At 47.0% G+C, this 254,123-nt stretch overlaps 4 protein-coding genes across 13 annotated transcripts; 2 read left to right on the forward strand and 2 right to left on the reverse strand.

Moving 5' to 3' along the window:
- The first annotated feature begins 12,638 nt into the window (after window positions 1-12,638).
- On the forward strand, window positions 12,639-30,103 carry LOC125622210 (uncharacterized). Its single transcript, XM_048819998.2, has 18 exons — window positions 12,639-12,775; window positions 14,510-14,568; window positions 15,006-15,098; window positions 15,291-15,418; window positions 15,682-15,825; window positions 16,029-16,103; window positions 16,543-16,713; window positions 17,312-17,408; window positions 17,613-17,833; window positions 18,486-18,639; window positions 20,170-20,378; window positions 20,734-20,851; window positions 21,207-21,409; window positions 27,413-27,530; window positions 27,990-28,159; window positions 28,723-28,820; window positions 28,930-29,036; window positions 29,987-30,103. The coding sequence occupies exons 1-17, from the start codon at window positions 12,753-12,755 to the stop codon at window positions 29,033-29,035; spliced, it is 2,187 nt and encodes a 728-aa protein (XP_048675955.2). The 5' UTR covers window positions 12,639-12,752; the 3' UTR covers window position 29,036; window positions 29,987-30,103.
- Window positions 30,104-31,578: 1,475 nt separating this feature from the next.
- Window positions 31,579-188,925, forward strand: MMP24 (matrix metallopeptidase 24). Of its 10 annotated transcripts, none has more exons than XM_048820015.2 (10): window positions 36,329-36,434; window positions 51,694-51,832; window positions 53,039-53,251; window positions 88,534-88,650; window positions 93,771-94,075; window positions 134,702-134,863; window positions 163,854-164,068; window positions 167,899-168,037; window positions 185,004-185,270; window positions 187,758-188,925. In XM_048820015.2, the coding sequence occupies exons 4-10, from the start codon at window positions 88,538-88,540 to the stop codon at window positions 188,093-188,095; spliced, it is 1,539 nt and encodes a 512-aa protein (XP_048675972.1). In that variant the 5' UTR covers window positions 36,329-36,434; window positions 51,694-51,832; window positions 53,039-53,251; window positions 88,534-88,537; the 3' UTR covers window positions 188,096-188,925. The 10 variants fall into 10 exon arrangements, with proteins under 10 accessions (XP_048675966.1, XP_048675968.1, XP_048675971.1 ...); XM_048820016.2 differs by having other exon boundaries at window positions 36,335-36,434; window positions 51,716-51,832; XM_048820009.2 differs by lacking the exons at window positions 51,694-51,832; window positions 53,039-53,251 and adding an exon at window positions 31,579-31,909 and having other exon boundaries at window positions 36,286-36,434.
- Window positions 188,926-197,647: 8,722 nt separating this feature from the next.
- Window positions 197,648-211,506, reverse strand: EIF6 (eukaryotic translation initiation factor 6). Its single transcript, XM_048820037.2, has 6 exons — window positions 211,334-211,506; window positions 208,283-208,368; window positions 206,087-206,262; window positions 202,162-202,338; window positions 200,315-200,496; window positions 197,648-198,003 (listed from the first exon to the last, which is right to left on the reverse strand). The coding sequence occupies exons 1-6, from the start codon at window positions 211,438-211,440 to the stop codon at window positions 197,994-197,996; spliced, it is 738 nt and encodes a 245-aa protein (XP_048675994.1). The 5' UTR covers window positions 211,441-211,506; the 3' UTR covers window positions 197,648-197,993.
- A 731-nt stretch (window positions 211,507-212,237) lies between these two features.
- Window positions 212,238-246,301, reverse strand: FAM83C (family with sequence similarity 83 member C). The gene is made up of 4 exons (XM_048820020.2): window positions 245,750-246,301; window positions 231,120-231,287; window positions 224,134-224,258; window positions 212,238-215,397 (listed from the first exon to the last, which is right to left on the reverse strand). Exons 1-4 carry the CDS (start codon window positions 246,299-246,301, stop codon window positions 214,428-214,430), a joined length of 1,815 nt encoding a protein of 604 aa, XP_048675977.1. The 3' UTR covers window positions 212,238-214,427.
- Between the last annotated feature and the right edge of the window lie 7,822 nt (window positions 246,302-254,123).

Genomic DNA, 254,123 nt, shown 5'->3' on the forward strand with positions numbered 1-254,123 from the left:
TTACTCCTAGCCAGAGACGTGCTGCAGACACATGGTGTTCGCAGACGTGCTCCCCGGTTTCAGTCTCCCCAGCTTACCTAGGTCTGGCACTGGATGGGCAAGGGATGCTGGCATAGTTCTGGGGCTAGCTGTGCGCTCTAGTCCCTTTCCTGTCTCTGAGTGCCCGCCTCCAGCGTTTGGCCTCTTGTCCTTACCTGGCTCAGGTGTGATCTCACAATTCTCCCCCTCGCAGGCCAGGACCTGGCTACTCTGCCCCATGTCCCAAACATTGCTCACCTGGCAGGCTGGACTGGTTTGGGCACCAGCATTTCCTCCCTTTGGAAGCCTGTGGCCAGTGCTGGAGTGATGCCTTAAATGAAAGGGCTCGTCTCTACAGTGGGGGAGGCCTGGTCCACGTGAGGACACTCGGTCGGTTTAACTACATGGCTTGGGTGTGAAAAATCCAACCCCCTGAGCAATGCAGTTAAACTGCCCCGACCTGCTGTAGACCGCGGTAGGCTGACAGGCGAATTCTCCCTGGCTACACCTCGAGGGGAGGGGAGCACCTACGCAGGTGGGAGAAGCCCTGGCGTCGGCATAGGCAGCATCTTCACGGAAGAGCTCCAGTAGCGCAGCTGCAGCATTTTAAGGGCAGGCCCCCTCGCTGCGCGGGGTGTGAATCGACAGCACTCCGGCGTGCTGCACGCTCGCTGTCCAGGAGGCCCCTGCTGCTGTGCAGACGTACGCACGAGCTCTCTGCTCTAGCTAGTGCACTACGAACAGTGTCTCTGCGGGAGCCGTGGCCGCACGGGCTAGCGGTGCCAGGCACGTGCCCTGGGGTCCAGGCGGGTTTGCTCTCGGAGCGACTGGCCCGTGCTGCCACCCACCGCTGCCCGTGATACTATGGCTACACTGCTGGTTTTAGCACACTAGCTCGATGAGAGCAAGGGCGAGTGTGTCTGTGCAAGCTGCCAGTCACACCCTACCTGCAAATGTAGACGTAGCCTCAGTGTTCCCCAGTGTGCTTTGATCCGCTTCTGTTTGAAACAGCAGTGTGCTATTCCCCGCTAGTGCACAGGAGCGTGCTGCACCCCCCCGTGCAAAGCAGCAGCGGCCACACAGACAGGCCTGGTCTGCCCTGAAACTTCTGATTGCCCTGAGTGATGTAGCTCTACCAGGCTCACCCCCGGTGTAAACGTGGCCAGGTTGATGGGAAATCAACTCACTGCTCAGTGAGACCCCCAGGCTCAGCCCAGCCTAAAGCCTCCGGGGCTGTGGCTTAGGCCAGTCGTATGGATTTCCTGGCACTTTCTTACCTTCCACCCCAGGAGAGGGTAACGGCAACAGCAGCCTCAGCACCCACCTTGGGTTCAGCTGCAAGGCCCCTTACAAGCCCCAGGGGCTAGGAGAGACTGCACGGGCCCTTCCTGTCCCACTCCTGCGCCTGCACTGACAGCAGCCACAAGTCCAGGCCGGAGGCAGCAGGGCCTGTGCGCCCCAGAGTGGGGCTCTGACCTGCTGCAGCCACTCAAAGAGGGCCACTTCCCAGAGCCCCTGGAGAGACTGTGGCTGAGTCAGGCCAAGTGCCCCTGGACTCCTGCTGCCACGTAGCCCCCGTCTCACCCCCACACCCTGCCGCCATGGCGGCTCCCAAGCCAGCATGTGGGGCCTAGCCCCACACATGGGCTAACTCGAGGGTGTTTAAAACTTCACGGCACACTAGCTTGGGCTTGGTGCAGCCGTCACACCCACCACGCACCTGCATGCACAGATGTACACGCACGCATGAGCACACACCACCATACCACACGTACACAGACGTGCACGCGCATGCTGAGGAAGGAGCCTGCATGGAAGCTCCCTGGAATAGGTCCAAAAATCTCAGCCCTGTGGTGGTGGAGTGTGCCGGCTGGGCTTGGCCCACCACTGCCCCAGCCACCTCCACCCTGCTGGGACTTCAGCCCTTCCCTCCTGGCTGCGGAGCTGAGGCCTGGCCTCAAAGCACTCATGTCATAGGCAGGTGTCTGGGCTAATGCTAGCCTCAGGCAGGGCCTTTGTGTTCACTGCCAAGAGCTCCCTCTTGCCTTATCCCCTGCCTTGCTGTCCTGGACACAGGGCTTTGCGGGAGGGGCCAGGCCCAGCCATGGGGAGCAAAGTGGTAAGTGCGTGGGTGCCTCCAGGAATTGCCAGCACATAGCCAGAGCGCCTCCCTATATGCTACTCTGCCGGCGGGAGGGCATTGGTCGTGGGGCCGCAGAGGCCTGCGTTCCTGGGGCAGATTTCGACGTGGCTGTTGTTTCTGGCGGTGTGGCTCAGGGTGCATAATGGCACAGTCCTTCTCCCCAGCATGCAGGGCAGTGGGCCAGCCCTGTGGGGAAGGCGGGTGTTAGAGGTCCCATGGCAGGTGTCTTGGAGGAAACTGGGGGCTTTGGCGATGGGATAGCTTTTGTAGGGGCCCTTGGGCTGGGTGGAGTGTTGTAGCGGCAGAGGTTGTGGGTGGGAGCAGTGGTGCTAGAAGGGCATTATGGGGGTTCCATGGGAGCTGGGTGGGCATGGGACAGTGGGGGACATCCAGGGGTGGGATAGCTTGTGGGCCACTTGTGGGCTGCTGTCCAGGAGCAGAGAGTCTGAGAGTGCCCTCTCCTCTTTCATCATAAGAATATAAGAACGGCCATACTGGGTCAGACCAAAAGTCCATCTAGCCCAGTATCCTGTCTTCTGACAGTGGCCAATGCCAGCTGCCCCAGAGGGAATGAACAGAACAGGTAATCATCAAGTGATTCATCCCATCGCTCATTCCCGGCTTCTGGCAAACAGAGGCGAGGGACACCCATCCCCTGCCCATCCTAGCTAATAGCCATTGATGGACCTATCTTCCATGAACTTATCTAGTTCTTTTTTGAACCCTGTTATAGTCTTGGCCTTCACAACATCCTCTGGCAAAGAGTTCCATAGGTTGACTGTGTGTTGTGTGAAGAAATACTTCTTTTTGTTTGTTTTAAACCATCTGCTTACTAATTTCATTTGGTGACCCCTAGTTCTTATGTTATGAGAAGGAGTAAATAACACTTCCTTATTTACTTTCCCTACATCAGTCATGACTTTATAGACCTCAATCACATCCCCACTTAGTTGTCTCTTTTCCAAGCTGAAAAGTCCCAGTCTTATTAATCTCTCTTCATACAGCAGCCATTCCATACTCCTAATCATTTTTGTTGCCCTTTTCTGAACCTTTTCCAATTCCAATATATCGTTTTTGCACGCAATATTCAAGATTTGGGCGTACTGTGGATTTATATAGAGGCAATATGATATTTTCTGTCTTATTATCTATCCCTTTCTTAGTGATACCCAGCATTCTATTTGCTTTTTCCTTCCACAACAGCAAAACATTGAGTGGATATTTTCAGAGAACTATCCACAATGACTCCAAGATCTCTTTCTTGAGTGGTAACAGCTAATTTAGACCCCATCATTTTATATGTACAGTTGGGATTATGTTTTTCAATGTGCATTACTTTCCATTTATCAACATTGAATTTCATCTGCCATTTTGTTGCCCAGTCACCCAGTTTTGAGAGATTCTTTTGTGGCTCTTCAGTCTGCCTGGGATTTAACTATTTTGAGTAGTTGTATCAGCTGCAAATTTTGCCATCTCACTGTTTACCCTTTTCCAGATCACTTATGAATATGTTGGAACAGTACTGGTCCGGGGACACACACCTGGGGGACACCACTATTTACCTCTCTCCATGCTGAGAACTGACCATTTATTCATACTCTTTGGTTCCTATCTTTTAACCAGTTACCGATCCACAAGAGGACCTTCCCTCTTAGCCCCCCTCAAAGAATTCTAGTATATTTGTGAGGCATGATTTCCCTTTACAAAAACCATGTTGACTCTTCTCCAACAAATTATGTTCATCTATGTGTCTAGCATCAGAGGGGTAGCCGTGTTAGTCTGGATCTGTACCAACACCTACAAGATCTTAGAATCATAGAATATCAGGGTTGGAAGGGACCTCAGGAGGTCATCTAGTCCAACCCCCTGCTCAAAGCAGGACCGATCCCCGACTAAATCATCCCAGCCAGGGCTTTGTCAAGCCTGACCTTAAAAACTTCTAAGGAAGGAGATTCCACCACCTCCCTAGGTAATGCATTCCAGTGTTTCACCACCCTCCTAGTGAAAAAGTTTTTCCTAATATCCAACCTAAATCTCCCCCACTGCAACTTGAGACCATTACTCCTCGTTCTGTCATCTGCTACCACTGAGAACAGTCTAGAGCCATCCTCTTTGGAACCCCCTTTCAGGTAGCTGAAAGCAGCTATCAAATCCCCCCTCATTCTTCTCTTCTGAAGACTAAACATCCCCAGTTCCCTCAGCCTGTCCTCATAAGTCATGTGTTCCAGTCCCCTAATCATTTTTGTTGCCCTCTGCTGGACTCTTTCCAATTTTTCCACATCCTTCTTGTAGTGTGGGGCCCAAAACTGGACACAGTACTCCAGATGAGGCCTCACCAATGTCGAATAGAGGGGAATGATCACGTCCCTCGATCTGCTGGCAATGCCCCCACTTATACATCCCAAAATGCCATTGGCCTTCTTGGCAACAAGGGCACACTGTTGATTCATATCCAACTTCTTGTCCACTGTAATCCCTAGGTCCTTTTCTGCAGAACTGCTGCTGAGCCATTCGGTCCCTAGTCTGTAGCGGTGCATTGGATTCTTCCGTCCTAAGTGCAGGACTCTGCACTTGTCCTTGTTGAACCTCATAAGATTTCTTTTGGCCCAATCCTCCAATTTGTCTAGTCCCTCTGTATCCTATCCCTACCCAGCATTCTCAGAACTACACATTCACCAAGCATTCTCCAAGCATTCACCTTCACCAAGCATTCTCAGAACTACGATACCCACACGAGGAAATAAGGAAACAGATCAACAGAGCCAGATGTGTACCCAGAAGCCTCCTGCCCAAGAAAGAAAACAACAGAACTCCACTGGCCATCACATACAGTCTTCAGCTAAAACCTCTCCAAAACATCATCAGTGATCTACAACCCATCCTGGACAACAATCCCTCACTTTCACAGGCCTTGGGAGGCAGGCCAGTCCTCACCCACAGACAACCTGAAGCATATTCTCTCCAGCAACTACACACTGTACCATAGTAACTCTAACTCAGGAACCAATCCATGCAACAAACCTCGATGCCAACTCTGCCCACATATCTACACCAGTGACACCATCACAGGACCTAACCAGATCAGCCAAACCGTCACCGGTGCATTCAACTGCACGTCCGCCAATGTAGTATACGCCATCATGTGCCAGCAATGCCCCTCTGCTATGTACATCGGCCAAACTGGACAGTCCCTACATAAAAGGATAAATGGACACAAATCAGATATTAGGAATGGCAATATACAGAAACCTGTAGGAGAACGCGTCAACCTTCCTGGACACACAATAGCAGATTTCAAGGTAGCCATCCTGCAGCAAGAAAACATCAGGACCAGACTTCAAAGAGAAACTCTGAGCTTCAGTTCATTTGCAAATTTGACACCATCAGCTCAGGATTAAACACAGACTGGGACTGGCTCACCAAGGACAAAAGCAGTTTCTCCTCCCTTGGTGTTCACACCTCCACTGCTAGAAGAGGGCCTCATCCTCCCTGATTGAACTAACCTCGTTATCCCTAGCCTGATTCTTGCTTGCATATTTATACCTGTCTCTGAAATTTCCACTACATACATCTGAGGAAGTGGGTATTCACCCACGAAAGCTTATGCTCCAATACGTCTGTTAGTCTATAAGGTGCCACAGGCCTCTTTGCCGCATCTATGCGTCTGACAGTTTTGTTCTTTACTATAGTTTCAACAGGTTTGCGTGGTACTGAAGTCAGGCTTTCCGGACTGTAATTGCCGGGGTCACCTCTGGAGCCCTTTTTAAAAATTGGCGACACATTAGCTGTTCGCCAGTCATCTGGTACAGAAGCTGATTTAAATGATAGGTTACAGACGACAGTTAGTAGTTCTGCAATTTCACATTTGAGTTCCTTCAGAACTCTTGGGTGACTCCCATCTGGTCTTACTGTTTAATTTATCAATTTGTTCCCAAACCTCCTCTAATGACACCTCAATCTGGAACAGTTCCTCAGATCTGTCACCTAAAAAGAATGGCTCAGGTTTGGGAATCTCCCTCACATCCTCAGCCTTGAAGGTTTAGGGCCATTGAAGCTAGTTAGGGTCACAGGGAGCTGACTGGCCACTATTTTTAGGGTTCATAGTCTTGGGCACCCAGGAGCCCTCGCAAGGGTCAGGGCCCCACTGGGCAGAGACACTGTAAGACCTGCTCTGCCCCTGAGAACTTACCATCTGCATGGACAGGGCAGGCAAAGGGGTGAGAAGGAAGCAAAGGCTCAGGGTTTGTTGTGATGATGGGGGGGATGGTGCAGGTTGAATGAGGAGCATCTGGGAGCAGTGCTGGGTGAGGGCAGAGGGTATGGGCATTTGCAGGGTGCAGAGGGAGCCTTAGCCAGCACAGCTATGAAATAGCCTGTCCATCATCTTCACCCGTGCGCCGCATGTGTTGGGCCCAACAGTGGTGGCCTGACAAATGAAACATACAGCTTGCAGTAGGAAGAGAGCCTGAGACCAAAGGCCTGGTATGAGGCAGGACCTGCTCACAGAATCTGGCAAGAACAGGGCTGATATTGCAGAAATACGCATTCCTAAGCACAGAGTATTCACGCAAACACATCCCAATAACAAGGATGGTACAAAAACGTTCCCCAAGGATAACAGAAACACACTGACCCCTCCTAAAAGATAAGGTCAGGATGACAGTACGTAATAGAGATGTTCTAATCGAACCAACATGTACAAGGTGATAACTAGCCATGCCAGGGGACAGTAACTATGTCAGAGGGGTATAAAGATGTACCTCAGGGGGCAGCAGCAGTTCAAATCTGGCAGCAGCCCTGTGGGCTGAAGTGTAAAAGAGACGCCAAGGCCAGAAGAAAAGGAGTACTTGTGGCACCTTAGAGACTAACCAATTTATTTGAGCATGAGCTTTCGTGAGCTACAGCTCACTTCATCGGATGCATACCGTGGAAACTGCAGTAGACATTATATACACACAGAGACCATGAAACAATACCAGAACAAGGCCAGAAGGAAGCACTGTGCGCATCTGGTCTGTCCTGGGTAACATGGGCCAGAGCCCCTCTCAGAATTAACCCTGGTGAACTAGAGCAGATCTCTTAGAAAAACATCCCAGGTATAAAACTTGCCAGTGATGGAGTCCTTGGCAAAGTGTTCCCATGGTTAATTACCTTCACTGTTAAAAATAGGGCCCCCTTTCCTGTCCGAATGTGTCCGGCTTCACATCCCAGCCACCTGCAGACCTTTGGCTGCTAGATTGCAGAGCCCATTATTATTATTAAAGGCTAAACCTCATTGACATCGTTAAAAAGATACTCAGGTTTGAAATCTCTCTAAGACCACATTACAGTCTCAGGAGCATTCAGAGCCACCAGGGGCAGCTGCATCAGCTACGCTTCAATGGGGAGGAAAATATAATTAAACATACTTCCTCCAACAAATTATACTGGAAGAAAAGAAACTCACCCTTGCGAGAAAAAGCAAATACCAGACCCTAAAAATACAGCCTTTTTAATGAAAAACCTATTATGATCAGAACAACTTCTTGTTCTCCATGATAGAATTCTTTATGCACAGAACCAAACAGGCTACACATAAGAGAAGAAAATATAAAACTCTAGCGACCAGTATCAAAGGAAGAAAGATCTGCTACTATCACACCATCAGCTTGGCTTTCCCCTAAACCAATTGCAAAAAGAAATGGTTCCTCACTGTCACTGCGGTTCTTTGAGATATGATGAAGACGTGTATTCCACTTCGGTGTGTGTACACCCCGTGCACCGGAGACAGAGATTTTTTCCTAATGGTACCCATAGAGGAGCCGTGCTCATGCCTCACGGCTGTGGCCCCTCCCTGGGCTGTGTGACGTGGCACCACCCCAACCCCACCTCAGTTCCTTCACACCAAAAGCCCATGAGAGGAGACACCAGTGCAGAGGGGGTGGAGGTTGGGTTGTGGAAAACACGTCTGCATCACATCTCGAAGAACCAGTTACAGTAAGTAACCGTTTCCTCCTCTTCGAGTAGATGCAGATGTGTGTTCCACTTGGATGACTCACAAGCAGTACCCCAATCTGGAGGCGGGGTTCAGAGTCCACTGAAATAAGGATCACATGACTGCCCTTCTGAGGCCTGCGTCCGCTCTGCAAGATGCGGTAATAGCATAATGGTCCGTATATGTACTTATGGACGACCACAAGGCCGCCCTGCAAATGTCCAGTAAGGAAACGTCACTAAGGAACGCTATCAATGTCACCTGCGCTCTTGTGTAGTGAGCCCATATCCTCTGAGGAGACATAGCCAGAGTTATCTCATACACAGCCCTGATACAGGATATTATCCATCTAGAGATGGTCTGTGCAGGGACCACTTGCCTCTTCATGCATCCACATATGACATGAACAGGTGAGGTGTGTTAGGGGGCTTATTCCTTCACCCACTTACTTCCCTGGTCCTTCTCGCATGAACAGAGAGCAACAATACCCTAAGTCCAAAGGTGCAAACAATTCGATGTTTATTGGGGTGAACTTCCAGCAAGCATGATTCCAGTTTCCTTCCTTAGTGTCCCCCTTCCCAGCTCTGACACCACAGAGCCTTACACATGTGTCCCTGTTCCCATTCCTGCCCTTAGCAAAACATGATTCCAACTTCCCCACCCCCATTCCCTGTTCCCATTGCCCCCCCAGCCATCCACTCACCCACCCTGATTGACTGTAGACTGTATAGTAAAACTTGAGTTCGGCTTAGCTATACCTTAACCAATCATTTTCCTGAAATTTAACTAACCAATCCTAACATATTGTAACATGATTATGTAACCAATTATATCCCACCACTTTAATTAGTTTACACCCAGCAAAATTAATTATACAGCAGACAGGAACAATCATGGAACCAGACAGAGATTATACAGACAAACAATAGCAAAGTGGGAACTATAATGACAAAACAATACAGAAGTGAGGATTTCACATCCGAGCTATTGATAAGTGAGTTCTTGCCAGACAGGATGCTATCAAACTAAGTTTCCTTTTACATCTTTTAGGCACTTCCCTTTCTCTGGAGGCGATAGGCATTATCAGGACAGGATTGTATTCCTGACAGCCCAATAGCACCTGATTTCAATGTGACTGGTTTGGAATGTGAGGATGTGACCTGTCACTTCCCAGCTTATGGCTGCCTCTGATGCTTAGCCAAAGGCCTTAGCCTAAGCACAGGGCCTCAGACTGTCACAGTAAGAGAAGGACCTTACACCGGCAGACAGTGATTTTGATTCTTTCTTTTATACCTCTAGAACTAGCTAAGTGATAAGAATACACCTAAATTCTTAGAGTATAGGCCTTTACAGACAGGCCTGAATATCTATATCCTAACAAGGCGAAACACAAAATAGTTTAGTCCTGTCTAGATAAAAGGTTTGACATCACCTGACATCCAGAGTATGGAGGTGCTGTTCTTCTGGGGAAGAGTGCGGCTAAGGGAAAACCATGGTAACTGCACCACCTAATTCAGATGAAACTGAGAGCCCACCTTGGATAAAAACTTTGGATGTGGTCACAACGTTGCCTTGTGCTTGGAGAACTGAGAATAAGGAGACTCTGCTGTCGGAGCCTGCAACTCCCACACCCGCCTTGCAGAACATGGTTACCAGGAATACGGTTTTCTGACACCAAAGGAGCAGTGAACAGGACACTAGGGGCTCAAATGGAGGGCCCAGCCACCAAAACCATGTTTAGGTCCCACAAGGGGACCGGTTCACATACCGGAGGGTATAAACAGAGAAGCCCTTTTAGATTCTCATCACCACAGCATTGGCAAAGACTGATTTTCATTGAATAGGGGAATGAAACACTATTGTGGCCAGATGCACCCTCAGTGAACTGATCGCAAAGCCTGATCCTGAAGGTGTAGCAGGTACTGCAAGATGAACATTCGCTCTCGAACGCTGTTTGTTTTTAATGCGTGTGAGGGCTGAGAATCCATTTTCACAAAGGGAAGTGGGAGCAAACGGAAGGCGGACTCGCAGAGCATGGTTACCCAGTCGGAATTCACCAGACGTGTGCAACCAGAATTCAACATGAGGCATGGGCTTGTGGGCACGATTCACATTGATGTTGTTTCTCTGCTCAGTAAATTCCTCCTCCTCTTTGGGAATCATTTCAAACAATTCCCCATCAGGAGATAAAAAGGGATTTGTGATCCACATCATTTCAGTACTGTTACCTTGTGCTGATGTACGTTCTGAACTGGTAAGAAGGGAATCCATGCGGTCTGCCATTAAAGCACCAGAAGTCAGGCGTTCAAACACTCCTGCAGGCGTGGAGACATGCTCCTGGTCCCTTTGTGCACTCGCTTCTGCCATAGACCCAGCTTCTCAATGAAGGCAGTCACTTTGTTTGACTGGCGCCCTTGCATGCTAATATTAAGTTGATTCAGGTGGTGAAAGATATCAGCAAGATAAGCAAACTGAGCAAGCCAGGTCTCTGAGAACTTACCTGATCTGTGCATTTGCTCTTCCAAAAACCCCATCAGAGACTCACGAAGCTCAAAAACGCGATTCAAACCCTTTCTCTTGGAAAGCCGTCTGACCTCAGTGTGCAGGAGAAGGCTGTGATGCAATTCACCCATTTCTGCACACATTGCCCCCAAAATATGTGCATTCGCTTGGTGTGTTTTGATAAAGTTAACTACTTTTATTGTCTTGTCAAGTACATCTTTCAGGTCATCCGGCCTCTTTCTCATGGCCAGGTTCATGTGAACCGTGCAGTGCCTTACTTTTGCCAGTGGGGCAACATCTGTAATTTTTTCTTTTTTGCAACCCTCTTCTGCCTCCCCGTCATTGCAGCAGCACCGTCTGTGCGCACACACTGCCCCCAGTCTAGGTTGTTGCTCATCATGAAATTCTCCAGACACTTAACAATCCCATCACTTGTTTGTTTTTGTCGGCAGTGATCTGCAAAAATTCAGTTCTCCTATTTTCCCATCACAGATATATCGCACAGAAACCAACAGCTGAACCTCACCTGACACATCCAAAGGGTCGTCTAGTTGTAAGCTGTATGTCCCCCTTGCTTGAATCCTGGTCTTTCACGTCAGCTGCAACCGCTGTAAAATCCTTTTAAGGGTGTCGTTTGATACTGGCACATTCTTCAGTTGATTAGCAGCTTCATCCCCTAGCATTTCACGGCACACTTCAATTGCAGCTGGCATCAGTAATTTCAGCAATTGTATGTCGCTTTCTGGTTTTAGCAATTCTAATTGTCACTGTGTAGGATGCTTTGAGAGCCTTCTCTTGCAAGATTCACACAGTTTGTACAGTCTTTTTTGCGTTATAAGCAATTCCGCTTCCTTTCAAAATACTCCGTTGGCTTGTCAACGCTTTCCACACGCACGACCTCAGATGTCTTTTAATTTTTTTGGCTTAAGTGCTTCCTCAGAAACTACTTCTCCACAAATTACACCCTGGGGTTTTGATTCTCCACCCACACACACACACACACATAAAGCCAAGTTCAATGTAGCTGTAGTCATATTCCCTCAGGTTCTGTTTTTTTTGAAGAGGGTTCCATTTCGCTTCTTTCTTCTCTTCTCTCTGCGTTGAGATGGTTTCTGCTTGGTGAACAGTTGAAGCAGACGGAGTCGGTTTACAAATAACAAACGTAGCCATTACAGAAATTAAACGGGGTAATTCTAGTTCACGCTTGCTGCTGAACAGATCACTAGCAAAGGTGTCACGAATGGGGGAGGGCACAATTTAAAGGTTCTGGGGGGCATGTGACCCCTCACGTGTTGCCTCTTGATCCAACAGAGGTTTTCAAACTGTGGGGCACGCCCCCTTCGGGGAGAAACATTCGGAAGGGGGAGAGTGGCAATGCCAGTTTGAACTTTTTGGGTAGAGCCCCCGCAGACCGGCTGAGCTGAGTGGGGTTGGAGGTGGTGCTGCCCCGCCACACTGGGCTGGCCCCCCAGAACATTCCTCTGTGCCCCCTAGGGGGACACCTTCTGCAGTTGGAAAGCCTCTGTGCTAAATGGAAGGCAGAAATCTGAGGGGGGGGGGGCATGTGACCCTGTGTGCCCCCCAGGTATCGCCTCTGGTTGCTGGGACATTCACAGACCCCCGCCCCCGATTATATTGGTGGACCCCTAAGTGTCTGCAGCATAGGTGCCGACTCCATGGGTGCTCTGGGGCTGGAGCACCCACCAGCTACCCACCAATCAGCTGTTTCGTTCCCCTCCACGCCTCCTGCCCGCCACCGCAGTGGTACAGCAGGGGAAGGGACTCCCAAGGCCAGGCCAGCAGGGCAGGGGCATAGCTGGCACTAGCCTCTAGGCGCTCTGCCTCCCAGACCCTCTGCTCTAAGCGATTAGCCCCCGAGCCAGGGACAGAATCCAGGAGTCCCGACTCCCCCACCCCAGGGCAGCTCAGCCCCCTGCCTTATCTCTTCTCCAAGGCCACAGAACTGCACTCTCGCCCCGTTCCCAGCCTGTCTCCACCCAGCCCAGCAAATCAGCTGCCAGGGCTGTATCGCCTGCCTCCCACAGCAGCACCTGCTGCACTGTGTGCAAGGTTGTGCCGTGGGGCACTGAGCTGCCCAGTGCCCCAGGACCTGGCATGCCCACCATGCTCCTCATGAGGTGAGTGGGGGCCTCCCCGGGGCCTGCCCCAGCAATGGCGTGGTGGGTGCAGGGCTGGGGCGGGAAATCCTGGCTGGCAGTAAAGCTGGGGGGACTGGAGATGGAGAGTTGGGTGTCTGTAAGTACGCTGGGCCCCCCCATCTCTGGCCAGCTGTGGTTGGGGGGGGGTCAGTATCTGTAAGTACACTGGCCCCCCCATCTCTGGGCTGTGGTTGGGGGAACAGTATCTGTAAGGATGCTGGGCCCCCCATCTCTGGGCTGTGGTTGGGGGAACAGTATCTGTAAGGACGCTGGGCCCCCCGTCTCTGGGCTGTGGTTGGGGGAACAGTATCTGTAAGGATGCTAGGCCCCCCGTCTCTGGGCTGTGGGGGGCAATATCTGTGAGTACGCTGGGCCCCCTATCTCTGGGCTGGGGGGGGCAGTATCTGTGAATACACTGGGCTCCCCGTCTCTGGGCTGTGGGGGGCAGTATTTGTGAGTATGCTGCCCCCCCTGTCTCTGTGGGGGCAGTATCTGTGAGTACCCTGGGCCCCCCGTCTCTGGGCTGTGGGGGGGGGGTTCTCTTCGCTCAAAGGCCAGATTGGGACAGCGCTGCTGTCAAGGCAGCTCCTAACTCAGTTCTACCAGCAACCCAGGGATTCCCAGTGCTGGCAGCCCTGCATGGGCACGGAAGGAGCAGAGCCAGGGGAGGTGCCACCCCCCACCCCGCACAGTTGGGTGAGGGGAGAATGTCTGGCTCATCACAGTGTCATAGTTCCTGCACTGCTGGTGGCGAGTCTCCTGCAGCCCAGGTCAGAGGGTCCATTGAGAGCAAGGGGGTGGGTGTCCAAGCCCTGTCTTAGCTGCTGTGGCAGGAACTAGTCTGTGTAGCGCCTGGCACTGTGGAGTGTGTGTGTGTGTGGGGGGGGGAGATAGGGCTGTGACTGGTCAGGGCCTGGGGAAAGTTGGTACATGGCAGGATGGGGAAGGGCTGGGATTGGTCAAGGCCCGGGGTGGGGCAGGGCTGGGATTGGTCACGGCGAGATTGGTGCATGGCAGGACTGGGTTCTGATCTCACCGGGGGTCTGACCTACCATCCCGCAGCCCCAGAGCCAGGGCAGGTGAGATGGAGAATGGCCAGGGCACAGAGCAAGCTCCCATAACTGCCTCTCCTGGGGCACGGCCATTTGTCCATCTGGACCGTGGGTATCCAGCCTGGCATCCCCCAGTCCCAAACCTGTGCCTAGTGCGTTGGGGCCCAAAGCACCCCTAAGTTACAAACACACAGGCCCCAGTCTGTGTTGGGTGCTGCCCCATCCCCATCCCCTGGCCAGGTGGAATAGTCCTTGCCAGAGAGTATTGATCCCTCTGGTACCGGCCGGAAGGGGGGGAATGAGGCACAGGCTAAGGGACTTGGTCATGGTCACATGGGGCACCTGTGTCAGCTAGGTTTGACCCTGTGCCCCAGGCTGGTGCATGACCTATCCCCTCCAGTCTCTAGTGGGAAGCCCTTGTCCTGTGTGAGCATCTTGGGGTGGAGGGCAAAATCCATCTGTGCCCAAACAGCCTCTGCGGGGAAGGGTCTGTGTGCATGGCGGGGTGCCTGCCATATGGGGGAGGCTGCCTTTTGCCCCAGGCCTCCTGCACTAACCCACTAGACCCCCTCCCTGATCATAACTGGGGCTAGAACCCAGGAGGGACCCAGAGGAGGGCAGCCCCTGTATTGTGTGTGACCTGCCCCGTTCCTCTTTGCAGGCTGGGACTGCTCTGGGTGGTGGTGCCCTGGCACGTGGGCTCCGTGTCCTTTCCCGATGGTGAGTCTTCTGGGGGGATGGTGCCTGCTGGGGTGCAGAGGGAGGGAATCCTGGGACTCGGGGGGCTTAAAATGACTAAGCCCTGTTTGGGGTGCAGGGACAGAGACTCTGATGACTACCCCAGGGCCCGGGGGGAGGGGAGAACTGGGGAGCCCCTGGGGCCAGCTGTGACTGGGGGCGGGATAGGAGATGGGGTGGGCAGAACAACACAGGTGGGGGTGGTGGCAGAGGTGGGAGGCTGGGGCTGGCAGGATGGGGCAGCCCCTGCTGTGAGCACAGCTGGCCCCTGACCTGGAGCAGTAGCCCAGAGAGGGGAGCCGGGATCCCCCACCTGCCACACTGAGGGGACTAGGCCTCTGGCGCTCTGGAGTCCCCTGGCCAGGCATGGTGCTGAGGGGGGTTGGGTGCTGCCCCAGTAACACTGCCAATCCCCCCAGGAGCTGCTCGCACTGAGTGCCGGGGCCGTTACTTCTGGATCTGGCTGGACAAGGCGTTCGTGGGGCAGAGCCGCTGGCGCTATGGGGTCTACAGTGAGTGGGGAGGGGTCACGGGAGGCTTCCTGGATCTTTGGAGCAGAGGCTGGGGCAAGGTGCAGGCCCATGGGTGGGGGTGGCCTGGGATGGTGCATTGGGGGAGGGGTCATGTGGCGGGGGGGTGCCTGGGCTCAAGGTGCTGGGGGTGGGGCAGGTACTGGTGGGGTCCCAGCTGCTCTCTCCCCCCAGCCGAGTCGGGGCAGTACATCGAGGTGACACAGCAGCTGGCTTCGCAGTGTGGATTCATGGCAGGCACTGACCTCCGTGGGAACCCCCAGATCCGCGTCTCCTTTCTGGCTTGTTCTGTCCTCAACACGGTGAGTGCCCCTGGTGCCCAGGCCTGCCCTCCAGGAGCTGGGGGGCCCATGTGTGACTCCCAGCCCCCACCCCTGTAACTCACTAGACCCTGCTCCCCTGCCAGCACTGGGGAGAGAACCCAGGAGTCCTGCCCGAGCTGGGCAGCTGATACTTGATGTCTGGGTACCAGCGCTGTGCCCCCTTCCCCCAATCTCCAGTGCTGGAGCAGCCCTGAGCCTAGGCAGGCTCTAACCTGTAGTCTCTTTTTCCTGGGGGACCCCAGTTTGACCAGGATTTCAGCCTGCAGCTGCGGGTGGAGGTGACAGGCGCTGTGGGGCCCAGCGTCCCCTATGACATGACCATCAACTGCCCCCTGGGAGCCCCCTGGAGCCCCCGGGAAATTGTCTGCGAGGAGAACTACATGGAGGTGAGGGGGGGCCATGGTGGGGGATGAGGTGGTGGGGAGGACTTGTCTCCTAGTAGGGGTTCCTAGGGGCAGGCCCCAGAGCCGCTGGGCAGGGCGATGCTGGGGGCGGGGTTCCCCGCAGGCCCCTGTATGAAGTGATGCTGCCAGAGGGTACCATTGCAAGGTTTCTTTTCCCAGTCTGAGCTGGCCCTGTCCTGTTGCAGGTGTCAGTCCGGCGGGCTGTGCCCGGCATCGCCAGGGAAGTGCTGAATGAGGACTGGATCGCTGCCTGGCCAGTGGTGAGTGGGCTTGGTGCAGCTGTGGCATCATGGTCCCTCTAGCAGCCCCGTACGGTGCCCCGAGTTTGGCATGGGTACCTAGGGAGCAGCGTTGTCTCTGGCACACCCTGCCCACAGAGCAGCAGCAAGCCAGGGCACTTGGCTGTCCTGCCGCCCTATGGCCATGGACTGTGCCAGGTATCGGCCCATCAGCTGCCCAGCAGGTGCAGATTCCCCAGGGTATGGCGGAATCTAAGTGCCCAGTGGGTCTAGCTGGATTGCCCCAGCCATGTAACCTGGTGCCATGGGTATGGTGAGCTGGGCTGGTCCCGACGGGCTGAAGCCCTTAAGCTGACTACAGAGCCATGATCTGTGGAGGAGGATAGCGTAACAGTGCCGGGACCCCTGCTCCCTCCCCAGCATATGGGGGGACTCACCCTTATGTCTCTCCCCTTCGCAGGCCCAGGGGGCGCTGAACCAGGTGTGGCAGGTTGTCTTCCACTTCCAGAATGGCTCCTTGCTCAGCATGCCCGCCACGCAGGCCCACAGCATGGGCTATGGGGTCAACACCACGGCCACCCGTGTCCTCTTCCGCACGCCCTACGGCACAGCTCAGAGCGAGATCACCTCAGTGAGGGGGCCTGGTGGGGAGGGCAGGGCACGGTGGCCACAGTGAGGTGTGGCTGGGGGGCGGGGTTGGGGGCACTGTGGGGCCCAGTGGGGTGCGTGGGAGCAAGGTGCACAGTGGGGTGGTTGGGGGGGCACTGTGGGCCCAGTGGGCTGTGTGGGAGCTAGGTGCAGAGTGGGGGGGATGGGAGGGACACCGTGGGCCCAGTGGGGCGGTGTGGGAGCTAGGTGCAGAGTGGGGGGGAGGCTGGGGGGCACTGTGGGCCCAGTGGGGTCCGTGGGAGCTAGGTGCACAGTGGGGAGGCTGGCTGCGGGGACAAGGCTGCTATCAGGAGTCTCTGGGAGCCTGGCTCTTGCTGGCACCAGGTGGCCTCTGGCTACATGGTACGCTCATGCCCAGCCCCTGGTGGGGAAGAAGGAGCAGTCAGGTGCTGATTCAGCAGTGGTCCATGCCAAGGTGCCCCTGGGTCACTGCCAGGGACCAGTCAAATCCGGTCATACCAGGGGTCAGACTCCTGGGCTGGCTGGGGAGGGAGAATGGGGGGGACCCTGATGGAGCCATAGGACCCCTCTCTGCCCCTCCACTGACCCACTCTCCACAGGTGGAGGGGCTGGAGGTGGAAGTGGCCAGGGCGACAGTGTTCTACAAACAGGCCTGGATGATCCTCATGGTGGACACAGCTGTGGCCTGCCCCGTCAGTGAGTCCTGGAGGGAGCCCAGGGCTGGGCCAGCAGGGGCTGCGGGGCGGGAGTGAGGGGCACCAGCAAAGCTGGGGGGAGGGAGCCCAGAGCTTGGCTAGCAGGGGGCTGTGGGTCGAGAGTGAGGGGCACCGGGAGAGCTGTGGGGGGAGAGGGGGTGGCTCAGGGGACCAGTAGGTGGGGCTCATGGCCCCCTGTCCCTAGATTCCCCCATGGTCAATGCCACGAGCCTGAGCTGGGTGACGCCGCGAATCCTGCCGTCCCTGGTGCTGTGGCCAGAGCAGTACCAAGACGAGGTCCAGATGGGCCTGGATGGTCGTGTGATCGACGTGGGCACTGTCGCACGCAACGGCTACACCTTCCTGGCAGACTCCAAGCTCATCCACATCGTGGTGCCCATCGGTGCTCCCGGGGGCCTGCTGCAGGTCAGTGCGCAGGTGCCCAGGCATGAGGCAGCAGAGCTGCTGGGCTTGGTCCTGCACTGAGACCCCTGTGACTGATGCTTCCCACTCCCCTGGTGCAAGGGTCCCTGTTCCAAAGAGCTCACAGCCTGCCTAGACAAAGAGGGAAAGTGAGGCCCCCTGGTCACTCAGCAGGGCAGAGGCAGAGACTGGGAGAGAACCCAGGAGTCCTGGCCCCCAGCCCCCCCAGCTTTGACCCACTAAACCCCACCCCCCTCCCTTAGCCGGGATAGACGCCAGGAGTCACAGCATGGCCTGGGGTGGGACGCTGGCCTGGATCTCCAATCCGAGACCTGTTCCCATTAACTGCTGCTGCCGCCCAGTCTGTGCCCAGGGTGAGAGATGCTGTCAGCCTCCCCCTCCCTGCATCAGCTTCTCCCAGCACCCCTGGCTCCCCAAAGCTCCTGAGAACTTGGAGCAACGGAGCTCTGGACCAGGTGCCCCCTCCCTGGTCCATTCCCTCACCCTGCGGGGCTGCAGGTCGGAGCGTGTGTGTGTGCAGGGGAGGGTCAATGGAAGAGCTGGTCCCGGTTGTCCCATGGCTGAGCTCTCTCCTCCCAGGAGGGAGTCAGGGGCCACCCCATGGGGGTGTCACTGCTCCCCCTCCTCCCCACAGAGCGCCCTGGTGGATAATCACTATGGCACCAGGTACAGCATCCACCTGCTGCTGGACCGGCACTGGCAAGGGGATGAAAGTGACCGGACCCGTCACCGCAGCTACCGTCCCATCCGCACCCCCTTCTCCCCACAGACGCCCCGAATCATCGACGGTAGGTGCAGCTCCTGGGATCCCTGTGGCCTGGCCGAGCCCTGCTGCACACGTCCCCAGCTCCATGAGAAAAGGGGTGTTCAGGCCACGCAAGGGAGATCTGAAGATCAGGTTCCCAGGGGAGCTCTGCCTCTCTGATGGCCTGGGTCTCTGTCCCCGTGCCCAGATCATTGTCCCCCCTCTGCAGCAGAAGAGCCCTCTAGCTCCTAACATGGGGGGACCCCTCACCCCACCTGGCGAGAGCTCCCAGGCCCCTGCGAGCTGCCAGCTTTAAAGGAAGTCCCCTTCCACAAGAGCCTTGACCATCCTTTGCCCCGCTGCCCATCCCAGCCCCTGCTCCAGCAGTCAGAGCTGCCACACGGGAACTGGGTCTAGGGGCTGGTTTGGTGTGGGATGGGCAGGGGAACGCTTGTCACTTCTCTGGGCAGAGGGAACCACCCCGCCCCCGCTTGGTTTTGAATTGTTTGGATTCAGCTCCTCTAACCACCCAAAGGTCAAAATCCCCCATTGGGGTTTGCTCCCTGCCCCCCACGCCCTGTGCTGCTGAGCACAGAGACCTCCGGCATCTGAGCTGGAGGGCCGGGGGGTGGGGGGGAGGAGGCGATGGAGATGGCTCCTTCTTAGTCTACAGGGGGGTGGGAGAGGGAGCCCTAGAGGTTGACTTTAGTCTAAAATGGGGGGTTAAATGTCCCTTGTGGGACCCTGTCACTCCCCACTCTGGGGAGAGCTTGGCTCCAGAGTCCCTGTCTTGGCCTCCTCTCCCCACCTGCCCCCACTGACCCTGCGTTAGACCCTGGCCACCAAGGGGGCTTTGTGAGAGGGGGGGAAAGCCCCATCTTTGTACAGGGAATTACAGCCTTTAGACTGGGTCTGGAGCATGGCCGCTTGACCATGTTGGGCCATAGGCTGAGTGAGCCCCTGGCTTTGCTACTCTGCGCCAGGCTTTCTGGCTGCAGCGCTGCTGTTCCATGCCCCGACTCTCTAGCGAGTCCAAACTGCCGTTCAGAGCCGGACAGATGCAGGGACACACGTAGCCTTTGACAGGCAGCATTTCTTGGGCCCCTGGAATGCGGCGTTGAGGGAGCCTGGCTTAGTCTGGGAAAGTGAAGCCCATGTGGCCAGCACTCCCTGCCCTGCTTTGCCCAGGCCCCTCGTTCTGTCCGTCTGATGCGCTGGGGGCAGCTGAGTTCTTTACGCTGTGGGTCCCTTAGCCTGGGCTAATGGGTCTCCATGACAACCTGGCCAGGCCTACCTGCTGCCCACGTGACTCCAGCACCTGGCCCAGACGGGCAGCAATGCAGAGTGAATGGGGAAACTGAGGCATGCAGAGTTTTCATAAAACTATTACAAAAATTCCCACATGCTTACCAGGCAATGTCAGGATGAGCCGCTGCTGGTCTCAGCCGGGCTCATCGCCCTGGGCATGGGGTTGCCAGCCTGGGGTCATGGCTGCTTGGGCTGGGGCACTGGCTGCCTGGGGGAGTGTTCCAGTGAACCCCACCGCCCGGTGCACCCCCGTCTCCTCCCCCAGACACCGTGGCAGCACAGCGTTACTTCAAGGTGCGCCTAGGGCACTTCCTGCCCGATGTGGAGCTGGTCTCTGTCTCGGTGGGCGGACGTCCCTTCAGCCACCCTGAGGCCGAGGACCATGGCTTTGACCCCCACGAGGCCCCCAACCCCAATGGCACCAAGGCCTTTGGGCTGAGGGTGCCCTTTGCTGACCCCTTGGTGCAACAGCAGGTAACGGTGGTGGGGCATGGGGTGGTGAGGAGGTGGCATGGGGGGCCAGGGCAGTGGGCTCCTGTGCACATGAAGGGAGGGATAAGCTGCTCTCCTCCACCCTGGTGCTCGGGGGCTGCCCTGCCCATGCAGCAGCTGGCTTCGGGGTGGAGGCTGGCATGGAGGGGGGCAGAAGAGGAGGGTCCCCGTCATCAGGATGCATAGCGCAGAGGTGCCCTGGGGAGGCCCACTTCACTCAGTGCCCCATGGTGTGGGGGCTGCACTAGCCTGCCTGCAGGAGAGCTGCGGGGCGGGGGGGGAGGAGCGGTTGTCTAGATCCTCAGCCCCACTCTGACCCAGTCTGTCCTCCTGGCAGTACCTGCATGGCCCCCTCAGGCGTTACACTCTGCACCTCAACTACACCCTGCGGCTGCTGCCCACGGGCGAAGCCTTCACCCAGGCAGGGCTCATCACCTGTGATGTCCCAGATGTGGGTGAGTTGGGGGAGGGCCTGGCTGGTCGGGGGGCTGGGGGTGATGTGGGGGACAGTGGGTAGCTGTGTGGGCATGGGCTGGGGTGCTGTGAGTGCAGTGAGGTTGCACGGACAAGCAGAGCCTGGTGTTGGTGTGAGTGGGGGGAAATATGGAGGTCGGGGGATGGGTGGGGTTGGCATGAGTGGCAGGTGTGTGTGGGGGTCCTGTGGCTCTTGGGGTCAGTGGTTCAGTGTCCCTATTCCTCCTGGCCATGGTCTGCAGCTTCCCACATCCCAGTGCAGGGCCTGGCTGAGCCCTTGGCTCTGGGCTGCTCAGAGTGACTGGACCCATATTTAACCCCTTCTGCTCCTGCTAGTGCTCCCCAGCTTCCAGGGCTCCTGTGAGGCTGGGGCACTGGCCCTGCTGATGACCCACGGGACACTGGACCGGTTCTGGATTCCCTATGTTGGGGAGCGGCCCCTGAGCCAGCTGGCTGCCCCCCACAGCTACAGAGTCTCCGATGATGGTCGCCGTTTCCACCTGGCTGTCCCCCTTCTGGCGGCTGGGCTGGCGTATGAGGTAGGTGGAGGAGCTGGGGGGTGGGGAGGGGCAAGAGCAGTGGGGAAGGAGGATGGAAAATGTTCTAGTGGGGGTTGCAGTTTTCCTGGGAGGGAGCAAGAAAAAAGGCTGCCGGCCACCTACTCTCAACCGGGGACAGCCACGTGTTCCCGTTGCTCTCCGAACACACGAGCTGCTCAGACTGCAATGGGCGAGCTTTCAGTCAGCAAACTCAGCTGCCCTGGGATGGAGCTGTTCCTCAGGAATTTGTCTGGGAAAAGTCAAAGCCAGTCATTTCCTCCTGACTTCTCCATCCTGGGTATGGAACAGCAGCATTTTCTAGAATTCAAAATGACCCATTTTTTCCTGGTGCAAAACTTTTTTGGAACTTTCATTTTGTGAGAAATTTTCAAACTGTTGAACTTTCCTGTGGCCTGGACACCCCAGCTCCAGCCGGTCTCCTCCGGACACAGTCTTTCAGCTGGGAACCCAGGGCAAAACCTGGGCAAAGACTTTCTCAGCCCCGACGCTTGCTGTCTTGGAGAAGCAGTAAGAAAACGGGTGAAGCCCCCTCATTTCTAACCCAGACCAATCACAAAGACCAAAACACTTGGGCTGATTCAGGAACATTTAAATTTTTTTAATGTTTGGGACAAGTTGTCCCAGATTTTCCCACAAACTGTCACTTCTGACAAACTATCCCCGGTCCCATTTGTAGCTGGGGAGAGGGAACTGGCTTCAATAGGCACAATAGCCACCTGCTACCCCTCGGTGGAACCACATGAGAAAAGGGTGACTGTTGCCGTTCATGCCACCCAGCGCAGCTTCTGTCTCTCGAGAGCCTTGCTGTAGCAACAAAGAGACTCCCTGGCTTATCTCTGGGATCTGGGTGTCCTGATGTGCCATCACAGAATCATAGAAATGTAGGACTAGAAGGGATGTCGATAGGTCACTAGACCAGTCTCCTGCACTGAGACAGAACCAAGTATTATTGAGACCATCCCTGACAGGTTTGTCTAACCTGCCCTTAAAAATTTCCAGTTTCCACAACCTCCCTGGGTAATTTATTCCAGTGCTTAACCACCCCGACAGGAAGTTTTTCCTAATGTCCAACCTAAACCTCCTTTGCTGCAATTTAAGCCCATTGCTTCTTGTCCAGTCCCCAGTGGTCAGGGAGAACAATTTATCACCCTCCTCCTTGTAACAACCTTTTATGTGCTTGAAGACACTTATGTCCCCATCAGTCTTCTCTTTCCCAGACTAAACACACCCAATTTTTTCAGTCTTCCCTCATAAGCCATGTTTTCGAGACCTTTAATCATTTTTGTTGCTCTTCTCTGGACTCTCTCCAATTTGCCCACATCTTTCCGAAGTGTGGCGCCCAGAACTGGACACAATACTCCAGTTGAGACTGTATCAACGCGGGGTAGAGCGGAAGAATTACTTGTCGTGTCTTGCTTATTACACTCCTGCTAATACATCCCAGAATGATGTTTGCTTTTTTTGTAACCGTATTACATTGTTGACCCATTTTAATTTGTGATCCAGTACAACCCCCAGATCCCTTTCTGCAGTACAGTACTCCTTCCTAGGCAGTCATTCACCATTTTGTATGTGTGCAACTGATTGTTCCTACCTAAATGGAGTAATCTGCATTTGTCCTTATTGAATTTCATCCTATTTACTTCAGACCATATCTCCAGTTTGTCCAGATGATTTTGAATTTTAATCCTATCCTCCAAAGCCCTTGCAACCCCTCCCAGCTTCGCATTGTCCGCAAACTTTATAAGTGTACTCTCTATGCCATTATCTAAATCATTGATGAAGATATTGAACAGAACCGGACCCAGAACTGATCCCTGCGGGACCTCACTCGTTATGCCCTTCCAGCATTACTGTGAACCACTGATAACTACTCTCTAGGAATGGTTTTCCAACCAATTATGCACCCACTTTACAGTAGATTCATCTAGGCTATACTTCCCTTGTTTTTTTATGAGAAGGTCATGTGAGACAGTATCCAAAGCCTTCCTACTGCTTCCCCCTGTCCACAAGGCTTGTAACCCTGTCAAAGAAGGACATTAGGTTGGTTCAACATGATTTGTTCTTGGCAATTCCGTGTTGATTGTTCCTATCTTCTAGGTGCTTACAAATAGAATGTTTGATGATTTGCTCTATTATCTTTCTGGGTGCGGAAAGCTGACTGGTCTGTAAAGCCTGGGTTGTCCCTGTTCCCCTTTTTATAGCTAGTGTGACAGGGTCAGGCCAGATGGCTATAGGAGAGTAATAGAAGGCAGATATATTAGCGGCAGGCTAAGTAGGTCCCTTTTCCTACTTAATGAAGGTTCCAGAATAATCAGGAACCTTCTGGAGACAATGAAGACAGGCTGATTAGAACACTTGCAGCCAATCAAGAAGCTGCTAGAATCAATTAAGAAAGGCTAATCAGGGCACCTGGGTTTTAAAAAGGAGCTCACTTCAGTTTGTGGTGTGCGTGCGAGGAGCTGGGAGCAAGAGGCACTAGGAGCTGAGAGTGAGAACGTGGACTGTTGGAGGACTGAGGTGCACAAGCATTATCAGACACCAGGAGGAAGGTCCTATGATGAGGATAAAGAAGGTGTTGGGAGGAGGCCATGGGGAAGTAGCCCAGGGAGTTGTAGCTGTCACACAGCTGTTCCAGGAGGGACTCTAGACAGCTGCATTCCACAGGGCCCTGGGCTGGAACCTGGAGTAGAGGGCCGGCCCAGGTTCCCCCCAAATCCTCCCAACTCCTGGTCAGACACAGGAGGAGTCAACCTGGACTGTGAATTCAGAAAAACGACCAAGCTGAGGGCTGCCGTGAAGCTCCAAGGCGAGCAAATCTGCCAATAAGCGCAAGACCCACCAAGGTAGAGCAGGAACTTTGTCACACTAGGTACTATATTTACTCTTTTCCAGCCCTCAACTATCTCTCCCGTCCTCCAAGATAATCGATAATTGCTCAGAGATCTCTTCAGCCAGTTCCTTAAGTATTCTAGGAGGTGTTTCATCAGGCCCTCCTGACTTGAAGACATTCTCACTTGTTCTTTTCCTCTTTTAGCGTCAGATCCTACCCCATTTACACTGATGTTCACTATGTTAGTTGTCTGGTCACGGCTAACGTTTTTGGTGAAAATTTTAGCCATTACTGCATTTTTCTGTCATTGTCTTTCCCTCCTCATTGAGTAACGAGCCTACCCTGTCCTTGGTCTTCCTCTTGCTTCCCATGTATTTGTAAAATGCTTTCTTGTTACCATTTATACCATGAGTTAGTTTAATCTCAGATTTTGCCTTGACCTTTCTAATTTTGTCCCTACATACCTGTAATGTTCTTTATATTCATCCTTTGTAATTTGACCTAGTATCCACTTCATGTGTGACTCTCTTTTGAGTTTCATGTCACTGAAGATCTCCTGATTAAGCCAGGGTGGCTTCTTACCATACTTCCTATCTTTCCCACGTTCTGGTATAGTTTGCTCTTTTGGCCTTAATAATGTCTCTTTAAAAACGTGTCAACTCTCCTAAACTCTTAGACTTAGACTTGCTTCCCATGGAATCTTACCTACCACTTCTCTGCGTTTGCTGAAGTCAGCCTTCTTGAAGTCCATTGTCTTTATTCTGCTGTTTTCTCTCCTACCATTCCTTAGAATCATAAACTCTGTCATTTCATGATGACTTTCACCCAAGCTGCCTTTCACCTTCAAATTCTCAGCCTTGTCAGAATCACATCTAGAATAGCCTCTCCCCTAGTTGCTTCCTCCACTTTCTTTAATAAAAAGTTGTATCCCTTGCATTCCAAAAACTTGGATAATCTGTGCCTTGCTGTGTTATTTTCCCAACAGATGTCTGGGTAGCTGAAGTCCCCCATCACCACCAAGTCCTGTGTTTTGGATGATTTTGTTAGTTATTTAAAAAAAGCCTCCGCCACCTCTTCTTCCTGGTTCGGTGGTCTGTTGTAGAACCCTGCCCTGACATCACCCTTGTTCTTCACCACTTTGATCCTTACCCAGATACTTACCTGGTCTGCCTCCCACTTCTATCTCAACCTCAGTGCAAACATATACATCTTGGATATACAAGGCAACACCTCCTCCCCATTTTCTCTGCCTGTCCTTCCTGAACAAGCTGTACCCTTCTATACCAGCATTCCAGTCATGGGAATTATCCAACCAAGTCTCTGATGCCAGTTATGTCGTAATTGTGAGTACTCACTAGTATTTCTAGTTCTTCCAGCTTATTCTCCATACTTCTTGCATTCGGATACAGACATCACAGGTGTTCATTAGATTTCCCCTCAATATCCCTTCTTGTCTGTCCTTTGCCCCTCTACGATTGTCCATGTTTCCCCCAGATTCCAACCCTTCACCCATAGCTCCATGTTCTGGACTTACCCATGGGCTTTTGTCTCCTGCCCTTGTCGAATCTAGTTTACAGCCCACCTACCAGGTTAGCCAGTCTGTATCTGAAGATACTCTTCCCCTTCCTAGATAGGTGGACCAGATCTGTGCTCAGCAGTCCTTCTGAGATTGGGATCTCATGCTTGAGGAAGCCGAAGCCTTCCTGGTGACACCATCCGCTCAGCCATGTATTGCCCTTCAGAATGTGTTTGTCTCTGCCCAGGCCCCTGCCCTTGCACAGAAAGATAGATGAGAACCGCACCTGCACCCCAAAGTCCTTCACTCTCCCTCCCAGAGACCTGTAATCACTCTGGATCTGCTCTGGGTCATACCTGGCAGTATTGTTAGTGCCCACATGGATGAGCAGCCAGGGTTAGTAGTCAGAGGGCCTTGGCAATCCCTCCATAACGTCTCAGGTACGGGCCCCTGGCAGGCAACACACCTCCCAGGATGCCAAGTCAGGCCAGCAGATGAATGCCTCTGTCCCACTTAAAAGGCAATCACTGAACATCACCACCCTTTGATTCCTCTTGGGAGTGGTGGCTGCAATCCTTGCAGCCTTGGCCTCCTTCACCGTTGCGGGGGATTCCTCATCCTTTATTGCCAGCACAGAATACTGGTTTGTCATCTCTATGGCTGCAGGATTGGGAGCCAGAGTGGAGAACTGCCTGCTGCCAGAAGTAACTAACAGCCAGATTTCTCCCTGTGAAGGAGCTGTTTCCTCCTGCCCTGGTGGTGCTACTGAAGTCCTCTCCAGCTGATTTCTTCGTCAGCCTTGGAGGTTTCCATATGCATGTTTTCAAGGAATTCCTTGTATGCACGGATGCTTCTCAACCTAGCCACCTCCTCCTGTAGCTCTCCAACCTGTATCTTGAGAGGCATCTCTCCCCAGCTTGGCTTTCTATGACAGGCCACAGTCTCTGCAAATCCACACCAAGGCCTGGATAGTGGCACCCACTGCTGGGTTCTCTGTCTGGACACAAGTACAGGTGGAGGAGACAGGAGCAGTGTTGGCAGCGATGACACGGCCTTTCCGAGCCATAGCTGTATTCTTTCTCCCTCTGAAACTCCCCTGTTCGCCAGCTCTCCTTGGTCACTTAGCACCTGCCTTTGAACCCTTCTGCCCCCCTGCATCGAGGGCTGCATGAAGTGACACCTGCCCCTGCCCCACTGTGCCGTGGAGGATGGGCAAAATCCAACATGCAAACTCATTTCCTCTGAGTGGGGAGTGACTTCAAGTCACACAAAGCAGCCAGTCTCTGCCTACAGCATGGCTCCTCCGAGAACAGGGGTGAAGGGGCTGGTGACCCATAGAATAGGTAGGGGGCCTGGCACCATGGGGACTGGGCTAACCTGCTCATCCAGCTCTCGCTGGAGTTCTGGCTGGCTGCCTGCCTCCTTGGTCCCAGCCTACCTCGTGTCTTCTCCAGCAAAGCCTGGTGGGTAGCTCCTGCCCTCCTGCTCTCAGGACGCATGGGGGCAGGAGCCAGCTCAAGCACTAGTGATGCCTGACCTCTCCCAACCCCTGGGCTCTGCTGGGACCTGGTGAGGAGGGCTCCTGGCTGGTGCTCAGTCCCCAGGTCACTCTCACACACTATCATACCCCCAGAGCATCTCCCTCCAAGGGCTGACGGCTCGGCTGGATTTCTCCTTGCGGGACAACAAGACTCGCTCAGTCCTGGCTTCCTTTGCTGTTGTCTGCACCTTCCCCACTGGGCAGTTGCTGGGTGAGTGCCTGGGTGGAGACCCCTGCCAGAAGCATGGGATGTCCCCTGTGGGGGTGCGTAGGGGTGCTTCTGGGCCGTAGATTCCACTGGGGTGAAGCGATCAGTGGCATGGGCATCCCTTCTCCTCTAGATCTGGCTCAGCCAGTGAGGCCTGGCTGAGATTCCTTAACCCACCTCCTCCGCAGCCATTGGCCACACATCCTGACCCCAGCCTTGCCCCCAGCCCCACCCCGTGGGGAATGGCTGCCCCATCTGGGATTGGAGATCCACACTGGTCACAGGGTACAGACCCCTCCTGCACCGACCACCCCATGCATGGGATTTGGGGGGCAGCAGAGGGGTCTGAGAGCCTCATGCTCACCCAGTAGCTCCTGCTGGGAGAATAAGGGGTGATGGTGGGGTCTCTAGAGGGGTCTAGGCCTGATCCTGACTCTTTCTTTCCCCCCTTCCTGGGCACAGTGTGCCTGCCCAATGGCACCTTGGTGGCTACGGTGCTGAGCCTGGACACCAAGCCTGCACTTGACCCGCGCAGGACCCACCTGAGGGACCCAGGCTGTGGGCCAGTGGCCTCCGATTCCTCGCGGGCCCTCTTCTCCTTCTCTCTGTCCTCCTGTGGGACCACACGGCGGGTGAGCCCCCCGTGGGACGTACTTTCCCCTTGGGGGTGGGGAGGGCTGGCAGCTGGTGGCTGAGACTGGGGAGGAGCATCTGGTGACAGGAGGGTGGGTCTGATGCTGTAGGGCCCTGCAACTCTTGCTAACCGTGGTCTCATGCTGAGCTTGCTGGGATGGTGGCAGGGCTTTGCCATGGGGTGGCAGCAGGGTGGTGGTGCAGGCTGGGTGTCTGTAAAGCAAGCCATCTGGAGTGCAGAGTGATGTGAGGTGCAGGGCCTCCCCTCCAGCCCCACCAAAGCCAGAGGCCAGCCAAGATGGCTGGATTCGCTCTCCTCAGTCCCTGTGTCTTAGCTGAGCCAAGCCCCATTGCCCAGAGAGATGTGTGTGCTCCTAATGCAAAGGGGGCGGGTAGACCTGGGAGCGCACCAGAAGCTGTGACTCCATGGGGCTGGCATTTCTAGTGGACTGGATTTTACTAGGATTTGGGTGCTGAGTTCCCAGGGGTGGGGGAAGCCCAAGGAATCCCAGCCTTCCTTGCTGCTGTGTCTGCCCTCTGACCCTCAGTCTCTCCTGCACAGTTTGAAGGAGGCTACCTGGTGTATGAGAATGAGGTGACCTTTATGCCTGAGGGGGTCCCAGCCACATCCCCCATCATCACCCGGGACTCATGGTACAGGTGAGGGCCAGCTCTGGGGCTGGGAGGGGTGTCCTGGCAGCCGATGGCAACTGGCTTGAGAGCTCCAAAGTTCCCACCCACCTGGCTAAGCCAGCATATCCCTCTGCAGGCTGACTCTGCGCTGCCGCTATCCCTTGACAGAGACGCTCTGGGTCTCGGCCCGGCGGCAGCTGGGGGAGGATGTGGCATCAGTGCCCCACCGACCTGTGGGTTGAGGTAAGTGACACCCCCCAGGCACTTGCTTGGATCCATCCACCCAATGGGCAGGCCTTCCTCAGTGCCCATACCCCTCTGTGGCCTGGGAAGGTGGCTCCCAGTCTAGGGAGCCGGGGACACCTGGGGCAGGGTATATCTGCCTCTGCTGCACTGCAGCTGGGAGCAAGCTAGCATGCTAGAAAATCGCCATGTGGCCGCTGCGGCTCCGGCAGAGACTAGCCCCGAGCTCAGAGCCAGTGGGTCAGGTGACGTGAGAGCGGAGCTCTTGTCCAAGCTGCAATGGCCACACGGCTGTTTTTAGCACACTAGCGTGAGTGGATCTAGCGCAAGTCTCCGCTCAGGCTGGGCGGCTCGCTCCCAGGTGCAGTGTAGACACTTCCAGAGCTTCCCCTGGAGCTCTGCCCTGTTCAGGCAGGACTCCTGGAGAGTTAGGCACACAGAGGGTCGCGCTGCTCCATGCCCTGGTGTTTGCCTTGTAAGCCTCAGGAGGAGAGCCTAGCAGGGGAGGCCAGACAAGGTGTGAGCAGGTTGACTGGCCAGTCTCCTAGCCCTGCCCTAGAGCGGGCCACTTCCTTCTCCCTGCACGGGAACTCTTCACGTGCTCCGCCCCGTCACCGCGAGCCACGCCTACCAGCTCCCTGACTGCAAGGAGTCAGGAGTGACACCTATTGGCTGGGCTCCCAGCATCCTCTGGGGCACAGGTCTGCCAGGCGGGGGTGCTAGTCTCCCACTCTGGGCTCCAAGGTGCAGTCACAAAGTTAGCTCCATGTCACAGCCTGACCTCCAGCAGGTGCTCAGTATCCCGCGGCAGGGTGCAGATGGCAGAGCCCTGAGAGTGGGTCCCATGGCCCCCACCAGCCTGGCAGTGCCCATCACTGTGCTGCTTCCTCCCATGCAGTCCCTGCAGCCCCAGGGCTGGCCCCACTTTTGATCTGTCTCTTTCCTTGCAGGTGTGTGGGAATGGCAGACTCCAGGCCTAACTCATGGCCCTTGGGCCTGGCAGCACTGGGCAACTGGCTCCCAGCTCGCCAAGCTGTTAACAAAATAAACTCTCCTTGGGCCTCAGACCTTTGGCTCTAGTACCTTTTTTAATGAAGGTGAGGGGGGTGGCAAGGACCACCAGATATCTCCCCAAGCTAACAGGGTCATCGGGCTATAGAGGCTAGCAGGGTCACTCACCTTGACTCAGTGCACCGCATGGCTTGGAACACTTGGGACTCCATCTGCGCAAGGGGTTAACAAGCCAAGCCAGCGCTGAGCCCACCCATATGGCTGAGCCAACATCCCTGAGCTGACCAGAGCAGCCTCTACCTTGGGCTACCCTGTACCGGGCCTGGGGGTTGTCCAGAGCTTCTCATCTAGCTCTCTCCCTTGCAGCCTGACTGCAGCCATGGGGGTGGGGGGATGCAGAGTACCCACCCAGCCCTAGCTTTGCCTTAGCGGTGGGCCAGGGTAACTTCCTCAGTAGCTGCTGACACGAGCACTTAATGCCAGCTGGGGAGCAGTCAGAAGGGACCGATGCCTGATGGTGCAGGGGGAATTAAAGCTGTCCATGTCCTGGGAAGTGCTTGGCACCGTACAAAGGCCAGGCCCCAGGGATGGCTGGGGCTGGGGAGAGGGGTGCTCCCAACCCCTAGCTAGTGCTTGGAGGGAGCAGGACTGGGGAGTGCTGTGTGCAGTTCGCCTGGGGGTTGTTTGGGGAAACTGTTTGCTTGTTCTCTGCATACTGGGGGCGTAGCTGGGCCATGGCCCCTGAGTAAGCACCATGCCTTGCTAAGGCTGCTTGGTGCTCAGCCTTGGAGCTCTGATCAGCCCGTCTGTCTGACATCTCCCTGAGGCGACGTCTCCACGGCGCACCGCGTGTAGTGTACATGGAGCCCCACTGCAGGGAAAAGCACACCACAGCCCCCCAAGGGGGAGCTTACACACAGTTGCCAACTTTGTACTCCCACAAAATGGAACACCCGTGCCCCGCCCCCTCGGCCAGGCCCCGCCCCCTCGGCCAGGCCCCGCCCCCTGGCGCCCTTCCCCCCTCTCTGTCGCTCCCTCTCCCCACCCTCGCTCGTTCTCAGGGGGTTGCGGGGGGGAAGGGCTCCAGGCTGAGGCAGCGAGTTGGGATACGGGAGGGAGGGGTCTGGGATGGGGCCAGGGATGAGGGGTTTAGGATAGGGGAGGGGGCTCCGGTCTGGGGAGTGGAGCTGATGGGTTTGGGGTATGCGAGGGGGCTCCGGGCTGAGGCAGGGGGCTGGGGTGGGGGAGGGGGTATGAGCGCTGGGCTGGGGCCAGAAATGAGGGGTTGGGTGGGGTGGTGGGGGCGGGGCAGGTGTTACGGGCGGTGGGGTGGGGAGGGGGCGAGGCGGAGAGCGTGTTACGGGCAGTGGGGAGGGGTGGTGGGGGCGGGGCGGGTGTTGGGGTGGTGGGGTCGGTAGTGAGGAGGGGGCGGGTGTTACGGGCAGTGGGGAGGGGACGGGGCGGGGCTAACTGGCAGTGGGAAGGGGGCGGGGCGAGGGTAACGGCTGTCGGGGGAATGGGCGGGGTGAGCGGCACGCTTTGTCTGTGTCCCCGCCCGGCGGCGGGCCCCGCGCGCACGCCACCCGTCCGTCATCCTCGCGCTGGTCGCGGAGGGGGCGAGGCGGCCCGGTCCCGCCCGGAGCCAGCGCGCAGGCGCAGAGCAGCGCGGCCGGCGGGCCCGGCAGGTGCGGTGGCCCCTCGGCGCGGCCCGAGCCGTGACGGCCCCTGCTGCCATGGAGGGGCGCTGGGGCCTCGCCAGGGCCTGCTGCTCCCTGCTGGCCGCGCTCTGCGCCCTGCGCTGGGCCGACGCCAGCAGCGGCCGGGTAGGTGCTGACCGAGCGGGCCTGAGGCCATCGAGCGGGGTGAGGGAGAGGGGTCAGGGGAGAGTGAGCCCGGGGGGAGCCGGGGCCCGCCGTCCCTCGGCGGGGAGGGGAGTTAGCTCTGGCGGGGCGTGGGGGCGCCGGCGCCGTCTGGGGCGCAGGCTGAGGGTGTTGCGATGATGCCGGTAGGCGCTAGGTGGTGGGGGCCGATCCCAGGGGGCCTGGCTGGGTGGTTCTGTTCCCGGGGGTCCGGGAACTGGGGTGGCCAATGGGCTCTCTCAGCATTTTTGAATCTGCCCTGGAAAAGTTGGTGTTTCCTTCATGGGAAGAAATTGAGAGAGAATTAATGGAAAAGGATGATTCCCTCCCCCCCCCCCCCCCCCCGTGTGATTTACTTTGTGCGGGTAGTTGCTTGAAGATATTTTAGGACAGGATGTGAGGAATTGGGGTTAATTTCTCAGCTGGTTAAGTACTTTAGGTTAGTACTGCTTTGATCGTAAAAAAATATTTCTATTTCTATGTTTTTGTAGGTATGCGAGTATAGGAGAATGTATTTTACAGCAGTGGTTCTCAACCAGGGAGGGGTACGTGTATTGCTGGGGGTACACAGATGTCTTCCAGGAGGTACATCAACTCCTCTAGATAGCTGCCTAGTTTTATAATAGGTATATGAAAAGCACTAGCAAACTCAATACAAAGTAGAATGTTGGACAGACAATGACTTGTTTATACTGCTCTATGCTATATACTGAAATGTAAGTACATTATTTATATTCCAGTTGACTTATTTTATGATTATATGGTAAAAAGGAGAAAGTAATCAATTTTTCAGTAACAGTGTGCTGTGACACTTTTATATTTTTGTCTGATTTTATAAGCAAGTAGTTTCTTAGTGAGGTGAAACTTGAGGGTATGCAAGACAAATCCAACTTGTGAAAGGGGTACAGTGGTCTGGAAAGCTTGAGAGCCACTGTTTCAGAGAATAGCTAGAGAGGCAAGGTAGGTGAAGTAATCTCTTTTGTTGCAGCAACATTGCATAGAACAGAGGATACGTTTTTTTCAAAATGTTTTGCTAGTGAGAGGCCCAGCACTCATAGTTGAAGTTCGTAGCTCCTGACACTTACTTTGCGCTCTTTTGAATGTCCGATTGCTTATTTAGGGGACTAAGTGGAAGAATAGCTTTTTTGCACATTTTCCCATTCTGGTGTGAGGAAGAACTTCTTCATAAAATATCCACAAGGCCACCTATTATCCTCCTTTAATTCTGTCCTTAAAGCTCATCTTTGCTTGGAAAACTACAGAAAAGTCAAGAAAAAACTGCTGTGCTCAAACAGCTGCTTATAATGTTGATCGTACTTGTCTTATTTTCTTGTATATGCCTCCTTTGTTTGTATCGACCTATGATCATTCATCTTATATTCCTTTTATGTAGCTCTCTGGGGTAGGGACTGTCTCTTCAGTTAGCTGTTTGTGCAGTGCCCAGTATAATAAATACAGGATCGCTAGTGTTGCCACAACATAAGTAGTAAATAATAATAATAAAACCACCCTAATTTCTCACTACTCCATTGATTTACAGGCATGTCCCTTTCTGTCAATTATTGGATGTTTCTCCTCTCTGTTTTCATTGAAGCCATTAGGTTTTTCCCTCAGTTACAGACTAGGAGCTTTTTCTTCCCTGCCACCGTTATGGTCTGTGACTGCATTCTCTCTGATTGTCTCCTACCTCATCTTTATCCACCAGTGTTTGCTGTAGTCGGTGGGCACTCTTTATGGTTTGGGGGAGACTTGGAAATGATGCATCACAGCAGCTCTCTTTGGCTTTTAATGGGACCATACAGGTTTGGTGTACTTGTAATAGCATTGCAGGTCAGTGTACAGAGACGGGTGCTGAAGTAGAAATCTGTGTCCTGTGTGCTTTTTGAAATCATGCTGTAAACCTGTATAGAACTGAACATAATATGATGGGAATTGGGCAAGAAACTTTCCTGTGTTTTGGGGCTTGGTCATTCTGTGATGTGGAAAAGATGGATATCCCCACACTGTACTGTTTGTTGGGTGGAGGGGGAATGCATATATGGGGCTGGAGCCTGCAGCAGCAGGGAGTAGAGCAGGGTCTCCTGCGTTGAGATGGAGACTGATGTTGGGGTAGGTTGTAGGGTTATAAAATGACACCCGTTGAGGGATGTGGAATGGTGCGTATGCCTCCGTATTTGTATGGGGAGAATGAGGCAGTATAGGATGGGAGAACTGCATGCTGCTACACTGTTGAAAGGGGTTGGAATGCGAGAGGTCTGCTGGGTATTGAGCACAGGATATGGGAAACAAGGGTTCCTGGTTGGCACAGGCTGGAGGAGACAAGGGATGCCACGACAGGGTGTGTGTGGTTGGTGTGGTTTTTTTTAAGGCTGGGAGAGCGCGAGACCATAGACCATGTCATAGATGGTACAGCAAGGTGTGATTCCCTGCATTGTGAAAAGTTGAAGGGAGTTCTTGAGACATGGTTTCCAGTAGTTCAAGGCTTCAGGGAAGCTTGGGGAGTGTTATATCAGGGTGGGTAGAGAGTTCAGGATGAAGTTGCTTGTCCGACTTGGGTTGCGGGAATATAATATGTAGGTTGGCACAATGTAAGCTGGTGGCATTTGGGAGCTGTATAGTCTGGGGAATATTTAGGGACTCCTTACTGGGGTGGTTCAGGAAGGACTGGATCTCTGCAGAGGAGATTGGGGCAAGGGTGTTCTTGCATCATCAGGGTAAGGTCACTGCGGGGTAGGGTAAGCTGGGGGCCTTTAAGTAATGGGGTTGGGTTGGTGAGCTTTATTTCAGAGAGAGACAGGATGAAGAGATGGGGGACCACAGGCGATGACTTATTGTTCCCCATGGGTGCTCCACCCAAAGTCCTGTCCCCACTCCACCCCTTCCTGTGAGGCCCACTGCTTGTTGCTCTGCTGTCCCCTGAGCACCTCCCACCAGTTGCTGAACAGCTGTTCGGCGGTACCGCTAAACAGTTGTGGCTGGTGGGTGTTGAGAACCTCCTATTTTTTTTTCCATGGGTGCTTGATTCCTGGAGTACCTATGGAGTTGGTACCTATGCTGGTGACTTTCAGAAATTCAGTCTGTGCGGTAAAGATAGTTGGGAAGTACCTTTCTTACAGGAGACAGGTGAGGTGTCTACTCGCTGATAGGTTGGACAAATTTGCCCTCTGCTTTTTATGGCCTCTAGGAAGCAGTGAATATCCATACTGTAGTGCACTGTAGCCATGCCCCAACACAGGGGCTAGGAGCAGTGCAGGGCGTAGAGCCCTTATCCCTTCTCTGCACCAACTGGAAAGTCCTCTGTACATAGAATATTCTCAGTACAGAGAATGTTTCTGTTGCATGACAGATCCTTAGTGTAAGTGAGAGTTGGGGGCCTTTAAAAGCTTAAAATCCTCCTTAGTTTTAGTTGGAATAGAAAATATTTTGTCATTAGGAGATATATCAACTTTATTCCAAAGACAGAACAGAAATATTTATTTAACACTTGTCTTTTCTGCGTCATTGTCCGCTTTGCCATCTGTACCATTGTCAGGACTCCTTTTGTTCCTGATGTGTTTAAAACAAAATTCTCCTTTATCCTATTGGCCATGGACACGTCATTTAAATCTTTAGCAGGTCTTGTCAATTTCCTACATTTCTTAACTTGTATTTTATATTCATATTTGCCTCCCCTTTTTTTCCATTTGTTATCTGTCTGCAGCTTTCATATTCTGTCTTAGCCCAAGATGGTTTTTAACTGAAGTAAAAAAAAAAAAAAAAAATCATGATGGAGAAACTGTGACTCTAAGAACATCTAAAGTGTTCTTAAACAACTCCCCATTTTTGTTCACACTTTTCTATTTAATTTTTTTCTCTGTCAATTTTGTTAATTACTTTTAGCTTTGAGAAACTGGTCCATGTAAAGTACAGTGTCACTTAAATGCTCTAGAAAATTTTACCTTAAATCTAGTCATTGAAGTGTCAAGTGGGATGTTACTCCTGCTTTAAGTGCAAATCACAAAGCATCTTTAGTTGCTACCAATGTCTCCATAGTAAGCAAGACATGCTAACAAGTCATTTGTGTGCTAACTGGCTAAATTTGCAACAAATATTATTCATAATGAATAATTCACCATCACTAATAGAAAGTTTGCATAGTGCCTACCCTCAAAATAGTTGATTTTAACCAGTGCAATTAACCCATTACTCTCGGACACAAATTCACTACGTCAGTCAAGACAAAAAAAAAATGAAGAGGAAAAGAGGCAATACATTTCTACAATTCAGTGGTCACATAAAAATGTTTCCAGTTTAAAATGTTTAAAGGAACAATTTTTTGTATATAAACTTCAAAACTGACTACATTATAATTAATGCTTTCTACTTCTCATGTTTTTCAGAGTTGGCTAAAAGCATACGGCTATTTGCTTCCCTCTGAAAGCCGAATGTCTGCCCTGCACTCAGGAAAAGCTATGCAGTCTGCAGTTGCCACTATGCAACAATTTTATGGGATCCCAGTAACAGGAGTGTTGGATCAGACAACTATTGAGTAAGATTTACAAAGGTTATTTTGTGTTTATATTCTAGACACATCTTAATATAACATTCTCTGTGCCAAAATCCTCTGTGATTAAATAGTTATACGTGACAGATGTTTGCTTGAAATGGGATTCCCAGGGGAATCTAGAATTTTTCTGTTGCAAACAGTTCTGTTTGTAAGTAGAGAAAATATCTATCCCCTGTACTAAAATCCTTTAAGTCCCAAGGAGGAATGGGAAGGTAGAAACCAACTGCAGGGTGTGTTTTGCAGGGTTGTGCTTTTTCTCTTCTTAGAGGCCTTTGTCCTGAATTAGTAGGTTTTTACTTTAGGGAAATGTATTGTTGGAGTTCTCTTGGAGCTCAGAGAAGTCAGTGTTAGCTGCTTTGAGACTCCAGTTTTGAGTCAGGTGGAGTGTTCTGATTCACTTATGGTCTGTACTGAGATTTGCCGCAGTTTGAGAGTTGAATCTATGCAGAAGCCTGCTCCAGCCTCATGGGCTTACACTCACTCCGAGTTCTAATTTAGCTCAAGTTAAAGGAGCTTATTCCAGTTTGCAGAGTTGGGAGACTGAGGGCCAGAATCAGGTGCTTTTCTGTCCTTGTAGGAGAGTTTACAAAGGGGTATTTCCTGTGAATCTGTTATGGGAAGTCATGTAATTTACTTAACTTTCTGTGGGATCTTAATGTAAAAAATATACTTTTCTAGACTTGTAACAGAATCCTGAGTGTCTTATGCTTTTTCTGCCTCCTCCTCCCCCCCCCCTTTCACTGCACTTAATCTATGCCATAGCTCACATGTAATGAACGCTGTCTGACAAAAATAAGCCTGTCCCTTTCCAGCAGGCTTTGGAAACCACTCTCTATCTCAGTGGGAGGCAGCCATCTTACAATTACCTCCTCTCTTATTATTGTTCACTGCCAAGCTCCAGTCTAGCTGAGAGTCCTTCCTCCATGACTGGTATATAGGCCTATGCAAACTACTTTAGAAGGGCTCACAGCATGAGTGGGAGAAAACAGAATCTCCTAAACAGGAGAAAACAAACCCTTGCAAACTAAGGTGTAGATGTGGAGGGTGGGTTTTGAGATAACAACCTGAGGATAGGTTTCAGAATAGCGGCCCTGTTAGTTTGTATTCGCAAAAAGAAAAGGAGTACTTGTGGCACCTTAGAGACTAACAAATTTATTTGAGCATAAGCTTTTGTGAGCTACAGCTCACTTTGTTGGATGCATTCAGTGGAAAATACAGTGAGGAGATTTTATATACACAGAGAACATGAAACAATGAGTGTTACCATACACACTGTAACCAGAGTGATCAGTTAAGGTGAGCTATTACCAGGAGGAGAGCGGGGAGGGGAGGGGAGGGACCTTTTGTAGTGATAATCAAGGTGGGCCATTTCCAGCAGTTGACAAGAACAGTAGGGGGGGAAATAAACAAGGGGAAATAGTTTATACTGCTCAAAATTGTGCATCAAAGTACTGTGTGTAGATCTGTACTGCTTTGTTGAGATGTTGTTCGGCAAACAAGAATCAGGACTATTTTTTTTTGGGGGGGGGTCCCCTGCTCCTCTCCTTGTAGGTCTGTCAACTCAACAGTGACTGACTGTGTTAATGCACAGAATTTTTACCAGTCTAGGGACTAAAATAGAGTTTCTATGCTATCAAAAGGCTTATAACAGTAAACAAGGAAAATTGTATAATTCATAACTTTGTGCAGATACAATTTTAAATTTTGAGCTGTCGAGTGTGTAACAATATATAGGAAGCCTTAAGAGACAGAACTTGTTCTCTTTACATAGGCGTTTCAGGAAGGGGTATAAGAGTAACACAGGAAGCAAGAATGGGATTGGGGTGCCACAGAGCTGAAGCATGACTATGATGTCTAGAGATCCCAGTAAAAGTTCAAGGCCCTGTTGTGCTGCATGGTGTACAGACAACTACGCAAATTACATCTTCTGTCACCTTCACGTCAGACTTCACCAGGAGGCATTCCCTGTCTCCATAGCAACTGGAGTCAGACCAGATCTTTGCTCTATGCGGGAGTTTAGGGCCGCCCTCCAGGAAGAACTCGCCAGAATTGTCTGCCTCTAGACTCTCTCAGACCGCAGACTCTAAGGGCTCCCTTTGGAGCAGAACTTTTCACAAGATTTGAAAAATATTTTAAACTAAATATCTCCCCGGACCTGCCTGCATTGCCGACTATAAGGATGTGAATTGCAGGGCCCACTAAAATCTTGTGTTGTAACTGCCCAATGTAGTCCCTGCTAGCATGAATTGAAAGTACTTAGTTTGTGTTAATGTAGTCAGTCCCCCTGAATCATGGAGGAAGGCAAGGATCACACACACCTTCCTCCCCAAAAGCAGCTAGGAGAAAGAAATCCCTGCTCCCAGCCAGCAAGTAGGCAAGGGCCATGCAGAGACATGTTATTAGCCAGGATGAGCAGGAATGGTGTCCCTAGCGTCTGTTTGCCAGAAGATGGGAATGGGCAACAGGGGATGGATCACTTGATGATTACCTCTTCTGTTAATTCCCTCCGAAGCACCTGGCATTGGGCACTGTTGGCAGACAGGATACTGGGCTAGATGAATCTTCGGTCTGATCCAATATGGCTATTATGTTTTTATGTTGTTCCCGTCAGTGCCAGGTCATCCTGCAGGTCTTCGGAAAGTAGTGTGTCATTTGTTTCCAATAGCAACAGCCCTGGGCCCCTCCTCATTCTGTGCAGTCAGTCTCCACGCAGCAGGGAGAAGATTCAGAGTGATTCACATTCCCTTCCGCAAGGAAGGCTTCGTTTTCCTTTTCTGGCTTCCAAGAGGCCCACAGAAGGTTATAAAATGGCTGCTCTTTTCTTTATATGCAGGGTACAAGTCTGTCCTTTCGGTCTCTCTGATAATGCTTCCATGGTGTTGTCAGTTCTCATGATTTTATTGAGAATCTTGCAACTTTTGGCGTATTTCTTAAAGTTCAAGCTGCTAGAATCAAGATATTGCCTGAGAATCTCAGCTTTAATTTAAAATAATTATCTAGTCTTTATAATTGTGGAGAAAAGCTTGGGAACATAAAGCAAGTGCCACCTTAAGGCTCAGAAACCAGAAAGCAAAGAAGAACCTCAAACTTCTTGTTAAGCCAACCTCATGATTTTTGGGGCATCACTCATTTTTAAACACTTGAGGTTAGCAAAACTGTTCCAGCCCTCATAAGGTCTCTCCCCATCCCACAATCCTCCACCTCAGTGATAGGTAAAGGAGAATTATTGTTGACAGAGATAGTACAAATCTTAGTTCTCTTGTAAAATCAAACTCTTCTATTGCCTTCAAAGCTCCCCTTGAAGTCTTAAAATCTACTGCAATACTCCTCTCTTGAAGAGCACCTTAAAGTTGAGGCTTTGAACAAGATACTTCAGATTATCAACTAAGGCTATGTCTACACTACAGACCTTACAGCGGCACAGCTGTATCGCTGCAGCTGTGCCGCTGTATGGTCTCCTGTGTAACCGCTAACCACCTTGTGCTGGCAGGAGTGAGCTCTCCTGCTGGCATAATTAAACCACCCCCAACGAGAGGCTGTAGCTATATTGGTGAGAGAACGTCTCCTGTTGACACAAGTGCTTTTGTTGGTGAAATTTTTGTTGGTCAAGAGTGTGTTTTTCACACCCATGACTGACAAAAGTGCTAGTGTAGACATAGCCTAAGTTGTTTTGTTTTTTTTTCCCAGAGTTAAGTGTAAATGGGGATCTAACTTTGCAGGCTAGATCTCTTTGGGAGAGAGGCATATTGGTTCGGTGACATTGCAGTTAGTCTCAAACTAACCAAGCTGTCATGGCCAAATATGATTTCATTAATTGTGGGGAAACTCCTTGCATTTGTGGAACACTTACCAGAAACACAAAAGGAGCAGTTTCAGGCCATTGCCAGAGAGGGTCAGTTAGTAGCCAGAATGGCACTATAGACTGCATTGGAGGCAGCCGATACAACGGCCTGCTCAGTCTCCACAGCTGTGGTCATGAGGTGGGCTTCTTGCTTACACCTTTCCGGGTTGCCCAAAGAGCTGCAGATGACGGTGGAAGATCTACTGTTTGAAGAGCCCAAGCTCTTTGTGGGGAAGACAAACTCTTCTCTCCACACCTTAAAGGCCACATTATGCTTCCTGGGAATCTACACTGCAGGACAAAAGAGAAGATACAGCTCTTAGCCACAGCACAGGTCACAACCTCCTCAATACCCACCGTCTCAGTGCTTTTATGAGCCACAGCGTAAGAGGCCCAGGGTTCAAAAGTGGAAGCAGTCAGTGTCTCAATCCGTGACGTCTCAGACCACCTCTTTTAAGAACTTTTGACAAATTGGTCGAGGGCCCAAACTACTATATCTTGCAACATCGGCTGCTATCTATACACCTCTCGTGCCCCTTCGGAAGTCATCTGGCCCTCTTTCACAGCAGTTGGGAGAATATCACCTCTGACAGATGGGTCTTGGAGATTATTTCAAAGGGTTATAGCATTCAGTTCACGTCCCTCCCCCATTCCCACCCTTCTTCCCCTTTTCTGTTCAGGGACCCTTCTCACGAGAACCTACTTCGCCAGGAAGTAGATAATCTATTATGTCTAGGGGCCATAGAACCAGTCCCGGACCAACTCAGAGGCAAAGTGTTTTACTTCTATTATTTCCTGATCCCCATGGCGAAGAGAGGTTGGATGCCCATTCTTGATCTAAGGGCATTAAACAAATACACGCAGAAGGTCAAGATGATCATGCTAGCAGCCATTATTCAAGCTCTAGAGCAAGGAGATTGGTTTTCAGCCTTTGACCTAGAAGTTGCCTACTTCCACATATTGATATGACTGTTGCACAGGAAATTCTTTCAAGCAGGACATTTATCAGTCCAGGGTACTCCCATTTGGCCTCTCATCTGCACCCAGCATATTCTTCAAGGTTCTCTCCATTGTAGCGGTGCACCTGTGAACATCGGGAATTATCTACCCATACTGAGACAATTGCCTCCTCAGGGCTCCCTCGTTCAAGGAGACTGTATGAGCCATCCAGACTGCCATGCGCACGGTTGCACAGCTGGGCCTATAGCTCAACTTACAGAAATCAACACTGATGTCAATACAGCAACTAGCATTTATCGGCGCTGACTTTGACATAGTACAAGCCAGATCTTTCCTCCCACTGCACAGACTCGCCACGTTTCCGAGTCTCAGAGAGACATTTCAGGCCAGTCCTCAAACGTTGGCCAGCAACTTCCTGCAGCTGCTAGGTTATATGGCAGCATGCATCTTCATCACCCCAAATGCCCAGATATTCATAAGGTGTCTTCAGATGTGGCTCAGTTCTGTCTGTTACCCAAACAGGGGCACACTAACCAAACTATCACTGCCTTCCATGGTATAGCACTCCCTGGACTGGTGAAGAGTCCCATTCAACATTCAAGAAGGCCTTCCATTTGTGCAACCGTTACCGATAATGATTCTAACGACATATGCCTCCCTAATAGGCTGGGGAGCTCACCTACACAACTGCCAGGTTCAAGGCAAGTGGTCTTCCACAGAAGCGACCCTCCATATCAGTCTTTTGGAGCTAAGGGCAGTCAGGAATGCCTGTCCACACTTTCTGCCATTCATCAAAAACACCCACACAAAGGTCATGATGGACAATAAGACCTGTATGTTTTACATAAATCTCTGGGGACAGGGCCAGATCTCCCTCCCTCTGCAGGAAGCACTCAAACTTTGGAATTGTGGTGTATCCGTCACAACATGCTCATCTCAGCCGTCTGTTTACCAGAGATACAGAACATGACAGCCCACAGTCTGTTGGAATTTTTCTCATGACCAGGAATGGGAACTGAACTTCAAGGTTCTTCGAGACGTATTCGCCCTTTGGGGAACCCCGACTACTCTTCGCTACTTACTGGAACAAGAAATGTCCTCGTTAGTGCTCCAAGGCTGACCTGCGGAAACAGTCGCTGGGAGACACCCTCATCCTCCCATGGGATTGGGACCTCTTGTATGCCTTTCCCCCCGTTTCCTCTTCTATCCAAGGTCCTGTTGAAAATTTGAAGAGGCAAGAGTTATTCTGATTTCCCCCTCTTGGCCATGACAAGTCTGGTTCTCTTACCTGACACAGATGGCAATATGTCCTCTGGTTCCTCTTCGGCCCATTCCTCAGCTGCTCTCTCAAACGACAGGCTGATCCTTCACCCCAGCCTGCAGGTCCTCCGCCCCCACGCTTGGGTCCTCTTTGGTTCCAAGACTTTCACCTCACAAGAGCATTCTACCTTTAAGACATGTTGCTCCACAGCTGAAAGTCTGCCGCTTGACATACTTACCCACAAAAATGGAAAATATTCCAAGTTTGGTGTCATTCTAAGCACGTAGACCTGGCCTCATTCTCCTTCCCACTCTCTGTTTTTACACTACATTTCAGACCTCAAGAGGTCAAAACTCTAAGCTCCCTTAAGGTAGATCTCTCAGCCATAATGACTTTCCACCATCAAGTAGACGGATACTTTGTGTTTGCTCACCAGCTGATGTGTAGATTCCTTAAGGAGATGAGAATCTCTTCCCACATGTGAGACTACCTGCTCCACCCTGGGATCTTAACCCAGTTCTCAGAGCCTTGACTAGGTCTTCCTGTGAGCCAGTGGCAATTTACTCTGTCATACACCTGTCCATGAAGACAGCATTGCTAATTGCCATCACCTCAGCTATGCGCATAGGAGAAATAGTGGCCCTAATGGCACACCTACCATACACAGTCTTTTCTAAAGACAAAGTAACTCTGAGGCCGTATCCCATGTTTTTCCCTAAAGTTGCCTCCACTTTCTATATGAAATCAACAGAGCCATCTTCCTGTTTTTTGTGTGTTTTTTCTGCTCTCTCCCCCTACAGGGACATGCATCTCGAAGAACCAATGTTACTGCACAAGGTCCGTAACTTCCTCTTCTGTTTGACAAGGCCTGTTTTCTATAAAACCATGTTGACTGCCATGAATTAAATGATAGGAATATAATTTAAAATTGAATCTCATATCAGCTTTTCCATTAGTTTTCCTGGTGTTGATGTCGGGCTAACTAGTCTGTAGTTACCTAAGTCATCCTATTTGTCCTTTTTGAACATTGGCACGATATTAGCACTTTTCTGGTCTTCTGGAATTCCCCTGGGTATTCCAAGATTTATTATAAATTAATACCAGTGGGCCAGTGATCTCCTTAGACAACATTTAGGACTCGTAGGTGCAAATTATTTGGGCCTGCTGATTTTAATTTTTTTTATAACTACTAGGTGTGGCCTAACATCCTTTGTTACTAGGGGCCTAGAAAGTATCATAGAATCATAGTATATCAGGGTTGGAAGGGACCTCAGGAGGTCATCTAGTCCAACCCCCTGCTCAAAGCAGGACCGATCCCCAATTAAATCATCCCAGCCAGGGCTTTGTCAAGCCTGACTTTGACAGAACAAGGAGTAATGGTCTCAAGTTGCAGTGGGCGAGGTTTAGGTTGAATATTAGGAAAAACTTTTTCACTAGGAGGGTGATGAAACACTGGAATGCGTTACCTAGGGAGGTGGTGGAATCTCCTTCCTTTGAGGTTTTTAAGGTCAGGCTTGATAAAACCCTGGCTGGGATGATTTAGTTGGGGATTGGTCCTACTTTGAGCAGGGGGTTGGACTAGATGACCTCCTGAGATCCCTTCCAATCCTGATGTTCTGTGAAAGCTGACAAAGGAACTCTATGGCTCTGAAAGTCTCTTTATGACAATGACCACATAGGTTTCTGCTTGGAGCAGGATTTTCTATTTCCTGGAGGACTGGGTTGCTTCAACCACAGACCAGTGCACCAGGGACATAGTGAGTCCCATGAGTTACGGGCTCCACCTTATCTGTTTTTCATCCACTGTCTCTTGTTGAATGACTGCATAAAGCACATTCTAATCTAGAACAAGATTTCTCACCTCCTGGTTATGGGAGTAATATGGAGCATTCCCTCAGATTTTTAGAGTTATACTTAATCTTTATTTCTCAAAAGTGTACAAAGGGAATCCATACCATTCTAGATCTCAAAAGGCTCAACAAGTGGATGAAGAACATGAAATTCCATATGGAGACCATAACTTCTATAGTGTCATCCCTGTCCCAGGGGGATTTTCTGACTTTAATGTATCTGGCAGATGCACACCTCCATGTTCCAGTCAGACTGTCATCACAGGTTCTTAAGATTTGTCTAGGCAGGAAGCAGCATAAATATTGGCTCTTCCATTTGCCTTGTTCAGTCCCATGGGTTTTCACAAAGATGGTGGTGGTAATCATAGCCAGACTCGGGTAACTGGATCCACCTGTGCACCTTCGTGGATGACACCTTAATCAGAGCTCTATCCCTTGCAACAGCACACAGAACTGGTCTCTGATTTTGGACTCTTACAGGTATATGGCTTTATTGTCAATATCAAGAAAAGCTCTTTGATTTCTTCCACCAAAATAATCCACTTGGGGATGGACAGAGACACCTCATTAGCAAGGATTTATCAATCTCTAGGAAGGTTCCAGAAGATTCAGAATCTCCTCTTTCTGTTTTGGAGCTGCAAGAGGACATCATAGCACTGAGCCTTCAGCTATTAAGCCTCCTAGTAACATGCAGACAGATCGCTCCATGGATGCAATTACACATCGGGTGCTTTCTAAGCTACATCCTAGAAGCATGGGACAGCTCCCCAGAATGCAGGAAAGATCAAGTAAAGATTCTGTCACAGGTGACTAACTCCTGAAATGGCAAATGTGTGGTCATATGCTTTCCAGATCCCTTGGTCCTCACAACCAATGCCAGCCCTGGAGGGCTGCGGAGCACACCTGGGGCAGAATCTGGAAGAAAGGACACATAGCATAAACCTCTCAGAAATAAAAGCTGTCAAGCTGGCGCTATGATGATTTCAGTCCAGCCTAGAGGAAAGCCACATCCTGATTCAGTCAGACAACACGACCATGATCGCATAAGTGAACAACCAAGAGGGGAACAAGAAGCCAAGAACTTCATCTTGAAGCAATAGAAATTATGCAGTGGGCAGAGCATTCTCCCCTTTCCCTCAAGGCAGTTCAAATAAAGGGAGACCTGAACCAGAAGATGGCCCAGCTCAGCAGGATCAAGGTGTGCTGAGTGTGCCTGAATCAAGAAGGCTTTGAGATAATTGTCTGTCTGATTGTTTGTCCTGCTCTCAACCGACCTATTTGCAAACAGCATGAGCGCATCCCCAGGTCCATGAGAACAGATGCCCTATTGCACCGATGGCTGCAGGGTCTCCTCTGTGCTTTTCCTCCCTACCCATTATTAGGGAAGGCGTTCCAGGTGATAAAACGAGAGCAGGTGACAGTTATACTGGTAACCCCACGTTGGCCATGGAGACCCTGGTTTTCAGATCTAACACAGCTGAGATTGTGGTCACCACTACAGCTCCCAAAGAGACAAGACTTCCTCTCCCAGGGTCCTCTCTTTCATCTGGACCTGATCAAGTTACACCTAGTAGCCTGGTTATTGAAAGGGAAGCACTAGTATTGTTGGGGTTTTCCTCCAGAGTCGTCAGGAGATTCTTTCTTCTAGAAAAGCATCAACTTAGAAAGCATACTTTTTCTTGACCAAATTGTGGGGATGGTGCCAGGACCACAAGACAAATCCAAGATAACCTGAATTCCTGTATATCTTGGATTTTCTCCAAGAAGGTTTTGGCGAAGGTCTCTAACCCAGCACCACGGCATGTCAGGTGTCTGCTCTTAGTAGTATGATGCTCTCTGGCAGAGAACGCCCAGGTAGACAGATTTCTTAGACAGAAAGGAAGGATGGTGTCATAGTTAGGGCAGTTGCATGCCACCCTGGAGAATTGGAGTCTGCCCCTGCCCCTACCACAAAGTTTGAGATATGCTGGGTAAGGCACTTCAGCCAAACTTCTGATAGGTGGCACTAATCACATGTTTCACTTCTTTTGCAAGTCCGACTTGAGACACCTGGCATCTTTTTTGCAGAAATGCTGAGCACTCACAACTGTAACTGAAGTCAAAGAACAGTGTGCTGAATATTGAAAGTGCTGTGAAATGCTAAGATCTCTAGAAAAATAATCAGGCCATGGGCATCTCAAATTGGGCACCTAGATTTAGCAGACACTTGACATGTCTGTGCCTCAGTTTCTCATCTGTAAAATGGGGATAATACTATCTGAGCTCACAGGATCATTTTGAAGATAAATTCCTTAATGTTTGTGAAACACTTAGATGCTACAGTGATTAGTGCTGTAGAAAAGACCTTGAGACTATTAAAAATTCTATTTCAGATCTGTAAAGCGTGGATAATGGTACTGAGCTTTGTAGAGTTGTTTGAAATCCACTGGTGAAAAGTGTTAGGTGGTATTATTCAAATCAGGGTTTGAATGGCATGTGGTAAACAAGGATTTGAATGATGAAGCTAAATATTGACTAGAATCATAGGGTTAGAAGGGACCACAAGGGTCATCTAGTCTAGCCCCTTGCCAAGACACAGGATTTATTGTCAGGTTTCAGAGTAGTAGCCGTGTTCATCTGTATCCGCAAAAAGAAAAGGAGTACTTGTGGCACCTTGAAGACTAACAAATTTATTTGAGCATAAGCTTTCGTGAGCTACAGCTCATACAGACTAACACGGCTGTCACTCTGAATCTTGTTACAGTGTGTATGGTAACACCCATTGTTTCATGTTCTCTGCGTATATAAATCTCCCCACTGTATTTTCCACTGAATGCATCCGATGAGGTGAGCTGTAGCTCACAAAAGCTTATGCTCAAATAAATTTGTTAGTCTCTAAGGTGCCACAGGTACTCCTTTTCTTTTTGAGGATTTATTATGTCTGTATCTAAGACAGATGGTTATCCAGCCTCTTTGAAAAACCTCCAGTGAAGGAGCTTCCTCACTTCCCTGGGCAGTTTGTTCCATTGTCCTACTGTTCTTACAGTTAAGATTTTCCTGAGATGCTTCCCATTCAGTGAGTGCTGTCCGTCCTGTGCACTGAATGAGAAAAGGGTTCTAGGGGGGAAAAAGAAGTAGGGGATCATGTATTTAGGCTATCAAATATATATATAAAGATGTCAATTTATGGTCTGTGCGTTCTTAATTCTGACACTTCATAATCTGAGGGATTGACTCTGCAGCATTAATGTTCTTTTAGTGTAGCTTGTGTATGTAATAGTTTGCAGATAAGGTACCATTAAATGGAACTCAACAATATGTAACCATAGTTCCTGGGTTTTTAAGGATCAATAAAACTTTGTGGTGTGCAGTACAAATGCCTACCTTTGTGTAGCTCTCCATCAGCTCTTAACACACAGCCTTCATAAGCCTTTCCTGGAAACAGCATCCAGTCCCCAGGGTACTGCCTGGAGCTAGAGCTCCCCCTATTCTGAACATGCTATTAGAGGTTTTATAAAGGTGGAAAAGCAGTTCAATAGAGGGTTTTTTTAATAAAGGTTGCCATGTCCCCTGTGTCCTCGCCCTCCCTCCCTGTTTAGGTAGACTTATTGACAATGACACTTTTGTAGTGCACTAACTCCTGAAATATGTCTGAAGTTGACCTTGGTCTGATCTAACAGCTGATGGGGGGCAGTCAATGCTATAAATTTAACAGTCCATCAAAGCACCAAAAAAGTCATGAGTCTGAAAATAGTGTGAACTGCTTATTTTAGGCAGGATTGTGTATCAGAAACCCCTTGAACAAATGACCCACAAAGTTGCATTTATTTGATCGCTCTTTCGTTTTTCAGGAAAGGGGCAAGGAGCATGAATCATGATTACATAATGTAACTGCTTGTACTAGTCTTTCATCTTCTGTTATTTAATTAGTGCTGTGTTCCTTGACAATACTTGTAAAGTAAAATTGGAGTCTGCATGTGAATCTTAGAGAGCTTGGAATATCAACTCTTCAGCTACAAATTGTGATCTCCGGGCATAATTTCCGAAAGGAATCCTTGCTGATTGCCGGTAGCGAGTCAGTAACAGACACAACACACATTCTCTGACTCCTACCCTTGTTAGCTCTCAAATTCACAGTACCTGTGTTGCTCAGATTCAGGGGCTATAGCCACCTTGTTACTCTGACTGCAGTCTGTCTGAAAAGTCCCTGACTTTGTAAGGGAGTTCCTATCTTGCTGTATGTGCACATTTCACTCTTTTATAGATTAATAGATTCCAAGGCCAGAAGGGACCATTGTGATCATCTAGTCTGACCTCCCCTATAACACAGGCCAGAAAACTTCCCCAAAATAATTCCTGTTCGAAATAGAGAGAGATCCAGTGTTGATTTAAAAATGACCAGTGATGGAGACTCCACCGCTTTGGTAAATTGTTCCAATGGTTAATTACCCTCATTGTTTAAAAAAAGTGTGCCATATTTTCAGTCTGAATTCTGAACACTTTGCTATCTATAGGGGTAGCTGTCCTTATCCCTTGTGGAATATAAGATAGAGCGCTTGTATAACATCACCTTAAACATAGATAAGAATAGAAGATAGCTTCTAACAGAACCAAATTGCACCAAAAAATTGCCCCAGACTGAAAATATGGCACACTTTTTTTACAATTGCCATACAAAAAGAAAAGGAGTTCTTGCGGCACCTGAGAGACTAACAAATTTATTTGAGCATAAGCTTTCTTGAGCTACAGCTCACTTCATTGGATGCATACAGTGGGGAAATTTTATATACACAGAGAACATGAAACTAGGGGTGTTACCATACACACTGTAACGAGTGATCAGGAAAGGTGAGCTATTACCAGCAGGAGAGCGGGGAGGGGGGACCTTTTGTAGTGATAATCAAGGTGGGCCATTTCCAGCAGTTGACAAGAACAGTAGGGGGGGAAATAGTTTTACTTTGTGTAATGACCCATCCACTCCCAGTCTTTATTCAAGCCTAAGTTAATTGTATCCAGTTTGCAAATTAATTCCAATTCAGCAGTCTCTGTTGGAGTCTGTTTTTGAAGTTTTTTTTGTTGAAGAATTGCCACTTTTAGGTCTGTAATGGAGTGACCAGAGAGATTGAAGTGTTCTCCGACTGGTTTTTGGTGTTATAATTCTTGACGTCTGATTTGTATCCATTTATTCTTTTACGTAGAGACTGTCCAGTTTGGCCAATGTACATGGCGGGGGGCATTGCTGGCACTTGATGGCATATGTCACATTGGTAGGTGTGCAGGTGAACGAGCCCCTGATAGTGTGGCTGATGTGATTAGGCCCTAGGATGGTGTCCCCTGAATAGATATGTAGACACAGTTGGCAACGGGCTTTGTTGCAAGGATAGGTTCCTGGGTTAGTGTTTTTGTTGTGTGATGTGTGGTTGCTGGTGAGTATTTGCTTCAGGTTGGGGGGCTGTCTATAAGTAAGGATTGGCCTGTCTCTCAAGATCTGTGAGAGTGATGGGTTGTCCTTTAGGATAGGTTGTAGATTCTTGATGATGCATTGGAGAGGTTTTAGTTGAGGGCTGAAGGTGAAGGTGACGGTGGTGTTGTTATTTTCTTTGTTGGGCCTGTCCTGTAGTAGATGACTTCTGGGTACTCTTCTGGCTCTGTCAGTCTGTTTCTTCACTTCAGCAAGTGGGTATTGTAGTTGTAAGAATGCTTGACAGAGACCTTGTAGGTGTTTGTCTCTGTCTGAGGGGTTGGAGCAAATGCGTTTGGATTTCTAGGACTCCTGCTGTTGACTCATTTAGTGGTTAACAGTCCATATGTAAAGTTAGTATAAAGACTCTGGAGTAACTGCTGAAATTATTTTATACTACAAGACTTATTTAGAAGTTAATTTGGATGTGTTGGTTTTACTGTTCCATTTTTAGTATTTGTATTTTGATTGAAGCTGCCTGCTTTAAGAAAGGGTGGGGCACCTTATTGTAGAGTGTGTTTGAGGCTTAGAGGAATTTACGGGAGACTGCTTGCGTGTGCAGAGGAGAGACCCAGCCTGTGAGTGCTCCAAATTGGCCAGAACTTGATTTTAAAGACAGACTTTCCCAGAAAGCAGCCTCACTTTCCAAGGTGTAATTAACATTACACAGCAAGGGAGATTTAGATTAGATATTAGGAAAACTTTCTAACTATAAGGGTAGTTAAGCTCTGGAATAGACTTCCAAGGGAGGTTGTGGAGTCCCCATCATTGGAAGTTTTTAAAAACAGGTTGGACAACACCTGTCAGGGATGGTCTAGTTTTACTTGTTCCTGCCACAGCACAGTGGGTTGGACTTGATGACTTCTCAAGGTCCCTTCCAGTCTTAAATTTCTGTGACTTCTTTTCTGCTGCAAGTTCCTTCCTCCTTGCCCTTTCTTCTGTCTCCTCCATTGTCTGTCATTGACTATTTTAACCCTCTCCTGCATTGCAAGGTCTGTCCAATCAACCCCAAGTCTGACTCATCCACTAGTTATTTGAATAAACATGATGGTTTCTCTGTTACCTTGTCCTTGCTCTCCCTATTTGTTTGCTGCAGGTTTGTGTTGTGTTTTAGTCTATGCTAAGAAGATGTAAACACTTTAGGGCAGGAACATGTATACCACTTAGAAGAATCGGAGCCTGTTGTAGGGTCACATCCTGGAGCTTTGCAGTGTAGATGCAGTGCCCCCCCCCACCCCCTTTCGGGAGCAGAGAGTCTGCTATAAATTTCTCTCAATCCCATGGGCCAATTTCCTTTGTCTTTTTAATCCCAAAAATCTCAATTGACTTCACTGAAAACAGAAGCAAGCCCCCTGAGTGTACTGCAGCAGCACGGTGAGTCAGCATTTAGCCTTCCATTGTCTTCTAACCACTGAGCTGCGGAGAGCCTTCTGTGTTTGCAATGGAGACTGAGCAGAACAAGCCTTTTGCAAAGTTTGCTGCTTGCTGTTCACAGGAGCAAAGCCAGATTTTGGTAAATCTCTGGTGTGAGGCCAGAAGAACAATGGACTTCAATAAGAGTACCAGGAACGATCTCACACACCAGCGAATAGTGAAGAAGCTGGCAAATTTATCAGACTAGTGCAGGGCGTGCATTAACCATCTTAAGAGTGAACACAGGAAAACCAGGGACCAGAACTGCACCTTGCGCAAGTTGCCGATGTTGTGCCCATTTTGAGGCATTTGACCAAGTGCTGGGCTCTGCACCGCGCATGCAGCCAATGGTGGTATATAAGACCTAATCAGCTGAGATGGCACCTTGCTGGCCCCAGAATCCGGCATGGGGAGTGATAGGAGCCAGCAGCAGGTGCGGAGTGAGGCCGGCAAAGTGACTCTGTTACTGAAACCAGTTTACAGGAGGCTCTTCTGCAGGACATTGTGGGGCCATACTTAGTGGAGCTGTTTGATGTCCCCCTTCCTTCCACCAAGGATCAGCCCACCGCAGAGCCTGCAGCAGATACAGATGGACAGAAGCCGGCCTGGAGTCTGGTAAGTTTCTGACTCCATTATAGTGTTTATTAATATAGGAAGGAGGGATTTCTGTTACATGAACCAATTGGCTAGCAATGTGTATCCTCTAACGGCGAATTCTCTGAGTGGCATGGCTCTCTCCACCTCCCATCCCCCTGCGCGCAAAACCACATGGAGTTCAAAATGGTGACTGGGAAATGCAAACAGTAAAAATGAGTTGAAAGTGAATTTTTACTGGAAAGGTACAGATTTTTGCTATGGCGTTCCTGTGTCTTTAAAATAACCTTACACTGCCATACCTGTAAGTAGGTTGCTCTGTAAACACTCAGTTGTGTAATGAGCTGCCTGGAAACAGTGAACGGTGGGAGGGGGCAGGGCAGAAATGTGTTCCATTCACAAATCTAGTCCATTTCAGGTAAAGGTAGTACATGCGGTCCATAGATGACAAAAGCATTTGTCCCAAATTCCAGTGAGGTATGAAAATGTATCTAGGAATGTGCCGGGATGGGGGAGGAAGTGTAAGGGGGATACCCACTGAGTTCTGTGTGTTTGCATACAATCTTAACTGGCTAAGCCAGGTGCAAGATAACACAGCATCCTGTTTCCCTCATGAATTCTGACCCACTCCCAGGTACTGATAGATGCACACTTTTCCTGAAGCAGGAACTCTAGGTAGTCACCTTTTGTGGAAGGACATAGTTTTCCAGGACCAACTTGGTAGTTGACCAGGCCAGTCCACTCAGAGCTATGCTGTTTAGTCACTATACGTTCAAATACTTTGGCTGCATACAATGCATGTTTCCCACTTGCAGCGTGAAATAACATCTCCCTTAACCATTCTTGTGGTGCCTGATTGGCAATGTTCTCCAAAATGTGGAAGGCCGGAAATTATTAAAAAAAAGAAAAAAAAGTTTTTTCTTAGCAAGGCCACTCTCAGCCTCCCTGCCCCTTGTCCTCCTCCTCCTCCCCCACCCAAGTAGTTCTTGTGTTTTTAGAAAGCAAAAAAATGCTTGAATTTTTAATTTGTCTCTGCACTTCTTTCACTGAGATTGACCAGGCTGTGTCCAGGGAGTGTCTGTGCTCTGAAGCATCCCTTTCACAATGTATTGAAGTTCAGTTTGGAAAAGCAACATTTTATGTCCTTGAAATTCCATAAGGATTTTTTCTGTGCTCCTGCACTGAGCTATTTGAGACAATAACCCTCTCTTTCTTATCCTGTTCCAGACTCTTCAACCTCTACTGGGTGTAGTACCTCCACAGCTTGTCCACAGTTCAGTAGAAGCCTGGCCTAATGTACCTTCCCAGACTGTTCCAAGATATGTTTCCGTGATGAACTTCTGGACAGGGCTGACAAACAGGTCCATTGTCAAAAACAGACTTATGGCTAGAGAAGAGGCATGCCGAGAGGAAAGGCTGAGGCTGGCTGCACAGATTGAGGCAAGGGTTTCAGCGTAGGAATAGGCACTAGGTTTGCAATTCCTGGAACAGGAACGGGGGCTAAGGAAGGAAGACAAGTCAGCAGAGAGAATTGTTTGAGCTGCTGATATTGGTGATGGCTGCAGGAGTACCGGCTCCTGCTGTATCACCCACACCACAACCTGAGTTCCCAGAAACAGCCTGGAAAACTCCATGGCTGGTTGGCCCATGCAATCGGGCTGCATGAGTGGCTGGGCCAGTCATCTTAGCCTCATGCAGTCCTCTGTCTTGACCACCTACTCTGTGGATGTCTCCACCCTCTCCCTTGGTATCAAGTGTGTGGCATATGGGGAAAGGAGAATGGGGGGCCAGGAGACATGCAACAGTGGGGGGATTCTGTATTGTACATGGTTTCACTGTTGTTCATATACTTTTTTTTTTTTTAAACGATTGTTTCTGGTGTTGGTGTGGTAATGGCAGCTGGCCTGCCTGGTAAGGGGTGAATGTTGTACTTTTATAATACATATGTATAAATAAAGCATCTTATGTAATCAAGAAAGGTTATTGCTATAACTGCATCACATCATAAAATGTATATTTAAAATAAAGGTAAACACATGACCTGGGACAATTAGGAATTAGTAAGCACTATTCCTCTGTACAGTTAGGTACATCAGAAGCCTCCTCCACCACTTTACCCAAGTCAACGTCCCAACATCAAATTGGTTGGCAAGTGACCTGTAACAGTCTGGGGTAGCCAGCTGCCAGATGGTTATAGCAACCTGCTTCTGGTCTGGCAAGAGTACTCTCATGCATGTCTTTACACTGGAGGGTAGGGGCAAGCTGCGCACAAAACTGCAGAAATGTTTTTTCCATGTGAAAGTTCTGGACCCGCTGCTGGTTGTCCTAAGTCTGCATGATGATGTGATCCCCACCAGTCTGTGCTTGTGGTCCTATGCCAAAAGTGCCAGTCTATGTAGGGGGCTCCAGTGGCTATACTGAGTGTCGTGAGCAGTGTCAGCTTGTTCAAGTCTGCCATGCCTGGGTACTCCTACTTCATAAGCTCTGTCAGGTGACTTTGGTGGGTCAGCAAATGCCATCGAAATGTCCACCAGCACCTCTGGAAGCTATGTCCATTTCCTGATACAAGAGTGAAAGCTCAAGCAAGAGACATTCTTCGAAAGGCACCTCCTCCATGTTGCTGGCTCTGGTAGCTGGGAGTGCACAGACCAAAATGACCACTCAGCAGGCTGCGTTGGCAGGCTGTTAAAACTTCCTCTTAACATGCATAGTGGGCAAGTTTTTCCACAGTGCACCATAGTTAAAGGGCCAGAGTGGCCATGTTTTGGGAGGACACTAGGGAGTCTGGGATATGGCTGGTTTGACTCAGGTCTGTGTGCTACAGTGTGGATGCCAGAGCCCCAGGTTCAAGCATGGTTTAGAAAATTCTGATGTAGGGTTGACAGTCAGTAGATGCTCAAGCCCTGGGTTCTGTAACCCAGGGTCAGCTAACTTGAGTCCCACTAATGCTGGGCTTATATAGCAATGTAGACATACCTGTAGTGACCTCATATGGAGAATAAAAGACTATTTTGTCTTTCAGCCAGATATTACTGAAATGTGATGGGCTGAGTCACATGATGAAAATCAATGGTTATATCTTATTTAGGGAGCATTGAGTGGGCAAAAAGGTGACACTCTGTGTGAAAGATGGCAATACCTATTTCCGAGTCGCAGTCAGCTCAGAAGAAAATGATCCTGAATGCTCATGGATCAGTGTCATAACAGATAAAGCACTAGATGGGGATATTAGTTGGTGTCTGCTACAGACCACCAAATCACATTAGGGATTAGGATAACCAGCTCCTTATGCATCTGTCTATAATGTGGCACCTTAGAGACTAACCAATTTATTTGAGCATAAGCTTTCGTGAGCTACAGCTCACTTCATCGGATGCATACTGTGGAAAGTACAGAAGATATTTTTATACACACAAACCATGAAAAAAATGGCATTTACCACTACAAAAGATTTTCTCTCCCCCCCACCCCACTCTCCTGCTGGTAATAAAGTGGGGTGGGGGGAGAGAAAACCTTTTGTAGTGGTAAATGCCATTTTTTCATGGTTTGTGTGTATAAAAAGATCTTCTGTACTTTCCACAGTATGCATCCGATGAAGTGAGCTGTAGCTCACGAAAGCTTATGCTCAAATAAATTGGTTAGTCTCTAAGGTGCCACAAGTACTCCTTTTCTTTTTGCCAATACAGACTAACATGGCTGTTACTCTGAAACCTGTCTATAATGTGTATGAAAAAAAATCTGTGATCATGTGGGTCTTTAAGGTGGGGGGACATGTGTTGAAGGTCTCATGCTGCCAGTACTAAAACATCCTTAGAGTTTTTAAATATTATAGATGAACATTTCCCAATTCAAAAAGTGTTTTATACAACATGGGGAAATTCAGTATTGGAGTTGGCCTTGTCAGACAGAGAGGAATTGATTACAGAACTGTAAATTGATGGTGATTTGGGTACAGGTGGTTAAGACTTGATCACATTTATAATGTGCAAACAGAATAAATCCCTAATCAGTAATGCATGTACTTGGTGCTTTAAGAGGGCCAGTTTCACAAAGCTCAAAAGAATTCTGGGCAAAATCAGCTGGGAGGAAGAATTTAATCAGAAAAATGTGAGTGGTAATTGAGAACTGTTTAAGAGACCTAAAAAGCCATAATCAAGGAAGAGGGCTATACTGGTTAAAAAAAAACACTAACTTGGTTTACAGGGGAAGTGAAGTCAGCAATGAAAAAATACAATGGAAGAAAGGGAAAGTTGTTGATAATGAATGTAAACCAGAAGCTTGGAATTGTAGAAAATAGATAAGGGAACCCAAGGGACACAGAGAAATCTGTGGCTAGCAGAGTTGAGGACAATAGTACATTTTTGAAGTCTGTTAGGAACAAAAGGAATCCTAATGATGGGGTTGGTCCATTATGGAAATAGTAGAATTATCAGAAATAATAATGTAGGAAAGATAGACTTATTCAAAGGGTATTGGTTTTGTATATGGGGAAAAAAACAAATGATGTGGTTATATAATATGATGGTGACACTCTTTCTGTTCTAGTAGTACCTTGAGAGGATGTTAAACAGCAGCTACTGAAGTCAGACATCTTAAAATCAGCAGGTCTGGATAACTTGTGTCAAAGAGTTTTAAAAGACCTGACTTAGGCACTCACTGGATTGTTAATGCTAGTCTTCAATAAGTCTTGGGACACTGGGGAAGTTCCAGAAGATTGGAAGAAAGCTAATGTTAGGCCAGTAATTAAAAAAGGGTAAATAGGATGACCCTGGTAATTGTAGACCTGCCAGTCTGGCATTGGTGCCAGGAAAGATAATGGAGAGGTTGATATGGGACTTGATTAATAATTAAAGGAGGATGATATTAATGCAGATCAACAAATGGAAAATAGATCCTGTTGAACTAGATTTTATTTTTTTGGTGAGATTACAAGTTTGGTTGATAAGAGTAAGTGTTGTCATATACTTAGACTTCTGTAAGGCATTTGATTTGGTACTGCATGACATTTTGATTAAAAAAACAGAATGATACAATATTAATACAGCACACATTAAATGGATTAAAATCTGTCCGGTCTCAAAATGTAATTGTAAACTGGAAGTCATCATTGAACAGGTGTCTTTTTAGGGGGGTCCCGCAGGGTTTGGTTCTTGACCCTACGCTATTTAACATTTTTATCGGTGACCTGGAAGAAAACAAAATAATCACTGACAGTTTGTAGATGACCAAAAAAAAAAAAAGTGCTGACATGGCAAATAATGAAGGGGACAATTCACTAATACAGAGTGATCTGAATCATTTGATAAGCTGAGTGCAAGCAAACAATATGCATTTGAATACAGCCTAATGTAAAGGTATACATCTAGAAACAAAGAACGTAGGACACACTTACAGGATGAGATCTATATCCTGAGAAGCAGTGACTCAAAGATTTGGGGGTTGGGGTGGCCAAAAAGGCTATTGTGATCCTGTGATGCATAAACAAGGGACTCTCAAGTAGGAGTAGAGAGGTTATTTTACCTCTGTATTTGGCACTGGTGTGACTGCTGCTAGAATACGGTGTCCTGTTATGGGATCTACAATTGAAGGATGTTGATAAATTGAAGAGAGTTTAAGGAAGAGCAGTGAGGATGAATAAAGGATTAGAAAGCATGCCTTATAGTGATAGACTCAAGGAGCTCAATTTATTTATCTTAAAAAGAGAGAAGGTTAAGGTGTGATGCAATCCCAATCTATGAGTAACTGCATGCGGAACAAATATTTAATAATGACAGTGGGCTCTTCAAGCTAGCAGGTGAAGGTATAACACACTCCAGTGGAAGTTGAAGCTAGATACATTCAGAAAGCAAATAAAGCATATTTTTTTTTAACAGTGAGGGTAATTAACCATTGGAACAATTTATCAAGGGTTGTGGTCAGTGTTCCCTCTAATTTTTTTTTATCCATGTTCAGAATGAGTTTTGTTATGTGCACTGTATCGAGGTAATGTGCAGCTGTGCGCCACCAGTAGAAGCCAAAAACTTAGGTATATATTTTTAAGAAGTTACCATAGGGATAATTACTCCAGCCAGGACAGGTTACACATTTTAGAACTCACTACTCTAATTAAATGTAAGCATAAGAAATAAACATTATAAAATTCATAGACCAGTCAAAAAACTAAAAACAACACACTTTGAAAGAAGTAACAACACTAATACAAATATATGTTGGGAGGTGAGTGTGAAAGACTGTGTGTGAGAGAGAGACAGACACACAGTGTGTGTGTGAGAGATATGTTAAGTAGATCAGCACTCAGTCTGTAGCCTGCTTGTTCAGACACAGCTGCAGCCACTAGCAAGCTCCCTCCATCCCACTCCTGAACCCTATCATGTCATAAGTTAGAGTCTCCTTAGGGACGTTGTCCCAGGGACAGGGCATGCCCTGGGTTTCAAACCATGTTGCACTTGCTGTAAGCTGATGCTGGTCAGCAACCCCCACCACAAGCTGCCTCAAGTGTTGGAGAAGCACACATAAAGGACAAGTGTAGAATTTGTAAAAACTTTAAACCAAGAACTCAAAAGGACAAGGATATCTGTCTAAACGCCCTGCTAATGGAGGTGGCTCTTAGACTGTCTTCAGAGCCTTCCTGCTCAGATTGTGTACCAACATAGATGTGCTCGGTGCCCAGTGCTCCACCGGCACTGAGCTTACCACTGCACCACTCACTCTCATTGGTTCTGAGGAAGTGCCATAAGAAACAATAGGAGCACTCCCCAGCTCCAAGCAAGGACAAGATGGGGATGGCAGGCAAAGGATCCATGCTGGGCAACCTGCCCATTCTGGAGTGGCAAAGGGCAGCTGCTGCCTCAAGAGCTTCTAGTCCAACCAGGGATCCCCCTCCAACTCTGGGGAGCAGTAGGGGGCCTATGCACCTAGTGGTACCTTCAACGCCAGAGCTGTTTCAGGTGGCTAGGGACTTTATGGCTCTGCTGGTACCGCCTACAGTCAGCAGAGACAGCAAAGGCTTCTCTTTCCAAAGGGAAGCCTGCTATGGGCCCACCACAGTGAGTGCTCAGGTGCCACCGATCCATGGAGGCATGGCACCAGTCTGTCACTTTGTGGTCCCATTCCCCGCTACGCTTCCATGGTCTCAGACCCTGCGGCCCAGATTGCCAGATCCATGCTTGCATTCCCCGGCTTTGCGGTGTGAGTTGCTGACTGTGAGGCTCTGGTCCCCTTGGCACTGACCACTGTCATCTAGACATCGGTTGTTCATGCCTCTGCACAGGTCACTGTCTCAAAGGTCGCTGATGCCCCGATCTCCAGCAAGTGAGAATCCATCCCCCAGCCCTGGTTGCACCACTCAGCGGGAGTGCCAGATGTTGCACTGGGGGGCCTCAGTGGGTGCCTGGCCACAAGGTCAGTGCCCAGTCCACTGGCCGTATTAGAACCCCTGGGCTCTCCCCATGATTCCGGGGCCATACTCTCAAAGCTCTTCTGTGGGCCCCTCCAAGAAGCAGTCCGTGGTACTGTCAGGCACCAGGATGGGACCCAGATTCGGACTCTGATGCTGGTACTGAGCGGCAGAAGTCGGTTACAAGGGAGGCTTCTCCAGAGGCAGAGTGTCCCAGCCCCATCCCCCAGTTGTGCCATTCTCCTCCTTGCCCCCTGATCAGACAGATGCGGGCCCCTCTCACCTGCTCCCTCCTGATGACTTTCAGCCCCACCAGGAACTTCTTAAAAGGGTGACCTCAAATTTGGGCTTGGAGGCTGAGGAGCTCGCAGAGCAGGCGGACAGCCTTTTTGACATCTGAGCAGCCGCAGCACCCGCCAGCATGGCAGTACTGGTACATGAAGGGGGTGTGTAAGGTGGTCAAAGCCCTGTGGCAGACCCTGTCCTCTTTGCCACCAACTTCAAAGAGGGTGGAAAAGAAGTATTATGTACTTGCCAAAGGTTGTGAATACTTACATTTCCACCACCCCCGAGCTCTCTCATAGTCTCTGCCATGAACGAGCGGGACAGGCAGGGACAGGTGAGCGCCATACCTAAAAACAAGGATGCTAAGAAACTGGACCTCTCTGGGAGGAAAATTTATTTGACTGCCAACCTCCAGCGTAGAATATCTAACCGGTAGGCACTGCTGGGTAAATATAATTACATCTGGGACTCGTTGGGGAAATTTAGGGACTGCCTGCCACAAGACCTCAGACAGGAGTTCAGGTCTATTCTGAACAGTAGTCAGGCCCTCTCTCCAGACAGCATTGGATGCAGGCGGACTCGGTGGCCAGGTCCATGGCTTCCGCTGTCTCGATGAGATTGAGCTTGTGGCTGCAGTCCTCTGGATGTCCCTGGAAGTACAGCAGTCAATCCAGGACCTATCATTTGAGGGTAATGCTCTAATTTCTGAGCAAATGGATGCCAGGCTGCATGGTCTAAAAGATTCCCATGCCATGCTCTGTTCCTTGGGGCGGTACACGCTGACAGCCTCCAGAAAGCCTTTCTGGCCTCCTATACCACCGAAGTTCTCAGGTCCCCTGAGGCAGATCTCCTACAGGAGAAGGGACAGAGACAAACATCATCCTCCCACACCATTCTCCTCGATCACCCAGTCGGGGCCTGTGTGACACTCAGGCACTCTGTGGCAGACATTTTGAGGGTGCACCTGAGGGCGATGCACTGGACTCACACCTGGATCCAGCCCCCCCCCCTTTATTTTTAAACTGATTGTCCCTGTGCCTTGCTGCATGGGCCCAAATCACCTCAGACCATTGGATGCTCAACCCCATAACATCTGGGTACACTCTGCAGTTTTCCTAATCCCAAAGGCCAAAGGGGGCCTTAGACCCATTCTAGACCTGCATCACCTCAACAAATATCTCAAGAAGTTGAAGTTCCACATGGTCTTCCTGGCCACCATCATTCCCTCTCTGGATCCAGGAGACTGGTATGCCACCCTCAATTTAAAGGATGCTTATTTCCAGATTTACATTTTCCATGGGCACAGAAGATTTCTCCGATTTGTAGAAGGCCAAGGCCAATGCCACTACCAGTTCATAGCTCTACCATTCGGCCTCTCAGCTGCTCCGAGGGTCTTCACAAAGTTCATGGCTGTATTGGCTGCTTACCTGAGACGTTGAGGGGTGTGGATTTAACCGTACCTCAATGACTGGCTGGTCAGAGGCAGGTCACAAGCCTAGGTGCAGCGCAGCCTCAACTTGGTGAGGTCCACCTGTCAGGATTTGGGCATGCTTATAAATGAGCAGAAGTAAACTCTGATCCCAGTTTACTGGATAGAGTTTATAGGAGCTGTGCGTGATTCTACTCAAGCCAGGGCCTTTGTGCCAGAGTCCTGGTTCCGAGCCATGTCGGACTGCATCATCCACGTGAGAGCCTTTCTGCTCACAACTGCCCGGGTGTGCCTCAAGCTGCTTGGCCATATGGCAGCATGTACTTACGTGGTCCCACATATGCGACCTGCATCTCAGACTCTTGTAGTCGTGGCTGGCTTCGATCTATGCCCCAGACAGACACGATTTGGACCTGGTGGTCACGGTTCCATCACACATCTTGTCATCCCTAATGTGGTGAATGGAGCTCCGATTGGTGTTGGAGTGAATTCCCTTTGCGGCCCCATGTCCTTCAGTGACATTGGTCTTCGACGCATTGGATCTGGTGTGGGGAGCCCACCTCGGTGACATCAGCAGGCAAGGTCTCTGGTTGCAGGAAGATCACGCCATGCATATAAACATCAGGGAGTTCAAGGCGATACATCTGGCCTGCCAAACTTTTCTTCTGTTTCTGGAAGGCAAGGTTATCCAAATCCTGATGGACAGTACCACGGCAATGTTGTATTAGGTTGGATATTAGGAAAACTTTTTCACTAGGAGGGCGGTGAAGCACTGGAATGGGTTACCTAGAGAGGTGGTGGAATCTCCTTCTTTTGAAGTTTTTAATATCAGGCTTGACAAAGCCCTGGCTGGGATGTTTTAGTTGGGGATTGGTCCTGCTTTGAGCAGGGGGTTGGATTGGATGACCTCCTGAGGTCCCTTCCAATCCTGATATTCTATGATTCTATGCTTCTATGAATGTTCTGTAATCAACAAGTAGGGCGGAGCCTGCTCGTCAGACCTGTGCCAAAAGGCTCTCCGATTGTGGGACTCTATGTCCAGCATGCCATTCATCTACTGGCCTCACATCTGTTGGGGACCAAAAATGTGTTAGCAGATCTCAGCTGGTCTCTCTCATCTCTCCACCCAGAGGTGCTCAGCTGCATCTTCTAGAGATGGGGGGCTCCCTGTCCGATGCCTTCTTGTTTCCATGGTCAGGAACACTGATGTACGCCTTCCCTCCGATACCACGGCTGCACAGAACCCTCTTGAAGATCAAGCGGGACAGGGTGAAGGTTATTCAGATAGCGCTGGCGTGGCCATGCCATGACTGATTATTCACACTGTTAGAGCTTTCGATAACAGCGCCGCTAGAGCGCCCGCTCCAACTGGATTTGCTGTCCTGAACCATGGCCGTCTGCTACACCTGAATCTAGCATCTCTGCACCTGACAGCATGGCTGCTACATGGCTGAATGCAGAGAAGTAAGCATGCTCAGATCAAGTCCAGCAGGTCCTGATGGGTAGCAGAAAGCCCTCCACCAGGGTGACCTACCTGGTCAAATGGAAACTTTTTTCCTGTTGAGCCTGGACCAGAATCTGTCTCCTGGCCAGACCTCACCACAATCCATCCTAGACTAACTGTTGCATCTCAAACACCAAGGTCTGGCACTCGTCAGTCAAGGTCCACTTGGCGGTCATCTCGGCCTTCCATCCTCTGGTTCAGGGCAGATATGTCTTTTCCCATGATATGACAATCAGATTTCTGAAAGGTTTTATTCTTAAATTTGTGATCCTATCCCACCTTGGGACTTGAATTTGGTACTTTTAAAGCTCACAGGCCCCCCTTTGAGCAGTTAGCTTCATATTCTCTGCTGCTCCTCTGTGGAAGGTCTCCTTCCTGGTTGCAATCACTTCGGCCAGCAGTCTCCGAGATTAGAGTGCCATATCAGAACCACCCTATATGGTATTCTACAAGGATAAGGTCCAGCTGCAGACCAGCCCAGCCTTCTTGCTGAAGGTGGTGTCACAGTTCCACAATAATCAGGATATATTCCTGCCGGTGTTTTTTTCAAAGCCTCCCAAATCCAGCGAGGAATGCATATTGCATACGCTGCATGTTAGAAGGGTGCTGGCCATCTACCTCGAGAGAACCAAGTCCTTCTGTAAGTCTGCGCAGCTCTTCGTTACCGTAGCAGACAGGATGAAAGGCCTGCCGGTTTCCTCCCAGAGAATCTCCTCTTGGATAACCACATGCATTAAGTTTTCTTGTGAGCAAGCCGGGGTGTCACCACCAGCTATCATGACCACCCATTCCACCAGAACACAAGCTTCAGCAGCAGCTTTCCTCACTCAGGTACCGATACAGGACATCTGCAGAGCCGTGACTTGGTCTTCAGTCTATACCTTTGAGTCCCAGTACGTCATTACCCAGCAGGCCTGGGATGATGCCAGCTTTGGTAGAGCAGTGTTGCAACCCACACGACCGTGAACTCTGAGCCCATCTCCAGAGTCACCTAGCATGGAATCAACATGAGCAAGCACTTGAAGAAAAAACGGTCACCTACCTTTCGTAAATGTTGTTCTTTGAGATGTGTTGCTCATGTCCATTCCATGACCCACTCTCCGGGTGTTGGAGTTGACGGTGAGAAGGAACTGAGAGGGTGCAGGGCCGGTGGCATCTCATATACCAGCACGAGTGCGGAACTCCAGAGGATGCCAGAGCCGGCTCTATGGATACCACTAAAGTAAAAAGAAAAGGAGTACTTGTGGTACCTTAGAGACTAACCAATTTATTTGAGCATAAGCTTTCGTGATGCATCCGACGAAGTGAGCTGTAGCTCACGAAAGCTTATGCTCAAATAAATTGGTTAGTCTCTAAGGTACCACAAGTCCTCCTTTTCTTTTTGCGAATACAGAGTAACACGGCTGCTACACTAAAGGAAAAAGTTTCCGGTAGCCGTGCATGTGGGTGCACACACACTTAGCGTGGAATGGACATGAGCAACACATCTCAAAGAACAATAGTTACGAAAGGTAGGTAACCATTTTTTTCCTAAATGATATGCTGTTGGAATTATTTTGGGGAAGTTGCATGTCCTAGATTATGCAGGAGGCCAGTCTAGATTATCATAATGGCCCCTTCTGTCCTTGGAATCCATGAACCTATGAATCCCATCTTTGTAGGGAATGTTCCACCTCAGCTGTCCCCAAAAGTCCCAGCTGCCCTAGGCATTAGGCACTCCTTCCACTTCAGCTGTCAGCAGCTGCAACCAGCAGGCAGAGAAGAGAGCCTGACTGTCCAAGTCTGCACAGAGAGAAAGAGTGCCAGATTCCACTATCCAGAGGGAGAGGCTTGACTGCCAGCCTCACCTGCTATGCCTGTCTTGCACTGGAAATCAGGGGTAGCCAGGTTCCTGCTTCATCCAGAGTATGATTTATCTGCTTGCCGTACAGTAGGAGGGCACAGCTGTAAGTTCTGTCTATACTGCAAATAGATAGCTAGGAAAGGGCTGAGGAGTGAATTGAGACCTATCCTGCATCCACAGACAGGTGAAAGCTCTCACTTGAAGGCATCTGTTAATACTACCAGGCACCCAAATGGGGTCAGACCTGCATCAGTTATTGGATTACTAATTGAGAATTTTCCTCTCTCCAGTCAGCCCTATGGAGCTCCCATGCCAGGGAATATGCATGCACCAAGCACCCAGACAACTAGGAAACAATTGCTTTCTCTGAAACTATAAATCAGCATTTGTCTGACTAGGGTAGAGTGACTGAAGGCGTCTACGGCAGACCCCACTGAAAATGCCAAGGTCAGGGCAGGCTGCAAAAAGGAGAGCAGATTCTCCCAAAATTGGTGGTTAACACTACAGTTAGATTCACCAACCAGTCACAAAACTGTGCTCCTGATCCCCCCCACTGGTTATCAAGAAGCTAGAAAAAGGAATTCACACAGCCCCCTTTATTGCATTCCAGTCTCTGGCTTCCAGTCAGTGAATAGATACAGTAAACTGAGAAGTTACTTAAAACTCTATTCACTATACAGAATGTTCTTCTGATCCTTAAAGGACCTGCCACATTACCAGATCAATTTTTTTTATTAAAGCTAATGTTAAAATTATCTAATACACAGGTTAAGGAAAGAGTGTTTATACATCTGGGTATAATGTTTAAATTATCCAAAAGTATAAAGTTTGGTTTAAAAGTCAAAATACACATAATACATAATCTGCAATATCCCAAATTAAGGTTAATAAATTTAATGATACAATTCAGATATTAGCATCCAAATATTTGGGTACATCACTCAAAAGGTTATATTACGAATAGCTTGTGGAAAGCAAATGTAGTAATGAGTGTAGATTGTCCCTGACTAATTGGGAATTTAGGATAGGTTGTCTCTCAGTAAATACAATCCATCAGAGAATTATTTAAATTACTTTCACGACTTTGCTTCTCAGTGGCACTCCAGCTCATCTCTCCTGATATCACTGGTGTCCAGTGATGTGTTCTAAATAGATGTCCCTTGATACCTGATGGTGTCCGATACCGTGAGTTGCTGCATCAGCCGAGCATAGCATTGACCTATTCCGCATTCCCGCAAAATACCACACTGCCAGCCAATCCTTTAGTATCTAAAACTAAAGGTTTTATTATAAAAGAAAAGAAAGTGCAGAGAGTTGTTAAATGGTCAAAGCAATTAGATATGTACATATGACTTTAGAGTCCATATATCAGGTTCTTAGCAGCAATGGTGAGCTTGCTAGCTTGTAAAGTCCCTCTTGAACACATCCAAACCTTGGATGGGTCCATCAGTCCTTTGTTCAAAGCTTCAGTTTGTAGAAAAGTTACTCCAAAGGTGAGAAGCAGGATTGAAGATGAAATGGAGGTGATGCAGCTGCCTTTAATATCCTTTGCCATGTGGCTTGTGCATCCTTTGTCCCAAAACACAAGCTCATAGCACATGGACATGGAAAAGTATTTGGAGTCCCCTGTCCACAGGCATGTCCCTACATGTCCTGCTGACTCACAGACATAGCCCCCGGCTTCTCTCAATTGGTTCATTATACAGCTGATTGCCCTTGATGGGCCGTCAAGCAGGCTGGATAGCGCTTATGCTAATCTGTCTGGGGATGCCACCCAGATATACAAGACAAATTTGAGATCCAGATCATAGAATATCAGGGTTGGAAGGGACCTCAGGAGGTCATCTAGTCCAACCCCCTGCTGAAAGCAGGGCCAATCCCCAATTTTTGCCCCAGATCCCTAAATGGCCCCCTCAAGGATTGAACTCTCAATCCTGGGTTTAGCAGGCCAATGCTCAAACCACTGAGCTATCTCCCTTCCTCCTCTTCCCCCTGTCTGTTATATAAATGATTTATTGTTCTTTAGTATACCTTTCACGTCTGCTTAAGCAGATTTATTTTATACACTGAAATAGCTTTTTTTTTTCTGGCTAAGGAATTGTGGCTTTTTGGGCCTCTTCACATTGTATGTAACTTCATTAATTCTCTCCACTACCTCATAGGGTCCATTCCAAATATTTTGCATAAGCACCATATCTCCAATTTCAAATGCTCTTTCCTCAGTATGCTTGTTATACCAAACCTTCTGAGCTTCCTGACTTCTCTTAAGATTCTGCCATCATGCCTTGCAAGCTTTCTTAAACTGACAGTCTATCACTGACTGTTTTGTCACCTCAATATTGCCCTCCCAAGAATCATGAATGATATCTAGGTGTCCCTTGATCTGCCTCCCATAAAGGAGCTCAAAGGGAACAAACCGTGTAGATTCTTGGGGTATACTTCTGTACGCACACAACAAATATGGCAATAAGATGTCCCAGTCATTCTGGTATCTGTCCACATACATTTTTAGCATAGCCGTCAACATTCCATTAAACCTTTCTACCAAACCATTGGTCTCTGGATGGTAAAGGGCAGTTTTTAGGTGCTTTACTCCACACAGCTCCCATAGCTGCTTAAAGACAATCAACATAAAATTGGCACCACTGTCTAACAACATTTCCGTGGGAAAACCTACTTTGCTAAAAATAGTAAACATACTTGTGGCCACTGTCTATGTCTCAACATTAGACAAAGCTACAGCCTCAGGGTATCTGGGGGAAAAATCCACTAACACCAGAATATATTTCTTCCCATTCCTGGAAGGTTCAGGGAATGGTCCCACAATATCCACAGACACTGACAAATGCCTCCCCAATAATGGGTAATGGCTGGACGGGTACCTTTTTAGGACCCTTAAAACTCTTGAGTTTCTGACACAAATCACAATGGGCAATACTTCTGCGATACTCCCTCACTGTTTCGAACATGGAAGGCCAATAGAAATTTTGCTTCAGCCTGTCACACGATTTTTCTATGCCCAGATGTCCTGCAAAGGGACCATCATGAGCCAACTTTAATAAATCACTTCTATATCCCTCAGGTATCTCAAGCTGTTTGCAGATCATACAATGAAGCCGTTTTTCCCTGTAGGAGGTTCTGTGTATAGCAAGTCATCTTGCATGAAAAATCTGCCCATTCCTTCCCCTGCTGGGGCTTGGTTCTGAGCATCAGTTCTGGCCCTCTCTTATGAAGCATCATCTTGTTGGACCCAAATAAACTTCTTAGGAGTTTCACCTAAATTCAGAGCCACATCAGACACAGCTGAAAGAGATCCTCTTTCTGTTCACAAATTTCTTGACTATTGTTAGTTAGGTTATCCATATCAGAGTCATATTTTCTTTGTGGCCTGGTTAGGACATTAACATTACTAGTCACAACTACAATGTAATTTCCGATCAAAACATCTGCAGGGAGAAGTTCCTTTACTTCCACTATCATGTTACCCCTAAAATCTTTCCAATCTAAGTGGATGTTTGTTGAGGGCACCTTTGCCCGTCCTCAGGAATGGAGGTTGTCCGTAACTCTGAAATGTTCGTAACTCTGAACAAAGCGCAGTTTGGGCTCCAGCAGCTGACTCTCCAGGACAGGCTCCAGCAGCATCTCTCTCCTCAGCACTGGCAGCTTCTTTGCAGGCAGCTTCTTTTCCAGGTTTGTCCCCATCCCAGGCAGGGTGGTGATGGTGAAAACTGTGCGTCCCCCTCCTGGCTAGGGTATGTGTGAAAACAGCGTGTCCCCCTCCCGCCTGGGGGGCAGCGGGGAAGGGTGAAAATGGTGCAGACCCCAGCGCTGCCCTGGCTGCCAAGGACTGGCAGCGCCAGCATCTTCACCTCCTAGCTGTAAGTGGCTGCCCCGCTGGTGGGGTGGGGACAGGCAGCCTAGATGTGCCTACCTTTAACATGTTATACATGCACAGTACAGAATTTGCTTTTTTGTGGGGGGAAGGATCTCTGCTGCTCGTGATTGGTTACTTCCGGTTCCACATGTAACCGGTCAGTCCGCAACGCTGGTGTTCGTATCTTTGAGGTCCAACGGTACTCAGAAAGTGCCACCTGGCCCTTGCTTCGATCTGGCAAATAATCCTCTTCCCGGACTAATTCCTTTTTAACTAAGGTAATGTCCAAGGTGGAATCTCTCCATCTAGTACACACAATCCTGTTGACCCTTGCACTCTTTATGAATTCCTCATTACCCCTCCATGTCTCAGCCCTAATATAATTAGTGAAGGTATAGTCATCCCTCCCATCATGGATTACTAAAGTGGTAGCATTAACACCTGCAGTGTTCATATTTGGACTCAAAGTGGCAGTCAGCGGTACGGCTATGGGTACCCGCATGGCCCCACAGTATGCCAACATTTTTATGGCTGACTTAGAACAACGCTTCCTCAGCTCTCGTCCCCTAATGCCCCTACTCTACTTGCGCAATATTGATGACATCTTCATCATCTGGACCCATGGAAAAGAAGCCCTTGAGGAATTCCACCATGATTTCAACAATTTCCATCCCACCATCAACCTCAGCCTGGTCCAGTCCACACAAGAGATTCACTTCCTGGACACTACAGTGCTAATAAACGATGGTCACATAACCACCACCCTATACCGGAAACCTACTGACCGCTATTCCTACCTACATGCCTCCAGCTTTCACCCTGACCACACCACACGATCCATTGTCTACAGCCAAGCTATGCGATACAACTGCATTTGCTCCAACCCCTCAGACAGAGACAAACACCTACAAGATCTCTATCAAGCATTCTTACAACTACAATAACCACCTCCTGAAGTGAAGAAACAGATTGACAGAGCCAGAAGAGTACCCCAAAGTCACTACTACAGGACAGGTCCAACAAAGAAAACAACAGAACGCCACTAGCCGTCACCTTCAGCCCCCAACTAAAACCTCTCCAACGCATCATCAAGGATCTACAACCTATCCTGAAGGACAACCCATCACTCTCACAGATCTTGGGAGACAGGCTAGTCCTTGCTTACAGACAGCCCCCCAACCTGAAGCGAATACTTACCAGCAACCACATACCACACAACAGAACCACTAACCCAGGAACCTATCCTTGCAACAAAGCCCGTTGCCAACTGTGTCCACATATCTATTCAGGGGACACCATCCTAGGGCCTAATCACATCAGCCACACTATCAGAGGCTCGTTCACCTGCACACCTACCAATGTGATATATGCCATCATGTGCCAGCAATGCCCCTCTGCCATGTACATTGGGGAAACTGGACAGTCTCTACGTAAAAGAATAAATGGACACAAATCAGATGTCAAGAATTATAACATTCAAAAACCAGTCGGAGAACACTTCAATCTCTCTGGTCACTCGATTAGAGACTTAAAAGTGGCAATTCTTCAACAAAAAAACTTCAAAAACAGACTCCAATGAGAGACTGCTGAATTGGAATTAATTTGCAAACTGGATACAATTAACTTAGGCTTGAATAAAGACTGGGAGTGGATGGGTCATTACACAAAGTAAAACTATTTCCCCTTGTTTATCCCCCCCTCCCTCCACCGTTCCTCACACATTCTTGTCAACTGCTGGAAATGGCCCACCTTGATTATCACTACAAAAGGCCCCTCCCCCCCACTCTCCTGCTGGTAATAGCTCGCCTTAAGTGATCACTCTGGTTACAGTGTGTATGGTAACACCCATGTTTCATATTCTCTATGTATATAAATCTCCCTGCTGTATTTTCCACTGAATGCATCCGATGTAGTGAGCTGTAGCTCACGAAAGCTTATGCTCAAATAAATTTGTTAGTCTCTAAGGTGCCACAAGTACTCCTTTTCTTTTAGCATTTATATGGTTACTCTCTATACTTAAAGTAACTGCATTCAAATTGACTGTGGGTTGGGGCATTGCTGGTTTTGGGGTGTTTTTGTCCCTATGGTTTGGACAATGGCTTTATATGGCCAACAGTTCCACACAGGTGGCATTTAACTGGTTTTCCTCTAGGGTGAGAGATTTTAGATTCTGGGTTTGTATAAGATTTCCCAGCAAAGTTGGGGCTAGTCTTATTCTTGACCCCATCCTCCCTCTTAAACTGTGATGAATAGGAATTGTTTTTTCCTTGAGGCTTATGCCTTTCACGGTTTCTATTCTCTACAAAAGCATCAGCAATTTCTGCAGCTTTCAAAATGGTATCGGGTTTTTATCACACGCTGCTCTGATATGATCAGGAGCTATTTCAGCTAGCTGTTCCATAGCAAATAAATCAATCATTTTATCAAAACTATCATAAGGCTTTGCCCCCTTAATCCCCTTTTTCATATATCCAAGCAGTATATGAGCAATCTCAACATAGGTAACATCAGATAGCTTAGCATTTCTAAATATCAGCCTATAAGACCCAGGAGTAACTTTTCAATACAGTTTCTTTAAACTTTACGTAATTCAAAGCACGATATAACTCCATTTAATTAAATACCTCTCTTGCTTTTCCAGTGAATCTGGTGAGGATACAGTGCTTACTTTATATTTATTTTTGATTACAAATATTTGCACTGTAAAAAACAAAAGAAATAGTATTTTTCAATTCACCTAATACAAGTAGAGTCGTGCAATCTCTTTATCATGAAAGTTGAACTTACAAATGTAGAATTATGTACAAAAAATAACTGCATTCAAAAATAAAACAATGTAAAACTTTAGAGCCTACAAGTCCACTCAGTTGTACTTCAGCGAATCGCTCAGACACACAAGTTTGGTTACAATTTGCAGGAGATAATGCTGCCTGCTTTTTTGTTTTTTTTACAGTGTCACCTGAAAGTGAGAACAGGCGTTTGCATGGCACTGTTGTAGCCGGCATCGCAAGATATTTACATGCCAGATGCGCTAAAGATTCTTATGTCCCTTCATGCTTCAACCACCATTCCAGGGGCCATGTGTCCATGCTGTTGACGGGTTCTGCTCGATAACGATCCAAAGCAGAGTGGACTGACGCATGTTCATGTTCATCATCTGAGTCAGATGCCACCAGTAGAAGATTGATTTTTTTTTTTTGGTGGTTTGGGTTCTGTCGTTTCCGCATCTGAGTGTTGCTCTTTTAAGACTTCTGAAAGTATGCTCCACACTTCGTCCCTCTCAAATTTTGGACAGCACTTCAGTTTCTTAAACCTTGGGTCGAGTGCTATAGCTATTTTACAAATCTCACATTGGTACCTTCTTTGTGTTTTGTCAAATCTGCTGTAAAAAGTGTTCTTAAAATGAACATGTGCTGTAACATGAAATATATGGCAGAATGTGGGTAAAACAGAATAGGAGACATACAATTCTCCCCCAAGGAGTTTCAGTCACAAATTTAATTAACGCATTATTTTTTTAACGAGCATCATCAGCATGGAAGCATGTCCTCTGGAATAGTAGCCAAAGCATGAAGGGGCATATGAATGTTTAGCATATCTGGCACGTAAATTCCGTGCCACACCGGTTACAAAAGTGCTATGCAAATGCCTGTTCTCACTTTCAGGTCACATTGTAAATAAGAATGCTTCTTGCTTATCTCCCATAAATGTAAACAAACTTGGCTGAACAAAAAGTAGGATTGAGTGGATATGTAGGCTTTAAGTTTTACATTGTTTTGTTTTTGAGTGCAGTTATGTAACAAAAAAAAATCTGCATTTGTAAGTTACACTTTCACGATAAAGAGATTGCACTACAGTACTTGTATGAGGTGAATTAAAAATACTGTTTCTTTTATCATTTTTACAGTGCAAATATTTATAATAAAAATATAAAGAGAGCACTGTACACTTTGTATTCTGTGTTGTAATTGAAATCAATATATTTGAAAATGTAGAAAACATCCAAAAATATTTAAATAAATTTCAGTTGATATTCTGTTGTTTAACAGTGTGATTAATCGCGATTAATTTTCTTAATTGCAGTTAATTTTTTTGAGTTAATTGCATGAGTTAACTGCGATTAATCGACAGCCCTACTTTTTTGCAATGTTTCCTCTTTTTTCGTATATATAGTTCATCCTAATACTATAACAGTCTTCCAAAAAAACTAGAAAACTGGTCAGAATTTTTTCATTGAAATCAAATTGTGAGGGGAAAATGGTTCAATTAATGCAAAATGTTTCACAGAAACACTTTAATATCTTGAAAATTTCTTCTCTTTTCAAGGGGAAAAAATAAAACTATTTTAATGGTTTTACTCAGTCTCCTCCAACAGTTCTTTTTCAGTGGGGGGATAAAAGTTTAAAAATTGAGAGTTTTTCCCCCACCAAAATGACAGGTATTGAATTGTATTGTTTAAAATGTATTATTTCATGGAAATTTTCTAACTATGGGTATTTTGTTCTATTTTGGAAGGAAAGGATTTGCCGTAAAACAGGTACACTTTTTGTAGCATTTGTTAAAGGTATAACTACTACTTCAGGGTTGCCTCTTCAAAATCCCATTTGTAAGATAGGTCTCCTGAACTTTCTGCAGACTTGCTATGTGCTACACAGCTTATGTATACAGTGTAGTTGTAGCTGTATCAGTCCCAGGATTTAGAGAGACAAGGTGGGTGAGGTAACATCTTCTATCGGACCAACTTCTGTTGGCGAGAGAGAGAGCTCTGGGTGGCTCAAAAGCTTGGGTCTCTCTCACCAAAAGAAGTTGAGCCAATAAAAGATACTAGCTCACCCACCTTGTCTACACATCTTATGTGATACTCGCACTTTTTGTAGGTCTGTCAGATATTCTCAGTAAAGTGATAAACAGTTTTTTGAGGAGCACTCAATATGCTGTAGCCAAGGTAAGGTGCACTGGGCTACTAACAGAGCCCATGACTTCTAATCTCAATTCTTCATGTTTCTGCACACGTCACAGTCCTTATTAGCTTAAGGCAGCAGTTCTCAACCTGGGGATTGGGAGGGTACTCCAGGGGTTCCGGAAGTCATGTCCAGGGTTGCCAGCCCTGCTGATCAACTCCTCCCCGTCCCTCTCAGTGCCTCCTGCACACTGCGGAACAGCTCTTCAACACTGTGAAGTAGGTGCTGGGAGGGGAAGGAGCGGGGATGGGGTGCACTTGGAGGAGGGAGTGGAAAGAGGTAGGGAAAAGGAGGGGCAAGGGTGGAGTGAGGGTAAGAAGAGGTGGGACCTTGGGGGAAGGGGTGGAGTGGGCGCGGGGCCTGGAGAAAATTAGAAGCTGGCTTCGGGGTTTGCAAAAATTTTAAAATCAAAATGGGGGTCCTCAGGTTGCTTAAGTTTGATAACCACTGGCCTAAGGCACATATCCCTACCTTACCAATTTTACCGGTAGACTAACTGAGGTCAACTGTGTAAACCTCACATCAGGTAGCGCTGGGAATAGAACTCAGGTTTCTAACATAACAGACCCAAGTCTCATTGACTCTGCTGCACTGCTTTTAAAAGGAAGTGGGCCATATTATCTATCTTAGAATCATAGAATATCAGGGTTGGAAGGGACCTCAGGAGGTCATCTAGTCCAACCCCCTGCTCAAAGCAGGACTAATCCCCAATTTTTGCCCCAGATCGATAAATGGCCCCCTCAAAGATTGAACTCAGAACCCTGGGTTTAGCAGGCCAATGCTCAAACCACTGAGCTATCCTTCCCCACGTTAAAACAATGTGGCTCTCTGTCAGTTTCTAGTGTTTAGACCACAGCTTGATGTTTATGATTCTCTTGCTGTCTCTATGCTGATGGGAATGGACTTTTAGCTCAAGAAGTACAGGCTTGTGCTTTGAGATTCCAGGTTCATTCCCTGTAGATGAACCAAGCTCAGTGGATTGAGCATTGGCCTGCTAAACCCAGGGTTGTGCGTTCAATTCTTGAGGGGGCCATTTAGGGATCTGGGGCAAAAATTGGGGACTGGTCCTGCTTTGAGCAGGGGGTTGGACTAGATGACCTCCTGAGGTCCCTTCCAACCCTGATATTCTATGACCTACAAGCAGGGTGTGTGTGTTACTTGACTATGCTGTGTCTAGCCATGTTATGCTTCTAAAATCAGAAATAGAAGTCAGGACACCAAAAAGCACCATGACTGTGATGAATGAAGGTTGTGTGAGCTCTGAAACAGGCCACAAGGAATACCCAGACATCAACCCCTAAAACCCACTGTCCAACCATGAGAAATATTGTGTGTGAAATACTGAATTCCCCGAGATGCCTTTTAGCTCTGCATCTTCATCTTTGAATCTGAAAGCACCAAATAAACAGAGGAGTTCTGCCTCCCCTCTTCTACAAACAAAATGGTGCCTGAGCCTGATGGAACCCAGCTGATGACTGTGGTACAACAGGTAGCTGCAGTCTGTGGATGAGGGGAAAGCGGTGGACGTGTTGTTCCTTGACTTTAGCAAAGCTTTTGACACGGTCTCCCACAGTATTCTTGCCAGCAAGTTAAAATAGTATGGGCTGGATGAATGCACTATAAAGGTGGCTAGAAAGTTGGCTAGATTGTCAGGCTCAACGGGTAGTGATAAATGGCTCCATGTCTAGTTGGCAGCTGGTATCAAGTGGAGTGCCCCAAGGGTCGGTCCTGGGGCTGGTTTTGTTCAATATCTTCATAAATGATCTGGAGGATGGTGTGGATTGCACCCTCAGCAAGTCTGCAGATGACACTAAACTGGGAGGAGAGGTAGATACGCTGGAGGGTAGGGATAGGATACAGAGGGCCCTAGACAAATTAGAGGATTGGGCCAAAAGAAATCTGATGAGATTCAACAAGGACAAGTGCAGAGTCCTGCACTTAGGATGGAAGAATCCAATGCACTGCTACAGACTAGGGACCGAATGGCTCAGCAGCAGTTCTGCAGAAAAGGACCTAGGGGTTACAATGGATGAGAAGCTGGATATGAGTCAACAGTGTGCCCTTGTTGTCAAGAAGGCCAATGGCATTTTGGGCTGTATAAGTAGGGGCATTGCCAGCAGATTGAGGGATGTGATCGTTCCCCTCTATTCGAAATTGGTGAGGCCTCATCTGGAGTACTGTGTCCAGTTTTGGGCCCCACACTACAAGAAGGATGTGGAAAAATTGGAAGGAGTCCAGCGGAGGGCAACAAAAATGATTAGTGGACTGGAACACATGAGTTATGAGGAGAGGCTGAGGGAACTGGGATTGTTTAGTCTACGGAAGAGAAGAATGAGGGGGGATTTGATAGCTGCTTTCAACTACCTGAAAGGGGGTTCCAAAGAGGATGGCTCTAGACTGTTCTCAGTGGTAGCAGGTGACAGAACAAGGAGTAATGGTCTCAAGTTGCAGTGGGGAAGGTTTAGGTTGGATATTAGGAAAACTTTTTCACTAAGAGGGTGGTGAAACACTGGAATGCGTTACCTAGGGAGGTGGTGGAATCTCCTTCCTTAGATATTTTTAAGGTCAGGCTTGACAAAGCCCTGTCTGGGATGATTTAGTTGGGGATTGGTCCTGCTTTTGAGCAGGGGGTTGGACTACATCACCTCCTGAGGTCCCTTCCAACCCTGATATTCTATGATTCTATGATACAGTTTCCACCCTCAGACCACCATGACTGAGATTCAGAGTGCACTGCAAGACGGATGCGTGAATTAGACACAGAACTTCTGAAGTGGAAGAGAACAAAGAGAACAAATCACAGGTTGTGAAGAACTGCAATGATATCAAGAGTATTAAGACTAAGCTAATTGATCTAGAAAGCCTCTCACAACAGTTTAAGATCAGGCTGAGGGTGTCCCTGAAGAAACAGAGAAACGCAAATCTACTGAATTTGTCCCTAAACTGCTAAGTTGTTGGATCTGCTGGTAGATTTTTGTTTTGATATAGAAGGGCACACTGGGCCCTTGCCCCTAAGCCATCTGCATGAGGTTGGGCTAGAGCATTGACTGTGATGTTCCTGAAGTTTACCACTCAGTAGCTTATATTGCAGAAATCCAGAGGAAAAATAGGAAGGGGGAGAACCAAGCAATTAAAATACTGTTCTTTCAAGATCATGCTCATGATGTGGTTGCAATGAGGGCAGCTTTTAACAAAGCAAAACAATTGGCAAGGAAGTTGGACTTGAGGTAAATATGCAGCAATGCTCCATATTAAGAATGGCAAGAAAAATATGGCAAGAATCTGGAAACTCCTCCCTCACAAGAGGAGACATCTGTGGAATGATCTGAGTACGTGGAATTTATGTATTGGTCTCTGAGATCTGATATGGCTCCTCTAAATGAGTTGATGGGCAAAAATAGACATTGATATGTTAATTTTATCCCCCCCCCCTTATATTGGGCTTGAAGGGTTAAACGGTTATCATCAATTAACTTCCTATTGCCTTAAAAAATGGGAAATTAGCATTGATGTAAAATTAGTCATTTGATTAGTAATTATTTTTTTATCATTACTTTATCAGATGGTGTTTTCTTATGGATTAATGTGTCAAGGTTCTAGGTGATAGGTGGTTACTTTAGTTGTAATGTTTGGGGCCTCAGAGAACCTCAAAGTTTCATCCAATTTGGCCATTCCTGCCCTCCCCACCCTCTGGTGTCAAGTGTATATTTTTGGACTGTTTTAAACAGATTTATCATTTTGATTGTATGGTACGAATGTGTATTTTTCTCTCAAAAATCCTTTTCCATTTTGTTTTATCACTTATTTAATTCCTCTTTCAGCTCCTCTCCCATTACTCTCCTGTCCTGGAAACTTCCAGGACGTGATACCCTACAGCTAGACTATATAACTTTTGTTACTTAGATACACAAGGATTGTATGCTGCTCAGGAAAACTTCCAATTTCTCATTTATTCACAAAGTGACTTTATATTTTATCTGTTATATTTTGACACTGTTGGCTCTGATAATTGAATGCGACTCCTGGAATATAAAGGGTTTTAATAACCTTATTGTAAGAAAAAATATATACTTGATGCTTAGAAAAGAGAATATTGGCCCTGCTATGCTCCAGGAAACACATTTCTTAGAATCATAGACAATTAGGGTTGGAAGAGATCTCAGAAGGTCATCTAATCCAGCTCTGTGCTCAAAGCAGGACCAACCCCAACTATGTCGTCCCAGGCAGGGCTTTGTCAAGTCGGACCTTAAAAACCTCTAAGGATGGAGATTCCACCACTTCCTTAGGTAACTCATTCCAGTGCTTCACTACCCTCCTAGTGAAATAGTTTTTCCTACTATCCAACCTAGACCTCCCCCATTGCAACTTGAGACTGTTGCTCCTTGTTCTGTCATCACTGAGAACAGCCTAGCTCCATCTTCTTTGGAACCCCCGTTCAGGTAGTTGAAGGCTGCTATCAAATCCCCCCTCACTCTTCTCTTCTGCAGACTAAATAAGCCCAATTCCCTCAGCTGCTCCTCGTAAGTCATGTGCCCCAGCCCCCTAATAATTTTTGTTGCCCTCTGCTGGGCTCTCTAATTTGTCCACATCCTTTCTGTAGTGGGAAGCCCAAAACTGGATGCAATACTCAAGGTGTGGCCTCACCAGTTCCGAATAGAGGGGAATAATCACTTCCCTTGATCTGCTGGCAATGCTCCTACTAATGCAGCCCAATATGCCGTTAGCCTTCTTGGCAACAAGGGCACGCGGTTGACTCAGCCAGCTTCTCATCTACAGTAATCCCCAGGTCCTTTTCTGCAGAACTGCCGCTTAGCCAGTTGGTCCCCAATCTGTAGCACTGCATGGGATTCTTCCGTCCTAAAGTGCAGGACTCTGCACTTGTCCTTCTTGAACCTCATCAGATTTCTTTTAGCCCAATCCTCCAATTCGTCTAGGTCACTCTGGACCCTATCCCTACCCTCCAGCGTATCTACCTCTCCCTCCAGCTTAGGGTCATCTGTGAACTTGCTGAGGGTGCAATCCATCCCATCATTCAGATCATTAATGAAGGTGTTGAACAAAACCGGCCCCAGGACCGACCCCTGAGGCACTCTGCTTGGTACCGGCTGCCAGCTAGACATGGAGCCATTGATCATTACCCGGTGAGCCCGACGATCTAGCTAGCTTTCTGTCCACCTTATAGTCCATTCATCTAATCCATACTTTTTTAACTTGCTGGCAAGAATACTGTGGGAGACCATATCAAAAGCTTTGCTAAAGTCAAGATATATCAAATCCACTGCTTTCTCCATATCCACAGAGCCAGTTATCTCATCATAGAAGGCAATCAGGTTGGTCAGGCATGGCTTGCCCTTGGTGAATCCATGTTGACTGTTTCTGATCACCTTCCTCTCCTCCAGGTGCTAAGACTAAGCTAATTTGACAGAACTTGAAGCTTGTAAACTGAATAGAGATTGGGTAGGCCTCCCAGTTTCTAGTTGCTTTAATTCTGAAGTCAGGGGATGTTGTTATACTAATTCATAAAAAGTTGAAAGCTAATATTTGGAACAATGTCAATGTTAGAGGCAAAAAGGCATCCTGTAAATATTAAGAACATAAGAATGGCCATACTGAGTCAAACCAGTGGTCCATCTAGCCCAGAATCCTGTCTTCTGACAGTGGCCAATGCCAGATGCTTCAGAGGGAATGAACAAAACAGGACATTTATCAAGTAGTCCATCCCCTGTCATCCAGTCCCACCCTCTGATAATCTGAGGTTTACGGACACCCAGAGCATGGGTTTGTATCGCTGACCATCTTGGCTAATAGCCATTAATAAACCTATCCTCTATTAACTAATCTAATTAGTTTTTGTACCCAGTTACACTTTTGGCTGTTACAACATCCCCATGCACATTGAGTTACACAGGTTGAGTGTTTGTTGTGTGAAGAAGTACTTCCTTTTGTGTGTTTTAAACCTGCTGCCTATTAATTTTATTGGCTGACGTGTGGTTCTTGAAAGTCAAATCCTACTGAGAAAAATAGGAAGGAGCATAAACTCTGGCAAGTCAAGTGTAAAAGTATAATTAAGCAGTCCAAAAAAGAATTTGAACAGCAAATAGCAAAAGACACAAAAATTAACAACAATTTTTTAAAGTACATCAGAATCAGGAAGCCTGCCAAAAAATCAGTGAGGCCGCTGGACAATGAAGGTGCTAAAGGAGCACTCAGTGAAGACAAGGCTGTTGAAGAGTAGCTGCATAAATTTTTTGCATCAGCCTTCACTGGGGAGAATGTGATGGAGATTCCCACACCTGAACCATTCCTTTTTGGTGACAAATCTAAGACACTTTCTCAGATTGAGGTGTTAATAGAGGAGCTTTTGGAACAAATGGTAAGTCACCAGGACCAAATGGTATTCTCCTAAGAGTTCTGAAGGAGCTCAGATATGCAATTGCAGAACTACTAACTGTGGTATGTAACCTATTAATTAAATCAACCTCTGTACCAGATGACTGGAGGATAGCTAGCTGTAGCAAGGCGATGACTCACCAATGTGGTGCCTCCTGCTGGTAGTCTTGGGAATTAGCTCTTTCCAGCCTTCAGAGCGCCCTCTGCAGGCCAGTGTCTCACCTGCCGCTGGCCCGGTGTCCCTCCCGGTCCCTGGTGCCCTTTACCCCGGGGTTCTGCCCCAGCAGTAACCCACAATCTCTGTCTCCCCACCCAGGGGGAACCCCCAATCCTCTATCCCCCCCTTGCCTCAGTGGCTACTGCCAGTCACCATCTAGCCCCCACTCACTGGGGCAGATTGCAGTCTGTAAACCACTCATCATTGGCAAGGGGGGTTGGACCAGCTACCTCTGCCTATTCCCAGGCTACCCCTCTGTAGCCCCAGTACCTTTCCTGACCTTTAGCAAGGCCTGCAGCCTGGGGGTTTTCCAGGCTGGAGCTCCCCAGCTCCTCTAGCTACCCTGCTGAGATCCCAGGCAGCCAGGTCCTCCTCTCTCTACAGCGAGAGAGAGACTCCTCCCAGCTCCTGGCTCACTGGCCTTTTTCAGGGCCAGCTGTGGCTGCCTTCCCAGTCAGCCTAGCCTTTTCTCACAGCTCCAGCCCTCTCCCAGAGGAGGCTTTAACCCTTTCAGGGCCAGAGCGGGGTGGCTACCCTGCTACACTAGCATAATGCCAAGTTTTTAAAAAAAGGCTCCACAAGTGATGCTGGCAGTTACAGGCTGGGAAGCCTAACTTCAGTACCAGGCAAATTGGTTGAAACTCTAGTAAAGAACAGAATTATCGGACGTGTAGATGAACACAATATGTTGGGGAAGAGTCAACACAGCTTTTGTAAGGGGCATTCATGCTTAATCAGTCCATTAGTATTCTTTGAAGGTGTGATCCAGTTGATATAGTGTACTTGGACTTTCAGAAAGCCCTTGGCAAGGTCCCACACCAAAGGCTCTTAAGCAAAGTAAGCTGTCATGGGATAAGAGAGAAGGTCCTCTCATGGATCAATAACTGGTTAAGAGACAGGAAACAAAGGGTAGGAGTAAATGGTCAGTTTTCACAATAGAAATAGGTAAATAGTGAGAACCTCCAAGGATCTGTACTGGGACATGTACTGTTCAACATATACGTAATGATTTGGAAAAAGGGGTGAACAGTGAGGTGGCAAAGGTGCAAATGATACAAAATTACTCAAGATAGTTAAGTCCAAAGCTGACTGCAAAGAGTTACTGTGGGAACTCACAAAACTAAATTAATTGGCAACAAAATGGCAGATGAAAGTCACTGTTGATAAGTGCTAAGTAACTCACATTGGAAAAAATAATCCCAACTACGCATATATAATTATGGATTCTAAATTAGCTGTTTCCACTCAAGAAGGAGATCTTAGAGTCATCATGGATAGTTCTCTGAAAACATCTGCTCAATGTGCAGCTCAGACAAAAAAGCTAACAGAATGTTAGGAAACATTAGGAAAGGGATAGATAAGAAGACAGCAAGGATCATAATGCTACTATAAAAATCTGTGGTACACCCAAACCTTGAATATTGTGTGCACTTCTGGTCACCCCATCTGAAAAAAGATATATTGGAATTGGAAAAGGTACAGAGAAGGGCAACAAAAATGATTGGGATATGGAACAGCTTCCATGTGAGGAGAGATTAAAAAGACTGGGACTATTCATTTTATAAAAGAGACAGCTAAGGGGCAATGTGATAGAGGTCTAAAATCATGACTTGTGTGGAGAAAGTGAATACGAAAGTGTTAGTTACCCCTTCACATGACACAAGAACCAGGGGTTCCCAATGAGTTTAATAGGCAGCTGGTTTAAAACAAAGATTAGAGTACTTCTTCACAGAACACACAGTCAACCTGTGGAACTTGTTGCAAGGGGATTGTCAAGGTTCCTTCCCCACTCTGAACTCTAGGATACTGATCTGGGGGCCTGCATGAAAGACCCCCTACGTTATTCTTACCAGCTTAGGTTAAAAACTTCCCCAAGGTACAAACTTTGCCTTGTCCTTGAACTGTATGCTGCCACCACCAAGCGTTTTAAACAAAGAACAGGGAAAGAGCCCACTTGGAGACGTCTTCCCGCAAAATATCCCCCCAAGCCCTACACCCCCTTTCCTGGGGAAGGCTTGATAAGAATCCTCACCAATTTTTACAGGTGAACACAGACCCAAACCCTTGGATTTTAAGAAGAATGAAAAATCAATCATGTTCTTAAAAGAAGAATTTTAATTAAAGAAAAGGTAAAAGAATCACCTCTGTAAAATCAGGATGGTAAATACCTTACAGGGTAATCAGATTCAAAACATAGAGAATCCCTCTATGCAAAACCTTAAGTTACAAAAAGACACAAAAACAGGAATATAAATTCCATCCAGCACAGCTTATTTTACCAGCCATTAAACAAAAGGAAACCTAACACATGTTCTAGCTAGATTACTTACTAACTTAACAGGAGTTGTAAGGCTGCATTCCTGATCTGTTCCCGGCAAAAGCATCACACAGACAGATGAACCCTTTGTTCCCTCCCACTCCAGATTTGAAAGTATCTTGTTCCCCCATTGATCATTTTGGGTCAGGTGCCAGTGAGATTATCTTAGCTTTTACAGGTGAGAGGGTTTTGCCTCTGGCCAGGAGGGATTTTATAGCACTGTATACAGAAAGGTGGTTACCCTTCCCTTTATTTTTATGACAGGGATGTTGTCAGTGTCAAACCTATAACTGACTTTTAAAAAGAGTTCGGTAAGTTCATGGAGGAGAGGCCCATCTTGGCTGTTAGCCAAGATGGTCAGGGGCACAGCCCCATGCTCTGGGTGACCCTAAACATCTGACTACCAGAAGCCTGGACTGGATAACAGAGATGTCTCACTGAATAATTTCCTTGTTGGCCTTTGTTCCCTCTGAAATATATGGTACTGGCCACTGCCAGAAGAGAGAGATAGACAGACCCTTGGTCTGACCCAGTGTGGCCATTCGTGTGTTCTTATGTGTCTGCTGTTAAAAGACATTCATCCCCCACTGGGTTGATGGTCTTAGAATTATTGACTTCTCTGCCCATATCATACAGGCTACAGGTTCCTCAGGTACTCGTGGAGCCAGGAAACCCCATAGCTCTTCTAAGAGCAAGGGAACTTTGCTACTGTCTGGGTATGTCAAAGAGAGCAAGGAGAGATATTCCTTGGGACCCATAGCATTGGACACAACCCTACCTCCGGTACCCCTTGACAGGTTCCTCAGTACCACGTAAATTGAAGTGTCCACCTCCATCAGTGCCCCTGGAGGAGTGATCCAAACCTTCAGTACCGTCTGCTTCAAGAGTGACCATCACATCAATACCCATACTCCTTCAGTACCTTAAGAATGTAGGTACTTGAGGACTTAATTGCAGGTACTTGATGGACTTAACTGGAGTCCCCACTGATCATGGGCTCCATCCTCACCATCTCTGCTGGATAACTGTAGGCAAATTTGTTCAACAAGATTAAAAAATGAATCCCTACACTGTTGAAAGACTCAAAGTCAAATCTACACTCCCTGGAAATTTACACCCCAACCCTAAGGAGAAAGCACCAGAGGCAGGTGTGTAAGCCAAGGCCACCCCCCTTTACAGACATTCTACCATCTTTATCCAGCTGAGCCCCCATGTAAATGACAGAGGATTCAGAGGCCTCGATTTTCAGGACCTTCTGCTTCCATGACAATATAATTTGTGATAAATAATGATATATGAATAATGTTGATAGTTGGTATAGTTGTTTCTTGACTTTAGCAAAGCTTTTGACACGGTCTCCCACAGTATTCTTGTCAGCAAGTTAAGGAAGTATGGGCTGGATGAATGCACTACAAGGTGGGTAGAAAGCTGGCTAGATTGTCGGGCTCAACGGGTAGTGATCAATGGCTCCATGTCTAGTTGGCAGCCGGTATCAAGTGGAGTGCCCCAAGGGTCGGTCCTGGGGCCGGTTCTGTTCAATATCTTCATAAATGATCTGGAGGATGGTGTGGATTGCACTCTCAGCAAATTTGCGGATGATACTAAACTGGGAGGAGTGGTAGATACACTGGAGGGGAGGGATAGGATACAGAAGGACCTAGACAAATTGGAGGATTGGGCCAAAAGAAATCTGATGAGGTTCAATAAGGATAAGTGCAGGGTCCTGCACTTAGGACGGAAGAACCCAATGCACAGCTACAGACTAGGGACCGAATGGCTAGGCAGCAGTTCTGCGGAAAAGGACCTAGGGGTGACAGTGGACGAGAAGCTGGATATGAGTCAGCAGTGTGCCCTTGTTGCCAAGAAGGCCAATGGCATTTTGGGATGTATAAGTAGGGGCATAGCGAGCAGATCGAGGGACGTGATCGTTCCCCTCTATTCGACATTGGTGAGGCCTCATCTGGAGTACTGTGTCCAGTTTTGGGCCCCACACTTCAAGAAGGATGTGGATAAATTGGAGAGAGTCCAGCGAAGGGCAACAAAAATGATTAGGGGTCTGGAACACATGAGTTATGAGGAGAGGCTGAGGGAGCTGGGATTGTTTAGCCTGCAGAAGAGAAGAATGAGGGGGGATTTGATAGCTGTTTTCAACTACCTGAAAGGGGGTTCCAAAGAGGATGGCTCTAGACTGTTCTCAATGGTATCAGATGACAGAACGAGGAGTAATGGTCTCAAGCTGCAGTGGGGGAGGTTTAGATTGGATATTAGGAAAAACTTTTTCACTATGAGGGTGGTGAAACACTGGAATGCGTTACCTAGGGAGGTGGTAGAATCTCCTTCCTTAGAGGTTTTTAAGGTCAGGCTTGACAAAGCCCTGGCTGGGATGATTTAACTGGGAATTGGTCCTGCTTTGAGCAGGGGGTTGGACTAGATGACCTTCTGGGGTCCCTTCCAACCCTTATATTCTATGATTCTATGATTCTATGCATTCATAGATGTAAATGCATATATAATAATATGCATATGTGTATATGTTTGTACCTTAAATATTTTATAGGATGCATTTGGTTTAACATACTTCAGAGTATTTAGGTATACAAGTATTTAATAGCTCTTACAAGCTATATTAGTACAAACAATTACATTTAAAACGTTGATAAGCACTTGATTATTTTTATAATGATTATTTATTACTATGGCAGTGTTGGTAGCTAGTTGTTTTTTTTTTTAAGTTGGTGTAATTTAGCTGTTTTGGTTTGATGTTACATGTAGCAACACATTTTTATTAGTGCAATTACTGTTATGGCTTGTATTTTTATTACTATTACACTAAGTGTTTGGACTATTGGGTGTGGAGTAACATTTTTTGGGATTGCTTACCAAGGTGTTTTCACCGTTTTTTGCACACTTTCTACTTCTTTTATTTGTTGTTGGATAAGATGAGCTATTTTTGTTTTTTGCCATTAAATTATGTATGTTTAATTGTAGTTGCTTTACTGGGGGAAACAATTTAATTAATAAATATTGTAGGTTGCCAGGAGGAATAATAATTTTAATGGCAGAGCTGACCAGTTGGCCAGAAGGCATGGGTTCTGATTTGGATTGTGCTAGTGACTTGCACACAAAATTCTGTATTGATTTCAGGACAAATGTTTTCATGTATAGAAAAATTTCAGAGCACATATCACATTTTGTATTTTTACTACCTTATTGACGAACTCATTTTGTACCAATCAGGCGCAGCCTCTTATTGTGTTGTTGCTATTAATTGTAGCATAGGATTTACACAGCTATCCATTACGTTTTGTACAACAAGCCTGATTAATTTTTAAGCCAGTTTTAGTTACTAGGCGCACAGTGGGATAGTGCTGTACATAAGTATCATTTACCTAAGTTTCCACACTGTTGGTATAGTACACTCTGACTGGATTTTGCATTCACCTTGGGATGGCCATTAATGATGTGAAGGCTTTTACTGTTGTTATGATCCAAACTTGAAACCTTATCAAATTTAGCAAATTGTAAAAACACTGGCGCAATATTATTTACTCCTTGCTCCTGTATTTGTTTTAAAATGGCTGTGTGGTCCCGTATTCATGGCCCATCTTGTAATTTTAATTGTAATAAGCTTTGCTTGATGATTTCAATTACTTTATTCCCATAGGCCACATAGGCAACTGTCAGTGAAACATAATTCTTTTCCATGCTGTTAATAATTGACAGGATAGTAGAATTTAGGTGGCTGAACCCTTGAGGAATTGAACATATGTTGTCAGTGGTAATTGCATGTTGATTCAGCAATAGGCAACAGCAATGCAGTTTATTCAGTTAATTCATTTCTTCTCTGAAAGTGTTTTTTATAAACTAAGCAATCTGTATAAGTAAACGTGCAATCTTTTCTTTTTAAAATATATCAACTTTGGGTCAACATAAGTAAGGCGGTATCAGCACTCACACTGCATTGTCTTAAGTACATCAAATGTGGCTCTATGCTGCTGGTGGAGGTGATGTTACTATGTCTACATAAGAGGGGGGCTTACAAGTGGTGGGAGACCAATTTAATTGTAGACACATGCACAACTAGGTTGATGTAACCTGCCTTGCACCAAAGCACTAACTATGTAGTATAGACCAGGCCTTAGTGTTTGTCCAGGTGTGGCCCCAGGTACAAGACGAGGCAGCTGGCTGGAAATGTAGGACAGAATACCTCACTACCTATATCTGGCTTGCATCAGCTATTTTCCTATGGACTGATCTCAGGGACAAGGTATACAGCTTTCCCCATGGGACTTCATTTATAAAGCATTAAAGGACGCTAATATAATTAATGACAATTCAAAAGCGTTTATGGAAATGGATCCTGTCAGACAAACTTGCTATCTTTTTTTGATGAGATTACAAGTGTGTTTGATAAAGGTAACAATGTTGACGTAAAATACTTAGACTTCTGTAAGTCTAAGTTTGACTTCGTACCACGCAATGTTTTGATTAAAAAACTAGAATGATATAAAATTAACATGGCACATATTAAACTGATTCAAATCTGGCTAACTGATGATCTCAAAATGTAACTGTAAATTGTAAATCATCGAACGGATGTGTTCCCAATGAGGTCCTTCAGGGATCTAATCTTGTCCCTTCATATTTAACATTTTGACAATGACCTGGAAGAAAGCATAAAATCATCACGGATAAACTTCGCAGTTGTCACAAAAACTGGGGGAGTGGTAAATAATGCAGTGAACAGATCATTAATAGAGAGCAATCTGGGTCACTTAGTAAATTGGGAGCAAGCAAACAGTATATATTTTAATACAGCTAAATATTAATGTATACATGTAGGAATAAAAAATGTAGGCCATATTTATAGGATGGGGGACTCTGAAAAAGATTTGGGTGTTGTGGTGGATAGTCAGCTGAACATGAGTTCCCAGTTCCATGCTGTGCCAAACGGACTAATGCAATCTTTGGATGCATAAATGGGAATCTCAAGGATGTGTAGAGAAGTTATTTTAACTCTTTATTTGGCACTGGTGCGACTGCTGCTGGAATACTGTGTCCAGTTCTGGGATCCACAATTCAAGAAGGATGTTGAAAAGTTGGAGAGGGTTCAGAGAAGAACCACAAGAATGATTGAAGAATTAGAAAACATGCTTTTATAGGATAGACTCAATCTATTTAGCTTAACAAAGAGAAGGTTAAGGAGTGACTTGATTACAGTCTATACATACCTACATGGGAAACAAATATTTAATAATCTGCTCTTCAATCTAACACAGGTATAACACTATTGCATACCTGGAAACTGTAGCTAGACAAATTCAGACTGGAAATAAGGCATACATTTTTAACAATGAGAATAGTTAACCAATTTACTAAGGGTCATGTGAATTCTCTGTCACTGACCATTTTTAAATCAAGATTGGACGTTCTTCTAAAAGCTCTGCTCTATGAATTATTTTGTGGACGTTCTATGGCCTGTGTTATTCGGGAGGTCAGACTAGATGATCACAATGGTCTCTTTTGGTCCTTGAATCTATGAATCTGTGATTCAGTCCGTGGACTTTGCAAGAATTGGTGGATACCCTCAGCTCTTCTAAACAACTATTTGAGGGTATGTCTATGCTTCTTCTGGGAGCAAGCCTTCCAGACTGTGTGGACAGACTCATGTATAGGGATCATGCTACTGTGCGAAAAATAGCTGTGTAGATGTTGCGGAAGCTTGAGACACCAAGCTCCAACTCAAGTCGCAGCCTCAAAGCAATGTCTACATTGATATTTTTAGCATGCTAGTGAAAGTCCCACTAAGGAAGTCTGTGGACCGAGGCTGAGAGGCTTGGCCACAGATGCAGTGCAGACATACCCTCAGGGATATAGGTATGCCTTTCTGTGACTGGGGAGGGGGAAAGAAAGAGAGAGAGAGAGTGTGTGTGTGTCTGTGTTGTGTGTGTGTGACTAAAATACTGAACTATCAGTCCTCAGCTTCTGTTGAACGAGGTCCAATGGGAATAACTTCCAGCGTAGGCTTTTTACCCTGAACATTCTTGACTACTCCCATTGGTGGACTTACATCAGTAACTTTCAGCCTCACCCTCTCACTCACATCCTATTTCCCTTCTTTTTTCCCCCTTCTGTCTCCTTCTGCTTCTAGGAATCTTTTCCTGTCTCTTTTCAAAATCCATTTGCCATCTGACTTCCCAGAACTAACTCTTATCTCTTTTCCATTTCCCGCAATACACTGATTTACTTAGTGTGGATAAGAGTTTTTAACGAGACTTTTTTGTCTTTTGGGGAAAGGTGCAAATGGCCTTGATTTATCTTAAAACATTCCATTTAGTACACTCCTTATATTTTGCAGGACAAGGTCATTCTCCTTTTTCTTGTAAACCTTGGTTCAGACTAAACCGAGAGCCAAACCAATTTTAACGAACAGTAAAAATCACATCTAACTTGTTTCCCAGATTTAACACCTTTTCACCTGTGGGTTATTTTGGACTTTTTTTTAGATGGATGAAGAAGCCTCGATGTGGGGTTCCTGATCATCCCCATATAAGCCATAGCCGAAGGAATAAGCGATATGCGTTAACTGGACAAAAATGGAGGCAGAAGCATATAACATACAGGTATATTCTAATTTTTCTAAGGTGAAGATTAGTTTGATGTAGATTTTATATTGAACTGTGAAAATACATATGGCCTGCTGAACTTTAGAAAAACATGGAAAGTATTTTTTTTCAAAAGTGCCTAAGTGACTTAGGAGTCTAAATCCCATTTTCAAAATTGTAGGCATTTAGGACCAGATTTTCAAAGGTATTTAGGTCCCATTAGTTAGGTGCCAAACCTGCTTAAATTCTTTTGGACATCTCAGTAAGTGCCTATCAGAATCTTTAGGTGCCTTTGTAAATCTGGCCCTTGTCTTAAATGACATAATCAAAAGTACTACCTAACAATTATTTGTTCCCTACCTGCTTTTTGATTATGTCATTTAAACCCTGAATGCGTTTTAGTGACAGTTTTCCAGAGGTCATATTGAATATTACAAATGGATGTCTTTTCTTTTTGTTCTGTAAAGCACTCAAAAATGTTTTGCCACTATAAAATAATAAACAAATTTCTTATTTTTATATATATCTAATATTCCAAGTATGTATCAAGTCCAGAGTCACAATGGACTCTGCCAGGAATTTTCTGCAAACATTTTATGACATTTGTATTAAAACTAAGTGAAGTATTGAAATAATTGGATTTAGCTGAAAGGAGTTTCAGTCTAACTTTTACTTTTTACAGGCTACACAAACTTAGTGAAAACATTTCTAAAATTATCTATATTGGGTAACTTCATGATAATGGAACTATAGAAAAATATCTAGTAATTGTTAATGGTGAATTATCATCCAAAGGAGATGCTTCTAATCAAGTCCTGCAGGCATCTGTTCTTGGCATGAAACTTGTTGCTGGTAAAGTTTGCAGATGGCAGAAAAATTGGTGGAATGGTAAATAATGATAAAGACAGATCAGACAGAGTATTTTAATACAGTCAGATGCAAGGTCCTCTATCTAGGAACAAAGAATATAAGTCACACTTACAGGATGCAGAGTGGTAGCTGTGTTAGTCTGTATCAGCAAAAAGAATGAGGAGTACTTGTGGCACTTTAGAGACTAACCAATTTATTTGAGCATAAGCTTTCATGGACTAAAGCCCACTTCATCAGATGCATGCAGTGGAAAATACAGTAGGAAGATATATATATATACACACAGAGAACATGAAAAAATGGGGGTTCCCATACCAACTCTTAAGGATGGGGAACTATATCCTGGAAAGCAGTGACTTGGAAAAGGACTTAGGAATCATGGTAGAAACCAATTGAACATGAGGTCCCAGTGAAATGCTGTAGCTAAGGCCTGGTCTACACTGGGGAGGATCGATCTAAGTTACGCAACTTCAGCTATGTGTATCTACTTCAGTGTCTTCACTGTGGTAGGTCGATTGCTAATGCTCCCCCGTCGACTCCGCCTGCTAATGGGATTCTTGGATGTGTAAGCAGGGGAGTGTCAAGTAGTAGTAGGGAGGGCATATTGCTATTGTATGCAGCATTAGTGAGAGCGTTCCTGGAATACAGTGTCCATTGGATCCAGGATTTGGAGTGAAGATTAAGAGCTAGTCATGTTGAGTTTGAGCTGATGGCTAGACATCCACGAGGAGATGTTGGAGAGACAGGCTGAGATTTTAATTTTTGGACCGAAGGAGGAATAAAGATGTAGATTTTTAATTCCTGAGCATAGACATGCTTGTTGAATTTGTATTTACTGATGAGATTACCCAGAGATAAGGTGTAGTAGGAGAAGAGAAGAGGACCAAGGAAAGAGCCATGAAGAGCCTTCACAGAAAGCTGGAGGGAGGATGAGGAGGATCCCCTGAATGATGCACTGAAGGAGTGATTAGAGAGGTAAGAGGAGAACAGCAGAGGGTGGAGTCATAGAAACCAAGGGAGGACAAGATTTCCAGAAGAAAAGCATGGGCAACTGTATGAAAGGCAGCTGACAGGTCAAGTAGAATGAGGATGTAGCACTGATTTTGAGTTTTGGCCAGGAAGAGGTCATTAGAGACTTTGGCAAGAGTGGTTCTTCTTCGAGTGCTTGCTCGTGTCCATTCCATGGTAGGTGTGTGTGCTTGCCACATGCACCAGTGCCGGAAATTTTTCCCTCAGTGGTATCCACAGGAGACTGGCTCTGGTGCCCTCTGGAGTGGTGCCCATATGGTGCGGTATAAGGGGCGCCGCTGGCTCCCACCACCCTCGGTTCCTTCCTACCACCAGTGATGGTGCTGGAACATCTCTTGCTTTGGCAAGCCTTCTCATTCTGAATCCGTTGAGACGAACTTTTCTCTGTAAATAGTTAAAAGTTGTTAGTAGTTTCCCTTAGTGTAGTTAGTTAGTTAGTTAGTTAGTCCTGGACAGGACTCAGCGTAGGGATGGGGCATGCCCTGATCCCGAGGCTTCAAACCCTGTGATTGCTGCAAAAAACTGATGCCCATCGGCAATCCTCATAGTAGCTGTCTGAGGTGCCTGGGCGAGACCCATATCAGTGACAAGTGTCAGATCTGCAAGGGGTTGAAACCTCGGACAAAGAAGGAGCGAGACATACATCTCCGGGTGCTCCTTATGGAATCTGCACTAGCACCAACACCGGAGCCATCCGGATCGGACTCTACTCCTAGTATCGCGGCATTGGTCTGGAGCACTCTGCCGGTGCCGTCTTTGGACCGACGCTGATTCCTGCTCCCCAGCACCAGCCAGGAAGCAAAGAATGGCCGGGAGGGGACAATCTCTGACATACTGTAAAGGGAAGGAGGGGGCCAGAGGGGAGCAATGACCCATGAAGGGCAGCTCCTCACCTCCGTACGGGAGTCGAGCTCCAGCTCAGGTCAAGTGGGTTAGCCCATCCTGAGACGTGCCTGCCACCCCGGAGAGTGACGCGGTCCTCCAGCACCTGGACATGCCATCAACGTCCGAGGCCCTGCAGGCGACACAGGATATCTTAGTGTGCCATGGGACCTTTCCAGCAGTCGCCATCTGTGTGGCACCGCTCTCCTCCTCAGTGAGTGTCCTGCCAGTGCTTGCCTGCGCAGAACTGCCAGGCCTCAGACATAGGGAGGCTGGGCTGAAGGAGCCTTCACTGGTCTTCGGACTTGGGGCACTGCTCGCAGGGCTTGAGACGCAGATCGCCGGTGACTTGGCGCAGGCCCATGGAGGTGTGCCCATCCCTGTAGCCCCGATACCAGGACTGACCTAGCCACTCCTCGAGTGTGTGGCACTGCTCCAGGGACACAAGCCAATGGTCCCAAGAGCCTTGTTATTGGTCGCTCCCCACCTTGATGGCCAACTCGCTCCTGCTCCTGCTCAATGGACTGGCATTGCTTAAGGCACAGGGATTCATCACACTCGGACAGATCCCTGTTGCAGCACCGGGATCAGCATCGTCACAACCAGGACGAACGATTGGTACCATCCTGGTCTCCCAGACACGATCCCTCTTCTTCGGACTCCAGTACCGAACAGGAGTCCACATCAGCAGGCATGGCCCTGCACTGGGGATACCCACTCTAAAGGCGGCACCGCCCACTGCATCATGCACTAGGGCCAGTGGCTGGCCCCCGGTACCCTTGGGGGTTCCCACAGCCCTCACAAGGGCTCACGTCGGCCTCGGGGGCCTCAGCTAAACCATCAGCCACGGTCTCCCACCCACCCCAGACTTTATAACCCTACCTTAGGGGAGTCAATTAGTATGCATTTATTTCATAGATAGGCTAACTCAAAAGCTGCACAGCTCAAGCTGAGTTGGGCCCAGAGTACGAGTCTCTAAAATTACCTTATCAGATTTGTTCTGCTGCCTTGCAGAATGAGAGTGAAAAATCATGTGGTAAGCTGTGATGTCTGGATCCATTGTTCTAACCACCGGAGCACAACCTGCTCCCCGAGTCAGGAATAGAACTCATTGGGAAACGGTATATTATGCCCCCTTTAGGGACTTGCTCATATAACGGATAACAGTGTGCTTCTGCTTCTCGTTATTCCTATAGCTTGAGTGGCTGAGGCCTTTTCTATAGCTCTGAAAGTCTTGGGTTCAGACTTTGCTGCTGTCCCATGGGGGAAGAAAACATAGTATATGATCGTGTCAGTAAAGACTGCAACTTAATCCGCATGCCAAGGGGCTGAAGAGGTTATACAAGTGTACATAATACTGGCATTTTCAGAGTAATCAAAGCTTTATTTGACAGCCTTGATAGTATGTTGAGAATTTTTTGTATATTATACATATATATGACCCCCATCTTAAATTAGCATTTATTTAAGGGGTAGATGCCTCGAGACATTGAGCTACAGAGCCTTGCATAGGTAGGTCACCATTTTGAATGCAGCCTGTCCCAGGGGAGTTGTTCACCACTGCACTTGGTGCTAGTTGGCAGACTCAGCAGAGAAGCCATGGAGACTTAACTGCCCCTGTGCCTCTGAGAAGCAGGCCTGGCGGTACAGTATCTAGAAAGCTTGCACTGTTGTTGCCCTGCACGCAAACTGAGGACTACATTTTCCAGGGTTCACAAGCTGGCACCTTTTGCCAGCACTAAATCCGGAGCATTTTTAAAAATGAAGTTTGGGATTATATACAAGTATTTGTAAATAAACAAATTAGTTCATGAAATATTTTTCATAAAATGTCACACATGGAATTGCACAAAATTTGGCAGCTGTGTCACACTGGTGAGTTTTTACTCACTCAAGGAGTCTCATGGGTTTCATTTGAACTACTATGAGTAAAGGAGATCAGTCAGGCTCAGTAATATAGTGATGGGTATGCTGTTTAGAAAGAATTTAAGGGCCAGTTTCTTATACACTTGCCTACATTTTTGCAGGATAATAGCAGACACATAAATTTACCTGCAATAATTTGCACTTTCAAATTATACATCTAAGTCCCTAATTTGTGAATGTAATCAGGCATTCAGGGCCTGACGCAACATCCACTGAAGTCAAGGAGGGATTCCCGTTAGCTTCAGTGGGCTTTGGATCCTGGCTAAAACTGACCTAAACTGCGGGTGCAGATAGTTGCAGGCACAGTTATTTGCCTGCAGAAATGGAGACCCTATTCAGTTTTGCCTATGTGCAAGAATTGCTAGCTGTTGTAATAGGAAGACTTGAATAGGATGTGTGCCTTTAATCAATCCTTCTCTTCTCATTTACAGTGTTCACAACCACACCCCCAAGGTTGGAGAGCTTGATACAAGGAGAGCCATTCGTCAGGCATTTGATGTTTGGCAGAGAGTGACGCCACTAACCTTTGAAGAGGTCCCTTATCATGAAGTTAAAAGTGACAGGAAGGAAGCAGATATTATGATATTTTTTGCTTCTGGTTTCCATGGAGACAGTTCTCCATTTGATGGAGAAGGTGGATTCCTAGCCCATGCTTACTTTCCTGGACCAGGAATAGGAGGAGATACTCACTTCGATTCAGATGAGCCATGGACTTTGGGAAATTCTAATCATGATGGTAAGATTGCAGGTCAAATGTATAAAACAAGAACAAGCTGAATGTAAACTCAACAATAGGCTTTTAGTGGGGGAAATGGCAGGTTAGTGGAGCCCTCTTTTTCCAGAGATTGACCCCAGTTAAAAAGAAATGCACTCCCTCTTAAATGCACAAGTCCCTGATGTGTGTGCACATATTAGAGGTTTATGCACCTTCTCACCTATATGCACATGAATGAATGTATTTAGGAGTGAGCAAAAATGTGTGTATACTTAGCTGTGCAGGTCTTTGAAGATTTGGGCCACTATCTCTGCAGAGATGATTGTCCCTTAGGGGAGGAAGGTGGTATGAGTGCTGAAGAAAGAGAGGCAAAGTTGGCATCCCTATCCCAAGCTGACTGAGATGCTGAGTGTGCTCAGCAAAGACAGTGATGCAGTTGCTCAGCAGGGAGTTCAGAGGTAAGAAAGCAGAAAAAGGTTTCAGTTGTAAGTTTCATAATTTTTTACTTAATTTCTAATTTCCCAAATATTATTTTGGCCTGAAATTTCCCATGTTGAGTTTCAGGCCAGAAGAAAGGGTTTGTTGGCTAGTTTAAAGATGCTTGTTGGGAATAAGGAAAACTGTCTTTTGAGTATTAAACAGTGAAGAGATTTTGTGTGCTTTTGGGTTTTATCTTCCCTTCCAATAACCCCAAACACTTGCTTTTTTTATTTTCAGACCTTTTCTTCAGTGGGAGCATGGGTCTTTCACAAGTTGAAAAAGAGTGTTAAGCTATTTTAACTGAACACTAAATGATACATAAGACTCCAATTACAGATCCATGTGCATGGAGAAGATCATGGATTCAGAACAATTCCTAGAAAAAAATGCATTGTCAAGATAAAGTTATGCTTGTAAATAAAGATTAGTTAATTTTAAACACTGTTAGACCATTGTAGCTTAAAGGAAACATGTTTAATACCAGGAATTTGGAGTTCTGTGAAGGGTCATCACCATAGTATCAAAGTGCCTGAGTTAAGGTGTAATGTCCCCTCAGTGCAGGCTCTGTTCACCTTTGAAGGGTAGTCTGTTCCTCCCTTATTGTGTCACTCAGTTGGTATTCCCCCTCACTGTAGGCTCTCTCTTTCAGTATGTTTTCTTCATAAGTGCTGTTGCCAGAGTTTGAAGCAGTTTCACTTTGGTAGGGGCTTTCTCCCCATGTGGCTGAATGTTATCCCTTTCATTGAAAGAACAGGAGTACTTGTGACACCTTAGAGACTAACAAATTTATTAGAGCATAAGCTTTCGTGGGCTACAGCCCACTTCATCAGATGCATAGAATGGAACATTCATTGTAGATGATGTCCTTCAGCTGGGGTATTACTACCCTTTGCTTCTAGATTTGTTTCCTAAAGCGTGTTCTTTGTAATTAGTGTTGTCTTCATCCTGATGGCAGGGTTGGCTGTTCATTTTGGAACTGAAATAGACTCACCAAAAAAACAACAACCCCACGAGCAGTAGGTCAGTAACAAAGCTCTCTTTCTATATTGTGCTTTTCTACATAAAAAAGGAAAGATTTTAGAATAGCTGCTGCCAATTTTATAATTTTTGAAACTCTTAAGACAGACAGATAAAGTGGGCTACTCAATAAAAAGCAGAGCTACATAGACTATTAATATCTAAGACATTCTACCCCTGATGGGAATGTTTTTTAACACAACTCTATAGAAAACTCAGGCAAACTATCTGAAACTTACCGTGAAGCATTGGTGTTTGCAAAACTGTTATTCACTGAATGACATCAGCAGTGCAGGGCACTGAAATTGGCATTGTAGGTCCTGCTTAAATGCTCACCAAAATATTTCTGGCATGTGAGACTATTCTCTGTATATGATATTAGCAAAAAGAACGAGGAGTACTTGTGGCACCTTAGAGACTAATAAATTTATTTGAGCATAAGCTTTTGTGGGCTAAAACCCACTTCGTCGGATGCATTCAGTGGAAAATACAGTAGGAAGATATAGATATACACAGAGAACATGAAAAAATGGGTGTTGCCACACACACTATAATGAGAGTGATCAATTAAGGTGAGCTATTATCAGCAGGAGAAAAAAACCTTATCCTGCTGATAATAGCTCACCTTAATTGATCACTCTCGTTATAGTGTATATGGCAACACCCATTTTTTCATGTTCTCTGTCTATTGTGACAGGGTCGGGCCAGATGGCTATAGGAGAGTAATAGAAGGCAGATATATTAGCCCCAGGCTAAGTAGGTCCCTTTTCCCTGGGTAAGGTAGCAGGGAAGGTTCCAGAACAATCAGGAACCTTCTGGAGACAATTAAGACAGACAGGCTGATTAGAACACCTGCAGCCAATCAAGAAGCTACTAGAATCAATTAAGAAAGGCTAATCAGGGCACCTGGGTTTTAAAAAGGAGCTCACTTCAGTTTGTGGTGTGCGTGTGAGGAGCTGGGAGCAAGAGGCACTAGGAGCTGAGAGTGAGAACGCGGACTGTTGGAGTACTGAGGTGTACAAGCATTATCAGACACCAGGAGGAAGGTCCTATGGTGAGGATAAAGAAGGTGTTGGGAGGAGGCCATGGGGAAGTAGCCCAGGGAGTTGTAGCTGTCGCACAGCTGTTCCAGGAGGCACTCTAGACAGCTGCATTCCACAGGGCCCTGGGCTGGAACCTGGAGTAGAGGGCAGACCCGGGTTCCCCCCAAATCCTCCCAACTCCTGGTCAGACACAGGAGGAGTCAACCTGGACTGTGGGTTCAGAAAAACGGCCAAACTGAGAGCTGCCGTGAAGCTCCAAGGCAAGCAAATCCGCCAATAAGCACAAGACCCAGCAAGGTAGAGCAGGAACTTTGTCACAGTATATATATATCTTCCTACTGTATTTTCCACTGCATGCATCTGATGAAGTGGGTTTTAGCCCATGAAAGCTTATGCTCAAATAAATTTGTTAGTCTCTAGGGTGCCACAAGTACTCCTCTTTATTTTTGCTGATACAAACTAACACGGCTACCACTCTGAAACCTGTGTATGATATTGATTCTTTCTTAACACTGACTACAGGAGGAACCCATTTAGTCCATGCAGTATTGTTAAGCTAGTGCCCATGAGCCTGGTTTAACAACTGTTTTTGGCTGGCGTACCTGTAGTTTTTTTGCTTTTCACCTGTCTCACCCTCAACAGTTTTAACAAGTTGACAGTAACATGCAATTGTTGTCCAACCAGAAGAAATGTGGGGGACTCTTCAGTAAGAGTAGGAGTAGTTGTGGCACCTTAGAGACTTACCAATTTATTTGAGCATAAGCTTTCGTGAGCTACAGCTCACTTCATCGGATGCATAAAGTGGAAAGTACAGTGAGGAGATTTTATATATACACAGTCCATGAAAAAATACACATTGTAAGGAGAGTGATCACTTAAGATGAGCTATTACCAGCAGGAGAGTGGGGTGGGGGAAGAGAAAACCTTTTGAAGTGATAATCAAGGTGGGCCATTTCCAGCACATTTCCAGGAGTTAACAAGAACGTCTGAGGAACAGTGGGGTTCTTGGGGGGCGGGGTGAGGAATAAACAAGGGGAAATAGTTTTACTTAATATAATGACTCAACCACTCCCAGTCTCTATTCAAGCCTAAGTTAATTGTATCCAATTTGCAAATTAATTCCAATTCAGCAGTCTCTCGTTGGAGTCTGTTTTCAAAGTCTTTTTGGTGAAGGATAATCACTTTGAGATCAGAAATTGAGTGACCAGAGAGATTGAAGTGTTCTCCGACTGGTTTATGAATGTTATAATTCTTGACATCTGATTTGTGTCCATTTATTCTTCTACATAGAGACTGTCCAGTTTCCCCAATGTACATGGCAGAGGGGCATTGCTGGCACATGATAGCATATGTCACATTGGTAGATGTGCAGGTGAACGAGCCTCTGATAGTGTGGCTGATGTGATTAGGCCCTAGGATGGTGTCCCCTGAATAGATATGTGGACACAGTTGGCAACGGGCTTTGTTGCAAGGATAGGTTCCTGGGTTAGTGTTTTTGTTGTGTGGTGTGTGGTTGCCGGTGAGTATTTGCTTCAGGTTGTGGGGCTGTCTGTAGGCAAGGACTGGCCTGTCTCCCAAGATTTGTGAGAGTGATGGGTCGTCCTTCAGGATAGGTTGTAGATCCTTGATAATGCGTTGGAGAGGTTTTAGTTGGGGCCTGAAGGTGATGGCTAGTGGCGTTCTGTTATTTTCTTTGTTGGGTCTGTCCTGTAGTAGGTGACTTCTGGGTACTCTTCTGGCTCTGTCAATCTGTTTCTTCACTTCAGCAGGTGGGTATTGTAGCTGTAAGAATGCTTGATAGAGATCTTGTAAGTGTTTGTACATCTCATCTTAAGTGATCACTCTCCTTACAATGTGTATTTTTTCATGGTCTGTGTGTATATAAAATCTCCTCACTGTACTTTCCACTTTATGCATCCGATGAAGTGAGCTGTAGCTCACGAAAGCTTATGCTCAAATAAATTGGTTAGTCTCAAAGGTGCCACAAGTACTCCTTTTCTTTTTGCGAATACAGACTAACACTGCTGCTACTCTGAAACCTTTCAGTAAGAGTGCAAACTGTGTTTCAAAATTCAGTAAAGAAAGAATTAGTCATTTCTGAATAGATGACATTCCATGTGAAGAACACAAGACTTCTTTGGTTTTTCTCACAGGACACAAAAACTGTGGTCTATTTGAATTAATTAGCTAGCTAAACATTTAATACAGTTTCTGGATAGTTCACATGCTAGGTGTAGGGGCTGTCAGACAGATTCCAGTTTCTGGCCACTATGGCTAAGCATTTATGTCCATTCAGAACATGAGTCCCTCAAAAGAGCCAGTAAAAATCCACATAGAAGTGCTTCCATGTTTTCTCAGACCATGACTGTGAATATTGGGGTGCCCTATATATTCTTTACCCTCTGACATGACAATCAAGCCTTCTTCTCAGTAGTATGAGCCAACCTAGGCCATCAAAAGTGACTGATTATTTTCCTTCATAGTCACCATTCCATATTGTGTAACATGAGGCTTTAGAGTTATAAAACCGGAGGGAAATATACATTGTTCATATTGTTATTTTATCATGTGTTTAACTTGGTGTCAGCCCTTCCCATTCACACTGAAAAGTGACAATATAATTAAGAATTGTATTTGGCAAGTTAAAAAGACTGAAGTGAAGAGGCACACAGTAGAAAATCCCTAACACCAGGGTGGGTTAGCATTTTCCAGTGTTAAGCTGTTTTATGGGCTGCTGTTTTTCCTTATTTTGATGGCAACATACTACAACCAGAGTGCATTGCGCTCAAACTAAAATATAGTTGTTTAATCATATTTAGCTTACATTTTTATTATTGATTGTTTCCGCATTATTAGTGTTAGTGTTGCAGTTATAGGACTACTGCCCTCTGTCCCCTTTCTGCTTACTCTTGAGTTAATCCAGTTCAAGCCTTGAGGTGGAATCTCACGATTTTCTTTGAGTAGTGTCCCTGTGGGTGCACCACTGTAGGTGTGCTTGCGTCCTTACGCTGCTGATCAGAGAACTTCGCTAGCAGTGTCCATGAGGCCCGGCTAGCTAGTGTGTGCTGGCTAACCCCGCTCAGTTACTTCTCAACCGCCCCTGGCTAGAGACAGAACTAGTCACGGTCCTTTAAGACCGTCGTTTTCGCTTTTTGCATTTCTATAGTTAGTCTCCTTGTACTTAGTTGTAGTTTCGGCTCCTTTTTTGTCAACTGGCACAGCTGTGAGACCACATGCCAGGCTTCACATGTGAAGTCTTGAGATGTGCTTCAGCTCAGTTTACAGACCAGAGACAGATTGGACAAACCCCTGTCACTATCCACCAGGGTCAAAAACTCCTTAGACTGGTGGAAGGACCCAGTCAATGTTTGCAAAGGGATCCCCTTCTCGCACCCTCCCGCCGTCATTGCTTCTCACCACTGACTCATCACTCATAGGGTGGGGCGCACATCTTAACAGTCTCATGACACAAGGCAGGTGGTCATCCATGGAGATATCCCTTTACATCAACCTCCTCAAGCTAAGGGTGGTCAGGAAAGCCTGCGACCATTTCCTCCTGCTGATCAAAGGCTCACACATGAGATCCTAAGAGATAACATAGCCTGTATGTACTACATCAATCGACAAGGGGGAGCCAGGTTGCCTTCCCCCTGTGCAGAGGTGATGAGATTGTGGAACTGGTGTATCTCCCATGATGTCACACTGTCTGCGGGTTAACTCCCAGGCACACAAAATTTGATAACGGACAGCCCCAGTCACAAATTCACACACAATCACGAGTGAAAGATAGACCCGGCAGTACTTCACGACCTATTCAGGCAATGGGGGACACCGACCACAGACCTGTTAGCCAGTCACCTGAACAAGAAATGTCAATGCTACTGCTCCAGAGCAGGGATAGGACAGCACTCCCTGGGCGGCACTCTCCTGGGACAGGGACCGTCTCTATGCCTTTCCTCCCTTTCTCCTACTTTGATGGTCCTATTGAAAATAAAAAGAGAAGGAGCACACATCATACTGATTGCTGCCATTTGGCCGAGACAGACCTAGTACCCTTCCCTGTCACAGCTTGTGACATGCCCACCAATCTCTCTCCAATCCAATCCTCTTCTTGCAGAACATTAATGATCTGGATGATGGGATGGATTGCACCTTCAGCAAATCCATTAATTCATGAATGATCTGGATGATGAGATGGATTGCACCTTCAGCAAATCCGCGGATGACACGAAGCTGGGGGGAGAGTTAGATACACTGGAGGATAGGGATAAGGTCCAGAGTGACCGAGACAAATTGGAGGATTGGGCTAAAAGAAATCTGATGAGGTTCAACAAGGACAAGTGCAGAGTCCTGCACATAGGACGGAAGAATCCAGTGCACTGCTACAGACTGGGGACCGACTGGCTAAGCAGCAGTTCTGCAGAAAAGGACCTGGGGATTACAGTGGACGAGAAGCTGGATATGAGTCAACAGTGTGCCCTTGTTGCCAAGAAGGCTAATGGCATATTGGGCTGCATTAGTAAGAGCATTGCCAGCAGATCGAGGGAAGTGATTATTCCCTCTATTCAGCATTGGTGAGGCCACATCTGGAGTATTGTGTCCTGTTTTGGGCCCCCCACTACAGAAAGGATGTGGACAAATTGGAGAGAGTCCAGCGGAGGGCAACGAAAATGATTAGGGGGCTGGGGCACATGACTTATGAGGAGAGACTGAGGGAACTGGGCTTATTTAGTCTGCAGAAGAGAAGAGTGAGGGGGGATTTGATAGCAGCCTTCAACTACCTGAAGGGGGATTCCAAAGAGGATGGAGCTTGGCTGTTCTCAGTGGTGGCAGATGACAGAACAAGGAGCAATGGTCTCAAGTTGCAGTGGTGGAGGTCTAGGTTGGCTATTAGGAAAAACTGTTTCATTAGGAGGGTGGTGAAGCACTGGAATGGGTTACTTATGGAAGTGGTGGAATCTCCATCCTTAAAGGTTTTTAAGGCCTGGCTTGACAAAGCCCTGGCTAGGATGATTTAGTTGGGTTTGGTATATTTGAGCAGGGGGTTGGTTGAGCAGGTTAGATGACCTACTGAGGTCTCTTCCAACCCTAATCTTCTATGATTCTATGGCAGGTTTTCATACCAGTGCAGGTTTCACATGCTTCTCCCACAATCATGCTATTTGCTGTATTCACACTAGAGGTTAACCAGAACCCTGGTGGGCTCCTCTGGTCAGCTAGCAGCATGGTGGGACAGCATCTTCTAAGACTGTTTGGCTGATCTGAGCTATGCAGAACTGATCTGAGCAATCCAATCTTCTTCTGCACCCTAACTGCAAAGTGAACTGGTCAGAGCCTGCCTTATAGCAAAACCTGTGCTTTAATCCATACCCCCAGCTGTGCAAATAAGCAAAGGTTCTAAACACAGGCACAAGGGTTTTGTATGAGGGTGGTTGGGCTGTTGGGGCTAAGCCAGAGCCACCTTAAGTCTGCAGTGTAGACACACTCTTAGCACTATGGGCGTTTCTAAGTTACAGGAGCCATCCTAGGCCATCTTATGGGCCACTGCGCTTCCCAGAAAATCCATAGTGCATTCCTACCCTGACATGCCTGCGTAGCCCCCAGACCAGCTCCAGTGCTGGGACTTGTGAGAGGGTCCTTGGGAGGCAGCCACACAGACTTCTTGCACTGTACCTTTGCCAAAAGAATCCTCCCTTGGTTTGGAGAGCCCCTTTTCGTCGCTCTAGCCCCTTAAACTGAAGTAATGGAGATGGAGTGCAGAAGAGGAGTTTCTCTATTATGCTGTAGCTCTCTGTTGAAGGCAAATTGTGATCCAAAGGAAATCATTGGGAGTTTTAAGGACTGCATTGTTAAATTTTCAGTACCTTTAGTTAAGATTTTTTGCTGATAAATATTTGAATAAATCATAATTGATCTGATTTTAAGGAAACAAAAAATCTATATCAGATGTGGTCACATAGAGGGAATACTTTCTGGACTCGCTAAACCAAGAAAAATATTACATATCCCAAAAAGGGTGGGTTTTTTTGTTTGTTTGTTTTAAATCACACTATTCTTCTTTGAATATGTGTCAGTGTGGATCATCAGTTGGATGAGCAGTACCAACAGACAATGTGTCAGTGTGGTGAATCTTCGATTAAACAGGTAACGGCGTTTTAGCACCTAGCTGGCTGGAAATTGGTTTATGGATGTAACCCAGAATAATAGCATATTTCGGTAACAGTCATACAGTAAAATCCCATAGTTTTACGCACAGTGTTGTTACACACATTTCAACAGGATAATAATATTCAGTTGATTGAGTTTTCAAATGATACCTCACAAGGCATATTTCATACAAAATATATCATAGCCATATAAAAATGGTGAACATGGGGTACAGGGAGTCACAGGTACTTTTTAAATTTGCCTTCCTTTTCTGTTCAGGATTTCCCAAACAGTCATATCCTCCCTCGTGAAATAGTCCAGGACACTGTTTCTTGAAATATAATGGAGCAAATACTTAAGCAAACAATTTGCAAACATCTAGAAGCTGATAAGGTGATAAGTAACAGCATGGATTTGTCAAGAACAAATCATGTCAAACCAATCTGATAGCTTTCTTTGAGAGGGTAACAAGCTTTGTGGATGGGGGAAGTGGTAGACGTGGTATATCTTGACTTTAGTAAAACTTTTGATAGTGTCTCACATGACCTTCTCATAAACAAACTAGAGAAATGCAACCTAGATGGAGCTAGTATCACATGGGTGCATAACTTCTTGGAAAACCATTCCCAGAGAGTAATTAACAGTGGTTCACAGTCATGCTGGAAGGGATAACAAGTGGGTTCCCGCATGGATCAGTTCTGTTCAATATCTTCATCAGTGATTTAGATAATGGCATGGAGCGTACGCTTATAAAGTTTGCAGACGATACCAAGCTGGGAGAGGTTGCAAGTGCTTTGGAGGATATGATTAAAATTCAAAATGATCTGGACAAACTGGAGAAATGGTCTGAAGTAAATAGGATGAAATTCTATAAGGACAAATGCAAAGTACTCCACTTAGGAAGGAACAATCAATTGCACACATACAAAATGGGAAATGACTGCCTAGCAAGGAGTACTGCGAAAAGGGATCTGAGGGTCATAGTGGACCACAGGCTACATATGAGTCAACAGTGTTACACTGTTGCAAAAAAGTGAATATCATTCTGGGATGTATTAGCAGGAGTGTTGTAAGCAAAACACGAGAAGTAATTCTTCTGCTCTACTCCACCCTGATTAGGCCTCAGCTGGAGTATTGTGTCCAGTTCTGGGTGCCACATTTCAGGAAAGATGTGGACAAATTGGAGAAAGTCCAGAGAGGAGCAACAAGAATGATTAAAGTTCTCAAAAACATGACCTGTGAGGGAAGATTGAAAAAACTGGGTTTGTTTAGTCTGGAAAAGAGAAGTCTGAGAGGGGACATGATCGGTGTTCCGTCTAATTTTTTTGCATCCATGTGCGGAATGAATTTTGTTATGTGCATCAATATGGAGGTGATGTTTGACGGGGGTGGGGCCGAGGGGTTCTGAGTGTGGGACCGGGCTCAGGGCTGGGGCAGAGGATTGGGGTGTCAGGGGGGTGAAGGCTCTGGCTGGGGGTGCTTGCTTAGGTGGGGCTGGGGATGAGGGGATTGGGGTGTGGGAGGGGGCTCAGGGCTAGGGAAGAGGATTTGGATGTGGGCGGATGAGGGCTTTTGCTGGAGGTGTGGGCTCAGGTGGGGCTGGGGATGAGATTTTTGGGGTGTGTGAGGGGGCTCAGGGCTGGGGCAGTGGGTTGGGTGCGGGGGGTGAGGGCTCCAGCTTGGGGTGTGGGCTCTGGGGTGGGACCAGGGATGAGGGGTTTTGGGTGCAGGCTGCCTCAGGGGATGTATTAGCAGGCGTGTTGTAAGCAACACATGAGAAGTGTCCCTTCCATGGCAGCTCCGGCTGGGCTGGACTGGGTCCGGCCAGGCCATGGGAGAGGCTCCTCTCCCAAGCTGCGGAAGTTCTGGCGGGGCTGGGCAAGGGGAGGGGCTCCTCTCCTTGGCAGCTCCGGCAGGGCTGGGCTGGGCCGGGGAAGGAGTGCCTCTGCCCACCTATGCAGCCCTTGATAGCCTGCTGCATGGCCGCACAGCTTAGAGGGAACTTAGGACACGATAACAGTTTTCAAGTACATAAAAGGTTGTTACAAGTAGAATAGAGAAAAAAAAATTCTTAATCACTGAGGACAGGACAAAAAGCAATGGGCTTAAATTGCAGCAATGGAGATTTAGGTTGGACATTAGGAAAAACTTCCTAACTGTCAGGGTGGTTAAGTACTGGAATAAATTGTCTAGGTAGGTTGTGGAATCTCCATCATTGGAGATTTTTAAGAGCAGGTTAGACAAACACCTGTCAGGGATGGTCTAGATAATACTTAGTCCTGCCATGAGTGCAGGGGACTGGACTAGATGACCTCTCAAGATCCCTTCCAGTCCTATGATTCTGTGATTCTTCTCACAAAGGCCCTGCCTTGACTAGAGATTGTTGTCATGTTGTAACTCAGTTGTGCCCTCTAGTACATAAAAAACTCCAAAAGGACTAGAGGATGTGCTTCAAATCTTGCTGTGTAGCCTATGGCCCCCACTAGACTTCAGCTCAGCTGTCACTGTAGGCATAGACTATACTAAACAAGCGAGATCAGTCCTCTGCTGACTGTTCCATGCTGCCCTCTCTGGCTAGGTAATTAAACTCTACTGCCGCGGGGTCAACCCGGTCAGAAGTCACCTAACAATTTAAAATTCCCAGTGCAAATGCATGCTCCTGTTTGTGACCAACTTCTAATGGTGAACATCTTTCTTTAGGGAACCCATTCATACTTCCTGATATTTATACCTAGAGACCCCAGCTGAGGCGCTGCCAGCACACTTCCTCCTGCCCAGCCCAAGATGTCAGTGCTCTGGTTAGCTTGAGACCGAGACATATGCAATATGGGAGCCCCATGACTCACGACAGGAATTATCAGGTCTACAATAGGATTTTGGGGCAACTCACACAGCTGGTAATTCAGCGGATAGGGGACCAGTGCCATGAAAAATTATGGCTATGAAGGTGGCCTCCCGGAAGGTCAAGGACAGTAGCAAAAGGTCTAGGTGGGCACATAGACACATTCCTTTTCTGAGAAATTGGAGAGAATTATGACAAACCCAGACTGTGTGGTGGATACAGGTAGAGGCACCTGGCAGGGCTCTGAGAAGGGAGGAGATGGCTTATCTGCAGATCCAGCCCTCTGATTCCAGGGAGATTCAAACCCAGCCCTCTGAGCTCCAAGAGACCTACGATTCGTAGATTCCAAGGTCAGAAGGGGCCATTTTGAACATCTAGTCTGACGTTCTGGCATCTGAATAACTCCTTCCTGAGTCTCATGACCTGTCTGGAAAAACAAAGGCCAACCCACATGAGATTACAGAGATCAAGGAGGCGACACTGGAAGAGATGCCATTGCAGCCGGGTAAGGGATTGTTTTTTTTATTTACTTGGTCTGTGGGTAAAAACCTTTGTGGTGTTACGGAGGCTGCCATTGCTGTTGTTTACAGGCCTGTACATGTGGGAAGTACCCAGCTCTTCCAAACGTCCCTTTTTCCTCTGTCTTGGAAAGCTGGGGGCAAGGGGAATTCAGAAGTTAACTGCATACGTGCAAGTTACCAAGGTTTAACCAGGAGAAGACTTTATTCCTGTAATATGAGCAGCTAACAACTCCAGCTGTATGGGTACTGTCACACGAGCAGCAGACAGCCTAGCATTTTTCAAACTTGTAAAAGCAGCAAATCAAAGCACGCAGTTTCATGAAAGTAGTCAGTAAAAGTCATTTTCACCTTACACGCTGCTAAACTGATAATGCATGGCAGTGCACTTGTATCATATGCATCTTGGGTAAGAAGTAAATGAAAACTTGTGGTTTCAAAAGTGTTTAAAAGTGGCCTGTAGCTAAACCAATTCATTTGCACATAACAGAGCACGCAGTTACGTGAGCAGCCCTTCATTCAGGCCAAGGTGGACACACTGATATTGGCCGTGGAAAGTATCAAAAATATTCGACTATCATAAGCTGTTGATTTTAGAGCTCATTTTTTACTCATTCTTATGGGTCAATATCTGAGGGTGTTTAATGCAGCCAATATTCTAATCAGTTTTTAATAATTTTCAGCCTTCCTTACCTGATAGCAGAAATGGCCTCTCCACATATCAGTCAACTTGCCTGTACCCCAGTTCTGCTGCATAGTCAGTGGGCTTTTGGTTCTAGTATCTGCAGCAAGTCAATATTATCCAGAGTTATGACTTCCTGAAATTTATAGGAATTAGGGCTGTCAAGCGATTTAAAATATTCATCGCGATCAATCACTCTGTTAATAATAGAATACCATTTAAATATTTTTGGATGTTTTCTACATTTTCAAATATATTGATTTCAATTACAACACAGAATACAAAGTGTACAGTGCTCACTTCATATTTATTTTTGATTACAAATATTTGTACTCTAAAAACCAAAATAAATAGTATTTTTCAATTCATGTCATACAAGTACTGTAATGCAATCTATTTATCATTAAGGTTGAACTTACAAATGTAGAATTGTGTACAAAAAAATAACTGCACTCAAAAACAAAACAATGTAAAACATTAGAGCCTGCAAGTCCACTCAGTCCTACTTCTTGTTCAGCCAACTGCTCAGACAAAAAAGTTTGTTTGCAATTGCAGGCGATAATGCTGCCCACTTCTTGTTTACAATATCACCTGAAAGAGAGAACAGGCATTTGCATGGCACTGTTGTAGCCAGCGTCGCAAGAATTTTATATGCCAGATGCGCTAAAGATTCATATGTCCCTTCATCTTCAACCACCATTCCAGAGAACATGCGTCCACGCTGATGACGGGTTCTGCCTGATAATGATCCAAAGCAGAGCAGACCAGTGCATGTTCATTTTCATCATCTGAGTCAGATGCCATCAGCAGAAGGTTGATTTTCTTTTTTGATGTTTTGGGTTCTGTAGTTTCCAAATCGGATTGTTGCTCTTTTAAGACTTCTGAAAGCATGCTCCACAACCTCATCCCTCTCGGATTTTGGAAGGCACTTCAGATTCTTAAACCCTGAGTCGAGTGCTGTAGCTATCTTTAGAAATCTCACATTGGTACCTTTTTTGTGTTTTGTCAAATCTGCAGTGAAAGTGTTCTTAAAACAAACAACATTGTGCTGGGTCATCATTTAAGACTGCTATAATATAAAATATGTGGCAGAATGCCAGTAAAACAGAGCAGGAGACATACCATTCTCCCCCAAGGAGTTAATTCAAAATTTACTTAATGAATTATTTTTTTTAACGAGCGTCATCAGCCTGGAAGCATGTCGTCTGGAATGGTGGCCAAAGCATGAAGGGACATATGAATGTTTAGCATAACTGGCACAAAAATACCTTGTAATGCAGGCTACAAAATTGCCTGTTCTCACTTTCAGGTGACATTGTAAATAAAAAGTTGGCATCATTATCTCCTGTAAATGTAAACAAACTTGTTTGTCTTAGCGATTGGCTGAACAAGAAGTAGGACTGAGTGGATTTGTAGGCTCTAAAGTTTTATATTGTTTTGTTTCTGAGTGTAGTTTGGTAACAAAAAAAATCTACATTTGTAAGTTGCACTTTCACGATAAAAAGATTGCACTACACTACTTGTATGAGGTGAATTGAAAAATACTATTTATTTTGTTTATCATTTTTACAGTGGAAATATTTATAGTAAAAATAGTAATATAAAGTGAGCACTGTACACTTTGTATTCTGTGTTGTAATTGAAATCAATATATTTGAAAATGTAGAAAAAAATCCAAAAATATTTAATACAGTTCAATTGGTATTCTATTGTTTAACAGCGATTAAAACTGTAATTAATCGCGATTATTTTTGTTGAGTTAATCGTGTGAGGTAACTGCAATTAATTGACAGCCCTAATAGGAATTATTAGTACCTTAGATCCTGTCTGCGCAGGTGACAACATTGTTCTCTTGGCCCTTTTTGATGATTAATAATATCTGAATGTGAAGTATCACTTTCAAAAAGTTCAGCTTTTTCAAGTATTATTAGTCATTTATGAGAGAAAGTGTTACCATGGTGTATGATGCTTTTCTTGCTGCACATGGGAGAAAGTTGGACTGTGGATCTGTGTGCAAAGGTTCCCATAATTTATAGCCATGGATACTAACAGAACACTTAATTTTTTATCCTCCTACAGGCCCTTCCACTTTCACCGCTGCTGGGCTGGAAGACCCATGACAGCAATGGAGAGGCCACACAACTCTGACGCAAGGAAGGGAGGACGTGCATCAGGACCTACAGATTGACACTAGCCAGAGATCTGACCACTCGTTCAGATATCAGTCTACACAGGAAGAGGAAGACCAACACTATGACTGTCAGACTAGTGCTGAGTTATCTGCAACATGACAAAGAGATGGAAAAGGAAGGCAGGGAATTCCAGAGATAAATGTTTGAGAGATTTTTTGAGGTGACTGGAGAGAGATTCTCAAGCAAGTCTGCTGTCCCAGTCTATGTCCTGTGCAAGCTATGCCTGCTCCGTCATGTCTACACAACCACATACTCCAGAATTTGGAGAACTCTACTGCTTGGGGAGAGAAAGAAGCAACTGTTACCCTATATACTACACTTCTGTGCAGAGGAAAGGGGGAAAAAACACCATGCAACTGAGATGGATTTCCATTACCTTTAAAGAATCTGGTGTTCCTTCTGGGTGAAAAAGAATGCATTTATAATTGAGGGGATATGCAGTGTTTATACTACGTTGTTCTATAAGCTAATGCATTTGGAGTACACTGGTAGTACTGCACTGTTTGGTTATGTGAGTTTAAAAGAGTTTAAGTGGATGACTTCGAAAAGTTCTGTACAGTTCCATGGTTTCATAACCTTCTCTGTGTTGTGCTGTTTTGCTCTAAAGTTTTTGTAATAAAGTTTATGTTCAAACCAGAACTCAGTGTGATACTTACCCTTGTAATACATTGATAGTAAGGCAAATAATTCAATTAAAAATCCCCTGTTGATTCCTCATGTAAGTTAAGCATGGCAGCATAGAGGACATCTCTTACATGGTGGGCAGAAGTGTTCTCAGCTTGAATTTGTAGAGATCTAGCTTCTGACTTCTGAAAGACAGAGATTAGTGGTTCCACTTCAGCAATCAAGTCTGAAAATTTTACTTTTGTTTATATTATTTTTATTATTACAAAAATTTAAAAGCCGGAAGGGACCATTATGATCATCTAGCCTGATCTCCTGCATGACACAGGCTAGGGAATTTCACCCATAGATTCCTGCATCAAGTCCAGTAACTTGTAATTGAGATAGATCAGATTTTTTAGAAAGGTATCCTGAGTTAGACTCCAAGTAACAGAGAATCCACTACAATTCTAGGCAAGTTGTTTCAATGGTTAGTTACTCTCCCTGTTAAAATGCGTGCCTTATTTCTAGGTGGGGTTTATGTAGCTTCATCTTCCAATCATAGCAATCACATTCTCCACAGAACAGACACTCTGAATAAGCAGTCATCTCCAATGGCCTTTCGGCCTTCCAAAGGCACTCTCCAGTACCATCCTACGTCTGCTGAGGGTAAAGCTAAACCTTCTTCTCCCAGGCAGCCTTACATCTGAGTTGGGCCCTCAAAAGCCAGTGATCATGCTGGGTCCCCCAGAATGGCCATATGCCCATAAGCTCCATTAATGTCCATATTACTTTGTGAGAACAGGGTCCTGGATTGTTCAAACTGGAAGTGTGGACCTCCTGAGCACCCTCACATCATGCACTTTGCCAGTGCATTCTGTGCATAAGTACATCAGTCTCCCACAGTAGTCAACCAAAGCCTGCGTCACAGAGTAGTAGCCCGCAAAGCTGATATACTCCCCTGTGCCCAGGGGAGAGCATAATATGGGGATGTGAGTGAGTTCCGGGACCCCTGATAATGACATCCCTTGTGAATTTCAGGGATTTTGCTCACCTTCAGAACTCCAGGCTGAAATGCAGCACAGATGGCCTCACAAACCTCCACCATCAGGGAGCCCACGGGTGAATCTTCTGAGCCTGAGTGGGTTCCCAACAACCTGTAAAATAAGTGATAGCTTCCAAAGTGCAATTGCCACACACTTATCAATAGGTATTGGTGTTCTGGTGCTCCTGACAGATTTCATGAAGCATGATTTTCCTCATCCACCGCTGATTATCCCACATCTGAGGAAAATCGTAGTCCCACCCCACTGTACCTATGGGTCTTCACGAATGAGTGCTTCATCTGTTAAGAACTCACCCATCCATTCTCAGAACTGTACCCTGTGCATCATGTCCTCCTACTGAGTGCCCCACAGGCAGAGTCTCTCCTGGTAATGGCAATACCATTGCCAATGTTTCCTCTTAGCTCCTTCTATAGCTCCTAATATCCAATATCAGTGCGCTAAAAAGCCACTCTTTGGGGTGTGAGAAATCCATGCTAGAACAGAGGATCAAGAAGTATTTCACAAAAGAAGCTGATAAATTTGGCAGTTTATATACTTTCTGCATGGAAAAGCAACTTCTGGAACATGGAGTAAATCTGAGGGGCTGATCTGTACTTCCATAATTCCCTGTGCACATGAGTTCTCCCAGAATGCTGTTTGCAGTGACCCCCAAAACATTGCTGCTAACATGACTGAGTGCATCCGTAGTATGGATGCAAGGGGTTTCAGCATGTCCACTGAACACAAGTGGGGACTGATCCTCATCTCCACGGAGGCCCAGTCCACACATAAAAGCTGCACTGATTAAGAATGTCTCCTTATTTCAATGAGAGCTGGTGTATGTCCACACACACTTGTCTGTTTCACATCAATAGATCTGTGTAGTTAAATCAATATATTTACTCAATTTTTTAAGTGGCAAACTCTATTTTGGTTGGTATTAAATTGAAATAGTGGCAATATATATATATATAACAAAACCAGTTTGAGGCGTCTTCCCACTGCTATCCAACTCTGCACCGGTCATTGCAGAATTCACCTGTCTGTTTATTTTCTGCACTCCACTGCTGGTGGGTCAGGATGCCCAGAAGTCATGTCTCACTCTAATATTGTTTTTGCATTGGACCATCATTAAACCAACATGTATCCATCTGACACTATGAATCATTTTAAATAAAAATATTTTCTATGACAGATAGCCAGGACTCTCTCAATAATTTACAAAGGGAAGGGAAAATTAATGAGAAATTTCTGAAGAGGCACAACAGCATGTATATATATTCTATATATATATATAAGAACAATGAACATACAAATCAAAAGTCAATGACCTTGACTGGAGAGGCGTATCTAGGGAGGTGGAGCTCCAGATGGTCTTTGAAATGCTGGATATGGAGACAGGAAGGTGGGGGAACCTCCCAGAGGTGATTAAGGGACAGTAGTCCTTGTATGTGGGACAAAAAAGGCTTTTGCATTGCTTCCAGGCAGTGCTGCTCATAAAATGGTCCTTATAGAAATATTAAAATAATGTCAAATTCAGGGTCAGGTGGAGAATTTGATACATAGGCCAGGTGAAGTAAGGGAAGATCTTTGGACACAGCAGAGGGGAGACTGTGGCTGGCTGACCAGGGAAAAATGAGAGAAGGCATTTTTGAAGCTGTTCTATGCTGTATAAATGCTTAGAGTCATTGGGCCAAAGAGAGAGAGAATGACTCTGTGGCTTGGCGGTTAGGGAACCCACCTGGGAGGTCCAGTTCTGTAGCTCCAATCATCCTTTAATTTCTTTATCCAAAGTGGAACAGCTTGAACAGGGGAGACAGGGCAATTCACCTCAGTGTTTTCCAGTGGTTAGAGCACTTTCTTTACAGATGGGAAACAGTTCAAATCCTTTCGTCCCATCAGGCAGCGGGGGGAATTGAACCACATCCCAGGTGAGTGCTCTAACTGCAGGGCTAAAAGTTATAATATGGCTGGTACCACCACCACTTCCTTCTCCAGCTGTTTGTATGGAGCTAGCTGTTCACCTAACTCAGTCTTACAAGAAGTGACTTAAGCTGCCTGACTCCAGGAGACCAGCTCCCATTTGTAAATCGCTATCAAATGTAGCTGCCTCCCTGCAGCCCATACTTAGGCCTAGGAGCCACTCGCCGCGAGAGTGGTGGGGTTTAGCACACACCCCTCTTGTCAGTATTTCCCACTGGCTAGTTTAGGTGGTTCCCTGCCAACCATGCTGGCTGTTGTGAATTGCATTCTCAGGCACCTATCTCTCCACATTCATTGTATAGGGACCCTAGGCACCTGACTCAGGCTTTGTGAATAACAGAGGTGTTCTAAGCACCAAAAAGCTAGGCACTGTAATGCTCTGCGTCACAACGCCTAAGCACCGCTATGAATCCAGGACCCGGTTTCTGTGTTTAAAATTCCATTCACTAAGCCCTCATTCATTTTTTTAAAAAGTCTCTTACCAAAATGTATTGCACATTGCAATTGTCTCTAATAGTTTAAATCAGTGAAGAGTTAGTTACGCTGACAGTTTCTTCCCACCCCCACTGCACACCTGTATACAGGTCAAGCAGAATCTCACCCTAGAAGTCCAGGTTCATTTTTTCAAAAGAACTGAGACTTGAAGGTGGCTGCTGGATCACAAGCTGCTGCTGAAAAGGCAGCCAGACTCACAGGCCACAGGAGGAGAAGGATGGAGGGCCGGATGCTTGGCTCTGCTGAGTCTGCATTGTGCCATTCTGGGGTAAAAAACAAATTTAAATCAAGCTCAGATGTCCAGCCGAGGATTTCCCTAGTGTGGAGGAGTCCCTAGGTGGCACAGAGCTGATGTAGCAGCTCCTGTGTTACACTCCTCCTAATCCCTAGTCCAGATGGTGACCAGATGCTACTATATTTGGCCAATTCCTGGATGCCACAATGACCCCTGTGGGCCAGTGGATGTTGGCAGAAGGTGGAACAACCTTTAGGCTGCTCTTCCTCTTGATGGAACCAGGGTTGTCGTAAACAAACTACAAGAGCTGCAAAGGTGGCTTACTGCTACCTTCCTTCCACCAAACCCTAGATTCATGCTGAACACTGCTCAGCTAGTCTGGAGGATCTACTCTAGAGTCTGTAAACTCAGGAAACCTTAAAAAGAAGAGGTTTTAAAATCAATAGTAACAGTAAATATAGCCACATTTTTAAAGAAAAAGTGCCAAATTCTCTGCTGGTGTAAATGGATGCAATTCCATTGAAGTCCATGGGAATGCATGGGGGAGTGAGTGAAGGCACAAAGGCTTTATTCATGAATTAATCCTGATTTCTATGAATATATTGTTATTCATAAGTATGCATGAATAGTTTAAATGAACATATTTTAATCTGTTGGTTATTTGTGAGCTGTTGACAGACTATTTAGTGTTCATGCTGTGGGTTTGGCCGCTTAAATTACGTAGTATTGTTCCTGCTCCTTGACTTGAAGTTTTTAGAAACAGTAATGAATGAAGAATAATGAAGTGACATGTTATCCTGAAATGTTCAGAATTTGCCGTTATTTTTACAGATATCTGGCAGTCAGCCAAATACTTGTGAAAAATGAATAACAACCTCACAAATCATAATGAACCAAATTCAGAGCTTTTCTTCATAACAACATTTGCAAATCATAGACTAATAGGCCTTAAGGCCAGAAGGCACCATCATGATCTAGTCTGACCTCCTGCATATTGCAGGCCTCGGAGCCTCACCACCCACTCCCGTAATAGACCCATAACCTCTGGCTCAAGTACTGAAGTCCTCAAATCTTGATTTAAAGACTTCAAGTAACAGAAAATCCTCTATTTACTCTTATTCAAACCAGCAAATGACCCGTGCCCTGTGCTGTAGATGAAGACAAATAAACTCCAGAGTCTCTGCTAGTCTGACCTGAAGGACAATTCCTTCACGATCGCAAATATGACAGTCACTTAGACCATGAACATGAGACAGCTGTTTTGTCTCCCATCTGCAGCTCTTGGAGATATTTGCTTCTAGCCATCGCATATGGGCCACATGCCATTTTAGGCAACTTCACCATCCTCTCCCCTCCATAAACTTATCAAGCTCAGTCTTGAAACAAGTTAAATTTTTTGCCCCCATTACTCCCCTTGCAAAGCTGTTCCAGAACTTCACTCCTCTGATAGTTAGAAACCTTCATCTAATTTCACACCTAAACTTATTGATGGCAAGTTTAGATCCATTTGTTCTTGTGCCTTTAATGTAAATAACTCCTCCTTCCCTGGTGTTTATCCCTCTGATATATTTATAGAGGACAATCATATCTTCCCTCAGCCTTTGTTATGTTAGGCTAAACAAGCCAAGCTCTTTAGGTCTCCTCTCATAAGGTAGGTTGCCCATTCCTCTAATCATCCTAATAGCCCTTCTCTGCACCCGTTCCAGTTTGAATTCATCTTCCTTAAACATGGGAGACCAGAATTGCACACAGTATTGCAGATGAGGTCTCACCAGTGCCCTGTATCACCTATTGTTACTGTGCCTCAGTGGGTCACAACCGAGAATACCAAATTCAGGACAAGCTGCTGAGAAATAGAACAGACACATCCCAAAACTGATGGTTATTCTTCCATAAAATACACCAATCCAGCAACAAAAGTAAAGTTCTGTCTCGCCACATTGGCTAACAAGAAGTTAGAAATGCAGCCTCCTTGGGTATTCCAGCCCTGGATTCAACACCCAGACACAAATTACTCTGGGGGTGCTATTACAGGAGCAAACACTTTTGAAATACAGGTACATAGTCAATATTAATAATACAAAAATTATACATGCATGCAAATAGGCTAATCATATTCAGCAAACCATAACTTTTACGTTAACACCTTACTTGACACACTTTGTACAAGATTTGTTGTGATTATATAACAGTGGTAGCAACAATTATCTACATGGTCATATTTTAATCATATAACACCACACCCTTTTCATGGCCATATCATATTAGCAGCTCATAGTCATTCTGTGATCAACCAATACATTCAGGTTCTTCTCCTCCTCTGTCACTTCCAGCTGGTAAATTGCCAGTTTATTATATAAAAATTATTTTGTTAGTCCCTAAGTGCATAACGTTGCACTTTACACTATTAAATCTCATCACATTTCTATTACTCCAGTTTTCAAGGTCGTCTAGATCTTGTATGATATTCTGGTCCTCTGTACTGGCAATGTCTCCCAGCTTTGTGCCATCTTCAAATTTTATTAGCCCTCTCCCACTTTTTGTACCAGGGTCATTAATAAAAATGTTAAATAAGATTGGTCCCAAGATCGATCCCTGAGGAACTCCACGAGTAGCCTCCCTCCAGCCTGACAGTTCACCTTTCAGTGTGTAGACTCTCCTTTAACCAATTCCTTACCCAACTTTTGATTCCTCTCCAATATAACTAATAATTTCCATGTGTAACTATATCAAATGCCTTACTGAAATCCAGAGTTCAACCCCCCAAGTTTATGGATTCATTAGAAATCCTTGCTATGGGGCTTGCAATTTTATGTGCCATTTCCTTTAATATTCTTGGATGGAGAGTATCCAGGCCCCTCAGTTTGGACCCATTAAGCTATCTGAGTTTGGCTTGTGGTAATTTCTGTTTCCATATCTTTGTTCCCATTAGCCACCTTGCCATTGTCCCCAGGCTCCTCATTACTCTTATTAAAAATTGAGGCAAAGTATTCATTTAGGTGTTGGGCCATGCCTAGATTATCTTTAATCTCCTCTCCATCCTCAGTGCTTAGAGATCCCACTTCTTCTTGCCTTGTTTTATTTTTATTTATATGGCTAGAGAACCTTTTATTGTTGGTTTTAATTTCCTTTGCAAGGTTTAACTGTGCTTGGCTTTTTAGCAGTTCTCACTTTTTCTCTATACTTTCTGACCTCCAACAGGTAGCTTTCCTTGCTGATCCATCTCTTCTTCCATTCCTTGTAGGCTTTCTGCTTTCTCTTAATCACCTGCCTGAGATGCTTATTCATCCAGTTTGGTCTGCATGCCTTCCCTGTGAATTTTTTCCCCTTGCTTGTAAAGCAGGCTTCAGATAGATTCTGCAACTTTGTCTTAAATTAATTCCAAGCCTCCTCCACATTCAGATCCTTGAGTTCTTCAGTCCAGTCCACTTCCGTAATGATTTTCCTTAATTTTTAAAGTTAGCTTTTTTGAAATCAAGAACCCTCGTTGCAGATCTATTTTTGTTGATTCTTCCATTTAGTTTAAATTGAATTAACTCATGATCACTTAAAGCAAGGTTGTCTCCTGCAACCAGTTTTTCTATGTGGGCCTCGCTACTTACCAGTACTAAATCTAAAATGGCATCCCCGGTCATAGGCACTGACTTTTTTTTTTTTCCGGTGGGTGCTTTTGAAGAGGTGTGTGTGGTGGTGGGGGGGGGCTCTCTGCTAGTTTTGGGGGAGGCTATTTACAGCATATTTATACACTTCTTTCATATTCTAGTTATTGAATGTGTCTATCATTGGTATCTTTACTATTTTAATAATGATTAAATTGTTATGAACTACATAATTACTTTATCATGAATTACAGTATATTTAAATAATTGCAATCACCTACAAGCTCTCTTTACTAATGTCCCAGTTTAAAGACATTATGTCTCACTGTAGCTTTCTGGATGAAACTGTCAGCAACCTTATTGACATCTAGTTCCTAGTATGGTCTTGATGCACATTAAGGACAGCTACATTATTCAGTTGCGTCTGTCCCATTGATGACTGGAGATAATTTTTAAGTCTTCTGAAGCAGGAGAATGAGTTCAGGATGATAAAGGCACAGTGAGAAGGATTTATAAATTTGCAGTACTCTGGAAACATAGTGCTTCCAGAGTACTGCAAATGACTCCAAGATCTGTTTCTTGATGAGTAACAGCTAATTTAGGCACCATCATTTTGCATGTATTGTTGGGATTATATTTTGGCATGTGCATTACTTTGTATTTAACATTGAATTTCATTTGCCACTTTGTTGCCAAGTCACCCAGTTTTGTGCGATCCCTTTGTAACCCTTTGCAATCTGTTTTGCACTTAACTATCTTGAGTAATTTTGTATCATCTGCAAACTTTGCCATCTCACTGTTTACCCCTTTTTGCAGATCATTTATGAATATGTTGAACAGCCCTGGCCCCAGTACAAGCCCCTGGGAGACACCACTATTTACTTCTCTCCATTCTGAAAATGGACCATTTATTCCTACCTTTGTTTCTTATCTTTTAACTGGAGTGCCTGGGAATGCTTTCAGGATCATCTAACAATCCTTAATTTAATTTAATGACAAAGACTTTTGTTATCTTAATTAACGTGCCTCTGTTTATAAGTAAACTCTCTGCCCCATGGGCAGAAGTTGTTAGCAGCACAGAACTCATCACATTCCACACTGAAACTCTGGCTCCTGGGTACTGAGCACCCACTATTTTTTTTCCATGGGTGCCTGAGCCCCAGAGCACCCATAGAGTTGGCGCCTATGTCCCCACTTGTTGGTTCAATGATTGGTGAAGAAATCTGTCGGCTATCACATCCAGGACTATCCAGGCCCTGTGATTATTAGTCCTCCAGTCTGTATTTGGGAAATTAAAGTATCCCACAATCACATAATTCCCTGGAATATTTATTTCATTAAAAATATTCAAAAGGTCTCTGTCCGTATCCAAATTGTATCCTGGGGTCTGTAGTAGATCCCAAACACTGTCCCAGTGGAGCATTTGTTACCTTTCTTCCCCAAAGTGATTTTGACCTGAATGGATTCTGTTTTATCCATTCAATCAGTTCTAATTTCTTCACAGTCTACCTGGTCATTAATATACAATGCAACTTCACTGCTTTACCTTTATTTCTGTCTTTCCTGAAGAGCACATACCCTTCAATACCTGTACTCCAGTCATGACTACTAGTCCACCATGTTTCTGTTATCCCTATAATATCTGGTTTCACTTCCTGCACCAGTAGTTCTAGTCCCTCTATTTTATTACCCATGCTCCTTGCATTGATGTACAGACTTCGTAGTTGTTTCTGCTTGTCTTCGCTTAGATTCCTTGCCTGATTAGGTACAGTTATCTACTGACAGTACTGCCTACCTGACTGTTACTGTCATTGGTATTGGCACTATCTTTCCTCTTCTTGTTCGCTTTCCTACCCTCTTTGTACTTTGAAGCTCATAACATTTCCCAGAATTTACATTAGCCAATTCTTCTCCCTAGAGATATTACATACAAGATAAGTTCATGGAGGATAGGTCCATCAATGCCTATTAGCCAGGATGGGAAGGGGTGGTGTCCCTAGCCTCTGTTTGCCAGAAGCTGGGAATGGGCGACAGGAGATGGATCACTTGATGATGACCTGTTCTGTTCATTCCCTCTGGGGCAACTGGCATTGGCCACTATCAGAAGACAGAATATTGGGCTAGACGGACCTTTGGTCTGACCCAGTATGGCCACTTTTATGTTCTTATGTTCTCTTAATACATACACATTTGCATTTCTAATACAATGAACTCCTAAAAAATTGACACTTAATTCAATAAGGTTTGACTTAATAAGATTTGAAAGACAGAGACCACTAGTGGAATGACCATTACAGGATACTGTGTCCAGGTTTTTTATACACACTTTTAAAAGGATGTTGAAAAGTTGGAGACAGTTAAAAGAAGAGTCACAAGAATGACCTGAGGTCTGGAAAACCTGCCTTGCAGCTAGAGACTCCCTCATGCTCCTTGGAAAGTCCCAGCCTGAAGCTATTTAGTTTACCAAAGAGAAGGTTGAGGCAGCTTTTCTCACTGACAGTCTCTCAGACACTTTCTCCCTGCAGAAAAACTATTACCCCTTTTCATCCAAGCAGCTAGTCAAAGTTCAGGCCCTGCAGGTTGTTTCCACTAGGAAAAGAAATTGATGAGATAGGTATTTCTTTGACGACATCTTGTTTGTTTACAAAGGATGTAAAAAGTCCTATTTCCCTGAACACAGAAGGAATCAACAGCAAGGGACCATGTTCTTGCTCACAGGTCCAAGCCTCTATCAGACAGCACCCCTGACTCAGAACCTTTGTAGGCTTCTCCCAGGGCTGGTTCCAGGCTGTGTCTGTGCCTGTGTGTGTGTGTCTCTCTCTCTCTGCCTCTGTCCTGCTTCACACTCGTCTCTCTCACACTCTGTCTCTCCCTTAGCCAAAACAATACCAAGCTAACTCATAGATTCATACATTCCTAGGCCAGAATGGACCACTGTGATCATCTAGTCTGACCTCCAGTATAACACAGGCCAGAGAGTGTCCCAAAAATAACTCGAAGCACATATCTTTTAGAAAAACATTCAATCTTGATATCAAAATTTCCAGTAATGGAGAATCCACCACAACCCTTGGTAAATTGTTACAGTGGTAAATTACTCTCACTGTTAAACATTTACACCTTATTTCCAGGCTGAACTTGTCTAGCTTCAACTTCCAGCCGTTGGCTTATGTCATACCTTTGTCTGTCCAGCACTTTGTATAATCAAGCCACTTAGGGTATGTTTACACTACAAAATTAGGTCGATTTTATAGAAGTCGATTTTTAGAAGTCGATTTTATACAGTTGATTATGTATGTCCCCACTAAGCACATTAAGTCGGCGGAGTGTGACCTCAATACCATGGCTAGCATTGACTTACGGAGTGGTGCACTGTGGGTAGCTATCCCACAGTTTCTGCAGTCTTCGCTGCCCATTGGAATTCTGGGTTAAGCACCCAATGCCTGATGGGGTAAAAACATTGTCGAGGGTGGTTTTGGGTACGTTGTCAGTCGCCCCTCCCTTCCTCCCTCCCTCCATGAAAGCATCGGCAGACAATCGTTTCACGCCTTTTTTCCTGGGTTCCTGGGTTTTTCCTTTTTTCCTGACCTGTGCAGACGCCATAGCACGGCAAGCATGGAGCCCGCTCAGCTCAGCACTGCTGTTGTGAGCATTGTAAACACCTCGCACATTATCCTGGAGTATGTGCAGAATCGGGCTAAGAGACGCCAGCACAAGGACGATTGTGATGAGGACATGGACACAGACATTCCTGAAAGCATGGGCTGTGGCAATTGGGACATCATGGTGGCAGTGGGGCTGGCTGATACAGTGGAACACTGATTCTGGGCCTGGCAAACAAGCACAGACTGGTGGGACAGCATAGTGTTGCAGGTATGGGATGATACACAGTGGCTGCGAAACTTTCACATGTGTAAGACCACTTTTCTTGAACTTTGTGTGTTGCTTTCCCCCACCCTGAAGCGCAGGAATACCAAGATGAGAGCTGCCCTGACAGTTGAGAAGCGAGTGGCGATAGCCCTGTGGAAGCTTGCAACGCCTGACTGCTACCAGTCAGTCGGGAATCAATTTGGAGTGGGCAAGTCTACTATGGGGACTGCTGTGATCCAAGTAGCTAATGCAATCACTGACATTCTGTTATCAACGGTAGTGACTCTGGGAAATGTGCAGGTCATAGTGGATGGCTTTGCTGCAATGGAGTTCCCTAACTGTAGTGGGGCGATAGACGGAACGCATATCCCTGTGTTGGCACCGGACCACCTTGCCAATCAGTATGTAAACCGCAAGGGGTACTGCTCAATGGTGCTGCAAGCACTGATGGATCACAAGGGACGTTTCACCGACATTAACGTGGGATGGCTGGGAAAGGTGCATGACACTCGCATCTTTAGGAACTCAGGGCTGTTTGAGCAGTTGCAAGAAGGGACTTACTTCCCAGACCAGAAAATTACTGTTGGGAATGTTGAAATGCCAATAGTTATCCTTGGGGACCCAGCCTACCCTTTAATGCCATGGCTCATGAAGCCATACACAGGCACCCTGGACAGTAGTAAGGAGCAGTTCAACTATAGGCTGAGCAAGTGCAGAATGGTGGTAGAATGTGCCTTTGGACATTTAAAAGCTTGCTGGCGCTGTTTGCTGACTAGGTTAGACCTCAGCACAACCAACATTCCCTTTGTTATTGCTGCTTGCTGTGTGCTCTGTAATATCTGTGAGAGTAAGGGGGAGACGTTTATGGCAGGGTGGGAGGTTGAGGCAAATCGCCTGGCAGCCAATTTTGAGCAGCCAGACACCAGGGCAATTAGAAGAGCACAGCTAGGTGCGCTGCGCATCAGAGAGGCTTTGAAAACCAGTTTCATGACTGGCCAGGCTACAGTGTGACAGCTGTGTATGTTTTTCCTTGCTGCAAACCCGCCCCCTTTGTTGATTTTAATTCCCTGTTAGCCAACTACCCTCCCCCCTTCGATCACAGCTGGCAAAGGAAATAAAGTAACTATTGTTTTGAAACCATGCATTCTTTCTATATTAATTTTTTAAAAAGTGAGATAACTGACAAGGTAGCCCGGATGGGTTGGGGTGTGGGAGGCGGGAAGAACAAGGCCACATTGCTTATTGTAGCCACACTACAAATCAAAACTGTTTGAATGACAGCCTTCAGTTGCTTGGGCCATCCTCTGGAGTGGAGTGGCTGGGTGCCTGGAGCCTCCTCCCCCGCCTTCTTGGGCGTCTGGGTGAGGAGGATATGAAACTTGGGGAGGAGTGCAGGCGATTTTACAATGAATGCAGCAGGGGGTCTGTGCTCCTGTTGGCTTTCCAGCAGCTCCAGCAGACGCTTCATCATGTCCGTTTGCTCCCGCAGTAGCCTCAGCATCACCTCCTGCCTTTGCTGTTCGCACTCACTTGATGCTTTCCTGGCCTCTGCCACTGAATGCCTCCATGCATTAAGCTGTGCCCTATCAGTGTGGGAGGCCTGCATGAGCTCGGAAAACATGTCATCGCGAGTGCATTTTTTTCGCCTCCTAATCTGCGATAACCTCAGGGACGGAGAAGATGGGGGAGCATAGAAACATTTGCATCTGGGGGGAGATAAAAAGGGAGAGTAAAACTTAAGATGATACATTTCTGAGAACAAAAGGGAGACTTTTTCACAGTAAATCAAGTAATTCACAGCAGACAGCACATGTGCTTTAGGTACAAGGTCACATTTTGCCTTTTTTATTGCACACCTGCCAGTATGGTGACATATCACACACAGCTGGGCAACAGAACTCGGTTTCCAGGCAGCCATGGTAAGCCTTTTGGTACGCGGGGTTGGCGTCTTCTGCCTTCATAACATGTGGGAATAGTTTCAAACTGGAGCGCCATCCTTTCCCATAGCAAGCAATGCTGGATAGGTTTCACATTTAAAAGGAGGGGCTGTCGTTTTTGGGTGGATGTGCAGCACACACCTCCCCCTACCCCACCGCGTGGCTATTCTCCGGGATGATCCCTTTTAGCCAAGTGCAAACAACCAGCATGAGCGGGGTCCTTTTACTGTTCCCTTATTCCCCTATTTCAACCAGGTGACCATGACTGATATCACTCTCCAGAGGCTAACACAGAAAGATAAAGACTGAATGTTGCTTGAATGCGACCAAAACCCAGGACCATTCACTGCCATGCTTTGTGCTGCAATGATTCCAGACTACTTGCTACTGGCTTGGCGTGGTAAAGTGTCCTACCGTGGAGGACGAAATAAGGCAGCCCTTCCCAGAAACCATCTGCAAAAGCTTTCAGAGTAGCTCCAGGAGAGCTTCATGGAGATGACCTGGAGGATTCCTGCTCCATCCCCAGACATGCTAACAGACTTTTCCAGTAGCTGTACTGGCCGCGAATGCATCCCAATTCTTCAGGGCAAATCAAACATTAAACACTATTGCTTTTAAACCCTGTACTGTAGTTACAAATGTGCATTCACCAGAGGTGCCTTTTCTGCCTTCAGGGTCAGGGAATCCCACCTTGGGAGGGTATTAGCTCCAGAGTGATGAAAAGACCCTGGCTGTCGGGGAGAACGGATTCAATTGTAATAGGGCTGCGCATTCTCCTCCCCTCCTCCCCCTCTTCCTCATCCACAAAATCCTCCTCCCTGTTGAGTGAGACTCCCCCCTTGCAGGTGTCCATGGACAGTGGTGGGGCAGTGGTAGGGTCCCCCCCAGAATGTCATTTAGCTGATCATAGAAGCGGCATGCATGGGGCTCTGACCTGGACCGATCATTTGCCTGCTTTGTCTTTTGGTAGGCTTGCGTGAGCTCCTTAACTTTCACGTGGCACTGCTGTGTGTCCCTGTTGTAGCCTTTCTCCACAATGCCCTGTTCAATTTTGGCATATATATTAGCATTTCTTTTTGATCAGAGTTCGGCCTGCACAGATTCTTCTCCCCATACAGCAATCAGATCCAGTGTCTCCCGTTTGGTCCATGCTGGAGCTCGTTTGCGATTCTGGGGGGAACTGCATGGTCACCTGTGCTGCTGAGCTCGCCATGCTGACTAAACAGGAAATGAAACTCAAAATTTCCTAGGATTTTTCCTGTGTACCTGGCTAGTGCATCAGAGTTCAAAGTGCTGACCAGAGCGGTCACATTGGAGCACTCTGGGATAGCTCCCAAGGCCAATACCATCTAATTGCATCTGCACTACCCCAAATTCGACCTAGCAAGGTCAATTTTAGCGCTATTCCCCTTGCCAGGGAGGAGTACAGAAGTCGATTTTAAGAGCCCTTTAGGTCGACGGAACAGGGTTGGTTGTATAGACGCATTCATTTTAAAATCGACCTAATGCGGCTACATTTGACCTAACCCCATAGTGTAGACCAGGGCTTAGACAAGTATCTGAATATGGATATAGGCTACTGTATTTAAAGATCCTGGCCTTGTTCGCAGAGCACAGATACAGCCTCTCCCAGCAGGAGTAAATCCACTTTAGTATTTAGACAATACATTCCTGAGCTGTCTCACTTATCCCTTTGTTTTGGGTGGTAACCTGTGCTTAACTTAGGGTTGCCAGGTGTTCGGTTTTTGACCTGGAGGCTCCGGTTGCCACTGCCGACTGGGACATTAAAAGTCTGGTCAACGGTGCAGTGGGGGCCCAGAGCTAAGGTAGGCTCCCTGTCTGCCCTAGTTCCGCATGGCTCCCAGAAGTGGCCACCAAGTCCCTGCAGCCCCTAGACACATGGGCGGCTCCGCAAGCTGCCCCTGCCCTGAGGGTCAGCTTCACAGCTCCCATTGGCTGGGAACTGCAACCAATGGGAGCTGCGGGGCAGCACCTGTGGGCACATGGGCAGCGCGCAGAGCCTCCCTGGCCACCCTTGCACATAGGGGCTGCAGGGACCTGGTGGCCACTTCCTGGGAGCTGCGGTAAGCACCGCCGTGAACCTGCACCCTGAGCCCTCTCCCGCACCCCAACCCCCTGCCCCAGCCCATTCTTTCCTTTTCCTCAAATAAAATTGTTTCTAAAGCTTATACTTGTGGAGATAAATTGAAAATGTGAAATGAACACAAACTGATGCAGTAATGCTTGCCTGAATCCTCAGAGAACTTTTGAGAGGTGTGAATGGCAGCATCCATCACAGTCAAAATCTGTGGACTCTGCCAGTTGGAATTTAACATTTACATTACACCACAGAATTCAAGATTATTGCCATGGAATTTACTGTTTTGCTGCAGCTAGGCACCCCGCATTTTCTTTTGTCACCCTGACTTCCTAGGACTTGCAATTACCTTTTGCTCTCCAGCTTACACACTTACACACACACACACACACATTAACTGGATTCCAGTGCATGCTCCCCAAAGTGTTCTATGGCACCAGGCAGCAGAGGAGGGTCATATTCATTCTCCTTTTGTGACCTTTTCATAACTCTTCTATCATCTGCCACTTGAAGCCTGATTTTCCTCTTTGGGAGACTCAAAACAAGACACATCTGTGATGGGGCAGAGATGCCCCGCACCAGCAATGAGGGAGTTTAGGAGGCAGTCAGGTTCTCCACCGGCTAAGAAGGGATTGGGGAAAGTCCGAAGATCCAGTTGGCCCACCCTGCTACACCTCAAGCCAGTATCAGGCATAGAAAGGGAGATAAAAGAAGAGAGTCTAGCCTAGTTCAGCACTGAACAGGAAGGACAAAAATCTGCTTCTCTTGGTGGGATTGAAGCCTGGTTGCAGCCCGGGGATGGAGCGCACGTGCTGGCTGGATCAACTCTCCTGGAAGGGATGAGTAGATCCTGAGAAGGGAATTGGCTGACGAACAGATTGAGAGACCAGCCCTGAATAGAAGGGTGGGGCTCCAACAAAGGTTTGTGGAATGACCCTGATTTTGTTCCTCATTACCTTAGAATCTTAAACACCCCCAAAAGGGTGTTTAAATCCACTAATGCCAGACTGGAGGTTTCTTTGGCTGGTGGACCAAAGCACCACTCTCCTGTACCTTATTGGGACAGAGACATACCAGTGGAGATCCACAGCTGAGTGAGTTGTGCACAGAAGGTCCACAAGGGGGCAGTACCCCAGAAGCCCTATTACAATATCCTAGCATGACCCTCAGTTACCGTAATACTGTAAAGGGGTTTTCACAGTAGTGGTCAAGGGATTCTGAGGTGTTCACATGGCCTTTAAAGGGGGGGCACGCTGATTCATTTGAAGACCAACTTTATAAAAATAACCACTGAATTCTTCAAGGGAAAATGTACAGGCTTACAGAATCAGAAGACTATTTTGTTGATGTCAGTGCTGTAAACATCAGAGTTAGTGTCACGGTAAATTGCGAAAGCTGCCAAGACTCAGAGAACTGAGAGAATACTCATTGTGTCCTGTGCCTCAGATGTCATCAGTGTTATGTTGGGACTTGCTGCTAGCAATAAACATGACAGCCATTCCCCTCTCCAAAGATGCAGTCAGACAACAAGTTTGTGATGTGGCAGATGTTCAGAAACAGCTGTGCAGAAGAGTTCAGGAAAGCCAGTACTTCTCAGTACAATAGGAGGACACTACAGATATGTCTTCCTGTGCACAGCTTTTATCTGTTGTCCAATCTGAGTGGGAAGGAGCGATGCAAGAGGACTACCTGTTTCACTTTCCACTGACAGTATGTGCTAGAGGGACACAACATGTTTGACACTATCCAACAATCAGTTCTTCCACGTGAGTTGGATAGGCACGGCTGGGTTGATGTTTGCTTTGATGGTGCCTGAACTATGACAGAAAAACACAGAAGCTTTGGACTAGAATCCAAAAGGCAAGAAGAGACAAAATTCTTGAATTTCGTATACAACAATGCTAGGAGCCTGGGTAACAAGGAAGAGGATTTGGAATTGCTCATTTATGAGCATAAATTTTATCTAGTTGATATTACTGATGGGATAACTCATATGAGTTAAATGTTAAAATAAATGGTTATAACCTAATTTAGGAAGGATTAAGCGGGGTAAGGTGTAGCAGTGTATGTCAAAAATAGAATTTCCTATTTCCAAGTCACTGACAAGCCATAGGGAAGAATAGGAGAGAGGTTCCGGAGGCCAAATTTAGGCTGCTAGGTAAGAGATTGAAGTCCAGGACCTCCATGGTAGCATTCTCTGAAATGCTTCCAGTTCGACACACAGGGCCAGTTAGACAGGCAGAACTGCAGGGCTCAATGCATGGATGAGATGATGGTGTAGGGAGGAGGGGTTTCTATTTATTAGGAACTAGGGGAAAGCGGGAGCCAATACAGGAAGGATGGGCTCCACCTAAACCAAATGGAACCAGATTGCTGGTACTTAAAATTAAAAAGGTCTAGAGCAGTTTTTAAACTAACGGCTGGGGGAAAGCCGACAGGTGAAGAGGAGCACGTGGTTCGGATAGAGACATCTCTTAGGGGAGGATCTATTCATGGAGATTCTCTATGTCCTGGTAAGGAGGAGAGGATGGAAGATGATAAAATACGGGTAGGATCTGGTGAGAAACAGTCAAATGAAAAAGAGTCCCATTCAATTGGCAGACAGCTAAAAAGTGAGAGCTTTTAAAGCGCTTATATACCAATTCTAGAAGTCTAAATAATAAGATGGGTGAACTTGGGTGCCTTGTATTAAATGAGGATATTGATATAATAGGCATCACAGAAACTTGGTGGAATGAGGATAATCAATGGGACACACTAATACCAGGGTACAAAATATATTGGAAGGACAGAACAGGTTGTGCTGGTAGGGGAGTGGCTATATGAGGAAGAAAGAATAGAGTCAAATGAAGTAAAAATCTTAAATGAACCAAACTATACCATAGAATCTCTATGAATAGTAATTCCATGCTCGAATAATAAGAATATAGCAGTCAGGATATACTACTGACTGCCTGACCAGGATGGTGATAGTGACTGTGAAATGCTCAGGGAGATTAGAAAGGCTATAAAAATAAAAACTCAGTAATAATGGGGGATTTCAACCATCCCTATATTGACTGGGTACATGTCACCTCAGGACGGGATGCAGAGATAAAGTTTCTTGACACCATAAATGACTGCTGGTCCTGGAACCCACAAGAGGAGAGGCAATTCTTGATTTAGTCCTAAGTGGAGCACAGGATCTGGTCCAAGAGGTGAATATAGCTGGAGCGCTTGGTAATAGTTACCATAATATAATTAAATTTAACATCCCTGTAGCAGAGAAAACACCACAGCAGCCCAACACTGTAGGATTTAAATTCAGAAAGGGGGACTACACAAAAATGAGGAAGTTTGTTAAACAGAAATTAAAAGGTACAGTGTAAAAAGTGAAATCTCTGCAAGCTTCATGGAAACTTTTTAAAGACACCATAGTAGAGACTCAACTGAAATGTATACTCCAAATTAAGAAACTTAGTAAGAGAACCAGAAAAATGCCACCGTGGCTAAACAACAAAGTAAAAGAAGCAGTGGGAGGTAAAAAGGCATCCTTTAAAAAGTGGAAGTTAAATCCTAGTGAGGAAAATAAAAAGGAGTATAAACTCCTGCAAGTGAAGTGTAAAAAATATAGTTAGGAAGGTCAAAAAAGGATTTGAAGAACAGCTAGCCAAAGATTCAAAAAGTAACAGCAAAAAAACATTTTTAAGTACATCAGAAGCAGGAAGCCTGCTAAACAGCCAATGGGGCCACTGGATGATCGAGATGCTAAAGGAGCACTTAAGGACAATAAGGCCATTGCAGAGAAACTAAATGAATTCTTTGCATTGGTATTCACAGCTGAGGATGTGCGGGAGATTCCCAAACCTGAGCCATTCTTTTTACATGACAAATCTGAGGAACTGTCCCAGACTGAGGTGTCATTAGAGGAGGTTTTAGAAAAAATTGATAAATTAAACAGTAATAAGTCACCAGGGCCAGATGGGATTCACCAAAGAGTTCTGAAGGAACTCAAATCTGAAATTGCAGAACTACTAACTGTTGTTTGTAACCTATCTTTTAAATCAGCTTCTGTACCAAATGACTGGAGAATAGCTAATGTGATTCCAATTTTTAAAAAGGGCTCCAGAGGTGATCCTGGCAATTACAGGCCAGTAAGCATGACTTCAGTACCAGGCAAGCTGGTTGTAACTATAATATAGAACACAATTGTCAGGCACATAGAAGAACATAATTTGTTGGGGAAGAGTCAACATGGTTTTTGTAATGGGAAATCATGCCTCACCAATCTACTAGAATTTTTGAGGGGGGGGTCAATAAGTATGTGGATGGGGGGATGCAGTGAATATAATGTATTCACCAAAGGCTCTTAAGTAAAGTAAGCTGTCATGGGATAAGAAGGAAGGTCCTCTTGTGGATCGGTAACTGGTTAAAAGATAGGAAACAAAGAGTAGGAATAAATGGTCAGTTTTCAGAATGGAGAGAGATAAATAGTGGTGTCCCCCAGGGGTCTACACTGGGACCAGTCCTATTCAACATATTTATAAATGATCTGGAAAAGGGGGTAAACAGTGAGGTGGCAAAATTTGCAGATGATACAAAACTACTCAAGATAGCTAAGTCCAAAGCAAATTGCAAAGAGCTACAAAGGGATCTCACAAAACTGGGTAACTGGGCAACAAAATGGCAGATGAAATTCAATGTTGACAAATGCAAAGTAATGCACATTGGAAAACATAATCCCAACTATACATCTAAAATGATGGGATCTAAATTACCTGTTACCGCTTAAGAAAGAGATCTTGGAGTCATGGTGGATACTTCTCTGAAAACATCCACTCAATGTGCAGCGGGAGTCAAAAAAGCTAACAGAATGTTGGGAATCATTAAGAAAGTGATAGATAATAAGACAGAAAATATCACATTGCCTCTATATAAATCCATAGTAAAGACACATCTTGAATGCTGCATGCAGATGTGGTTGTCCCATCTCAAAAAAAGATATATTGGAATTGGAAAAGGTTCAGAAAAGGGCAACAACAATTATTAGCGGAACGGAAAAGCTTCCATTTGAGGAGAGATTAATAAGATTGGGACTTTTCAACTTGGAAAAGAAATGACTCAGGGAGGATCTATAACATCATGACTGGTGTGGAGAAAGTAAATAAGGAAATGTTATTTACTCCTCATAACACAAGAACTAGGGGTCACCAAATGCAACGAACAGGGAGCAGGTTTAAAACAAAGAATAGGAAGTATTTCTTCACACAATGCAATCAACCTGTGGAACTGTTTGTCAGAGGATGTTGTGAAGGTCAAGACTATAACAGGGTTCAAACAAGAACTACATAAATAAATGGAGGATAGGTTCACCAATGGCTATTAGTCAGGATGGGCAGGGATGGTGTCCCTAGTCTCCGTTTGCCAGAAGCTGGGAATGGGTGACAGGGGATGAATCACTTGATGATGACTTGTTCTGTTCATTCCCTCTGGGGCACCTGGCATTGTCCTCTATCAGAAGACAGGATACTGGGCTAGATAGACCTTTGGTCTAACCTAGTATGGTCGTTCTTATGTTCTTATGTATGCTCTTAATGTCCTAATAGATGAAGCGCAAGATGGGATACTAGTTGGTGTCTGATACAGACCACAAAATTACATGAGGGAATGGGATGACCAACTCCTTAAACACCTATCTATAATATGTAGGTAAAACACATTCATGCTCATGGGGGATTCAATTTGAAAGACAGATGCTGGAGGTCTCATACTGCCAGTACTAAAGCATCCTTGGAAATTCTAAATATTATCAATGACAATTTCCTAACTCAAATGTGTTGCACTATGTTAGACCTCACTTTGACAGATAAAGAGGAATTTATCACAGATCTAAAAATTAATGATAACTCAGGTACATGTTCATGACTTGATCACATCTATAATGTGCAAAGAGAATAAAGTCCACACCAGTGATATATATAATTAGTGCTTTAAAAGGGCCAATTTCAAAAAGCTGAAAACAATTATGGGCCAAATCAGCTGGGAGGAAGAATTTAATCAGAAAAATGTGCATGATAATTGGGAATTGTTCAAGAACACCATACTAGATGCCCCAAAAGCCACAATCCCATAAACAAGAAAGAAGGTTGTATTAGTTAAAAAACTGACCTGATTTAGTGGGGAAGTGAAGGCAGAGATAATAATAAATAACAAATGGGAAAAAGGGGACGTTAATAGTAATGAATATAAATTGGAAGTTAGGAATTGTAGAAAATAGATAAGGTAAACAAAGGGACAGAAGATGAACTGTGAGTTTTAATTATGGATCTGAAAAGATACATCAAGACTTTTTGTTTGGATATGACTCCCAGATGCGCCTTATCATGTCTTTATTGTTTGAAATGCACATGCTATATGGTGTGATGCAGTGATGGTGATAAACTTTCTTAATGAATTCAAAGCCTTTATTTGTTAACATCACTGTATTAAAAAAGGACAGTATTAGAGAACTCACAGGCAGGTCAGGTGCCACAAAAAGACCAAAACAGTAGTAAAATAAAGTGCATAAGTGAAAAGCAGTGAAACCATTCCAAAAAAATTGAAGCTCCCTCCTTCTTCGTGTCCCCTGCCCACCGTTCTTCTTTCCCTTCTAGTGCTTTTTGCATGCATTTGGTGCTGCTGCATGGGCGGAGGAGGCCCGCATGGGATACATTTGCCCAGTTCAACTAGATTAAGTCCTGGTTGCCTAAGCCATCCAACCACAGAACTTGCCAATGGGTTCCTGGTCTACAGGACATGGCACCATGCAAGGGACTCAGGAGGTGGTGTTGGCACAGGACATGCAGGTGGAGCAGGAGCCTGCTCTCTCAGAGCCATTGGCACAAGCAGCCTCTCCACCACATCTTTCTGCTGCACTGTCTCTTCCTCCCTCAAGCGACGTTCCTGCTCAAGAAACTGAGCTGCAAATCACTCCATGTGCCCTGCAGCTTCTCTTTGCCTTTCAACTTGCTGTGAATCCTTCTCCCTTCAGTACTGAAGTTGCTGATTGGCCCTGTCCAGACTGTTCACCATACAGTTGTGGCAGACACACTTCCTCTTTGACTGCATGGGGTATGTCTAGGCTGCAAATAAAAATCCGCAGCTGGCCGATGCCATCTGACTTGGACTCACAGGGCTCGGGCTGCGGGGCTGTTTAATTGCAGTGTAGACATTCAGGCTCAGGCTGTAGCCTGAGCTCTGGGTCCCTCCCACCTTGCTGTGTCCTAGAGCCTGGGCCACAGCCCAAGCCCTGAAATTTACACTGCAATTAAACAGCCCTGCAGCCCAAGCCCTGCAAGCCTGAGTCAGATGGCATGGGCCAGCCACTGGTGTCTAATTGCAGTGTAGACAGACCCATTGTGACAGTGCAACGCCTGCTGAACTGTGGCTGGCCTGCAGAGGTGGAAGGGCCTGAAACCAGGAATGAAACAGTACATTATTGTCTCAGTATTTCAGAAAAGGTTTAGTATATCATCAGCCTTTGGAATCTCAAGGGCCTTTGGAATCTCAAGGCCAAAACATGTAAAATTCTGCTTCAGTATATTCTGAGAACAACAGTTCAGTTCCCAGATGTTCCGTGGGCACAACTGAGAGTTAGGCAGAGTGAGAAGCCTTCACGCATAATGGTAAGTTGGAATTTAGAAATGAGATACCTTTAAAAATTGCAGAGCATTTCAGCCTTGTGTGGGGGAGAGAAGAGGACGATACACTTGCCGTGGTTTACTACTTATGGTTCACAACCCTTTCAGGCATTCAACATTTTGAAGGACATAATTCTGGAGATTCCTGAGTTGCAAAGAAATACTGTATTCTAAGCTACCAGGGGCAAGCCAGCCATGTATGCTAAAGAGGTTTTCAAGTTTATGATGACGAAGCAACACATCCATGAGTGAAGTGAGGTGATGACCTACAGAGGCAGGCCCGGAAAGTATGCCCTCCACCCCCCAGCCCTGCCTGAAATGTGACTACCCATCCTAGTTCCTACTATGGGAGAAGTTTGCAACTATCAGCACCCAGGATTGGATCAAAATTAATGGGGGAATCAACAGGATGCTGCGCTAGCTTCCATGTGGATTACTGTCTTCCTGTAAGCTACTGAAAGTTTTCTGCATTCTTGCAGTTACCCCAGTACAGCTACGGCCTACAATACAGCCTGCTTGCACTACATCTATCTATGGACTACAAGCAATTATCCCAGACAAAATAGACTCTTGATACTGCACACTTGGACTAGACACATACCACAGGGACTGCTGGGGCTCATAAGAAGGACTGCATCACCAAAATTACTCCCCCCACCTCCAAAGCATACTTCGGTAATAAAGAACTGAATAGCATCCCCCCTCTTCCTGGCACATTTCTGGACTGCACACAACCCCTGGTGTATTTCAGACAGTTAATTTGTTACCCGGGCATTCCATTCCCCTTCAGCCCGAGTACAGTTTACGGATGGCTCGTTATGGTGTGGCCTGGCCAATTTGTACAGTGTGGCACACTAAAAGGGAAGACAATGAAAGGCTCCTACTTTTAACACCCCAGCATATTTTTGTAACTATGTGCAAGTATCAAGTAAAAATGTTTTTATAACTGCTTGTTTAGCTGTTATTTGCCCTTCCTGAAATCCATTTTGAATTCCACATTGTGGGGGAGATGCCAAAACGCTGGCTTGCATTCCACTGTAAGCAGATACACGTTGCTACCCAAGCTTGTAATTGCATTGGGTCATAAACCGGAAATCCCCCCCGTTCGTATATTAATAACAACAAACATGGAGCCAGAAACTTGCCAGCCTCCGGGGCTACTGCTGTCTCATCTCTTTCTGCCTCCAGTTCCATGGCGGAGTACTCCTTCAGCACATCGTCAAACAGCTCCTCTTGAGTATGGACACAGGATGTGCTGTAGCTGCTTCAGCAGTGAAGCCTCCTGGGGACTGGCGAGAGCACAAAAGTCTCATCTCTAGCTTGATCTGGCAGCTGTTGGCTCCCTGCAGTGCTATTTTAGACATGGGTCAGAAGGTCACCATTCTGGTTGATCAGGCGATCATGAACCACTGGGGGCTCGGTGCTCAGTGTGGTTCACAGCCCCTGGCCAAAGTCCATGTAAAAGAGGGAGGATGACAGACAGCTCCCAAAGGCTACTCTTGCGCTAGAAAGGCCAAGAAACACTGGTCCATGGGATTAAGGGATAGCGTATCCCAGCAAACATGTCATCGAAATTGGTAGATCTCCCGCCAAAAGTTTCAGTTTTGACAAATTGGCGTTCATCATACATCCGATGAAGTGAGCTGTAGCTCACGAAAGCTCATGCTCAGATAAATGGGTTCGTCTCTAAGGTGCCACCAGTCCTCCTTTTCTTTTTGCGAACACAGACTAACACGGCTGTTCCTCTGAAACCTGCTCTTAACTTTGTGACCTCTAATGCTTCTGCCCAGATTCACCAGCCAAACTCCCTTCTCTTCTTTCCTCCACCAGCCACATTTGAAACATAACTTACTATGAGAACATCAAAACTTAAGGCCTCAAATAAATGTGCACAGAAAGGAGAAATGTGCATGCGGTACTTCAAACAAACTTTTTGAATATGGTGAACCAATAAATTTAAGGAACCACTGGTGTAGATATCCCTGGAATTACTATACATAATTGTAAATTGATTTTTATATTGCCACACATTGTACGTGCTATGCAGTAGAATCCCTTTTCAGGAGCTGGTGGTGTTGCTACTGGCTGCACAATATCCAAGGTTGATTCTTGTATTGAGAATGTCTAGAGTTTCAGCTATGGGTTACAGAGTTATTAACCTAACGGCTAGGAAGTTAATTGGCACATGTGTTTTCTCTGTAGGGAATGATCTCTTTCTGGTTGCCGTCCATGAGCTGGGTCATGCCCTGGGCCTGGAACATTCCAATGACCCCAGTGCTATCATGGCTCCTTTCTACCAGTACATGGAAACACACAACTTTAAACTCCCACAGGATGATCTCCAAGGAATTCAGAAAATCTATGGTGAGCATTATCCATATGTTTATTTATACTGGGCCCAAGTGTGCTGCTGGGTATATTACTGTTCCTCCCCCACAGAGTTTGCAGTCTATGACCCAGATTCTCTCCTGTGGCAGGGAGGGTGAGGGGCCATCAGGAAGCTGGTTACAGCTCCCTGGTTCTTATCCTGGCTCCAGCCCCAGGGAACTGCTCTAATATTCACCAGCTGACAGCTGTCACGAAGGAGCTGCTCACCAGCTGGGATAGCCAAAGCATTGTGATCTGGCCACTCCTTCCTACCTCTATATTCCCCCTACACCAAGGGCTGGGCAAGTGAAATGTAGGAGCCAACTACACCAGCTGTATGCCTGCTGGGAACACCCACCGTACTGGGGTTATGCTCCCTTCTTGTCACTCAGGTGGTTCAAAAGAGTGGAGCAGGCCAGAGAACCTGGCCATAAGATTAGACACAAGGACAAAAAGCTATATGAGGGGTGCAGGTGGGAGTAGGGAAAGGGTTAGCTTGCAAGAATTTGTGGTTTCTGGATCTGCTTGTGGAATTTGGGCTCAATTCTTTAACATTTTAAAGAACTAAAGTTCTTCGAGTGATTGCTCCAGTGAATTCCAATTAGGTGTGCGCACACTGCGTGCATGGTAGCCGGAAGATTTTTTCCCTTGCAGTATCCACAGGGTCAGCCTGGGCACCCCCTGGGGTCGCGCCTTCGTGATGCTCGATATAGGGCCCTGCTGACCCGCCATCCTCTCAGTTCCTTCTATCTGCCAGTGACGGCTGGCTGGCCTAGGCAAGCACTTTATTGGCAGTGTTCACCCTTCGGTGTATATAGTTCTACTTAGTTGGGAGTATTTTAGTAGTTGTAGTATTAGTAGTTAGTTCATAAGTTTCCTTTGGGGGAAGGTTCTCCCCCCCGCCCCCCACTGCTGCCCCCCGGCACCAGGCATGCCTTGGTCCCCGGGGTTTGAGCTCTGTGAGGACTGTGGCAAATCTATGCCCAGGAGCGATCCGCACACTTCCTGTTTGAAGTGTCTCGGGGAGAGCTACCAAAAGGAGAAGTGCAGGATCTGTGATGGGTTTCTCCCTAGGACCTTAAAATACCAGGAGCAAAGGCTCAAGATCCTCCTCATGGAGGCTGCACTCCGGCCTCAATCCGCCCTGGGGTTGGCAGAGCCCATGCCCAACACCTTCTCATCCGTGCGGAGTGGGCTGACACTGACGCTGCATGAGCCAGTATGGAGGAAGGACTCCAAGGAGACTCAGCACCGCCACGGCTCCACCCACAGGCAGCCTTCTGTGAGTCTCAGCACCGCCACGGCTCCACCCACAGGCAGCTTTCTGTGAGTCTCAGCTCTGCCACGGCTCCACCCACAGGCAGCTTTCTGTGAGTCTCAGCTCTGCCACGGCTCCACCCACAGGCAGCCTTCTGTGAGTCTCAGCTCTGCCACGGCTCCACCCACAGGCAGCCTTCTGTGAGTCTCAGCTCTGCCACGGCTCCACCCACAGGCAGCCTTCTGTGAGTCTCAGCTCTGCCACGGCTCCACCCACAGGCAGCTTTCTGTGAGTCTCAGCTCTGCCACGGCTCCACCCACAGGTAGCCTTCTGTGAGTCTCAGCACCGCCACGGCTCCACCCACAGGCAGCCTTCTGTGAGTCTCAGCTCTGCCATGGCTCCATCCACAGGCAGCCTTCTGTGAGTCTCAGCACCGCCACGGCTCCACCCATAGGCAGTCTTAGTCCCTGGTGCCCCAAAAGAAGAGGAGGCCAGAAAGGGGTCACTCTCCCCCATCGAAGCCCAAGGAGCATGCAGGAGGGAGACCCAAACCGGGCCACATTACCTCGGCCCCACCGCCTCCCAGGGTCTCGTAGACTCCTGCCCCCCGGGGTCCAGTCAAGTCCGGGTCCTCACCGCTCTCCGGACCAGCATGGCAGAGAGCTACAGCTCCCCTCTACGCCGGAGGTGTTTGAGGCGGCTCAGAACCTTATGCACCTCACGGCGCAGTCCTCCCCACAGAGAAGGGACAAGTCGCCGTCGACTGCCTGACCCCCAATTCTGTCAAGGGGCAAGCTGGCGAGGATGGTGCGCCAATCTCCATATCCGGCACTCCTCTCCCCATCACGGGCCACCTACATGAGGGAGCCACACCGGTCCCCTGTCCCCAGCACCGCTCTCGGGCACCGCGGAACACTGCTCCTCCGTGGTCCCCCTTCTCGGAGACCTCGGAAGCGGAATCCTACCACTCTGATAGGAGCAGGAGCAGAAGGTCCAGGTCCTGGCGTGACTGCCAGCCCTATCCAGCACTGTGGACTGCCCAGTGGCAACCCCTGGCACAGAGGCCCTTCTGGATGCCCTGGGCTTACCATCAGAGCCAGGGACAGAGCCAGGGATCGAGATTCACATCGGTGTTGGTGGCGTCGGCATCCTTTGTCCCTCCACGGGGGGCGTTGGCACCAGCACCATCAGCGGCACCGACGCTCCTGCCTTTGCCTCGAGCTCCAGCACCGGCATCGGCACCGGCACCGTTGACAGCTGCAGCGGCAGCAACCTCGGCACTGGCGACCTCAGCACCAGCAACTGCGGAGGCAGCGACATGGCAACACTGGGTGCCACATGATCCCCTCGGCGCCGAGGGGAGTGAGCAAGGCCCGTTACCAGGGCTTTCGTCCTCGTCCTCCCCCGATAAGGCCGTGGTGGGGACATCGACGGCCCGGGCCTTGGAGGACAGCAGGGTCTTACAGGAGCTGCAGTGGTGGGTGGCCCAGAACCTGGGGATCCAGGCAGAGGAGGTGGTAGAGAACGCCGACCCCATGGTGGACATCCTCACCCCCTCTGGGCCAGCCTGCATTGCCCTGCCACTGATTAAGACCATCATTGAGACCACAAAGATCTTCTGGCAGACCCCGACCTCTTTGCCCCCTATGGCCAAGAGGAATGAAAGGTGGTACTTCCAGTGGGTATGAACATCTATATACCCACCCACCCACCAATTCCTTGGTTGTTGACGCAGCCAATCAGCATGAGCGCCAGGGCTACCAGGGACCCTCCCCTAAAAATCAGGAGGCTAAAAAACTAGACCTATTTGGGAGGAAGGTCTGTTCGATGGGGAGGTTGCAACTCTGCATATCTAACCAGCAGGCCATCGTGAGCAGATACTTGTATAACACCTGCGGCGCGATGGCCAAATTTGCGGAGTTGCTGCCGCAGGACTCCTCTGCAGAATTCTTTGCGCTGGTGGAGGAAGGGAAGCTGATAGCATGGGCCTCCCTACATGCAGCGTTGGACGGGGCAGATGCAGCCATCCATGCAATGGCTACAGGGGTGGCAATGAGGAGGAGTTCCTGGTTGCAGGTCTCTGGTCTCCCCTATGAGGTCCAGCAGAGTATTCAGGACCTCCCTTTCGAGGGTTTGGCTCTCTTTTCAGAGAAAACTGATAAAAGACTCCAGAGTTTAAAGGACTCAAGGGCCACCCTCAAATCCTTGGGCCTTCATACCTCCGTGACTCAGCAAAAGCATTTCCAGCCACAGTCTCCCCTGCGGTTCTACCAACTGCAAAACCAGCAGGAAGGTCCTCGGAGGAGGAACAGGAGTGGCAGGAAAAGACCACACCTATCCTCATGCCAGGGCTCTGGCCAATCCAAGCTGTCTTTGGCCCAGAAGCAGGCCTTTTGAAGGTGCGCTCGAGTACAATGCACCAGTGCCACAACTGGATCCATCCCTCCTTACCTTTTTGTCCAGAGTATCCCCTTTCTACCCTGCGTGGGCCCGTATCACATCGGACCGTTGGGTGCTCCGCATGACATAGAAGGGATATTCTCTCCTATTTTCTGCCCTCCCGCACTTCCATCCTCCTTCCCCGTCCCTCTTCAAGAACTGTTCTCATGAGCAACTCCTCATACAGGAAGTGCATTCACTCCGATTGCTGGGGGTAGTGGAAGAGGTTCCTCAGGAGCTGAAGGGCAAGGGCTTCTATTCCTAATATTTCCTAATACCAAAAGCCAAAGGCAGTCTCAGGCCCATCCTAGATCTAACTGATTTAACTGGGAATTGGTCCTGCTTTGAGCAGGGGGTTGGACTAGATGACCTTCTGGGGTCCCTTCCAACCCTTATATTCTATGATTCTATGATTCTATGATCTGCGAAATCTCAACAGGTTCATGAAGAAACTGAAGTTTCGCATGGTCTCTTTGGCCTCCATCATCCCTTTCTTGGATCCAGGGGACTGGTACACCACCCTCGACTTGAAGGACATGTACTTTCACATAGCAATAACTCCGTCCCACAGAAAATACCTCAGGTTTGTGGTGAGCAACAACCACTACCAGTTCACAGTTCTCCCGTTAGGCCTGTCAGTGGCGCCTCGAGTGTTTACCAAGTGCGTTCTGCGCAGGCGACAGGTACAGGTGTTCCTGTACCTCAACGAATGGCTGACCAAGGGCTGCTCCAGGGCTGAAGTGGAGGCACAAGTTGACTTCATAAGAACAATGTTCGACAAACTGGGCCTTCTCCTGAACACAGGGAAATCTACACTGTCCCCAGTTCAGTGGATAGAGTTTATAGGTGCAATATTGGACTCTACACAGGCCAGGGCTTACCTCCAGAATCGAGGTTCTGGACCCTGGGCAATATCATTCGAAGTCTCAGGCAGTTCCCCACCACCACAGCAAGGAATTGGCTGAAACTCCTGGGACACATGACCACTTGTACCCATGTGGTGCAACACACCAGGCTCAGACTCTGGCTGCTCCAATCGTGGCGAGCCTCGGTGTATCGGCCGGTTTGGGACAGTTTGGACAGGGTCATGACTCTGCCCTGCCCAGTCCTCAACTCCCTCCTGTGGTGGCTCGACACACAGGTGGTGTGTGCAGGGGTCCCCGTCATCAGTCCTCAGCCATCCCTCTCTCTGGTGACAGACACGACAGCCTTGGATTGGGGTATACATCTGGGAGACCTCGGGACGCAAGGCCTCTGGTCTCAGGCGAAGCTCAGTCTCCAGAGAGCTGAGAGTGGTACACGAAGTATGCCAGACTTTCTGAGCCCACTTGGCAGGGAGAAGTGTAACAGTTACGACAGACAATACCATGGCAATATTTTATATCAACAAACAGGGGGGTGCACGCTCCTCTACCCTGTGCCAGGAAGCCCTCATGCTGTGGAACTTTTGTCTAACTCATTACATAGCCATGCAAGCATTGTACCTCCCTGGAGTACAGAACGAGTTGGCGGACTACCTCAGCAGGTCGTTCCACAGCCACAAGTGCTCCCTGCGCCTGGACATCGCAAACTCCACCTTCCAATGGTGGGGTTTTCCCCAGATAGACCTGTTGGCCATGTGACACAACAGGAAGTGCCAGCAGTTTTGCTCCTTTCTGAATCACAGCCCAGGCTCCATGTCGGTCACATTCCACCTCCCGTGGGGGGACCACCTCCTATACGTGTTCCCTCCCATCCCTCTCGTTCACCAGGTGCTTCTCAAAGTACAGAGGGAAGAAGCTTCAGTGATATTAGTAGCTCCAGTCTGGTCCTGCCAGCACTGGTACACATCTCTCCTCGAAATGTCCGTGGAAGCCCTGGTCAAATTGCCACTCTTCCTGGACTTGTTAATTCAGGATCACTGCCATCTCCAGCACCTGAACCTTGAGTCATGGCACCTCACGGAATGGAAGCTCCATGGTTGAACCCGATGGAGCTCTCCTGTTCGGACATGGTCAAACAAGTCCTTAGGAAACCCTCCACCAGGGCTACCTACCTGGCCAAATAGAAGAGGTTTTCGATCTGGTCAGCGCAACACCATCCATCTCCGACGCTTGTGTCCATACCCCTTATACTGGACTACCTTCTCGATCTTAAGCAGCAGGGGCTGTCCATGTCATCAGTAAAGGTTCACTTGGCTGCCATCTCTGTCTTCCATCCAGGCGCAGGGGGACGGTCGGTCTTTGCCAACCCTATGGTTAGCCATTTCCTGAAAGGTCTCAACAGGCTATATCTGCATGTCTGACAGCCAGTCCCAGCTTGGGACCAGAATCTGATCCTTTCCAGACTGATGGGGTCACCCTTTGAACCACTGGTGACATGCTTTCTGCTCTACCTCTCGTACAAGGTGGTGTTTGTGGTAGCTATAACCTCAACCAGGAGGGTGTCTGAGCTCAAGGCCCTAACATCAGAGCCTCCCTACACTGTGTTCTACAAGGACAAGGTTCAGCTCAGGCCGCAGCCAGCTTTCCTCCCTAAGGAACCAGGACATCTTTCTCCCAGTTTTCTACCCTAAGCCGCACACAAGCAGCAGGGAACAAAGTCTTCACTCGCTGGATCTTAGCTGGGCATTAGCCTTTACATCGAACAAACCAAACCATTCTGGAAGTCCATTCAGCCATTCATCATGGTAGCGGACAGAATGAAAGGGGTCTCAGTCTCCTCCCAAAGGATTTCGTAATGGATCATGTCCTGCATCCGGGAATGCTACAACCTGGTGGAGGTGCATGCCCCTCCGCTCACAGCACACACCAGCAGGACACAAGCTTCGTCAGTGGCATTCCTGACACACATGCCAACCCAGGAAATACGCAGAGCGGTGACATGGTCCTCCATTCATACATTCACGTCGCATTATGCCATTATCCAGCAGGCCAGAGACGATGCAGCCTTTGGTAGAGCGGTACTTCAGTCAGCGCACATTTACGCTCTGACCTCGCCTCCAAAATTTAGGCTTGGGAATCACCTAATTGGAACTGACATGAGCAATCACTCGAAGAAGAAAAAATGGTTACTCACCTTCTCGTAACTGTTGTTCTTTGAGCTGTGTTGGTCACATCCATTCCATTACCCTCCCTCCTTCCCCTCTGTCGAAGTAGCCAGCAAGAAGGAACTGAAGGGGTGGCGGGTCGGCAGGGCTCTATATCAAGTGCCATGAAGGCGCGACCTCAAGGGGCGCCCAGGCCAACCCTACCGATACTGCAAGGGGAAAAATCTTCCAGCTGCTGAGCACATGGTGCATGCACACCTAATTGGAGTGGATGTGAACAACACATCTGGAAGAACAACAGTTACGAGAAGGTGAGTAACCTTTTTTTATAGGAAATGATTCTGTATCTTCAGTGGGGAAAGGAGACTTGAGCAGGTGAGGGCTGGCACAAAAGAGGGGTCTATGACCCCAGGGCCAGGGAGGGTGGGGAAGTGTGATCAGAGGATGGGGACTGAGCAGGGAAATAAACAGAGGTGAATGTCTGATGGACAAGTGAGAAGTGAAACAGTGAACACTTGGGCAGAGGTTCAAAGAGTGGCTGCATGAGGTGGGATAATACCAGGGTAAGGTCCCAACGGGTGTGGGAGATTTAACTGGGGAATAGACATTCGCTCATCCTTTAAGGAATTTCTTTACTAGTTTGTGATTGGACCAAGATTTACCGTTAATCCACTGATGAAATGCTGGCATTGGTGATAAATGAACCCTTACAAACAGTAATAATGGACCATAACATTCAAGGAATAATTGATACTTTAGAACTTCTGGAACCTGAGCATTCAAGGGAACCACATTGGTACTTCCTGATCAGAATTAAAACGCTTTTGCATTGTCTAAAGTAGCATTTACAGGTGAAATCTTTTCCAGGATTCAGTATAATGTTTTGCACATCAGCAGAACACAGATGTTCAACAGATCTCAAGATGCAATCACCCACATTGTCGAATTTAGTGAGCTCCTGTCGGAATGAAGTACTCATCCCTCTTGCTGAGTCAATAGGTCTGGGTCCAAAGGCAGATGCTGAAATATTCCCTCCCAGGCAGATGCAGCAAATCCAGGAATCAAAGACGCCTGTCCCAAACTGGGGCTATTGGAACCACAAAACTAGGTGACTGGGCAACAAAATGGCGGATGAAATTCAATGTTGACAAATGCAAAATAATGCAGATTGGAAAACATCATCCCAACTGTATGTACAAAATGACAGGGTCTACATGAGCTGTTACCACGCCGTCATTGTGGATAGTTCTGTGAAAACATTGGCTCCGTGTCAAAAAAGCTAACAGAATGTTAGGAATCAGTAGGAAATTGATAGGTAATAAATATTTATCAACCTGTGGAACTTATTGCCAGGAGATGTTGTGAAGGCCAAAACTATAACTGGGTTCAAACAAGAATTAGATAAATTCACGGGGGATAGATCCATCAATGGCTAAGATGATCAGGGAGGCTCTGGGTGTCCTGAGCCTCTAACTGCCAGAAGCTGGGAGTAGATGACAGGGGATGGATCACTCGATAATTACCCTGTTCTATTCATTTCCTCTGAAGCATCTGGCATTGACCACAGTCAGAAGACAGGATACTGTGCTAGATGGACCATTGGTCTGACCCAGTATGGCTGTCCTTATGTTCTTATATTCACTCTGACTCAATCCTGGTTGATCTTGTTGATTACTCTTTGGACTGGTGGAATGGAGGGAAAAGTGTCACACAGAATCTGGCAGTGTGCCAGGATCCATCTAGTGCTGATGATGAAGCCAGTGGAGACTTTTGAGTTTGAGAACAGCAATTAGACTTGGCAAGTTTGTTTTCTCAATTACCTTGGTGTCAGGAACATTGGTTTCTCATTTGGTATTTAGATTACAGTGAAGATGGGGGTGCAGCAGGCGTGTAGCCTTCTCTCATACCTGCTGTAGGTGGTCCAGGTCTCACCACCATGGAGGAGTGTCTGGTAGACCCTTGTCTTGGTGTTCAGTGTTAGTTTCCTGATATCCCACATGCTCTTGGTCAGTTGGCTGAATGTGGTAGTTGCAAGCTGGTCATTGAGAGGTAAGTTGATCCTAATAGCAGAACTTGCATGTAACTTCTAGCACAGCGTTAACTATTGAACCCTCTGCTGCGATCAACACACCTGGTGCCACAATCATTGTCTTCTTTACACTTATGGTTAGTTCAAATTCATCACATGCTGGAGCAGAGCTATTGCAAAGTTGCTGAAGCCCCTCATCACTGTGTGCGACACGCACTGTCATTAGTGAAAAGAAGTTCCCTTAGCAGCAGACTTGGCTTTTTGCTTAGTTTAGGCGAGTTATCACAGCCAAAAAAAAAAGCATTATCAGAAAAGATATCAGTGGCTCACCTTTTTTTCAGATCCCCTTTAAAACAAAAAAGCAGCATGAGATATGAAATTGACATCCATGTTTTCCAGTCTGTTGTTCAGATCAATGTTCATTAAAAGTTTCTGCTGGTTCTGTTTGACTCCTTCCTAAACCAAAGTAAGTTACTGCCTTGAACAACAACAATAGTGAAGATGATACAATGTTATAGTCATAAGAGTTAAGACAATACAAAATCAGAGGGTTTTCTCCATAGGAGATAAGACGAGGCAGTGTTTGAGGTAGAGGCCTTCACATAGCACAGTGTAATGAGAGTTCTAGGACAATATTGGGGTACAAAACTGGGTTAGTGCTGTGTTCCCAAGCTCACTGTATGTCGCTATAACAGCGAACTCTGCAATGTTCATTCCCAGTGGGCAGTAGTGACACCAGAGTTCAGGCTGCACCACAGATTTGCTTAAGGAATGATGTTAAGTGTTCCCTACACTGTCTGTTTGGAACCTTAAGGTTAATTTAAAATACTCCTTGTACTTTTTAATGTGCTTGAATATTTAAGTCCAGTTTGAAAAAAGAACAATCTGAGCTAATTTCTAACTGTTTCCAAAATCGCAGCACAAATGTGTGTGAATGGAAGCAGCAGTGGGGCGGGAGGGGAAAGGACACCCTCTAGCCTCACCACCACCGACATTCCTCCTCCTCCTCCTCCTCCTCCCAGCAACCCCACCACAGCCTGCCACTCCCCACACCACACTGCTGGTGTGCAATGCACTACCTTGGCGCGCTCCCTTCAAGACGTGGGGAACTGGAATGCCTCTTTACCCCAACGTTAGCCCTGCAAGCCAAGGAGACTGTTGAGCCTCCTGCACACACTGGGCAAGGAAATCCCGTCAGGAGCAGGGACCACACAGTGCACCAAGCTACCTTTGGACCCGCAGGTCAGTGGTAGTCATTTTGGGGGAAACAAAATAGCAACCCCTCCCCCCCCCCCCCCCCCCCCCCGCAATCCAGCTTACATTCAGTGAGGTAACTGACCCTGTATAAAAATAAGAAGGAAACTAACAACAGCAAACCCTGCATTTAGTGACAGTTGATGTGCCCCACCCAAAATTTTGAAAGCAGGACAATATCAAGCTAAAGGGAAAGAACCCAGCATTCCTTGTCACCTTCACATGCTTATAATACTGTCCGCAACAGAATGCAGCATTTATTAGTATCTCCAACAGGTACTGGAAAGGTATGCACAAAACAACTTCATCCAACTCATGCTCTCACACACAACCTAAGCTGTGACCTCTGCCGGGTTCAGGGAGGATAATGCTACGTGTGTGGACCAAGTGTCAGTAAGATGGGCTGGTCTGGTGATACAAGAGAGCAGGAGGTCACTGTTAAGGTTTTGTGTGAGAGCAGGATGTTGGAGTGCGTATACTTGTTGGGATCCACTGGAGATGGCAGTGAATGTCTTAGGGAGTACTGGGCTTGGATACTGACCAGGTTGTTAGACCATTTGACTCTGTTATACCAAGGGACACTGAGTATTTCCCCTTAATTACTTTGGAGATGTTCTCTGGCCTGTGCTATACAAGAGGCCAAACTAGATGATCCCAGTGGTCCCTTCTGGCCTTGAAATCTGTGAACCTATGAACTTTTATTGTCATGCTTTTAACAGCAATTTAAACATGACAGGGCTGGTGGCAGGGTATGGTCTGTGTGGAGCCCTTGCCTCTGGAACTCCCCCTTTGGTCTGACGCAGCCTGAGCATGGCTTAGCTGTTCTCCCAGACCTTCAAAAGCAGACTAGGTTGAGCAAGGTGGAAATGGATTAAAGGTGATGATGAAAATCGTTAGTCCTGACTGAAGAGTGGATGAAGAGGGGTTTGTTACTGAGGGGGCCCTGGGGTCTCCATGAATCCCTCACAGAATTCAGCCCTTAACGCAGAATTCTGATACAGATACAACATTTTAATTTAAAATAACATATCTAGCTCTTATGGTTGCAAAGAAAACTTTCCAGACCAAGTATAACTGAAGCAATGTAATCTTCCTGAGTCTGCAGAATACCTGAGCTGACTAAGTTCTTGGTCTGTTGGAATCAGTGAGGCTTATTTTCGTAGGAGACATCAGTGCCCACTCAGATGATGAATTTTCTAGGTTAACTGACTAGAGACATCATGACCAGATATCAGTGGGATTATTCTAAGTGGTCTATTGTTCAGCACATTCTAGATCTCATTGTTATTCTGGGATTGAATATGGAGGCGGTAATGGTTGGACATGAGTGAGTTCTGATGGGGTTGGGATTGGAGGACAGAGCTGGCTTGGAGATCTCAAGGCTGCTGTGTTCCCTGGCCAGCAAAGAGTGACTAGGATGCACAGTTTGATTCTCACAATTAACTGGGTGAATAAAGCTTTAGGCAGCGACTCGCCTGCCTTGGGCAGGGGAGTTCGCTTCCTTGGAGTGATCCTCTTGCCTTGCTTTAACAGATTGAGGGAGGAGACATTTTGTTATAATCTGTTGTGTTTAATTTGTGAGTGAATTCAGTGCCCCTTAAACTAGGGGGATGATCAAAACTATGCCGCCTCATATTCTGTACAAGCTGCATCCCAGAAGGCTTGTCAGGGTTAAATCCAAGACCATGGATGACACATGGTCTATGAGAAACAAGTTTTTGGGCTCTCATTCCTCAGGGTCGTTTGCAGCTCCATCACTAACTGCCACCACCGCTGGCACTAACTGCCTCCGCTTTGTCAATTGGATTATTTAGCTGCACGTCCTAAACTCTTCATACGAAACCTAAAACAGTGTCACATGCTTTGAGGTCACATATATGGCAGGGCTAATCTGCATAGTTCTTGATAGACAAAAGACCATGTCCTTTCTCCAAAGAGCATGTGGCCTCAGCTGGGACCAAACTTGTTGAGAGATGGGGATAAGCACTAGGGGGGCTGGAAGGAGGGGCTACAGCAATTGGACCGTACCACTGTTCAGATCAGAGATGCACGTCTCCAGGATTTTGGTAATTTCTGATCATACTGATGCTAAGTGGCAAGAGTAGGCCTTGAACAGGTCAAGAATGGGGTTTCCAGGGGAGTGTGGGCAGTAGACTCTGCTAGGAAGCCAGGGAATTAATGGATCCTGGAGACTGAACTCTCCTGTCCTCCCTATGTGAGGTCCCTTCAGGCCAGCACTGAGGCATGTTGCTGGGCTGGAGTATAGTGGAAGCTTCCCCAGCCTGTGCGCTGTGTGTTGTGTGGCTGAAGAGAGCACTTCAGTCTGTCGGGGTAATTGCAGTGTGGTGTATATTAAATGTATGCCCCAAATTAAAAAACATAGTCAGAGGACTAAAAAAGTGGCTAAAAACAAAATTAAAGAAGTGGTTAGAGCAAAAAAGGTATCATTTAAAAATTTGGAAGGCAAATCCTATTATGGAAAATAGAAAGGAGCATAAACTCTGGCCAGTCAAGTGTAAAAGTATAATGAGGCCGGCCAAAAAGGAATTTGAAGAGCTACTAGCCAAAGACCCAAAAACTAACAGCAAAATTTTTTTTTAAGTACATCAGAAGCGTGCTAAACAATCAATGGGAGAGGAGAGGTGCTAACGGTGCACTCAAAGAAGACAAGGCCATTGCAGAGAAACTAAATGAATTATTTGCATCAGTCTTCACTGCAGAGGATGTGAGGGAGATTCCCACACCTGAGCCATTCTTTTGAGGTAACAAATCTGAGGAACTGTCCATAGAGGAAGTTTTGGAACAAATAATAATAAGTCACCAAGACCAGACGGTATTCATCAAAGAGTTCTGAAGGAACTCAAATATGAAATTGCAGAACTACTAACTGTGATATGTACCCCAACATTTAAATCAGTTTTTGTACCAGATCACTGGAGGATAGTGATGTCAATTTTTTTAAAAGGCTCCAGAGATGATCCCAGCAATTACAGTCTAACTTCAGTACCAGGGAAATTGGTTGAAACTATAGTAAAGAACAGAATGATCAGGCATATAGATGAACATGATTTGTTGGGGAAGAGTCAACACAGCTTTTGTAAAGTTAAGTCATGCCTCACCAATCTATTAGAATTCTTTGTGGGGGTCAACAAACATATGGACAAGAGTGATCCAATGGATGTACAGTTTCAGAGCAGCAGCCATGTTAGTCTGTATCTGTAAAAAGAAAAGGAGTACTTGAGGCACCTTAAAGACTAACAAATTTATTAGAGCATAAGCTTTCGTGAGCTACAGCTCACTTCAGCGGATGCATACTGTGGAAAATATAGCAGGGAGATTTTATATACACAGAGAACATGAAACAATGGGTGCAACCATACACACTGTAACAAGAGTGATCAGGAAAGGTGAGCTATTACTAGCATAGCTCACCTTTCCTGATCACTCTTGTTACAGTCTGTATAGTAGCACCCATTGTTTCATGTTCTCTGTGTATATAAAATCTTCCCACTATATTTTCCACTGTATGCGTCTGATGAAGTGAGCTGTAGCTCACGAAAGCTTATGCGCTAATAAATTTCTTAGTCTCTAAGGTGCCACAAGTACTCCTTTTCTTTTTCCAATGGATGTAGTGTACTTAGATTTTCAGAAAGCCTTTGACAAGCTCTTAAGCAAAGTAAGCAGTCATGGATCAGTAGCTGGTAAAAGATAGAAAACAAAGGGTAGGAATAAATGGTCAGTTTTCAGAATGGAGAGAGATAAATAGTGGTGTCCCCCAGGGGTCTGCACTGGGACCAGTCCTATTCAACATATTCATAAATGATCTGGAAAATGTGGGTAAACAGTGAGGTGGCAAAATTTTCAGATGATACAAAATTACTCAAGATAGTTAAGTTCAAAACAGACTGTGAAGGGTTACAAGGGGATCTCACAAAACTGGGTGACTGGGTAACAAAATGGCAGATGAAATACAGTGTTGATAAATGCAAAGTAATGCACATTGGAAAACATAATCCCAACTATACATATACACAATGATGGGATCTAAATTAGTTTTTACCACTGAACAAAGGGATCTTGGAGTTGTTGTGGATAGTTCTCTGACAACATCCACTCAATGTGCAGCGGCAGTCAAAAAAGTGAATAGAATGTTAGGAACCATTAGGAAAGGATAGATAATACGAGAGAAAATGCCATAATGCCTCTATATAAATCCATGGTACGCCCACATCTTGAATACTGCGAGCAGATCTAATTATCAAAAAGTATTAATCTCAAAAAAGATATATTGGGATTGGGAAAAGTACAGAGAAGGGAAAAAAAATTTTAAGACGTATGGAACAGTTTCCATATGAGGAGAGATTAAAAAGACTGGGACTGTTCAGCTTGGAAACGAGACAACCAGGAGGGGCTATGACAGAGGCCTATAAAATCTTGATTGATGCGGAGAAAGTGAATAAGGACATGTTATTTATTCCTTCTCATAACACAAGAACCAAGGGTCACCCAATAAAATTAATAGCCGGTTTAAAACAAACAAAAGGAAGTACTTCTTCACACAACGCAGAGCCAACCTGTGGAACTCATTGCCAGGGGATGTTGTGAAGGTCAAAAGTATAAATGGGTTCAAAAAAGGATTAAATAAGTTCATGGAGGAAAGGTCTATCAATGGCTATTAGCTAAGATGGGCAGGGATGGAACAACATACTCTGAGTGTCCCTAGCCTCTGTTGGCCAGAAGCTGGGAGTGGATGACGAGATGGATCACTCGATTGCCTGTTCTGTTCATTCCCTCTGAATGAAGCACCTGACATTGGCCACTGTTGGAGGATACCGGGCTAGATGGACCATTGGTCTGACTCAGTCTGGACATTCTTATGTCTTACCTTCTCTGATATGAGGCCGAGGATCACCTTTGCCCCTGATTGGGTAGGAGACCTACAGTATTGGTCCACTGCTAGAGATTAATGGAGCCAGAGATTTTTCTGAGCTCTTTGAGGGAAAATATTGTACAGATAGTGGACCACTCTGTCGATAACCTGGTAGGACAGTATGATTAATTTTGTCCCCAACTATCGACACAGTGGCTCCTAAATGCCTCCTGTCTCTATGTTATCTTCACAGGTCACCTTGATATTCAGATGGTCAGCAACACATGAAGCATGAAGGGAGGAGGCTAAAGTGCCAGTGATGGAAGTCACTCTCAAGGTGATCAGTCATGACACACAGACTTTTTGAAGTTTTATGCCATGGTTGTGATGGAGATGAAGAAAGTTTTCTTCTTCACCACACAGGAAGTCTCAATCCAGGCTGCCTAATCGCATACACAGGGTTTAGTGTGTCTTGCTGTGAGGAATTTTCTGTCTACTTCACTGATTAGGTTCAGACCAGATAAGCTACTTCTGTGGTAGCAGGTCCATGTCATGCAAACAAATGCAATGTTTTTCTCTCATTCAGATTCAGCCGGTTTTGCTCATTGACATTCTGAAAGTGCTTGGCGAACTTAGAGCTACAACCTGTGGTTTGGCTTTGATACCTCCTGGTTGGCTCTGTCGGGCACTGGTTCACAATTGGTGGATATAGTCAGTGCCCGTAATAAAGGTTAGGATGGCAGAATCTCTTAGATAAGCATTTTGGTCACAAAGCCATTATCTCTAATGCTGTTGCTGATAAGTGGTCCGTCTACTCTTCGGAGCTGAGGGGCTCAGTCTCCACTTGAAGAAACATGCTGTCATTTCAATAGTGTACTGAAAATAGAGGACAGCCCTGGCACCACAAGTGGCAGTAGGAGCCAGCTGTCCCGAATACATATCTAGTTTCTCAGATGGGCCCGAACTCAGGACAGCTCCCCCCTCCCACTGCTTGCACTGCCATGGCCACATTCTATTTTTAGCATTAGCTCAATGAGACCCACCACAAGCATACCTCCTTGAGCTGGGAATCATACCCAAAGCTCAGTGTGCCAAACCCAAACTGGTCAATCTTCAGCCTGCCTCCAGCCTTCCTTCTTGGGGACAGTTACAGGGAAGCAATTCTGGCAGTACTGAGGATCCCAAGATTGCATGGGCCCCTTTCACTCTGGATTTAGACCAGGCTACGGTACAAAGACAGTCCTGGTCTGATGGTCTGTTGCTAAGAGGTGGTAGGGGTTTTTTCGGCCAAAATCTAAGAAGCTTCTTTAGATCTTTCAGCTGCTTTTGATACCCCTGACCATAGAGCAAGAGAGAGCTGCATGTGAGTAGTAATGTTATCTAAGAAAGGACCCAGGGGTTGTGTGTTGTATGAGTGCTCTTCTGCCCTAAGGATTATCTCATGTGGAATGTAGCACGGTTTTCTTCACCTTCCTGACCAGAACAAGGACAACTTTGGCTAAAAGCCCATCCTGATTTGATGACAAAATGAAGGCAGCAATGAGAAATAAAAAAGCGACATGACATAAATGGAACAAGGGGAAATAGACACCAACTGATACGAATTTGAAGTTATGAAGTTCAGAAAATGGATAGGGAACCAAGGACATCAGGGAAAAATCCATGGCTGGCATAGCTAAGGACAGTAAGAAGGAGTTTTCAAAGTTTATTGGGAACAAAAATCCTAGGAATGGTATAGGCCCAGTACTAGATGGAGATGGTAAAATTGTTAATAATGATGCACAAAAGCCAGTAGTGATCAATAACAATTTCTGTTCTGTATTTGGAAAGGACGATTATGTACTTGTATCGCATGAGATGATGTACTTACCAGTCCATTAATAACTGAGGAGGATACTAAACAGCATCTAGTAGGGATATGCATTTTTAAATTAGAAGGCCCAGATAACTTCCCCCAAGAGTCTTAAAAGAATTTGCTGAGGAGATCTCTGCCTACTGAAGCTAATTTTTAATATGATATCTTCTGTCTTCTTATCTATCTCTTTCTTAATGATTCCCAACATTCTGTTCGTTTTTTTGACTGCCGCTGCAGATTGAGTGGATGTTTTCAGAGAACTATCCACAAGGGCTCCAAGATCTCTTTCTTAAGTAACAGCTAATTTAGACCCCATCATTTTATATGTTTTCCAATGTGCATTACTTTGCATTTATCAACATTGAATTTCATCTGCCATTTTTTTGCCCAGTCACCCAGTTTTGTGAGATCCCTTTGTAGCTCTTCGCAGCCTTCTTTGGACTTAACTATATTGAGAAATTTTTTATCATCTGCCACCTCACTGTTTACCCCCTTTTCCAGATCATTTATGAATATGTTGAATAGGACTGGTCCCAGTGCAGACCCCTGGGGGACACCACTATTTATCTCTCTCCATTCTGAAAACTGACCATTCATTCCTGCTCTTTGTTTCCTATCTTTTAACCAGTTACCTATCCGCGAGAGGACCTTCCCTCTTATCCCATGACAGTGTACTTTACTTAAGAGCTTTTGGTGAGGGACATTGTCAGAGGCTTTCTGAAAATCTAAGTACACTATATCCACTGGATTCCCCTTGTACACATGCTTGTTGACCCCCTCAAAAATTCTAATAGATTGGTGAGGCATGATTTCCCTTTACAAAAGCCATGTTGACTTTTCCCCAACAAATTATGTTCATCTATGTGCCTGACAATTTTGTTCTTTACTATAGTTTCAACCAGTTTGCCTGGTACTGAAGTCAGGCTAACCAGCCTATAATTGCCTGGATCAACTCTGGAGCCCTTTTTAAAAATTGGCATCACATTAGCTATCCTCCAGTCATTTGGTACAGAAGCTGATTTAAACCACAGTTCGTAGCTCTGCAGTTTCACATTTGAGTTCCTTCAGAACTCTTGGGTGAATACCATCTGGTCCTGGTGACTTCTTCCTGTTTAATTTATCAGTTTGTTCCAAAACCTCCTCTAACGACACCTCAATCTGGGACAGTTCCTCAGATTTGTCACCTAAAAATAATGGCTCAGGTTTGGGAATCTCCCTCACGTCCTCAGCCAAGAAGACTGATGCAAAGAATTTATTTAGTTTCTCCACAATGGCCTTGTCGTCCTTGAGTGCTCCTTTAGCATCTCAATCATCCAGTGGCCCCACTGGCTGTTTAGCAGGCTTTCCTGCTTCTGATGTACTTAAAAATGTTTTTCACAGTTACTTTTTGAGTCTTTGGCTAGCTGTTCTTCAAATTCTTTCTTGGCCTTCTTAATTATATTTTTACACTTCACTTGCAGGAGTTTATGCTCCTTTCTGTTCTCCTCACTAGGATTTCACTTCCACTTTTTAAAGGATGCCTTTTTGCCTCTCACTGCTTCTTTTACTTTGTTGTTTAGCCACGATGGCACTTTTTTGGTTCTCTTACTATGTTTTTTAATTTGGGTTATACATTTAAGTTGAGCCTTTATTATGGTATCTTTAAAAAGTTTCCATGCAGCTTGCAGGGATTTCACTTTTTGCATTGTACCTTTTAATTTCTGTTTAACTAACTTCCTCATTTTTGTTTGTAATCCCCCTTTCTGAAATTAAATCCTACAGTGTTGGGCTGCTGTGGTGTTTTCCTCACCACAGAAATGTTAAATGTAATTATATTATGATCACTATTACCAAGTGATCCAGCTGTATTCACCTCTTGGACCAGATCCTGTGCTCCACTTAGGACTAAATCAAGAATTGCCTCTCCTCTTGTGGGTTCCAGAACTAGTTGCTCCAAGAAGCAGTCATATATGGTGTCAAGAAACTTGATCTCTGCATCCCGTCCTGAGGTGACATGTACCCAGTCAATATGGGAATAGTTGAAATCCCACATTATTATTGAGTTTTTTATTTTAATAGCCTCTCTAATCTCCCTGAGCATTTCACAGTCACTATCTCCATCCTGGTCAGGTGGTCAGTAATATATCCCTACTGCTATATTCTTATTATTTGAGCATGGAATTACTGTCCACAGTGATTCTGTGGTACAGTTTGGTTCACTTAAGATTTTTGCTTCATTTGATTCTATGCTTTCTTTCACATATAGTGTTCAGTTAGTTAGGGTCACAGCAAGGACTTTGCCCAGGTGGGGCATGCCCCATTCTCCAGTGTTAAGCCCTGCTCCATGTGTAACAGGCCTATGCCTGTTAGTGTCCTTCACAATAGTTTTCTGCAGTGCCTCAGGGAGTCCCACGTGAAGGAGTGTTGTCGCATCTGTAAGAACTTTCATCCTTGGACACAGAGGGAATGCAATACGACGTACGACTCAGGGCCCTCCTGATGCAGGCAGCCCTGCGCTCAGCCTTGGAGCCAGCTCGGCCTGAAATGGAACCCAGTGCTTTGGCATCGGTGTATAGCACACCCCAGTCATCGGGCTCCTCCCAGCACCGTTCCCTGTCCCCAGTGCCGAAAAAGAAGCCAAAGAAGATGGAACCAGGCAAGCCCAATAAAGGCGCTCTGGGCAAAGGACCCTGTTTGGGCCTTATGCAGACTCTGGACCTGCACAAGGGCTCCACCCTGGGGAGTTCCTTCCCTCAAAGAGACCCACCACCAACTCTGGGGAGCAGTACAGGGTCCAAGCTGATGGTGCCGTTGACCCCGCTCAGCTCTTCTTGCCTGCACAGCAAAGAGAGCTCCCACCACAGCCAGCACCACATTCAGCAATGGAACCGGCTAAGGCTCCCCGCAAGAGCAAGCCCACCAATAAGGCCTCACACAAGACGAGTGAATGCCACTGGTCTCTGGAGCCAAGACAGAGCCCTAGCTTGCCACGCTCTTGATCTCCGCGGCCCAGGTCTCTGGCCCATCGTTCCCAGGCATTGGTACTGCGTTCCTGGTCCCCTTCTTTGCACCGAAGATCTCTCAGGTGTAGAGGATCTCCCCGGCACCAATCTTCATCATGTCATTGGTCACCGAAGCTGAGACCTCGAGGCTGCTCCCTGACATGACAACGCTCTCCCTACTCCCAGCACCAGTCGAAACACTCTGGGCATCGGTCATCAGCGTCGATGGTTAGCCGCCAGACCCAGGCCTTGACGGCCCTGCCGTGGTCACCGGAGGATGACGACTTCTCTGGATTGGAGGCGCAGTTCAGCCCCTCGCCCAGGCAGCAACAGGACTGGACTCTGGAGGGTGGTCTGCCAATGGCTGACCCTATGGCCTTCTTGCAATGCCTGGAGGGTTACTGTCATGCCATTTCCCCACTCCCGACAGCCCTCGGTTGCCACATCAGACAGGCCGTAGTCAGCACCCATAGCACCGTCGGCACCGGGTTCAGTGCAGGACACTCCGGTGACCGTGGCGGGTGAGGAGCCGGTGCCCATACCAAAGCCACCCTCCCCACTCGGGGAAGACACTGGTGGGCCTCCCTCAGTGGTCCAATCATCCTCCTCCTCCCCGGACAAGGTGGTGGCAGGCCCCTCCAGAGCTAGCCCACCAGACGATTTCAAGGCGCTGTTCCATAGGGTGGCTTTAAACATGGCCTCAAAGCAGAAGAGATGAAGGAGCAGATGGACACGTTGTTCATTGTGCTCTTGGCAGCCACCCTGGTGCACGAGGGGGCCCTGAACATTGCCAAGTCCTTCTGGCAAACCCCGTCCTCTGTTCCACCCACGTCCAAGAGAGTGGAGAAAAAGTACTTCGTCCCTGCGAAAGGGTTTGAGTACTTCTACATACACCCGCTGCCATGATCATTGGTCATGTCTGCGGCCAACGAGAGGGATAAGCAGGGTCCCGCCAGTTCCGCTCCTAAAAATAAAGATGCTAAGAGGTTGGACTTGTTTGGTCGCAAGATTTATTCTACAGCCAGCCTCCAGTTTTGGGTGGTGAACCACCAGGCCCTCTTGGGCGGCTATAATTTTAACTTGTGGGATTCCTTCCTCAAGTTCAAAGAGTCCATGCCCCAGGAGGTGGCCCAGGAGTTTGCAGCTCTGGTGGAGGAAGGCACCACAGCGATTCGGTGCTCCGTCCAAATGGCCCGGGATGCGGTTGATTCGGCTGCCTTGGTGGTTGCCTCAGCAGTGGTTATGAGGTGCAGTTCCTGACTCCAGACCGCAGGCCTGTCCCAGGAGAGGCAGGCCTCTATCCAGTACCTCCCATTTTATGGTGTCGGCCTTTTATCCGACCAGACAGACATGCGGCTGCACGGACTTAAGGACACACGGGCGACTCTCCGCTCTCTGGGGACACACACTCCTCAGACGTTGATGCAGCCATTCTGGCCTCCTCTGCCACCGCGACAGTGGCAGCCACATCAAGGGCCTACAAAGAAACAGGACACCGTGTTTAGTCACCACTGCCCGTCGTCTTCCCGCTCCCCTGCACAGCCTGGCCCGGCAAAGCACCAAGGGGACTAGAAGCACTCATTTTGAGGGTGCGCCTGGGAGCGACACACCAGCCATCTGCCCGGATCCTTTCCGCCCTTTCCTCAACTGCCTCTCCCTTTATTGTTCAGCCTGGTCCAGGGTTACATCGGACTGCTGGGTCCTGCACATAGTTGCTCCGGGCTATACCCTGCAATTCTTGGTCACCCCTTCCACCCACCCACCCCTTCCCCATCCCTCTTCAGGGACCCTTCTCACGACCATCTTCTAATTCAGGAGATTGAGAAACTCCTAGACTTGGGAACTGAAGAGGAGGTTCCTCAGGCTATGGAAGGAAGAGGATTCTACTCCTGCTACTTCCTAATCCCGAAGGCGAAAGGGGGCCTCAGACCCATTCTGGACCTGCATGGCCTCAACATCTCTCAAGGAGTTGAAATTCCACATGGTCTCCCTGGCCTCCATCATCCCTTCTCTGGATCCAGGGGACTGGTACGCTGCTCTCGATTTAAAGGACGCTTACTTCCATGTCTTTGTATTCCCAGGACATAGATGGTTCCTGTGCTTCATAGTAGTCGGGCAACACTTTCAGTTCACGGCGCTACTTTCTGGCCTGTCCTTGGCCCACAGGGTGTTCATGAAATGCAAGGCAGCTTACCTCAGATGTCAAGGGGTCCAGATCTTTCTGTATCTCAACAACTGGCTCATCAAGGGCAGGTCTCCGGAACAGGTACAAAGGAGCCTTGATCTGGTGCATTCCACCTGCAGCGACATGGGCCTGTTGATAAACACAGAAAAGTCCATATTAACACCAGCCCAATGCATAGAGTTTATCGGAGTGGTCCTCGACTCCATGCAGGCCAGGGCCTTCCTTCCCGTAGCGCATTTTCAGGCCATGGCGGGCTAAGTCTCCCACATACAAGCCCATCGGCTCACCACAGCCCACACTTGTCTGTGACTGTTGGGCTGCATGGCCGTGTGCACATATGTTGTCAGTCATGCCCATCTTCATATGAGGCTTCTGCAAATGTGGCTGGCCTCAGTTTACATTCCCAGCAGGCACCCCTAGACCAAGTAGTCACAGTGCCGAGCCATGTCCCACTGTTGTTGGACTGGTGGCAGGATCCCAAGTGTGTGCTCTAAGGAGTTCCCTTTGTGTCCCCAACCCCATCGCTCTCCCTGGTCTCGAATGCTTCTGATCTGGGCTGGGGAGCCCACCGGGGTGAGCTCAACACCCAGGGTTGTTGGCTACAACCCGGCCTGGCCTTCCACATCAACGTAAGGGAGCTCAGGGCAGTTCGACTGTCCTGTCAGGCTTTCTTGCCCCACCTGAGGGGCAAAGTGGTGCAGGTCCTGATGGACAATACCGCTACAATGTATTACATCAACAGATGGGGGGTGCCAGGTCTTCAGCCCTTTGTCGAGAAGCACTCAGCCTCTGGGACTTTTGCGTGAGGAACTCCATTCACCTGGTGGCCGCCCACCTGCCGGGGACCAAGAACATTTTGGCGGATCACCTCAGCAGGACCTTCTCGTTTCGCCACGAATGGTCACTCCATCCAGAGGTAGTCAGACTGATCTTCCGCAAGAGGGGGAATCCCCAGGTAGACCTGTTCGCGTCCAGGCAGAACAGGAAGTTCCATGTGTTCTGCTCTCTGCAGGGCGGGGACAAGGGCTCCCTGTTGGATGCCTTCCTGAATTCATGGTCGGGAACGCTGATGTACACCTTCCTGCCGGTGCCCTTGATCCATAAGAATCCTCCTGAAGGTGAAGCAAAACAAGGCCATGGTCATCGTGGCCTCGTCAACACTGGTTCAGCGTGCTGCTGAGTCTGTAGGCAGCCACCCCCCTGCAGCTGCCTCTTCAGCCGGATCTGCTGTCCCAGAACCATGGCAATCTGCTGCACCCGAACCTGTCGGCGCTGTACTTTGTAGCCTGGCTGCTGCATGGCTAAGTGGAGAGGAACAACAATGTTCCCCTGGTGTCCTGCAAGTCCTGCTGGACAGCAGGAAGCCTTCCACCTGAACTACCTATGTGGCAAAGTGGAAGCAAATTGCGTGTTGGGCCTTGGATCGTCGCAGCCGTATGGAGAGGCTACACTGCAGGACATCCTGGACTATTTGGTACACCTTAAGCTCCAGAGCTTGTCATTTTTCAGTCAAGTTGCACCTGACGGCCATTTTGGAGTTCCATCCTCCATTTCAAGGCAAGTCGGTCTTCACCCACCCTATTATGGCATGGTTTCTGAAGGGCATGGAGCGCTTTTACCTGAATGTCTGGGATCCGGTACCCCCTTGGGACCTGAATCTTGTGCTGTCACGGCTCATGGGTCCCCCCCTAGCTTCCTGCTCCCTCCTGCTTCTCTCCTGGATGGTCTCCTTCCTTGTCGCCATAACTTCGGCCCTGTTGAGTGTCCAAAATCAGAGCTCTAATGTCTGAACCACCTTACACAGTCTTCTATAAGGACAAGGTTCAGCTGCGTCCGCACCTGGCCTTTCTAACCAAGGTCATCTCCCAGTTCCATACTGGTCAAGACATATACTTGCTGGTCCTTTGTCCCAAGCCCCACTCAACAGTTGCATTTTGCATACCCTGGATGTCCGATGGGCTCTGGCCTTTTACATAGACAGAATGAAGCCTTTCTGTAAGTCAACACAGTTGTTCATGGCGATCGCAGAGAGGATGAAAGGTTGCCCTATCTCTGTCCAAAGAATATCTTCATGGATCACGGCCTGTATCCGCTACTGCTATGAGCTAGCGAAGGTGTTCCCACTGCCAGTAGTGGCAGCTCACTTGACTAGGGCACAGGCGATTTTGGCAGCCTTCCTCTCACAGGTGCCGATCCAAGAGATCTGTCAGGCTGCGACCTGGTCATCTGTCCACACATTTGCTTCACACTATGCGCTGACCCGGCAAGCTTGGGACGACGCTGGCTTCGGCAGACCTGTGCTACAAACTGCATGATGGTGAACTCCGAGTCCACCTCCATTGATCCTGCTTGTGAGTCACCTAGAATGGAATCGACATGAGCAAGCACTTGAAGAAGAAAAAACAGATACCTACCTTTCATAACTGTTGTTCTTCAAGATGTGTTGCTCACGTCCATTCCGTTACTCGCCCTCCTGCCCCTTTGTCAGAGTTGTCAGCAAGAAGGAACTGAGAGGGTGCAGGGCTGGTGGCCCCTGATATACCGCGGCATGAGCACGGCACTTCAGGGGGAACCACAGCCGGCCCTATGGATACTGCTAAGGCAAAAATCTCCGACGGTTGCGCACGTGGGCATGCTCACATCTAGAATGGAATGGACATGAGCAAGACATCTTGAAGAACAAGTTACCAAAGATAGGTATCCATTTTTTCTTAGGTCAGGACCCCCTTCTCCCAGAGTCTAATGAATGCTTCCTTTGTCACTTCATGTACCATGAGTTGGGTACCAGGAGACAAACTGTCTATGTGGAAGGATGTTCCCTGCTGCTTTTTTTCTCACTGGTTTGAGCATTCTTTGTTTCCTTTCCTCTTGATGGTTCCATTTACTGCTTAAATGCAAATTAAGCAGAGCACACATTCCTCTCTTTGAGACAGACCTATTTGCCAACCTCTGTTTGGAACATGTGTTAATAACACCATTTAGTGGAATCTTATAACTTCACAAACAATGTTGTTACACATATTTTATTAGGATGATACTGATCGGCAAATTATGAGTTTTCAAATGATTGTTACAATAGTGTGTAGTGTGTGAATACAGGGGTACATTCTGTCACAGTTCCAATATTCAAAATAGGCAAACGAGATGACCAGGGTAAGTAGGCCAGCTAACCTGCCATCAGTCCCAAGCAAAAAAAAATGAAAAAAATTGATACAAGATTCAATTGATAAATAATTCAAGGATGGGAATATAATTAATTACAGTTAACATGGCTTTATGGAAAATAGGTCTTGTTAAACATATGATTTCATTCTTTGAGAAGATTACAATAATTGCATAGATGTAATATATTTAGACTTTTATAAAGCATTTGACTTTGTATCATACAACATTCTGATTAAAAATTAGCTCTATACAATATCAATAAAGTACATGCTAAATGGATTATGAACTGGCTAACTGACAAATCTCAGAAAAGTAACAGTCAATGAGGAATCATCATTGAATGGGAGTGTTTCCAGTGGGCTTCCCCAGGGATCAGTTCTAGGAACAATGAAATTCAATATTTTCATCAATGTTTTGAAGTAAATATAAAATCACTGCTAATAAAATTTACAGATGAAACAAAGATTGGCAGAGAGATAAATAATAATGAGGACAGGGCAGTCATTCAGAATAATTGGGTTCTCTTTGTAAACTGGACCACTTCAAACAAAATGTTTTAATACAGCCAAGTGCAAAGTTACACATCTAGGAACAATGAATGCAGGCCATATCTTCCAGATGGGGGGACTGTGTCCTGGAAAGCAGTGACTCTGAAAAGGGTTTAGGGGCCACAGTGGACAAACAACTCAACATGAGCTTCTTGTGGAGAAAAGAGTCACAAAAATGATTCAAGGGCCGGAGAAAATGCTTCACAGTGAGAGAGTTTTAAAGAGCTCAATTTGTTTAGCTTATCAAAAAGAAAAATAAGTTTATTTGATTATAGAGTCTAAGTATTTTCATGGGGAGATAATACTCGGTACTAAAGTTCTCTTTAATCTAGAGGATAACAGTATAACAAGAACCTGTGGCTGGAAGATGAAGCCACACAAAATGAACTTAGAAACAAGGCACACATTTTTAACAGTGAAGGTGACTGACCATTGGAAAAAACTGCCAAAGGAAGTGGTGGATTCTCCATTTCTTGATGTTTTCAAATCCAGACCAGATGCCTTTCTGGAAGACATGCTTCAGCATATCCGTATAGTGCTTCTCTTCCCCACAACGATGGGTATGTCCACACTGCAATTAGACACCCACAGCTGGCCTATACCAGCTGACTTGGACTCTCAGGGCTCAGGCTAAGGGGCTGTTTAATTGCTGTGTAGACATTGGGGCTTGGGCTGAAGCCCAGACTCTAGGTCCCTGCGAGGTGGGAGGCTTGCAGAGCTTGTACTGCAGACTGAGCCCGAATCGCAATTAAACAGCCCCTTAGCCTAGGTCAGCTGGCACAGGCGAGCTGTGGGTGTCTAATTGCAGTGTAGACAGACCCTATGTGGCCTTGGAGCAACACTGCAAAGAGGAGCTAGCCAGACACTCCAGACAGTACAAACAGAAGCAGCCAAAGGAGGGACCTTTTTCACCTTTGGACATTCCAGTCAAAACGGTAGAAAGTTCTGACTCTGCCCTGTGCTGATAAGTTGTTTAATCCTCCGCATCTCTCCTCAGTCTCTTCACCTCAGATTCACTCCACACCTGCCCTTCTTACGACTCTTCTGCCCCATCCCCCTCACCTCCCTTCTCTTTCCATTTATCTGATCCCTCCGAAGTAACTCTCCCCACGGATAAAAATGTGGAAGTACTGTATTGTTGGTTGGCCACAGAAACGGCAGAATTGAAGGAGAAAACAGACCTCTAGTGGAGAAGGCCTGCAAGGTCATGGGACTCCACTCAGAGCTGTCAGCAGCAAGGGAGTATGGGTGCTGGGAGTGAGTTAGGGCTGTGGGTTTGCGGAGAGGATTTATTGGTGGGGCACTAAGAATCCCTCAATGCCAACTGGCAAAGAATTCCCTGTTTTGTGACAGCAACTCCTGTCAGGCCTGAATGTGACACTTTATACCTCGGGGGAGCGCCCTGTAACCCCCATATTCATCATTTGTTCGTGAATCTAGTTCTTTTCTTTAAAACAAAACACGACAAAAATCACACAAAATGGGACAGAAAAATACAGCAAAGATGAATGCAACTTCTGCCTCTGGTGCTGTCCTTCACTTCCAGCCTTTCTGCTGAGAAATTGCAGGCCTAGCACATGTTTTTATGAGCCACTCCAAGATCTGACAAACATTCACCAGCATCAGGGTGTTTAAAGCATTGCTTTTAGCTGCCTTTCTGGTCCTATGCTTACAGGAGTATTGCAAAAGGTGGGGTCAGCTTGGTGCCTAAGCCTATTGCTTATTAGACAGCTGTCCAAAAGATAACATCAGTACCCAGGAGAAATAAGGTGGGGGAGGAAATGATACACAAGAGAGGGGATGAGAGCAGGAACCTCAGGCACATGCCCCAGGTGTTGTTCAGGAGTTAATCTGTGGAGGAGGTGATGCCATCTGATTCCCTCTCTATGGCCTGGTCAGGACATCTTTCCAGATCAGGGCAACACAGACCCATTGGCATCACGGTGGATGCCGGGGTCCCTCCCAGAAGACAGTCTGCTAGGGGCAGCAGCAGCCATGATGATGAAGTTCACTCCCAGTCTGCCTGCCCCACTGGCTCTTTAAGCGATCCCTGCATAATCACTGTCTAGCTGGGGGGTGGCAGCCTCAGCCAATTAAAATTAACCAGGCAAAACACATTTGGGGGTTTCCAACTATAAGCATTTATAGAATCCATCACACCCCAAAGTCTAGGAGCTTTCAGCTTGTTGTCATGCCAACTGGAGACCTTGCCAGGAGCATGGCAGATCCTTTATCACAGTCCCTTTCCCTTCATCCAGCTGGTACCAGTTTTTCCTCTCGCTTTTAACAACATTTCTATATAATAGGCTCAGAAGGATGTTTATTACCTTGTACAGTTGAGGGTATAGGTCTCCACACAGCAATGAGCTTATTGTGTATCTTTACAGCATGTAATGTTTCTGCATGTTTGTGCCGTCATTCGGTCAGATCACAGAAGTGCTCAGACTGGAAACCTTCTATGAAAGGCAGTGGTGTCACTTTTCTAACCAGTTCCCCAGACTGGTCGTTAAGGCCATAGTGGTGCGGGAGCTGTCATCATTTGAATTAGTCCTGATCATGTACGTCCATTAGCGATCCCAGGGTATTTTTCTACAAGCAGGAGTGTTAAACCCAATAGCCTGGCTAAACTAAACTGGGGTAATTGCATTCTGCATCCCTTGCCGTTTCCATTGGTTACTGTATTATTCTTCACTTCCTGACTTCAGCTGTTCTGTGGTGCCATTAAACAGCTATTGCCTCTCTCCCCAGCAGAAGTTGCAGTTGGTGTTGTTACTTCAGATTCCTTCTTGCTTATCTCCCATACTCCTTGCATCTGTGAACAGACACTTCAATATATTAACTCATGTTAAATTCTTATTGTTTAGAATAGCTGACTTTTCTCCTGTTACTCATCCTGGAAGCACCAGTACTACATTTCAAGTTAGGTGAATGCTCCCCTCCCCCAGCTCTCCTGTGTCTGGCAACTGCTGCTTATGTCTGTGCAATGTGTAAGGGCTTAAGCTGAAAAAGACACGCCCCCCCCACACCCCCTCAAGTGACACAAGTTACAGCAACCTAAGCACTGTCCACACCAGCGCTATGTCAGCAGGATACGCTCCCCCTCTGACATAGCTTCCACCTCTTGCGGAGGTGGAGTAATTCTGCCTCCGGGACAGCGCTCTCCTGCTGGCATAGAGCGTCTTCACCAGACACACTACAGCGGCGCAGCTGTGCCAATGCAGTGCTTCTAGCATAGACCTGTCCTAAGGAATGAGGGAGAGATTGCTGGTGAATCCCTGGGCAGGAATATTTGATCAATGTGTTGGCTTTCAAATGTCCTAGGACTAAAAACGGATATTCCAACTGTTCACCTTTCAGTTTTCTTTTCTTTTTTAGGTCCACCTGCTGAGCCACTGGAGCCCACCAGACCTTTACCGACTCTTCCTGTGCGCAGGATTCATTCCCCTTCGGAAAGGAAACATGAACGACAGCCAAGACCCCCCAGGCCGCCTTTAGGTGATAGGCCATCAACTCCAGGCATGAAACCCAACATCTGTGATGGCAACTTTAACACTGTGGCTCTGTTTAGAGGAGAAATGTTTGTTTTCAAGGTACTAAATCTGTTTTACCAATGATGTTTTCTTTAAGCTTTATATCCTGGAAAAGAATAATATGTGTAAATAATTACACATTATCAGCCATTTTATAGTACCACTTTGCTTTACTGAAAACAGTTCTATTATGTTTAACTGACATAATCAATGAGCATGAGAATTTTGAAAGGAAAGTTTTAGCAGATCCAAAAATATTTTACTAACACTTGGCATGGTGCCTAAGGAGAGCGCATAAATGAAAAAGTGTTCTTTGTGATGTTCATAATCTTGTTTTTCCTTCAGAATTACCTGCATTTTTGACAAAAAATAAACCAGGTTCTGTTTAATGTTTTTAAAGCAAAAAATATCAGATAGGAGACTCTTCTAAACAACCATGCAACCTACAGTTGAGAAGCACTCTTCTTGCACTAACTCATTGTTCAATGGGATTCTTCCTACGTAGCAGATGTAATCATAAAGCTATATTAACAAATCTGTATCTAGAATACATCAGCATTTTGATGACATCTTACTTTACTACTACTTAGCTCTTTTCATCAGTAGAACTGAAAGTACTTTACAAAGGAGGTCAGTTTCATTATACCCCGTTTTATACATGGGGAAACTGAGGCATAGGGAAGCTCCATGACTTGCCCAAGGTCACCCAGCAGACCAGTGGCAGAACCAGGAATACAACACAGATCTCCTGAATCCCAGTCCAGTACTGTATTGACTAGACCACATTGCCTCCCTGAGCACATTACCTAGCGCTGCTCTGAGAAGGCTGGAGGGACCAATAAAGCAGGGAAGGGGCCTCTCTACAAAAACTGCAATTTTCTGTCAAGAGTGGGCATATAACCTTCTGGTCTCTGTGGGCATAAACATATTCTGAGAAGAGTGACCAGATCAGACCCGGCAGGGGAGACATGGGGGAGAATGCCTAGTTTGAGGATCCTGATGAGGCCGAGATGTGAGTCAGGCACCAAGAAGCTCAACAGTGTCAGTACTGAAGTGGGGAAATGCATGCCCACTGCTGCAAATGTAGGCTCCATGGGGACTTTACCAGCAGGAATTCAGGGTTACGCAGTGGTTTTGGGAATCTAAATTTTGTATATAGGTGCTTAAAGTGGCAACTAGTAACATAATCTCCTTTGTGGATCTAGCTTTTAGAGTTGGGTTAGATCCTAAAGCTCAAATATTTGTTAGGGAGGTGCCAGTCTCAATGCCATTGTTAAAGTTGAGTTCCTTTTTACACTTAAAGAAGGGATTCAGCCTTTTTGTTTTATATGAAAAATATAGCAAGTCATCTGGGAGAGCAGAATGAATTTTCTGAGAATCTACAAGTATTATACATCCATTAATTATTAGTTATTATTAGTTAAATTGGAGAAGATGGGATTAATATGAGAGTTGAAAGGTGGATAAGGAACTGGTTGAAGGGGAGACTACAACGGATCATGCTGAAAGGTGAACTGTCAGGCTCGAGGGAGGTCACTAATGGAGTTCCTCAGGGATCAGTCTTGGAACCAATCTTATTTAACATTTTTAGTACTAACCGTGGGAGTGCGCTAATAAAATTTGCGGATGACATAAAGTTGGGGGGTATTGCCATTATGGAGGAGGATCAGAATATCATACAAGAAGATCTGGAGGACCTTGAAAACTGGAGTAATAGAAATGGGATGAAATTTAATAGTGCAAAGTGCAAGGTAAGGCATTTAGGGACTAACAACAAGAATTTTTGCTATAAACTGGGGACGTATCAGTGGGACGTGACAGAGGAGAAGAAAGGGCTGGATGTATTGGTTGATCAGAGGATGACTGTGAGCCGCCAATGTGAAACAGCTGTGAAAAAAAGGGTAATGTAGTCCTAGGATGCGTCAGGCAAGGTATTTCCAGTAGAGACAGGGAAGTGTTAGTACCGTTATACAAGGCACTGGTGAGCTCTCATCTGGAATAGTGTGTGCAGTTCTGGTCTCCCTTGTTTAAGAAAGATGAATTCAAACTGGAACAGGTGCAGAGAAGGGCTACTAGGATGATCCGAGGAATGGAAAACCTACCTAATGAGACGAGACTCAGCTCGGCTAGTTCAGCCTGACCAAAAGAAGGCTGAGGGAGATATATAAATATATCAAAGGAATAAATACCAGGGGGGGAGGAGTTATTTAAGTTAAGCACCAATGTGGACACAAGAACAAATGGATATAAATTGGCCATCAACAAGTTTAGGCTTGAAATTAGACCATGGTTTCTAACCATCAGAAGAGTGAAGTTCTGGAACAGCCTTGCAAGGGGAGCAATGGGGGCAAAAAACCTAACTGGCTTCAAGACTGAGCTTGATTAGTTTATGGGGCGCGGGGGATGATGGGACTGCCTACAATGGCATGTCGCTGATCTGCAACTGCGAGCAGCAGATATCTCCAATGACCGGTGATGGGACACTAGCTGGGGAGCACTGTGAGTTACTACAGAGAATTCTTTCCCAGGTGGTCTCTATCACCATTAAGTAGCAGGTTATATTGGCCTCTGGGATGTGGACACTGCAGTTGGAGGTGTGACTCCAGATCCTGTAGACAAACCCAACCTAGCTTTGAGCTAGCTAGCTGGAACAACAAGAGCAGTGAAGCCTCCGCAGCATGGCCTAGCCACCTGAGAACATAACCCAGGGTCCCTGGCAGGCGTGTAGAGCTCATGTTGCTGCAGCTTCTCTGCTATTGTTATTCAAACTTGCTCACTCAAATCCAGCTGGGTATGTCTCCACATTCTGCCCTCACACCTCTGACTATAGTGCAGACATACCTTGGAAGTCTCAGGGGCCAAGATAATCCATGCTAGGCTTGTTCCAGTAGTTAGAGAAAAGGAAGTGGCTCTGGAGTAGCAATTGGTGGTTTAAGAAGAATACAGGCTGCCAATTCTGTGTAGGGCTCAGGTGCTGAGCCCAGGGTCTCTCAGCCAGAATGAATCCTGGAGCCAAACTGCCTCATTCCCACAGAGCAAGGAACTTAGAGGAGTGGGAGTGGTGACCAGTCTCTCATAGAGGCAAGGTGAACTCTACCTATCTGTTGATGGGCTTGTCTGAGGAGAGTCAGGAGCCCAGCATGGACAGCTGGGAAGGAAGTACCTGGGGAGAGGACACGTTGTTCATTGGAACTTTACTACAAGACTTGTTGTTAGTTTGCTGCCAGACCCCTGGGAAGAGGCTGGACTCTTCGAAGGAGAAGACCCACTCCAGCGTGATGCTGTGTTGTTTGTTTTAAAAGGGGCTCAGTAGGCATGTGTGGCTGGTAGGAGTTGCAGCCTGCCACAGATCACTTGTCCCACCTTCTGATTGCTTGTGCCAGTAGTACCACGTGTTGGCAGCTTTGAGAGGTACGATGGGTTCAGTGAAAAGGCAGCCATCTTCCCTGAGTTCCAGCCATGGTGCAGGACAGTGGACTAAATGACCCTCTTCAGCACTGATGATCTTGATAAACTGTTTGATTGTTCATTGTAAATTCTGGAAAAATATGCAAAAGAGGCCCTGCATGTACTGGTATCTTGTCTTCTGCCAAGTAGGTGGGATGGACCCACCCACCCACGCACACACACACATGCATGAACACAAGAACACTCATTAAAGGATAGTAATGATTAGTACCAGTTCCTAACCTGTTATAGTGCTAAGAGAAAGCATCCTCCTATAAACTTAGCCAAAACTGGTTGGAATGCAGTCATTGCTCAAGATCAGTGCAACTACACAGAGCTCATGGTCGTCATTATGGCATCTGGGGGCATTTCATGCTCTAATTAGTGGTTGAATGTAGGGTATAAAAGTTCAGACACTCCAAGAGCCCTTTTTCTCTTCCTAGGATCGCTGGTTTTGGCGTCTGCGCAACAACCGAGTGCAGGAGGGGTATCCCATGCAGATTGAACAGTTCTGGAAAGGCCTCCCTGCAAAGATTGATGCTGCCTATGAGAGATCTGATGGGAAATTCGTTTTCTTTAAAGGTAGAGTATGTTTACAATACAATTTTGCATCACTGTTCTAACTACTCTTCCTGCGGCAAGCTTTGACAAATGGGATTTTTGCTTGTCTGTTCTAGCGTTGTATTGATTGGAACTGTATCTCATGTTGGAACCATTTGTGCAAATCCACAAAGAAAGGTAACTGAACTCCTCACAAACCCTCACTTCTAATTGCTCAGAGCCAGATGTTTAAAGGTATTTGGACGCTTAAAGATGCAGCTAGGTATCTAGTAGGATTTTCACAAGCACTGTGGGCTAGATCCATAAAGGCACTTGGGTGCCTAACTGCTGCTGTAGGCACCAGATCCTCAAAACCCTGCTCAGCTGCTGCCTAACCCTGTCAGTGTCTAACTCCTCAGAGGTGCCTAAGTCTCTGCTAGTGGGAATATGCAAAATTGCCTACGTCCTGATGCTCCTGAGTTGCTTGGTGCGCTAACTCATGCCTAAGCCCTGGTGGGATTCTCAAAATAGGCATTCCCCTAGTTGCCTTTTGTACAGAGCCTGATCTAGTAGGCAGATGTTCGAGCTAGTGGAAAGGGGAGGTGTTCAGTGACCCCAAAAGCTCAGTGGCTACAGCATTCCCATGGGAGGTGGGAGACCTGGGTTTGTATCCCCACTCTCCCTGAGTTGGAACAGGGATTTGAACCCACAGCTCTTACATGAATGTCCTAAGCACCAGGCTGTTGGGTCCATTGCGGGGCTTCTCTCAATCTCTTGTTGAAGCCGTTGCATTTTGTATAAAGACTTATTGGCATAGGGACTTGAACCCACTGTCATGTGACCCTCCCACACGTAGGTGAGTGCTCTGTGCACGAGGCTATGGATTCAGTCTCTCACTTGCCCAGTGAATATTTCATTAGTTATACAAAGTGGAGCAGCTTCAACAGGACTGCTTGAGAGAGCCCCACGCAAGACACTCTACACGAGGGTTATAGCACCTTGCCTTAAATGTGGGAGTCCGAGGTTCAAATCAGGCAGAGCAGCAGTTTGGACTTGGGACTCCCTCATTCTGGGAGTGTGCCCTAGTTATTGGCTATAAGGGGGTGGTGTTGTCTCTCTCTCACAGCTGCTAGGACACAGGCTACCTAAATGGCTGACCTGGCTTAAGTGCCTGATGGCTGAGAATCCTGACCAGAGAGAGGTGCCTAACTACCTTTGAGGGTATCATGGCTTCACAGGGTCTGGTCTATGCCCCAGCCTGTAGCCAGTCCCTTGGGAGTGACTCCTTTAATGTGCTGGTCCACACAGTTCCACAGGCCAGGCCCGTGGCCTCCAAAACTGGGCCTTCAGGTGCCAGAAATCTCTGTGGCCTCCTGCAGTGAGTCCAGCCAAGCCAGACACTGTGGGAGACTGGTTCTTACCCTTTTCAATGCCAGGCAGCCTTTTCAAACAAGGTAACAATTTGTTAGTGTCCTGGCCTACAGAATCTGAAAGTAGTTAGGTTACCACAGAGAACCAAAAGTTAAGACAGAGTTCAGACTGGCCAACACCAGGGCCCTTGGGCCGTGCAACCATAGAAACCAATTTTCCTTCCTCTCTCTGGGCTTTTCTACACTTAAAACACCACAGCAGCATAGCTGCACCGCTGCAGCACTTCAGTGTTGACACTACTTACATCAAAGGGAGGGTGGTCTCCTGTCAGTGCAGGCAATCCACCTCCCCAAGAGCCAATAGTTAGGAATTCTGCCATTGACCTTAGCACTGTCTACACAGGGACTTAGGCGGGCTTAACTGTGCTGCTCAGGGGTGTGGATTTTTCACACCCCTGACCGACATGTTCCAGTGTAGACTCTGTCCCTCCCTTTGTCTGTCAGTCCCAGGAGCGAGCCCCTGTGTCTGCGTGAGCTCACAGTTCCTGACACCTTTCCCCTTTGTTCTCCAGCTAGGGGGCCTTTGCTCTGCTTCCTGGCAGAGAGGTGGGGGGAAATCTCCTCCTCTTGGCTGTTGGTCACTAGGTATGAATGCCCCGGCCATTAGGGTGTCCACTGTCTTGGCGGGATCCTCCATTCACATGCGTAGATTCTATTCAGTTTGTTAATGACTGAGGTGGCTACGAGTCAAACACACCATTCCTTTCCTTTACATACAGTACACTGAAGTGCAAAGCCTAGAGGAAAACTGAGGTACACACAGGAATCATAAAAATACCATCAAAATTCCCACATTGGTCACAGATGGGCAGAGCTTAGGCCTCGCTCTTCTCCACAGCATGTCCCACCGCTCAGCGTGCTGGCTTCTCCAAATCCCTTTCTTAGGCCCCTAACTTCCCCATACAATGCCTGTGGTCCGGGGTGCCTAGGACTTAGTCCTCTTTGTGGATCTAACCCCTTGGCGCTGACTCCCACGGAAGTCATGAAATCAATGGAATTGGGCAATTAAGCGCTTTTTAAAATCCAACTAGGCACCTTTCTGTATGTTTAGGTAACTACCTCCCTTTAAAAATCTGGCCTCACCCACTTCACTCATGATCTCAGGGAAATGAGGGGAGGATTTGGCCCAGAGATGACCATGTCTTGATGAAGAGTGATTGCTGAATGGAATTCATTGTAAAACCAAATATACAGCAGTGTCACTAGTACAGTAGACATGCTTCACCATGCTTTATGCTTGTGTAGTCTGGAGTGGATCTTGTCGTAAATGGCGAAGAAAGTTATTCTGGACGGTATGCAGTGACAGGTGGAACCACATACTTGATGATTGTACAGAGTCCAAGGAACATGAGATTGACAAGTCCATTCAATCACATCTTGTTCACTGCAGTATTCCATTATAAATGTAATTTTTGACACGTCCTTACAAGCTCTTTTTAGCCTGAAGATAGGGGAGAATGTCTTTGAATTCTTGAGGCAAACCTGGTGATGCATTTATAAATTATTGGATTTAGAAAAAGACTAGTGTTTCTCGCTTGACAAAAATTGGTCCCACAATCCCTTTTTCATTCAAAAGTCAAAAACATATTTTTTCTATAAAACTCAAGTTTTACCAACTGGGCCTTACTGGGAATTTTAACACAGAGACCCCTCTTGTGAATAATGGCTTAAAGCTTTTAAAGTTACTCAGAGTCATATTCTTTACTGTTGGGAGGGCCAGCAGGTGCCCAGCAGAGATTACAATGACTCTAAGAAACCTTAAATCTACTTCAGATTCTACCTAATTGAAGTCTTCATGTAAAAGAAAAAAAAATCTCCAGCGGTTTTTGTCATGAAGAGTCTCCACAATGTAAACCAATGACTAGGATTGTTTGTCAATACAGTTAGTCAGATTGTTCACAGTGAATTATTTATCCAACCCATTTATTCCCACAAATGTTCTGTGAACAAAACAGAACTTTTAGGACTCTCTATTTGTAAATGTGTGTCAAATCATGTGTGTGTATTAATCACAGTTTATGGACTGTCCATAAATTGAGCCACTACACTTATTTGTTATCCCTATATATTACATATGATTGGTCACCCAAGTCACATGGTATTGTTTCTGTTTCCTAACTGGATGACTGAGGCTTTATAAACAAGAGTTGGCAACAAAAATGATTAGGGGTCTGGAACACATGACTTATGAGGAGAGGCTGAGGGAACTGGGATTGTTTAGTCTGCAGAAGAGAAGAATGAGGGGGGGATTTGATAACTGCTTTCAACTACCTGAGAGGTGGTTCCAGAGAGGATGGTTCTAGACTATTCTCAGTGGTAGAAGAGGACAGGACAAGGAGTAATGGTCTCAAGTTGCAGTGGGGGAGGTTTAGGTTGGATATTAGGAAAAACTTTTTCACTAGGAGGGTGGTGAAACACTGGAATGCATTACCTAGGGAGGTGGTAGAATCTCTTTCCTTAGAAGTTTTTAAGGTCAGGCTTGACAAAGCCCTGGCTGGGCTGATTTAATTGGGGATTGGTCCTGCTTTGAGCAGGGGGTTGGACTAGATGACCTCCTGAGGTCCCTTCCAACCCTGATATTCTATGATTCTATGAATCTTTGGTTCTCAACAGGACGGGAAGGAGAGGGAGCAGGAGATAAACAGACCTAAGGAATTCTAGGACATTTAATTTTTTCCTGTCCCATTCTGCACAACCAAGAGCATTATATTAGGCTCCTTATGTGGACCCCAGATGTAAAAATAATTGGCTTCCTTCCTAACTGGGGGAACAAGAAAGAAATCTTGCGGCCTTTTCTATAGCACTCATTGCTGTCATATCTGAGCCTGACAAATATTAATGAGTTATCTTTGCAGCAACCCTATTATATAGGGTGGGCTTCACAGACAAGGAACTGAGGCACTGGGAGATTATGGCCAAAATATTCAAGTCTCCAGTAATTTTAGATGCTCAAGTTATATAATGAGTGAGCAAGCAAGAGAATGATTCTACAGCCTGATGGTTAGAGCACTCCCCAAGAAGTGGGAGACTCAGGTCTAGCCCCCCTGCTCTAAGGTATCTTTATTTAATCCAAAGTGGAACAGCTTCAAGAAGAAAGACTGAAGATACTGCAGATCAGAATATCTCACAGCTCAGTGGTTAAAGCCTGCATCTCAGAGGTAACAGCTCCCTGTTCAAATCCCTTCTACCCCTCAAACAGAGGGGAAACTTGAGCCTGCAGAGTGGATTGGCCCCACAGGTGAGTTAGGTGGAAGAACACCTATCTTCCCCCACTCTGTGCATCACACTGGAGCTGAGGCATCAGGGTGCCTAGAGGGAGCCAGCGGTGTGCATACCCAGAGCCAGGAACACAGCAGCCTAGGAGACCTTTACAATAGAAATATGGGTGCTGAGTGATTGTAGGTGCCTGCTGAGTTCAGCAGGGACAGCTGAGTGTGGATTTTGTGACTACCACTGGAACCTAAATTTGGGATTGTAGGGGTCTAACGTGGCAATTAGGTGCCAAAGTCCCTTTGTGAACCTAGCCCGAGCTAACTGACCCCACTGCACATGCTGGGAGGTAGGGCAGAGCATTTTTATGCCATTGCCCCACCCTACCTCACAGGGGTGTTTCAAATATAAATTCATTCATGTTTGTTAGCACTAACACAGAAACCAAGTGACATTCCCAAGGCCATGGAATCTGGCAACGCTACAGTTCAAATTCAGGGCCTCCGGACTTCCAGCCCTGAGCTCATCCCTTGCTGCCAGAGGGGCTGAGCCTTCACAGCTCCCATTAACTGCAGCTGCTGTGAGCGCTCAGCACCTCTGCAGTCAGGCCCCCTGTGGACGATGCACCTTCTTTGACAACATTGTTGAAGCATGCCAGCAGCCTACCATGGAGAACTGCCTCTGCCCACCCTCTCAGACCATCTGCACTAGGGGACCCTACTGCACAAGGAAACCACCTTATTCCTCCTGCTGCATGGGATTCCTTGGCATGTGTTAGCTTCCTCCTCCTCCTTCCCTCTCACTTGGAGAGTTGGGCTCTGGTGAATATTCCTCCCCAGAAGTGCCACCTGTGCAGCTAGTGAGGGCCTGTCTACACTGCAAACCTCAGCTGACCTATATTGGGTTGACTTACAGCCACCGCAGTAATTACTGCCGTGGTGCATGTCCACACTACCCTCCTTGGGTCAGTGGTGCGTGTCACCACCAGAAGCGCTTCCACTGACCTAAGAGGGGCAGTGTGGGGAGCTGAGATCCTAGTCTCTTAACTCCACTGGCAGCTCCCTGCTGGAAGCCTGGCTGCCCCACAGGCTCCCAGGTTCTCAGTGGGCTGCCCTCGCCGTCTGCTCCCCGTTCCCCACCAGGAGTGGGGGGAAGCCGCCCAGGGCTTCTCGCTCCCCCGGCCTGTTCCCTGCAGGGAGTCAAGCAGCTGTCGGTGTACTAGGGCACTTACATCAGTGGCACAGGGCTGTAGTTTAGACACTGACATAATTAGGTCAATATAAGCTGCATTATGTAGTGTAGACCAGCCCTGAGTAACATGAGTTTAAATCCTGCTCACTTACCTCGTCTGCCTGGACAAGCCTGTATGACATGGTCTGTACTGAAATGTTGCCCCAAGTCCTGCCTCCTCTCACTCCCAGTCACTCTGTCCAAATCAGTGGTTCTCAACCTATTTACCATCACAGTGTGTTATGTGGGCCGAATCTAATACTACTGGTATGGCCCAGAGGATGTCACATGGGCTCCAGCTGTGTACTGATTGGGCCGCAAGTGGCCCGTGGGTCGCAGATTGAGAACCACTGGTCCAAAGTGAGTGTGGCTGGGTCTTTGAAGCAGGGATTTTTTAAAAAATTATTTATTGATTATATTATTCATTGGTCATTTACAATAAGACATGCCACTTACATTGCCTTGACATGTGTAGGCACATATCTTTTTACAGAATTAACAATATTAAGCAACATATTGTCTATTGACCATATTTTTTTCTAACAAATTTTTCTTAATTTAAAAAAACTATATATATAACTTCACAAACTATACATAAACCTCTGATAATACATAAATTCATAATATACTAACCACTTGCTATGTAACCTTAGCTATACTTGAAACATTTAATTATATGTAATATGAATGGTTAACATATGAATCAATTATTTGTATTGTGCAATTTACAAACAATCAAATTGTGCTCATAAAACTACAATGAGTTAAAGAAAAATTATTAAAATACGATAAAGACTAGAAGCCAAATTCAGAGGAGGGGGCTAGGGACTGAAAGGGAAGGACGCATGTGGAGAAGGCAGGGGGAGGGAAGGGGTGCCATGCATTTAATAGGATCACTCAAATACTTTCAGGAGAGCATCCCGTATCGCTGTGACTTTTTCTCAGGTATTTCTGTTATGGGATATAAATGTTTCCACAATGTCCAAGCTGATGATGTCTATGGGCCAGTCTTCAATTGCTGCTCACTTTTAGGATTTCCATTTCTGTAGGAGTAGTCTTTTAACAATTATTCATGCTCTACTGAGCCAAAGTTTTTCAGATTTACTCCGCATCCAACTAATATTCACTAGGTTTAAAACCGCATGGTTAGCTTGTAACAATTTTATATGATAGGAAAAGTTAACACTGCAATTCAGTTCTGTCCAAATCCTTCAGGCACAGGAGCATTCCCAGAGCATAGGGGTTACGTTAGCACCCGCTGAGTCACAGAGCCAACATTTGTCTGACTCAGCAGCAGCTGTTTTGAACAGTCAGAGCGGGGTCTAATACACCCTCCATGTCATTTTCCGCTGGTGTAATCTTAAATGGAAGTGTAAGGAACAAACCTGGCTAAAATTTGTTTCCATTGGTTAGCAGAGAATAACTGGCCTAGTTCCTCCTCCCATTCGTTTTTTAGGGGATCGGCGTTTAGTTCAGATTTGCTGGCCAGGTGTGCACATAGTATTGCCATCAGTCTTGGCGATCTGGGTCATATTTGGAGAGATGGAAGCCGAGCCGGAGGGCTGGGGTAGCGCGGGCATCAGGGCCAAGCAGACAGGAGATGGCATGTTTAAATTGGATGTATTGCCACTCCTCCTGAGTCTCCACCTTGAACCTTTCATTCAGTATTGTAAAAGGCGGGAAGTCAATAAACTGACTGATGGTCAGAATCCCTTTCCTAATCCAATCTGGCCAGCTGATGAGGTTGCCTGCTAGTCAGAGTTTCAAGTTACCCCAGCTAGAGACCTTGGTACATAGAAGGCGGCGATTTCTAAATTTAATAGACATCATACGCCAAGGATTCCTGGCTGCCCCCACAGTTGGTAATAGTGCTGTAGGGAATTGGGAGTAATCCGTGTGCAGTGCATTCAAAAGGAGCAAAGGAGCAACCAATTCTGCTTCCAGCTGGAACCAATCCGGGGCTGTACAGCACGAGGGATGAGCCACTGCGCTGCTAAACCCCCTGTTTTGATGGGGAACTGTGATCTGCGTAAGCAGGTTCTGGGCTCGTTACCAGGATCCCACAAGGACTTGAACGTGTTGTTGATTTGGTAAAAATAAAAGGGAGGAATATGGCTAGGGAGGGCTGGCCTTAGGGAAAATGGTACCCTGGGCGAACTTGTATTTTGATGCCCCGCATCACCCCTGGCCCCCATGGGCTCCCTGGGCTTCCCCCCATCTCCTCTGGGCCCTGCTGCCTCCCCCAGTGTTTAATTTGTATTGAAAGAGATTCCAGAGCTCAGCCCTGGCACAAATTAAGCATTGACAGGGTGGCCTGATACCGGCTGGTGCTGACCGGACTCCCTAAAGGCTCTGAAGGCAACGCCACCGCCAGCAGCTGCGTAGAAGTAGGGGTGGCATGGTATCTGGTGTATTGCCACCCTCACTTCTGCGCTGCAGCTGTGGCTTGTAGTGCCTGGTGCTCAGCATGTGGCTCAAGATGGGCTTCATGCTGTCACATGAGGGCTGCATCTTGCCAGAGCCCACGGCCCTTCTGCAGCCCTCTGGCCACTCCTGGCTTATTGGGGCACAATTTCAGATTTTGGAGGGTGGGAGGAAACTTTAACCATGATTCCAGGGACTACTCAGGCACTGAAAACGCTAGGGTTTTTGCAGATAATAACTTAGGAATTAGCCGACAGAGCACTGTATCTAACTGTTATATAAAGAAAGAAAAAATATATACAAACTCCACTTAAAGCCACATGTAAAGTTTATATGTAAATTTAGAACAATCAGGAGAAAATACAGAAAGATATTCCCAATCTTAAACCTTGAGGTATCAGTTCTGGGGCTTTAACACCAGAGGTGAAAGTAAGCCAGTAAGGTCCGGTACGGCATACCGGCAAGAGCCGATACACAGCTGACCGTACCAGCAGGGGGCAGCTTCTCCAGGTGGGCAATTTAAAAAGGCCCTGGGTTCCTGGCAGCGGCCGGAGCCCTGGGCCCTTTAAATTGCCGCCAAAGCCCCACTGCTGGAGCCCCAGGGTAGCTGAAGCGATTTAAAGGGCTTGGGGATTTAAAGTCCCCCGCCCCTTCGGCCTGAGGCCCCACCCCTTCCGCCCGAGGGGGACCCCCTCTGCCTGCTCAGGACCCTTAAGTTACTTTCACTCCTGTTTAACACAGATATGAGACACACACGTCTGATACTTTGTACACTATCTTTAATAGAAATAAATGAAAATAAAATCTGCTGACTTTCTCTAGCAGACACACTCTGTGTTACTACCATTATCTACTCTATTTTAGTCAATTGTTTTTCACTCCACTAAAAACATACTTAATTTTAACATATGTGATTAAGGGTTTTTTCTTCTTTATTTTTCTAATTATTTTGGCATTTATGTTTACCGATCACAATCATGTACGTGACTCACTAACATTTGACTGCATCGTTTCTATTGGCATCATAGTTGGAACTGCATTTATTTTCATGCACATTTTAAGATATTTTACAGATATAACTAAAAATACAATTTGAAAATAAGCGACCTTCATCTGCCCAATGTCTAAAATTATATGTGTGGTTAATGTTTTTTAAACTGGCACTGCTAAGATTAGTACAAGCTAAAGTTACATTCTAGAAGGATACAATTTTTTGATTGTATCAGTTTAAATAATTAATGACAAAGCACAATGTGGTAATAAAAGTAATAATGCTAATTACTCCAGCCAGGACAGGGTTAGGCATTTTAGAACTCACTAGTCAAAGAATTAAATTTAAGCATAAGAGAGAAATAAAATTATGAAATGCACAGACCAGTCAAAAAACTAAAATAACAGCACTTTGAAAGAATAAAATTACAGAGAATATATGTGCATTACAGGATGTACCAAGAAGTAACAACAACAATAATACAAGTATGTGTTGGGAGGTGAGTGTGAAAGAGACAGAGTGTGTGTGAGAGAGAGAGACAGTGTGTGTGTGTGTGTGAGAGAGAGAGACAGACAGACAGACAGAGTGTGTGTGCTGGAGGAGCGGCACTCAGCAGTCTGAAGGCTCGTTGACAACAGCAGCCGCCAGCAGCTCCTCAGTCTCTGTCCTGACCCCTGGCCCCCCATCCCAGCTCAGCGGAGATAGGGTACATGGGTGGAGGCGAGACAGGGGGAGGGGGACACCCTGACGTGAGCGCCCCATTCCTATCCTCCTGCTCCCCGGTTCTGCACAGAAAACAGGAGGCTCCCGGGAGCCGCTAGCCAGGTGCGGCTCCAAAGCAGGGGGCAGGTGCAACACAGCTGCAGACGGCAGCAGAGTAGCGGGGGGAGCAGCACGCCTGCTCCGTAGGCACCCCGTTTATACCGACGCCCCAGGCTTTTGCCCCGTTTGCCCTTGGCCTAAGGCCGGCCCTGGAATTCAGGATGAAAAGGACCCTGGGAAGGGCATTCATTGTAATTGTGTTTGTTTTTCCCCAAAGGCTGAGAGGCAGTGCCTGCCATCTACTGAAATTGCTACTAACTGCATGAGTAATGGGGCAGGTTACCCTTGACTATGTTTTATATCTGAGGTTTGTCTGTTGCCATCTAAATGTACCTATAGGAGAGTCAGTTCCAGCTAGATCCAATGAGATCTTCATTGCTTCCGACTTTTCCCAATTTATCTTATTGCCAGAGAATTTACCCAAATTATCTATTGCTTGTAGGATATTTGGAATTGATTGATCTGGATTTTTAATAGATAGGAGGATGTGGTCTGCATATAGAAGGATTTTTGTCTTCTGAGTGCCTGATTTGATCCCTTGAATGGTATTCCCTAATTAGTATTGCAAGCAGTTCTAATGTTAGATTGAACAGGATGAGGAGAGGGAGCATGCCTCTCTAGTTCCCTGAAGCAGATCAAAGTGGGGGGACGTTGTGCTATTTGTTAGGATTGGGAGTTGGGATTGGAATATAACAACTTCATCCATGAAATAAAGGATTTCCCCAACCCAAATTTACCCAGAATACGAAACAAATATCACCAGTTCACTCTATCAAAGGCAGAGTGTCCATTCTCTGAATGGAGTGAAATGATTGTATGGGAATTTCTAGAAGGTGGAATGCCACAACTTTGATCAATTGACATGTGTCATCTAAACCACGCCTTTTCTAAATAAATCCCACCTGCTTGGAGTGAACCACCCCACTCTACTTTTTCAAGCCTCTTCGCCAATATTTTTGAAAGTATTTTTATGTCAGCATTGATTAAAGAGATGGGTCGATGGCTGTTACACTTTGGCATATCGTTACCCAGTTTAGGCAGTACAGTAACTAGGGCTTCTCTTCACTTTACGTTGTTTGGTTAATTTCAGGAGCTGAGCTTGGCTAAACCCCTCTTTCCTGAGCAGAAAATGATCCAGCCCCTAACAGAAGCTGTTAGTGCCTCCCATAGGGTCGAATGGGGTATCTCTGGTGTATAATTCGTTTCAAAGAAAAACAAATTTCTGCTGTGATCTAGTTCTGAAAACTGTTATCTTTCAGAAGAGAGGCGTTCAGTCTCCATCTCTTACAAATCCAGTTTGTCTCAGGAGGGGAAATTGAAGTGTCGCTGGTGCATGATCAGAGATCCTGATAGTCTTGATTTCGTTATCAGTGTGGAGTCCATAGAAATCAGGAAGAAATCTATTGGAGAATATGTGGAAAGTGTGGAGGAAAAAAACCTAAAACCCTTCATTGTAGGGCTCTGCAACCGCCACACATCTTTTAACCCCAAGTCTTCCATATAGCCTTTCTAATGGTTTTAGCATGTTACTGTGTACACTGGGGCCGGCCTGACTTGTCTAAAAAAGGATCCAACACCCATTAAAATCTCCTACTGTGATGACTGATTCTTGTGGGATAGTAATTAATTTGGAAAAAAAACTTAAAAAAAAAAACTTGGCTCATCTTTATTAGGTCCACATATATCAATTAGGGAATATAGAGAGTCAGAGATCTTAGGCTTCACCAGCAAAAATCTACCTTCCTCATCTTTATTTATATCTAGAACTTGTAAATTCAGTCTTTTGCAAAACAATATCCCTACCTCTTTGTCTGCTAAACACCTCTTCCCCCATCCAGCCCCTTCTAAATTTCTCTGCCTCCAAGTCATGAAGGTGGCTTTCCTGTAGGAAGATAATATCTGCTTGCAACGGTTCTAGATGAGTGATTATTCTTTTTCTTTTTATCTGGTGATTCACCCCTTTGATGTTCCTGGAAATACAATTTATAATATTAAGCATGAGGAGTGCTTACGTCAAATATTTCTTTATTAGGTGCCTGAGTAGCGTCATAGCTTGAGCCACAGTTAGTTTCAGATCTAGGAAAGGTATTTCTGGGCTCCCCCTCACCACCCCGGAGACGTGAACGGGGGGTGGGGGAAATGGAGAGAGTTAGGCAGATCAGGAAAGATAAAAGATAGTGTGGGTGTGACAGGGCGCTAGGCAGGAACTCCTGAGCCAACCCTCTGTCATGCCAGCTCCAATTAAGGGAGGTAAATTGGAGCTGGTTAGAGAAACCTGCACCAGATTGGCAAATGGGAAACAGCTGCCAGACTAATCAGCCAGGAGCTACATACAGGCCTAGGGGAAGGAAGCCAGGGGAGAGCCAGAGAGCAGAAGGAGAGTGGTAGCTCTTCTCTCCTGGGTGCAGAACCTGAGAAGTCCTGAAGGCTGAAACTCCAATCTGTATATGGTGAGACGGTGGTGGGCACGCACGCTGAACCCCAGGGGCTCTGAGTGGTTTGTGAACGCAGCAGAGGCAGGAGCAAAGGGGACCCTGCTATACCCTGTTACAGTGAGAAACAGAAAAAAAAGAAATGAAGTGATCAAAATTGACCAAAGATCACTTGAAAAATATATAATTCTTATCCAAACAGAAATAGGACCTAAATCTATGAGATTTACAAGGGGGTGACCTCATCCCCCCACCACCCTCAAAACACCCAGTTTGAGTATAACTGGATTCCCTTTAGCTTTATAAAGAAGAAATAGTCTGATATCAAAAGAAGATGTTGTTTCTGCACTGTTCACAACAACAAAAGGGGGAACAAGTCTATAGTGGATATTTAAGAAAGTTATGCAAATTGTTTAAGTAACCTTATGCTAACGTAACTGGATCATTTGCAGATAAGAGTTCATTAGCAGACCTGTTCTGCCGACACTTTGCCCCCTAGAGCCTTGTCCATGCTGGATTACAGTGCGAATGCCATTGCTCAAAAGTTCTATCAGTAATAGAAACCAACACAGCATTTCTTACAACTCATTGAACAAAAATAAAAACGAAAGATAAGCCCTTGCACTAATGTTATTGCCAGTCTCACAGTAACATGTTCTCAGCAATCTGCTGAATCAGAACCAGCAAGCATCATTATTCCTGGATAGGATTTTAGGAGCTCAGATTTCTTTACAGTTGGGAATGGAAACGATTTGTCATTAAACCAAAAGCTTCATTAGAATCATAGAATATCAGGGTTGGAAGGGACCTCAGGAGTTCATCTAGTCCAACCCCCTCTCAAAGCAGGACCAATCCCCAACTAAATCATCCCAGCCAGGGCTTTGCCAAGCCTGACCGTAAAAACCTCTAAGGAAGGAGATTCCACCACCTCCCTAGGTAACCCATTCCAGTGCTTCACAACCCTCCTAGTGAAAAAGTTTTTCCTAATATCCAACCTAAACCTCCCCCACTGCAACTTGAGACCATTACTCCTTGTTCTGTCATCTGCTACCACTGAGAACAGTCTAGAGCCATCCTCTTTGGAACCCCCTTTTGGGAAGTTGCAAGCAGCTATCAAATCCCCCCTCATTCTATGATTCTTTTCCTCTGCAGACTAAATAATCCCAGTTCCCTCAGCCTCTCCTTGTAAATCACATGCTCCAGCCCCCTAATCATTTTTGTTGCCCTCCGCTGGACTCTTTCCAATTTTTCCACATCCTTCTTGTAGTGTGGGGCTCAAAACTGGACACAGTACTCCAGATGAGGCCTCACCAATGTCGAACAGAAGGGAACGATCACGTCCCTCGATCTGCTGCAATGCTCCTACTTATACAGCTCAAACGTTGCTTAGCTCTGGTAGCTCTCACACACGTACATTTAAGGCAAATGGGTTGAATAGTTTCAGATTTACTATAAACCCAGAATCTAGGAGATTAGCTGGGGATGAAGGAAAGTAAAATCACTGGGGGGAAGAGGAGGGGGTTGGAAAAGGTACCAGGAGAGAGCGGCCTCAGACAGAAAACGAACTCACACTGCTCTGTTGAGCCCTGCTGCTGATCCACAGGTGTAAGGCATCCCCAGGCCCAGTACCGCACTTTGCTTGGAGTCAGGATCTCGAAGGGGGATGTGCTCCCTGTGCACTGGAATTGTGAGAGGGGCAGATGCTTTCAGTGCACTGGAGTCATGGGGGGGGGGTTTGCTCCCAGTACACTGGAATTGGGGGGCGGGGCTGTTGCTCCTGGTGGACTGGAATCAGGGGAGGGGGGTGTCGCTCCCAGTGCACTGGAATCATGGGGGAGGGTGGAATGTTGCTCCCAGTGCACTGGAATCATGGGGGGCAGGTAGATGCAGACCAAGCAAGGGTCTCCGCATTGTAACACTCCTGCCTGCAGCAGCTTGAGCACAGAATTGCCTCTGGAGTCTGGGGGGAAGGGAGGGCAGAAGGGTCAAAGTTCAATCAGAGATGAGAGTCTTCTCCCGACCCCCCACTCAGCTCCCTGGGCTGGTGAAACCAGGGGAGGACAAAGAAATCAAGCAGAGGGAAGGGGAAGGGAGAAGCTGGTGGTGCATTTGCCCTGCACAGTTTGGCCCTGAGCTGGGAGCTGAAGTTCAACACAGCAGTGACTGAGCTGGCAAAGTTGTTTTAACGCATCCTGGCTGTATCTGCCGTGGTGTCTTGTGCTGTAGTGAGATCAGATCCTTTCAGCCTCTTCTGCTGCTGTAAAACTAAGCACCTGGCCTTCCTTTTAACGCAGAGTAGCAGAGAGGGAAATGAAGTTCTCCAGCCCTTGGGCTAGAGCTTTGGATCTTGAATTTTGCCCTCTTTTCCCCACGTCCTTGGTGTAATCCTGGAAAATCACCAGCCTGTGTACTTGCCATGTTAGATTTTTAAGGTCCCAGGCTGTTTTTGAGAGTGCATTCCTTCCTGTTGTATTTTAGAACCCTTACAATTATGGCCCAGGGCTGTGCATTTGGAGGGGGTTTTGGTGCAAGGGGGTGGTGGGCTCTCTTAATATCTTGGGTTCTGATCAGGGGAGAGACAAAGGCCCTGGCAGCATGGTGGATAAAAATACCCCAGATCTCCCTTTTTCCAGCCCCTCTGAGATCCCCACAATTCTCAGACTGTTTCTCCTGGCGCTTCCCTCTCGCGATCAATGCCCGTCTCCCGCCGTGCTTTAACAGGTCTTTCTGTGGCTGTGCAGTCATGTCCATAGTACTCACTGTGTCATCTAGTGAGGAGAGTCTGGCCTCAGCTTTCTCTGGTCTCGCTGCCAAGCCTTGCAAGTCAGCTGGAAGTGTACTAGTGAGATTTACGTTCTCGGGTTATAGCTTCAGATAATCTGTCCACTTGAGACTTGTTTTAGCCAGTCCGTAATTTCACCTAGTCTCAGAGGGGCAGCATCTCCCCGGTCAGCTGTCCTGGCGACAAGAGTGCTGTGCAACGGCTTCTGCTTTTTAGGATAGTGTGGAAAGGCTGGTGAGGGCGCAGCATCCCTACCGGCATTACATTAAAAGCGAGGCGGGGTAGACTAGTATCTCATCCAAATTGGATGGAAAGCAAATCAGTTGCTACTCGTTGTGAGCGTCAGGGGGTGGGGAAGGGAGCTGTAGAGCTCTGCAGCCCCGGCCCTGGTGGCTCCTGGAAGCCTGACCATATCGCGTTATATCGTTCATTTAGCCCTCTTTTCTCAAAACCATGGGAGGGGGAAGAGTCCCAGGCGACTAGAAAGCAAGGAGAGCTAAAGCCGGAGGGGGAATGGGTTATTCTCATCACAGCAGTTTGCCCCTTGCCACAGTACTTTCTTGTGAGGCGGATGACGCTAGTCTTGGGGGTTCACTTTAGGAATGGCCCCTGACTTCTGCATGTGACCCAACATGTCTTTTAGGGTGCAGCCACCTTCTTCCTTATGCTGGCTCTATGATTACCTGTCTTCCATGGTGTGTGCACCAATGTGCCACCAGTAGGGAGAGTTGGAAACTACAGGACACTCTCGCTATAATGCCCTTCATAATAACGATAATATAATGAACCTGGTGCCTGGATCCCACCTCCAGCCCTGGGGCTGCAGCAAGGGCTGACAGCTCCTCCGGCCCTGGGTCTGTGGTGGGGGCTCAGAGCTCCTCCAGCCCCTGGCTTGGATCCCGAGGGGTTTGTTAGGGGAAGGGTGTACTGTACTTAGGGTAACAGCAGGGGCCAGCTAGCTGTCTGGGAGTGAATGTAGTCATGACTAAGACAAACATGGATACACACAAAACCCCTTCACAGAAAGCAGGCAGGGTTGAATACTATTCAACACCTGCAACTTTAGTTGAGTGTTACCAGTTTTCAGAAAGTAATTGATTAAATGAATCATTTGTCATGGTACTGAGCATGGTATTTAGTATGTATTTGCTGACTACTGCTGAGACTATGTTGCATGTAGTGATCCCAAATAGTGGCTCACATCTTAGTTGAGAAGTGAGCCCATAGACACCTTCTCTTTCAGTCACGCCCGTCCAACACCCCGCTGGTGACTCTTGGTACGTAACGTGTCTCAGGAATATGCTGCTGTGTTTGTAGGCTCTCTAGTGAGGTCAGTCATTCAGCGTCCTCCCGGTCGTTTATTCAGCGTGAATCACTTTTGTCTCCTTTTGCTCTTCATCCATCCCTCTCTCCCTCCTCTCGGTTTCTCTCAGCTGGAAACAAGGAGGAGAGCTAGCACCAGGTGACCAGCCAGCTCTCTGCAGCCTACCAACAAATGTTCTTGGGCCACCACAGACCACAGTTTGGGGACGCTGCTGTAATCAGCCTGGCAAGTGATGTTTCGTAAGCACTCCCCTGCCGTGCGCCTAACCTGAAGTTCAGTTACAAGCCGTGAGAACATTTCAGATTCAAGTGGTCGGCTGGATCTCAGTAAATTTATTGTCTGTTTCCCCCCCCCCATCCCTAGGAGATAAATACTGGGTCTTTAAGGAAGTGACAGCAGAGCCAGGGTACCCACACGGCCTGGTGGAGCTGGGAAGCTGTCTCCCCCGGGAAGGCATCGACACAGCGTTGCGATGGGAGCCAGTGGGCAAAACCTATTTCTTCCGAGGAGACAAGTACTGGCGCTATAATGAGGACAAGAGAGCGACTGACCCAGGATACCCAAAGCCCATCGCTGTGTGGAGGGGAATCCCACAGGCCCCACAAGGAGCTTTTATCAGCAAAGAAGGCTGTACGTAGATCCCATTATTGCAAGTGCTGGTCAGACTAATACCAGGTTCCCTAGCTTGGGGCTGGTTTGTTTCAGATGGTTTTACTGAGCTGGAGTCAGGCCCCAGCACTCACAACGCTGCTCTGACATCAGTGGTCCCAGAGGGCGCGAAGGGCTGGGGTCACAAAGCAGCGGAGGCTGGGCCATGCTGAGCATCCCCAGCCCTAACATCTAGGCACCTAGAAAACCGCTGGGTCCAACAAGGCTGCGTTAGGCGCCTGAGCCCCTGTGCACTGACCGGGGGAGACGGGCACCTCAGAATGGGATTCATAACGGCCAGCCTGCGAGGCAGCTACTCGCCTACAGTAGCCACCGGGAGGTGCCAAGTCCAGGCGGGTGCTAAGCTCCACCCCCTCAGAGACAGGTGTCCAAGTCCAGGCTCCAGGGAGGGGCCTCCCTCTGCTTGGGGGTCTCAGCTGTAAACCCTCTTTTGGGGCGCGGTGCCCATGCTGTTTTAGCGGCAGGGCAGAGGGAGGCGGCGCTCCACAAGTTAGGGTCCTCACGGAGGGTGCGGGAGACCCATGGTGCAAATGCCCGCTCTGCCTGAGGGGGAGAGGGGATTGGAACAGAAATCTGCCACCCCACGGTGGGGGCTGGGCTCTGGGATATTCCGATGTGGGGACGCCCTCAGTCTCTCTTGTTGAAGCTCTTCCACTAATGAAAGAATGATTGGGCCAGAGAGAGAGCCCAGCCATAAGAAGGACTGTAGTCAGGTGGGGAGAGCGCTCACGGGGGAGGGGGAATAGCCAGGATCCCGCACCCTGCTCTAATGACGTTTTTAAATTATGTATTCACAGTGGAACAGCTTCAACAGGCGAGATGGAGGGAGCCCCCCTCAGACTAGCCCAAAGCCCAGCGGCTAGGCCACTGGCCTGAGGGGGGGGGCAAATCTCTGCTCAAATCCCTTCTTCCCTGCAGGGTGGAATGGAGATCGTCACATCCCAGCTGAGCACCCCAATCAGTTACAAGGGACCCCTCTCCTATGGGGGTCTTGTGTAAGTTTGCCTGGAGGGACCAGATTTGGTAGGTGAGCTTTGAACCTGCATATTAGATTGGGCCCCACAGACAAGTTAGGCGGAGGAACGCCTTTCTTCCCCCGCTTGGCGGAGCGCTCTGGCAGGTAGGCGACCTGAAAGCTGCAGTGTTTATACTCAGAGGCAGAAACATAAGGGGCCTCAGGAACTTTTACTGCAAAAATGTAGGTGCTGAGTGAGTTTAGGCACCTCTAGGTCTGGCTACAGCTGAGCAAGGGTTTTGTGACTCTGAATGGGGCCTGATTCTGGGATTTAGGCACCTCACATGGCAGATAGGCACCTAAGTCCTCTTGTGAATCTAGCCCCAGTAACCTGTGACCCACTTCCCTGCCCCATTCAAACAAACACACACCTTTTTTTCCATGACTAAGTCACATTATTGTATTGCAAGCTCCTTGGAGCAGGGACTCTATCTCCCGCTGTGTTTGCCCAGTGCCCAGCCCCATGGGCCCCTGCCTAGGGACTATGAGCAATATTTACTTCGCCATCCCTGTCTGCATCTATCAGACTGTTTCTCTCTCCCCATTCATTTTCTCCTTTATCCTCCAACTCTTCTCCAGCCAACTGGGAAAGAGAAGCAGCTGGCTGGAGTGGAGTCTGTCCTCTGCAGAGGATACAGGCACCCTTGTTGCAGTGGATTTCTCTTGAGTTGTCAGGAAAGATCCCTGAGCTCCTACAGAGAAGTGGAGTGGGAGCCAGCTAGGCAGGAGCCCAGAAGATGGGGAGCTGGAATTTTCCCTGCCCTTTCCCGACAGGGTGGGGAGAGAAAGACTAAGAAAAGGGGGTGTGGGAAGCATCTGGAGAGTGAAGGTTACGTCAGTCAAGGAGCAGCTGAAGGCATCAGCCTTTCAGCAACAGAAGGGGAGCTTTTAAAGCCACTGTCCAACTGGTTAATAATCAAGGCCAAATCTTCAAACAGGTGTGCTCCAAAGAGCTGCTCCTATCCAGGGTCTTCTCCCTCACTTCCCTCTCAGAGCCAAAATATGAAACAAAAATATTCTAAAAATATCAACAAACCAATATCCAAATCAGTGCAGACGTTGGTCCCCGCAAAATATTGGAATGTTTTTGTAACGTAGAGGAAGTCCCCGAGTGCATCATGGCATGCTTGTTGGTGCTTTAGTTGACCCTAATTTGCCCCTGAACGCTTAGATTAGAATTTCAAATAAACAGCAAATCAGCGGCTTGGTTTTTCTTGTAAACATTTGCTCTACATGCCTCTAAAATCAAGAAGTTGCCTTCAAATTTGCCATGGGAGGTTCCTTATGTATGTTTTTCTTGCCCCCACAGCCTCCTACCATTAGGCAGAGAAATAATGACTGTAAGCGAAACTCCTTTCAATACCTCTTTGTGCCCATTCGGTTTCAAGTCTTTGAATGTTATGCTATGAAGTGATCTCTCTTTTGTCCCCTAGTTTATACCTACTTCTATAAAGGGAAGGAGTACTGGAAGTTCGATAACCAGAGGCTGAGTGTGGAGCCAGGCTACCCCAGGTCAATCCTCAAAGACTGGATGGGCTGCAACCAAAAGGAAGTTGAACAAAGCAAAGAGAGACGCTTCCCCCACGATGATGTGGATATTATGGTGACAATCAATGATGTGCCTAGCACTGTAAATGCAATTGCAGTCGTGATCCCTTGCATCTTATCTCTGTGTATCCTTGTCTTGGTATATACCATCTTCCAGTTTAAAAACAAAGAAGTGCAGCAAAACGTTACCTATTACAAACGACCTGTCCAGGAATGGGTATGACACGTTCACCTGCACATTTCAGCTCAGAGCTGCTCAAATGAGTTCCGAAGTCCACCAAACAAAACAGTTCAAGTGACTTATTATGAATCATGGGAGTTCTGGGACTGAAAGAAGCAGGAATTACAGAGGTGGCCTTGCAGCGTGGAGCCTCTTTCCTTCTTACTGCCTCCATCATGTGTCTGTCTTGCTGTGCCATTCTCCACAGGCCCCCTTGTGCGTGTCAGAGACTGCAAGAGGAATTTTCTTGAAATGTTTTTCAGCTGACTTGGGAAACCTTCTTCAGTTCCCTGCCCCAGTGGTCTCTGTTAAACCCAGCATTCTCCAGTGTAGCTAACCACCTCTAAATGGACCAGGTTTTTTACAGTTGTCTCATAAATGAATTAAGATCATTAAATCTATGAAACGGGAGCAATTCAGTATCTTAAGGAGAAGACATGCTGATACTGAATCATTCTAAAAGATCTTCTTAGTTTATTACAAGAACCAGGGAATTACCTGGATGCAGTTTTCCAATACCTGCTGGTCAGATGTTTTGTACATACATAATACTTGATGCTGTCACTCAGCACAGTGCACAAGGAGGAGGTAACTCTGTGTAGGCCAGGAGTTCAAGGAACTCTTAACCAGATATAGTAAAAGCAACTCCTCAGTTGAGTTAGTCCACAAGACAAAGACCAAAACACTCCCTATTGTTAACACAGGCCTAAATGCTTTTGTTTTAGGAACCTCTCATGTAATGAATATTTAAATGTCATATTACCACGATTTGAAATTCCCATCAGTCACAAACAATAAATTGTTACCAAAACAATGAACAATTTATATAAGAACTCTGCTGTATTTTATCTGAAAATTCTGGGAAAAGATGAAAAGTTGTTATAGTGGCATGTATAATCAGATTCTGAAATTTGCGTCTCAGGTTTCAAGAGAATGAAAATGCTTGTTTGGAGGGAGATCTTCATTATAGTTAGGCGAAATGGTTTGGATAAAGTAAGAACTATGCCTGTGCCTAAAACTTGAAAACATTATATAACTTTGAAAATTATTTTTCATTTTCACTCACCTCTTCACACTCAAGTATTTGGCCAAAAGGTGGAATGCCAAAGTGCGGCGAGAAAGCTTGTTTTCACAGGATGACTAGCACAGTTCTGAAGATGTGAGACTCAGATAAGAGCTGGATAAATATCTGAATTTTGGGTACTGATCTTTGACAAATCACCTTCTCAGACAGTCTGTTCTTCCTTCTTGTAAATGTGAATGCTTGGGGGTGTCAGGTCCTAGCTCAAGACTTCCTTAATCTGGTTTTCCATGCTGGTATCCAAACAATGTTAAATGACTATGAAAGAAAATGAACACAGCACTTCTGTTAACATTCCAGGTGACATTCAGCCCTGTGCAGAGAAGCCCATACCAGCCCTAGGCAATGCGTACACATCACTTGTGTCCTGTTTTGAGAGCTTAACTGGGATGTGAGTGGGGCCCTGGTCCTAGAGTGGGCCTTTTGCCTTGGGCTGAATTTCGCCACAGTGTAGCTGATGAAGCAAGAAGCATTGAACAGCTGATTAACATCCAACAATGTACAACATGAGTCAAAAATCAATGAGGATCTCAAAGTTTGTTTCACTTGTTTCTTTTAACACATGATTCATCTTATAAATATAGATGATGACAAGAGCAGGGCAGAAAGAAAGAGAGATTGTTAGTATTTGTCTACTTTTACATGCCTGGCTCGGACTCGGATCCTACCGTGAAGGGGACGGTATAACTTTCAGTGACTGATTTGAGTTGCACGTTGTGTAGTCTCAGACTATTTTGAATTTTATGCTTTATAATGCGCTTCAGTAGCGAAGAAACGTTGAGTGCGTCTTCAACAGAATTATACAATCAGTGGAAGAAGAGAATGCGGTAGATGTAACACATTTGAATTTTAGTGAAAGACGTGATGGAGTCTCTAGATGGCTGAAGGACTGCAAACAAAGGACCAAATAAGGCCAGACTTAATCACTAACCACCTCTCCCCAACTCAGTAGGTACATATGTGGTGGTGACATGCACATTGTAAGTTCCAGCACCATGTGCCACATTGCATTTACCATGCACTTTACTCTTTCTCTGAGCAGCTCCAAACAGACACCAGTGGAAAATATTTCTCTCATTTTCCTTCTGCCCAAAACTGGAATTCTCCTGGCAAACTACACTGGCCTCTGGGGAATATTGCAGCTGTCTTGGACCAGTGACAGGTTTAAGGCTGGCTATCTCCTGAGCCAGCAGGGCTGGAAATGGTTGCTTTATCCCATTATAAAGCCAGAAATCCCCCTTGCCAATGAAGTAAGGCTTCTGGGACATATTTTTAGACTGGCCTTCATTTATGCTGGAATATTAGTATAGAAGGGTACAGCTGGCTCAGGAAGGACAGGCCGAGGAAAAAAGAGAGGTGGTGTTGCCTTATATATTAAAAATGGACACACTTGGACTTAGATTGAGATGGAAATAAAAAGACAGACGTCAAAAATCACTGGGTAAGGATAAAAGGGGTAAAAAATAAGGGTGATGTCAGGGTAGGGGTCTACTACAGACCACCAAACCAGGAAGAAGAGGTGGATGAGCTTTCTAAACAACTAACAAAATCATACAAAGCACAGGACTTGGTGGTGATGGGGGACTTCAACTACTCAGACATCTGTTGGGAAAATAACACAGCAGGGAACAGATTATCTAACACGTTCTTGGAATGTATTGGAGACCATTTTTCATTTCAGAAGGTGGAGAAAGCTACTAGGGCAGAGGCTGTTCTAGATTTGATTTTGAAAAATAGGGAGGAACTGGTTGAGAATCTGAAAGTGGAAGGCAGCTGGGGTGAAAGTGATCATGAAATGGTAGCGTTCATGGTTCTAAGGAATGGTAGGAGGAGAACAGCAAAATAAAGACAATGGATTTCAAGAAGGCAGACTTCAGCAAACTCAGGGAGTAGGTATGTAAGAGCCCATGGGAAGCAAGGCTAAGGGGAAAAACAGTTGGAGACAGTTGGCAGTTTTTCAAAGAGACATTATTAAGGGCACAAGAGCAAACTATCCCACTGCATAGGAAAGATAGAAGTATGGCAAGAGACCACCCTGGCTTAACCAGGAGATCTTCAGTGATCTAAAAATAAAAAAAGAGTCCTATAAAAAGTGGAAATTAGGTATAATTACAAAGGATGAATATAAACAAATAACACATGTATGTAGGAACAAAATTAGAAAGGCCAAGATGCAAAACAAGATCAAACTATCTAGAGACAGAAAGGTTAACAAGAAAACATTCTACAAATACATTAGAAGCAAGAGGAAGACCAAGGACAGGGTAGGCCCATTACTCAGTGGGGGAGGGGAGAAATAATAACAGAAAATGTCGAAATGGCACGGGTGCTCAATGACTTCTTTGTTTTGGTTTTCACCAAGAAGGTGGTGGTGATTGGACATCTAACATAGTGAATGCCAGTGAAAATGAGGTAGGATCTGAGGCTAAAATAGGAGAAGAACAAATTAAAAATTACTTCGACAAATTAGATGTCTTCAAGTCACCAGGGCCTGATGAAATGCATCCTAGAATACTCAAGGAGCTGACTGAGGAGATACCTGAGCCATTAGCAACTATCTTGGAAGACGGGAGAGATTCCAGAAGACTGGAAAAGGGCAAATATAGTGCCCATCTGTGAAAAGGGAAATATGAAGTGAGCTGTAGCTCACGAAAGCTCATGCTCAAATAAATTGGTTAGTCTCTAAGGTGCCACAAGTACTCCTTTTCTTTTTGCGAATACAGACTAACACGGCTGTTACTCTGAAAGAACAACCTGGGGAATTACAGACCAGTCAGCTTAACTTCTGTACCTGGAAAGATAATTAAGCAATTTGCAAACATCTAGAAGATAATAAGGTGATAAGCAACTGTCAGCATGGATTTGTCAAGAACAAATCATGTCAAACCAACCTGATACCCTGTCAAAGAAAGCTAACAAGCCTTGTGGATGGGGGTGGGGGGAAGTGGTAGACATGGCATATTTTGACTTTTGTAAAGCTTTTGATACTGTCTCTCATGACCTTCTCACAAATTAGGGGCATGCAACCTAGACGGAGCTACTATAAGGGGGTGCATAACTGGTTGGAAAACCGTTACCTGATTGTAGTTATCAGTGGTTCACAGTCATGCGGGCAGGGCATAACGAGTGGGGTCCCGCAGGGATCAGTTCTGGGTCTGGTTCTGTTAAATATCTTCATCAATGATTTAGATAATGGCATAGAGCATACACTTATAAAGTTTGCAGATAATATCAAGCTGGGAGGGGTTGCAAGTGCTTTGGAGGATAGGATTAAAATTCAAAATGGTCTGGACAAACTGAAGAAATGGTCTGAAGTAAATAGGATGAATTTCAATAAGGACAAATGCAAAGAACTCCATTTAGGAAGGAAAAATCAGTTGCCCACATACAAAATGGGGAATGACTGCCTAGGAAGGAGTACTGCGGAAAGGGATCTGGGGGTCACAGTGGATCACAAGCTAAATATGAGTCAACAGTGTAGCACTGTGGCAAAAAAAAAGCAAACCTCATTCTGGGATGTATTAGTAGGAGTGTTGTAAGCAAGACACAAGAAGTAATTCATCCGCTCTGCTGCACATTGATTAGGCCTAAACTGGAGTATTGAGTCCAGTTCTGGTTGCCACATTTCAGGAAGGATGGGGACAAATTGGAGAAAGTCCAGAGAAGAGCAACAAAAATAATTTAAGGTCTAGAAAACATGACCTGTGAGGGAAGATTGAAAAAAAACCCAATTTTTTCAAAAAGAAAAGGAGGACTTATGGCACCTTAGAAACTAACAAATTTATTTCAGCATAAGCTTTCGTGAGCTACAGCTCACTTCATCGGATGCATTCAGTCCACGGACTGTATTTACCAGTGGGTCACAGTCATTCTGGAAGGGCATAACGAGTGGACTGAATGCATCCGATGAAGTGAGCTGTAGCTCACGAAAGCTTATGCTCAAATGAATTTGTTAGTCTCTAAGGTGCCACAAGTCCTCCTTTTCTTTTTGAAACAATTGGGTTTGTTTAGTTTGGAGAAGACTGAGAGGGGACATGATAACAGTTTTCAAGTCCATAAAATGTTGTTACAAGGAAGAGGAAGAAAAATTGTTCTCGTTAACCTCTGAGGCCAGGACAAGAAGCAATGGGCTTAAATTGCAGCAAGGGCGGTTTAGGTTGGACATTAGGAAAAACTTCCTAACTGTCAGGGTGGTTAAGCACTGGAATAAATTGCCTAGGGAGGTTGTGGAATCTCCGTCATTGGAGATGTTTACGAGAAGGTGAGACAAACACCTGTCAGGAATGGTCTAGATCAGGGATCTCAAACTCAAATCACCACGAGGGGCACATGAGGACTAGTACATTGGCCCGAGGGCTGCATCACTGAAACCTTTTCATACAAAAATATGGTCAAAAATGAAGAGTAATATAGTATGCTATTAAAAGTCAATGTATTAACTTTTTAAAAACTGTAATGTGAAGACGGGTTTTAATAAAATATAACCACTCAGTAATGCACCTCACTCAAATGGCAAAACACACCTTTACTTTTAGAATTATTTTGGTTAAAGCGCCACCCCCACTCCACCCCCATCCATGAGGCCCTGCCCCATGCCCCACCTCTTCCCACCCCTTCCCCGCCCCCATTCCTTCCCCAAAGTCCCCACCCCAACTCCGCCCCCTCCCTGCCCCTATTCCAACCCCTTCCCCAAATCCCAGCCCCGCCTTCTCCCATGAGGAGGCCGCTTCCCCGCTCCTTCCCCATCCCTCCTGGAAAGTCCTAAGTGCTGCCAAACAGCTGTTTGGCAGTGGGAAGCGCTGGGAGGTAGGTGGAGGAGCAAGGACGTGGTGCACTCGAGGGAGGGGAGCTTGGCTGCCCGTGGAGTTGGCGCCTATAGCGGGGCCGCAGGAAATAACTCTGCAGGCCGCATGCAGCCTGTGGGCTGCATGTTTGAGACCCCTGGTCTACATAATACTTAGTCCTGCTATGAGTGCAGGGGACTGGACTTGATGACCTCTGGAGGGCCTTTCCAGTCCTATGATTTTATACTGGTATAAAGAATAATAGCCACAATTTTGTGCTTTTAAGTTTTTTTTCAGGCACAGTTTAGGTCACTTCTGCCACTGTCCCTGATTTGTGGGTACACTTTGGGACTCACATAGTTGACACCTATATTTTGGGACTATAAGTGCTCGCAACACTGTGTGCAACGTTTTACATTTGCAAATCTGCATTTGCTAAAATGGGAGCTTGGTAACAGTCAGGCTGAAATGCAACACTTTGTTCTAGCCCTGGTAGCTCACAAGATCTCTGACCTTAATATGAATGGAAAAGCTATTGTCATTTATTGTTAGATGTTTTTAAAATACATCAACTGTTTCCCTCTCCCCTCTGATCCATACAATTGCATTCATGTTGCTATGACCAGCTGGCTATGGATATGAAATATAGTGCCAGTAAGTGTTTCCCAAAGTTTTTAAGGCATATGTAAACTAGAGTTTCTGTAAACTATCTGATGTCTAAAAACACATGACTGTGTGGCGTAGTACCTGGATGGAGGGTTTAATGGCATTTGCTTGGGATGATCTGTGTAAGCGACCATCCCAATCTCATGCATGTAGACGCTTGCATCGCTCTGCAGTCTCTATTAGTCTTGCATCTGTGCTCCCTCACTCACGAGAGCACAAGCTGAAAGAGACAGGGTAGGAGTCGAGCCCTGCAATGCTGCAGATACCTGCTTTCTATCCGTGGATGTCTGCAGCCACACATGCGGTTGCCTCGTTTACCATCTTTGCAGATTGGCTGTGGTTCCACATTTTTGTATCCATACAGGACTCTAGAATTGGTGTCAGTGGAAACCCAAATGTAAGCACATGTTCATGGTGCTGATGAGACATGTGGTTACACTCCTCTGCATGGCCCCATCTTAGCTTGTAGCAGCAGTTCCTGGGTGGCTGCAATGCAGGATCAGGGGCTTGTTTCCCAGCCTGCAGCCCCCCTTGCTGGCTTTCGGCAAACATTCTCACACGTAGAGCTGGTCAAAACTCAGGCTTTCCGGCCCCTGGGCAATTCTGACATTTCACCATGTGCTTTGCTGCAAACTGAGACAAAGCCAGAATAGCACCATTTTTCACAGAACAGGGTCAGTTCAACCTTGACTTGCCTCTGTCTAAGCTGGCCCAGAGCCTCATGGGACCCCCCCAGTCCTCTCTGTGGGTTGTGCACTGCTGCAAGATCACCTCTCCCATGATGCACCACAGCAGCTCAGTCAGGCCCCAGTGCATAGTGGGAGATGTGGTCCAACCAGGGAATCCTGCCCGTAGAGACAGGGGCACAAGGCACCCAGCACTTTGGATTAATGTTGAACTGACCCAAACTGAAATAGTTCTAGTCATGTCAACCTGACTCCAGATGAAACGTTTGGGTTCAGTGGAAAAGTCTCAGCAAATTCCCTTGTGGAAAAGGCATTTTCTGTTGAGAAATCACATTGGCCTCTCTGGCCTTCCCCTTCCCCCCACAGCCATTGCTCTTCAACCCCACTCCTCCCCAGAGTCCCCTCTGTGCTGTGCCCCTCCTCACCAGGGTCCTGGACCCTCCCCCACAGAGCCACCTTCTCCCCACCGCCCCTCAATAGGGTACCTCTCCAAACTTCCTGGGCTTTCCTGCAGTAGTGCCCCAATGCTGAAAACAACAGTGGCACCCGCTGGGAGGGACACCATTGCAATCTCCCACCCCCCCATGGATGTTGCACTCGTACCTCTCCCCCAGGAAATCCTGCCCCCAATAGGTCTGTTCTGTAACTCCCACCAACAAACACAAGCCTCCACTCTACTCCCTGCCTCCCGATTCACAGCCCTGCCCCCCTTCCCACTCCCAGCACTAGGTCACAGCCCCCTCCTCCCCTGCTTTCCCTTTCACTCTTCCACCTGGGTCACAGCTCCATCTCCCCATTGCAGAGGCATCTGTACACTGCCCTTATCACCTTCCCATCCCCATGTCACAGCCTCCCCCCCATACCCCTTCATCTCTGTGGAAGGGGGCTGTTGGCCCCATACTGAAACTTAGCAGGGGGAAGAGGGATTAGTTGGCCCTCTCCCACTACCAGGAGAAGAGGAAGGGCCAAAGAGGTATCAGGATCGTGACACTGACAGTCCCCAGGGCCAGTGGGGAGAAGCCAGTGTTCCAAGTCAGCTGGATTGACAGGGCAGGCAGGCAGGCCCATGAGGCAGTCACGAGCCTGGTGGCCTGTGAACTGGGGCTGCCGGGGCAGAGAACAGCTGGGCTGGTGCCAGAGCAGCACAGAGCCAGGACCACGTTGCAGTGAGAGCAGATGCTGGCTGTCCCCCCCACACAGTGCCCCATCCACCCGGTTACCTCCTTTCGTGCTAATCGCCTTGTGGGTTTTGAGGGACAGGCCTGGGTTCTTCTCAAGCCTGCTCCTGCTCAGCAGGGTGCAACTTCCTGATTTCCTTCCCCACTGAACTTATTCAGCAGTGTTGCCAGCCTGCCTCCGTGCCTTCCTGGCAGGCGCACCAGGACAGCTTGGAAAGGAAATTCTAACTACAGGGCAACCCCCCACTTACATGCCAGATAGTTGGAGACTCCCAAGAAATCACACAAACACGGTGTGAGGAGACCATGGACCAACCTTCTCCTCCCACCAAAGCAGCATGTTGAAGGTGCAAGGAGACCAGGGAGAGAGCCCTCTAAGCACCTTGGGGGAAGGGCAGAGCCCAGTGCCATGGGCAAAGGCTCTCAGCCATTTGCTCTAACTGCAGTTCCTTTCGCAGGAGCTGCCCCGCTGGGGTTCACAGACGTTATGTCTTTAGCAATGTGAAATAGGAGACAATCAGAGTCAGTCAGGGAGGGTTTGGGAAGCATGTATATCTGACAGCTAAGAGGGAGCAGCTCTCCCAAGGCTTCACTGCACTGTCTGTGGGCCAGGGGCCAATTGCTCCCATGTTAGAAGGATACATGAACTGAACAGCTGAGGGGGCACTTGGTCTTTTCTCTCCAACATGAATCCCAGAGGCACCCCTTGCTTTCAGAGCTCTGGCTGCCCACCTGGTTCCTTATTACTCCTGGATTGTCCCTTATGAGTCAGGTTTGAGTTTGTAAGCAGAACGGATACCTACTTGCCCTTTGATACGCTTGTTTCCCCACACCAAAGGGACAGCTTCAGGATACCGGCTGGGGACAGAGAACAGCTGAGTTCAGAAAGGCACCAGACAGCCACAATCTTTGGTGCCTGCAACCTCAGACCTTTTCTGTAAAGCTACAGCCAGGGCAAAGTAGCCTACAGCCATCGGGCCTGGGAAGAACTGTCTAGCAACAGGAGAGAGGAAGCATTATGCTCTTTCATTAAGCCATTTTATGTGGGTTTTAAAATATATAGTTGTGTGATAGAAAACCATTCCCGTTTATATGAGAAAAATCCCTCGGGGCTGGGGTGGTCAGTAAACAGCCCAATGCAAAGAGAAGCAGACCAGAACTGAAGTGTGAACAAAAGCATCTTTAGCTGCTGTAAGAGCCCAAGTCAGCTTCACGCATAGAGAAGCTCTAATGTTACAGATTCCTGCAGTGCTGAGACCACTGAAAGGACTGGAAATTGGCAGCCAGGGATACAGAACACTTCATATTTATAACTCATTCATGCTGTTTGCCAGGTTTTTGTAGTAGGACGTAGTAAACAGAACATTAAAAACGTTGATTATGTGGCATACTCTCAGCAGGGCCCACAGAAATGACAGCAGAGGGATCTGTAATCCAGAAAGCAGATGAAATAGGAGCCTGGCACTCTGCTCCTTAGTCGGAGCCGGAAGGTCAGAGCAGCACTTCTCATGTCAAACTAGAAAGAAAACAGAAATCAGGTTTAACAAACGGAGAGCAGGTAAGGGCAGTCAGCATCTCCAGCTGCAGGCACATCAATCTCTTCACTTACCAGCTTTCTGCCCTATAGTTCCTGAGGGTTAGCAGTCTTAGAACGTGAAGTTACATAAATCAAGAGTAATACTGAGCCAGTGCACTGGACCAAATGATAGCTCGCAGCCAGATTCACCAGGCCAATAAGAACATGGTACGTCTCCAGCATTCGCAGCCGTGCCTGGGGACCTGCATCGCTCCCAGAGAAAGTTCAAGCGGCCTCAGGATTGCTCTAACTTATGCTCAGTTACAGCCACGCATTAAACCAGGGGCTGTGGGGAGGCAGCATAAAACTGTTTCACTGGATATCCCCAAGGACCATTCCTGTGGGCTGGCATAAAAGGGGACCTTTCAACTGGAGTGACAGAGGAGCCACAATGGAAGTGAGGACCCAGCCACTAAACTGTGAGCACTCAGGCAGGGACGTGTCTATGTAGCTTTTCCACACACCGCTGGCACCATATTAGTCATGTTATAAAGGGGGTACAATCATAATTATAAGGGCAGGTAAAGAGACTTGGTTCCTAGACTTTGTAAATTTCCAGCTCGTTTAGAAAATTTATTTTCATAGGGTCTTTCATTTCAAAGGGTTCCAAAACCCCTTGTAAACTTCATATACAAGGACCCCTCTACAGCCACCACTGGGGAGGAACATGAAGCACCACGCCACTCAGGCAGGGCAGGGGACAGCACACTTACACCTAGGAAGCACATTGTTTAAGGCAGCAGAAATACATCTGACCCACTGCTGCGCCCAAAAGTGTTTTTTAAATTGGGAACTTTTGAGAAATCCCAGATCTTCAGCAGTGTCTACTATCACGTCGGTGAAATCCCTGCCAGTCCTCAAACAGTGACAGGCCCAGTTGGTGAAAGTCGGGCCCAAGCTATACAGCTGCATCTGCATTGCAAAAACCTCCCACCAACGTCCCACAGTGGGTGCTCATCCACCAACAGTAGCAAGTGGTGACAACGGCGGTCATCATCACTAGAACTAGTGGGAGAGTCACAGCTGTGTAAATGGTTAAGGTCTTAGATTAGTTTAACTTGGATAAAAGCCTTGAAGAACACACAAACTGCGGAAATAAAGGGGCTGGAGGGTACCAGCCAGGATGGCCTTGGGAAAGATGAACGTGCTAAATTTAAACATGAAGAATTTTTAAACTATCAAATTTTATTCATAAGAATGCAAGAAGCATATAAGAACGGCCATACTAGGTCAGACCAAAGGTTCATCTAGCCCAGTATCCTGTCTTCCACCCGTGGCCCATAACAGGTGCCCCAGAGGGAATGAACAGAACAGGTAATCCATCCCCTGTTGCCCATTGACAGCTTTTGGCAAACAGAGGCTACGGACACCATCCCTGCCCATCCTGGCTAATAGTCATTGATGGATCTATCCTCCATGAATTTATCTAGTTCTTTTTTGAACCCTGTTATAGTCTTGGCTTGGTCAAACTTTGACAGTTTTGCAGATCTCACAGCTCCAGAATTCCAGCCCAGTTTGAAGGAAACCGATTCAGTCATTTTAAAAGCTATGAATGTTGTATGTCACACAGCACTGAGAAGTGCACTATTTAGCTACGCATCCACGTGCAAACATACAGGCTTAATGGAAAAAAAAAATCTAGCACACATCTTCAGCACATTGTTTTCAAATGCTTAGAACTTCTGGTTAATCATAACCAATTTTTTCCCTTGCAAACCAAGCAAAGGTGCTAGTCCTTAAAGACTATATCCAGGCCAAAGTTCAAGCTTCAGTCATTTTTGTTTTAGTATGTCTAACACAGTATGGTCAAAATGCTTGTAATGACTGTACTTTTCACTCACTGTACTCAAACACAGCTGAAGGGCTTTTGCTCAAAAATAAAATTAATCTTCAGGGGGAAACAAGCATAGAAAATTTCAGCCCATACACTACATTTTCTAGAAGATGAGCATGTGAAAATTGAGGACAGGGCTTAGAAACTAATTACAGTGAGACTTAGTAGGTTCCCATTATAATATCATAGAGGTAACAAGAGCCCTAAGCATGCTCATGAAAGTGACTAACAGAAAAAGGTACAAGGAAGAATTAAAGAAAATACAGCTTGTATCTTTAATTTTTGGCAAAACATAGCATCTAAAGAAAAGCCGACGGCAAGAAATGAATCCTGGCAAACAAATCCTGGCTAGCTTGTCTTTGCTAACATTTTTGCAGGTTTTGAAGATGCACGTGCACAGTATGCGATCCCACCTACCTGTCAATCAAGGAATCTCTCATGCTGGTAGCAAGGGTACTTGGCTGAGCTTCATTCAGTTTGAAGATGCTCTCGATAACCGATAGCTCTGTGCTGGTTGTGTCCAGCCCACAGAAGGCAGACCAATCGTTCACAACCATCCCTGCAGCAATAACCTCACTGCCACGATTTACTGTTCCAGCCTGGCAAAAACAAACAGGGAGAGAAAGGGGTCAGCACAAGACCACAGTGACAGCAACAGAAACAGTTAATCAATTATACTTTATCGCATTGCTAGTCACCAGGGAAGGGCACCAGCCCAAACTATCCCGCAGACTCCTGTCACCACAATGGCTACCATCTTGTTTGAAAATGTTACCTCCTCTGACGGGACACATTTTTGGGCTGAAGAACGGTAGTTTTTTCATGTGGGTTCCATCCATAAGCAGACCTATATGGGTAATGCTGGTTCAACTATCTGCATCTATATAATTGGACAATGTAATATTTGGTTATTTAAAATTCTGTTTAGGAGACAGTGGTGACTGGGAGCAGCTTTTCTTCTAGGATAGAGACTTCCGCTGAAAGGTGGACGAAGGTCCTGAGGAACAGGAGACAACGTACAGCCATTATTCCCCACATCCAACCTCTTGTCCCCTCTGCTCAGTTGCTAAACTTTAGATCAGCTCCTAATTCAGGTTTCTAACCTTTGGCTTAAACACTGCCCAGCGCTCCTAGGGCACGGTGACTGGGCTGGGAAGCAGTGGGTTCCCTATGTAGTCCCAGAGCAAGAGCGGTCACTTCCCCTCTCAGCCCAACTGCTACACACCAGGTTTATGCTACAGAGACCTCCGATTCCAAAGCAATTAAAGCAACCACTGAACTAGAGAACTAACAATACTAAGCTACAAATAAAACCAGACAGCTTCTGAAGGCAGCGCTGCGACAAACTTATTCTGTCTCTCTTGCTGGAGGAAAATACACTTTAGAAAAACTAAATTGAAGGTGTTAATAGGACAGCTGACCTCTTTAAAGAAAGAAAAGCAGAACAAGAACAAAAGCAAAGAGGCATTTAAACTCAGAGGAGAAATTAACTGCGCACAAATCAAGCAGAAAACAACAGATGGGAAACTAAACTCTACAGCTATGCTGAAAGTCACAAATCAGACTGGGGACTAGCTTGCCACCGCGTGGTTCAAAGGGAACACAATTCTATCACTGGAATTTTTAAAAGGCCAGTAAAGGCCAAATCACATCACTCCTTCCTCACACTCCAAGAGGATGACAAGATGCTATAGGGCAGATCTCTCGTTTGCCATCAGAGTGCAACACCTTGTGAACAGGCAATGTGTCCTATGCAGCCCATTCAGCTTCACTCAGGCAGCAAACCCAGAACTTTGTGGTACTGCCTTCCAGGCCATCTCCTCCCTTCAGTGCCCAGTGCAATCAGCAAGGGTCACAGCAGTGTTCACACTGATAATTACATTTATTTTACTACCCCAACTTTGCTTGCCAGAGACTTTGGCACTGAAACACACAGCTGCATTTTAGAAGTTGGAGTGGGAAATTTTGGCAGTTGGGGCATTTGGTACCCGGAAGACTTGAGAAGCTATTTGCGGGAGGAGGAAAGACACACTACTGAGAGCCTTTTAGCAGCAGGGAGAGGGCACAGCTTCTTTTCATGTGGGCAGCGGTGAAACTAACAAGTCCACACGCTACAGCTGCTTGATAAAAGCTAGACAAAGCAGACAATGCACCTGGGGGCAGACTGGAAAGGGGTACAGCTGTGAAGATCCAAACCTCTCCAACAGTCAGAAGACTCTGGGGTGGGAAGGGCGAGAGAAGGCACAAGTCTACAAATGCCTTACCACAAGTGGGACTTGCAGCAGTGAGGAGAGCTCATCCTGGTCTTCAATTGAAGTCTTTGGGTGCACAAGTCCTCCCTGGTTACTAAAAGCACAGTAACTTCCAACCAGAACCTGGTCTGCAACCGTCTGTCTGAAAACTTCTACTTTGAGCACATCTGCCAAGATCTCTTCAGTCTCCTGTAAATACATAAAATGAGAAGCGTGTGTACTTGGCACAAATGTTATCTCAAAACATTATGTAGAAACCCCACGCGAGTTGAGCGGGGAGCAGAGCTATGCTTGGGAGAAAACTTGCTCAGGGTGTTTTGGAAGAACCTATTCTGATTTCAAGAGCTCAGATTTTCATTTTGTAGGTATATTAACTACACCTGCTGTTAGGTCCAACAACAACAAAAAAAACAATTAGCACTCCATCATTCTCCTCCTTGACCTGCCGGTCGACTTCAACACATTCAACCATGCTCCTCCTCTTCAATCTTACCCGCCCGTCCATGACTTGGTCATTTTGGAAGTTGAAATTAGACTGGAAATATGGTGTAAATTTTTAACTATGAAAGTAATTAATCCTTGGAACAATTTACCCAAGGTGTGGTGATTCTTCATCACTGACAATGTTTAAATCAAGACTGGATGTTTTTCCTAAAAGACCTGCTCTAGGAATTATTTTGGGAAAGGTCTCTAGGTCAGTCTAGATGATCACAGTGGCTCCTTCTGCCCTTGGAATCTATGAATCTTCAACTATCATCTTTATGTTACGATTCCTCACAGACCCACTTCTCCACTCCAGACTTATCTTCTATTCCATCTAAAACCTCAGCCAGTGTCTCAGGTTTCCTGGTGAGTGTCCAGCTGTCAGCTTAAGCTCAATATGACCAAAACAGAGCTCTTAACCTCTCATCAAAAATGCTCGCTCTCCTTGTGGGTAACCCCACCATCTTCCCTGTCACCTGGGTATCATCTTCAACATGGCCCTCTAGACTGACACACCCATGTGTCTGCATGTTGCCTCTTTTTCCTGCAAAAGACTTAAGACCGCCCTTCTTCTCCAGCCACACAGCTAAAGCCCTTGTTTAGCCTCTCACCATCTCAATTACTACAACCTGCTCTGCTCCAGCCTTGACAAATCCCTCCTCACCTCACTTACATCCATTCAAAACATGGCTGCAAATGTAAGCTTTCCTGGCACCTCCTTTTGACTGTCACCCCTCTTTGCATCCCTTCACTTGCTCCCCCTGCTCCATCACAGCAAACACAAATTATTTGCATTCACTTTCAAGGCCCATCACAGCCTATCCCCACCCAAGCTAGCATCTCTGACATGCTATCGAGATGTTGACTCAACTCCATTCTGCCAATAATGCCAGCCTCTACCACCCACTTGTTAAACTTTCAAACAAGCATCTCCTACTATCACCCATGCTGCCCTACACACAGGAGAAACTTTAAACTATCACAAAGTCATCTCCCTCCCTGTCCTCTTTCATGCTTCCTTCTGCTGTGATGTCTCCAAAACCTGAAGTTAGGCAGCAGGTGGCCTAAGACCACTGCCTATCATGCTGCCAATACTGGCTCATTGTTTCCTTCTACCCCCAACCTGTTTGTTATATACGACTGTCTTTTGCCTTATACTCAGATTGGAAGCTCTTTGGGCCAAGGACTGTGTCTGTTCTATGTTTGTACAGCACCTAGCGTAATGGGGTCGCTGAGATGCTACTGTAAAACAAGCAATAACAGTTCTAGAGGTGAGATCACCAGCACGGACAGAGAACCTTTCCCCCTAGTTCAGGTGCTGAATGGAACATATACTTGCTCAATGGGAACAGGTGGAAGAATTACATTGTCTCTTCTTTCAAGCATGGATACCAAATCCAATAGTGAGCACTACTCTTTGACAGCCCTCACTGACCAATCTGATTCGTAGTTGTCCAATTCATACCCTTGTGTATTCGGAGGGAGGAGAACATCGGTTGTGCAACAGCCTAGCAAGGAAAGACACTCAGACACCAGAACACAGCAACAAATATTGCCTCCATCAATACTCTGCACTTGTACATCATCTGTTATCCAAGGATCTCAAAGCATTTTTCAAGTTAGAGCATTAGATTCTTCATCTACTGTAAGTTCTTTGGGGCAGGGAGCCACGTTCTCATATGCGTTTGTACAGCCCCAAGCACAAAGTAGTCCTGATCCTGACTGTTCTGTTGAACGATTAAGACACCTGTGGGGTATTATCTCCTGAAGAAGAAACTGGAATACAGAAAGCTCAATGACTAGCCCAGCATCACACAGGGAGTCTTAGGCGCAGCTAAGAACAGAATCAAGTCTCCTGACTTGCAGAACTGGGCTTCAAACACAAGATCATCCCAGACCGAGTATTACAGAGAACACGCTTTCCTGGGCAGTTTGCTAACCAGCTTTTTGTGGACAGAGTGGAAGATGCCCAGCAGCACATGGAACAAGGAGCAATTCCTTCAAGGGGCTCCTATGGCCCTGCACTTCACTTCTCCTAGACACCTTCACCAAGGGACACAGGTCCCACTGGAGACCCTGGTGGACCCCTACATGACCCTGGGGAGAAAAAATATGAAACTTACCTAAGGAGAGAAACGGGCTAAGTGAGGCAGTGAAGGAGACAAATGGCCCCAGGAGAGGAATTTGATAGACCAAGAACCAAATCAATTTGCAGTAATGAACTTGTTTAATGAGAACAGAAGTGTTGGAGAGGCTAAACCTGCAGATGGTGGGCGCCCAGGCAGGGTGGAAATTCACTTGGCAGGAACCAACCAACATAACACTGGCTGCACTCTGCTAGCAAGGAAACACAGAATTCAGGTTTTAACAGCTTTTCCTCAAGCCCAACCACTAAAACTCTCTAATCATCTCCCATTTCAATTTCACAACCTTCCTCTGTCTGAACTCCCTGGCACCCACACTGTGCCCCCAATTCAATCAAAACACTGCCTCCAACGATCTGCCCTGCAGAATCTCACCTTATTACCCACTCCTTGCATCTCTCTTTTGACTGCCTGTTCTCAACTGCATCACATTCTCCTATTCGTTTCAAAGCCGTGTACAGCTCTGTTCCTGCCTATGCCTGTAACTTAATCTCTTACTCTGCCCCCTCAACCACACCATGACAGCCTTTGTGCTTCTTGGTCCCTGACTTCCATTTCTCTGCTTTCTTCCATGCTCTCTACACCAGGATACAAGCTCATCACCCCTTCCCTCACTCAAAGCCCCCTAAAATCCAACTCATCCACATTTTTTCACTGGATGCACTGTGGGCAATCAGTTGCAGTTTAGCCATCCAGATGCACATGTGCCTCCAGTGAGTAACCACCTGATACGGTCATCACTGCTCTCCTTCATTATATTACCTCTCCGTTAGTCCCAGTACAGGCAGTCCTTGACTTTACGACGTTCGACTTACGACACTTTGAACTGACACCCTGATTCGATTTATGACAACTGGTTTTGACTTCACGATGCTCAGTCCCGCAATGGGGTGGATTGTGGTTCCGAGTTATGACTTATGACAAAATTTTCAGGAACCAATTGTGTCATAAGTCCGAGGACTGTCTGTATGTTGAACACTAGATTGTAAAACTTTTCAGGGCAGAGCTTGTGTTTTTATCTGCCCTATAAATAAGGATTAGTGAAAGGGAGAATGAAGGGCAGTCAAAGCTGAATCTTGAGGCAGCCTTTTAGAGCAGAAGCCAACTCTGCCATTCCTCTGCTGAGAAGAATGAAAAGCTAAGTAAAGCAGGCTCCCATGCTGTCAAGCGCTATTAGCATGCAGTCTTGTGTTACTTGGCATGAACTGGAAATGTTCCTAGCGAACCCCAATAACTATGAAGTCTAGCTCTAGGGCGGGGTTTGCTTTAAAGGTCTCCACTGAACTTGTAAAAGAATAAAAGCCATTTACCCTGTCAAGGTCTGGATGGACAAGTGCAACGTAGTCATTGCATGTGGTGACATTGCCCAAAGCTGAGAGCCGCTCCTCCACCCTTTGGATTCGGACTGAGTCTGGCAGGCTGTTGCGGATGTGCTGAAGCTCCTGGTCTGTTGTACTGCTTGGGACCAACAGACCATGCCGGTTCCCTAAAAGAAAAAAAGGAGTTCTGCTTCAGGCCAAGTTAAAGGTGTTCACCTGCCTGGCTTGCCCACTTCTTAGCCTTCAAACAAGCTGGCCTCGGGGCTCCTCAGGCTCACTCAGCACCTCCCCCAACATAGTCTTCAGCATGACTGAGGCAAAGGACACCTTTGTTAAAGGTTCTATCTACACGCTCTGCATAATTCACGAGGCCTCAGGTGCAACTTCAAAAGTTCGGTTTTGAGGCCTGAGGAGGACAGAGATGGGCGCCTCCTGTTACTCCTGCCCTGTTTCCTATTATAGTCCTGGGAGGAGCAGAGTAGAAGCATGGGGTGGGCCGAACTTTGAACAGCTTCCTTTGGGGGGCCAGCACGTGAATCCCCAGGGATTCAAGGGTTGCCCGTGAGTCCTTTAGACTATGGAACCTAAAGTCTGTCTGCTCTGAAGAGAGTCCAGAACAGTCAAAGGGTAGGTCCCAGATAGTATTCTGGACCTCAGGCGGGAGCCCCGAGACCTGAAGCCAGGAGCTGCGTCTCATGGCTATGGCGGTAGCCATCGTGCGAGTGGCCAAATCTGCCGAGTCCAAGGCGGCCTTTAGGAAGGTCCTTGCGACCACCAGACCCTGAATCCAAGTGAGCTGACCCAGGCCAGCTGTGGGTTTATCATCATTGTGCAGATGTACCCTTGGTGGTTGTTGCTTCTTTATGAGGGAGAAAGTCCCTAAGAGGAATGATTTGAGGTGTTGGTTTGTTTTCTTAAGATAGTCTTTTGCCTTTAAAAAAAATTTTAAAAACAGCCTTAGGCATCAGGAATGTCTAGATGGTCTATCCTGGTTTTACTTGAGGGGCTTCTGGGTCTCAGGCCTCGTTAATTATGCAGAGTGTGTAGATAGAACCTTTAACAAAGGTGTCCTTTCCTCAAAAGGTTAACTAGGTGTTATTAAAAACAGTTTTAAAACAGTCTGATTAAAATTCACTTTCCCTTCTTGGCCTGTTAATTCAGGATTTCACAAGTCCCTCAGTGACTGCAGTCTCAGAGAGCAAACGGGACACCCAAATTTCTAACATAAAACACAAGCGGGGGAGGGGAGGAGATTCCTTACAAAAACCCTACCAAGCAAACTGAAAAGGGCAGAAACCTCAATTTTTTCCCCTTTAATCAGAAATTAAATCCCTTATTAGCAGTCTAGCATCTGCAGAATCTAACTGGTGTTCCCAACTATGCTCATTTCATTACTCTAATGTGGCACGCAGTAATAATCAAGATCTGTCAAACGCTTCTCCAGACAAACTGATAAAGGATAAACATTCTCTTTCCTCTCACCGGAATGGATTGTAAAAACAAGAGCTGCGTCCTGCTGTGTCCCTGGCTACATGCAAGTGAAAGGAGGAATACTGCTTTTGCGATGTGTATTTGTAATGGCTAGATGCTGAACCATTAATGCCTATCAAAACAGGGTATTCCCTACAGATTTATCAGTAAGAGAAACTTACACATGACAAGCAACTCCCCATCCCCCACAAGTAGAAGCATGTGAAACACCGACCCCAGTGCTGCAGAGGAGTGGTTATGTGATTCCCCCCACAACAGAAGCCAAACCCTATGTGGCATAGGCTCTACCCCCCGTCCCTCCCTCCACACACAGGCTTTTCTTTACTCTCAAATTGATACATTTTTGATTTTGGAAAGAAGTCTTCCCAGTTCCACCCCTTTGTCCCACCCTCAGGCCTGGCTCCGCTCAACAACCTCTGCTGGCCAGAGGTCAGAAAAGAAGTCCCTTCGGGTCCATGGGGCTATATCTGCAACCCTCCTACTATCCCCTATTTGTCACAGCTGGAACCTCAAACTCTAATCCCTGTTCAATATGGGAACGGGTGGCTCCTAGGCAGATCCAGATCCAGAACGTCTTGACCCAGAGTCTTCCTTATACTGCAGAATGAGAGTCTAGAATCTTGTTAAATGACATGTTCCGGCCCAATCCCCATTAAGAGCACACCACAAGGTATCAGCTTGAAGGACGTGACTTACCAACACACATTCTCCCAATGATCCGGCATCCAGCTATGGAAGCGTGAACAACAGGGATGGTCTCAGAAAGCTCCCCCTCAAAGATACTGCAATAAGACAGACAGTGAAATGATGCTGCAAAGCAAAGAGTGACACATACAGAGAATCCCATTCAATCCAGAGGGACTCAGACCCCAAGGGAAATCAAATCAATACACCTGAGAAGGAGATCTGATGTTCCTGACCCGTTTTATAAAAATGAGTATCTCCACTTTACAAATGGGGAGACTGAGGGGCAGAGAAGTTCACTGACTTGCCCAAATCTTCACAGCAGGTTAATGGCAGAGTCAGGAATAAAACTCAGACTTCCTGAGCCCCACACAGTCTTCCCAACTAAAATGAATTAATTTCCTGTTAAAATGATGACTAGAATTCTTTGAATATGCCAGCAACATAGTGAATAAAGAACAGGCTGATTGAAGTCCACATAAATTCGAAACAGCCTTTGACAAAGACCCTCACAGGAAGCTAATAAGGAAACTAAAGTACTTGTGGAGTGAGAGGTGAAGTACAGTCCAGGCTTAGAAAACAAAGAATGACACCTCTAGGGCCTGTACTAGGACACCTGCTGTTTAATTTATTTATCAATGATCTGGATAAAGGGAAGAACAGTGAGGTAGCTAAAACTCCATGTGACACCATTATTTGAGGTTACGGCCTTGTCTACACTACACAGTTTTGTCAGCAACATAAGTTACACTGCCATAAGCACATGTGTGCACAGCACTATGTATGTAGGAGAGGTTCTGCCGCTCATGGAGGTGGTTTTATTATGCTGACAGGAGAGCTCTCTCCCATCCGCACAGAGTATCTTCACCAGATGCGCTGCAGGGGCACAGCTGTACTGCTGCCGTGCTGTACATGCAGACATGCCCTAAGTCAATCAAGACCGACGAGGACAGTGAGGACTTTCAGAGGGACATAATCAAGCTGGGTGAATGGGCAACATGATGGCAACTGAAATTCAGTATTGACAAATGCAAGATAACACAGGCTGGAGGGACCAGGCTCAACTACTCATACATCTTACTGGTAAGTTAAATGCAACAAGCCAAGAAAAAGCTCTGGGTATCCAGGTGGGCAGCTCAACTGAAACCTCTGCTCAACACCACCAGTGGTCAGAAAGCAAACAAGAAGCTGGGAAACATAAGGAATGGAGAATATTGGAAATACGATGCTGTTACATAAGCCAGTGGTTCTCAACCAGGGGTTCACATACCCCTAGGGGTACACAGGGGTCTTCCAGGGGTACATCAACTCCTCTAGATATTTTACAACTGGCTACATAAAAAGCACTAGCAAAGTCAGTACAAACTAAAATTTCATACAGACAATGACTTGTTTATACTGCTCTATATGCAGAAATGTAAGTACAATATTTATATTCCAATTGATTTTACAATTATATGGTAAAAACGAGAAAGTCAGCAATTTTTCAGTAACAGTGCGCTGCGACACTTTCGTATTCCTATGTCAGATTTTGTAAGTAGGTCGTTTTTAGGTGAGGTGAAATTTGGGGTGTGCAAGACAAATCCGCCCCCTGAAAGGGGCACAGTAGCCTGGAAAGGTTGAGAGCCACGGCTATGAGTTAATGGTGCACCCTGTCCTGGCCTAACACAGTCATTTCTAGTCCCCTTTCTAAGCAGATGCAACCGGACTATGGGAGGCCAGAACTGTGTAAGGAGACTGTCTGTAGCCCAGCTCTTTACACCCCTCCCCGGATTAGAAACCACCAGCCTCTTCTTCCAGGAGGATCGAGACTGCGAGGGGGGCGGGGGTATCGGGCCCTAGGAAGGTGGAAGGGCCAAGCCCCAGGGCTGGGGAGTCCGAGCCCCAGGGCCGAGGAGAGGGGTGGGGAGCAAGGAGGCCGAGCCCCCAGAGTGGAGGCGAGGCGGCGGCGGCCCTGGGCGGAGGCGGGGGGAAAAGGGGGGCCGGGCCCCGGGGGCGAGGCGGAGGCAGGGACAGGGGGGGAAGGGAGGCCGGGCCCCGGGGCGGAGGCCGAGGCGGGGGGGGGGGGGGAGGGAAGCCAGGCCCGGAGGCGGAGGCGGGGGAAGGGAGGCCGGGTCCCGGGGCCGAGGCGGGGGGGGAAGGGAGGCCGGGCCCCGGGGCGGAGGCCGAGGCGGGGGGGGAGGGAAGCCAGGCCCGGAGGCGGAGGAAGGGAGGCCGGGCCCGGAGGCGGGGGAAGGGAGGCCGGGTCCCGGGGCCGAGGCGGGGGGGGAGGGAGGCCAGGCCCGGAGGCGGAGGCGGGGGAAGGGAGGCCGGGCCCCGGGGCGGAGGCCGAGGCGGGGGGGGGAGGGAGGCCAGGCCCGGAGGCGGGGGAAGGGAGGCCGGGCCCGGAGGCGGGGGAAGGGAGGCCGGGTCCCGGGGCCGAGGCGGGGGCAGGGGGGGAAGGGAGGCCGGGCCCCGGGGCGGAGGCCGAGGCGGGGGGGGGGAGGGAAGCCAGGCCCGGAGGCGGGGGAAGGGAGGCCGGGTCCCGGGGCCGAGGCGGGGGGGGAGGGAGGCCAGGCCCGGAGGCGGGGGAAGGGAGGCCGGGTCCCGGGGCCGAGGCGGGGGGGGAGGGAGGCCAGGCCCGGAGGCGGGGGAAGGGAGGCCGGGTCCCGGGGCCGAGGCGGAGGCGGGGGAAGGGAGGCCGGGTCCCGGGGCCGAGGCGGGGGGGGGAAGGGAGGCCGGGCCCCGGGGCGGAGGCCGAGGCGGGGGGGGAGGGAGGCCAGGCCCGGAGGCGGGGGAAGGGAGGCCGGGTCCCGGGGCCGAGGCGGGGGGGGAAGGGAGGCCGGGCCCCGGGGCGGAGGCCGAGGCGGGGGGGGAGGGAAGCCAGACCCGGAGGCGGAGGAAGGGAGGCCGGGCCCGGAGGCGGGGGAAGGGAGGCCGGGTCCCGGGGCCGAGGCGGGGGGGGGAAGGGAGGCCGGGCCCCGGGGCGGAGGCCGAGGCGGGGGGGGAGGGAAGCCAGGCCAGGCCCGGAGGCGGGGGAAGGGAGGCCGGGTCCCGGGGCCGCGGCCGGCCGGGCGCTCTGACCTGTAGAAGTTCTCCGAGCCGCCGACGGCCACCAGGCAGTAGCGGTTGGTGAGCTTGGCGAAGCAGCCGATCTCGTGGTTGTTCTCGAAGCTGGCGCGGACAGCCATGGCCGGAGCGCGGAGACTCGCGCGGCTGGAGCGGCTCTGCCGTCCCGGGGCGGGGCGGGGCGGGGGCGGGCCTCGGGAGGCGCCGCCCCGCGCTGGGGAGGGAGGCCCCGGCCCCGGCCGCTGCTGCAGGCGAGGCCGCCGGAGCTGGGCCCCTGTCGCCCCGGCCCGGCGCGGCCCCGCGCAGCGCTTAGCCCGGGTCTGTTCCTGGCCGGCGACCGCCCTTCACTTCGGGCTGCCGGGGCCCCCGTTCCGCGCCGTTCCCTGGGGCTGCCCCGGCCCGGCCCCCTGTGGGCGCGTGGCCGGGCCGGGCCGCAGGTGTCCCTGTCCTCGCGCCTGCCTGGGTGCAGCGATGTGTTTATAGTAGAGAAGCAAAGCCAAAGAAATGCACTTTGCAAATGGGGTGGAAGGTAGCGAGGTTTGTGATGGTCTTTAGTTCCTGCAGGAGCCCAGCCCAGAGGCTGGGACCAGCCCCAGAGGGAGTTCTGGCTGCCTCCCAGACAAGCTTTCTGCTTAGTGCGGAGAGCTCCACCGTGCCGGAGGACGGAGTTCTCGCCGACAGTCTTTGTTCCAGGAATGGCAATGCCTTGCTCAGCAACATGCATGCTCTCACATTTATTCTTCTACATCCTCACCCCAGACACATACATGCATGCACAATCCCATGACTGGACACTGATATTTTTAGTTATAAGTTTTCTTTACTTTTTTAATGTAGTTTGCACCATCTCTCTTAACATTGTTGTCAGCAAGTTGTACCCTGAACAGTTATCACACTTATAAGATTATGTATTGGGGTGCAACATGCTCTTGTTATAGATAACAGGTACTTTTCCTAGGTGGCTACTTAAAGTTACTTAAGAAGATGGAATTTGGTGAAACACACAAACTTTATTTAATACAGACAACTATAATTGAAATTATAGGAAAGGATCAATATGCACTAAGATTAGAATAAGGGAAGTACAGTAAAGTGGTTTCCTGCATCACTCCTACATACAGTCTTACATTGTGTATATTTACAACGTACGGAGACCATTGGAAACAAAGATGGAACGGGACATAAGTGGAGCCCATCAGAAAGGGGATCCTGATTCAGTTTACACAGTCTTGGGGACCTGACGCACCCCAAGAAATGGGAACTGGGTGTGATATTTTATACCCTTCCTTATGGTGATAGTACAGATATATACCATTTCATGCTTTATCGTGATTATAATAAGGTGAATAGCTGTCCCTAACCATACGTGGCCTTTGGGGTGTCCTTAATTAATCATCAAGCATTGATATTCCTCTCTTATATCATTTATTTCTTAATAATTCCTATATGTACAAGCAGTCTAACTGCTTAGATACTGCATAGCAACCTCATTGCTAAAGTCCCCCAAACACCCTTCCTGTGGAGTACTGGACCTGTTTGGGGTTATTTGATTTTGTTTCAGAATGAAAGTAAAAAATATTTGATCTGGGATTATCTTCTTAGGTCTCTCTCATTTCAGCTGCAGTTCAGTCTTTAAAATAATTACTTTCACAAAGCCTTAACCTAATATGATAGACCCTTAAATTTTAACAAGCTTAATAAGCCATATACTTACGTTCACCTATTTGCCCCCATGCATGTTCCATGCTAACAAGCCATACACCCACATACATACAATTTTATACTCCTATTACATCATTTTACCTCTAGCAAGCATAAAATCACCCAGGAGACATGAGATAGGATCATAGGTCATAAGTAAGGCTAAGATTTTGGCACAGGTATTTTTAGTAAAAGGCACAGACAGGTCATGGGCAATAAAGAAAAATTCACAGAAGCCGTGACCTGTGCATGACTTTTACTAAATATATCTGTGACAAAATGGGGAGCTCAGCTGCGGGGGGTCCCCGTACCGCCTGCAGGGCTGAAGTCACAGGGGTCTCTGGAAATCATGGAGTCCGTGACTTCCGTGATAAAATCGTAGCCTTAAGTCATAACATCAGGTCAGCGGTCAACAAAATTGATATAGGAAAAGAAAATCTTTAAATACTACTCTTAATTTAAACAGAACCCTAGTTAAATCACCAAGAACCAATCAAAGAACTATAGAGGATGATGTAAGTGGGGAGGGATAGCTCAGTGATTTGAGCATTGGCCTGCTAAACTCAGGGTTGTGAGCTCAATCCTTGAGGGGGCCATTTAGGGATCTGGAGCAAAAATTGGGGATTGGTCCTGCTTTGAGCAGGGGGTTGGACTAGATGACCTCCTGAGGTCCCTTCCAACTTTGAGATTCTATGTCAAATGATTATTTTTAAAATAAAGCTTGTAGTAAAATAGTCTTTTTTAATACAGACTAAAGGAATGTAGAAGCCTGGACTATTTCATCATGTTACTCTGTGTTTTGTGTTTGTTTTCAAACTGACAGTTTTATGTTGTATCAGAAAAACTATTTCCCCATGTTTATTCCCCCCACTCTCCTGCTGGTAATAGCTCACCTTAAGTGATCACTCTTGTTACAGTGTATATGGTAACACCCATTGTTTCACGTTCTCTATGTATATAAATCTCCCCACTGTATTTTCCACTGAATGCATTCAGTGAAGTGAGCTGTAGCTCACAAAAGCTTATGCTCAAATAAATTTGTTAGTCTCTAAGGTGCCACAAGTCCTCCTTTTCTTTTTGCAAAAAAAATTATGGTAACTCTAGGAATGAGATTGGAGAATGTAACTAGGCCCTGGTCTACACTACAAACTTACATCAGTGTAACAAAGTCGCTCAGGGGTATGGAAAATCCACACCCCTGAGTGATGTAGTTACACTGACCCAACCCCCAGTGTAGACAACACTATGTCAATGGGAGGGCTTCTCCTGTTGACACACTGTCACCTCTCGTAGAGGTGGCGTACCTGTGCCGCCACGAGACACTCTCCCATCTGAGTAGGTAGCGTCTTCACTATCTACTTCACTAGGCAGCTGGGCCAGTGTAGACACACCCTAGGACAAGAGAGGGTTAGGGCCCAAATTGACTAGATATTTGCTTAGATTTTGATTTGTTATAACTTGTGATCAGATCCAGTTTACTGTGTCCAAGAGTCAGTGTTTTCTCATCCCTGTGTATATTGCAGCTATTTTCCTTTGGCACTTCATCACTGAGTCTAGCAGAGCTTGGGACTGCAGCTGTCCACTCACTTTTTAACTGGTTGTATTGGATAATCAGGTCCAGTTTACTATGCCCAAGAGTCAGCGTTTTCTCATTCTTGCATATTTTGCTGCTGCTTTCTATTGATTTTCCACTTGAAACATCACTGGGTGCTTTCTGCTTGGTATTTGCCCCATTTGTACTAGTGTTCTCAGAGGGGGATCGTAAGTTTGGTCCCTGTCTCATGGCAGAGTGATGGAGCAACTGGCCATTTTTAGTTTTAGCCAATGCCTTATTTTCTAGATGATTAGGTTCACTGCAGCTTAGTATGGGGAAAGACATTGGCTGCAAGGATGCCTGGTGTGACTTATGATTAGGCTGGTCATATAAGGCAGACTTGAATTTAGCTGAAGTGTTTTGGTTAGAGTTTGACATTTCCCAGTGCTGCTTGGAGTCACTTGGCTTCATGGAGCTGATGGCTTCCTTTCTCTTTTCACTGATGAAACCAGGACCCAAGTCTTGCTTTTCATGGAGTACATTGTAGGTGGAGTTCTTCCGAAAAGGAGACATCTTTATGCTCTCAATGCTTGAATTTGAGAGACTACTGGCCTGGCTTGCGGTTCCAGCTTCGTTCGGTTTGGCAGATTTTAAGAGAGACTGGAAGGTCCATGCTGAGCTGTGAGCTGAAGCAGGGTTTGTTCCAGCCTCGGGGATGCAGAAAGCAGGCACAGGTTTGGATTCTGTGTACAAGCTTCGGAATTCTCTGTCAAAGTCCTCAACGATTTTGCCTCGGAAGTGTGTCACCAAGCAGGCGTGAACTTGACTGCACAGCCAAGTAAAACTGGAAAGAGATAATTAGTGGGTATTTCTAACCTTTGAATGATTTACCGTAGATATTACATCATTTATATGACGTGTGCATTGTAATAGATTGGTGCCTGACCCCCATGGTCTCAGGGGAAGGTGTCTGTTTCACCAGAGGGAGAAGGATGTCACGCCCTGGGCTCTGGCTGTACATGGGGAGGGGAGGGGTGCAGACATACTTGGCTTCTTGTAGGCAGTTTAAACTGCAACAGGGAGGAGGGCCAGGCGAGTGGGGGGCTCTGGGTGTGTCCCCAAGGGGCTGGAAGGGATCCTGGATTGGGGACTGGATGTGTCCAGGAGATCCCGGTCTGTAGAGGATGTATTCTCTGGGGCAGTGGGATCCCAGGCTGTAGAGAGGGGATCCCCCTGGAGTGGGGGGATCCCAGGCTCTGGGGGGTAGGTGTTCTGGGGGATACCGGGCACAGGGGGAGGCAAGGCAGAGGCTACCAGAGCCTCAGGGATCGGCTCACTGTATTTTCTGTATCTTTAGTACAAGGTAAAAATGGATTTTTAATGGTGTGTTTGCCAGGTACTGAGCCCGCTGAAGTCTCAGGATACCAACCCCCGAACCTGGGTTAAACTGTTTAATTTTGGACAGTGACCAGGTCACATTAGCACCTGTGACTCTTTGGGTCCACACATTTCATCTACATTATACAACAGGTAATATTAATTGCATGAAGGTGCAGGGTGCGTTACACTGCCAGGGGTGGAAGAGCATTAGCGGGTGTAACGGTATGTGGTGCTGGGAGAAGGGTGCTGTGGGGGGCAGAGCATGCAGCACCAAGCAGGAGTGCTTCACAAACACTACATTTATCTGTGCCAGCAGCTCCCTGCTCAGCGCTTCAGCAATGCAGGAGGCAAGGGGTGGGGGAGGCGCCGTGGGGGGGGGGCAGGAGGAACATGGGCAGCAGAGGGTTGGGGCACAGGTGGGAAGGGCAGGGGGAGTGTGGGCAGTGGAGGGTGGGGGCACAGGTGGGCAGGACAGAGGGGCACAGGTGGGCGCATGGGGCAGTCGTGCAGGAAGCTTGGTGGGGTAGCACTGATGAACGCAGGGAGCTGGGGGGAAGGAGGAGTCCCTTGGCCATTGCTCTGAGAAGCAGGGGAGACACACTGAGCTCTGCAGGGAGCCTGTGGAGGTGTCCAGGAGCTGGACAGGACTTTCCCTGCAGGACAGTGGTGGCAATGCGGAGGGAGGGGAAAGGACTGAGCCTAGCTGTCCCTGGCACCTGCCAATGCTGCAGCGCACGGGCTGGTTTGTCCACATTGCCTCTTTGTGGCACCAGCTGGCTAGAAGCTGCTGCCGTTTCCCAGGTGTTCTTTGACCTGTGGTTATTGTCACTGGATGTCTCTGATTGGTCCAGCTTCTCGCCCTCACTGCCATAGTGTAGATGCTTGTCATCTCAGCCTCTGTAATGTGCGGCCTCTCTGGATATGCCAGTGAAAGCGCTTGTTAATCCTCACAACCTTCTGGGCAAGATTAATGCATTGAGCTCTCGTGTGGCCCCTTGATGTAATGCTGGGCACACACCGGTTTTGTTCTGGTGCCAACCCAGTGACTGGTCGAGTTGCTCCTGGTTTGCATTGCTTGGCAAGATGAGATTTAGGCTTCCTGCCTTCGCCTTTCAAGCCTAACTGACTGGATATTCGGTTGTTTCCCTTCTACCCTTACTGGGTTCATTCTAAACTATGGCCAGAGAACACAGAACCTGCTGGAAATCCAGAGGAAAGAATAATTCAAAACAATAAGGTCAGTTTGATTATGTCCATTGTGTCATTATGGGCACTAGGGAAATAGCGTGCCTTCTTGGAGAGCTCCCAGTCTGACCATGGGAGGAGGACGTGGCTGGGTTTGTTGGCAGAGTGGGGAGCATAGCAAGAGGGGAGATCTAAGATGTAGGCCAGGGCAAGGCCTTGGAGGAGGGAACTAGAAATGTAAACTTGTTGCCAGTAGACAGCTTGAGGTGACATGATCAGACTGGCAGGGGAGTGAGGACAGGGCACAGACAGCTGCAGTGGCCCAGGAGCCAGCAAACAGAGCTGTAAAGAGGGAAGTCTGAGTGGGAATTCTGTTGGAGGAGAAAGTATTTGTATTTGGTTTTGTATTTGTAGGTGTAGAGGCTTGTAGGGGCTTTGTGCTGGGAGAGAAGCTGAGCCCTGATTTGGGGGAGGAGGGGCGGGGCGCTTCTCTGACTAGGGGTCCTATAAAGGTAGCCAGCCAGTCAGGCAGCGGCACAGGAGCCAGCAAACAGAGCTGTGAACAGGGGAGTTTGTCTTGTGGTGCTTGTTTGGGGTTTGTTTTTGCTGTGGGTGCTGGTGTTTGGGTGTGGTTTGTGCTTCCCAGATTAACAGGGTTTAGGTGGGAAGGCTATGACAGATACAGAGGCAGCAGTGGGAGTGACCCATGTAGTGGAAGACGCAATGAGGATGACTGGATGTGGAAGCTGCGGTATGTCCATGATCCTGGAGGGGGCACCTGGTAAGAGTTTTGTCTGCATGAAATGCCGTCTGATAGAGCTGATGGAGGAAAAGATCCGAGGTTTGGAGATGCAGATGGAAAGTCTGGTAGAGTTTAGGAAGGGGTTCGAGCAGATTATGGAGCAAAGATATGAGGCATCTGAAGGGAAAAGCTGAGACTTGCAGGTGGAATCAGGGCTGGGGAATTCTGAGGGGAGACTGGGTGAGGAAAGTGGTCAGTGGAAGCATGTGACTAAAAGAACCAAGCAGAGGAAAAGACGGGCTAGTGAAGGAGAAATAAAGCTCAAGAACAGGTTTGCAGAGTTGGAAAATGAAGAAGGGGCTCAGCAGGTAGTCACTGAAGGTGGAAGGGCAAGGAAGAAGAGAAGAGCAGCTAGTCCTCTAGGAAAAGGGGAAGAGTCAATGGAGATTACACCAAATATGAGCTCCAGGAGGATACAGGATGGGTTAAAGAGGATTACAAGGGAGAATAGGAATGGAAAGAACTTGCAGCCAGAAGGAACAGGGGATAGACTGGATAATAGCACCGTCACTAGGAAAAGGCAGGTCTATGTGATTGGGGACTCTTTAATGAGAAGTATAGACAGGCCTGTAACCAGAGCTGATCCAGAGAATAGGAGGGTGTGCTCTCTTCCAGGTGCTAAGATACGGGATGTAGACCTGAGGTTGAAAAGAATTCTAAAGGGAGCAGGAAAGAATCCCCTAATTATCCTTCATGTGGGAACAAATGATACGGCTAGATTCTCACTGGAAAGTATTAAGGGAGACTATGCTAGGCTGGGGAAGACGCTTAAGGAAATCGAGGCTCAGGTGATCTTTAGTGGGATTCTGCCTGTTCCTAGAGAAGGGCAACAAAGGTGTGACAAGATTATGACTGGTTTCAGAGTAACAGCTGTGTTAGTCTGTCTTTGCAAAAAGAAAAGGAGTACTTGTGGCACCTTAGAGACTAACCAATTTATTTGAGCATAAGCTTTCATGGGCTAAAACCCACTTCATCAGATGCATGCAGTGGAAAATACAGTAGGAAAATATATATACACACAGAGAACATGAAAAAATGGGTGTTGCCATACCAACTGTAATGAGACTAATCAATTAAGGTGGGCTATTATCAGCAGGAGGAAAAAAACTTTTTATTATGACTATCAACAGATGGCTTAGGCAGTGGTGCTATAAGGAGGGCTTTGGGATGTATGGCCACTGGGAGGTATTCATGGACAGAGGACAGTTCTCTCAGGATGGACTTCATCTGAGTAGGGAAGGAAATAGACTTCTAAGATGGAGGCTGGCACAACTGATGAAGAGAGCTTTAAACTAGGAATTTGGGGGAGAGGGTTGGGAGATGTCCAGGTAATCTCCATGCCGGATTTTAGCATTGAGAGGAAAGAAAATGAAGTAAGAAAGGATACAGCCGTGGGTAGGAGGAAGGGCAGTGTAGATACCAGTCTAATAGGTTATACTGGCTGCAGAATGACCGTGCCTAATAGGGTACAGAATGTGAGTGAGGCCAAACAGCAAAAATAAAGATGTTTGTACACTAATGCGAGGAGCCTAGGTAACAAAATGGAGGAACTGGAGCTACTGGTGCAGGAAGTGAAACCAGATATTATAGGGATAACAAACATGGTGGAATAGCAGTCATGACTGGACTACAGGTATTGAAGGGTATGTGCTGTTTAGGAAAGATTGAAATAAAGGTAAAGGTGGTGGAGTAGCACTGTATATCAATGATGAGATAGAATGTAAAGAATAAGAAGCGATGGAATGGATATGACTGAGTCCGTCTGGGCAAAAATTAAATTGGGGAAGAAAACTATTAGAGCCTCCCCTGGGATAGTGCTTGGGGTGTGCTATAGACCGCCGGGATCTAATTTGGATATGGATAGAGCCCTTTTTAATGTTTTTAATAAAGTAAATACTAATGGAAACTGTGTGATCATGGGAGACTTTAACTTCCCAGATATAGACTGGAGGACGAGTGCTAGTAATAATAATAGGGCTCAGATTTTCCTAGATGCGATAGCTGATGGATTCCTTCAGCAAGTAGTTGCTGAACCGACTAGAGGGGATGCCATTTTAGATTTGGTTTTGGTGAGTAGTGAGGACCTCATAGAAGAAATGGTTGTAGGGGATAGTCTTGGCTCAAGTGATCATGAGCTAATTCAGTTCAAACTGAACGGAAGGATTAACAAAAATAAATCTGCAACTAGGGTTTTGGATTTCAAAAGGGCTGACTTTCAAAAATTAAGGATATTAGTTAGGGAAGTGGATTGGACTGAAGAATTTATAGATCTAAAGGTAGAGGAGGCCTGGGATTATTTTAAATCAAAGCTGCAGAAGCTATTGGAAGCCTGCATCCCAAGAAAGGGGAAAAAAATCATAGGCAGGAGTTGTAGACCAAGCTGGATGAGCAAGCATCTCAGAGAGGTGATTAAGAAAAAGCAGAAAGCATACAGGGAGTGGAAGAAGGGAGGGATCAGCAAGGAAAGCTACCTTATTGAGGTCAGAACGTGTAGGGATAAAGTGAGACAGGCTAAAAGTCAAGTAGAGTTGGACCTTGCAAAGGGAATTAAAACCAATAGTAAAAGGTTCTATAGTCATATAAATAAGAAGAAAACAAAGAAAGAAGAAGTGGGACCGCTAAACACTGAGGATGGAGTGGAGGTCAAGGATAATCTAGGCATGGCCCAATATCTTAACAAATACTTTGCCTCAGTCTTTAATAAGACTAAAGAGGATCTTAGGGATAATGGTAGCATGACAAATGGGAATGAGGATATGGAGGTAGACATTACCATATTTGAGGTAGAAGCAAAACTCAAACAGCTTAATGGGACTAAATCGGGGGACCCAGATAATCTTCATCCAAGAATATTAAAGGAATTGACACATGAAATTGCAAGCCCATTAGCAAGAATTTTTAATGAATCTGTAAACTCAGGGGTTGTACCGTATGATTGGAGAATACCTAACATAGTTCCTATTTTTAAGAAAGGGAAAAAAAGTTATCTGGGTAGTTATAGGCCTGTTAGTTTGACATCTGTAGTATGCAAGGTCTTGGAAAAAATTTTGAAGGAGAAAGTAGTTAAGGACATTGAAGTCAATGGTAAATGGGACAAAATACAACATGGTTTTACAAAAGGTAGATCGTGCCAAACCAACCTGATCTCCTTTGAGAAAGGAACAGATTTTTTAGACAAAGGAAACACAGTGGATCTAATTTACCTAGATTTTAGTAAGGCATTTGATACGGTGCCACATGGGGAATTATTAGTTAAATTGGAAAAGGTGGGGATCAATAGGAAAATTGAAAGGCGGATAAGGAACTGGTTAAAGGGGAGACTACAACGGGTCCTACTGAAAGGTGAACTGTCAGGCTGGAGGGAGGTTACTAGTGGAGTTCCTCAAGGATCGGTTTTGGGACCAATCTTATTTAATCTTTTTATTACTGACCTTGGCACAAAAAGTGGGAGTGTGCTAACAAAGTTTGCGGATGATACAAAGCTGGGAGGTATTGCCAATTTAGAGGAGGACAGGGATATCCTACAGGAGGATCTGAATGACCTTATAAACTGAAATAATAGTAATAGGATGAAATTTAATAGTGAGAAGTGTAAGGTCATGTATTTAGGGATTAATAACAAGAATTTTAGTTATAAGCTAGGGACGCATCAATTAGAAGTTACGGAGGAGGAAAAGGACCTTGGAGTATTGGTTGATCATAGGTTGACTATGAACTGCGAATGTGATATGGCCGTGAAAAAAGCTAATGAGGTCTTGGGATGCCTCAGGAGAGGTATTTGCAGTAGGGATAAGGAGGTCTTAGTACCGTTATACAAGGCACTGGTGAGACCTCACCTGGAATACTGTGTGCAGTTCTGGTCTCCCATGTTTAAGAAGGATGAATTCAAAATGGAACAGGTACAGAGAAGGGCTACTAGGATGATCGGAGGAATGGAAAACTTGTCTTATGAAAGGAGACTCAAGGAGCTTGGCTTGTTTAGCCTAACAAAAAGAAGGTTGAGGGGAGATATGATTGCTCTCTATAAATATATCAGAGGGATAAATACCGGAGAGGGAGAGGAATTATTTAAGCTCAGTACCAATGTGGACACAAGAACAAATGGATATAAACTGGCCACCAGGAAATTTAGACTAGAAATTAGACGAAGGTTTCTAACCATCAGAGAAGTGAAGTTTTGGACTAGCCTTCCAAGGGAAGCAGTGGGGGCAAAAGATCTATCTGGCTTTAAGATTAAACCAGATAAGTTTATGGAGGAGATGGTATAATGGGATAACATGGTTTTGGTAATTAAATATTCATGGTAAATAGGCCCAATGGCCTGTGATGGGATATTAGATGGGGTGGGATCTGAGTTACCCAGGAAAGAATTTTCTGTAGTATCTGGCTGATGAATCTTGCCCATATGGTCAGGGTTTAGCTGATCGCCATATTTGGGGTCGAGAAGGAATTTTCCTCCAGGGCAGATTGGAAGAGGCCCTGGAGGTTTTTCGCCTTCCTCTGTAGCATGGGGCACGGGTCACTTGCTGGAGGATTCTCTGCTCCTTGAAGTCTTTAAACCACAATTTGAGGACTTCAATAGCTCAGACATAGGTGAGAGGTTTTTCGCAGGGGTAGGTGGGTGAAATTCTGTGGCCTGCATTGTGCAGGAGGTCAGACTAGATGATCATAGTGGTCCCTTCTGACCTAAATATCTATGAATCTATGAATCCAGGTGGGATGTGTCCAGGTTGGGGACAAGCAGTTAGCCATTGGCACAGAAAAAAAGGGTCTCATATTTTGGTATGTTGTAAAGAAACTCGGAAGATTTGCCTTAGCTGTGAGGGGGAGGAGTCAGACATGAACTCTGGACTGGGGTGTCAGCAATGACACTAGTCTGGAAGGAGAGGTGTTAGGAGAGGAAGAGTTGGCTTTAAGCCGTATTAAGCTGGAGCTGTTGGTAACCATTCAGGAGAGCGAGCCTGGGGCGCAGGGCTGCACACAGGGAAGCAGGTCTGTGACCTGTCAGCTTGGAGAAGACAGTTAAGTTAACATGAGCAAGTGCAGCCATGTAGGCTAAACTGCTAAAGGGCAGAAAGGGCCAAGGACAGAGTCTGAAGGATCCGGACAGAGCAGGAAAAGGGGCAGCAGCAGGAGACACGGAAGGAGCATTCTTGGAGGCGGGAGGACAGCATTCCAAGGAGGAGGGAACGATAGTCGCAGAAGCAGCAGAAAGTCTGAAATTCAGCCAAGTCAGCAAGATCCTGGGCAGAAGCACGAGGGTTCAGCAAGTGGAGAGGGCTTCAGGAGGGAGTTGATAGTGGTTATGAGGCAATGGGGGTGTAGCCTGGGACTCAATAAGGGGGAAGTAGGGCTGCTTTGTGAGGAAGTCAGCAGAATCATAGAATATCAGGGTTGGAAGGGACCTCAGGAGGTCATCTAGTCCAACCCCCTGCTCAAAGCAGGACCAATCCCCAATTTTTGCCCCAGATCCCTAAATGGCCCTCTCAAGGATTGAGCTCACAACCCTGGGTTTAGCAGGCCAATGCTCATACCATGGAGCTATCCCTTAAGGAGGAGAAGATGAGTTTGTGGTGAAGGAAGCCCCAGTGGCCCACGGAGACTCTTCGGGGCTGCTCAGCTGTTCAGGAATAAGAGTGGGGGAAGCAAATGCTGGATGTAAACCAAGGCAGAGGGTCAGTGGGGAGGAAGAGCAAAAGAGTGGCTTGGAGGAGAGTGTGGAACAGAGGGTGTCAAGTCCAGTCAGAGATGAGGAAGCAGGGAGCCATGGGCAAGGGTGCAGTTACGAGCAGCAACAAAATTAGATATTGCTCGATTGAAGGTTATGGAAGGGCCAGCTGGGAGGTAGAGAGCAGGGTGGGAGTGGGCAGTATTCAAGGAAATAAAGTGGTGATCAAAAGTGGAAAAGATCACTGCCATGTGAAGACAACCAAGTCCAGGGAGTGGCACTGGTGGAGTGTGTGTGCAGTGGGAGAGTTAATGCAGTCTGCAGGTCAAACAGTAAGGTAAGTGCAGAGGCTAGAGGTTGGGTGAGCGATCAGCATGAAAATTGAAGTAATTGACAATATGATGAAGAGAGAGAGCCATGTGTCGAAATCAGGCAGGAAGAGGGTGTGAGGGATGTGGGTGAGATTATGAAGTTGGTTTCTCTGTGACAATGAATGTTTGGCCCAATGTCTCTGGGTTTTAGAGGCGCAAACTGTGATGTCTCACCTGTATGTACCAGCAAGAACGTGGTCACAATCTATCAGTACAAACTTCTCCAGAACTTGACCTGCAAATTTCTTGCCTGCTTTACTGTAATATGTGTCTCCACTCACACACCGCACTCGCATGTTCTGAAATCAGAGGATGAAATATGGATTGAGCCAGATTGAATAGAGAAAGCTAAATCTTTTCTTTCTTAACAGATTTCTTTATGTATGATAACCTGAGTGACAAGCTATCTGACAGTGACCCCCGGTCCTGAAAGGAGGGAAGCAGCAAGGCATCGAGTGTTTTCTGGCTACTGCGTTCCCTACAGTAACAGAGTTTTCTATCAAACTGCCTGCTGCTTGAGGATCATTTAATGAAATAAAAATACCAAAAATCAATGTGGTGTTGTTAGCACCTTACACCACAGGTTATACAAGATCTTGGCATGAAGAATTTGTCCTTCTAGATCATTTATAGAAGTTATAAATCGATATAGTTTCTACCACATCATTTATACAATTATCGAATAGCACTGGCCTAAGAACCCACCCCTGCAGAACCCACCAGAAAGACACCATTAGTTGATGATTCCTCATTCACAGCTACATTTTGAGATCTCTCCGTTAGTCAGCTTTTTAATCCATTTAATATATACCATACAGATTCCGGGTAGTGTTAGGGTTTTGTTAGTCATGCAGTACAAACGCCTTTGTCATAAATATAAAGGGAAGGGTAAACCCCTTTAAAATCCCTCCTGGCCAGAGGAAAAATCCTCTCACCTGTAAAGGGTTAAGAAGCTAAAGGTAACCTCGCTGGCACCTGACCAAAATGACCAATGAGGAGACAAGATACTTTCAAAAGCTGGGAGGAGGGAGAGAAACAAAAGGTCTGTCGGTATGCTGCTTTTGCCGGGGATAGAACAGGAGTGGAGTCTTAGAACTTTTAGTAAGTAATCTAGCTAGGTATGCGTTAGATTATGATTTCTTTAAATGGCTGAGAAAAGAATTGTGCTGAATAGAATGACTATTTCTGTCTGTGTGTCTTTTTTGTAACTTAAGGTTTTGCCTAGAGGGATTCTCTATGTTTTGAATCTAATTACCCTGTAAGGTATCTACCATCCTGATTTTACAGAGGTGATTTCTTTACTTCTATTTACTTCTATTTCTATTAAAAGTCTTCTTGTAAGAAAACGGAATGCTTTTTCATTGTTCTCAGATCCAAGGGATACAAAGCTGGGAGTTTGGGTCTGTGGTCACCTATGCAAATTGGTGAGGATTTTTACCAAACCTTTCCCAGGAAGTGGGGTGCAAGGGTTGGGAGGATTTTGGGGGGAAAGACGTGTCCAAACTATGTTTCCCAGTAAACCCAGTTAGAGTTTGGTGGTGGCAGTGGATATTTCAAGGACAAAGGATAAAATTAATTTGTACCTTGGGGAAGTTTTAACCTAAGCTGGTAAAAGTAAGCTTAGGAGGTTTTCATGCAGGTCCCCACATCTGTACCCTAGAGTTCAGAGTGGGGGAGGAACCTTGACAGCCTTACATAATTCTAACTGTATTATTTCACAGTTACCTTTATCAGCATGACTTGTAATCTTGTCAGACAACATTATTAGGGTTATTAGCTGCCTCACCAGGGTGAAACTGTCCTGAGCCTAACCACATTTCTAGCTTGCACAGGGTATTTTGGTGATCCTTCATAAAATCAAAGACGTGTAGGACTGGAGGTCAAATAGTCAAATAATTCAGTCCCCTGCATTCAAGGCAGGACTAAGTAATAACTGGACCATCCCTGACAGGTGTTTGTCTAACCTGCTCTTAAAAACCTTCAATGACAGAGATTCCACAACCTCCCTGGGCAATTTATTCCAGTGCTTAACCACCCTGACAGGAAGTTTTTCCAAATGTCCAACCTAAACCACCCTTGCTGCAATTTAAGCCAATTGCTTCTTGTCCTATCCTCAGAGGTTAAGCACAACAATTTTTCACCCTCCTCCTTGTAAACAAACTTTTATGTACCTGAAAACTTATGTCCCCTCTCAGGTTTCTCTTCTCCAGACTAAACAAACCCAAGTTTTTCAATCTTCCCTCATAGGTCATGTTTTCTAGAATTTTAATAATTTTTGTTGCTCTTCTCTGGACTTTCTCCAATTTGTCACATCTTTCCTGAAATGTGGCACCCAGAACTGGACACAATACTCCAGTTGAGGCCTTATCAGTGAGGAGTGGAGCAGAAGAATTACTTGTTGGGTCTTGCTTATAAGACTCCTGCTAATACATCCCAGAATGATGTTCTCTTGTTTTGCTCCAGTGTTACACTGGAGACTCATATTTAGCTTGTGATCCACTATGACCCCCAGATCCCTTTCTGCAGGACTCCTTCCTAGGCAGTCGTTTCCCATTCTGTATGCGTGCAATTGATTGTTCCTTCCTATGTGGAGTACTTTGCATTTGTCCTTATTGAATTTCATCCTATTTACTTCAGACCATTTCTCCAGGTCATTTTGAATTTTAATCCTATTCTCCAAAGCATTTGCAACCCCTCCCAGCTTGGTATCATCTGCAAACTTTATAAGTGTACTCTCTATGCCATTATCTAAAACACTGATGAAGATATTGAACAGAAGCATGACTGTGAACCACTGACAACTACTCTCTAGGAACTGTTTTCCAACCAGTTATGTACCCACCTTATAGTAGCTTAATCTAGGTTGCATTTCCCTAGTTTGTTTATGAGACGGTCATGTTAGACAGTAGCAAAAGCGTTACTAAAGTCAAGATATACCACATCTACCGCTTCCCCCCATCCACAAGTCTTGTTACCCTCTTACCAGCCTTGGTTATGCTATAGAGTGACCCCAGCACACACCCAGGTCTTCCCCCAGAAATGTATGTCCTGTACGACCCAGCCCTCTCCTGGACAGTACAAATATATTGACAGGTTTCAGAGGAACAGCCGTGTTAGTCTGTATTCGCAAAAAGAAAAGGAGTACTTGTGGCACCTTAGAGACTAACCAATTTATTTGAGCATGAGCTTTCGTGAGCCACAGCTCACTTCATCAGATGTGTACCGTGGAAACTGCAGCAGACTTTATATACACACAGAGAATATGAAACAATACCTCCTCCCACCCCACTGTCCTGCTGGTAATAGCTTATCTAAAGTGATCAGCAGGTGGGCCATTTCCAGCACAAATCCAGGTTTTCTCACCCTCCACCCCCCCACACAAATTCACTCTCCTGCTGGTGCTAGCCCATCCAAAGTGACAACTCTTTACATAATCAAGTCCGACTTGACAAATAGCCCGACTTGACAAATAGCCCGACAAATAGCCCGACTTGATTATGTAAAGAGTTGTCACTTTGGATGGGCTAGCACCAGCAGGAGAGTGAATTTGTGTGGGGGGGTGGAGGGTGAGAAAACCTGGATTTGTGCTGGAAATGGCCCACCTGCTGATCACTTTAGATAAGCTATTACCAGCAGGACAGTGGGGTGGGAGGAGGTATTGTTTCATATTCTCTGTGTGTATATAAAGTCTGCTGCAGTTTCCACGGTACACATCTGATGAAGTGAGCTGTGGCTCACGAAAGCTCATGCTCAAATAAATTGGTTAGTCTCTAAGGTGCCACAAGTACTCCTTTTCTTTTTACAAATATATTGTGAGCTAGTAGTAATGGAGGATTTTAACTTCCCTGATATCTGTTGGAAGATTATTACAGCAAAACATAATATGTCCTGCACATTCTTAGCAGGTTTAAGAGGATAACTTTCTGAATCATAAAGTTGGGGAAACAACTAGGGGGTCATTCATTTTGGATCTGGTTTTGACCAACAGGGATGAATTAGTTGTGAACGTGAAGGTGGTCGGGAACTTGGAAGGAACTGATCATCATGTGATAGAATTCAAGATCCTGTGGAAAGGAAGGCATGAGAACAGCAAAACAAGGACACTGGACTTCAGAAAGGCAGATTTCAACCAACTAAGAAATGGTAGGCAAGGCCCTATGGAAAGATCAGTTGGGAAGAAAAGGAGTCGAAGGAGGCTGGTAGTTCTTAAAAGATGTAATACTGGCGGCTGAACATCATGCAGTTCCAACGCAGAGGAAAGATAAGAAGATCTGCAGGACGCCAATGTGGCTGCACAAGGAGCTTTCCAGCTATCTAAAACCCAAAGCCAGTTTTACTAAGAACAAACCATGATTTCAGCTTAATTTCCCTTTTTGACAGGGTAACTGGCCTGGTGGACAGGGGGAATGTGGTGGTCATAATATACGTGGACTTCAGCAAGGCTTTTGACACAGTCCCACATGACAGTCTCATAAGTAAGCTGGAGAAATGCAGGCTCAGCGGAACTACATACATAATGCATGGATATATACATCATGGATACATAATTGGTTTAAATAACCTCAAACAAAGTAACTATTAATGGAATTATGTCAGATTGGAGGAAGGCCTCAAGCGGGGTTCTAGAGGGATCTGTTCAGGGTCCAGTGTTATTTAACATCTAAAATTCAGACGGTTCTTGATAAATTGGAGAACTAGGCTATAGACAACAAAATGAAATTCAAAAAAGATAAATGGAAGGTGCTACACTTACGGAAGAAAAACCGAATGCACAAATACAGAATGGGGGGAAACGGGCTTGGCAGCAGCACTGCTGAGAAGGATTGGGGAGTTGTGGTGGCTCACAACCTCAGCGTGAGTCCGCAAATGCAATTTTGGGCTCCATTAATAAGAGGCATAGCATGCAAATCACGGGAGGTGATAGTACCGCTTTACTCAGTGCTGAGTAGGCCTCAGCTGGAGCATCGTGTCCAGTTTTGGTCACTAATATATAAAAAGGATGAAGAGAAACTGGAAAGAATCCAGAAGCAAGCGACAGAGATGATCAAAGGGATGGAATACAGCCATATGAGCAAAGGCTGAAGGAACTGGGCATGTTTAATTTGGAAACGAGGAGATTAAGGGGGGACATGCTAGTGGTCTTCAGATACTTGAAAGGCTGCCATAAAACGGATGGAGAAAAGTTGTTCTCTCTTGCCACAGAGGGCAGGCCAAGAGGCAACGGGCTCAAACCACAGCAGAGCAGATTTAGATTAAATCTCAGGTAAAAACCTCCTAACTGTAAGAACAGGAGGACAATGGAAGAGACGCCTTGGGCGGTCCTGGAATCTCCTTTGCAGGAGGTTTTCCAAAGGAGGCTGGAGAGCATCTGTCTTGGATGGTTTAGATTCAACAAATCCTGCATCTTGGCAGGGGTTACACTAGTTGACCCCTGCGGTCCCTTCTAGCCCTGTGGTTCTATGATTAAGTCAGTTATTCCTAGGGGAATAATATGCCAGTTTGTTATTTTAAATAGTTGTCCAGACACTTCAGATGAAACATACTGGATTAGATAAAACAATAAAACAAATTTATTAACTACAAAGAGATTGATTTTAAGTGAATACAGGTAATGAGGCATAAGTCAGAAATTGTTCTAAGAAAATAAAGATAAAACTAGTGCCTTACTAGTGCCTAATTTAACAAACTATATTAGATTCAAAGCAAAGTTTTCTCACCACATGTTTTCAAGCAGTCCTACCAACCAAACTTTTTAGGTGAAGGCCCCTCCCCCAGAGATAAAGGGCTGCTTTCTTTGTCTCCTCAGGTGCCGTTAACATGATGTGCAGGGAGAGATAGGCATGGTGCCTTGGGATCTCTGCCATTTCTTTTTATAGTCCTGTCCCTGCTTTGAGAAGCATTTCCATCTGGGAGCAAGGCAACAGGCAGTCTGTGTGGAAAGAAACTCCATGCTGTTTCTTTGCTAAGATGTAGATTTTTGCCCCTGCCAAAAAAATGGCCACTGAGGCCAGGTCTACACCACAGATATATAGAACTACGTCGCTCCGTGGTGTGAAAAATCCACCCCCCCTCAACCTCACCCCTCGTGTAGACTGCACTGTGGGGGAGGGCTTCTCCCGTTGACATAGCTCCTGCCTCTCGTGGAGGTGGATTAACTACACCGACGGGAGAAGCTCTCCAGTCATAAGAACATAAGAATGGCCATACTGGGTCAGACCAAAGGTCCATCTAGCCCAGTATCCTGTCTACTGACAGTGGCCAATGCCAGGTGCCCCAGAGGGAGTGAACCTAACAGGCAATGATCAAGTGATCTCTCTCCTGCCATCCATCACCAGCCTCTAACAAACAGAGGCTAGGGACACCCTTCCTTGCCCATCCTGGCTAATAGCCATTAATGGACTTAAACTCCATGAATTTATCCAGTTCTCTTTTAAACCCGGTTACAGTCCTAGCCTTCACAACCTCCTCAGGCAAGGAGTTCCACAGGTTGCCTGTGCACTGAGTGAAGAAGAACTTCCTTTTATTTGTTTTAAACCTGCTGCCCATTAATTTCATTTGATGGCCCCTGGTTCTTATATTATGGGAACAAGTAAATAACTTTTCCTTATTCACTTTCTCCACACCACTCATGATTTTATAGACCTCTCTCATATCCCTCCTTCGCCTCCTCTTTTCCAAGCTGAAAAGTCCTGGCCTCTTTAATCTCTCCTCATATGGGACCCGCTCCAAACCCCTACTCATTTTAGTTGCCCTTCTCCGAACCTTTTTGGCATAGCAGTATCTTTACTAAAGTGGTGTTGCTGCGGCACTGTATGTGAAGACAAGCTCTTAGCAGATAATGGTCCATCAGTCTTGTTTACGCCTGCCTGAGGTATCAGCTTGCCCTCTGTCTCTGAGGAACTGGGTTAGCCACTCCCCAGACTTATCTGGAAAACATATTTTTAGTCAGCTTATGATTATAACTCCACATATAATGCTGCTATGTGCATTTTGCCTTGATATTATTGATCAACATATTATGAGTTTTTAAATGACACCTCACAAGGCATACCTTGTACAAACATTATTACAATAGGGTGTGTGAACACAGGGGTATATTCTGTCATACATACCAATTGCATTAACTTTGTACACCACCTAAAGGAATGCTGCAAACTTACTGGGAAATGGTCCTTGTTAAGAGCCATTTTACTGCACATCTCTATAAAATACTTTAAGTACTTCTCATCAAGGATCAGGTAAACAGGGACACGTCGCCTGCTTGAAGCTTCCATCAGGTCACAGAGTATCTCCATGTCTGTGAAGAGATCCATGACGACCGCGATCACCTAGCCAGAAAACAAACAAGAAGGCCCAACTGAAGGAGCATTCCAAGATGGACACGGCTGTGGTAGGTAGCTTCCCAGCCGAAAAGGGGAGGAAGCAACACCTCAGAGACCTGAATGCCATAAAATATAAGGACTCAGGGCTGATGTACACTGGAAAGTTAAGTTGACCTAGCTACACCACTCAGGTAATTAAACCATGTAAGTCCTAGTGTAAACAGCGCTAGGTTGACAGAAGAATTCTTCCATAGATCTAGCTACCACCTCTTGGAGAGGTGGATTATTACAATGATGGAAAGAAAAGGAGTACTTGTGGCACCTTAGAGACTAACCAATTTATTTGAGCATGAGCTTTCGTGAGCTACAGCTCACTCCTTCCATCGCTGTAGTAAGCATCTACACTACAGCACTGCAGCTGTGCCATGCTAATGTTTCTAGGATAGAGGTACCCTTGGAGTACTAAAGTACTAAATAGTGGAGTGCCAGGGGACAGGTCCTAGCACTTTTCTCTATCCACCTGGAGGCAGGATGTTGAGGGCCTCACACAGGGCTGCAGGCTGTTGCCAAGCCTTGACTGTCTTTCAATTCATAATAAAGAACCTGGACTTGGTATCAGCGAGAGGGAGCAGCAAGGTGGCAGCATTACCATGCTCATCCCCACAGTATACTTAGGACTGCAGCATAGTTTGGCTAGAAAAACTGTGAGAAAATTCAGAGGGACCTAACCAAGGTAGGGGAATGGATAGCATGGCAGCAGATGAAAATACTGTGGATAAGTATACAGTAATAACAGTAGAAAGAACAATTTGAATTGCTCCGACATATTGTAGGGTTCTAAATTAACTGTAACCCACCAGAAAAAGACCTCATTCCATGAAGAGCTCAGCTCAGTATGCCTTGGCAGCCAAAAAAGAAATAAAACATTAGGGTGCATAAGGAATTGGATAAAAAATAATATGGGAAATATCATGCCATTCTATAAATGAATGGCACACCCATCCCTGTGTTAGTATGTGCATTCTGGTCACCCCATCTCAGAAACTACGTAGCAGACAGAACGGTTCAGAGGTGAGCAAAGAATGATGGAAGGTTTGGGAAAGATTGAAAAGACTGGGAATGTTTAGATTAGGAAGCAGACAGAGGGAATGTTAGACGACTTGGAGAAGGTGAATTGAGAACTGCTATTTAACACAGAGAAAGGGGATAACTCAATGAAATTGAAAAGCACAATATTTAAGAATGATAAAAGGAAATACTTTTTACGGAATGCAGAACTAGCCTGTGAAACTCATTGCCACAAGATATCATGAGGCCAAGAGCTTAGCAAGATTCAGAAAAGGACGGGACATTCATCCAGTCAGTGTTTCTCAAACTGACCTAGATGAACTGGGGGTCCCCGAGGGTACTCCAGGGGGGTCCATGGACACCACCACTGATCAACTCCTTCCCCCTCCCTTCCTCCCTCCCAGTGCCTCCTTCACACTCGGGAACAGCTGTTCCCCGGCACGAAGGAGGTGCTGGGAGGGAGGGGGAGGAGCGGGGATCCTGGCTCCGCACCGCTCCCAGATGTGGCCAGCATGTCGCTGCAGCCCGGGGAGCAGGGGGTCTCTGCGTGTTGCTCCCGGCCCAAGTGCCGACTCTGCAGCTTCCATTGGCTGGGAACTGCAGCCAATGGGAGCTCTGGGGGCAGTGCCTGTGGGCAGGAGCAGCGTGTGGAGACCCTTTGGCCCCCCACTCCTAGGAGCCACTGTCAGAAGTATTTGCTGGTCGATTTTGGGAGCTGCCCAAGGTAAGCACCGCCCCCCCCCGTCCTCTCCCGCACCCCAACCCCCTACCCCAGCCCTGAGTTCCATCCAGCACCCAAAGTCCCTCCCAGAGCCCACATTACCTCCCACACCCAAACTCTGAGCCCAGAGCCCAACCCGTTCACCCCCTCATGCACCGCAAACCCCTGCCCCAGCCTAGTGAAGGTGAGTGAGGGTGGGGGAGAGCGAGCGACAGGAGGAGGGGAGATTGAGTGAGCGGGGGCATGGCCTCGGGGAAGAGGGTGGGACAGGGGCTGAGCGGGGGGCCTTAGGGGGTTCCTGAAAATTTTTAAATCAAAATGGGTGTCCTCGGGTTGTTAAAGTTTGAGAACTGCTGATCTAGGTAATAAAGATATCTGCAGGTACATTATATAGGATAAAAGTATATAAACCCTCCAGCTTCAGAGCAAAAAAAACCCAACCACTGACTGACAGGGTCAACTTCCCCCATGGACATGTTGGTGCATAACTGTCTGACAAAGCACAGAATAGTCAGGTAACACTCGTGTGGGAGATGGGGAACCAATGTTCAAACTCCTGCTCTTCCTGATTTGGAGCAGGGCTTGAACCTGCATCTCTCACATATTACATGAGTGCCCTGACTGCCAGGCTATTGTCTACTCTGGGCTCATAGGCTGATTTTTCATGAACATTTCTAAAGGCCTTGGTTTCATTACACATTGTGGCGGACATCTTCACACTTTTCACAGACCAGATATTCTTGCTTTCTGGCCAGCCCCAGTGATGAGCTGCCAAAATCTTAACAACCGGTTCCCTCCTCACCCCGCGAGGGGGTTGTGGCCCACCCCTGCCCCATCCAACCCCCCACGTTCCTTGACGCCCCTCCCCCTGGGACTCCTGCCCCATCCATCCCCCTCCCCTCTCCCCTGACTGTCCCCAGAACCGGGCAGGAGGGTCTCGTGGGCCACCATAGTGGGTGCCCACCCTGACCCTAAGAGCCAGAGGGACCTGCCGGGGGGGGAGGTGGGGAGTCCTGGCATTGCTTACCTGGGGCAGCTCCCAGGAAGCATCCGGTAGGTCCCTCTGGCTCCTAGGGGTGGGGTAGTGTAGCTGGGGGGGAGTGGTCACTCCCCCCCGATCACATCAAAAGTGGCACCTTAGGCACCGACTCCGTGGGTGCTCCAGCCCCGGAGCACCCACGGGGAAAATTTGGTGGGTACAGAGCACCCACCAGCAGCTCCCCGCCCTGCACCCACCCCCAGCTCACCTCACCTCCGCTCCGCCTCCTCCCCTGAACGTGCTGCCCCGCTCTGCTTCTCCGCCCTGGCTTCCCACGAATCAGCTGTTCACGTGGGAAGCCTGGGAGGGGCTGAAAAGCAAGTGGCACCTTTGCCCTCAGGCCCAGGGAGGCAGAGGCGGAGGCGAGCTGGGGCTGGGAGCAGTTCCCCTGCACCCCCCGGGGTTACCTGCTGCTGCGCGGGTGGCCCTCCTCACGCCCCTCCCCGCCCCACCCTAGCTTACCTCCGCTCCGCCTCCCTGGGCCTGAGCACGAAACTGCCGCTTGCTTCTCAGCCCTCCCAGGATTCCCACGTGAACAGCTGATTCACAGGAAACTCGGGGGGCAGAGAAGCAGAGCGGGGCAGCGCGTTCAGGGAAGGAGGCGGAGGCAGAGCGTAGGTGAGCTGGGGCCGGGCATGGGGCGGAGAGCTGCCGGTGGGTGCTCTGCATCCACCAAATTTTCCCCGTGGGTGCTCCAGCCCTGGAGCACCCACGAAGTTGATGCCTAAGGTGCCCCTTTTGGCCAGTTGAATTTAGAAGCCCTTTTAACAACCGGTTCTAGCGAACCAGTGCGAACCGGCTCCAGCTCACCACTGGCCAGCCCTAATGGGAAGCCACATCAAGGGGTGCACGTCCTGCTGTCATAGCTTGTGGGGGGTGATGGTCCAGTCTCTAGACAATCTCTGTTATTCACCAGGCCCTGGGCTTAGTTTTTTCAAGACTAAACCAAACAACCCCATGATTCTCAGAGTAGGCCTTTGGGCTCCAGCACCCTGTTTCTCTCTATGGCTCTACTGACTTCAGACTCTTGTTAGGGACTTCAGGGAGCAATGCAGCTAGTATCTACAGCAACACAGGGTAGCATGTGTTAGTCAGCTGGAATACAGTATTGGCAAGTCCTTCGGTCAGCATGGAAAAGCCAAGCTTAAGTCCGCGTCCATATTGGCTGAAGCAACTGCCTCGTTATTCCATGGTCTCCCAGAATCCATCTCCGCTGATGTCTCTCTGACTCTGTGTGCAAAGAGTAAAATGATACCCAGTCACTGTTCCATCCTCCATAGCCAAAACACTACAGTCCTCTGGGCCTTCACATCTCTCACCTCCGCTGGGCAAGACAAGAACTAACCCTGCACCCCCTGTAATAGTCTGGACAGGTCCTAATCCCACTCCCACACCTGTTAATTCACAAAGAGTGAAGCTGAATGCAGGTTAAGTAGAACTTTATGAAACCCCATGTATTGCTCTGCCCATGTGGCTGAGTTGCTTCCAGCCCAACTCCTCACCTTCCCTGTTCCCTTGTCCTGCCAATAATAGTCCCTTCCAGGGAACACTGGCCCTCTGACTCCGGTTTCACTGATCATGATACATCTTCCCTATTTCACAAACATTTTAATATAAACATTAAAAACAAAGAATTGATACCCAGACCCCAACCCTGTGTCTCTTTGGCCCAATGCTGCTAGCACATAGCCGAGTTGCATTCTCATCTTTACCACAGACTCAGCTGGTCCAGTCTTTGAGATGGTTTGTTCTCCACAACAAGCGACCATAGTGGGTGCAACCTCTCTGTCTCCCTGTCACCTGTCTCAGAGACGAGCAACCTGTCTCTGTGAAGTCTCTTCCCTCCCTGTGGGGCTGGCCTCTGGATGGTTCTGTCCCTTCTTTCTGTGATGATCTTGGTACACTCTCTCTGGGTGCTGAGTCTGCTGGCTTGTAAATGCCTCCTGTTCCTTTGGCTCACTTGTCCCTTGCGTAGTCACTCCGTATGCCCTGGGTGCCACTGTACCCCTCATGACTCCTTTGGTCCACTCCTCTGGTGTCTCTCTAAGGCTGGATCCAGGGCTGGTAGGTCCTTGGCTGACCTGTTTGTACACTAGGGCCTGCTTTCTCCAATTGTTGGTCATCTGTTCTCGGTGATATCTCCAGCCTTTTGGCTTCAGTGGGTCTCCCCTCACTGGAAGCAGGGTTTTGGTCCTTTGCCCCACCAGAGCCCACGTTGCACTGTTTTGGCAGCCCTGTGTTGGGGTATTTCACTGTTCCAAAAATGCTAACAAGGGATCTAATTAGGAGAAACATTCTTATGTAGCAGTCTTTTAGCTGTTTTCACAGGTGACTCCACCTTATCCTTACTCTGTGGGTATGCTGGGGAAGAGGTGGTGGTCAAACTCCCATTTTCATTCAAATTCCTGTCATAGACTGGGCCATAGGCAGTCAGACCTCATGGTCAGAACAGAGGTAGCCACGCTTAGTGATCAGAGCAGGGGTGGGGAACTGGAGGTCAGCAATGGAGACAGAGATGGGAGTCAAGCCCAAGGTCATCACCAGAGTCAGTAGCCAAGGGCGGGGAACAGAAGCAGGGATCTGAAACAAAGCAGGAGGGCAGGAACCAGGAACGGGATAAGAAGGTAGGAATCAGGAACAAGACAGGGCTGAAGATTCACGTGAAAAGGCAGTGTCAGCTGTAGCAGCCAGCCAGGAATACATCTAGTTGCTTGGACAACTTCCTGTGTCTCCTGGCTTGAATAGCGAGTCTGGGCCATTTGGAGGGGCTGGATATCTCCTCCAACTGGGGGCTTTGTGGGCAGTGTCTACAGTGAGCTAGGGCCCACCAGCCCACAGTCCTGCTGGCACTTGTGAGCTGCTGTGTGGTGCTCTGGTCTGAGGACTGCCTGGAGATCAGCAATCCCTTGAATTCTTCTGAGGCAAAGCGATATCCATTGTCTGTGAATACAGGGTCCAGTAAGCCGTATCTCACAAAGCCGACCTTCAGTTTTCCAGTCACTGACTGGCTTCTTGATTCAGCCTCCCAAAAATGTGAACAGTAGTCCATTATAATCAAGTATTGTTTGTCACTGAAGGTAAGTCCCCACTTACCTTTTCCCATGGTCGGATGGGCAGCTCATGTGGTAATAGTCTCTTTCTGCTGGTGGTTATAACATGACTGGCAGGTGTCACACCCTTCTATCAAGGATGTGAGTTGTATATTCATTCCCAGCCAGTAAACACATTCTCGAACTGTCAATGCCCATGTCCAAGGCATGTATTTTTTGCACAACATCACGTGTAATGAGGCAGGAACAACAGCTCTCTGTCCTCAAAATATGATTCCATCCTGCACACTCAGCTTGTCTTTAATTTGAAAATATGGTTCTGCTCCTACCAATACTTGGCTTTTGTCTTCTGGCCACTTTGCTAGTACTGCTCTCTTGACTGCCTGTAGCTGGATGGCCTTTTCGGTAGCCTCTTAGATTTCCAGCAGCTTCACTGTTGAAACTGGAAGACTAAATCCATTAACATGCTGCACAAAGTCCTGATCCCCTTTCCCCACCTCACTGATACTGGGTATATTTGCCCTGCTCAGGAGTCAGCTGACTCCAGTAATTGACCTGGACAGTATCTGATCTCCGCCTGGTAGCACTGGAGTGCATCGACATGTGTTGTAATCGTTTGGAGCACTCAGAAGGGGGGTTGCCATAGACTCACAGAATCATAGAACTGGAAGGGATCTCAAAAGGTCTTTTAGTCCAATCCCCAGCACTCATGGCAGGACTAAGTATTACCTGGACCATCCCTGAGAGGAGTTCGTTTAATCTGTTCTTAAACATCTACAATGATGGAGATTCCACAACCTCCCTAGGCAATTTATTCTAGTGCTTAACCACCCTGACAGGAAGTTTTTACTAATGTCCAATCTAAACCGCCCTTGCTGCAATTTAAGTCCATTGCTTCTTGTCCTGGCCTCAGAGGTTAAATTCTCAGACTTTAAGGTCAGAAGGGACCATGATGATAATGTAGTCTAACCTCCTGCAAATTGCAGGCCACAGAACCTCACTCACCTACTCCTGTAATAGACCCCCTAACCTCTGGCTGAGTTACTGAAGTCCTCAAATCATGGTTTAAAGACTTCAAGTTACAGAGAATCCACCATTTACACTAGTTTAAACCTGCAAGTGACCCATACCCCAGGCTGCAGCGGAAGGTGAAAACCCCCAGGGTCTCTGCCAATCTGATCTGGGGAAAATTCCTTCCCAACCCCAAATATGGTGATCAGTTGGACTCTGAGCATGTGGGCAAGACCCACCAGCCAGACCCCTGGGAAAGAATTCTCTGTAGTAACTCAGAGCCCTTCCTATCTAGTGTCCCATCATTGGCCACTAGAGATGTTTGAGGCTAGCAGTTTCAGATCAGCAACATGCCATGCTAGGCAGTCCCATCATCCCACCCCCTCCCATAAATTTATCAAGCTCAGTCTTAAAACCAGTTAGGTTTTTTGCCCCCACTGCTCCCCTGGAAGACTTCACTCTTCTGATGGTTAGAAAACTTCATCTAATTTCAAGCCTAAACTTGTTGATGGCCGGTTTTCTCCATTTGTTCTTGTGTCCACATTGGCTCTTAAATAACTCCTCTCCTTTCCTGGTATTTATCCCTCTGATATATTTATAGAGAGCAATCATATCTCCCTCAGCCTTCTTTTGGTCAGGCTAAACAAGCCAAGCTCTTTGAGTCTCGTCTCATTAGGTAGGTTTTCCATTCCTCGGATCATCCTAGTAGCTCTTCTCTGCACCTGTTCCAGTTTGAATTCATCTTCCTTAAAACATGGGAGACCAGAATTGCACACGCTGTTCCAGAGGAGTTCTCACCAGTGCCTTGTACTACACTTCCCTGTCTCTACTGGAAATACCTTGACTGATGCATCCTGGGACTGCATTAGCCTTCTTCACAGCTTCATCAGATTGGCAGCTCACAGTCATCCTGTGATCAACCAATATACCCAGCTCTTTCTCTTCCTCTTCCCTTCCAACTGATAAGTCCCCAGTTTATAGCAAAAATTTCATCCCATTTCTATTACTAGTTTTCAAGGTCATCCAGATCTTGTATGATATTCCGGTCCTCCTCCATATTGGCAATACCTGCCAACTTTGTGTCATCCGCAAACTTTATTAGCCCTCTCCCACTGTTTGCGCCAAAGTCAGTAATAAAAATGTGAAATAAGATTGGTCCCAAGACTGATTCCGAAGAAACTCCACTAGTAACCTCCCTCCAGCCTGACAGTTCACCTTTCAGTATGACCCATTGTACTCTCCCGTTTAACCAGTTCCTATCCACCTTCCAAACCTCATATTAATCCCATCTTCTCCAATTTAACTAATAATTTACTATGTGGAACTGTATCAAATGCCTTACTGAAATCCAGGTAGATTAGATATGCTGCATTTCCTTTGTCTAAAATATCAGTTATCTTCTCAAAGAAGGAGATCCGGTTGGTCTGGCATGATCTACCTTTTGTAAAACAATGTTGTGTTTTATCCCAATTACCGTTTACCTCTATGTCCTTAACGACTTTCTCTTTCAAAGTTTCTTCCAAGACTTTGCATACAATTGAGGTCAAATTAACAGACCTGTAGTTTCCTGGGTCACTTTTTTCCCTTTCTTAAAAATAGGTACTATATTAGCAATTCCCCAGCCATAGGGCATGACCCCTGAGTTTACAGATTCATTAAAATTCCTTGCTATTGGACTGGCAATTTCATGTGCCAGTTCCTTTAATATTCTGGGATGGAGATCCTCTGGGCCCCCCGATTTAGTCCCATTAAGCGGTTTGAGTTTGACTTCTGCCTTGGGTGTTGTAATTTCTACTTCCATATCCTCGTTCCCATTAGCCACCCTGCCACTGCTCCAAAGCTCTTCATTACCCTCACTAAAAACTGAGGCACAGTATTTGTTTAGGTGTTGGGCCATCTTTAATCTTCACCCCATCCTCAGTGCTTAGCAGTCCCACTTCTTCTTTCCTTGTTTTCTTTTTATTTATATGGCTATAGAACCTTTTACTATTGGTTTTAATTCCCTTTGCAAGGTTCAACTGTGCTTGGCTTTTGGCAGTTCTCCACTTTATCCCTATCCTTTCCAAACTCCAAGAGGTAGCTTTCCTTGCGGATCCTTCCCATCTTCCATTCTTTTTAGGCTTTCTGCTTTCTCTTAATCACCTGTTTGAGATGCTTGTTTATCCAGCTTGGTCTGCAACCCTTCCCTTTCACTTCCTGCACCAGTAGTTCTAGTTCCTCCATTTTGTTACCCAGGCTCCTGGCATTGTTGCACACACATAATAGTTGTTTCTGCTCGGCAAGGGTACTGGAACAATTTGTATAGTGGTGGTGCTGAGAGCCACTGAACCAAACTATAAACTCAGAATAGAATAGAAACCACTTCAAGGTAGGGGGTGTGGCAGCACCCCCAGTTCCAGCACCTATGCTGCTTGGCATCGCCCAGATTCCTCACACGATTGGGTACGGTCATTCTACTGCCAGTATTGCCTACCTGATTGTTAGCTTCATTGGCATTGGCACTATCTTTCCTCTTAATGTCCATTCTCCTACCCACTCCTGTATTCTTTCTTACTTGATTTTCCTCCCACTCAGTGTTAGAATCAGGCATAGAGATTACATGAGCATTGCCCACCCGTCTCCCCCAAGTTCCTAGTTTAAAGCTCTTTTGATCAGTTGTGCCAGCCTCCATCCCAGAAGGCTATTTCCCTCCCTACTCTGATGGATTCCATCTCACGAGAACATCCTCTGTCCATGAATTGCCTCCCAGTGGTTGAACATCCCAAAGCCCTCCTTATAGCACCATTGACTGAGCCATCTGTTGCTCATCATAATCTTCTCTTGCCATCAGAGTGGATGCTTCCATTAGGACCCTCTTCAGCCTCAGGTTCACATGCTGTATTTCAAGAAATCCCTGTTGAGGTTACAGGGACAAACTATCCCGATGAGTCGAAAGAATAGTAAATATGGCAGGCGACCAGCTTGGCTTAACGGTGAAATCCTAGCGGATCTTAAACATAAAAAAGAAGCTTACAAGAAGTGGAAGGTTGGACATATGACCAGGGAAGAGTATAAAAATATTGCTCGGGCATGTAGGAATGAAATCAGGAGGGCCAAATCGCACCTGGAGCTGCAGCTAGCAAGAGATGTCAAGAGTAACAAGAAGGGTTTCTTCAGGTATGTTGGCAACAAGAAGAAAGCCAAGGAAAGTGTGGGCCCCTTACTGAATGAGGGAGGCAACCTAGTGACAGAGGATGTGGAAAAAGCTAATGTACTCAATGCTTTTTTTGCCTCAGTCTTCACTAACAAGGCCAGCTCCCAGACTGCTGCGCTGGGCATCACAACATGGGGAGTAGATGGCCAGCCCTCTGTGGAGAAAGAGGTAGTTAGGGACTATTTAGAAAAGCTGAACGTGCACAAGTCCATGGGGCCGGACGAGTTGCATCCGAGAGTGCTAAAGGAATTGGCGGCTGTGATTACAGAGCCATTGGCCATTATCTTTGAAAACTCATGGCGAACGGGGGAAGTCCCAGATGACTGGAAAAAGGCTAATGTAGTGCCAATCTTTAAAAAAGGGAAGAAGGAGGATCCTGAGAACTATAGGCCAGTCAGCCTCACCTCAGTCCCCGGAAAAATCATGGAGCAGATCCTCAAAGAATCAATCCTGAAGCACTTACATGAGAGGAAAGTGATCAGGAACAGTCAGCATGGATTCACCAAGGGAAGGTCATGCCTGACTAATCTAATCGCCTTCTATGATGAGATTACTGGTTCTGTGGATGAAGGGAAAGCAGTGGATGTATTGTTTCTTGACTTTAGCAAAGCTTTTGACACGGTCTCCCACAGTATTCTTGCCAGCAAGTTAAAGAAGTATGGGCTGGATGAATGCACTATAAGGTGGGTAGAAAGTTGGCTAGATTGTCGCGCTCAACGGGTAGTGATCAATGGCTCCATGTCTAGTTGGCAGCCGGTGTCAAGTGGAGTGCCCCAGGGGTCGGTCCTGGGGCCGGTTTTGTTCAATATCTTCATAAATGATCTGGAGGATGGTGTGGATTGCACTCTCAGCAAATTTGCGGATGATACTGAACTGGGAGGAGTGGTAGATACGCTGGAGGGCAGGGATAGGATACAGAGGGACCTAGACAAATTGGAGGATTGGGCCAAAAGAAATCTGATGAGGTTCAATAAGGATAAGTGCAGGGTCCTGCACTTAGGACGGAAGAACCCAATGCACAGCTACAGACTAGGGACCGAATGGCTAGGCAGCAGTTCTGCGGAAAAGGACCTAGGGGTGACAGTGGACGAGAAGCTGGATATGAGTCAGCAGTGTGCCCTTGTTGCCAAGAAGGCCAATGACATTTTGGGATGTATAAGTAGGGGCATAGCGAGCAGATCAAGGGACGTGATCGTTCCCCTCTATTCGACATTAGTGAGGCCTCATCTGGAGTACTGTGTCCAGTTTTGGGCCCCACACTACAAGAAGGATGTGGATAAATTGGAGAGAGTCCAGCAGAGGGCAACAAAAATGATTAGGGGTCTGGAACACATGACTTATAAGGAGAGGCTGAGGGAACTGGGATTGTTTAGTCTGCAAAAGAGAGAATGAGGGGGGATTTGATAGCTGCTTTCAACTACCTGAGAGGTGGTTCCAGAGAGAATGGTTCTAGACTATTCTCAGTGGTAGAAGAGGACAGGACAAGGAGTAATGGTCTCAAGTTGCAGTGGGGGAGGTTTAGGTTGGATATTAGGAAAAACTTTTTCACTAGGAGGGTGGTGAAACACTGGAATGTGTTACCTAGGGAGGTGGTGGAATCTCCTTCCTTAGAAGTTTTTAAGGTCAGGCTTGACAAAGCCCTGGCTGGGATGATTTAATTGGGGATTGGTCCTGCTTTGAGCAGGGGGTTGGACTAGATGACCTCCTGAGGTCCCTTCCAACCCTGATATTCTATGATTCTATGATCCTGTACCTTAGCTCCCAGCAGACAGCACCCCCTTCTGTTCTTCAGATCAGCTCAGGCCTATCTTTTCTTCTTAGTAGGGAGTTACTAATCACATAGACCAGCCTCTTCCTGGTGTTGGTGCAATTCTCTGGCCTTCTTCCTGTTCTCTCTGGCTGCAAGTCTTATTGTCTCTTGTTCTGCCTTGCAATCTTCTGAGAGTCATCCTGTATCCTCCTCGGAACTTTTGGTATCTCCATTGACTCTTCCCCTCTTCTTATAGGACTAGCTGCTCTTCTCTTCTTCCTGGCCCTCCCATCTTCATTCACTGACTGCTGAGCCCCTTCTTCATTTTCCAACTTATCAAACCTGTTCCTGAGCTCTATTTCTCCTTCACTGGCTGGTCTTTTCCTCTGCCTGATTCTCATAGTCACATGCTTCCCCTGGCCACTTTCCTCACCCAGCAGTTTCCCCTCAGAGTTCTTCAGTCCAGCTTTCATCTGTGAGTCTTGACTTTTCCCTTCAGCCTCCTCTTGCCTTCCCTCCATCATCTGCTCAAATCCCCTTCAAAACTCAACCACAGTTTCCACCTGCATCTCAGAACCTCAGATCTTCTCTTCCATCAGCTTTATCAGGCAGCACTTCATACAAACCAAGTTCTTTTCAGGTACCTTCTCCAGAATACTTTACAACCTGCAACCTCCACATCCGGTCATCTTCTCTGTCTCTTCCATGCCACTGCTGCCTCTGTGTCTGTCATAGCCTTCCCGCCTAAACTCCTACTGAGGAAAAAACAACAAAAACAAAAAAACAAAAAACCCCAGACAAACACCAAACCAAAAGCAGAACTCTCCTTATTTTCAGCTGTTTGCTGGCTCCTATGCTGATGCTCTAAGATGGTCTCAAGGGATCTGTGGTCTGATTGCACTGTGACCGGGTGGCCAGAAGTATATTGATGGAATTGTCAAGCAGCCACTGGCCAAGTGCTACTCCTAGGCTTAAGAGTAGTCTCGGCAACGCCTCTCAGGCAATCTGCTCAATTAGGGGTTTCAGCTGCAGCAAGCTAGTTGATTCCAAGCCCAGTTGCGGGCTGTCATTCCTGACTTTACCACACCCTTCAAGGGCACCTCCCTGTGGTCTGTTTTCTCAGGAGGAGACCCGGGGCATGGATGTTTTCATAACAAGCTTGATCAGGGCATCCAGATCAGCCGGTGGCTCTAGTCATGCCAGTTTACGTTTGATCTCACCTTTGAGGCTGAGCCGGAAATGGTAGCTGCACACAGCCTCTTTCCATACAGCGTCAGCTATCAGACACCATAACTCCAGGGCATAAGTAGCAATTGGCTGGTGTCCCTGCCACAGGGTTTGGAGTGTGGCCGCATGCCTATGGCTCAGGTCAGCAAAAATTACTGCCGGGGCTTGAACAAAGTCCTCAGATTGGTTCAGGAAAGGGCTAGATTTTTCCAGGAGCGGGGAGGCCCAAGCCAACACCTCTGCAGTAAGCAGGCTAGTGATACGTCTCACCCGAGAGCGGTCAGTGGAGAAGGTGGGGCAGGATGGAAGGTGCAGCAGGAATAGGAGCCGGCACTGGTCCATAAAACTATGGAACTGGCTGAGGTCACCATCAAACTTGTCTATCAGGAGAATTTTAGGTTTGTAAGGGGGAAGTTACAGACGATGCTACGTGCCTGCAGTGTAGCATTCTGCGCCTGCAAGGTGTCTACCTGCCACTGTAGGTTTTGTATGACACCCACTTTCTCTGGCAGAGAGATGCTGGCTTTAGTGGGATCCACTCCAGTAACTGACCCACTCCCTCTTCCCTTCTTTATCTTCTTTTTGGTTGGGCTACTCAGTGTCACAGACTGGGACAAGGGACAGTCAGGCCTAGTGGTTGTAGCCAGAGTCAAGCTACAGGAGCCAGAGCTGAGGGTCAAGGCCAGGGTAAGGAACCAGGAGTCAGAAACTGAGCAGGGGAGCAGAGCTGGAGTGGGCTGGAGCTGGGCAGAAACAGGGCTCGAGCAAGGCTGGGAACAAAGAGACACAGGAACAATCACAGCTGTGGGTATAAGCGTTGAGCAGCCACTGGCCAAGTGCTACTGCTGGGCTTACTAGTAGTCCTGGAAATGCCTCTCAGCCAACTGGGCAATCTGGCTGATTAGGGGTTTCAGCCATGGTTACCTAGCTGATCCCAGCCCAGGTATAGGCCCTCATTCTTATGTCCTCCTGCCCGCGGGATGGACAAGCCCTGGCCCAACCCCCCACTCTCCCCGCCCCTGGGATGGACAAACCCTAACCCAACCCCCACCCCCACCGGATGGACAAGCCCTGACCCTGCACCCATGGATCGGACTCCATGGTGCTAGGCACTCTGCACACACACAATACATAGACAGACAGTTTCTACCCTAAAAGACTCAGAGCCTAAGAATATGGCTGGAGAAAGCAGGAAGGAATCTAAACTGGGCTAGTTGAGGGGCACAGGTGGCTATGGAGTTGGGCAGCATATGCAGCAGTCACAGCACTCCAGCTGCCCAGACGTTGCCAGGCTCGTGAGGACAGCAGCCAGGACTGAGAGTCCCCTACAGCTGTGCCCCATCCTGGGTGCCTGCATTCATCCCATGGTGCAAGACGCTCTATCTAAATGGGGTGAGTTCTGTACGTACCGTTTTTGCCCTGCTGATCAGGCACCGGAGTAAATCCTTGATGCTGTTGGCCTTGTTTCTCTGGAAATACACAGTGGCTTGAGTTTGGCCATACCATGTGGCAAGTGGCCCCACTGGCCAGCCCAGTTCCAGCTTTGGAGGCTGCATGTCAGACATGAGTGGGAAGTAGGTACCAGAGCTTAGTTCAGAGAAAAGGGAGGCCCTGTCCTCAGTGTCTCCCTCTTTGGGCTCGGTCTCAGGCCCCTTCCTTGCATTAGGCTCCGGGATACTCTGGCTTCTGTGCTGGCTCATGTAGTCCATGTCTAGGGGGGAGAGAAATGGCAGCTCCTGTTCCTCAGCAATGGCTTGCAGATAGCCAGGCTCCCCCTGCTCCAGAAAGGCATCCATAGCCAGCCTGGCTGTCTCACTGTGCTGCAGCACCAGGGGGATGGGCTTCCTCCACCACAGCTTCTTCAGCTTCTCCAACCGACTCCGCAGCGGTCCAGACACCCCAGGACTGTCCCCAGAGCCCCTCTGGAGCTGGGACCTGGCCTGAACATGGTGGCTGAACATGATGAGAGCTGCTGCTGCTAACCCTCTGGAGGTTCTGCCTGTTGTGTTCTTCAGCAGCTGTCTCTGGCCCACCCTTCCAACACTCTGTCTCTCTCTGATTTTCCTCAGCTCTTTCACAACGGGTTCCCCTGGGGCTGTGGGACTTGAGAGCTCAGTGCACCTTGTTGCTTCCTCTCTAGGGCTGCCAATAGGTCCTTAGGAGAAGGGACGTCCCTTATTTCTTCATCTCTGCACAACAAGTTCGGGAGTTGCTGAGTGCTGAAAAAAGCAGCAAGAAATACCCCAGGCGAATGTAGGTGAGTCCTGTTTATTAATTATTAATAATAATATCGGGAGGGGTGCTAAGAGAACAGCCCCTTATTTTTGAAATACAGTGTTGGCAACCCTACCTGAGTCTGCATTAGTTGTCAGTTACACTGCTGAATATCCCTCCACTCCGGGGGAAGAGGTAGTTTTCAGCAATTCTTGCTCTCAGTTTTGTTGGCTGCCGTTGTGATTCTCAGTGTCTGGCTTGTCGCTTCCAGATAGATTCAAGAATTAATAGGCCTCACGTACTGACACCCAGGCAGATTTCTGCTCTCACCTCAGCTTGTCTGCCAGCCAGGGTGCAACCTGCCGGGTCAGGTCCTGTGCTCAGAGTGGAATGCAGATGTTGAATCTTGTTCCAAACCAAACATGTTTCTCAGTGGTAATTATAAAACAAATGCAAATATCACAAGCAATTAACGATAGCCAGCCAGGCAGCAAACACAGAGGAGGCAGCCACTTGCTCACGATCACGTTGTCTGCCTGAAGCACCAGTCTCAGACCAGCCTTTTCTGCCATCAGCCCCATAGGAGCTGACATGCATTTTCTTGGTTTTTCCCCCGAATACACATCTTAGGGGCACAGAAGCCAAGATGTCTGAGAATGTCCGTTTCTCATACAGTGCTAGAACAGCATCACTATGCACGTTATGGGTATTTTCAGTGCTGTGTTGAGCCCAGTCTGCCCGTGCTATTAGGGAGCCTTTAATACAGGGTGACACATCTGGAGCTGTCACTTTGTACTTTGCACCCCTTCTCTGGTGCTGAATGGTATGTGTTACTGGTCTGCACGATTTCAGGAAGAAAAGCTCTACACAGGGGAGCTGATTTTCAGCAAGTAGGTGCATGCTCGATTGCACAACTGCTTGCATGTGCTCTGCCAGAACTGAATGCAAACAGCTGAGATTTGCGCTGTGCATGGCTAGTGTGTAGCCAACCCCCCAATTTGCACATGCACATTGGGTCATCATCATCATCATAGCAGCCGGTAGCACAGACCGTGTGTAACATTTTTCGTCCATAGATGTCAAGGGTGACAGCAGTATTATTATCCCATTTCCCAGAAAAGGAACCTGAGACCAAGGGTGGCAAAGGCCAACATTTCCAAACTCAATGGCCATCATGGTCACTAGGGACTGACAGGGTCAGCACTCCTGAGAATCAGGCCATGTCATTTCAGGCAAGTTTTAATATAACTACACTTTTAAGATGAGTCATGAGGCTGCATTGTACTCACTGATGGGCGGCAGGTGCACAGGTTCTGAAGTGCTGAGAACTATGATTCTCCTCCCAGTCATTATCAGAGAAAATTACTTTACTTCCAGTGGATTTGCTTTCAGGGTGGGGGTGTGCATGGTTTCTGTTAATGAAGATTGTCAAGGTTCCTTCCCCACTCTGAACTCTAGGGTACAGATGTGGGCACCTGCATGAAAACCCCCTAAGCTTATTTTTACCAGCTTAGGTTAAAAATTCCCCAAGGTACAAACTATTTTCCTTTTTCCCTTGGATTTTATTCCTGCCACCACCAAGCGTCTAACAGATAACCCGGAAAGAGCCCTCTTGGGAACGTCTTTCCCCCCAAAATCCTCCCCAAACCCTACAACCCCTTTCCTGGGGTAGGCTTGATAAAAATCCTCACCAATTTGCATAGGTGACCACAGACCCAAACCCTTGGATCTTAAGAACTATGAAAAAGCAATCAGGTTCTTAAAAGAAGAATTTTAATTGAAGAAAAAAGTAAAAGAATCATCTCTGTAAATCAAGATGGTAAATACCTTACAGGGTAATCAGATTCAAAACATAGAGAATTCCTCTAGGCAAAACCTTAAGTTACAAAAAGACACAAAAACAGGAATATCCATTCCATTCAGCACAGCTTATTTTCTCAGCCATTTAAACGAAACAGAATCTAACGCATATCCAGCTAGATTATTTCCTAAGTTCTAAGACTCCGTTCCTGTTCTGTCCCTGGCAAAAGCCTCACACAGACAAGAGAACCTTTGTTTCTCTCTCCCCGCCCCCCCAGCTTTGAAAGTATCTTGTCTCCTCATTGGTCATTTTGGTCAGGTGCCAGCGAGGTTATCCTAGCTTCTTAACCCTTTACAGGTGAAAGGGTTTTTCCTCTGGCCAGGAGGGATTTTAAAGGTGTTTACCCTTCCCTTTATATTTATGACACACCTTCTTGGCCCTTTCTGGCAAGATGTTGCATAGCCATTGCTCAGAAAGCTCTGGCTTGATGCCAGCAGTGTTCAGCCTGCATCTAGCCTTCCAGTGCAGGCTCAGATCATGGAAAAGGCTGTGGTGATACAAGTCTCCCAGTATCTGGCTCTCATGAGGTTCCCTCACTACAGGTGACACCTCCTGCTGGCCGTCACAGGGAGTAGCTCTGCCAGCCGGTGTGCCTGTTCCCGGGGGTGACTCTCCCATCATCGCTGCCTTTGTGACTGGTTGGGAAGTTTAACTTAAGTGTTACCCACCAGTCCTGGGAGTATCTGCTCTCCTTTTGGCAGCCTGCCCTGACCATGGCGTTTTCAGGGAGGGCTGCCCCAGGCACGCCGGGTGACACCTACCTCCAACTATTAGGCCATATGGCCTACATACCACACAAACACAGCCTAAACAGACACTTTGCAATGCCACACAGTCAAAGACTCTCTACACCAATGGATACAACCCAACAATGTGTGTGTGTGTGGGAGTCCCTTTCACACAGACTCCACCTTCAATGATTCTTACAACTGATGCCTCCTTGATAGGCTGCGGAGTCCATGTACAGCACCACACAATTCAGGGCAGGTGGTCTCCCTCCAAGACACTGTTACACATAAATCTCCTGGAACTGTGCGCGGTTCACAACCAGTGCTTGCTCTTTCTGCCCTTGATCAGGAACGAGACTCTACGGGTAAGGACGGACAACATTGCCTGCATGTTTTATATGAACCGGCAGGGAAGGGTCAGGTCACACTCCCTATGCACCAAACCCATGAAACTATGGAACTGGTGTATCTGGCACAGTGTCAGCATATCAGCCTCGTACCTCCCAGGTTGTCAAAACACTACAATACGCTGAGCAGAGAATTTTCTCAGAATCACGAGTGGGAACTAAACTGTACAGTCCTACAGAACATATTCAAACACTGGGGTCACCCATCCATTGACCTCTTCACGACATCCCAGAACAGCAAATGCTGGCAATTCTGTTCGAGAGCAGGGCTGAGGCCCCAATCCCTGGGAGATGCCTTCCTTCTCAAATGGGATGCACCTCTGCTAAAAGTGTTTCCTCTGATCCCCCTGTTCTCAAGGTTTATACACAAAATATGAACCGACAAGGGCAAAGTCATCTTGGTAGCCCCCAGCTGGCCCAGACATACTTGGTACTCGTACCTGTTGCGGATGACAGTATGCACACCGCACACTCTTCCACTTCGGGCAACCCTTCTATCACAGGATGCTGGGAAGAAAGGGGCAGTTGATAGTAATTAATATAAATGAGAAGTTAATAATTATAGAAAATTGATAAGAGAATCAAAGGGAAACAAGAAGAAATCTGTGGCCAGCAGAGTTAGGGACAGTAAGGAGGAATTTTTTTAATACATTAGGAACAAAAAAATCCTGACAGTGGTATTGGTCCACTACTAGATGGAAATGGTATAATTATCAATAATAAAGCAGAAAAGGCAGAAGTGTTCAATAAATATTTCTGAACTATATTTGAGGAAGGCTGCTGAGGACACCTGCGCCCTAGTTGAGTGAGCCCTCACTATCGGCGGCGGGGGCACCTTTGCTAGCTCATAATAGTAGCGGATACAGGCTGTGATCCACAATAATATTCTTTGGGCAGAGACAGGGCAACCTATCATCCTGTCTGTGACCCGCAGCGAACAACTGTGTCAACGTACAGAACGGCTTTGTTCTGTCTATGTAGAAGGCCAGGGCCCGTCTGATGTCCAGGACATGCAACCTGTGTTCCTCATCTGTCACGTGGGGCTTAGGACGAAGGACCGGCAAGTATATATCTTGACCATTATGGAACTGGGAGATGACTTTGGGCTGAAAGGCCGGGTGCGGATGCAGCTGAACCTTGTCCTTATAGAAGGCCATATAAGGTGGTTCAGATGCTTCCACTCTGATTTTGGACATTCCACAGGCCAAAGTTATGGCGACTAGGAGGGAGACCTTCCAGGAGAGAAGCAGGAGGGAGCAGGAAGCTAGGGGTTTGAAGGGGGGACCCATGAGCTGTGACAACACAAAATTCAGGTCCCAAGGGGATACCAGATCCTGGACATATGGGTAAAGGTGCTCCAGGCCTTTCAGAAATCATTCCGTAATAGGGTGGACGAAGACCGACCTGCCTTGAAATGGAGGATGGAACACCGAAATGGCTGCCAGATGCACCTTGACTGAAGACAGCGACAGGCCCTGGAGCTTAAGGTGCAGCAAATAGTCCAGGATGTCTTGCAGTGGGGCCTCTTCTGCCTGGATGTGAGGATCCGAGGCCCAACATGTAAATCGCTTCCACTTTGCCACATAGGTAGCTTGGGTGGAAGGCTTCCAGCTGCCCAGCAGGACTTGCTGGACACTGTTGGAACCCCGTCGTTCCTCTCCACGCAGCACCCAGGCTGTCAAGTACAGTGGCGCCAGGTTCGGGTGCAGCAGATTGCCGTGGTTCTGGGACACCAGATCCAGCCGAAGAGGCAGCTGCAGGGAGGAGGCTGCCAACTGACTCAGCAGGATGCTGAACCAGTGCTGACAAGGCCACATTGTGGCCACAAGGATGACCATGGCCTTGTCTTGCTTCACCTTAGGAGAACCCTGTGGATGAAGGGCACCAGGGGGAAGGCATACATCAGCACTCCCGACCACGAAATCAGGAAGGCATCCAACAGGGAGCCCTGGTTCCTGCCCTGCAGAGAGCAGAATCATAGAATCATAGAATATCAGGGTTGGAAGGGACCCCAGAAGGTCATCTAGTCCAACCCCCTGCTCGAAGCAGGACCAATTCCCAGTTAAATCATCCCAGCCAGGGCTTTGTCAAGCCTGACCTTAAAAACCTCTAAGGAAGGAGATTCTACCACCTCCCTAGGTAACGCATTCCAGTGTTTCACCACCCTCTTAGTGAAAAAGTTTTTCTTAATATCCAATCTAAACCTCCCCCACTGCAACTTGAGACCATTACTCCTCGTTCTGTCATCTGCTACCATTGAGAACAGTCTAGAGCCATCCTCTTTGGAACCCCCTTTCAGGTAGTTGAAAGCAGCTATCAAATCCCCCCTCATTCTTCTCTTCTGCAGGCTAAACAATCCCAGCTCCCTCAGCCTCTCCTCATAACTCATGTGTTCCAGACCCCTAATCATTTTTGTTGCCCTTCGCTGGACTCTCTCCAATTTATCCACATCCTTCTTGTAGTGTGGAGCCCAAAACTGGACACAGTACTCCAGATGAGGCCTCACCAATGTCGAATAGAGGGGAACGATCACGTCCCTCGATCTGCTCGCTATGCCCCTACTTATACATCCCAAAATGCCATTGGCCTTCTTGGCAACAAGGGCACACTGCTGACTCATATCCAGCTTCTCGTCCACTGTCACCCCTAGGTCCTTTTCCGCAGAACTGCTGCCTAGCCATTCGGTCCCTAGTCTGTAGCTGTGCATTGGGTTCTTCCGTCCTAAGTGCAGGACCCTGCACTTATCCTTATTGAACCTCATCAGATTTCTTTTGGCCCAATCCTCCAATTTGTCTAGGTCCTTCTGTATCCTATCCCTCCCCTCCAGCGTATCTACCACTCCTCCCAGTTTAGTATCATCCGCAACACATGGCATTTCTTATTCTGCCTCGACATGAACAGGTCCACCTGGTGATTCCCCAACTTGCAGAAGATCAGGCTGACTACCTCTGGATGGAGTGACCATTCGTGGCGAGATGAGAAGGTTCTGCTGAGGTGATCCGCCAAGATGTTCTTGGTCCCCGGCAGGTGGGCAGCCACCAGGTGAATGGCGTTCCTCAAGCAAAAGTCCCAGAGGCTGAGTGATTCTCGACAAAGGGGACAAAGACCTGGCGTCCACCCCGTCTGTTGATGTAATACATTGCGGCGGTATTATCCATCAGGACCTGCACTGGGCATGCCCTGCCCGGGCAAAGTCCCCTCTGGGACCCTAACTAACTGAACACTTTACAGCTACTTAACTACTAACAAACGACAGAACTATTTACAACTGGAAGCACAAGGCTGAGACAGAAAAAGGAACTGCTGGCCGCTTGCGAAGCAAGGGACAGGTGCTCTGACTGACCACCACGGGCGGTAAGAAGGCACCGAGAGGGCGTAGGGTTGGCAGCGCCTGATTTTCCGCGTCTTGAGTGCAGCACTCCAGTGGGCACCACAGCCAGCCCTACAGATACCAGGAAGGCAAAAATCTCCGACAACCACGCATGTGGGCACGCACACACCTACAATGGAATCAACATGAGCATGCATTTGAAAAAGAAGCCGAGTTAGTTACTCAAAACTTAATACACAACAATAGGCACCCATTCAGTGCTCTGGGTGCCTGTCTCAAATTTAAAACGAGACCGTAAAGGAAGGATTGCCCATAAATATAGACATCCTAGCCCGCCCCTCCCCAACAGCCTTGGAGAACAGGGGGAAAGATGCGCTTTGCAGTGCTAACATACCTGGACTCTGGAGGAGCTGGAGCAATCTCAGTGGCAGGACAGTTCACTGGCTGCTGCTCATCACGGCCACAATGCTCACCAGATGCAGAGCCAACCCGTGCAAACATGAGGACTCTCAAGGGCTCCTCACAACAAGGGAGTATGTCTGCAGGAAGGACAAGTAGCCTCTGGCTGGTTCAGAATTACGGTCTCAAGTGGATTAGGTCCCGGGAAAGAACAAGAGAGTTTACTCTTCCACTTGGAATGAAACCATGCACTTTGAGGACAGTTACAGCTTAAGTGAACGAGAATGAGGGGCCTTGATGTGCAGGTCTTCAGACTCCTTCCTTCCTGAAGGTTGTGATCACTCTGAGCATGAGCTCAGAGAAAACTCTGGGTGCTGATGAGAAGCCAAAAGGGAAAACTACACCCTGAAAACAGTCCTGGCCCAGGCTGAAGCAGCAGAACCTTTGGGGAATTGGGTGGAAGGTCACAGCAAGCTCATGAGTGCATGGAGCTTTTTGCTCTGCATGCTTGTCAGATCTATGAGAGCTGAGTCCTTTAATAGAAGAGACAGAGGTTTTATTTTTCTTGAGAAACTGTTCCATGCGCTTGTCCATCTATGTTCATAAAGGAGGTGGCATCTTCCATCATAACAACGCTCTTTCTGGTGAGCCTGGATGCAAAGATATATTGCAAATATGGTGTGTGTGTGTGTGTCCTATTGGAGCTTATACATCTGAGAATAAGGAAGGTTAAGGGATCTCCTATGCTCAAAGAAAAAGCCACTCCACATCCTTTATCCGCAGAGAATCCAGGGCTGGAAAGACAAGTTCCTCCCCTGCCCAGTTCCAGCCCTTGTGCGTTCT

This window comes from Caretta caretta, chromosome 13 (genome assembly GCF_965140235.1).
Source record: "Caretta caretta isolate rCarCar2 chromosome 13, rCarCar1.hap1, whole genome shotgun sequence".
Classification (NCBI taxonomy): Eukaryota; Metazoa; Chordata; order Testudines; family Cheloniidae; genus Caretta; species Caretta caretta.

Coding starts and splice junctions, on each gene's coding strand:
- EIF6 (XM_048820037.2), bottom strand. CDS start 211,440: ATGGCTGTCCGCGCCAGCTTCGAGAACAACCACGAGATCGGCTGCTTC. Junction 208,369..211,333: donor GGCTCGGAGAACTTCTACAG/GTCAGAGCGCCC, acceptor GTCTTATTGCAG/TATCTTTGAGGGGGAGCTTT. Junction 200,497..202,161: donor TGCTGCAAGTCCCACTTGTG/GTAAGGCATTTG, acceptor TGTTTTTGCCAG/GCTGGAACAGTAAATCGTGG.
- MMP24 (XM_048820009.2), top strand. CDS start 31,781: ATGGAGGGGCGCTGGGGCCTCGCCAGGGCCTGCTGCTCCCTGCTGGCC. Junction 94,076..134,701: donor GGGAAATTCTAATCATGATG/GTAAGATTGCAG, acceptor TTTTCTCTGTAG/GGAATGATCTCTTTCTGGTT. Junction 185,271..187,757: donor TTTTATCAGCAAAGAAGGCT/GTACGTAGATCC, acceptor TTTGTCCCCTAG/TTTATACCTACTTCTATAAA.
- FAM83C (XM_048820020.2), bottom strand. CDS start 246,301: ATGTTCAGCCACCATGTTCAGGCCAGGTCCCAGCTCCAGAGGGGCTCT. Junction 231,288..245,749: donor TGATCAGCAGGGCAAAAACG/GTACGTACAGAA, acceptor TTTTCTGGCTAG/GTGATCGCGGTCGTCATGGA. Junction 215,398..224,133: donor GTTCTTGCTGGTACATACAG/GTGAGACATCAC, acceptor ATCTCTTTCCAG/TTTTACTTGGCTGTGCAGTC.
- LOC125622210 (XM_048819998.2), top strand. CDS start 12,753: ATGCCCACCATGCTCCTCATGAG. Junction 15,826..16,028: donor GCGAGGAGAACTACATGGAG/GTGAGGGGGGGC, acceptor GTCCTGTTGCAG/GTGTCAGTCCGGCGGGCTGT. Junction 20,852..21,206: donor CTGTGATGTCCCAGATGTGG/GTGAGTTGGGGG, acceptor TGCTCCTGCTAG/TGCTCCCCAGCTTCCAGGGC.